We start from the raw sequence: 288,358 nt of genomic DNA, 5'->3' as shown, positions 1-288,358 counted from the left end.
AGGCAGCCTCTAAGGCCCCTGACTTATGATTAGGGATGAGAAAACATATGGGGCAAAATCACTGCAACTAGGAAACACACACCTCAGAACTACAACATGACGGACAGGGCACTTGAGCCTCTAGACCTTAACTAAATAGATAATTAGCTTTCTTATTTACATGGAAACTTCATAACATGACCATTTGAGACACAAACTGTTCTTTTTTATGGGTTTCATCTCGTAACAGTTAAAAATGCCAGTTGTTTTCAGTAGCTTTTGCATTAATAGCCTTCACAGCATGTCACCATTTGTTTTAATAATAGAAAATAATTACTAAATTACTGATACTATACACCGAGCTTTGAATTAACTAAAATTAAGGTTTAAAATGGAGCTTTTAGTGGTATTTCATTTTTATGAGTTTGTCTCTTTCCAACCGGGTTGTATTAAATTAATTCTTCTCTGTAGCTATATAATATTTCCAAATAGTGATTTTAAAAACAACATATATAGTAGGAAGAAACGTGTCTCTTAGAAACAGTCATTTAGTGAACTTTTTTTGCAAGCTTGCCCAACCTGCGGCCCGCGGGCCGCATGGATCTCAGGATGGCGTTGAATGTGGTTCAACACAAATTCATAAATTTTCTTAAAACATTACGAGAATTTTTTGTGATATTTTTAGCCCATAAGCTATTGATATTGTTAGTGTATTTTATGTGTGGCCCAAGGGAGTTCTTCTTTCAATGTGGCCTAGGGAAGCCTAAAGATTGGACACCCCGTTTTAGAGTTAATCTATAAATGAGGATGTGTTTCTTCAGCATTGGTGCAATTGTGCAATGAGTAAATAAGATGAAGCTGCCTAAAAATACGGATGGGGGAAGAAGAATTGCCACGTACCGTTGAGGGCCATAACTCCCTAGTCATGTATTTCAAAGGAGGCTATTTGACTAGCTAGGCATAATTCAAAACTAGTGGTTTCCTTGATCTAAGTTTGCTTATTCAAAATAGAACACATGTTACAATAATAATGATAACAACACAGTTAGCATTTAATTAAAAGTTTCTACCTGGTAGAATTTTTCAATTGTTTTATGAACATTAATGTTTCCAATATTTATTTTGATGTAGTCATTATTATAAACCCCATTATATAAATGAGGACCACAAAACACAGAGAAAGAAAGTCATTTCTCAAGATCACATTGTTGGTAAGTGGTAGAGTCCAGAACCATGCTCTTTCACCAATAGGATATTTTGCCTTGCTTATTACATGCTTAGACTGTTTATGCATAAAGTATAAAAATATATCCATAAACAGATATGCATCTGCAAAGGTACAGAATGACATACAAAAATCCTCAAAATCATATTAATAGGGCATCATTATCCTTTGCACAGATGAAAACAGAGTTGAGAACCAGAAAGACTGAAGAACAAGAGGTTTTTTAAATTTTGTAATAAAGCAGAAGTTTAATTACTTTCCCGTAGGTGTCCAGAAGCCAGCAGCCCACTGGGCTGCTATCATAGCTCCAAGATGGCATTTCATGGCTTATTACAACTGATGAAAGAAGGCAGACAATGCTTTTCTCCAAATAACTCAGGTTCTTCTCTCTCTCTTTTTTTTTTTTTTTTTTTGAGACTGAGTTTTACTGCTTTTGCCCAGGCTGGAGTGCAATGGTGGGATCTCAGCTCACCACAACCTCTGCCTCCCAGGTTCAAGCGATTCCCCTGCCTCAGCCTCCCGAGTAGCTGGGATTACAGGTATGCACCACCACACCTGGCTAATTTTGCATTTTCAATAGAGACAGAGTTTCTCCATGTTGGTCAGGCTGGTCTCGAACTCCCGACCTCAGATGATCCGCCTGCCTCAGCCTAACAAAGTGCTGGGATTACAGGCCTGAGTCACTGCGCCTGGCCGTATTCCCTATATTTTAAAGATTTTTCAACCCAAATCAGATGTTAAACATGGGTAGTACTGACAAAGAATGTGTGCCTTTTGGCCCACAAGGATATATCCTGGTGACACGGTGGGCTGCCACTTATATCTCCTTGACCTGAACTTGGTCATTGCTGCCTTGAAATGCAGGTGATTAAAATAAATAGAAGCTAAAAAATCAGGGCTGTTATTAAACTAGTAGGGGAAATGAATATTTGGAGGTAGTTACCAACCTCTGTCACAGCATAATGAGGACAGAAAAACCAGACACAGCAAGTTCATTCTCCAATGTGGCTGCCACCCATCACAATGTCTATTTGGCAATCAAAATGTGGCTGCTTCACTCATTTAATAATTTCATAATGTATACATGTATCAAAACTTCACATTGTACTCCACAAATACATACAACAACTACTTGTCAATTTAAAAAATTAAAAGATGTGGCTGGTTCAAATTGAGATGTACTGTAAGTATAAAATACGTACAGCATTTCAAAGACAACGTGAAAAAAGAATATAAAATATCTTAGTCTTTACACTGATTAAATATTGAAATGATACTATTTGGGCTATACTGCGATGAATAAAATATGTCACTGAAATTAATTTCACCTGTTTCCTTTTACCTTTTTAATGTGGCTACTATAAATATTAACATTATACATATGCCTTGCCTTATACTTCTTTTTTCATTGTACATTGGCAAATTATACTTGTATATATTTATACAGTATGAATTGACATGATGATTTCTAATACAATGTGCAATGACAAAATCAAGCTAATTAACCCATCCATCACTTCAAATATTTGAGTTTTTTGTGATTAAAAACTTTTGAGATTTACTCTTTTAGCAATATTTAGAAATATAGTAATCAATTCTTAGCTATATTCACCATATGGTGCAATAGATCACACACACCCACAAAATCAAACTTATTCCTCCTGTCTAACTGAGGCTTTGTACCCTTTGATTACTATCTGCCATTTTCCCCATGCCCCAGTCTCTGGTAATCACCATTCTACTCTCTGCTTCTATAAGATTAATTGGTTTCAGATTTCAAATTGGAGTGGAAATATGCAGTATTTGCCTTTCTTTGTTTAACTTACCTTACATAGTGTAATTTTCTCCAATTCTATGTTATCACAGTTGACATATTCTTTCTTTTCTTTTTTAAAGAAAAGTGCATATATATCATATTTTCTCTTCATCCATTCATCTATTGATGGTCACGTTGGTAGATTCTATGACTTGGCTACTGTGAATAGTGTTGCAGTGGATATAGGTGTACACACATCTCTTTGATATAATGATTTCAAATTTGGAGGGTAAATACCCAGAAGTGGCATTTCGGAATCATATGTTAATTTTATTTTTAGTTGTTTGAGAAACCTCCGTATAGTTTTCTATAATGGCTGTACTAATTTACATTCCCACAAAAAGAGTAAAAGTATTTCCTCTTCTCCACATCCTTGCCAACACTTATCTTTGGTCTTTTTGATTATAGCCATCTATCAGGTGTGAGGTGATATCACACTGTGGTTTTAAACTACATCATTATAATGATTAGTAATTTTTTCATGTACCATCTGTTAGCAACTTACATCTTCTTTTGAAAAATGTCTCTCCACTCCTTTGCTTATTTCTTAACTGGATTATTTGTTTCATTTTTACAGAGTTGTTTGAGTTCCTTATATATTTTGAACATGGATCCCTCATCAGATGTATAACATACAAACATTTTTTTTTAATCTGTGGGGGTTGTTTCTTCATTCTGTTAATTGTTACCCTTATTGTGGAGAAGCTTTTTGTTTTGATATAATTCAATTTGTCTATATTTGCTTTTGCTGCCTTCACTTTTGGGGTCAAACATAAAAACATCATTGCCCAAGATCAATGTCTTGTAGTTTTTCTCCTATATTTTCTTCAAGTAGTTTTACAGTTTCAGGTTTTATGTTTATGTCTTTAATCCATGTGAGTTTATTTTCTTATGTGATGTGAGATGATGATCCCATTTCATTCTTTTACATGTGGATGTCCAGTTTTCCCAGCACCATTTATTGAAGAGATTGTCCTTTGTCCATTGCATATTCTTGGCACCATTGTTGAAAATCCGTTGACCTTAGATGCATGAGTTCATTTCTGTGATCTCAATGCTGTTCCATTTGTTTAATGTGTTTATTTGAATCCAGTACCATGCTATTTTAATTATTTTAGCTTTGTAGTATAGTTTGAAATCAGGTAGTGTGATGCCTCCACCTTTGTTCTTTTTGTGGAAGTGCAGATTTTAGTCTTTCTATATGTGTCATTGAGGACGAGAATTGAAAAGCAACTCAGAATAAGTATTGAGCAAGTAAATTCATGGTATCTGCTAAAAGTTGCAATTATTAAAAAAACAAACAAACAAACAAAAACCACCTAAAAATGCCATGTCTTATATACCATAGTAATATAAAATATATTTCATAATGTAGTTGTACAACTTCAAAACAGTTTTTTATACAATACCACCAAGAGTATATATAAAATGTCCATTGTGTCTGTTTAGTACTGAGTTTGTCTGATGCATAATGCATTTCAACTTATTTAATACCCCAATCTTAACTGTCTCTAAAATTCAATACTTATTTGACTCTGTAAAAGAGTAGGTGGCATGAGCTATCTAAAAATTAAATGTGGCAAATAAACAGTTTGAATAGAGGATTGTTAAAGGAACAGTAACTCTTATAATATGTCTGATAATCAATCAAGATCAGTGTAACAATATATGAAGTATATAAACTTCTACACTGAGGACGTAAGGAGGAATAATCCAAATCAAATTCCATTTTTAGCAAAATAAAGAATTAGTGTTGTAGCACACTTTGGCTTCAAAGATCCCAATGGGATAAGAAATAATGGTCATTCTCAGCAAGGATCCAAACTTCATTTTAATAAAATGCAGTACATTTATCATTATGAAAAATCTTCTGGCTAATTTCAAATTCTAAATCATTATGAAGTTATATTAAATGCAATAAATTCCTGAATACTAAATGTTGCTTTCTAATAAATTATTTTAGCTTTATTTAATTTGCTATTATAGTATTAATTAGTATCAGAGTTATAAAACTACAGCATTAGCCATGGGCTTTTTGCCATTTCAAGTGCTGTTTTCTAAAGTAAATCTAGCTAAAAATAATTATTTTCACAGTGTGGGAGCTATGATTCTATCTTATGAATTAGGATTGGGAGATGATATTTTAGGATTGGGAGATGATATTTCAAGAACTGTTTGTGGCCGGGCGCGGTGGCTCAAGCCTGTAATCCCAGCACTTTGGGAGGCCGAGACGGGCGGATCACGAGGTCAGGAGATCGAGACCATCCTGGCTAACACGGTGAAACCCCGTCTCTACTAAAAAATACAAAAAATTAGCCGGGCGAGATGGCGGGCGCCTGTAGTCCCAGCTCCTCGGGAGGCTGAGGCAGGAGAATGGCGTAAACCCGGGAGGCGGAGCTTGCAGTGAGCCGAGATCGCGCCACTGCACTCCAGCCTGGGCGACAGAGCCAGACTCCGTATCAAAAAAAAAAAAAAAAAAAAAAGAACTGTTTGTGCCACAATATTAGTAATAACCCACTTATGGAAACTCAGAGAATTACAAGTACAAAAATGAATAAATATTCCTTGTATACACAAAGAGGTGAATTTGCTTCATCTTTCCTATTAAAATTATTTTTAATCTTAGGAACTTCACATATTGACATTCTTGCTGGGACTCCAAATGGGCTATAACTAGTTCTCCTGGTCCTGGAGAAAAATTTTAGTTTCCATAATAGAAACTAGTTCTTCAAGTCGCTGATTCCTTACCACTCCTTGTGGTTCAAGCATTTGTCTTTTCTGTTCAAAACTTGGTTAATTATACAGGTACTCAGTTTCTGTAATGCATGTGTGTTCCTTCAACATCTTACTGCTTTTACTTTTTCTACTTACCTTTTCCTACTTACCAAATGTTTTTCTTTTCTTCATTTCAAAGGCATGAAAAATTCACATCGAGGAAAGAGCAGACTCTTTCATCAGTAGTGCTGGGGACCTGGATAACTACATGTAAAAGAACAAAACTAGACTCTTATTTCTCACCTTACACAAAAATTAGTTCTAAACAAATTAAAAACTTTAATATGACACCTGAAACTATGAAATTACTAGAATAAAATATAGGGAAAATGCTTCATGAAACTGGACAAGGCAAGGATGTTTTGAATAAGAGCTCAAAAGCACAGGGATCAAAAGCAAAAACAGACAAAATGGAATTACATCAAACTAAAGATTTCTGCACAACAAAGGAAACAAGCAATAAGATAAAGAGACAACCTAAAAATGGGAAAATATATGCAAAAAAAATCCACCTGACAAAGAGTTAATATCCAGGATGTATAAGAAACTGAAATAACTCAGCAAAAAAACAAACATTCTGATTAAAGAATGGACAAAATACCTGACTAGACTTTTCTCCAGATTAGACATACAAATGGCCAAGTGGTATATGGGCAAATGCTCAGCATCACCAGTCATCAGAGAAATGCAAATCAAAACTACAATGAGATATTACTTCACCCCAGCTAGAAAAAAGGAAAAAACAAAAACAAGAAAACAACAAAAACAAAAACAGGATAACACAAAAGAAACAAACAAAAATGCTGGCAAGGATGTACAGAAAAGGAAACTTTTACATACCATTGTTGATGGAAATGTAAATTAGTAGAGTCATGATGGAGAGCAGTATGGAGGTTCTTCAAAAAAACTAAAAATAGAACTACCATATAATCTAGCAACACCACCGTTGGGTATATAGCTGAAAGAAAGAAAATCGGTATACTGAAGAGATAGTTATACTTCAGTTTGTATTGCAGAACTATTCACAATAGCCAAAATACAGAATGTTAACTCCCCCAATTTGATGATTCTACTCTGTATACATACATTAAAACCTCACATTGTACTCCACAATTATGTACAATTATGTTAATTATAAATTTTAAAAATAATTTTTAAAAATTTAATTTATAATAGATGATTCTTATAAATTAGAATTATTAATATACTACACATGTTATACACAGAAAAGAGAAAGGTTAATTTTAAATAAAATCAAAATACTGTGAATACCACTAAGCTCTAATGGTATTTTTGTTGTTGTGGATTTCTTTGAGAGTTTCAAATAAAACTTTATTTCTCACTAGTTAGAAATTATTGTGCACAATATCATAAACAACATACCACATCAACATATTCTATTTTCTGCTTTTATTGCTAGGTTACAGTAATATTTCTATAATTTTAATTGTGAAATCAGTTGCGTTTTAAGCCAACAGAAAGAAAACATGCATAAAGAAATAATAAATGTATTTCTGTAACCCATTCAGCATTTAGAATGTTGTCTATACTATTTCCTTTAGTTTCAAACCATTTGTATAAAATCTACTTTAAAAATAAAGTTCTCTGAAGTATTGCATTCATGTCTGGTTTTTGTAGACATTGTGAGCATTAACAAAAAGTTATCTGCTTGACAGAACATGTATAAAATACAGAGATCCACTTCTTAGACTGAAGTCATCATTGTTTTTGGATGTAGATTTTTGTCTATAGGGTTTCTAAAGGTAAAAATGTATTTTTACCCAGTCATAATTTTAGTGTATCTAATGCTTTAATTGAACTATATCATAATAGCTATAAGCTAATAGAACAACCAAAATTTCAAAATGCTCATGACAGCATGAAACTTAAGATACTCTCACTGATATATAATGGAAGTACTCTTTTATCATTTAAAATATGCAAATTGATTGTATAATTTTATGGTTATTAAAGGAAAACTGAATAAAACAGATCTCCTTTATTAGGAGATGTCAGGAAACAAACAGCTGTGAAATGCATCAACTTTGATATCACAGGCAAAAGCAATCTGGCTGCTTTCCCGAAGTTTACTAATGCTTGTTTTGTTAATAGTATATATATATATATTTCTGAAAATTAAGTGAAGAAACATGAGAACAATATTATGGTTTTATTTGGTTCATTTCAATAATGGGAAATACTTCAATATATGTGGCAGATATTTTAATTTAACTAAATTGTATATACTACCCATGTAAAGAGAAAGATTCCTTGCAAAAGTACTTTTTGGTTAAAGGATAAATCAACTGTCTTTGTTTTACAAGACAGTAGAAAAATGCCTTTCTTATAATAAACAGCTCTGATGTGCAACAGGTCACTTCGTTCCAGTCCCTAACACAGAATAATTCAAAACTTAACATTTCCACTAATTGAATTTTGACATATCATCAGCCATTTTAGTGAGGAAAAAGCTCTTACGGAATGTATTACTATAAAATTTTATAACTCTTAATTATAGAACACCATGCATCTCAAGCAATATTATAATAGTTCTTTTTGGCTTCCAGAACAATTCTGACTTTGCAATTGTATTGAAGAGAAAAATAAAATTGATGTGCTTTTTTGCAAATTAAATTTCATCTCCCCAACATACATATTGAAGTCCTAACCTCCAGTGTTTGTAATGGTGACCTTATTTGGAAAGTAGGGTCTTTGAAGATGTAAGCAAGTGAAGGTAAGGTCATACATGATTAGGGGGAGCCCTAATCCAATATCACTTGCTTATAAGAAGAATTATATGTGGTGAAGAAGGCAGAGATTGGAGTGATGAGTCTACAAGCAAAGGACAGACAAGTTATTGCTGGAAAACACCAGAGGACAAGAAAAGTCACTCGGTGTTCCGCAGTGAGCAGGTCTACACAAAACTCTCCTCAAAGGCTAATGGAGCTGAGAGGCTGAAGAAAGAGGCTGCCAAATCCAGTTTCTCAGAAAGAAACATTAATAGGGACATACAAATAGAAGCTGTCTCTGGTGGCCATGAGATGGTGGATCCTCACACCAGCCCTCCAGTAAGTTTTCTTTATATAGCAAGTTTTTGATAAAACCTGTGCAGCTGGTCACACATCACACTTTTTTTTTTTTTTTTTTAATTTAACAAAACTTGTAACCACTGGGCAGGGTAGATAAACCTTTTTATGAGGGGTTATCTATGTTTCTCTATGAGAAGATATTTATGCTACAGGCATTGTCTCTTGACCTTGCTGCAGGACTGCCTTGGTACACAGGAGTCAAACATCCCTCTTTATGAATGTATCCTTCGAGATGATGTTACTCTTGCCGTGCAACAGGCTGTTTTCCTATACTGGGTATCATTCTTGACATCTTACGATTTCTTATAGAGTTTGCAATTATGACAGCCCTAGTCACTGGATCATGTTTAAGGTACTTTCCCTTTCTGTGTAGCATGTTGAAAACTTCTTAATGTTTGTATTTCCTTTCATTATGTTCCTGGAATCCTACTGCTCAGTAGTGAGAGTCGAGACTCTCTTGGAAAAATATGTTTCTTGGGTTTCTACTGTCTCTCTAGAATTGCTTAGTCCTGGAACGCCTTGCCTATAGAGAAAAATTAGCCTTAGTGCCTGCAGTCCTCTCACTGGACAATCAATCTGAGCAGATTGCTGAAATGAAGCTGTTGTGGATGTTTGTGGAGCCTGGACCCCTGTAAACCTGGAGAGGAATAATACGTATGCTGTATGACCATTAGAACACTGTCTGCAACATTTGATTGTTCAGGTCTTGGGTAACATATATTTTTCTATGTTGCATTTTCTTCTGCAGTACTGAGATATGCCTCAAATATGTCATTTCCATCTGCTATTTTCCTACTTCTTTGAGGAACATGTAGCTGAGTTTTGAATAGTTTATTCTACTCCTTAAACTGGTTTACTTCCTTCTCTAAGTTTTGTGAGCAAACCATGACTGTCCTTGGCTATCCAGAAATTTAGTCACACTGCACATAAGGCCAGCATTATTTGTGGGAATGGAAATCCTTTCATCATTTTAATATCTCTCTAGCTGAGTTATACTGCTTTTCTAATTTATTTTTCCAATTTTTATAGTTGGAATCCTTTATATGTGAAAATACATACACACATACACACACAGAGAGAGAGAGAGTCAGTATTTTAATAGCTACTAAACTCAGTCATTAAAAAACTATTACCCCTCTTCACCTTCCTCATTGAGGATAATCTCAATCAGAATGCATTTTCCCAATGGCCCCATGTCTAATCTAAGGCTCGTATAACAGTCATTTGCCTGTTTGTTCGCAGATTCTGCACACATCTCAACCTGCCTCACTTCTTCTTCTTTTCACTCTTTGTTAAGCAGGATGACTTCCTCATTCTACAGGTACCAGATAATCTTGTGTGCTGGCTTCTGCTTGCATACAGTCAAGGGAAATCACCAAAGATAATTTGGCAGGAAACAGGAAAAGAGTCCGAAGGATTTTCCTTCCTCTCACTGAGGTCTGAAATAATGCTATGTAGCCCTCTTTGATGCTCCAAATTTCTGTACTTTATTCATGGCCCTTAGCTTCAGATACAGCCAGATGACCCCTTCTTCACAGCACTACCTCCTGTCTCATTACCCTGCAGAGCAGCAGTTGGTACTGGAGCTATTAATTGGGCTCTGCCCATCCAACCCTAAAATGCATAACAGCTTCCTAATGTATTTGCCTCATCTTTTAAAAATTTTCCTGCCACCAAACTTGAAATTAGTTTCTTATTTTAAATTTCCTTCATCTGTTCAATGTGCTGTTTTTCTGAATATATTCTAATAAACCAGGATTCAATCTAGTATTAAACTAACTGGCCCTTTGTAATACTTCTCATTCTGGTATGCATAAGTCTAAAGTGACTCTCAGGATTCCTGTCCCCAAGTGTACATGCCCGGTATAATCACCTCTCTTTACATATGGATGAGGTTTGTGTGTATAATGGAATATCACATCTATAATCAGCTTATGTTAAGTGGCAAAAGGCATTTTGCAGATGTAATTAAGCTCCCCAGTCAGTTGACTGAGTTTAAGAAAGATGCAAGTAGCACGTAGAGAACCGCTTGTGGAGAATGACAGAATCTAACATCAGATAGTCTTAGTATAACCACAGGCATTGCATTGTGCCAATGCCTGACTAATATTAGAAAAAGACTCATAAGAACTCCAGTCTGCATGACACATTGATTGCAGCCTCAGGAGACCTAAACAAATGACTCAACTACCATGAACTTTGATCCAGACTGACTGAAACTGTGGTGTAACATATGGGTGTTATTTTCAGCCATTAAGATTGTAGTAGTATGTGATACATCAATAGGAAATTAATTTACTCATCTTTATTTTTATCTGTTCTTACAGCCTTACATATGTTAATCTAGTATGCTACTTCACCTCAAGTATCTACCTAATTTATAACTATACCTAGCAATTCTGTATTTTACATTGATTTTTCAAAGTTTTCCCCTTACAAGTCTTTGCAAATTTGGTAAAGACATCCTGGAGGTGTATGGGGTTTTCCCTCATTGCTTTATTCTGGACTCTACCTAAAATGTATCATGTCCTAATTCATTGTGTCCTGTGGAGGAGTCATTCTAATCTGCTCTCAAAATCTGGATTCTCATCCTATCTTTGATTCTACTGAATCCAGTCACCATTTCTGGCATATTGAAAATATTTTTCTCTTTTTGAATGCTGGTTTTAAGATCAAGCACTTGGTAGCACTCCCTTTTTTCTTTTATTAATATGTATCCTGATTTAGACATCTTTTTCATTATAATCATGGTCAGGTTTATTGATTAAAATGCTTCTTTTTATTGTGTTCTATTTTCATTATTCTATTTTTTTCTTTTCTGATAGTAAGACTAAACAGATCATTTCAGTTCTCACTTGATTTAATTACCTTGACAATCTTGATTCTCAGAATTAGGCTCTTCCAGGTACAAACTAGCTTTCTTGGTTTTTCCCTTCTTAGCACTGTTTACAATAATTTCACTGAATGATTTCATAACTTAAACCAAACAACAGAATATTACCTTTATTATAAGAACATCTACCCCATGTGTTTCTTTATTATAAAATCTATCATTTTACCATTTCTATCTCTGAAATCTAAAGCCATGTTCAAAACTCCTGAATGTATCAAACCCAGAGCCACCTTGTGATGACAAAGTGGCTCTCAAGAGGCTATGTCCAAACCATAAAATTATAAAAAAGAAGTGCCTACTTTTGTCCTTCAGTGCAATTAATAGAATTTGAAGTAGTAAGTTGAAAATAATGAGTTTAGCATACACAGCATTTAGCTAACTCTGCAGTTTGAAATCTTGGCAGAGCTGAAAACACACACCTGTTTTGTTTCTTTCATCAGTCAAAAGTCCTTTCAAGACTTTTGTCAAGACCCAAGATTAATGATATTTTCCTTAACCTCAACCTGCAAACGACAGTCCAGGTGGTGAATCTGTTCTCCAGATCAAGACACAAAACCCACACATTAAGATCTCACTTGTTTCCCAAGTATCAGGTACCCTATCTTTTAAAGCCCTCAACTACTGTCATGCATGGCTTAATGACAGGGAGTAAGTTCTGAAAAATGGGTCCTTAGGTGATTTTGTCATTGTGCAAATGTGATGTGGTGTACTTACACAAATATAGATGGTACAGTCTACTACACACTTAAGCTATATGGCATAGCCTATTGCTCCTAGGTTACAAACCTGTCCAATGTGTTAGTGTACTGAATACTATAGGTAATTGTAACAAAGAGGTAAGTACCTGTATTAGTCCATTTGCATGCTGCTCTAAAGGCATGCCCAAGACTGGGTAATTCACAAAGAAGAGAAGTTTAATTCACTCACAGTTCCACATGGTTGGGGAAGCCTCAGGAAAATTACAATCATGTGAAAAAGGAAGAGGCCCATCTTACATGGCAGCAGGCAAGAGTGATCAAAGAAGCAGAGGGGGAAGAGTCACTTATAAAAGCATTAGATCTTGTGGGAACTCAACTATCATGAGAAGAGCAACGGGGAAACACACCCTTTTATCCAATCATCTCCCATCAGGTCCCACCCTGGACACCTGGGGATTATGGCAACTACAGTTTGGATGAAATTTGGGTGGGGACACAGAGCCAAACCATATCAGTACCTATGTATCTAAACATATCTAAACATTTCAAAAGTGCAGTTAACATACAGTATAAAACATGATTCACCTTTATAAGACACCTGCCATAAATGGAGCTCACAGGACTGGAAGTTGCACTGGGTGAATCAGTGAGTGGTAAGTAAATGTAAAGGCCTAGGACATTCCTGTACACTACTGCAGGCTTTATAAACATTGCACACTTAGGCCACACTAAATTTATAAAGAATGTTTTTCTTTCTTTAATGATAAATTAGCATTAGCTTACCGTAACTTTTTAACTTTACAAACCCTAATTTTTAAAAAACCTTTTTGACTCTTGTAATAACACCACTTAAAACAGAAACACACTGTACATCTATATCAAAACATTTCTTTACTTATCTCCTGATTCTCTAAGTGTTTTTTCTATTTTTATAATTTTTTACTTTTTATTAATATATATTTTTGTTAAAATCTAAGACACGAGCACACACATTAGCCTAGGTCTACCCAGGTTTAGAATCGTTAATGTAACTTTTCTCCACCTCCACATCTTGTCCGACTAGAAAGTCTTCAGGGACAATAACACACATGGAACTATAATGTCTTACGATTAAAAAAAGAAAAAGAAAAAAGCCTCCTTCCGGAATACCTCCTAAAGGACCTGCATGAGGCTGTTTTATAATTAACTTATTTTTTAAAAGTAGAAAGAGTACATTCTAAAATAACAAAAAAAGTATAGTAAATACATAAGCCAGTAACAGTGCCATTTATTATCAAGTATTATATGCTATACATAAATATATGTGCTGGACTTTTATATGACTGGCAATTTAGTAAGTTTGTTTACACTAGCATCACCACAAGCAAGTAAATAATATGTCGTGCTACAACATTACACATCACTATGAAGGCCTATGACATCACTAAGTAATAGGAATTTTTCAGCTCCATTATAATCTTATGAGACTACTGTTCTGTATGCAGTCCATCATTGGCCAAAATGTCATTACGTGGCACATGACTGTACTCAAAAACCATTCAACATCTGTAACTACTACCTATTACTAACTACTAACAGTTAACTGTTAAACAGAAGTGGTGAGAGTGGGTATCCTTGTCTTGTTCCCGATCTTAGGGAAAGAGCCTTTATGTTTTCAATGTAGAGTGCGGTGTTAACTGTGGACTTGTCATAGGTGGCCTATACTGTTTTGAGGAACACTCCTTTTACACTTAATTTGTTGAAGATTTTAATCATAAAAATATATTTAATTGAAAAATGCTTTAATGGCAAAGCAAGTTAATCGATTTGCATATGTTGCATTAACCTTGCATTCCAAGATAAATCTGACTTGTGCATGGTGAATGAGCCTATTAATGTACTGTTGAATGTAATTTGCTAGTATTTTCTAGAGGATTTTTCATCTGTGTTCATCAGTAGTATCGGCTTTTATTTTCCTATTCTTCCAGTGTCTTTGTCTGGTTTCAGTATCAGGGTGATGCTGACCTCATCAAATGCATTTAAAAATATTTCCTCTTCTTCAATTTGTTTGGAAGAGTTGGAGAAGGAGTGGCATGAGATTTTTTAAAACGTTGGATAGATTTCAGCCATGAAGCTTCTGGTCCTGGACTTTTCTTTGATGAAAGATTTTTTGTTATTGATTTAATCTCTTTACTTGTTATTTGTCTGTTCAGATTTCCAATTTCTTTGAGGTCTAGGTAGGCTATATGTTTACAGAAATTTGTCCATTACTGTTAGGTGCCCAATTTCCTGTTATGTAATTGGTCGTGGTAGTTTCTTATGATCCTTTGTATTTCTGTAGCGGCAATATCTTCTCTTTATTTTTTGATTCAATTTATTTGAGTCTTCATTTTTCTTAAGTAGCCTAGCCAAGGGTTTGTCAATTTTGTTCAGTTTTTCAAAATCCAACTCATTTTCATTTATCTTTTCTATTTTTTTCCTAGTCTCTATTTCATTTATTTCTGCTCTGATTTTTATTTCCTTCTATCTGTTAACTTTGAGCTTAATTAGTTCTTTTTCTCTAGTTTCTTGAGATATAATGTTAGATCGTTTGCACTCTTTCTTCTTTTTGATGTAGGTGTTCATTGCTCTAAACTTTCCTTTAAGAAATAATTTTGCTGAATCTTACAAGTTTTTGTATGTTGTGTTTCCATTTTTGTTTCTCTAAAATATTATTAAATTTCTTCTTTGATCCAATAGTTGTTTAGAAAGAAATTGTTTAATTTCCACATATGTGTTAATTTTCCACAGCTTCTTCTGTTATTAATTTCTAATTTCATACAATTGTGGTTTAAAAAGGTACTTGATGTGATTTTAGTCTTCTTAAATTTGTTAAGTCTTGTTTTTGGCCTAACATGATCTATCCCAGAGAAGGTTTTGTGTGTACTAGAGAAGAATACGTATCCTGTTGCTATTGGGTGGAATGTTCTATATATGACTGCTAAGTCTATTTGGTCTAAAGTGTAGATCAAGTCCAAGTTTTCTGTCCTGATTTTCTGTCTAGATGATCTGAGCAATGTTAAAAATGGGATAATAAAATTTCCTGTTATGATTTTCTCGCAGTCTGTATCTCCTTTTGAATCTCCTAATGTTACTTGCAATATTTATGTGCTGAGATGTTGAGTACATGCATATGTTAAATGGTTATATTTTCATGATGAAATGAACCCTTTTACTACATAATAACCTTCATTGTCTCTTTTTAAAGTTTTTGACCTAAAGGAGATTTTTCCAAAATGAGTATAGCCCCAAGATTGCTCAGATTACAGGCATAAACCACTGCAGTTGGTCCTGGAATTTTTAATGTAATAATTTTAGACTGTGGTTGATGACAGGTAACTCAGACCGCAGAGAGATAAACCACTGATTGGCATGGGGAGGCAGGGGACTTATGTACTATTTTTTGGTTGCCAGTTTTTCTCTTTCAGGATTTTGAATGTACCATTCGACCCTTCTCTGGCCTGCAGGAGTTTTGCTGAGAAATTTACTGATAGTCTTATGGGTTTTTAAAATATGTGACAATTTGCTTTTTCATTGTTGCTTTTAATATTTCTGTCTTTAAATTTTGACAGATTTAGTAAAGTGTGTCTTGGTGTGGGTCTCTCTGGATTTATTTTATTTGGTGTCCTTTGGGCTTTCTGATTCTGACTTGCTATTTTCTTCCCTAGTCTTGGATAATTGTCTGCTATTATTTCTTAGAATATGTGTTCATTGTTTTCCTCTCCTTCTGGCATGTGAATAATGCATAAAGTTTTCCATTTGATGTCGTCTATAAGTCTCTTCAGCTATCTTCACTTCCTTTTTCAAAATTTTTTCCGCCTCAAATTTTTTTCTAACGTCTTCGAGTTCCCTAATTTTTTTTTTTCCTGCTTGATCTAGTCTGCTCTCAAACCACTCTATTCAATTTTTAGTTCAGTTATAGTATTCTTCAGATCTATGATTTCTGTTTGATACTTTCAAATACTTTGTATCTCTTTGTTAACATTCTCAGTTTGTTTTTGCAGTGTTCTTTTGACCTTGGCCAACAACTTTATAAACATCATCTTGAATTCCCTGTTGGGTAAAATCACATCTTTATTTTACTCAATTCAATGACTAGAGAAAGATGTTTTTTTCTTTTATTTGGAATGTATTTCCCTATTTCTTCATTTTTCTTGACTTTGTTGGTATGCGTTAGTTAAGACCACTACCTCTCCCAGTCTTGTCAGACCAGCCTCATGAAGTAGAAGGATTTCATTAATCTGTCCAGCTAGAGACTTTATGGAGTCTCTCAACTCTTCATTTGTTCAGACTACTGTCTTTGCTTAAGGTGATCTCCTAGAGCTTAGGATGTACCATGTTTGTAAGGATACTGAAGCAAGTAAGGTATAAGCCAGACTCTCCAGATAAATCTAGAAATCTTGGGATGTTACAGATGTATTCTAGTTCCTTCTATCTTGATGAAAATAGCTCTTTTCATCAAGATGGAAAAAAAATTAGTGAACTCAGAGACATTAGAAAAAAGTCCAATTTGAGAAGGAAAATTAGTGAAGCTGACTGAAGATGCTTATTTCTCATTCTTCCCGCACTAAGCTGGGGAGAGGATCTTTGAAAAATGCCTGATACTCACTTTCAGGATGCTCTGATCACGTGGGGATAGCTGCTGGAAGAGGGCTCATTGTATATCCAAATCTTTGTTCTTTTGTGGTCTAGGGCCACTCAGAAATGCAAACTTATATTGACCCCAGAGCTAAGTCATTAAGGAGATAATACCTTGGGTGGGAACTATAGACATTGCAGTATTGGATGCGTGGGTTACACTCCTAGGAAGAATGGGTAGGTCTGGTTTTATCACTTAGGCAAGCCAGGGAGAATGCTTGTGCAGTGCCAAGCTGTGGCTGTGGGTGCTGAAGGACTATTGTTTGTTTACCCTGTTAGCTCCCCAAAGCAAGTTTCTTAGAAGCCAAGATAACAAGTAGCCACTGGAAGTATGTGCCGTAATCCCCTTCCCGAGAGGAAATCAGAGCTGCATATTTCCACCCCTTTTCTGCATTACCGCAAGGAAGTATGTGCCGTAATCCCCTTCCCGAGAGGAAATCAGAGCTGCATATTTCCACCCCTTTTCTGCATTACCGCAAGGAAGTATGTGCCGTAATCCCCTTCCCGAGAGGAAATCAGAGCTGCGTATTTCCACCCCTTTTCTGCATTACCGCAAGGAGTTGTAGTCATTGGAAGTGTTCACATACCCATTTAAAACCATCTGTTTTGTCATCTTGGGATACTTACATATGTCTAGGCCCTTCTGTCCAGAGGTAAGAGGCTTAGGATGGAGTTCTTTGATGGGTAGCTATAAAAGTTGGTGCATAAACTCCTTTTGGGGATAAACTGGGTGTTGCATTTTTAAACCGCATTTCTGCACTGCTAGTAGGTTATGAAGCTCCTGAAAGAACTTAGACACCTATAGAAAATGATTGCTTTTTTCCTGTGATCTATAGACACTCATGTGTGTCTAATTCCCTCTGCTGATGAATTAAGCGACAAACAGTGGGGGATCTTAGATTTAGGACACTGTATACGAACTCTGATTTCTCCTCTCAACAGGGAGAAGCTGGATGTTGGGAATTATTTTCCCTATTTTATGGTGCAGTGCCTAGGGCAAGCTCTGTGCCTGAGTGGAGTGTGCCTTAACTCTCCTTTCCTGTCAGATGTGGATATTTTCCCAGTTGTCCATTGGTTAAAATCTTTCAGCTAGACTCTGACTCTCTCTCAGAGGAGACTGATCCATGAATGCATATTTATTTGGTGCTTTAGTGGATGGAGGGAGATTCAGGGGCTTCCTATTTCCCTATGTTGCTGACATCACCTCTGAAAGTATAATGTTTTAAGGCTTTTCCATTATAGGTAAAGCAGTGAAATATTATTTGAAAGTAAATTTTGTTAAAGATATCAATTTCATATTCTAGATCTAGCTCTCACTAAATGAAGAAAGGCAAAGAGCTAATAAACCACTAGTGGAGATAAAATGAGTATCATTTAAAGACAGGAATATTAATGTATATACACAAAAAGAAAATTTTTTAAAAAATGCATGGAACAATGAAAATCAAATAGGAAGATATAATATTGAAACCAAATAAAAATTTTAATTGCATTAAATAAAATAAAAATAAATAAATATGAATATGAAATATATAAATAAAAATAAAATATGAATAAATATATCAATTAAAGTCAAAACTTATCAAGTTGGACAAAAAGGCAAGATTCAACTATGTGATCATCAAAAGAAGTCCATTTTATATTTTAGAAGATAGGTAAGTTAAAGAGTAAAATAAATACACCATTTCAACAAGTACCAAGTGAAAAGAAGAGTGGCTATATCAATATCAGACAAAGTAGATTTTACAATGGGAACTATTACTAGAGATAAAGATAGTTCATTGGTAGTGACAAAACTTGACCAAAATTTTACTAAGACAACAATAAAATAAATGATTTTTTTTTTCTGTAAAAGGCCACGGAGTAAATATTTTAGGTTTTTTGTTCCATAAAGTCTCTACTCAGCCTACCATGTTAACCTGAAAGAAGTCATAGATAATACGTAAATAAATGGCCATGGCTTTGTTCCAAAATTACTTTACTGAATACCTAAGCACAGTCAACAAGCATATGAAAAAATTCTCAACATTATTAATCACTAGAGAAATGCAAATCAAAACCAAATGAGATACCACCACACACCAGTCAGAATGGCTATTACTAAAGAGCCAAAAAAGTAACAGGTGCTGGCAAGGCTGCAGAGAAAAGGGAATTCTTATTCACTACTAGTGGGAATGTATATTAGTTTAGCCACTGTGGAAAGCAGTTTGGCAATTTCTCAAAGAACTTAAAACAGAACCATTTGACCCAGTAATCCAATTGTTGGTTATGTACCCAAAAGAATATAGCTTGTTCTACTATAAAGAACACTTACAGTTCATAACAGCACTATTCACAATAGCAATGACTTGGAATCAACCTAGATGCCCACCAATGGTAGACTGAATAAAGAAAATGTGGTACATATACACCACGGAATACTATGCAGCCGTAAAATAGTAAGATCATGTCCTTTGCAACAATATGGATGATCATTACCCTAAGCCAACTAATGCCAGAACAGAAAACAAATACACGTTCTCTCTTATAAATGGGAGCTAAACATTGAGGACACATGGACACAAAGAAGGGAACAATGGACACAGAAGCTTACTTGAGAATGGAGGGTGAGCAGAGTGTGAAGGTAAAAAACTGTCCACTGGGTACTATGCTTGTTATACCTGGATGCTAAAATAATCTGTTCACCAAACCCTGGTGGCATGTAATTTACCTGTAAAACAAACCTGCACATATATCCCTGAAACCAAAATAAAAAAAATTACCTTATCTATAAAAATAGGTGGTGGGCCATATTTGGCTTAGAGGCCATAGCTTGTTGTTCAGTGTCATACACCAATCATCTGGCCTATAGATTAGGCCAGTTAGGTGCCTAGTAATCACAATCAGTGACAGGTGAAAGGTAGAGACATCTGAGAAATAATAATGCCTTGGAACAGCCCCATCAGTTACAATTATCAGCAGGGACATTGCAGTTAGAAGAGGGTGTTAATAAGCCACTCAGTAGATAGTCATACCAAGGGAAAAAAAATGTATCTTTAAACAGAAAAACAGGAGGTATTTGTATTTGTATAATGGAATTATGTTTTCAGAGTGGCCATTATATTTTTCTACAGTTATATAATATCTTGTATTGTATACAAATACAAAACACAAATATTTACATAAACATAGTATTATTTAGAATGTCATCATTTGAAATTGGAAATATGAAAACTAAACTCCTCCGTATAAACAGTAGTAGTTAATGAAAATGCAGATGCATCTATTTCATATGGCAGTGTAATCAGTAAAACAATTTATGGTGGATGCCAGTTTGAATGCCTCCTATTTCAACCTTATTTTTCATTTCAGGAATATACCAATGTTTCAACTTTAGTGAAAGGCAAGCAATACTTCTCTCTAAATGACTAAATGTTATTTGACAGTATTATATAATTCTGCGGATTTCATAATAGGCTTATTATGTTGAAAAGGTATATTATGCTCTTTTCCTAACTCAGTTAAAGATTAAATTTCAATATGATCTTTATACATTTATTTTCATAACACTTAGCAATAGATTATATGATATATATAGTCTATAAATATTGCCTTTCATAAAATCTCTCAAAACTGAACATAAAATCTTCAAGATATTAAAAAAACTCCAAATACTGAATATTCTTACCAGGATACAGCACTGAGGAAAAAAAAACATAAAAGGAATAATATGAATATGATAAAATAAAGTGGAAATTAAGAAAAATTAAAACAAGAGATAAATGAGAAGAGATTCAAACAACGTTTTCTTTCTTTCTTTTTTTTAGATGGAATCTGACATTTATTGTGAAAGTTTCACCTATAAAATTATGTTCTATAAATACAATCTAGAGATGACTTTGGCTAAATTGGCACCATCTTTATGTTGTTCAAAATGTTATTTTGCATAGTTTATTCCTTTGAATTTTTTAAACAAAACTTGTTATATTACAAGTAGATATTATACACATTGAATTTTAAAAATCACCTGGATGTTGAAAGGAAGCGCTAAGAGAAGCAATAAATCTATCATTTCCATCATAATAAAACTTGCAAATTTAAGATGTTATATTCTAAGATTGTCTCCTAAATATAAACATCTTCTGGAAATTAACAATTTAAACTGTTATTTGCCAATAAAATCTTAGTAGTATAACTAATTTACTGGAATTTGAACATTTATTATTTAGTTTAATTTTCATTTATTTATCTATTTACTTCTGAGACAGTGTCTCACTGTCGCCCAGGGTGGAATGCCCTAGTGCAATCCCTGTTCAGGGCAGCTTCGACCTCCTGAGTTCAAAAAATCCTCCCACCTCAGCCTCTTAAGTAGCTGGGACTACAGGTACAGGCCACCACACCTGGCTAATTTTTTGTAGAGATGGGTTTTGTCACATTGCCCAGAATTGTCTCAAGCTTCTGGGCTCAAGCAATCTGCCTCCTTGAGCCTCCCAAAGTGCTGATATTGCAGGCACGAGCCACCCCACCTGGCCTGAACATATTTTATCAAGTAAGAAAGCTCATAAAGTTCATGGCCAAAGACTATAAAGAACGTCTGGAAAGATCTGATGACAGGGCATTGGGACAAAGTGGGGAAGAGTGATAGGAGCATCAGCATCACGTTTCTGGTAGTGGTAAATGAACAGAAGGGCTGTGATAAGAAGGTATCAGTGGAAGGGACATAAGAAGGTATCATTAAAGTTGATATATATTTTTAGTAGAGATGGGGTTTCACCATGTTGGTCAGGCTGATCTCAACTCCTGACCTCAGGTGAGCTGCCTGCCTCAGCTTCCCAAAGTGCTGGAATTACAGACATGAGTCACTGCGCATGGTGGCGGGCAACTGTAATCCCAGCTACTCAGGAGGTTGAGGCAGGAGAATCAGTTGAACCTGTGAGGCAGGGGTTACAATGAGCCAAGATCAGGCCACTACACTCCAGCCTAGGTGACACGTTAGACTCTGTCTCAAAAAAAAAAAAAAAAAAAAGTTGATATGTACATAAAACTGTAAAGAGTAAGGTGAAGTACGTCTTCCAATTTACCTAGTGTTAAATAACCGTTTAGAATTTTTTTAAAAAATAGATTTAATCATTGAACATTTGTATTTTGGGGTAGGTTTCAGTTCCTCCACTAAGGTAAGGTAAAAGATCACACTTTTCATATTTCTAAATATAGTCAAATATGCTTCAGATAGTTTTGGTGTAGACATCCCAAATGTGATCAATTTATGTGCACACTAACCCTTAGGGATTTCCTAAGATGAGGATCCTCTGGAAAAAAATAATGGTAGGTCTCTGGTGTATTGGTAAGTGACTGGTTCAGCTGAGGTGGACAAGTCAACTGTTAGCATTTAACTCCTACACAACATGCTTGTTCATTGACACATTTATTGCGTCTCTCAAATTTAGGCCTTAATTGTCAGTTGTCAGGTGGCTTCACAGCCACTGAACCTAAGAGTGGGCCTAGATTTCTGTTCCTTACCAAGCCATCCCTCTCTGTTCTCCAAGTATCTTGAAAATCTTATCTCCCTCCAAGCATCAGGCCATTCTCACTTCTTATTACACAGAAGCTCCCAGTATTTCTGCTTTTTTTTTTTTTTTTAATCTCAGTTGATGTGTGACCATCTTGAAATCAAAGAAGCATATTTAGATACAAATTAAGATTTCTTGACTAAAATGAATGCATTTTAGTTTTTCGTGTAACATTTTCCAGTTGCAAATTATATTTGTCCATGCCATGGTCTGCTCCCTCCTAGACGTTCTCATTCTTTGTTGAGGGTGAAATAGCTAGAAAACATTGATGTCTCTCCCATTCTCCAGCTTGTCAGTCTTGCTTAACCCACTAACCTTCCAATACCCACCAGACTCATATCCGTGTTTATTTTCTCTTTATAATGGGACCACCTCAGATCGCTTTTCTGACTTGCAATTTAAATATATACGTTTGTAAACAAAGCCATCAGCCATTTCTTCTATATGATTAGCTCATTGTACTACATATATCAAATTATAAAAATAATGTTATAATTTCTTAACAGAATGTGTATAACAATAATGTTATAATTTCTCAACATAGAGTATGTTTTTGATTATAGTGAGTATACAGTAAAGGCTGTTTAGTAGTAAATGTCAATGGTTAAAGGCATTCCTCACATAAATTTCAATAACCATTGCAATTCTTAAAATATAGTAGTACATCACCTTAATGTGAGTTTTTCAGAAAATGAATGTTTGAAGGAAATTATTTATATTTTTTAATCTAGTACAGGAAAATTAATATTTTAATACAGACCAAGAACTATAATATAAACTAGAAAGATATAAATGTGGAGAGAACCACATAATATATATAACTATATTTAATATTATAAAAAATTTATAGCAAATACTTTTGAGGTTAAGAAATGCCTACAAAACAACTATTAAAACAAAATCAAAGACTGTTGAAACCAATACTGAGTGATTCTGATGTTAAGAGATGTCAAGTCTTCCCAGTAACATAATCTTCAAAATAGAAACAAAAGTATAAAAGTAAAGCAATTCAATTTTCTCATGTTTATAATTTTGCAAACTATAAAATGTGATAATATACATTCAATTTTTTACTAATAATATAACTACCAGCAATCTTGTTAAAATGTGTTTTATTTTTGCAAATTATTTCTTACATTATTCAAAATCTTAATTCTACTGCCTGTGTTATTTCTATAATCAGAAAATGCTTTAGCTTATGTTCTTATATACTACCTACAGAATTCTGAAATTATAATATTTTCCCAAACTATAAAAAATGTGGAGAAAAACTTGACAACCCGTGAAAATATGTTGTCACTTCTCAGAGATACCTTATAAAATTACAATACCTTCTAAGATACAAATATAAAAGTTAGAAATTAGCTAAATGTATCTTTGAGAATGGTGTGACTCCTCCTCATCTTAAAATTTACTGATCTCACTGGGATAAAATTAAGTAGAATTTTAATTAATATAGCATTCCACAGCAAGCCAGAAAAACACTGTAAGTTTCAATAGAGTTATAAATACTGCTATCTCAGGAAACTTTTATTATAAATCAGTATAACGTAAACAGATTATTCATATTACATAATATTAGGTAGTTTCAACAAAATCTCAAGTACCGGGGATGTTTCTTATTTGAAATTGTTTCTATAGAATAAACTGCCTAACAGTAATTTATGAAATAGAATGCTTATGATTCTCCAAACCATTCAGATACTCTTGGGTTACATAAATAAACTGTTTAATTAGTTGGTTAGCAAATGTTTATAGTGCTATATGTTTTCATTTTGTTCACCAGAAAAATAGCGGCAGTATATTTAACAAAAATAACTACTATTTACAGTGTACTGGGAATTTTAATGTTTGTGATTTATTTACTGTCACTACAAAATAATAATAGTGTGAAAACTTTTAATGTGAGTTTAATGACTTAGCCTATAATTTGTTGTTATTATTATTATTATTATTATTATTATTATTTGAGACAAGGTCTAACTCCGTTGCCCAGGCTGAATGCAGTGGCACGATCACAACTCACTGCAGCCTCACCCTCCTGGACTCAAGCAACCCTCCCATCTCAGCCTCCCAAGTAACTGGGACTACAGGCATGTGTCACAATGCCTGGATAATTTTTTATATTTTTGTAGAGATGAGGTCTTGTTGTGTTGCCCAGGATAGTCTCAAATCCCCGGACTCAAGTGATCCTTCTGCTTTGGTCTTCCAAAATGCTCGGATTACAGGTGTGAGTTACTATGCCTGACCCAATTTTTAATTATATCGTGATATTTTATCATATGTATTCTTAGATGAGGAATACAATTAAACTTGTTTCCTTATGTATTTAACTTCTTAAAATTACCTGGCAGACTTTGTAGTTACATGGATTCATACCAACAATTTGTAAGTTAGACCCTTTACACCTCAGTTTACTGTTCCGCAAAATGGAAATAAAAAAAGCCTGCAATCTCCTTCAGCTGGAGTGAGGGATAGATTGAGTTGATGCATGTAAATAACCTGGTGACTGGTATCTGTTATTTGGTAAATGATCACTCATTTCCAGATATAATTCTTAGGCATTTGTAAGCTTATCAACTGACATTCCTCCGCAGTTTTTCTCAAAGTCAGCCTGTGTCATTTGATATTCTGTGCAATTGTTGTTTCTTTATCATTTTTAAATTTTCTCCTTTATTGAGCAACTGTTTCCTTTGAATGGAAGGCTTTTATATTCTACCTGGGTCATGCCCTACACACATTGATGTCCTTCTCATCTTTATATATACACTCTAAAATGAAGGTTCATCTTTTTCCAGAATACAATTCTTGTTGCTCAAGTTGATTTTATATATATGTGTGTGTGATGTATATATACACATTACAATGTATACATATATACAATGATGTATATATATGTATGTGTATATATATATACACACACATACACACAAACACACTCACTTCTTAGCATATTTTATAAAAATTTATTTTATTTCATGTTTGGGATCTTTACCTTGTAAAATTATTTATATCTATCCTACTGGGATCCAGGCTTTTGAAGGTAATATACACATTTAATTCATGTTTGTATTATTCTGTTGCCATTTTTAAAACTGTTAATATATGTTCTACTCAAATGTTATGGATAGAATTAACTATACATACCACAAAATCAACATAAATGATAAACAATAATTAACTTAATCTACTAAGTGTAGTTTCTGGAAAGATGGCAGGTAGTATCCACCTCTATGGCTTCCATTCTCAATTTTCATCCAAATGTTACCTATATTTCTTGCGCTTGGTCATTACAGAGGCAAATAGCCAAGTAACGTGCAAAGCATGTGAAAATCAGGAGGTCTTAAGAGATGTACTTAGTCTGTTCATATTTTTGTTTTATTTTTATTTATTGATCCATTAAATGTTGAAACAGACACTTAATGTTGGTACCAAAGCAGACATAAAGAACAATGGGACAGAACAGAGACCTCAGAAAGAACACCACACATCTGCAACCATCTGATCTTTGACAAACCTGACAAAAACGAGCAATGGGGAAAGGATCTCCTACTCAATAACCGGTGCTGGGAAAACGGACTAGCCACATACAGAAAACTGAAACTGGACCCCTTCATTGCACCTTATACAAAAATTAACTCAAGGTGGATTTAAGACCTAAATGTAAAACACAAAATCATAAAAACCTCAGAAGAAAACCAAGGCAATACCATTCAGGATATAGGCATGGGCAAAGACTTCATTGATGAAAATGCTAAAAGCAATGGCAACAGAAGCCAAAATTGACAAATGGGATCTAATTAAACTAAAAAGCTTCTGCATCAGAAAAGAAACCAGCATCAGTAAACAGGCAACCTACAGAACGGGAGAAAAATTTTGCAATCTACCCATCTGACAAAGGTCTAATATCCAGAATTTACAAGGAACTTAAACAAATTTACAAGAAAATAAACAAACAATCCCATCAAAAACTGGGCAAAGAATATGAACAGATACTTCTCAAAAGAAGACATTTATGCAACCATGAAATATATTTTTAAAAGCTCAACGTCACTGGTCATTAGAAAAATGCAATTATTTCTGTACCATGCTTTGGAATTCTGCACAATGCTTTCTTTTCCTTAATTGTAATTCAGGGTTTTAATTTTTGGTAATTTTCGATAGGCTAGTTATTAAAATAATTACATAATATATAATTAATGCACAGCCATAGCATATTGATATCAGCATAATATATTTAAGCAATATATAGCATATATGAATATTTAATGTAAACCTAAATCATATTTATGTATCCATCAATACAGACATATAGACCAGTGGGAGAGAATAGAGAGCCCAGAAATAAATCCATGTGTATACAATAAAGAAAAACTGACTAGGGTGCCAAGAACACACAAAGGGAAAAGGACAGCTTCTGCAACAAATCGTGTCAGGAAAGATGGATATTCACATACAAAATAATAAAATTGTATCTTTACCTTATACCATAAGCAAAAATCAACTCAAAATAGATTAAAGGCTTAACCATAAAACCTGAAGTGGCAAAACTTTTATAGGAAAAAAGACATAGGGAAACAATCTTATTTTGGGTCTTAGCAAAGATTTTTTGGATATAACATCAAAAGTGTAGGCAAGAAGAGCAAAAATAGATGTTGAACCACATCAGAATAAAAAGCCTGCACAGCAAGGGAAGCAATCAACAAAGTGAAAAAGCCACCTGTGGAGTGGAATAAATTATTTGTACATATGTCTTCTAAGGGATTAATGTCCAAAATATATAAGGAACTCATACAACTTAATAGTAAGGTAATAATAATATATCAATTTTAAAATGTGCAAAGGATTTGAACAGACATTCTCCAAAGAAAACACACAAATGGCCAACAGGTATATGAATAGATGAATAGGTGCTCAACATCATTCATTATCGCATAAATGCAAATAAAAACTATAATGAGTGACTCACACCTACTAAGATTGCTGTTTTCAGACACACACACACACACAGTGAGAGAGAGAGAGAGAGAGAGAGAGAGAGAGACACAGAGAGACAGAGAGACAGAGAGAGACAGAGAGAGACTTAACAAATGCTAGCAAGGATGTGGAGAAAATGGAACCTTGTATGCTGCTGTTGGGAATGCAAAATGGTGCAATAACCATAGAAAACAGCATGGAGATTCCTCAAAAAATTAGAAATAGAAATACCATATATATTTAGTCCTTTCCACTTTTGAGGTTGTGAGTGAAAATGAGGGTCTGCTGATCAGAGAAATTCTCCTCTAATCCACAGAATGAGAACTGGAAACTTATTAGATGGTTCTGCACCTCTCCAAGCATTTAATGGATAGCCACCACACAGATGAACATTTACTAAATGAATGAACAAAGGAAAAACTCGAACAAACAAAAGCAGAACAGGCAGTTCTTTATACTCCAACTGCTGGAAGAAACAAAAACTAACGTGAATAAAATATATTGAGAACACATAAACTGATCATTACACATTTCATGCCTATATTTGTGCCTCATAAATACATACAACTATTTTATATCCATAATGATTTTAAAAACATTAAAAAATAAACTGGCATGTATATAGACACACACACAAATCAAATATGTGAACATAAAAGACATTCTGCAACAAGCAAAAAATAAATTTATAAGAAAACATTGTATTTATACCACAAGTCAGTAGATTATTTGAAGTATAACAGTATAATATATACATGTAATAACTTATGATATCAAGTAGAAAAAAATGTATCACAGGAAATAGCAAAACAAACAAAAAAACGAGGCAACTTTAATAACCAATCTTGTATGTTTCTACATATTTTAAAACATTTATTTACATTTTATTTTTTAAAGCTTTGTTTTTATCTTTCTCTTTCATTCATCATTACCTTGTACTATACCACATTGTCAATAGAATGTTTTCTTCAAGTTATTAAAGTATATAGTATAAATTTCTGTGCAGGATAGTCTTAATGTAATGATTCGAGTTATGAATATCTTGTTAATAGCAGAAATACTTATTTCAAATCAATATCCTTTTATATTCTTTGATGATTGATTATTATCTGTCTTGCCTGAAATTTAAAGCAGTTTTCTCATTATTTTACTCTTTCATATAAAAAGATAAACTTTAAAGATGCTAAATAACATCTAACACATAAAAATCACAAAACCAAATATTAGAACAAGTTTTTATTTTTCACAAGACTATGTTTATATTTTAATAATTCAATCATACTTTTTGGCTGTGAATACTGATTTACTCGAATTAAAAAAATATAAACCTATAATGTTGGAAATCTGAACTATGCTTCCCGTTTCCTAATTTTAATACTAGATTTTGATTTCTGGTAACTTTCCATGAGCCAGTTTGAAGATAATTACATACATAATCTATGCACATTCATAACACATGGATAGCAACGTGGTAGATTTTTAAACAATATATGGCATATATAAATATTTAATGTTCTGCATAAATCATATTTACATATGCTTTAAAATATTTACTTTTACTAATCTAGAAAGAGGCATTATCACCAAGAATTAACTTTGATTTAGATAGCTCTAAATTATGCAAAAGCAAGCAACTCTTTTGGCACAACGAAAAGATGTAGGTTTACTTTCTAAAAAGTGCTACAACACATATTGATTGAAGACCCAATGGGTCAGCTTTTGACATAGTGATGGAATAAAATGTGAAACTACATTCCACCCATTCAGTTAGATGATAGGGAGGCTCGTTCTGTAAGTGATTTAACAAAGTGTTCTTACCTCTGTAGCCAAAAATAACGTAAAAACTGGTGGAAGTCTTAAGGGTTCAAAGACCTTTTTGTAAGATCAATGTCAATTTTCAGGACATTTGATGCCACTCTGAGGTTTTATCACACCCAGCACACAGCCAATATAGCATCCATTTAAAAAATTATTAACAGTATTTTACTTTATCATTGTCTCAGTCCATTGCTTCCAAATTCCAAATACAAATGGGTGTATCTTCACATAATTAATAGTCCATTAAAAAAAGTTTACTAAAGCATTTCTTTACGTGAAGTCTGCTTTACCTATAGAAAATAGAAATGATTTAAAGCCTCTTTTAGAAGTACATTTTTTTTCTTATAAACTGGTTAATAAGTCACCAAAATTAGATAAATTTAAGCCATGGGTATAAATCATCTCTGAAAATTTTAGAGTGTCTGAAATGTAGTAGAGTGACTATTTTAGACATTATGATTCTGAAATGCAAAGAAAATAAAATTTTATATTATGAAAACATTTCTTCCTGCTTCTCATGAACTGCTACCATTCTATGTAGTATGTAGTAAGCATGTGGGAAAGTGTTTGTAGGAAGGCAGTGTAGCAACCTAAACTTGCTAATGCATGCTATTGAACTCTTTTCAAGTTTCAAGCAACTGCTTACAGCTGAACACTCATTCCACATGAAGTTCAATTCTGTCTCATTCTATTGTCTCCTTCCCTTTTAAGACTGGGTCCAGAGATCTAGAAAAGCTAGTCATATCATTTTGGAGATGGTATTGAATTTCGGCTTATCTTTGTTATGGAGTGGCTGGTATCAGTAGGAGTATTTAAAACTAAACAATATACAATAAAAAGTATATTCATTTAATATGATACAATAAGATCTTTTACATACAGAATTGATGGAAGTTGATAACTCCTATGCTTTTGTAATGTCACAATATTATGCCAAGCTATTTATTTGAAGCACTATCTGAAGTCATGAAATCATTATATTGTGTTGATATTAAAAAAAATTGACTTTTTAAACTTTATATCCAAGTAATTCATCAAATGAAAATAATATATTTTCTTATAATATTCAATAATAAACCAATCTTATTATGGTTTGATTCATCTGGATTAATTCTTAAAAATCACTAATATTGGTCCATATTATTTTCTCTCTGAAGGTGGCAGTTTAAAAAAATGGTACAAAAATCTTTTACAGATTTCCCTTGAGAGGTAGAGTCTGTATCCTCTCCTCTTCATCTGGACAATGTTACGGATGTTTTAGGTAATAAAATATGGCAGAATTTATGACAACTGCCACCCAAGTATAGGTCAGAAAAGACTATGCATCTTCTCCTGGATTCTCGTGGAATGATCACTCTCACAGAAGGCTTCCTCCTGAAACCCGGTCATGATGATGTAAACAACCCACTTGGAAGTCAACACACTCCAATTGCTGAGTTCTGTCAGCCCCGAGAGATGTGAGAGCAAATCATCTATCTGGAAATTGAATTCCTCATCCTCACTTTTTCCAGCCCCACTCAAACCTTTGGAGTTATCATCAGATATTTGAGTCAATCTCTGCAATTGAGTCTTTCCAGGTGAGATCACAAACATTATGCAGAAAAGATAAGTCTCCTCTGCTCTATTATGTCTAAACTTTTGATCAACAAAATGTTGAGATGAGTAAAACTGCTATTTTGTGCTACTAATTTCGAGTAGTTTATTATGCAGCGATAGCAACCAGAAAAATGTAATTTTAATTTGAATTAAAATCTGTCTAATGTTATAGGATATGCAGTTATTAAAGCAGCAGGTTTTCCTTTTCATTTAAAAAATGGTTAAAAGAAATAGTTCAAATTATTTAACCCACTGTATGTAAAATATAATTTTAACATTTAATACAATAAATAATATGATATTTTATAAGAGGATTTCAAATGTCTGTGGAAAATGGAATTAAAAGATAATAAACTTTATTTCTCAACATATGCTCCATCAAGTGCAAGACACTTTTATAAGCAATAATACCAGCCATTGATACCAACCATTTAATCCATTGTCGAAAAACAGAAGGTGCTAGGAATTTAGTCATGTCCATACAGTCATTTTTACGTTATCAACTGAAGAAAAATGGGTGCCTTTTAAAGATTGTTAAAAACTGTCTAAAAATATTTTTCTTTGGAGATGAGGTCTCACTCTGTCACCCAGGCTGGAGTGCCATGACATGATCATAGCTCGCGTCAGCCTCAAACTCCCAGGCTGAAACAAGAGGGGTATAGGCGTGCACCACCAAGCCCTGCTACAAACGCCTCTTTATATAGGCATAATATGAGCATCTTTTCAAACAAGTATAGATCTGCCTCATTCTGCAATTACATACATTATATACACATGTATCATAATGTTACAATCTCTTCGTTCACAGTATATACATGTATCATAATGTTACAATTTCTTCGTTCACAGCACACTGAATATACCTTATTAATAAGCTCTTCTATTACCATATTTAATTATCAGTTCATCGTTCATTGAATTAGAGCTTCCTACTTTTGTGCCTGATTTACAGATCCCAATCCCAGTATGTTTTTATTCATGTTCCATGGTACATATATATAACCAATTCTTATGGGATAGTTCTGACTTCAGGTTTTCTGTCCCATATTTACCATAATTCCTTCTGAAGCCACATGTTCTAATTTTGTAGTTACAGTCAAAATATGTTTTAAATTTCAATTTGGCTTTTTTCCTTACCATTTTGTATTGTATATTTTTAAATAGCACTTTGGCCAAATGTTTTAACTTACTTTCTTCCAAGTTTATTTGCTTTTTGAAAAAGCACTTTATGGAATACCGCTAGAGGATTAGTCTGCTGTCCCCTATTCTTGCCCCCATAATTGCACTTTGGCTGTGGGGTAGAGCATGGGATAGGCAAGCACCTATAACTGTGACTACTTCTGGGGTAAACGAGGGGCTAAGGTGAATTTTCAGTAGCAATTGTCACCTTCCTTTCACTATCTACCGTAGCTTGCAAGAAAAAGTAGTTTCAGTTTCGCATCCTACCTCTGAAGCTCATTGGTTGACCGAACAAATGAAACTTGATGTAGAAACATATGAAACACTAAGAGAAAATATGAAAAGTTGTACTCAACTTTCAACAACCTTCTTCACGGAATGCCTGTGCCTTCAACAGAGGAATTTGATAGGATGATTATAGACTTGAGAAAAGCAAATTGAAAAATGAGACAAAGATAGTTGGAAATGTCCTTACAAAGATGATTCAGATATCAAGTATATTAATGAAAAGAATGCTAGGCCAGGCGCTATGGCTCACACCTGTAATCCCAGCACTTTGGGAGGCCAAGGCGGGTGGATCACCTGAAGTCAGGAGTTCGAGACCAGCCTGGTCAACATGATGAAACCCAGCCTCTACTTAAAATACAAAAATAATTAGCCAGGTGTTGTGGCAGTGGCCTGTAATCCCAGCTACTCAGGAGGCTGAGGCAGGAGAATTGCTTGAACCCAGGAGGCAGAGGGTGCAGTGAGCTGAGATCACGCCATAGCATTCCAACCTGGGCAACAAGAGTGAAACTCCATTTAAAGAAAAAAAAAAAAAAAGGTTAATTCAACAGAAAGGCAAAAAGATTCTATGGGAAATACACAACTCAAAGAAAACCTGAAAAGAGGACTACCTGTCTAATCTTCAGGAACTGTTTTGACTGCCAAAATGTACCAGTAAACCAGGATTCTGTCTATACTTTTCTTTTTATAATTGGTAAAGAAATGTTCTGTGAATCTCTATGTATTTTCATGTTTACATATTTCTCATTACTCACTTGTTTTAGAAAAACTTGTATTCTATTTCTGTGTTTAAAGTGTATGTTTAATGTGTGAAGCCTGCTGGGCTTAAAATTCTTAGCTACAAACATGAGAGTCATTGCTGTCTTGAAATTTGTCAAATAACCTGACCTAGAGCTGAACTTGGGTGCTTCAGACTTTTTCTTATTAACGAAGCTTCTTTATCCTTTTAAGACTTTGTAACTTTTCCAGCTCCTATACCTCAAATCCACCAACCATGGTTTACTTTTTGGTGTAGAGACTTTTTTTCCTGCGTAATATGTTGAACAATATGGTAAGGATATTCTTACATATTTGTATTCTGTTGCTTTGTAGTTTCACATTTCATTCAAGTTTTACTGGATAGTAATCTTTCTTACAACAGCACAATAATTTCTCTGCTCCAACTTGTATCAAAACTATATTTATATGATGGATTTCTTATGTGCCAAGCACTTCATTTTTCCTCGGAGAAGTTTGACTTAAAAATGTTTGTGACTAAATAGATAGTTTCTATTCATTGCTCTCAATTCACACTTTCACAGGCAAATAAATATTCAGTATTCCTGTTTTAACAGAACACTGTTTTGTTAATAGAGTAGTTTATTTAAAAAAAAAGAACAAAGAAAAATAACAAAATTACACGCCCACTGCTGGGCATATATCTTACAATTTTACTTTCAGAAATTAATATATCGAAGTTAAAATTAGCACAATTTTTTTTTGGAAAAGTTTTTACTCTCTCCGTGTGTGTCTGTGTGTGTATATATGTGTGTATATATCTATATATAAACATATATAAACATATGCACATGCTTATATATACATATACACATGCATGTACACACCAATAATTGTATGTACACATGACACACACAGATATATCACCACATATATTTATATGTATAAGTATTCTATATATTTAAATTAATATAAATGTTCATAGAATCTTTCTCTATATAGGAATTTTGTATTAGTATAATTGCTGATTCCTAAAATGGAGCTGAAATTATAAAGTCATGGATGACTCCTGAGAAGGGCGTGTAGCCTTGGTGTGTCACTAGCCCCAGATCAAGTAGATGCTACAAAGTCACTAATCAAATGAGTACCCTAAACATGAAAATAGCAATGCCTCATCTAAGTGACGTTAGAATGCTAGAACAGTTGTGGAGAAATGATAAGACTTTGGAAAATGAGTGTACTGGAATAGATACATTATGTATGGATGGAAGACCCACCAGATGATTATGTTCCAAGGAAAAGATGAGATGGCATACCCTACACCTAGCCGATGATGCATGTAATTGTGCAAGGCACACCAGTATCCCTAAATAATTTAGTGATGATTTTCTTCTGAAGGCTGATTGTAACAGTGGATTTTATAGACCTTGTCAGATAGAAATAAAGATTACAGTAACTCAAAACAATAGAGGCCAGATCACTTAACTGTCAGAAGCCGGATTATAATTATTGTTAAAAACATTGAGGTTGAAGTAGTGACCAAGAATACTTGGCTTACAAAGAGTGATGATGATTAATAGAACACAGCAGCCCTAGTAGTAAATAAATGTGTAGATACACCACAGGAAAAAAACAAAAATATGCAACCAGAAGTCTGAGGGCAATCACCCTAATATAGGTTCATAATCCCTTGCTTAGTTTTCAGATTAGAGAATGTTTTCAGATCCAGCATTCATTGACTAAAGAGGTGGCTGCAACTCTAGGATGAAAAGACTTTGCAATCCCAAGTCAATTTTATGTGAGAATGAATCTGTCAGTAATTCCCCAAAGAACTCTATAATAATTCATATGAGTAATTCTGCACCAGGGTAAGGAGAATACCTGAACATTGTTAGAACTGTTGTGTAGAAGTACCCAATTGTCACTGATATTTAGAGACCTAAAGTATCATCATGGCCCTTCTTTTATGTAGGAGCACATATAAACCAAGTAATAAATCAAAATCTTTGTTAAGGTTTGATGTTAAGCTAAAAGCTAGTCCCTGAATCAAACTTGTGGTCATTTCCCTGATCCCTGAAGATAGAACTGGAATAGACCTAGTTGGCAGTTTGCACAGCCTTCATATTCTGTCCTGGATCTTGAAAGATAAGAGGCATCAATGTAGGAAAAGCAAACAGAAAACCTCTTTAACTAGAGGTCTTTCTCCAGGTCTAGTGTGTGTGTATGTGTGCGTGTGTGTGTGTGGTGTGTGTGTGTGTGTATATATATATAGAGTAATACCTAGTTTATATAAATCTGTATATAAAAACTCATATCTCTTTCTAGGGTCATAGGAAGACTTGTGTCATCTTACAGACCTAAAGGAAGCAGAGGTAATCTTCAGTCCCCTAGTGATATGGTTTGGCTGTGTCCCCACCCAAATCTCATCTTGAATTTAACTCCCATAATTCCCACGTGTCGTAGTAGAAACTGGTGGGAAGTAACTGAAACGTGGGGGTGGTTCTTCCCCTTGCTGTTCTCATGATAGTGAGTAAGTCTCATGAGATGTGACGGTTTTAAAAACTAGAGTTTCCTTGCACAAGCTCTCTCTCTTCTCTTATCTGCTACTGTGTGAGATACTCATTTCACCGTCCACCATGACTGTGAGGCCTTCCCAGTCACGTGGAACTGTGAGTCCATTAAACTTTTTTCTTTTGTAAATTACAGTCTTGGGTATGTCTTTATCAGCAGCATAAAAATGGACTAATGCACCTATATTCCCCTATTTTATTCATTAGTTAAACTCCTTTAGAAATTGAATGAATCTTGGAAGATAACTGTGAACTACAAAAAAGTAACCAAATGAGGTATTTTTGCTAGATCATATTAAAATGGCACCAGGGCATGGTATTTAGACATTAATTTAATAAATGCACAATTTTTTAGCTCAATGAAAAATGATCAGCAACAGCGAATGAACAACTATATTCATTTAATTTTATACTAACGTCAACTCTTCTTTCTTTTTTTTTTTTTTTTGACATGGGGTCTCACTGTGTTGCCCAGACAGTGGCACGATCTCAGCTCACTACAACTTCTAACTCCCAGGCTCAAGTGCTCCTCCTACTTCAGTCTCCTGAGTAGCTGGGACCACAGGCATGCACCACCATGCTCAACTAATTTTTTGTATTTTTGGTAGAGATGTGGCTTATGACTATGACATAACTAGCATTCTAAAAGATTTGGTAAGACACACACATTTCAGAGGGTGGGACATTAACTCTGTGGAGATTCAGGGGCCTGACATATTTTAAAACTATGTAGGAATAGTTAATCCAGGGTGTTCTGGGTCACTCTCTCCAAAGTAGATGCAAAGTTATTGCACCTGTGCCTCCTACGAAAAGTAAGATAACACAACTTTCCAGGCACTAAAGGGTCCCCCAGTATCCATTCCTGAATTCACATCTATGGTTGATGGAGAATGCCGTATGATGACCTGAGTAGGTACAAAAATGTTTAAGTTTAGCTTATAGATTGGTCAGCATTGTATGAATGCATATAAGACATGGACAGCACTTATATTATGGCCTAGTCAGGAATTAGCTTGAAAGTCAGTATGTGTAAAAAAAAAAAAAAAAAAAAAATCCTTGGGCAGTATACCTGGTTTTAAAATTTTGTGGAAAACAGTGAATCAAAGTTATAATATGAACAGTTTCAGGAATAGATATAAAGCTCCTGGACTTGGAAGAAAAAAATATGGGGAAATGTGGGGCAAGGGGTTTTGGGGTAAAGACATGTGAATCAACATAGTCAAGTAAGCATGACATTTGAAGAGCTTCCTATCTCATGTTGGTGTCCCCCAGAGAGTTTTCACCACAGAAGAGATACTAAAAAATTAAACGAAACTACTGAGGTAGTTGACACCAGGTAGTCTCTATTAACGGCCACAACAAGGCTGGTATAAAAGGATATAGCAGAAGTGGTTAAACTGGAAGAGACAGAGACCCAATATGTCTCTGAACTCATAATTATTAAAGATAATCCAACTTGCCAGTAATAGACACTAACAATGACCACACCCTAAACAAATTTGCATTCTTTCCAGAGAAAATCTACTAGATAGCTGGTGGTAAATTTATTACATTGGTTTTCTTCCATCCTGGTAGGGTTAAAACTTTATATATATATATATATATATATATATATATATATATATATATAACTATATTTATATAACTTTATACATATAATTATATTTATATAACTTTATATATATAAGTATATATATAACTTTATGTATATATTATATATTCTGAGTAGATTTCCTTTCTTCTCAGTAGGGCATTGGCTAGTAGCTATATCAGAGAGCTTATGGAGCATTTGATCTATTGATATGGGATCACAGCTTTATATCAGACCAGAGGGTACACATAAATCAAAGAATGTGGAAGAGGAAACCCACACCCACAAGATCTTATATTTCTGTCTCACATTGTACCACACAGAAGCCACAGGCCTGTTGAAGACACTTTTGAAACACAGCTCTAAGGAAATATTCTGTAAGAGTAGCCTGTCTCATCCACTATGCATAATATGCATTGAACAATATTCATTTTGCACTTTTTCTTCAAAGGAAGAGTACATGGGTCTGGGAAGCAGGACATGAAAACAAGAGTACCTGAGTTACCATCACTCCTAATGATCTACTAGGAGATTTTGTTATTTCAGTTTCTACAACTGTGGGCTTGCAACATTAAGGGTTGTGATCTCAAGAGGGCACACTCTCGTCAGGGGAAATGAAAGAGTCTCACTGAATGGTTATCAATATCTGCTTGCTGGACACTTTGGACATTTTGTGTCCAGGGAATATCAAGCAAGAAGGAAAGTCATTATTTCTTGCAGGTGTAATTGTCAGTTGACACTCATCGTTAGGTGGTATATTCTGCATGATAAATGTAGTAAAGAGTGCACATAATCAGCTTGAGGGATTTTCAATACTTCCTTTCCCCACCATGAATATAATTTAAAAAGTGCAGCAACCTAGCTTAAGAAGGTCATGGTGATCTGGGGATCAAATACTTGGGGGATACGTTTCCAGGTCACACCAGTGGATAAACTACCAAGACAAAAAGTGGTAGGAGCTGAAGGAAGTGAACTCTAGAATGGACAGTGGAGGATGACAACGATGCATCTCAGTTAAGGTACCAAGACCAATTGCATTGGCAAAGCCTGAAGTTCATCCCTCTTTTAAGTTTTCTATCAGGAAGAGATGTTCAAGGAAGCTGAAGGAGCTACTCCCCCAAAATATATGGAGTAGATCCAAGTAGCACAAGTGCTGGAAAGAGGTCCATATTAAGATGTGCCAATCCAGGACCAACTTCAAGAAAGGATGTGCTGCCTAACTCAGGAATGTGATCAGCAGACAAACTTCAGCTCTTAACTTCTTCAGAGTTTGTCCTAGCTGCAAAGACTGACCCTGCCTAAAGTCACACTTTCTAAGGCAATCTTGCATCCAGTGACTAAGCAAGGCAAGAATAGAAAGATTTGGCCATTTTGGTCCCATCTGGTAAAATTAATGGACAACACTCTCTCTAGAATATCTCCCAAAGTTGGCCTAGGCTTTGTCCAATTGCATCACAACCTGTCTCCTTCCTATTCTAAATTCTGCCTCTTCCCTCTTCTAATAAATATCTGGCACATCAATCTCCATCTCAGAACCAGGTTTGAGCTAACCCAACTGGATATTCCTTTTTATTACACTAGTAATAGAATAGAAATCTGAAGATCCCACTTTCTACGGGGATAAACATCAGAAATAAGATGGTAGATCTTCCGTCTTATTTCTGATATTATAATTGGCTTCCAGATGGAACCATAGCTACCATTTGAATAAATCATCAAGTTTCCTATAAAATCTTGCCTTAATGAAGAGTTCTTTGTAAAGTGTCTCTGGCTATTACTCATTTGTTCTAACTAAATGATGTGGTGACAATCATGAATAACTAATAATAAAATGTAATTATAATTAGATTTCCAATTCTCTTTGTGCCTCTATAAAGATCTTTTATATTTCCCTCTCCCACCTTAATTCTCATACTAGAGCCGCTATTTTTCTGTCTTTGGCATATGCTTAACGATTATAGCTTCAGCATTTTTGAACTGAATAATGAAGCTTCATCAGACAACCGCTACTGGTAACATATGTTTCATCTCTATCAACAATGCTGCTCACTGACTATATGTTCCAATTTTATATAATGTTGTAAATTAAATCAACTGCAAAGAATATGCTTTAAAATGGAATATCCCATTTTAAAAGGAGAGTTGTTATTTATATCTAGGCTGTTGGTTAACTGGACAATTAATGTATCTCTATTATTTTAACATCTATGTCATGGTTTTTGTTTGTCTTTTAGTTTCTGTTTCCTTAATCAATTCAACATTTATAATAGCTTCTATAAATACATCGATTCATAGATATGAAGAGTTAATAATTAAGTTGTTTGTCTCCTTATACCATAAAGCAATTGAGTGATAAGTCCCCTCATTCCTAGTACTGTGCCTTTTCCACTACATAAACTTTCTATCTAACGTGTCATCTTTCATGAATTAATAGCTTGATTTTTAATTTTTATTGTATATATTGACTCATCATATATACAGATATACATCATATCTCTCTCTATATATATCTCAAATACTTATATACACACACACACAAATGTGTGTTCCTCTCTCTTTGAAACAGAGTAAACATGTTTACCCAAACCAAAAATAAAACAATATGTAGCAAAAGCTTGGCCAGGCGCGGTGGCTCACGCCTGTAATCCCAGCACATTGGGAGGCCAAGGCGGGCGGATCACGAGGTCAGGACATCGAGACCATCCTGGCTAACACAGTGAAACCCTGTCTCCACTAAAAATACAAAAAATTAGCCAGGCTTGGTGGCAAGTGCCTGTAGTCCCAGCTACTGGGGAGGCTGAGGCAGGAGAATGATGTGGGAGGTGGAGCTTGCAGAGAGCCGAGATGGCGCCACTGCACTCCAGCCTGAGTGACAGAGTAAGACTCTGTCTCAAACAAACAATCAAAAAAAAAAAAAAAAAAAGCTTATTTATCATTAGTAAGGCAACAATATAGCCAACTGGCTAAACATCTAGGTTTGTCTATAAAATATAATATCAATATCAAGCTTTTAGGGAAAATAAAATTGTGAGTGTGTGGCCAATCACAAGTTATAATATCTGTCAAAGTAAAATACACAGTGGAGGGCTGTGGTTACAAACATATCTAAAATGTATGTACAGCTATTCACAAATTCATATGCACACAGCCCCCTTCCTACATACACACAGCATGTACATATTCTCCAAAAAGCTTTCTCTCTGGTTTCTCTGTTATCTCCTCTACTATCTTACAAAAATGAGTCATACACAGAGCAGCTAGAGTCTTCGGAAAGGAATATAAATCAGGTAGATTATGACACTCTCTGGCTGAAAGTCCTTAGATGATTGACTCTCACACTTAGAGTAAAATCCAAACCGCGGCCGGGCGCGGTGGCTCAAGCCTGTAATCCCAGCACTTTGGGAGGCCGAGACGGGTGGATCACGAGGTCAGTAGATCAAGACCATCCTGGCTAACACGGTGAAACCCCGTCTCTACTAAAAAAATACAAAAAACTAGCCGGGTGAGGTGGCGGCGCCTGTAGTCCCAGCTACTCGGGAGGCTGAGGCAGGAGAATGGCGGGAACCCGGGAGGCGGAGCTTGCAGTGAGCTGAGATCCGGCCACTGCACTCCAGCCCAGGCGACAGAGCGAAACTCCGCCTCAAAATTAAAAAAAAAAAAAAAAAAAAAAAAATCCAAACCCCTTTGCCAGTGTATTAGTTTGCTTGGCTTGCTATAGCAAAGTACCACAGACTTGAAAGCTTAAACAACAAAAATTTATTTTCTCACAGTTCAGGAAGCTAGAAGTCTGAGACCAAGTGTCAATAGGACTGGTTTCTTCTGAGGTCTCTCTTCTTGGCCTGCAGATGGTCACCTTCATGCTCACATGGTGTTCGTGTGTGTGTGTGTGTGTGTGTGTGTGTGTGTGTGTGTGTGTGTGTCTCCTTATTCCTCTTCCCATAAGGACACTGGTCATATTGGATTAGGATCTGGTCTAATTACCTGATTTTAACTTAATTACCTCTTTATACACCCTATCTCTAAATACAGTCATATTTGGAGGTGCTGGGGGTTAGGACATCCACATGTGAATTTGGAGGAATGCAGGTCAACCTAAACATCCAAGATGCTAAGGTCTATGTGACCTAGCTTCGTTCTTACTTAACTGTTATTTTCCTGGACCATTTTCCCCACTAGCCACTCTGATCCATGCACAGGCAGCCTAAATATCTTTTCAGTTTCTCAAATAATCAAATCAATTTCTACCTTACCGTCATTTCCTCTGCCATAAAAGCTCTTCATATTGATTTTAACTTAGCAAGACTTGCTCTTTCTTGGCGTTAACATTTCAATTTAAATGTTACCTCTTAAGCTATAGCTTTTATAATAACAACTGAAGTATAAATCACTATCTGTTAAACACTAATTTTCCCTGTGACACTTATTAGTATCTGAAATTTTCCTTTTTAGTTATGTGTTCAATTTATTCTTTCCAATTGAATGTAAATAGAGGGAGAGAGAGAGAAGGAGGGAGGGAGGAAGGGAAGGAGGGAGGGAGGGAGAGAGAGAGGAAGGGAGGGAAGGAGATAAAGAGAGAGAGGCAACTTTTCTTATGTTCATGACTGAATTCTTAGTAAACAGAGAAATCTCTGGCACATAGGAGGTAGGTAGCAAGTACCTACTCATTTTGTGACTTAATAAATGAATATGTAAATAAATCTACTTAATTAAAATAGTTCAGTTAACACATATATTGACAATTATGTTTAATTTTTTTATTGAGAAATCATCATTTAAGAGAAAAAAGACATAACAACATTGAATAGTTAAAATTTTTATATTTACAATTATTCACAAATCAGAATTACAGTATCTTGATGAATTAAGTTGGTCAGACATTATTTTCTCTATTTAAAAGCAAAGCTGAGATGTATAGATTTCAAGTTAAGTGCCCATGACCATAAATTAAGTTGGTAGAATAATAAGAACTTAAAATGTCCATGCTCTGCTTCAAAATTCAATGCTTGTTGCACTGTCAGATAGCCTCCCTTATATATATGAAGAGATACTTTCTCAACAATATTGCTGCATCTTGACAATGGATTTTAAATAAAATGATTTTTGCTTTTTATTGCTTATTTCAGAGGAATAGTAGTGTGAGATATAGACTTGGAAGAAAGGGGTAGTTTTTACACGATTGAGGTTGGTATGAAATTATTGGCAGAAGGGTGGTAACATTTCTTAATATTCATTTAATAAACCTGTATAACTTATTTTCTATATTAGACTCCATGATTACCTTTATAATGTGCACAGCTCTAACCTACAAGTAGCTGAGATTGGAAGCCAAGCCAATGTCATATAAAAAGCCAAGTCATAAGTTTGTCTTTAATTGAAGGACAATTGAAGGAGGATACTAGAGGAAATTGAAAGTGCACTAATATGAGATACTAAAAAGTCATTCTTTCCCAATGAAGCCAATGTCAGACAGAGTTTCTGACAACTCTTTTGATTCTTAGATATCTTCAATGTGTGTTCTTTGATTCCAGGATAGATAGGTGTTGGTGTGGTCATGGTTAAATTTTGTAGGACCCGAGATGCTTGTTAGGATATTAATCTTGAATATTTACAAATTTGGTGTACTCTTCGGTTAATAAGAAGATGTAAATATTCCCAGAATGTTAAAAGTTATCTTTTATAGAGACATTGAGATACATTCTTGTCATTTTGTTTTTATGTGTCCCTAAAAAAAAAAAAAAAAAAAAAAAAAAAATCCCCATTCTATAGAACTAAATCAATTTGGATATCTTTAGTCTTTCTCCATGTCTAGTAGCTTCTCCTTGAGTAGGAACATGAGCAAACTAGTTTTTGGTTTTGTATCTTAAGATATATGTACTTAAACTTTAATTCCAAAATCTATGTCTAGGTTATCCAGCATTTATTAAAATTCTGAAAGACAAGCTTACTAAAGCCACCATTTTCACATCATTTTGTTAAATCAAAAAGCTGGTGTATTAGTCCAAGTTCACACTGCTATAAAGAGACACCCCAGACTGGGTAATTTATAAAGGAAAGAAGATTAATCGACTCGCAGTTCCATATGGCTGAGGAGGCCTCAGGAAATTTAAAATCATGGTGGAAGTTGAAGGGGAAGCAAGCACATCTTACATGGTGGCAGGCAAGAGAGATCGTGTAAAGGAGAAACTGTCAAGCAAATATAAAATCATCAGATCTCGTGAGAACTCACTATCATGAGAACTCACTATCATGAGAACAGCATGGGGGCAACCAATGCCACGATCCAGTCACTGCCATGATCCAATCACCACCATGATCCAATCACCTCCCACCAGATCCCCTCTCAACATGTGAGGATTATGGAGATTACAATTCATGATGAGATTTAGATAGGGACACATAGACAAACCATATTAGCTGTTTTAGAAATAAATAAATTTTGTTGAATATGCATTTTTAGTTAAAAACATATACAAACCCAAACTTTAAAATTTGTATTAATACTCATATCTAAACACAAACTTATATATCATTGCTTAGATTTTGCATTCCACATTTACTTAGTCTAATGATTCATAAAGTATTTCTTCAGATATTGATTTATTATATAGATATTTAAATTTTAAAATAAACAAACTTAGATCTTTGCTTGAATCAGCATCCTCTATAGAATTACAATCTAATTATTAAAATATATTCAACAATTTTATTTTACTCCTGCAATTCTATTCATTAAAATTTCTCCTGTGATTTTACCACATTATCAAGTATAAAGTGCATTTCTACCCTAAGATTTGTTTGTGTATATTGATCTCCAATCATTGCCACTATGTATATTGTTTCCTTAAGATTTTTCTACAATAGTTGACAATGTTTACCAACAACACAAAACTCTCAACATAACAGAAAAGCTGTCTCCATCTAGGATTAGATGCAGCTATGGCAGAAAGACTATAAACAGTGCAAGCAATTGGATGATGTACAAACTGGGAAATCCAAATAACAAATTATTAAAATCTATCAGGAGGTATCCACCTCTAAAGTGTGCATATAAATATAACTATTCTGATTAAAATAAGTGACTGAAAATATTGCCCAGTAAACCAGATATGTCTTTTTAGAATAAAGAAGAATGAGAAATGCAAATCAATTTTCAATGTTAACTCTATTTTTCACTGTAAATAGTACACAGGAAATGTGTAGGTATCCCTGACTAAAGTCTATAGTGGAAAGTATAGGTACATACAGCAAGATAGCTGGCATGTCACATGGACACATAGTCACATCACCTCAGTAGATTTCCTGTGGACCATGGTTTGTGTTTCATCTTTATAATCACATAAATTCAATAAAAGGAACGTTAAGAGTATATGAATACAATAATAATAATAATAATAATAATAATGTGATAATTATTAAGTCTACTGGGGACCATTTCATGATAAACATGCTCACTCAAAAAAATGGTGCATGTGGGCCAGGAGTGGTGGCTCACGCCTGTAATCTCAGCACTTTGGGAGGCTGAGGCAGGCAGATCACGAGGTCAGGAGATCGAGACAATCCTGGCTAACACAGTGAAACCCCGTCTCTACTAAAAATAAAAAAAAATTAGCCAGCTGTGGTGGTGGGCGCCTGTAGTCCCAGCTACTCAGGAGGCTGAGGCAGGAGAATGGCATGAACCCAGGAGCCGGAAGTTGCCGTGAGTGCCACTGCACTCCAGCCTGGGCAACAGAGCCAGACTCCATCTCAAAAAATAAAAAAAGAAAAAAAAAATGGTGCATGTGGAAACACAAGTGTTGGTGAGGATATGGGGAAATTAGAACCCTATACACTGTTGGTGGGAACATAATATTGTGTAGCCTCTAATGGGAAACAGTACGGAGGTTGTTCTAAAGCTGAAAAATGGAACCTGTCATATGATCTAGCAATCCCACTTCTGGATATATACCCCAAATAATTTACATCAGGATCTTGAAGAGATATTAGTACTCCTATGTTCATTGCAACACCGTTCACAATAGCCAATATGTGGTTACAATTTAAATGTCCATGTCTACATACAATGGAATATTATTCCACTTTAAAAAAGAAGAAATCCTGCAACATGTGAAACAGGAATGAACCCTGAGGATATTATGCAATGTTTGTTCAAGTCATCCACTCTATAGTATTTGCAATAGCAGCCTGGATTGACTGAAACATAGGCTGATAAAACTACTCAGCTGAAAACATGTATTACCTTTCTATGGAAAAAGCTTCAAGAATAGAGGGCAGATTCACAGGCCACAGATTATCCTTGGACTTTACAACCTAATGTTACCTGTCCAGCTGAATTTCAGAATTGTTGAAGACTTATGACTTTTTTTAATCCTCCTCTTCTTTCTCCTTGTGAATGGAAATGTCTATAACGTGTCCTATGCCTGTACTATCAGTGTACTTTGGGAGCAGATAATTTATTATCTAACTCCACAGGTCTGCAGATAAAGAAGAATTTAGCCTGGGAATTCATCATGCAGAGAGTTACATCCATATTTGACTTAGATCATTTTTAATGATGAGATTTAGAACTTTTGAAATGCGGAGATGAGATTTGGAATCTTGAGTTGATGCTTAAATGGGTTGATATTTTTGGAAATGTTGGGATGAAGTGAATGTATTTTCCATGTGGGATTGATGTGAATCTTTGAGCATGAGTGCATTGTGGTAGGCAGAAAAATACACTCCCTCCCTCAAGATGCCTATTTCCCAACCCCAAGAATCAGTGAATTTGTTATCTTATAAGGCAAAATAGATTGCATATACAGTTACGACTCTTTAATATGAGGAGATCATTTTGGATTATTTGGGTGCATCCAACGTAATTAAAAGCATCCTGATAACGGGGAGTTGGAGTATCCGCATCAGAAGAGGTGACGATGGAAGTCAGGGTCAGACAGAAGAAGGCTTTGAAGCTGTTGTGCTGCTAGATTTAAAGATGGAGGATGGATTCCCAACCAGGGAATCCCGGCAGTCTCTAGGGGCTGGAAAAGTCAAGTTAACTTCTTCCCCTAGAGTCTCTATAGGGAATGTAGTCCTTCCAAAAAATCTTGATATTAGTCAGTAAGACCATTTCAGACTTCTGATCTCTGGACCGTTAAAATAACATTTTCTTTTGTTCATTTCAAGAAAAATGTTTCCCAGAGTGCACTGAGAGAAAACTTGTTCTGTAAAAATTAGAAATCCTCAAAGAAAGGTGGGTTTTTAAAATTATTTTCTCATTTATTGATTTTTGGATTAAATAAATTGGAAAAATGCCTAAGTAGGCTAATTAACTACAAGTCTTGTCCTTAAATTTAACCACCACTCTTTTATGAGTCTCAGTGAGGGTTCTGATATGTTGCTTAAACTTATTTTATTAGACTACACTTTTTTTCTTTCTAATATTCTTAAAACTAATAATATAACAAGTATACATTTTACAGTTCTTAAAATTTAGCTGTAGTGGAGTATCTTTCTAAAACATTTCACTACTGAGAACTAATATCAGTTAAAACAGATACTGACAATTTTTCTTACCAATTTTTCACCAATCATTCTTTTAATAATGGATAATGCAATACATAGCTAATAGTACCTAGTGTCAAAAACTTTACAAATTATTTGCATTTTTTTATTCCACAGACCACCTGAAGTTATTATTCAATCAGAAATAAAAAGAGGTTTTTATTGCTTATTATAGCTTTCGAATATATAATCTGTTTCTGTAGTACTATTTATCCTCTATTGTTTAAAGTAAATTAATCACCGTCTTATTATTCTAAATTAGATGAATTCTTATTTTCATAACCTATCACAAAAAATTATATTCTTTTTCAAGCTTCAGATTGAAATAAAATTTGATTTATACCTCCACATGCTCAATTAATAAAACTCCATTAGAGTTAAATAAATTAATTGTATGTTTTTAATCTTATACATATTTATACAGAGTAGAGAAGCAATTTAGAACAAAAACTATTTTGCAAAAAAAAGTTTATTTTAATTTAACTGATATGATCATGTTCGTTTAATTCATCTAATTGTGCTATTTTGGTTTTCAAAATCAACTACATACCAAGTAAAGTGAAGTATTCATACAGTTTTAAACATTACTCTAGGAGGCAAATCATTTTTCATTCGTTTTGTTTTCTTCTGTTTGAAAAGAAAAAGAAAAGAAAACCTTCTGAAAGAAAAGGGTGCCATTAGTTTTTGAGTCTTCCTTACTATAAATAAGTATTATCACCGAAACACATTAAAATGCAAAAATGGTATTTATTTTTTGACGTGCTGGTTAATTTTGTTTCATCTTTAAAGGTATCAGAAAGGTAAATTGCCTCAATAGTCGGCATACATATACAAGTTATTGTTCTATTAAAATAAAATTAGTCTTTCATTTTTAAATGCCTCTTCCATGTATTATAGTTAATTTATTTATTCATTCAAATATGTTTCCAGTGCTACCTACATGTAAGGTATTTTACTTGGTTTTAAAGAAAGGAATTCAGTTAAAAACTGTAATTTGTAAAGCAGATTTTTTTTTCTATCCAAATTGATGTTTCAATAATCTGGCTTTCCATGAACAGTCAAAAGTTATCTCCAAATTTGTTGTCCTTGGTTCTCCGTGTCACCATTCATAGTCCCCTATTTTCTCCCCATCTATCATTGAGTGTAACATTTCAAGCTTGTATTGACATTTTAATTTTTACATACGTACTTTGTCTAAGTAGCTATTTAATTATTTTATCATACATCTTAGCTGTTGTGAGTTTGTCTCTTGAATGATCTTATCTAAATAATACATAGTTGGTACAAATAGAGTATTCATTAAATTGCCAAGTACAATGATCATTATTCATTTCTACTTTAGATTTACTTCCCTCTGGCATTTTGTCAAGTAGTCATGTTTCCAAAACTGGGGCATGAGAACCTCCAGAGGTCATGTGTTGAGCCATAGGATCAACATGGTCCAATCTTACTTGTCCATCAAAGTTTGAGGAAAATCTCAACATATTAGTAAAATCTTTGCAATATTTAAACAAATCTATGCATAATTTTGGATAGAAAGAGTCTCATTACTTTTAAAGATAAATGATGAACTCAATATTTTACTTGTGATTGTCTTCAGATTTCATCAACAATCATTCTGTCTTCCTCCCAAAATAATCCTATATAATTAAGGACACTATACACTGTAAAACTTTCTCCTCTCTTACTATTAGTGTATAACTTAGTACTGGTTCTGTTGCCTTTCACATTTTTTTTGGTCAATTTTTGTTCTCAGCTGTGTTTTCCTTCCTTATCTTTTATGTCCTGTTTCTCTACTTCTCATCCTCAATACTTTAGGGATAACCTGGTTGAGTATTGTTAGAATTGAGTGGACTCTATTCCAATGAGGTGTAAGTTCCACATTGAAAAAAATCTGCAAGGATTATAAATTGATTGGGTCATTTTCTCGTTGATGTTGACAAGATATAACTGAATATGAAGATTGTTGACAATAACAGAAAAATGTATCATTAAGCATTTGATATTTGTGATGTTTGTAGAATTAGTCAGTGTAGCTAGTGATAGCTCCCACAACAGACAGCTCCAAAATTCTAAGGACTTAACAAAACAAGCATTTATTCTTCACCCGCACACAATCTAAAGCAGATCAATCAGCTGTCTATAATCTTGTAGCTCCTATCTCTGGGAAATGAGAGTTCTAAAGTCACTCATATCTGAGAAAGAGAGAAAGGAGAAATTTTGGCCTAGAATAAACATGTATCATTATGACTAGATAGATGAGTAATACAGACTCAAGCTTAGCGAAAGGAAGCTAGGAAACATAAAGGCACACAAGTGGATGTTGGGTAAACACTCGCTGTTTGCCTCAGGCTTCATTTGTAGAGCAAGATCCAAATCGATGTGATACCAATGATCATATTTATTATGAGACAGTCTGAGAATGCTTTCAAATCTATTGGGATATAATAGCTCAATTTATACAATTTATCAAATACGTTTAATATATGTTATAGTTTTAAGTACACTAAAATGACAGAAGTTAATTCAACCTCAAATTCTCTTATTTTTAGTATTTTGTTATCATGGAACTCAGGCTGTTGGCTGCAGGCTTTGCTTTCATTTGTTCCCTGTTATACCTCTCCTAAGCACTGGACAAATGTGATTCTCCTGTGCAATGCAGAGTGAGGTTAGGGCTGAAGTGGGTGTTGCCAGTTAGTGCCTTGAATTGTTTGTGCTGCAAATACAAAATGAATAACAGCACATTTCAGATATGTAAGAAGCATATTTATGAACAGTATCTTACAGTAATAATTTCTATAGCATATTGACAAAATCCTAAAGACTACATAGTATCTGCCCCTCTCTTTTGTTTTCTTCCCTCAAATTTACCATAACTTAGGGCTGCTGTCTGCTTAGGGAAGGAAGGTTTGTTTGTTTGTTTTTTTTCCCCACAATATTTTGAAAAGAAAAACTAAGCAACTTTCTTTATTACCTATCTAATTCCTTTCTGTCTCTCTCTAAGGTATGTATCAACAGTGCTTATGAAGCTTCTTTTTTAAGATAAAAAATGAGTCTCCATGTTATTCTTCAAATTACAGGGACATTGCTCTTATAACACAGCATACCACGCAGTGGGTCATCTTGGATCAGAATCTTTGTGGGGAAAGGTAATTTGCTGCAAGGAAATAATACAAATTTTTTTCTAGTTGATATCAATTCAACTTTTCACAATATAAGATAAAATGTGATGTGAAGTTTCAAGAGTGCTATTTCTCACTTTAGAATCAGACATAAAAATAAGATCAGGAAAATATGATTTCAACTTCCATGCTTCTAGCAAAATGACTGAGAATGAAAAAAAAAAGTGTAATGAGCATAGGTATCAATCTTTTTTCAAAAATGTGAAGGGCAATATGTTTGAATCTTTCCAAAGGCAGCGTTTATGGTATTGAAAATACTTAGAGTTCCACAAAATACTTCTCATTCACTAATTATGCTCCTTTTATATACATAAGTCCCAATTATGCAGACAAAAATAATGTTTCATAGTTAATTTGTACAAAACCTACTGATTAATATCAAAAGTGTTCCTTTTTGCTTTATGAAAAAATACTGGATTTGGTTACATATAACTTAAGGAATATGTACGTAATAAAGGCAACTGTAGAGACATGACATTTTGAAAAAAAAAAAAACACTTGCAACATTTAAGACAGATAAGGGAATAATTGTTAGAAAATTAACCAAAAAAAAAAAAGAAAAAACTTTAAAGTAGGAAAAAGATAGAAAACCCAGGATAAATATAGTTATTGCATAGGAACAAACAATTCACTGAGAGGAAATCTGAAGTATAAGTAACCACAGTCATGCACTGCTTAACAAAAGGAATAAGTTCTGAAAATATGTCTTCAGGTGATTTTATTGTATGAACATCATGAAATGTACTTACACAAACCTAAATGGTACATACAGCCTACTATACCCCTAGGCTAAGTGATATAGCCTATTACTCCTGGGCTGCAAACCTGTACAGCTTGTTACTATACTGAATACTGTAGGTAATTGTAACACAAAGGTAAGCACCTGTGTATCTAAATACATGTAAAGACTTAACAAAGGTACAGCAAAAATATAACATAAAAGATAAAAAAGGGTACTTCTGTGTAGAGCACTGTCCATGAATGCAGCTTGCAGGACAGGAAACTGCTCTGGGTGAGTCACTGAGTGTGTGGTGAGTGAATGTGAAGGCCTAGGACATTTCTGTACCTCATTGTAGACTTTATAAACACTGCACACTTAGGCTACACTAAATTTACAAAAATTACTTTTCTTTCTGCGATAATAAATTCACTTTTGTCATGCACGTCCGTGTGAAGAGACCACCAAACAGGCTTTGTGTGAGCAACGTGGCTGTTTATTTCACCTGGGTGCGGGCAGGCTGAGTCCGAAAAGAGGGTCAGCCAAGGGAGATAAGGGTGGGGCCGTTTTATAGGATTTGGGTAGGTAAAGGAAAATTACAGTCAAAGGGGGGTTGTTCTCTGGCGGGCAGGAGTGAGGGTCACAAGGTGCTCAGTGGGGGAGCTTTTTGAGCCAGGATGAGCCAGGAAAAGGTATTTCACAAGATAATATCATCCCTTAAGGCAAGGACCAGCCATTTTCACTTCTTTTGTGGTGGAATGTCATCGGTTAAGGCGGGGCAGGGCATTTGCACTTCTTTTGTGATTCTTCCATTATTTCAGGCCATCTGGGAATATACGTGCAAGTCACAGGGGATGCGATGGCTTGGCTTGGACTCAGAGACCTGACAACCTTATCTTATTGTAACTTTTGACTTTATTAACTTTTTAATTTTAAACTTTTGAATCTTTTTAATGACACTTAGCTTAAAACATAAACAGGTTTACAGCTGTACAAAAATAAGTTATTTTATTTCCCTATTCTATAAGCTTTTTTGATTTTTAATATTTTGTTTTTACTTAAAAAAATCTTTTAATGTGAATATTAAAGCACAAACACACATATTAGTGTAGGCCTGCACAGGGTCAGGTTCATCAACATCACTGTCTTCTACCTCCACATATTTTCTCACTGGAAGGTCTTCAGGAGCAATGACACTCATGAAGCTGTCTTCTCCTATGATAACAAAGCCTTCTTGTGGAATACTTCCTGAAGGACCTGCCTGAGGATTTTCTGGGGATGTCACCTTTTTTCAGAAATATGTCCATAATGGCTTTCTTGTTTTGTTTTGCTTTTTTCAATCACAGGTTTGCTTGTAAATTGATAATGCACCACGAACATTTCTCTCTATTAATGAAAACCTCCTGGTGTTGGGGCCCAGGTTTTCACACTTTTTAATGAGCTTGCTGAGGTCCATAATATCCTCTGCTAAATCTTTCACTGTGAATTTTCCTGGGGGTTCTTCTCCTGCAGTGTCCTTTTCTCTTGTCTCTTCTTCAGCTCTGCATTCCTAATCTAGGTTCATTAACTCCTCATTAGTCAATTCCTCAGGAATCACCACTAGCAGCTCCTCAATGTCATCCTTTTCCACACCTAGGTTAAAGTTGTTTGTCACTTCCACGATAGCCTTGCTGAATAATGTGTTGCACTACGATGTTACTGTGGCTACCATGTCACCAGGGTATAGGAATTTTTCAGCTCCATGATAAACTTGTGAGACCACCATTGTTTATGTAGCCAATCATCCAGAACATTGTCATGTGGTACATAACTGTATATATAGAGAGGCTCCAATTCACTAGAAGTAAAATATGTTTAGTTACGAAAAAATATAATTTATGACAGTTGGCATGCTAAAAATTGGATAATAAAACGTTTTTGTTAGTGATTAGAAAATAGAAACGAATTCCTGGTGAAATGAACCAGTCCTGCTAGTCTGGAAAGAAACCAGATACTATTTATTAACATTATGCACAGCCTGGAATCCCATAACTATGTTATATGCCAGTAAAATCACACAGGTGCTTTACAGGTAATGTATAATTTGCAGTAATGAGAAGATAGAGATAAGTTAAAAGACTGTAACTTAAGAATAGATAAGCAAGATATGGTAGATGGTAGAATACTGTGCCATGATATGGTAGAATACTATGTTATGTGGTTAGAAACATTAGACATAGGTAATAAAAAAAAAAATTATGTAACTCTAAAGCATAGTATTGTGTACAAAATATGATGAGGATGTAGAATGACTTGATCTCCTATATGCTGATAAGTAAAATAATTCAGTCACTCTGGAAAAGAGTTTGTCAGTTTCTTACAAAATAAAAGGAGATTTTACTACAAGATAGTTGTGCTCCTACATATTTATTCTACAGAAATTAACACATATATTTACATCAACATCAGTATACAAATGTTTACAACAGTTTCAGTTCTAATAGCAAAGGAAGAAGCAATCTAAGTTACCTTCAAAAGATGAATAGACAAACTGTGATGTATGCATATAAGGGAATATGACTCAGCAATATAAAGGAATAAAAGATTGATTTGCATATTTTTGTGGATCTCCAGAGTATTATATTGGAGTATAAAAAGAGAAGCCACACTGAAAGGTTAGATATTGTATGGTTTCTTTTATATAACTTCCTCCATGTGACAAAATTTTAGTAATAGAGAACAGATTAGTGTTTGACAGAGACTAAAGTTTGGAAAGGATGTGACGATACAGAAGAAGCAAAAAGGAGTTTATTCGTGATGATGAAAAAGCTTTGTGATCTGACTCTGTTAGTGGTTACAACAATCTGCACGTGTGATACGCCTTTCTCTAACGGGACAGTACAGAAATAAACAGTGCAAGGAAACCTGGTAAAATCTGAATAAGGTGTGCAGTATAGTTAATACTACGAAAAATGTCAAATACCTTATTTTGATGACATAATTTCTTTTATAAGACAATACCATTGGTGTAAACTAGAAATTGGGTACAAATAAATTGTCTGGACTATTTTGACCAATTCTTTTGAGTCTAAACTGATTTTAAAATAAAATTTTTGAATGTAAAAACAAAAAATAAAATTGGAAGTTGGTAGTACTAAATGAAATTTGCAAATTGATTCAGGAAAACTGACATATATACATATATATCAATTCTTTCTAAACAGGAACATAGTGTCCTAGTATTTCTCATCATTTATGCAAGTAATTTTGTCTTTTCAGTCAAGTTTAAAAAAATTATAGATATATGTATATATATATAAAATGTTTGTGTAGAGAGAGAAAAATAGAAAATATTTCTAATTTTGTATATATATGTATGCATATATGTATATATTCTATTCAATCTTTTTCATTCGAACTCTACTACTTTATAATTTTATATTTGTGTTATTAATTGAATAATTTATTTTACCTTAAAATATAAAATTTATTATGATGATTATCAGAGTTTTTGTTTCTTCTAATATTTGAAGTTAGCCACATAACTTAATGCATCGGCTTTATTAGTTTTGTGTTAATTCTATTAGTTTCTACTTACATAAATCATAATTATTTCACAAATATATCAACAGTTTTAATCCATACTATTTTCTCTCTTAACTCATTAGCTGGTACTTTCAAAAAATGTAAAATGCAAGATAATAATGAAATAATACTAAAATACTTCAAAAATGTCAAATGCAAGATAATAATGAAATGATACTAAAATACCTTATGTCAAATTCCTCATTTCAACATTAATTTTTAGGAAATTTATTTGAGTATATGTAGAAGTCCCTTACTAAAATTTTCCTTCAAGTTTAAATTCAAGATTACTCTTACTGAATGTCACTGATCTGATAAACAATGGTTATTGGAAATGAACCATGAATCAAAGATGTTACTTTAATATAAGTATTATTTTAATTGTAATAGAACCACAAAACATGGCACTAAGTTTGTAAAATAATTGCCTCATACACAGATCATCCTTAGAATGAGGAAAATCAACCTGGCCATTGTATAGAAAATTCTAAAAAATATTGTAGTGAGTAAAGATCAGTACATCAGAACAGTAACATACAACATATACATGTAAAGGATGGGTGTGGTGGCTCATGCCTGTAATCCCAACACTTTGGGAGACCGAGGTGGGTGGATCACTTGAAGTCAGCAGTTCGAGACCAGTCTCGCCAACATGGTGAAACCCCATCTCTACTAAAAATATAAAAATTAACCAGGTGTGATGGTGCGCACCTGTAGTCCCAGCTACTCAGGAAGCTGAGGCAGGAGAATCGCTTGAACCCAGGAAGCGGAGGCTGCAGTGAGCTGAGATTGTACCACAGCACTCCAGCCTGGGTAACAAAGTGAGACTCTGTCTCAAAATAAAAACAAAAATAAAACATACACATACATGTAAAAATATACAACTCTCCTTTTAAATTATTTTACAGTCAAACAGGATTCTTGGAGACTCAGTCACCTCCACTGGATTATCGGCAAAATATTTTGTTGGTATCTATACACAGAACCATTTTACTTCTGTTGCAACATGGACTCCATTAACACTTATTCATTCTTAGTCATAATCTCCATTATGAAAATTTCTACACTAAGTGTTTTTGTTCTATGCATTGATAACTATCCTCATACTAATTATTCACTAAATAATTAATTAAATAATCCAGAAAATATTCATGAAATACTTACTCTAGATAAGTCATGGTACAGATTGGAAACTAAAGCAAAAGCAAAACAAAACAAACATAAAGTGATAATATTAAGTTGAAGAACTCTGTTAAGTAGAGATATTAAAAATTAATAATTGCTGCAATAGACATTAACAGTATTGAAGAGGGATTTGTTACTTAGCCTAGGCAGTCAGAAACAAATGATGGTTAGAAATTGTGACCTGGAATGGGAACATATGTTTCGTCAAGTGGAAAGTAGACTTCAGGGTGTTTGAAATATAGTGAAAAAAATGTACAATGGTTTATATGCATGAGCACATATCATAAATTAAGTTATACAGTTAGTCATTAGGGTATACAGAATTAAGAGGGTTGGGTTACTGTTACAGAATGAAATATAAAGATCAGGTTTTACTTATCCAGGGATTGGTATACACAGAGTCTGTAAGTCAAGAATTTGAACATAAAATATTGAGGAGAAAATTATATCAGCTGTTAGCATCAATGTAAGAGTCTGGCAACAAATGGAGAAAGTGTAAAATACAGGGTTCAAATTTTGAGTGGTTTAGATTATGAAAAGAATCCTTAATCTCTGAAAAAACTGATGGAAATGCTATCACAACACTGAGAAGAATAACTGAAAGAGACAGTGATTTACACCCTTTAGTGTATGTTTTTGGTCAATATTCAGAAATTAAAAAGTTGAAAAATCTGAAGAAGTAGAATTCGAACTAGAAGGCAAAACCTATAGTCAGAATCTGGAAACACTGGAAAAAGTATCAATCCAAAAGGCAAAATAATTGCTACAAAGAGTCATATAATGAAAGGAGAGACGTTTTTGTGGCAAGTATGTACATTAAAACTGAGTGTATTGGACTTGCTTGGATAAGATGATATGGGACTGGGGGAAAAATCATAAATAACTACTTCAAAATTGTTCATTTGTCAAAGATTTTAGAATCGTCCAGATTCTTGACAGATGTCCAATCTGTCAAGAATTTAGAATCTGGGAGCATTAATCTCTCTGTTGTGAAATCAGCCAAGGGACAAGAATGCAGAATGCATCATCAATATTCCATGGAACCAGAAAACAATGACTGTAATTTGTGCTTTTCCTCCTATTTTGTCTTATCCAGTAATCATGGGTTTTCTTGTAATTCCAGGTATTTTAAAGAATCACTGTAGTATTTCTATAATGCCATTATAGATATATGAAAAGTACTTAAGAATATGGACCAAAGTTGGAAGGCAAGGTGGAGAAAATAAAGATGACTGCTTTTCAATGTGGTATAATCAGTGTTAATTACCTTTCATAATAAAACTCCTGCTATTGTGACTATCATTTTGTTTGCCCCGTTAAAATTTGCAGAAGAATAAAGTTATTCCACGAGCTTGAGAGCAGGGGCCTATTTATTATGGGAAACATCTAATTATACTCCAAACATGATCGGCCACAGGAAAAAAATGTATTTTGTAAAATCATATAATTTTGTAATAATAAATATACCTTATTCAACAACAGTAATAAACTTTTTCTGTCGAAATTTTGCTCAATATTATGGTAGTAAAAGAAACGAGAAATCCACACAGAAACATGGAGTAGACTTAAAAGAAACACTCAGGGGGGTGGATATATGTGATGTCTTAAGTTAGGGATAAGCTTGAAAAAAAAACATGATGAATCAGGGGCATATTGCTATAAGAACAATTTCTTAATGTAGTAGCCGCTGCTATCAGGACAAGGAGATGCATTCCAAAACTGTTCAACATACACAGAATTCAAAATTACATTAAATTTAGCAACATATAAATTAAAAAAGTTATATAATATTGTCAGCTAGCTGTGACTACAGATGGTCGACCAGTGAGACTGACCATAACTTTTAAAGCGAATAGGCAGATGTAACCAGGTTTACTTGTAGTTCTTTACAATAAGCAAAACAAATACAACTCACTGAACAGTGGAATTAAAGAAAGGAGAAATATCACAAATGTATAATTGCCTCATTCTTCAAAACGGAATAGGCTATGATAATTGGATACCAGCTTCCTTTGAGTTAATGCAAAGGTCTTCTATTAAATATGAATTAGTAGAGTGATTTTGTTTTAGTGAAAAGTATAGATAAGTTGAAAAAAGGAAGATTAACAGAATGAGAGAAAACATATCATCCAATTTTTTATTAATTACAGGTGTGTAATGGTAAAAACCAAGGTACTCAATCGTTTTTCTTTAGTCATTAGGCTCAATGTTTACTATACATATATTTTCTCTGTTGGACATAAACAGAGTAATTTAGCATTAAAGGATAAATTTAATGAGTGAATGAAATTTATATGATAGACTTTCTAATTGAATGTACTACAAGCTGCCCATTTACTGTTCACGTGGCATATAAACATGGTTAAATAATAGTGTTATTTTTATTATGTTTATGTTTGTGAATGTACTATGAGATTTACCTGTTTATAAAACTTTATATGATGCAGTAATATGGGCTATCTAAAAAATATTATACCTTTGTTTTCCTTATTAAATATTTTTAACTAAATTTCAATATAGTCTTTGAGTAAACTGGCATCTGTAAGTTCAACTATCATCTAGAAATTGTTTAATCAATGAAAAATATTGAAGATCATATCATATTTCTTTTGTTAATGTTATCATTTAGGAACCTAAAAATACTATAAAGTACTGAAGTAGTTATTTATTTTCTGTTGAGAAACTGAAGTCACAAAGTTATTATTACATAGCTACATAACCATATATTACTACATAATTAAGTGGATAGAGTTTTTTATTTACAATTATTTTCTTTCTACCATTAAGTTGTCACTTCAAGAAATTTAATAAAGAAACTCTTGCTGATGATATGCTCAAAAATTCATGTTCAGTATTGTTATTTATCACATTTATTATTAAAGCAAAATATTTTTAAAAGCCAATTTTTCAATAAATAGTTAAATAATAATTCATATTAAAAGTTAAGTACTATTGCATCTTTATTATAACATGCCATTTTCCAATACAGAAGTCAATCTAATCCACTAATTTTCTTTTGTCTGCAATTTCTACTACAATACCTGATTTTGTTTGCTGAAATTTTCTCTCACACATATGCACACCCTGTACATTGCCCATGATATAAAGCTACCAAGAATAAAATGTGAAATTATGCAGAAATTTTCCTCATTTTTCTCTCAATGAGTGAGCCATTGATTGGATTTTTAGGTTAATTCCATTCGGCTTCATTTTAGTGGGTCATTATTGCCAGTTCTGTCAATAGTTACAACATCATTACCCCACTGTTCTAGTCAATGCTTCTACAATCCTGGAAATGCTTGTTACCATCCTGCTAGTACACGTATACAGATTTTTCAAACACAAGATTGTCTCTGCTTCCCCCAATACTCTGCTTCTCTAGTATTTTCTTTCATTAATTCCCTGGAGATATTAAATGTTGGGATCTCTGCTCATTTCTGGGATTTAAACATTTTAAATCTGATTCGACAGCAGAGTTTTATAAAATTGGAAAACTCAGGTTACTCTTTTATTAATCACTCAAGTTTTCTATTTAACAGTGTTCCAAGGTTTCATATATTACATGTCAGTAACCAGCACCATACTGCAGCACATTCACATTGAATCTCAAAAGAGTACATTGTTGTTTCAAGAATACAATTTTAAACTCCCTGATAACCTCAAATCTCATGTAATAATAAGATCTTCTTTGAATATACTATTAAATTACTGACTCAGGCCCAGTGGAAATAGTGGGTTTAAGTTTTTGAAATTAGTGTGTGTACATCTCTGTGAACACAAACACACATATCCAGCTAGCAATCAAGTAGTGGATATATATACATCATATACACAACTGCCAATTGTGATAATATAACAATATGAAAAAATAGTTTATTTGATAGGATCTGTGAAACGAGGAATTTAAAATATATTCTACTTAATAATTAATAAATATGTGTTGAATTAATGGTAAACTGCAGTCATCTATAAAATTGCGACTGAATTGTATTACTTTAGATATGTGTCTCTTTATGTTCGGATTACCAAAAAGTCTACAGAGTGATAAGAGGACTCTCTTTCACAGCTAAAATGACCAGGCAGTTTTTCTGGCCCTAGGCATTACCTGTTATCTTCACTCCTCACGGAGACCTCAATTCTCCGATAAGATTTAAAAAAACAAAGCTAATTATGTCTTTGAAAGGATATTGGCAAAATTCTGTCAAGAGACCTGAGAGCTTAGAGGTCTGGGTTTCTCTCCTACTCATAGCCCTTTTACATGTGAGGATAACTCCAAAGGTATTTCTAAAACTTAGTCCATTTGAAATGACTTACAGGAGGCCCTTTTTAACTTTAGACCTCCTGTTTGATAAAAAGGCACATAGACTGCTCACCCATATTATCAACTTAGCTAGGTTCAAAAGGTCTTTCAAGCATATAAAAACAAAATATCACCCCCTCCCACGAGGAAAATAATTAATGTTCTCCACCCTCATCCATTCAACCAGGAGATTGATTTTACTAAAAACTTGGAACAAAAGGATCTCCCAAGAATCAATTACAACCAAAATAGAAATGCCTCTATCAGGTGTTGTTCAGTACTCCTACTGCTGTTAAACTTCAGGGAATTAACAGTTGGGTATACCTATCCAAGATTAAACCTATTTCTTAAGAGTCACAGGCACAAAAGGAAGACACTATGACCTACCTCCATGAACCTTTGGAAGACCTCCCTTACCTATTGAAAAGAATCAACACAGCCAGAAACAGTAATGTGAGGCTTTGAATATGAATAGTAGCATTAATTGTTCTCTTCTTCCTAATTGTAATATTTCTTTTCTGTTGCTTTGGCCAACTGCCTCCTCTTGGGAAACATCTTTTGTTCTTATTGGGGATAGATGCCACTCCAAAGCCTAACAGGACACCGTGCTGCCACTGTTAATCCTGCTTGCTCTCCCAATTACCCTGATTTATTGTGAGTGGGAAAAACTCTATAGGAAACATTTCAAAAATTACAGTGGTAGGGAATCATCTTCGTAGTTGCTGGATTTGTCATCAACATCCCAGGATAAAAAGTTCTACCTTCTGGCCCATCCGAAAAATCTTATGGTCATCTCCCCCAACCACCTAACTGACCATAGCAATTCCAAAGCACCCAGACTCCTACTTGTTACGTGAAATTCTCCGTGACTTAACCAATTCCACCTGAACCCAGCCCCACCACTACTACCTGGACTTGGGAACTGGGGTATCTATATCTCCACTGCACTAATGATTCTATCTTTTACACCCACCATTTTGTTAATGACACAAAAGTGAAAGTTTCCCTGTGATGCCTTAATCCAACTCTAGTTGCCAACTTCCCAAGGGCACAGCATGGTAAATGGGATTCTATTTGTGAGAAGGAAAAGCATGTATTGTGCCTTATCCTGCACCAAAACATATAGTTGAAAAAAACAACTGCCTAATCTGGAAAGGTGGGAGTACCACTCACTTATGGAAAACAAAGATTATTCAACCAGTTGTACTAAAACATGTGAAGAACATTCCTGTGGACCTAACTTGGCAGTGAAGAATAGACATCACACCCGAAGGATCTCTACTTGTATCCCACTCAGATCATTATTGTCTGTGGCCATGGAAGGAAAATGTCACACCCTGTAAACACTCTTGACTTGCAAGGGAGCCACCTGCTCTTTAAGGAAGAGCCTTCTCTTATATACAAAACCTTGGAACAGATGTACATGTACATTGGCCATCCTTCCCCCTCTAGGGGTCATGGTCTATAACTTCATGAAACCTAGGAATACCAAAAATAAATGAGCGGTAGGATTAATTCTGGTGGGAATCAGGGTGTCAACAGGACTAATAACACCCTGAGGTGACTTTGCCTACCATGATTCAACTCCAGAAATCTTGACTCAAACCCTAGAATCCTTAGTCACCAAACACAGGTCAGACACTAAAGGGAATTTAAGACTCCCTAGATTCTTTGGCAAATGTAATTCTCAATAACAGACTAACCTTGGGTTATTTACAAGCTACACAAGGTACAGTCTGTGCAATTATTAGTAAAACCTACTGCACACAAATTAACAACGTGACAGGTTGAGGTTAACATTCAAATGATCTATGAGCAAGTTACCTGGTTACTTAGATAGAACCAGGGCCCAGACCCCAACTATATCTGGTCAACTATCAAAAGTACCCTCCCTTGGCTGGGTGCAGTGGCTCACACTTGTAATCCCAGTACTCTGGAAGGTCAAGGTGGGAGGATCACTTTAGCCCAGGAGTTTGAAACCAGTTTGGGCATAGCAAGACCCCATCTCTAAATAAAAAATGTTATCTTTAAAAAGTGCCCTCTGAAGTCACAGCTGGTTTTTACCTCTTCTAGAACCTTTGATAGCTATCTTGTTATTATTAGTTTTTGGTTTTCTCTTGTTTAACCTTTTAGTAATGTTTGTGTCTTCTAAATTACAACAATTCCAGGTAAAGACAATGCTGCCACAGGCTTTTAACTCATTCCATCAGCTGACCCTGAGAATAAAAGTATCCTGTCTTTGGGCCCCTTAGATTAGGTATACAGAGATTTTTACTACTCCAGTGCTAGGAAGGATCTATGCCCATAAAATCAGCAGGAAGCAGTTACAGAAGATGCACCTCCACCCTTCTGCAGCTCCCTTAAGTTTATGGAGAAGTATCTAATCTCTGAGTGAGGAATGAGGTAGGAGGCAGGACTTAATTACAGACCAAATTAAAGACTAGCTATAAAAGAGAAGAGACACCAAAAACAGCTTTCCATAAGGCACACCCACCAGTGCCATGGCAGTTTACTATTGCTGTGGCAGCTTCCAGAATTACTGCTCCTTTCCATGATAATGAACAGAAAGTTACCACTCCTTTTCTAGAAATTTCTGAATAACACATATCTTGATTTGCATGTAATTATAGGTGGGTATAAATATGACTGCAACACACTGAGCTGCTACTCCCAACACACTGTCTATGGAGTATTTCTGCTCCGTAGGAGCAGTCACAAAACTGTAACACTGTCACCATAATAAAGCTGTCTTCTTCTACTGCCAGCTCACTCTTGAATTCTTTCTTGGCAAAGGCAATAACCTTCCCAGGTTAAGAACTAATTTGGGGGCTTGCCCTCCGTGCATCAATACCCTTAGATATTTATCAAGGGGAAACAAAAAGATGTGCCTGTAAAGCAACTTGTACATGAATACCCATAATAGTTGAACCTGTAACAGCCCAAACTGAAAACAGTCAAATGTCCAAGAGCAGATAATAAATAAACAAATCATGGTATGATGAATGGCATACATGTAAAATAAAAGCAAACAAAAGACTATACATACGATATGATTATATTTTTATGAGATTACAAAAAATGAAAAGAAATACATAATTACAGAAAACCATGCAGTGGTTGTGGTGGCATGGGTTCAGTAGGTGTGAATGTGATTGACAGCCATGGGAGAAGCACATATGCAGATGAACGTGAATGAGGTGACGGTCATATGAGTGTACACATGTGTCATATCTTGTCAAACTGTATATTTCAAATAGGTACTATATTAATCTATTCTCACACTGCTATAAAGATACTGAGACTGGGTAATTTACAAAGGAAAGGGGTTTAATTGACTCACAGTTCCACATGGCTGGAGGGACCTCAGGAAACTTACCATCGTGGTGGAAAGTGAAGGGAGAAGCAAGGCTTGTCTTACATGGTGGCAGGTGAGAGAGAGAGAGAGAGAGAGAGAGAGAGAGAGAGAGAGAGAGAGAGAGAGAGAGAGAGAGAGCAAAGTGGGAACTGTCAAACACTTTTAAAACCATCAGCTCCTGTGAGAACTGTCTCACTATCATGAGGACAGTATCGGGGAAACTGCCCCTATGATCCAATCACCTTCCACCAGGTCCCTCCCTGGATACTTGAAGATTACAATTTGAGATGAAATTTGGGTAGGGACACAGCCAAAACATATCAGGTGCATTTTCTTATGACTAAGTTAGATGGCAATATATACGATGTATATAAAAGTACTGGAAGAAGAAATAGGTAGAAATAGAGGAATAGATGAACAATTATATTTGGATATTTTAGTATTCCTTCCTCAATAATTGACAGAAAACTTGCCATAATATTAGTAAGAATTCACACACCAGTTAATCTCTACCAACACCATTGGCTGAATTGACATCTATACTGCAACAAGCAACTCTAATAATCTTTTTAACTACATACAGAATATCATGATGATAAACATTATGCTGGATCACGAAACACAGATTAGTAATTTTGAAAAGATTGAAATATTAGAGAGGATAGTCTGTGCCCAGAAAATAATTAAGCTAGCAAGTACTAATTATGATAATTTTCTAAATAATAATTATTTAGAAAAAGTCATAGTATGTAAAGAAAGTATGGGAAAATTATATAACACACTTAGTGAAAATGGAACAAAGGAAAACACACAAGTGAAATTTGGAAATATTTTGAACTGAGTGATAATGAATACAAAAAATACAATGAATCAAAATGTGTCCAAAGAAGCTAAAATAATATTTGAAGAAAAAATGACCTGCTTAAATTTTTAAGAGAAATTAATAATATATATTTCTATATTAGGAACCCAAAGAAAATATTGAATTACAAAAAGTTAGTTGTAGAAAATTAATACCAAAGAGAAGATAAATCAATGAAATAGAAAATAAACAAGTCTGTGTATTTTTTTGAAAAAGTAATAACAAAATCAAGTAAGACTAATTAGTAATGAAAGTTTACAAACACACAGTAGCAATATCAGAAAAGAAAGAGAAACAGTACAGACCCTATGGACATTAAAAAGATAATAAGGACATTTAATGGATAACTATTTGCCAACAGACTTGACAACTTAGAAGAAAATGATAAATTCTTTGAAAAGCACAACTTAACAAAAAGGACACTATAAAACTGATGCAGGGAAGCAAGCATCGAAACTGGGGCTTAGCCCAGGAGGGTTATTGGCTCTGCCCAGGAAGAAATTCAAGAGTGAAAAGGTGGTACAATAAACCAGTTTTATTGAGGAAGCAGTATTACAGCTGACTGTTCCTACACACGCAGTGGGTTGAGAGATGCAGCTCGGGGGCAGCGTTGCAGTCATATTTATACTCACCTTTAATTACATGCAAATCAAGATGTGGGTTATTCGGGAATTTCTACAAAAGTGGTGATAACTTTTCGGTTATTGTCATGGAAGAGTGCAGTAACTTCTGGATGTTGCCGCAGCAATGACAAACTGTCATGGCGCGGGTGGGTGTGTCTTTTGGAGAGTTGTTTTTCGTGTCTCTTCCCTGTTTTAGCCAGTTTTTAATCTTGTTCACAGTTAACTCCCGGTTCCTACTTCCATATTATTATATAAGTGTAGTGCATATTGATATTATAACATCAGTGGATAATTAAATTTTTAAAATATGTCAAGTCTTTTTTTCAAAATGGTTGTGTCATTTTCATTTCCATCAACAATGTGTGAGAGTTCCAGTTGCTTCACATATTGACAAACATTTGGCATTATCAGCCTTTTAAATTTTGGTCAGCCTAATAGGTATATGATGGCAACTCATGTGGATTTACTTTTTGTTTCTGTGATACCTACAGCTGAGAATTTTTATGCTTATTTTGTACATTTGAATATCTTTTGTTAATTGTTCAAGAGTATTGCTTATTTAATTGGTTTGTTAAATTATCATCTGTGGGTAAGAGATATTTATACATTATTCACATTTATAGTACACCTTATAAATATGACATATTTCATTATAAGTATATAAATTCACAGTAATACAAATAAAATAATGTTGGCCAGGCGTGGTGACTCACACTTGTAATGCCAGCACTTTGGGAGGCCAAGGTAGGTGGGTCACCTGAGGACAGGAGTTTGAGACAAGCCTGACCAATATGATGAAGTCCCATCTCTATTAAAAATACAAAAAAATTAGCCAGGCATGGTGGCTTGTACCTGTAGTCCCAACAACTTGGGAGGCTGAGACAGGAGAATTGCATGAACCCAGGAGGCGGAGGTTGCAGTGACCCAAGTTCGCACCACTGCACTACAGCCTGGGAGACAGAGTGAGATTCTGTCTCAAATAATAATAATAATAATAATAATAATAATAATAATAATAATAATGTTATGAATTACTATTATACACTATATCATTGTATTAGTCTGTTCTTATGCTACTGATAAAGACATACCCAAGACTGGGTAATTTATAAAGGAAAGAGGTTTAATGGACTCACAGTTCCACAAGGCTGGGGAGGCCTCACAATCATGGTGGAAGGTGCATGAGTAACAGTCACATCTTACATGGCGGCAGGCAAGGGAGCATGTGCAGAGAAATTTCCCTTTATAAAACCATCAGATCTTGTGAGACTTATTCACTATCATGATAACAGCACAGGAAAGACCCATCCCCATGATTCAATTACATCCCAACAATCCCTCCCATGGCATGTGAGAATTATGAGAGCTACACTTCAAGATGAGATTTGGGTGGGAACACAGTTAAACTGTATTCATCATTAATATTTATAGTCCTTTATTATATCAGCTTGATTTTCTTCCATGTTCTTGTCTCAAAAGTTGTATAGTTTCTCCCTAGTTTTGTGTATTCATTTGTGTAAATCACAACTTTTTTTTTTTATTATTATACTTTAAGTTCTGGGATACATGTGCAGAATGTGTGGGTTTGTTACATAGGTATACACATGCCATGGTGGTTTGCTGCACCCATCAACCTGTCATCTACATTAGGTATTTCTCCTAATGCTATCTCTCCCCTATCCTCCCACCCTGACAAGCCCTGTTGTGTGATGTTCCCCTCCCTGTGTCCATGCATTCTAATTGTTCAACTCCCACTTATGAGTGAGAACATGTGGTGTTTACTTTTCTGTTCCTGTGTTAGTTTCCTGAGAACTATAATTTCCAGCTTCATCCATGTCCCTGCAAAGGACATCCTTTTATATGGCTGCATAGTATTCCACAGTGTATATGTGCCACATTTTCTTTATCCAGTCTGTCATTGATGGACATTTGGGTTGGTTCCAAGTCTTCGCTACTGTGAACAGTGCTGCAGTAAACATACATGTGCATGTATCTTTATAGTAGATTGATTTGTAATCCTTTGAGTATACAATCATAGTAATGGGATTGCTGGGTTAAACGGTGTTTCTGTACTTCTCTTTCTAGATCCTTGAAGAATCATCACACTGTCTTCTACAATGGTTGAACTAATTTACACTCCCACCAACAGTGTAAAAGCATTCCTGTTGCTATTTTTATAATCCTTTATTTATGATTTAGTTGTTTATCATTTCAATATCATAGTGGTTGCACTAGACATTAGACTATGTTTCCTTAAATTATTACACTGTAGTTTGTGTTAATATTATTCTACATAATATATTTTTAACTTCAGATGAAATATGAAAAATTTCCAATAGTATAGTTCCATTCTTCTATTTTTGTATTTTGTGTTATCTTTATTATGAATTACATCTATACACATATAAATCATAGAATAATGTTACAACTTTTGTTTTAAAGTCATATGTTCTTTAAAAATATGAGAGGAAAAATAAGCAGTCATATTTATCCTCATATTTTTCATTTTTTGTTGTTCATTACTTCCTGAAGTCTTGAATTTCCAACTTTTGTCATTGCATTTCAGGTTAAGGATGATATGTTTTCCTAGTGCAGATCTAGTGATGATAAGTTCTTTCTGTCTTTCTTTAACTAAAATTTTCTTTAGTTTGTTTTCATTTTTGATGAATACATCAAGTATGTATAAAATTATGAGATAACAAATTTCTTCTGCTCCAACTTTGAAATAAATTTATGAGACGAAAAGAATCATTCCAATAATTCCTTCTAGTAAAACTCAATAGGATTGATGCATTTAATTTCTATTAAAGCACTTATTAAGTTTTTGTTAGTTTACATTCCCTATCTACTCCCTTTGTATCCTCTTTAAAAGCCAGTTTGATCAAGATTTAACCCGGAATTCATTTAAAAACTCTCCTTTCAGTCACTAATGATTTCCACATTGTAAAACCATCAGGTAAATTTACTACTCATCTTTCTCGACCTCTTAGCAGAATTTGAAACCATTGTCTTTTTTGTTCCCCCAATATATACCTTCATACACTTCTGGAACACTCTGCTATGCTTGTTTGTTTCCTACTTCACTAGCTGTTTTTTTATTTTTTATTTATTTTGAGATGAAGTCTTGCTCTGTCGCCCAGGCTGGAGTGCAGTGGCACGATCTGGGCTCACTGCAAGCTCCGCCTCCCGGGTTCACGCGGTTCTCCTGCCTCAGCCTCCCGAGTAGCTGGGACTACAGGCGCCCGCTGCCAAGCCCGGCTAATTTTTTGCATTTTTAGTAGAGACGGGGTTTCACCGTGTTAGCCAGGATGGTCTCGATCTCCTGACCTCAAGTGATCCGCCCGTCTCGGCCTCCCAAAGTGCTGGGATTACAGGCGTGAGCCACCGCGCCCGGCCGATTTACGACTTTTTAAAAAACCCTCCTTGTCTTTCTCCTTGTGAATGGAAATGTCTATAACTTGTGTCCTATGCCTGTCTTATCGGTGCACTTTGGGAGCAGATAATTTGGGAGCCACCGCGCCAGGCCCATTAGCTCCTACTTTTAACTCACTGTTGGTAATCTTCCACTTCCTCCTACTGTTACTTTTGCAAGGAGTGTTTTGTTGTTATTGTTGTTTTTGGCTTGGCGGGTGACAGTTCAATGGCTGCAACCAAAGAGCATTTAACAAAGAAAATTTATTACTTGGAACAAGTAAACACGACAGTTGGAATAAATCCCCACATCAATGCCTGCCTGAACACAGGTGAAAACCGGCCTTTATTAGGTTTGCTAGCTGAGTCATTGTATCTACAGGTGGGCTCAACACAGCACAGGTGCCAATTGTTCTTCTATATAAGCCACAGGTGTGGATAATAGAGACCAAGCTCTTCCGTGGGCGGGGCTTTTAGTATGGTAATGAGAGCTTGCCAAAGTTCATCTTCAATTCAGGCATCTTTGGATCCAACTAGTTTTTATTTTATTTATTCAAGGCTGAGCTTCTTCCTGTAACTTTTCTGAAACATCAAGAACTGGAGGTGCAACAGTTACAAGTGAGTACGTTTTCATTCTGTGTCCTAGAAAAACTCTGGACCGGGGGTTGCACTACTTTTAACTCTGTTGCAAAATGTCCCACCTCATCCTCTTTCTAACCTTGGAGTGACTAGGATCTAATGTTTGGTTCTCTTTTCTCTCTGTACTGACTGTAGTCACTCCTTAGATTATCTCAACATACGTATATATTTTTCTCATTACTCTTGTTTCCACAGTTTCTAGAATACAGTGTAAGGAGCAGAATTCTTGCTTGTGTTAGTTTTCTATTTCTGCATAAAAAAATTAACAAAATATTTACTGACTTAAAATGACACCCATTTATTATCTCACAGTTTTCAGAGGTTAGAAGCCCAGGCATGACTTTATTGGGTTCTCTCCTTAGGGTCTCACAAAGCAGAAGTGAAGGGAAGAACAGAGATATATTCTTATCGAGAGGGTTACCTGGGAAATTATTCACTTCTGTTGGCAGAATTTATTTTCTCATGGTTATAGAAGTCAGGATGTCTTGTTCCTTCAAGCTCAGTATAATTATGACTCCTTTTATGTGTTTTACTTACTGAGTTAAGCCCACTAATAATTATCTTACTTTTACTTAATGAAGATTCAATGGATTTGGAACTTAATTGCGTTTGTGTAATCACTTCTCTTTTCCCGTATTCCATTGGCTAGAATAGTCACATATTCTACCTACACTCAAGGAGGAGCATAACACCAAGGAACAGAAATTGTAGGGTCATCTTAAATTCTGACTACAATATTGCTCAATGCATATTTGTTGAAGAGTGAATGAATTAAGACAAAAGAAAGGCAGATTCTACGCTATAACGGGCCTGTATATTACACTATTGATTCTCCGATTTATCTTGTAGCCTTAGCAAGTATTTAAAAAGTATTAAGTAGCAAAGAAAATATCAAAATCAGATTCATATTTTGGAACATTAGTTTAACAGCAATTCTGTAACTGTTGGTAGAAAGTTTGCATATTTTGAGCTAACATTGTCCGGTGATTTAAAAGAAACTGTTAAAACATTAAGTAGGAAGAAAATAATGAAACACATATAAAAAATTAGTGAAAAAAAATCTTGATGATCAGCTAAATGTGGAGATGAAGAAGACAAAAGTCTTCACAGATACTCTCTGGTAGCATTAACAATTAAAAGAATGTAGATGTTTTCTCAGAAATGAAAATGTTAAGCAAAGTTGAGTCTAAGGGTAAGGAACCTAAAAAGTTCTCCAAAAAATTTTAAATACTGTCATAGCACTAAATATTGTATTTTTTCTAAATACTTCATAGAACTAAAACCCAAACTTGTTTATCACATAGTACTGACAAAAAAGAATACTATAGTATATATTCTTACTTTTCTGGCTACTGCACTTGGCATAAATATTTTTATATTCATTCCTGTTGTTGCATGTAGTTCATGCCCTTTAAAATTGAATAGTATTAAATTTTACAAATTCTCCACAATTTATCATTCACCTTTGATTGAACATTTTTAAATTTTTGATTGACAAATCAGGCTGTAATATTAATATTCACATTCTTTTCTATTTCCATTTTTCCAGCATTGCATATCTTTTGTAAAACTTATTCTCAGCCAATACATATTATTTAATGCTATTATTAATAGCATTATATTTTTATTCAATATTTTAATGTTAAGTTCTGATATCTAGAAATGTACTTGATTTTTGTGTATTGATATTGTATCCTCTAATGTTGCTAAATTTACTAGTGAATTCTAATCTTTCTCCTTAGGTTTTTTATAATTGTCAATCCAGTCATTTATAAAAAAGTTTTTATTTTCCTGTCAAATTTGTATTACTTGTTTCTTTTTGTTTTCGTTTTCTCTGTTGTGTTGGTTCAGTTCTTAAGTGGAATATTGAAGAGGAGTGATCAGAATGAACATGTTTGCCTTCTTTTGGATCTTAGTAGAAAACCTTTCATCCTATTACCATTAATTATGATGTTAGCTGGAAGTTTCCCATATTATCCTTTATTAGGCTAAGAAAATTAGTTTCTATTCCTAGTTTGCTCAAAGTTATATTATGACATGATGTCAGAGTTATCCAATGTAATTTTCTGTACCAGTTGAGATTATTTTTTCTTTTATGAATTAATGTAATTAATGACATTGTTTGCTATTAGAATGTTAAATCCATCCTGAATTCCTGGTGTGAATTCATTTATTCATGATGCAGTATACTTTTCACTTATTATCTTATTAAATTTGTCAATTTGTGTGGAGGGCTTTGTGTTCATATTCATGAGGAATGGTGATCTTCAATTTTCTTTTTCTATAGTGATTTAATTTTTTGTGTTTGTTTTTGTTTTCTTGCTTATGGTAGGAGGTTAAAGCAGATCTCTTGATAATGGGTTTGGTGTTATTTCTGCTTCCTTGATATTTTACAATTATTTTTATAAAATATATTTTATATTTTTATTAAATGTTTCATAAAATTGACTAGTGAAAGGAAAGGTGTTAAAACTCAATATCTTTAAGAGACACAGAAATAATCAGGCTATCATTTTTCTTGAGTGACATTGGTAGTTTTGTGTTTTAATGAATTTGTCCATTTCATGTAAGTTGTTAAATTTATTGATATTTAGTTCCTTATAATGTTATTTTATAGCCTTGTATTTGGTTTTATTGATTGACTCTTTTTTTCCCTCTAATCATGAGTTTTGTTTTTCCCTTTCATTTATTTCACTTTAATTTTTCCTTCTTTTCAGTTTCTTAAAGTGCAGGTTGAAGTTACTGATTTTAGACTTTTCAATAAATGACATTTAAGTCAAGATAGTTGATAATGTCATTCATGTTTTATATATCCTTACTAGTTGTTTGTCTACTTGTATCAATTATTGAGAGAGGGGTGTTGACATTTCTGACTATAGTTTTGGATTTATCTATTTCCCCCTTATTTGTCAAATGTTTTATATAATAGATACAGATTATCGAAATTATTATGTTTCAAATATTTAGAATTCTTAAGCCCTCTTGATATACTGAAGATTTTATTTTATTTCACTTTTAATTTTAGGTTCAGGGATTTACCTGTACAGGGTTATTACATGAGAAAATTTCGTGTCACTGAAGCTTAGTATAAGAATGATCCTGTCACCAAATAGAGAGCATATCGAGCCTTCCAACCCACATACCACTCCCCACCCTTCCACTTCAAGCACTCTCCAGTGTCTATTGTTCCCTTCTTTGTGTCCATGTGTATTCAGTATTTAGCTACAAGTGAGAACATGTGGTATTTGGTTTTCTGTGTATGTGTTAGTTTGCTTAAGATAATGGCCTCCAACTACATTCATATTGCTGCAAAGGACATGATCTTGTTGTTTTTATGACTGCATAGTATTCCATCGTGTGTATGTACCACATTTTCTTTTTAGAGTTCTCTGTTGATGGGCATCTAGGTTGTTTTTATTTCTGTGCTATTGTAAATAGTGCTATCATGAACATGTGTATGCATATATCTTTATGGTAGAATCATTTATATTCCTTAGGGTATAAACCCAATAATGAAATTGCTGGATTAAATGGTAGTTCTATTTTAAGTCCTTTGAGAAATCTTCAACCTGATTTGCAACATGTCTGAACTAATTCATGTTCTCATCAACAGTGTATAAGCATTCACTTTTCTGTAAAAACTCACCAGCATCTGCTATTATTTGACTTTATAGCAATAGCCATTGTAACCGGTGGTACAGTATAGTATCTCAGTGTGGTTTTTATTTGCATTTCCCTAATGATTGGTGATATTGAGCATTTTTTCATATGTTTATTGGCTACATGGAGTCTTTTGGGAAGTGTTGCTTCATGTTCTTTGCCTGTTTTAAAATGGGATTATTTGCTTTTTCCTGGTTGGTTTCAGTTCCATATAGATTCTAGAATTAGACCTTTGTCAGATGTAAGTTTGTAAATATTTTCTGTCATGACTTTAAATATGTCATACCACTTTCTCCTGGCCTGTAAGGTTTCCACTAAGAAGTCTGCTACCAGATATATTGTAGCTCAATTGTATGTTAGTTGTATTCTTTTCTCTTGTAGCTTTTAGGATCATTTATTTATTCTTGATCCTTGAGAGTTTTGTTAGCCAGTGCTATGAGGTAGTCTTCTTTGAGTTAAATTTGTCTGGTATTCTAAAACTTTCCCATAGTTGGATATTGATATATTTTTCTAGGATTGGGAAGTTCTCTGTTATTATCCCTTTGACTAAACTTTCTGCTACTACCTCTTTCTCTACCTCCACTTTAAGGCCAATAACTCTTAGATTTGCCTCCTCTGTGTATTTTCAGATAATCTGCTCATTAATTCTTTCTTTTCCTTGAATGATTCTGTTATTAAAAGACTGGTACATTCTTCAGAATGTCAGTTGCAATCTTTAACACCAGAATGTACGCTTGATTCTTTTTAATTATATCAATCTCTTGTTAAGTTTATCTGATAGAATTATAAATTCCTTCTCTGTGTTATTCCCAATTTCTATGAGTTCCCTCAAAATAGCTATTTTGAATTCTCTTTCTGAACGGTCACATATCTCTGTCTCTTGAGGATGGGTCCTTGGTGCCTTATTTTGTTTGGTGAAGTCATGATATTTTTGTGCCTTTTAAGTGAGGCATTTAGCCTGTTTACATTCAAGGTTAATGTTAGTATGTGCAGGTTTGATTCTGTCGTCATGTTGTTAGCTGGTTGCTATGTAGATTTGACTGTGTATTGCTTTATAGTGTCAATGCCTATGTATCTGAGTGTGTTTTTGAGGTGACTAGTAATGGTCTTTTGATTTCATGTTTAGCACTCCCTTAGGGACCTCTTGCAAGGCAGATCTGATGGTAAATAATTTTCTCAGCAGTTACTTCTCTGAAAAGGATTTTCTTTCTCTTCCACTAATGAAACTTTGTTTGGCTGGATATGAAATTCATAGTTGACTTTGTTTTTCTTTAGTGGTACCAAATATAGTCTCCCAATCTCTCCTGGCTTCTAGGGTTTCTGCTGAAAGGTCTACTCTTAGCTTGATGGGGTTCCCTTGATAGATGTCCTGCTCTTTCTCTTCAGCTACCTTTAATATTTTTTTCTTTCATTTTGACCTTGGATAATCTAATGACTATGTGTTTTGGGGATGACCATCTTGTGTTGTTTCTCACAGAGATTCTATAAATTTCCTGAATTTGCATGTCAATTTCTCTAGCAAGGTTCAGGAAATTTTGTAGACAGTATCCTCAAATTTGTTTTCCAAGTTGCTTTCTCCTTTTCCCTCTCTTTCAGTGACACTGATTACTCACAACATTTGGTCTCTTCACATAATCTCATATTTCTCAGAAATGTTGTTCTTTTTTAATATTTTTTATTTATTTTTATCTCATTGAGTTAATTCAAAGAACTGGTCCTCGAGCTCTGAGACTCTTTCCTTGGCTTGTTCTATTCTGCTGTTAGTACTTCCAATTGTGTTATGACATTCTGTTAGTTTTTCAGCTCTATCAGCTCAGTTTGGTTCTTTCTTAAAATGGCTATTTCATGTTTCATCTCTTGAATCATTTTAATGGATTTTTCAGATTTCTTGCAATTGTCTTCAAATTTCTCCTGAATCTCAATGATCTTCCTTGCCATCCAGATTCTGAATTCTGTGTCTGTCATTTCAGCCATTTTATTTCAGTTCAGAACCATTACTGGGGAGCTGGAGTGATCATTTGCAGGTAAGGACACACTCTGGTTTTTAGGGTTGCCAGAATTATTCTACTAGTTCTCTCTCATCTGTGTGGGCTTATATTTCTTTAACTGTAGTGTAATTTGAGCATAACCAGCTGGCTTCACTTCTGTATCTTTTCAGAGGACTAAGACTTTATGCGGGGGTCTTTATTTGTGGATGAATTCTTGTCCTTGATTTCACAAGGGAGTATATTGTAAAATATTTTGGTTTTGAAGTTCAGGCTGTGATCCATGGGCTGCATGATACTTAAGCACAATGACTGGTAGGTAGGCTTTTACTCAGCACATGGCTCCTCTGTATTTCCTCATGTTTGCAGCCATGCTTCCTCTCAGTGCTATGAGAACTTGGCCCACTCAAGTGCTGGCCACAGATCTCAACTTGGCACTTTCAGACTTTGTATCACAGCCCTGCAGCGAGCTTATGCTTTTTGTTCTTTTCCCACCTTGGGGTCAGTATGTGCAGAGCCTTTGGCAATGACAATGGTAGAAGGTCTTTCACTTGTCTCTTGGGGATTCACCCCAGAGGAACACAGAGACACTGCCAATTGCAACATTCAGCCTGGAATGCAGCAACTACTTAGTGGGTCCAAGGCCAGGGGCCTTGCCTGGTGAAGAACAAAGCATGCAGGGAGCTAATGGGGAAGACAGTCTGGCCTCTTCTCTGTAGGGCTGCTGCAGTGTACTAGAGGTACAAGTAAAGTACTCAGGCTCCTTATTCCTTCCCTAGCCTGGCAGCAGTAAGGCAGGTACTGCTGCAGTGGCAGTGGCAGAGGGGCTGTCAGTTGCCTCTCCAATGCCACCTCAGAGAAACACAAAGCTGCTGTCCGTTGAAATGTTCAGCCATGGGCTCAGTGGTATCACTGCAAACCTGAGCTGGGGACCTACCTAGTGAAGAACAGGACATTGGGGTCTCACAGGGAAGAGAGACTGGTCTCCTCTCCATAAAGTGGCTGTGACATGCTGGAGGCATGAGTAAAGTAGACAAGTTTTTTGTTCCTTCCCCAGTCTAAGGGCACCAAGGGTTGTACTGCTGCAGCAGCAGCAATGGCAGAGGAGTTGTCAGTTGCCTCTCGAAGCACCACCTCAGAGAAACACAAAGCCACCGCCAGTGAGAATGTTCAACCTGGCATGGAGGAGCAGCACTGTGGCCCAAACTGGGGTCCCTGCCTGGAGAAGAGTAGGAATGAGGGCTCACAGGGAAGGGATCCTGGGTTTCTCTCTGTGTAGTGGTTGTGGTGCACTGGAGGTGACAGCAAAGTGATCAGGGCTTTTATTCCTCCCCCAGCAGGAAGGCAGCAAAGGCGGTACTGTTGCAGTAGCAACAGCAAAGATACTGTAGGGTGTCTCTGGGATTTTCTCCCCAAAGTAATGCAAAGCTGCTATAGACTGATGTGCTCAGGCAAGGGCAGGTCCACTGTGCTGGGGGCCCAGGTCAGAAGACCCTGCCCAGTGAGGAGTAGCAGGGGCATAAACCCATGTGGAAAACAGTCTGGCTACTTTTCTTTAAGGCAGCTGCTGTGTGCTGGAAGCAGGTGACAGTTCTTAGGCTCTTTGCTTCCTCCTGAGCCTGAGGGGAGAAGAGGAAAGGGCTGCAGCAATGGTAAAAATAGTGGGACTGTCAGTAACCTCTGGAAGCTTTGTGCCAGAGAAATGTAAGGCAGGCACTGTCCTGAGTGCTTAGATGGTGGTTGGGTGGCTGTGCTGGAGTCCTAGGCCCATGGACTGTACTTGGTGAGGTGTGATGGAGGTGAGACCTGCAGTCCATCTACTCCTCAGCAGTGTGAATGTGGCTTCTATCTTGGGGAACTATAAGAAAGCCTTGCCTCCCTCATTGGCAGAGCTATGACACCTGGCATCACGGATCTCAGGAGTCCAAGGTCCTTGGGGCTTCACATGGGCCTAAGCAATGCTCTGCCTAGACTCCACGAGATCTCTGTGTCAGTGTACAGACCCAGGGCAAGGAGGCTGGGGGGATCTTCAGTGCCCATGATTTCCAAGATCTATGGCAGAAATTTGAGCACCTGGAGATCTCACTCAACCAACTGTTTCTCTGCCATTGGGAACTTCCCTTGGCTCTGCACCAATCCTGGATTGGCAACTGTCCAGTCTTGCTTTCTGTGAGTTACATTGCTTCCTTGGTGAATCCCAATGTGTCTTCTGGATGATCCAGTTGAAGAGCTCCTGTTTACTGGCCACTCTAACTCTTCTCTGTGAGAGCAGCACACACCAGCTACTTCTAGTCAACCATCTTGGCCAGTCCCTCAATTATTATTATTATTTTTTTCCTGAAACTTTTGCTTTCTCTCCTTTGGGGCTACTAATTATAGGCATTTGGAGCTGTTTGATAATTTTTCAAAACTCGCTAGTGATTTCTCATTATTTAACATTTTTTCTCTGTGTTTTTATGGATTATTTTCTTGCTATGTCTTCAAGTTTCTTTATTTTTTTTTCTGCAATGTCTAATCTGCTCTTAAACCATCAATATATTTTTTATTTCACATGTATTTTTCATCACTTGATTTTTAATTTTGGTCTTTTTTTCATCTTTTATAATTCTGTTCATGTTTTTGAACATATGGATTGCAGTTATACTTACTGTATTATTTTTCTTGTCAGCTCATTCCAATATTTGTGCCAGCTATGATCAGTTTCAATTGATTGACTTTCTCTCTCATTATGGGGTATATTTTCCTTCATCTTTGAATATATGATACTCTTGGACTGTATTCCAGACATTGTGAATTTTACATAATTGTGTCCTAGACATACTTGTTTTCTTATAAATAATTTGAACCTTGTTCTGCGTTGCAGTTAACTGGAAACAGTTTAATCACTGAAGGTATTACTTTTAAGATTTGTTAGGTGAGACAATAGTAGTGTTTAGTCTAAAGCAAACTTGTCTAACCCACAGTCTGTGGGCCACATGTGGCTCAGGATAGCTTTGTATGCAGCCCAACACAATTTTTAAACTTTCTTAAAACATTATGAGTTTTTCTGAAAAATTTTTTTAGATCATCATTTATCGTTAGTGTGAGTATCTTTTAGGTGTGGTTCAAGACAATTGTTATTCTTCCAATATGGCCCAGGGAAGCCAAAAGGCAGGACACCCCTGGTCTAAATCTAACTGCTTCCCACTACTGAGGCAATACCATTGTCATTATATAACCAATGCCCCGTGAGTTATGAGGTCTAATATAGCAGGTGGGTACAGGCACTATTTTTTGTTCTGGGTGAGTGCCAAATACAATTTTCTGTAATAATTTTTGCATATTATCTTTCACTGCCTCAGATAGTTTCTTCATAGGCACTGATTAATGTTATGCCTCATACTTGTCAGAGATGCTCTGTAGATCAAAATTCTATCATCTATCAATTAATCATCAATCTATTATCTACCTACTTATCTATATCTATAATCTATCTTCATCTATCTCCTATCTATCACCTCCTCTTTGGTATCCTGTGAACTCTAGATGCCTTGTCCTCCTTAGACTTCTGGTGCCTTCTCTTCATTTCCAGAAGGCCTCTAAGGGCTGCCTGCTTTCCCCTCCCAGCAACAGTCAATGTACATTTCTTCAGGCAGTAATCTGGGGCAATGGTAGTACCCGGCTTGTTTGTTTTTTGTTCCTCAGGAATCACTGGCTTTTGTTGACTGATTTCCAATACCATACATCATGTTTCATGTATATATTCCAGGATTATTTAATTTGTTTGTTTAATGCAGGAGGATAAATCTCATCACAATCATTTCTTCTTGTTCACAAACAGAAATCCTAATATGGTAACATTAACCAACTACATATTCTTGATTTTGAGATGCTGTAATGTCCTCATTGTATAATGTAGCATACCTGAGGATTCCAAAACCAGTTGTCTTTTTTGATTTTTAATTTTTACTAACACCATCTGTCACCTTCACATGTAGTCTAAAAGTAGACACTGAGCTAGGTGCTAGATTCCTCACTTTAGCTACACTATCAGTGTAATAATATTTGATATAGTCTCCCAGCAACCCTAATCACCACACTACAATGAGACCAGATTCCGATGGGTATTATTGGTCACACTATTTAGCAAATTCTGCAAAGTATTCTTGGCCTCCATATAACAATCTTAAATTTACAGTTAATAGTAGTGATTTCATGAGATATTAATAGATGCTAGCTAGAACTGGAATACATTTGAATAGTAGCAATTTAGTGTATTATCTCACCAAACAGTGAACATGCTGTCAGTAACCTCTGGAAGCTTTGTGCCAGAGAAATGCAGGGTGGGCACTGCATTTGAAGTATTGAAGTATCATTTGTGTATTTGTGAATAAAGAAGAAATTCATATTTTGTGGTTTTCAAACTATCTTTCTACTCTGAGACACTGAATCATGATGATCATGTGGTTGCAATTTTCAGTCAGATAATAATAGAGAACTTCAAACTTAGAGCAGGTGAGTAATCAGCAGGAAGTGTAAGGGGAGCCATTATTTTTCAGAATCAGAGATTTACTTGGACAATAGCATGCATTCTCCATCTAGTCTACTTCATTGCCGTTAAATGCAGAAAAGAATTTGGAGTCAAATTAGAACCTTTGAAAACATATTTATGGCAAATGTATCTCCAAGAGCAACATTTAAGAGTGTCTGGGTAAACCGAGTTACAGGTTAGGGACAATAGTCTATCAGGAACTGTTAGGAGCCTGGTGATAAATGATCTCAGTACCAATCCTGGCCAAATCCAACTAATACTCATATCATCACAAGGTGGCAAGTTGTATTTATCTGCATTTTAATATTTCTGCTTTACCTACATGAAAATCTGTTTCATTAATTTAGGACCCCAGAAACAAGTTAAATAGAAAATCTAACATAAATTTATGATTAAGTAATATGAATCATTTTAAACATTCTTGAAAATATATGTGTGACTTAAAGATAATGTTTCATTTTGAATCATAAACAACTCCCCATGAAGGAATGTAGCAAAGAATTGATCCATTGTTGTTTATTGTAATAAACAATATGCTACTTCTGCTTCTGGACACTAAAATCAGTGTGGCCACTTTGCTTAGACTAATGCATAGTGTGACTGAGAGTACTATAACCTGAGTAGTACTGTTACTCACACGATGCTATTACTGTGCTGCTATACTATTACTGCTTTCAATATGATGATGTTAAATAGTACATGATAAGCATTTAGCACAGTCTGCCTCATGGAACTGTGCTTATAAATATTAGATGTTGTCATTATTATTTCTAATATTTTCCCTTAAAACATCAAATCTTTTTTTTTCCCTATGACTCTTTTCTACTTCAGCAATAAAAGTTCACATTTCTTTTATAGATGTGCTGCAAAGGTCAAAGTCACCATATTCTGTATGCAAATGTTTGGGTCACATTTAAACTGTTTATGTCCATTAGACGATATCAAAGTATTTAAATATTTTCTGCCAAAATACGAATTAGTTGCAACTGTCTTTCTAAGTAACATATATAAGAATGACTAGTTTTTCTTTAAAAAGCAATTTTATATTTTAGATTTTATTTAAGTGCATGCTGTAGGAAAGGCTGGAATAAATTGAAAAACAGACATTTTTCTGATAAAATTCCTTGGCACTGCTATGGGATTTGCTGGTCTGTTTGTTTCCCTAATAGCTGTTGTACTCCACTGCTTCAGTCTTTGCCCAGGCATTCTCTCAGATAATCGTGTGCTTAGCAGCTAATACTGGAGCCACAGCAGATGGAGAAAAAAGCAGAGCACCAGAAGATAGTCAGTGAAGAGATGTAGAGGACCAAAGATGTGCAATTAGCAAACTGTGTATCTGACAATGAAAACTTAAAAGAAATGTGTCAATAAATGCAAAATTTCAAGTCATTATGAGAAAGAAGAATAGGTTTTTTCACTCATAAAGATGTATCTGCAATAGCAGTCACAGAAATAGCTAAGATAAAAGAAATAATTTGAAAACGTCACTTAATTCATGTTAGGATATAATGGAACAATTCTCCTAGGGCTAGAATTACACCCTGGGAGTGAGTTAACCACACAGGGATGCTGCATTAGCTCCAGCACGCTAATGTGCTATCCCAAATCATCAGAGTCTGTCTCGCTGGTAGGAAATCATACCCTAGGAGAATCTGACTGATTACACTTAGACATGGTAATTACAATATTTAAAGAAAAAAGATCTCAGAAGCCTAATTTGTCATATGTGCATGACAAATTTGCCACATGTGCTGATATTGATTTTTGTCTTTCACAATATCTCTATTGTATGTGACTTCGAATGACAAAATAACCATTTATTAGAAACCAAATCAATTGAGCAAAGAAACATCTTCTTTGGAACTTTTATTTAGATCACTCATACCAAAATAATTTGAGGATACAAGTTTATGATTGCAATCAAGTGTGATCTGATATATCTATTCCACCTTGTTGTTAATAGTTGTACATGCTCATTGGAGAAGAAATTAAGAAAACAAGAACACTGGAAATACAAGTAAAAATGGTTGCTGTAAGACAAAGTTGAAAATGCCTTTAGTGTACTGAGCACAAGTAACTGTGCTAGCTATCCCACTTGCACAGAGTAAGTCCATATTGAATTTTAAAATTAAAAAAATAAAAACAGCTGTGTAAAGAAGCCAAGAATTTGTCTCTCCATCAATAAAATATACACGTTTAAATCACTGAACCACTCCTTTCAATACATTGCACAGTTTGTTAGAAATTTAAAATTTTGTATACGTATATTTTGTAATTTATTAATTTTACTAGTAACTAGAAGAATGACCAGTAAAATGCTATAATCACTATAAATAGTTTAACTACACATTTAATAAGAAATTAATATTTTATGTTTTATCTTCAAATGTTTTTGGCTAGGATATATATTTGTACTAGGATTAAAAAGGTGTTGAAATAGTCACTCTCTTTTGACTGTATTGCATTTTGAAGTATTTATGTAAAGAACATGTCATCTTCATCATTATTTTACTACCATTAGCCAAATATCTATTTGCTATTAGACTTCAAAATTTTGCTTTATGAATTTTATAAATACAGAGAGGTGTACTAGAGACACATCACACCATCTCATGGGAGGGCTTTTGTGCGCCTTTAGAATCCACATTGATAGCTTGACATCTGCCATTTTGGGATTACTTACATCACAGAAATATGCAAACACTACAAATCAGAGGTGATTTATTTTCCTGCTATTAGGAGACTTTGTTGTTCACTGTTTCCGAGACAACACTACAGACATACAGATATAAATCTGGACTCACTCTTACTACGGTAGAAATAATTCCCCTCTCTCCCATTGCTGGGAACTATGCTTATTTTACATTACATGACAAAATGGACTTTACAAATGCTATTAAAGTTATAGATCTTAAAACAGGTAACTTATTTTAAATTATCTAGGTGACACAATCTAATTCCATGAGACTTTAAAAGCAGAGAACTTTCTCAGACTAGGAGCAGGTCTCACAAGACAGAGGGAGGTTGCAGAGAGATTTAAAGTGTGAAGAGTATTTGACTCATTCTGCTAGCCGTGAAGATGAATGGTGTCACAAATTTGGTCTTGCGGTAGGCCTGGAGAAGCTGTGAATGATCCCCTGCCAGAAAGGAGACATTAGATCTGTGCCTGTATGGAACTGAATCCTTCCCACAACCCGCATGGGCCTGGAAGCGGAGTCTCCCCCAAATCCTCTTGATAAGAGCCGCAGTTGCTGATAGCTCGATTTTAGCCAGTGAAAACTGGAGCAGAGAAACCAGCTAAGACCCATGAACATCCACCTTAAAAATTGTAAGATAAGAAATTCATCTTATTTTAAAATGCTAAGTTGGTGATTTACTGTGACAGCAAGAAAAAATAAATATGCTTTACATAGATCATGATCTTATCAAATTCAAATACTTAAAAAACATGAAAAATTGAATAATCTGTAAATCATCTTTGCTCATGACCTACGCTTTTATTCTCTATCGTTTTTCCAACTTAGGATTCACAGTCCTAAGCAAGCATGAAACATAGTCTTGACAACTTTCTGAAATATACTTTAATTATATGGAAAAACATTAAATGGATAAAAATCATTTTCTTAAAAGAGAAAAAAAAAGTTCAATTAATGAAAGTACCACAAATATAATTCCCTGCTTTTTAAAGTTACTAAACTTTGTGTCTTAATCATTATTTTAAATAACTAAATTCTATTTCAAAAACTTGATAACAGTGCTTCCAAAATCAGACCTAAGCCGGTATTACTCTAATTATTACCCACTTAATATTAGTTAAGGCAGAGTTTTAGAAATGCCCACTATGGAGAATCTCTGAATCTATATAGAAATAGAATAATGTTAAGAGATTAAGAATTGTTACTACTGTAAAGATATGTTAATAAAATGCATGCTAAGTTAGCGTTATTAAGTACAGAGCAAGGCTTTTATAGCTAATATTTGGAAACAATTGATAATAAATGATAAAACATTTAAAAGAATGATGTATTTTAATTAAATGATATAGAAACCTAAATTTGATTTAGACATCTAAATTCCTAGAAGATAGATCAAAAGAAATAATTTTTAGAATCATTTGTAATTAGAAAATAATGGCAATGATTATATATTCACAAATATAAAAACTATTGTAAAAATGCTTTTAATTCTTCAGAGTACTCTCTTATATAGATGGCAAATGCAATTAGCCTATGTACTCTGTTAGGAAGCAATAGTCATTCAATGGGAAGGAATTTGTTAAATAAATAATTTTACAATAATATAAATGCTCAAAACATAAGAGGATTTATGGCGTTTTAAATTAAATGTGAGTCTTCTATTAACTTAAGAAATAACATTTTCTTTATTTGCATGTTGGAGGAACAGAGATGAAGAAGCAAACATATATCTGACCATAAAACGAGTTAGCATGTTAATAATATATATACTTGCATTTTCTTCACTTCACTTCACTACATTTATCATATATAAGATTTAATGATTTCTTATGAATGATAAAATATATTTTATATTTTTTCTAGGTATTTTATTTGGAATATGTGTGATTTCAAATTATATGGGTTTATTCTTTTTTAAAAGAGCTATTTGGGATAATTATCCTTAAATTATAAATTACAAGAACAAATAACTACAAACCACAGACTTTAATGCATTAAAATTGGATCATTTTTAGAATTGCATAGCATGTATATGATTACCCGTCCATTAAACAGAATGATACCAACACCATAATTTTTATAATTTCTAGTCTTCAGTTTCTATATGCTTCTAATTTACCTGTAGGTTTCTGATTCATAATAACACATTTTCCATTAGGATGAACTGCATTTAAAAGTATGTGAATGATATTTAAAATCCTATTCTGAAACGTTTCATAGATTGCTAAAGCCATGCTTTTAACATGTTTATGAACCACAGTCCCCACAGTTCTCTTCTTCCGTGACAAGACCAAAGAACCTAGATGATGCTAATCTAGAAGGACATTCACAGCTCATGAAAGAATCATCACTGCTAATCAAATCAGAGAGAAACCCACCACTCTGCACCACTGGAGACATTTCATGTCCTGAATATTTCATATGATGGGGGCTGTAGCTGAAGCAGAAATTCTCAACAGCTTCAGGTTGCGTGCAAATATTTACTTAAACATTCCAACACAGTCCAACTGGTGTGCAGCAACAGCACCGGTGAGCCTGGAGTGATCTTTATAAATTATGGTAATTACATGTGACATGATTCTTGCTAGGTCACAGGAGCTTACCTTGGTCTTTCCTGCTTTGCCAGCAATTCCCCTACTTGCATGATTAAGTGTGCAGGGTGCCACAGGAAATCAGATGCAAACACAATGACAAATGTCTGTTTTGACTGCTTAAAATTGAACCCAATTGTTGATTTGCAGAAACAACAAAACACAATCAAGGACTGACACCAAGCCCCTGAGTTAGGAGAATTGAAGAATTGGTGTAGGGGTAGGACTTGAAAGTCTTGGAAAAGGCTGTGTCAGTTTGTTAAAATTTGCATCAGCAATTTTCATTACATTGACACACAGTGCCCTATAAAGAACACATAGTTCTTACATTTAAAGAACATTTTGGCATCTACCATCATATAGAATAAAAATGTCAACAATTCAAAGAAAACAAAATAGTCATTTTTATTGTTTTCAAAGATGATTTTTGCAGTCTCCTGATGAGCGCTAGGAATTTTTGGTGTAAATAAAGATTAAAATATCAAGAATTAAGTAAGAATGAGCTTAAGTAATGAAATTGCTTAGTTAACTCATGTAGGACAGCTGTGAAAGTTTGATCATAAGAAATTCATTTGCAGGAATACTGACCAACAAGTCTATACTTTATGGTTAAACTTTGACAGTGAACTGTACTTCTTGTTATCGTCTTATATTTCATTAATTTCTTTTTCAGACGATCATGGTTATTTCCTCTACTCTCAGATTATCCAGCTAAAGTTATCTACAAGTTTTTTTTTAACTGTTTACACACATTAAGTGGAGTTTCTCTTTCTTTTTTTGGGGGGAGGGGGTGGCGGGTACAGAATTTCACTCTGTCACCAAGCTGGAATGCAATGGCGCGATCTTGGCTCACTGCAACCTCTGCCTTCCAGGTTCAAGTGAATCTCCTGCCTAAGCCTCCCAAGTAGCTGGGACTACAGGTGCACGACACTATGCCCAACTAGTTTTCATATTTTTAGTAGAGACTAGATTTCACCATGTTGGCCGGGATAGTCTCAATCTCTTGACCTTGTAATCTGCCCACCTTGACCTCCTAAAGTTCTAGGATTACAGATGTGAGCCACCCCACCCTACCAAGTGGAGTTTCTTTTAACATTTGTATGCATCTTAATGTCTTGTAACTTAAGTGCTCTTTTTTGGAGTCCAGCCTTGAAATAGGCTTCCAAGTATTAGTTAGAAGAAGGGATGATGAGTTAATAGTACAAAAGAAGAAAAATAATATAACAAATAGTTTACTGCCTTAAAAACCAGGGATGTAACAATTAGGGCAAGATAACAAAGTGTTTGATACATAAGCAAAATTAAAATTATCTTTAATGTTGATACATATAAAATAAATGCCCACAAATATATAAATGAAAACGTTAGTAATTCTCAATGCTGGCATTTATCCAGTTGATTAGAATGATAGTAGAAACTAGAGTGATAGCAATAACATTGAACTTAATTGGTGGAAAATTAAAGTCAAGCTATCAAATTTATGATGTATGTAATAAGGTAAGAATGGATTTCTAGATTACAATAAACTTTTTAGATACAGGTGAGAAATCTAATACTGAACTGACTTATTCTTTCAATATCAAGTATGAGTGAAAATACTGTGGTTTTATAAATTAAAATTAGGCAAAATATTTCTTTATGACTTTATCAAGTATTTTGTAGCACAAAAGGCTTCTAATGAGAGGAACTATGTATAATATATAACATTTAAAAAAATTTCATCTGTTGAAATGCCTCAGAGAGCTTCTAAGACAGTCAGAACTTGAAGAGTACAGATCCGGTAGAGGAAGAAAACTCAGGATTGCATCATTCCCTTTGAATTCAGAGAGCAGAGTTTGACGTTAGAAAGCATGGGTGCTGGCAGTCCTCTTCAGCTTAGTTTTCTTACTGTTGGGAAATGGAGGGTCTGATGGCCACTTCTTTGGGAAACAGTTGGTAAGCAGGTCTTAAATGATAAATTGACTCTAGAATTTTAATATCTCTAAGATGTTGTGTCCCTCTCTCTATAAACAGCTAGGAAACCTATGTCATTACACTGCCTTTGGCATAGACCAACTGTTGGTTCAGCTGGAACTCAGCCAACTATTGGAATAATCTTCGGCCCCTCAAGCTAAAATTTTCATCCAGGTTTTCTGCTACATGGGTCTATGTCAATATAATTAGCCTAATACACTTTAGTATTCCTTCTACTCTGTTCACACTCCCTTACATTGCATTCTCACATGTATTGGCCATGTTCCTATAAACATACTTTGGCTGAAGTTCCTCAGTTCTTTTGAGATACACTGCACCTTCTCATAGATCATATTTTGTAACTCACCCTATGAGACTTAATGGGACTTGAGTCTAGTTATAGTTCTAGAAGCAATGAGAATTGAAGTGTTAGGTTTTTATTAGGTTAAACAGTTCCTTGTGACACAGGATCCTTTCAGTGCCACTTCTCCAGCTGAAAATTATCACGTCCAGCAATACTCCTGTCTGGGCTTCTGCACTCGGCTTACACTACTTGCCTGGATCTCACACCTGCCATGGGTGAGCTGGTCATGAAGTGGCAAGGGGTGTGTTAGTGAGTGAGTACGGGGTCTGGCCATGGCACATAGCCAGTGGCTTCCACCTTGGGCACTGGTATCTGAATAAAAGGAACACAGTGGCACTCAAAAAACTTGGAGACACAAGAAGCTGCGGAGCCCCAGAAGGGTGTTACAGCATGTCACAGCTCTGGCACAGGAAGTCCCGAGATCTGGGCCCCCAGGAAGTGTTACAGCTTGTGTTACAACTCATTCATTCCCAATGTCCACACACTTCAGCGAGTGGCAGCATGTCCCAGTTTGTTCAGTCCTGTTGCCCCACTATGGCCCATGACTCCTGGGCTGGCCCAGCCCCACCACCACTTCCCGCTATGTGTAACAGCTGCCTGGAGCTTGCAGAGGGCAGGAGGGCTACAGCATTACATCTCCTTTCACATCCATCATGTGGCAGGTCTCTGATTCTTGTCCCGCATCCAGGAAGAATGAAGTTACATGGACCACCAAAGAGTGAGCAAGGTGAAGAAGAGTTTATTAAGCGACAGAACAACTCTCAGTGGAGAGAAACCCAACGTGGGTAGCCCTTACCCAAAGGTAGGTAGTCACAAAGTGTGACTGAATCTGGTGCTTTTACAGGCTCATAATGGGGTAGTGCATGCTGATTGGTCCAGGGCAGGTCTGGAAAAAGCATCATTTGATTGGCTAAAAAGGCATTGAGAAAGTTTTCACTCAGGTCCTGAACTGACAGCTCAGTTTTCAGACTTTAAACTGTACTTGGATTGAAGGTTGGGTTTCATCAGGGACCCACCCCTTTCTACCTAAGAATTTGTCTGCTTCATATCACTTGCAAGGCAGCTACTTCAATGGAGGCTCCTATAGGTTCTACAGAGAAGGGGAAACTCAATTCCACAGATAGAAGAGAAGGGATACTTTTAATAGCAGAGGAGAATCAGCAAAAAAGTTTAGGGTTTCAAGGCCTCCAGTTTCATATGGTTTTACCTATATATCCTCTCCCCAAGTTTTAGTGTCTTATTTCTTTCCAAAGTTTTAGCTCCCAAAAGAGGAGACCCATGAAACTGAAAACTTGGTTTGCTTTGCAAGTCATCCAAGAACATGAATAAACTGAAAACTTGGTTCTCAAAATTCTTAAGCTATAGGAGATAAATATTATATTGTTTTATTTTCTGGTTTTGGTTAGTTGTTTTTTTTTTTTTTTTTTTTTTTTTTTTTTTTTTTTTTTTTTTTTTTTTTTTTTTTATACTCATAGAAGCTTTCCAGTTTCTTACACAAATGTTGAGCTTGCAATTAAAACAATGAACTGATTGTTTTTGCCTATGTTCTCTAGCACACCTAGAGGTCAAAAAACTCTATTATACATTAATTTTACTAAACAATATTGCAGCACAAAATACTTGGTTATCCAGTGCCTTATATTTTGTATACATTTGATTACAGGGAACCAGAGGCAGTGATTTGAGTAACTTCTTTGCCACCACATTCTGAGGATTACCAATGGCCCTTTTCCCATTGAAAACCTCATTACAATGCCTTTAAAAAAATCACATCAGAGAACTAATTTCATACATCTCAGGGCCCATTCCTTAAGCTTCTTTTTATCTGAAACCATTTCTAGTAAGATATTTCTATTTTTCAAACCGAAAAAATATCAATAGAAACAGAAAACAGATCAATGGGAGAGAATATATAAACAATGTAATATACATATTATGTAATACACATAATATGCATATTATATTATTTATATGACAAGATTTTATATATATCTTTTAAATACATACATATATATATATTATGTATATAAGACATCTCTCTATGTGGAAGAAAGAATAGTATTCTGCTAATGCAAATCTCTGTTTTACCTAAAATACATAGTTCCTAATCATGGTGATGATAAAGTTAGAATGCCTTATGTTGAAACAAATGACTTCATGGCATAGTCCAGGATCAGTTAATCAGTGCTCTTTTATAATCAAACTATTATATTTCCTGTTCTCTGGCTACGCAGATATAGTAAATAATATTTTGAGATAATAATAGAAGTTTCTTTGTTCAATATTGTTTTTAGTGATTGCTCTTCCTCCACCCTTCATCAGTAGTGAATTTTCTCGTTACCCACCAGCCTCAGGGTCAGAGATTTTATTTATAACAAAGACAAATTATTTATGTTGAGTTTTAAATAGTCTCTTGAATTCTGCAACTGAGATAGTCTTGAAAATATGAGCCTTTGATGACAACAGCTAGTTTTATCTATTTTTTGGAAGTGGTGATGGTGGTTGTGTGTATATGAAAGAGATACAGAGCTTTGGATTAAGTGCTAATATTATTGCATGGCTTCTTATGTTGTTAAGCTACTGTAACTGAAGTTTAGAGGTTTAGATTTGCTTTCTACTATGATGGAAGCCTCTAACCATATGTCCTGGGGATAATCTTGTTCAATATTTATATTAATGACTTGCACAGTGACATAGGCTATATGACAGTAAGGTATACAGATGGCACAGAACAGATGCAGCTGGGATAGGTGCAAACATTTTGTGTGACAGCATAAATACTAGAGAAAAAAAAACCAAGCAAACGAAAAACAAATTACAGCAACCCAAACTATTGTCAAACATAAGGAAGGATAAAATCAAATAATAAAATTATATTCCACAAGGATAAATGTAAACTCCAGCACTTTGTTGGTAATATACATGGAATAATCATAAATGACATTTAATGAGACTAAAACAGTTATGTGACAGATAGTTGGATAATGACTTAGCAATAATATACAACTGTTTTGAATAATTTGGCTTAAATTTACAGGACAAATTACCAGCGTTGACTTAAGTCTTGTAGTATAGTATCATCTAACAAAAGGAATGCAGCATCTTTGTGACTTCTGTTATTAAACAATTTATAAGGGCCGTACTATTCATGCAGACCTATTTCTAATTAGATGGAGGACAGCTCTTAATTTATCTTTCTACCTCAAGGCTGTCACATCAGAATAGAGGCCTGTTATTCTGTTGTAATAATATTTGTTGTATTATTTTCTTCATTGTCTATTTAGATTAATGGAAAATACAGGGTCAAATACTTTTCATCTCTTATGGGAAAAAGTACTAACGGGAATTTCTTTGGGGTCCTCATAACCAATATAACTTATCTCTAATGCGCACCAATTGTCTTAGTCTTTCAGGGTTGCCACAGCAAAATATCATACAGCGAGTAGCCTATACACAACAGAAACTTGTGTCTCGTAATTTTAAGGGTGGGAAGTCCAAGATCAAAGTGGCAGCAGAATCAGTGTCTTATGAAGGCTCACTTCCTGGTTCCTGGAGGGCTCTCTTTTTCCTGTGTCCTCATATGGTGGAAGGTGGTAGAGAGTTCCCCGAGGTCTGTTTCATAGAAAAGGACACAATATGTCCTCTGCGTAATCTAATCACCTTACTTCTAATACCATCACCTTGGAAATGAAGATTTTAACATACGAATTTTGGTTTTGGGGGGACACTAACATTTAGACCATTGCACTGATAAAAAGAGTATATAAACCTAACCATAGTTTTGTGGCTCTTGCTTTACTCTTTCCGAGGGAAAAATATATGAATATTATGTTAGGAATTTTCTTTAAAAATTCCAGAGCTCTGTGTGGAAGTCTGTGTGTGTATGCTTGTGTCTCATGTTAGGCAAAATGATTACGAAAGGAACACAAAGAACTTTCCCATATACAGTATGTTTTCCTATACAACTTAATAAAGTAGCAGTTAGAATTGGAACTAACAGCACTCTGAGCTCTGCCTTATTGTACTCAATTTTCTGACCAGTATGATCACTTCATATTCTAGGACTATATAGAAAGACGTAGAATAAAGAGAACTTTCTCATCCCAAGCTGTACTCCTTTGTCAATGTCAAATGAATTCAAAAGACAAGCCTCTCCCATTGGAAAACTATTTGCAAATAAAAGTGACATTGTACTATAGGAAAACAAAGACTGTCTGTAACATATCCTAAGGCTGGTAGTTTGTTATTATAAACTACTTACTCAGGACAATTTTATGACTGAAGAGTGTAGATTACAAATACACACACCTGTACATGAATATCACAGATATTATACTCACCTATGGAGAAATTTACAATAAGATCATAAAGTCCTATTGTGTTCAATTTGTAAGAAAAATAACATATATTCCTTGGGCCTAGACTATCATGCTATTTAAATCTTAAACTTTTCACTAAAACAAGAACATGGAAGATATGAGGTGTGTAATTCAATGTGAAAAATAACTTTTTAAAAAGATTTTTCAACCCCCCTCATGTTGCTGGGTGCTAAATGGAAAGTACATGAAATATAATATATTAAATCAACTTGCTTCCAAATATTTTATGGAATTTTTCTCCCTAGTGAATAAGTACCTATCAAATTCACAGTCTTCTAAGACAATGGTCCCATTCAGAATAACTGAAACCCTTACACTTCTTCCAAGAGTTAGTAACAATAACTAACTGTTACTTATAAAATGTGTAATGTTTTGCTAGTCAAAAAGATCTAACATTTATGAGTCCTTATAAAGCAAAGGAGAAAATATCCTCTGCTTTTACTGATAAAGGGAGACACCAGCTTAATGTTTTCTGGAAAATGAATTAATTGGTAGAATTATATTCAATAAATTAAACCATAATCCACCTCCCTTTTATTTGTACCCATTTATCACAATCACAGGTGCTTTTATAAACCCATGGTTGACTTTCATGTATTTGAAAAACTTTCATGATCCTTTTTTTTTTTTTGTTTCATTTTCTCCAAGCTAAAACAAGTTCCTTCAAGTAGTCCTCATTTTATGAGATTTCCTTACCTTTAAACATGGTAGCCACACTTTCCTGTATGAACTGTTGTTTCTCAATACCCTGCTCAAAATTTACTTCTTGAAACTTAAGACATATCTTTGAGTGTTACTGGCAATTGGAGAACAGTGTCTACCCAATTGCTGAGTTTCTGCTTCCATCAATTTTGGTCCACATTAGGCAATCACTGTTATAGCAGTTGTGATATTCTCATCAATGAACATAAGGTGATCTTGTTATGAACTGCTCTTAAGTTAGACTTTTCTCTCATCTCATGTTATACAGCTCGTTTTTTAACTGAAAAGCACATTTTATATTTAACACATGTAAAGTTTCATCTTGTTGGTTGTTGATCCTTGCTGTTTATTCATTTTGCTTTCTTGTTCTTTTTTTGGCAGTATGTTCTGAGTTCTATTATAGAATTTATTTTTATTGTGTACATTAAAGTATCCAACACCTGCCCCCCCGCCACACCCGACATAGACACATTGAAAGAGTCACTACAATCCATCTAATTAACAAAATCTATCACCTTACAAGGTTACCACTTGTGTGTTTTTGTGTGCTGACAAAACTTAGAGTCTACCCTCTTAGAAAATATCAAGTACGCATTACAGCATTGTTATTTACAGTCACCATGCTATAGATTTCCAGACCTTATTCATTTTGTATAACTGAAACTTTGTATCCTTTGACCAACATCTCTCCATATCTGGCCTCTGCCATCTCTCAGTAACCATTATTCTACTCTCTATGTCTATGAATTTGACAGTTTTAGATTCCACATGTAAGAGATATCATACAGTATTTGTCATTCCGCATCTGGCTTATTTCACTTAGCATAGTATCTTCTCCCTCCATCATGTTGCCACAAATGGCAGGGTTTTCTTCTTTTTAGAAGACTGTATAGTATTCCATTGTGTATATATATTACATTTTTTTATTCACCTGATGTTGATGTACGCTTGTGTTGTTTCTGTATCTTAATTATTGTGAATAATGTTAGAATGAACATGAGTGCAGATATGTCTTTGAGATCTTTGAGATCATGATTTCAGTTTTTTTTTTTTTTTTTTTTTTTGGATAAATACCCAGAACGGAGATTGCTGGATCATAAAGTAATTCTCTTTTTAATTTTCTGAGGAATCTCCATAGTGTTTTTTGTATTGGTTGTAACAATTTACATTTCTACCGATAGCGTACAAAAGTTCCTCTTTCTCTACAGCCTTGCTCACACTTGTCCTTTGTTGTTATTGTTGTTTGAACAGCTGTTCTAAAAGGTGGGAGGAAGTTTCTCACTGTGGTTTCAATCTGCATATTTCTGATGATTAGCGATGTAGAGCACCTTTCATATACTTGCTGGCCATTTGTGTGTCTGTGTGTACATGAATGTTTATATATATACAATCTATATATGTATATTTGAATAACAACATACAGATCCATTTTATTTTATACAGCTGAACAATTCATGTCATCTCCAAGTTGGACATGCTTTCTATAATTTTGAACTAATCACGGAGATTTTTTATAAGATCCGTTCTGAGTTCTTTAGCGCACTACAAGCCTTCTAGCTAAAATAATATCATATCATGTTTTCTGAGCATAGTTAATCATTAACCCTGAAAATACCACACTGTTTTTAACTTTCTTATATCAGTCACCACTTTCCCTGGTGCTGACATGCCTAGAAGAAATTTAGGTTTGAATGTCATCTCTCCTATATCTGGGTTAACAAGAGGAAGAAAAACAAGCTTTTTTTTTTTTTCTTGTTTAACCTATAGAGTGATGATAACACCCATCTTAAAGGCAGTAATAAGCATTTAATAAATAATTGTTAGAAAAACATAGAATCCACAGAAAAGTAGATATTTGATAAATATAGTAAGTTTTATCTGTACCTAAATCACTTAGTAAGATACCATAACATACATTATTAAAATGTCAGCTTAAATTCATATAATATCTTAGTGCTAGTCCTATTATATTAACAATGAGATTAATAGAATCACATACATATCAAGATATTTAAAAATTAACAGAAAAAATGTGGAAAGCATATGAAATCTCTTTTTAAAAATTTAGTTGTTAGCAGTTGTATTAAATTAATATGGATGGCTAATTTTATAATACTAGCACCACTTTTAGAAAGGTCTTTGGCATGACTCAACCTATATTTTTCTGATATGTTTTCTTTAATATATAGGAGATCCAATAAGATCTTACAGGATTATTGATAATGATATCTTGTTTAATCTTTCTTGGGAATAATAAATTGATGTTACCAAATTAGTATGAGTATCATTTTTATATAAACTTTTCAAATCTTAACTATGATAGAAATAAGTTTACTTACTAGGTGATTTAATTAGAGTATATAGTTTAACTCTGTATGTATGTGTATATATATATGTATATACGTATTCAAGCAATATTTCTTCAGAGGGAGCTCATTTTTGAAAAGTATGATGTATTAGGTATAGATTTTCATTAATTAATTAACTAAATAATTATCTTTTTGAGATGCGGTCTCGTTGTGCCACCCAGACTGAGGTGCAGTGGCATGCTTTTCATTCACTGCATCCTGGAACTGCTGGGCTCAAGTGATCCTCCCACCCGAGCCTTCTGAGTAGCTGGACTACAGGTACATGCCACTGCATCTGGCTAATTTTCTTTGCTTTTCTCTCATAACCACAAGTTCTTTCTATGTTATCTATGATACTCTTGAATTCCTGACCTCAAGTGATCTTCCTGGCTTGGTTTCCCAAAGTGCTGCAATTACAGGCATGAGTCACTATGCTCGATTTAGGTATAGATTTTAATGACAACTCAGAAGTAAACATTTGAGTTTATCTGAGATTTAAACTGACTTAAAACAGGATAGCAAGAAAATAATACTATTTCCAGAGACAATAAACATAGTTGTGTGATTGCTGCCCAATGTTACATAATTTAAAGATTGTAAAAAAAAAAAGCAATGTTAATAACCTTAAAATATATTTATTTTATTTTCTAAAATAAGCACAGATTTTCTAAAAAGAAAAAAACCCAAGAAAGAAATTCCTTATAGAGAGATTATAGCTTTTGTGTGATGTTCTCTTTGAAGACCGAAAAATGTAGGTTTATACATGTTTTAAGATATCAAGCAATATAAGAAGAACTTATAGACAAATAACTATATAACGGGAGTTCCGAAGCGATATCTAGCTATGATTTACTACTCAATTTGCTGCTTCTTTATTTCTACATTAATTTTTACTTCTTTTTTATAATTAATATCTGCTACAATACATAGCTCTTGAAAACAGAAGTAGTGCCTCACTGTGTCTTTTATAAGATATATCCTACAGAATAATTTATCCATCAGTACTTGCTGACTAAATGTTTTATTACCCAGAGGGAATCTAGCAGTAGACAGAAGGAGAGAAAGGTATCAAAGTGATAAGTAGGTACATGTAGCCCACACAGAGGAGAAAAAAAATAGAAAATACAGAAAAAATAAAATTGAGTTATATTGAGTACATAGGTAACCAAGCACTCAGAAAAACAAAAAAACAACAAAAAAAACCACAGTGGCGCACGCCTGTAATCCCAGCACTCTGGGAGACTGAGGCATGATCACCTGAGGTCAGGATTTCAAGACCAGCCTGGCCACCATGGTGAAACCCCGTCTCTACTAAAAAATACAAAAATTAACTGGGCATGGTGGTGCATGCCTGTAATCCCAGCTACTCGGGAGGCTGAGTCAGGAAAATTGCTTGAACCTGAGAGGTGGTGGTTGCGGTGAGCCGAGATCATGCCATTGCACTTCAGCCTGGGCGACAGAGCAAGACTCTGTCTCAAAAATGCAAAAACAAACAAACAAAAAACCGCACACACACAAAACATGCCTCACCAATAATCTTGGTCAAAGCTGCAAGCTCCTTTTTCCATTCGTGGTTGATGGAGATTCATGGTTGCTCTGGCAACAGGACTCTTTCCACTCCAGATCACGATAATTGCAAATAGAACATATATATGTATAGAACATATATATACACACACAAATATATAATATATATTATATATAATATATATAAATTTATATATAAATATATATTTTATATATAATATATAAGAAATTTATATAAAGTTTATGTGTGTGTTTGTGTGTATCAAGTACTACCTACTAATCTACCTACCTGCATATCTGCCTATATGCATAGAAATGGGATAAACAGTCATTAGTTGTTGGTCCATAAGTATGACTTGGAAACATGTCTAGAGAGGGGTTTTCCCATAGAAATTATATCATTATGGGGCATGATATGCCTTAGTATAGAAAAGTGTAATTGTGCCTATAGAATGATGCTTTATTCCTGTGTCATCCAGCATATCAAAAACAATTAAATTTGATCATTTTATTATCTTAAAATATCATATCAATTTGATTCTTTCCCTTTGTGTAACTTTTACAAGGAACATCAAAATGTTGTTCAATTTATGTAATTAACACATAAAATAATGAGTTTTGCACATGTTGACACTCAGTATTCAAATATATGTTAACTTGTTTAATTATGCTTTTACTTTCTTCCAAAGTGTTTCTGTGATAATGTGGGTTTAATGTCATTTCTTTATTTGGATGAAAGAACTATATACAAGTTGATTCTGTTTCATTCATTTTTTTAATCATACATTAACAGAAACAGTAAAATGCACAAAAGCAATGGGGTTTGTTTTTGTTTTGCTTTGTTTGTATGGTTTGGTTTTGCTTTTTTTTTTTTTTTTTTTCGTCCTTACATCTTGATAAGAGTATCTTTTGATTAGCAAATATATCATTTGTTTATGTTTTAAACATTTGCCGAATTAAGATACTTAGAAAATATCTTTTCATCTGTAATTTCTATAACCTAATTTCCTTACAAAAGACTAAGCTGCTTAGAGGAAAGTACTTTATAAGTTCAGCAAAACTATAGATAAAGACAACAGAGTCGACAATGAACAAATTATTAAGTGTTTACAGTCGACTTCGAGTTAGTCAATATTGTATTTGCAATGAGTTCATGTAGATTGTCTTTTAAGGGTAAATACCTATCTGAAAAGAAAAAAAAAAATCTCTTTTGAAAATAAGGGAAGAGATTTCTCCTACTCTTTTTTCGTGGAGCATTTACTTTAAGAAACTTCTAACTGTAAATTCTTTTTCTGTCTTTTTAGAATGTATGTAAATCCTTTTAAAAGCTAAATTACACCTCTTACGAGGTTTATGATCTAGGAATGACGTTCTGTTCTTAAGGACCTCTTTTTGAAAGGTAATCATCAGGAAAGATAATGTCCTTATTTCGGTTTCTGTGGGAAGGTAAGTACCTGGCTTTTCAGGGCACATTGTAAGTTGTAAGACCGTTGTAAGAGTTGTAAGACCGTTCCCTGACATGAAGACAGGAATAGTTTATTTTTCCTATCGTAAAACTAATTGGCCAATCCAGAGAATCACTCCAATTGCCAAGTAAATTTAGGGTGAATTTATGTGACAAATGGCTCTGTCAAATTATCTTACTTGAGGACTAGCTATTGTTTATCATGAGAACATGTATGTAATTGGTTAGATCTACTCAGCTGTATAAACGTGTAAGGTTTTTCTAGTTTTGTAATGTCTTGAGTGGATTGCCTTGATGTGCATGACATTCTGGTTTAATATTTGCTCCATAAGAAACTTTCTTTTGCTTATATCTTTGTGGAGAAGTTTTCTAGGTTAGGAAGAGATTTTGATTTTAATTATGTATCTACAGCAGTCCTCACCTACATGTTGAAATGAGCTTTAGATTCTAACTTGTAAGCTGTAACACTTTATTTTCACTGATTTAAAAATGTTATTATTATTTTATTTTCCTCTAGACATTGGAAAATGTACAATACCCATGAATACTTTAATAAAATTGTAATATCTTCTTACTTTTCTGAAGTTAACTAGAAAATAATTGCAGTATTATTTTCTAGTTAACTTCATAGTATTTATAGTATAGTTAACTTCATAACTTTATAGTATTAATTGCAGAAGATTTAAATTTCTGTCATTCTGTAAAAAATGTATATATATGTATATACCTTACAATTAGATTGTCAATCATCCTGTTGCTACAAAATTTAAGACTGATGTATCTAAAATGAATTCAGAATATGAAATATTTAAAAATAATTTAGATCATATTACAATCATGCAACAAAATCTCAGTGACAATAACTTGATTTATCGGTTTTATTATTCTAAGGTTCATTTTCACTTTACAAATAGAATCTTAATTATATAAATATATATAATTTTATATTCATCTTTGACTGAAAACCTCTGCAAGTCCAGCTAACACTGGCCAGAAGCAAATGATAGATATTTGTCAGGCAATATTGAATGGAGAAAAAAATAAAGAACAAAGTTTCTGAAAGTGAGGATTACCCAGACAATATTGAATCTGCCAACTTGCACTTTAAAAAACATCTATACATAAATATTGCTTGACTTTTGAGTACAGTGTGATTCATTCTTTTGAAAATTATATAACTTTAATATGTTGCCATAGTTTAATTATTTTAACTTCCTTTAATTTAGATTCTCCATTTATCCTTAATGGGAATATCTTACTTAATATCTCTGACCATATGGGTGCAGATTTTACATCAGTAGTCTTCATATTACAACTGTGTATCTACTAATATTATAAAAAATCATTTGAATTATGCCAGAAGAGTATAACTTTAGTGGAAAAAAGAAAGTGGCAAAAAAATTAAATTTATGCTTACTGTTTTAATGAGAATTCATGTTATCTCCCATTTCTCTTCCTCTCTCTCAACTGTCTCTCTTGCTTTCAGATATTCAGCAAGTAAGGCTTTATATTTTTATGAAATACAGTGGCTTAGTATAGGTATTTAATTCCAGTTGATTCTCTAGATTATCGTCATATATTGACTTAAAAAGAATCTTAAATAAATACCCTGAGAAATGGCTTTGTCCCGAAGAAACATTTAATAAAGGATAAAAACAAAAAGCTGGTTTCAAACCAGTCCAACTTGGATATTCAAATTGATACTCAATTTATATCAACTTGTCAATTATTCATCTCTTTTATCATTAAGAAAGAAAATATAATTTGAATTGATTTTCTCTCATTCTGACTCTGGTATTTAATTGTGGCCTTAGATTTTTCCTCTAAGATATTTTGTCTCTTTCCAGCAGTATATTTTGCTATACATATAAGGTCAAGAGATTTTAAGGGGGCATTTTTAAAAAGCTTTTATTTTAGGTTCAGGGGTACACGTGCAGTTTTGCTATATAGGTAAATTGCATGTTGTGGGTGTTCAATGTGCAAATTGTTTCATCCACCAGGTAATAAATGTAGTACCTGATGCGCTATTCACAAGAAGACCTTTTTAAAAGCAACTTAAATATATTATTTGTCTCTAAAGCTTTTTTCCCATTTGTGATATATGCAACTTAACCTTGTTTTCCTCTTCATAATGAATAACTACTCATAAACAACAAAAAACAAAACATATCAATTAAAGAGGAAAATGCACCCTTTGAAACATTCTGAATTTGTAAATGACTTCATGTTTTAAAATGTTCCTGATAAAGTTCCTTGAAGAAAATCATTTATATGATTTCCTGATTATTTTCTAAAGAGAATGAAGTGCCCATGTCTGAGTTACAGACTCTATTTGAATCTTCCCCCAATTTTACATTCTATGTTATATGTTAAATAAAATGGTTTTCTTAATTGAACTCTTACTCAGAATTCTTGGTTTTATCTTAATGGTATCATCAACGATGTTAGTTCCTTTTGTTCTAGTGTCATTTTTCAAGGAGAAACGTATTGTATAGCTTTCTGAAGATTATTCTCTGCATGGCAAACCATAGAAACAAACAATTCAATGCTCTGTGACCTTTGCCCCTACTGCTCAGGGTTTGAAGTCACTGCTTGGGGCCACTGGCACTGTCAACATTTTGATACAACCACACCTGTTTGCCATTGTATTTGTTTTCTGTCACTACTTTTCAAAAACCTTTAAATTCCACACTTAAAATTTTATCCCTACTGCTTTGGAAAGTTTATTCCTAAATAAAACTTAGAGGGACAAAGTTTCCTCTTCAGGTTTTGACTGAAACCTTAACAGTAATATTTATATACCTCTCCTGGAACCTTTGAATTCTATCTTTAAGAATACATTGAATGTTTGCAATATTTTATGTAACACTGTTAATATGTATGTAGGCCTGTGTACAGACAGATAGACTGAGTTTTACCATATGACATGTTAAACTATGTTACTTAAAGAGAAAATGAGTCAATGTGACTGGTGTTGGCATTATTTTCATAAAAACATATTCTTTTCACTGTTAGTAATGTTGAAACGAATATTATTGGAACACAATTTAATTAACATAATGATGACATCCAATACACTGTAGTGATTATGGTCAGCTGGTTGTCTTATGATGTGTTTGTGTTTTGGGGGATAGACATCAAGCTGAAATCACTGAAAAAAAATCATTATAAATTTTAAACTCTACATTATCAATGCCTATTGATTTTCGCAAGACATAATATGCTTTCAAGTATGATGTTTCCTTTACTCTAAGTATATCTTAACAAAAGTCACGTGTATATTTTAAAAGCAATAGGGTTGAAAAATATCACAACATTCTGAGTTTACTTCCTTAGCCCTTGGCCAATATCAGTTTGAGTATTCAGTATCCCAATTTTATCTTCCGTTCTTCTGCAGTTATCTTGGTCAGGATTATATCTTGGTCCACATGATTTCTCATCTATGTGTTTGTTAGTCCTGAGAAATTTGCAACACATTTGCTTCTTTTGCAATTAAAGGCGTATGATTATTCTGTGGGTCTTCAGATAATAGCACTTGCATCTCTTTCTTAATAGGTATGAATATGTTTTGTTACCAACTGAGTTCTTTTACATTCATTCAAATTTGATAAAGGAATTAATAAATTACTAATAGAACAATATCTAAGCCAGGTGCACTATTAATGAAAAACTTTTTTTTTTCACTCTTTGATTACTTCTCTTGCTATTGTCAAATTTAACTTTTCCCCAAAAGTTTATAGTTGAAACAGTGGTAGTAAAAATTCATTTCTATCCATCTAAGTGATATTTTCTGCTTTTAAAATACCATGAGCAACCTTGACTTGTGTTTTAGATACTTTTGATACATTTTATGTAATTTATTTTAGTCAGAAACACCAATTTTGTTCTCTTAAATGAAACATTATTATAAAAATGGCTGTAAAGTTAAATAGTACATTAGTAGAGGATAAATAATCAATGGTTTGAGACTTTAATTTATAGTCATCTATAAGATTTTAATGCAGGATTTTTCTTGGTCACTTTGCCAGCATGGACTTCTGTTGCCAGTGACAAACCCCTGGGGCCTCTCTCAGCTCCAGGCCTGCCACAGCGGGCACCCTGCCCATTCAACCTGCCAGGCCGTGCCTGGTTTGTACACTGGTTCAGCCTACAGCTGGGCCGGGCATGCCCCAGTCCGCCTGTATTACAGCTTCTACCTGAATCCAACATTTCCTGAGTTTTTGTCCTGCATCCAAGAAGAATGAGGTTATGCTGACAATCAAAGGGCAAAGAGGACAGGTAATAGTTTCATTGAGTGACAAAACAGATCTCAGTGGAGAGAGGACCACTGAACCTGGGTGGTTTCTCCCTCAGTGTGGCTGGATCCAGGACTTTTATGGGCTCAAAATGGGGAGTGTGTGCTGATTGCTTTATGAGTATGTGAAAAAGTTTAAAAGAAAGACACAACTCAAAGGTGGCCATGAAAGTGTAAAAAAAAAAAAAACAATTAGGAAAGAGGAAGTACATGAAAAATAGGTAAAGGGTGAGGATCAATCAGAAGAAACCATGCTAAATGGGAAGAGAGGCTTTCAATCTAGTCTATGGATTTATGCAGGATTTGTAGCTAGACTTTAAACTGTCTTTGGCTTGAAGGTCAGTTTCACTGGGGACCCTCCCCTATCTGCCTAGGACTTAGACTACCTCCTGCTGCTATCATCCCTTCCTCTGAAAAGGTATATTTAACTTCCATTAGGATAAGTATGCTTACCACTTTTAACTGTCATGATGACAGGGAGTGCTTTTTTTGGAAAACAGCAGTCAGAACTCTCTTAGAGACCTATCTGTGGATCTCTGGTAAAAGGGAGCCATTGTCTGAGGCTCTGGTTGCGTGACTGTTTGGAGTTTGATGGCCTGAAGGTGCGAAGAGACAATCCAGGTTATTAGAAGACATGGTATCAAAACAAGAGGGTAAGCACAGCTCAAAAATGACAAGGCTGCTGACATGACAAGAAAACTGGTAGCTATAGTTATGCCTGCTAAGATTTTGGTTCATTGAGATTGGCTTTGGTTAGCTCCCTTGGTCTTAATTTCCCAAGAAAAGAAACCTCCATGTTATGGACACCGTATCTACCCCTATCACCTGTCAGGGTTTGCAGGATAATTGCCCAGAACTAGAAGATTAATCCATATTTTTACATTACCCATTCATTTTGTTTCTTCTGAGCTGCAGCCAGAGATCATTGGTTGGTTCACAGGAATAAGCAAGATTAGCATAAAATGCAGACAAAAGCTGAAAACAACTAATGAGACTAGAATTGAATGGCAAGTGTATGATAAGTTTTCAAACATAAGTTCTCTTTTTTCAGTCCTCTTTTGTATTAAAAACAAATCATGGCCGGGCGCGGTGGCTCAAGCCTGTAATCCCAGCACTTTGGGAGGCCGAGGCAGGCGGATCACAAGGTCAGGAGATCGAGACCATCCTGGCTAATACGGTGAAACCCCATCTCTACTAAAAAAAAAAAAAAAAAAATACAAAAATCTAGCCGGGTGAGGTGGCGGGCGCCTGTAGTCCCAGCTACTTGGGATGCTGAGGCAGGAGAATGGCGTAAACCCGGGGGACGGAGCTTGCAGTGAGCTGAGATCTGGCCACTGCACTCCAGCCTGGGTGACAGAGCGAGACTCCATCTCAAAAAAAAAAAAAAAAAGTCATGATAGGACTGATTTGTTTGCAAAATATACTTTAGTCTTATACTTGGCCAGATTATTTGCCTTTTAAAATTGGCTCTGATGTAACTCTGTTCCGTAAGGAATCTCAGATAACACTGTTTAAAGCCAAGTCCAGCCATGGGTTTTTACCCCCAAATACCTACAAGTTGGGTAGATTCATCTCTTCTTGAGGTCCCAGATAACTTAGGGCTCCTGAGCCTGTCAGAAAATGAAATTCTTTATTTACACAGATGAGGAACCCTGTACATGGGCTGTGTAGACAAGGTATGAGGCCAGTTTTCCCAAGAGACTTTTATTGCCTCTACAAGTCAAACTTGATTCATTAAAGGAAAGCACACCTTTCCAGTGAAAGACTTGGTATAATAACCAGTTTCTTCAATTACGTTCTGTTGCAAAAGAAAATGGATTCTTATTGGATGTATGTGAATAACATGCAATAAGTTGTCTTAAGTTAAGAATACAAATAATTTTCCAATTTCCTAATTCTGGAGAAACCAGGAAGAGAGAAATAAATATGCTCCAAATTTTGTTCACAGTAGTATACCTTATTCAATTGTTAAAAGCTGTAAAGACCTCAAAATAAACATTTTTCTGACTTTGAAAAATAAAGGATCAGCAACATTTTAAGCAAAAATGTTAAAAAAGGTTACTTCAATTTTCTATTAGTTCCATCTATTCAGTTAATTCTTGTTCTGCTTCATATTTATGAACATTTCAGCTCCTCATGAGTTCTGAAAGTTCCTCTATTCCCATGTCACAGTCTCAAAGGTTATCAGAAACCTGATTTGAGAGCATCTGTCAAGATCCTACAACTGATTATAAACTACCTTTTGAAGAGGATTAAAACAGGATAACAATTGTCTGTGATTGACACAATGTCCAGGGTAGTTAGAATAAAAAACGTGATTCACAAAGAAATTTGGTTATTTCTGTGGTTTACAAAAATTTAACATAATAACCCTAATTATGCTTGATAGTATATACTCAGATATTAGAATTTTAGAAATCCCATACAATTTTAGAACACATATTATTCACGAAAATATAACCTGAAGGAGATTAAACCTTATTTTTGTTTTGACAATCCCATGTAACTAAACATGTCAAATAATCATGTTTATCTCTCTTTTGGATACTCCAGGGGCCCTCTGTAACATCCAAAAGTTAGGGGTTAGAAAAGACTAGTTTGAAGCAGAAATTTGATTTTGGGAAGCCTATCAAACTTGTTAAAGGTTTAAAACAATTGATATTGTGAAATAAAATTCCAGATTACTATAAGTCATTTATTTAGCCAAAATGGTAACTCAAAATTTTTTAAACAAGCAAAAACCTTTACTCATTAAGAGGGAAGACAGCTTCTAAACAATCTGTCTCTTGTCTTTCCTTCTTTTTCAGTATTCTCAAAGCTAACAAAAATCTTTCATGATCCTTTAGTATTACATGAAAATGTTTTTTGAGAGAGTGCCAAATTTCACCCTTGCATTTGTCTACTATTTAGGTTAACCACAATTTTTTAATGAAACATTATAGATAAATTTATCCAATCTTAACTAGTTTGATCATGAGGTGAGATTCTTACAACCTTTCTATAATCCTTCACCAATTTTTGTTAAAGAGCATATCAGTGCCTTCAGAAAGCCTTGCATGCTTTTATTCCAATATTCTATTTACAGAATAACCAAATAATATCCTTGAGAGTTTAGTCACTAGGTTCACACATAGAATTTCTCTTAAAAGATTAATTTATACAAGCCCTCCACAACTACTTTAAATGTTTACCTTTATTGTATCTAATTTAAAATAATTTTTAGGCAAAAATTTATATTTATATTATGAATGATAGTATATACTCAGACATTAGAATTTTAGAAATCCCATACAATTTTAGAACATATATTACTCACTAAAATATAACCTGAAGAAGATTAAACCTTATTTTCCTTATTTTTATTTTGACAATCCCATGTAACTAAACATGTCAAAAATGTACATTTCCATGCCTTCTTATAATATTTTACTAAAAATACATTTTACTTTCCTTACACACCTTGCATGTAAATCTATTTTCAGTAGTTTCAATTACATGATATAATGGTAATTCTTAGCAATTCTTAATTTTGATGTAAAACCTGGTAAGTTATTTTAATTATATACTAGGTGCAGATAAGGTCTGATTCTTTCAAGCATAGTTAGGTGCATGGTTAACTCCACATGTCCCCAGGCCTTACCAAACTCTAAAGCAGGCAAGCCAAAAAATTTTCAAAGACCAAATAATCTGTTTATGACCTTAAAGAATTTAGCAAACATAATATCTGACCTTCATGACTTAAACCATATGTTTACATTCTGAAGACATTTTAACTTCAGCAACAAAATTTAAAACTGCCTTTTATTTCTTAAAGTCATGTGAACTAAAAGGCATTACAGCTTTTATTCTTCCTTCAAAAATATTTGATCTAAGCACTTATTTTTCTTTCAGCCAATTAGCTAGAGCTCTTTTTATATAAACATCACAAGCATGATATATATATATATATATGTATATATGCATACACACACACACACACACACACACAGAAGAAGATCCAATCATAGGATTTTTCTTTTCTCTCTCCTGTTCTCTTCTCTTCTCTTCTCTTCTCTTCTCTTCTCTTCTCTTCTCTTCTCTTCTCTTCTCTTCTCTTTTTACTTTTCGAAGTGGAGTCTCACTCTGTCACCCAATCTGGAGTGCAGTGGTACAATCTCAGATCACTGAAACCTCTGCCTCCCACGTTCAAGCAATTATCTTGCCTCAGCCTCCCAAGTAGGTGGGATTACAGTGCAAGATTTTCATTGCCAATCTCTTAATGAATTATTGGTCCCAGAGTGGAGCCCTTCAAGAAACAGAGCTAGGAAAACCTGTAGTTTCTACAGCTTAGTAAGCAGGCAGAGCTGGAAGATTTTGAGTGGGATATATCTGTTTTTAATTCTTGGGATTCCAGGAGGAAACCCCCCCCCTTTTTTTTTTTCCAAAACAGGATCAGTGGCACCTTCTCTATTTTTCTCAAGGAGTCCCAGGCTATCAGAAGTTACCTTAGGGCCTCTCCTATGTGCATTAAGCATGTCAAGGCAAATGGAGAAAAATAATTCAATTGACTGAGAATAAAAAAACCTTTTTTCCAGAAAAACAAGATCCATGAAGACAAGACATATAAATACTTTTAAATATACCTATATCTTGGATATCTAATTATAATTAAGTTGAGTGCTCTTTTTTTTTTTTTTTAAGTCCTATTAAATCTCTTATTACCCGACTTTAGCCAGCCAAATGGCCAATACTTCTGGCTTTTGAACCTAAGAAAGGGAGAGAATATAATGATTTTTATCATTCCTACAACCCGTTTGTACAGAGACAGAGAAGCCAGAACTCTGACAAGTAGAAGCTATTGCCCTTTTGCCAGCATGTCAGGCTCCTGGGTTCCCTTCCCCCAAGCTATGGAGCCCTATCAACCCCAGAGTACTGTGAAGAGGGAGCAGACAAAGAGCTTATATGCATACTGTAAAAGTTGTCCCTCCTCAAGAGATTTGCTCAGTTAAATTTGTAATTTCTTCCCAGTTCAATTTTAAGCCAAGCACTTTAAGGTTTGGGGAAATTAAACTTTCCCCAATTTAGGGGATGCATCCCTAGGAAGTGTCCTGTGGTATGGGGACACAATTACCCATCTGCAAAGAGAGAATAGAGGAGGAAAAAGGAAAAAGAAGGCTGTTTTTCAAAGGAGTCTCAGTTATTCAGGAGGTACTCGAGAAAAGTAAAAACTGAACCTGGTTGGTTATCCATCTGCAAAGAGGTAGGAAAGGCACCTTTGTCCCTTTATCTTTCCAGCAAAAGCCCAGGATAGCTGAGGGAGAGAACAAAAAGGGCATTGTCTATTTTTCTTCCATCTTTATATACTTAAGTCCCAGAGACTTTGGCAGGTGCCAGCATGGAGTCCAGTGCAAACTTCACCCATGTAACAGGGAGATCTAATGGGTAGGAATTATTCATACTCACCGATGTGTTGCCTATCTTTCCACTGTCTTTGGGTTCCGTAGACCTCATCTATGCCATGGATGTGAGCATGACCTCTATCCATAAAACGGTGGAGGATGGGGAGGCCAATTGGCAGGAATTAGTCATGCTTACCTGCACTGTGTCCTTGAGTTTTGTTGCCATATGCCTCTGGATCCCTCAGATCCAGTTTTACTTTCTAGGGCTTCAACCCAAAACTTGGAATTAAGTTTTGGACAAAAGTTTCCTCAGGAAGGTACAGGGATTCATTAAATTAAGTCACAGGTGGCCCTTGCCAAATTCTAGTCAGCGACTGGTGGGGCGTCTCTTCCCTTGCTTTGTTATCATAAACAGATGCTAAGGTAAAGTTGTGGAACTGGGTCCTCCTCAAACAAGGGATAGAAAAGGGAGTCACGTGAACTGCGGACCTAACCTAGTAAGATGCCTCCTAAAAGGAAAAAGTAACCTCTTGCATAGAAAATTCCACGTATTTGCTGGGCTATGTTAACTCCTGACATGGAGGAGAAAAGGAAAAACAAAAAGCATAAGTTCAGGGGAGGGGAAGGCACCTGAGGAAAAAAGCTTCTTGCTCTACTCAAATGTGTTTCTTCCAGAACGGAAAAAATGTAATTGCTACACCCTTCTTCCTTCCAAGAAGAAATGGAAACCACATTGTTCTGAATTGCAATTTTGATGACTGGGTCAAGTGCCATTCTACCCAGTAACATTGTCTCTGAAGTTTGCAACAACACCCTTAACATTATAAAAGAAGATAAATGAGCCATGACATCCTTAAAAGGAAGAAGGAAGATGCCATAGAAAAACTGGAATGGAACACAGCCAACATTCCCAAGCCCCAAGGGTAACAGGAGGTGGGTGACAACATCCTCTGCAGCCACGTTATTCATTTCTTAATTGGCTGACAGAGACTTGGTGCTTTATCTGCCTTCAGAAAAAGTCTGAGGACAAGAAGACTCAGAAAACGTCAAAAGTCATAGGTCTGCATTCACTCACCCTTCCAACAATTCCAGACAAGCACCCCCAAAATAATGCAGTATTTTTCTTGGTCACTTTGCCAGCCTGGGACCTGGGGGCTGGCAACACTCTTGCCCTGGCCTTGCTTGATCCCAGCTCTGCTGCAGGAGGCACCATGCCCACTTGGCCCACCAGGACAGACCTGGCTTGTGCACTAGCTCAGACCACAGCTGGGCTGGGCATGTCACAGTCCACCTGTGTCACAGCTCTTAACTGCATTCAGCAATTCCAGAATTCTTGTCCTACACCCAAGAAGAATGAGGTTATCCTGAAAACTGAAGGGTGAAGAGGGTGGAAAATTATTTTATTGAGTGACAAAGCATCTCTCAGTGGAGGGGGTATGTGAAGGTGGTACTTCACTCAAAGTTGGGTGGTCTCTCCCTCAGTGTGGCTAGGTCTGGGGCTTTTATGGGCTCAGAATGAGGAGTCATGCTAATTGGTTTGTAAGTATGCAAAAAAGATTAAAACAAAGGCATCACTCAAAGGTGCACATGACAGTGTAAAAAAATCAATTAGGGAAGGGTAGGCATATGTAAAATAGGTGAAGGGTGAAGATCAATTAGAAGAAACATGTCCAATAGGAAGAGAGGTTCTCAATATGGTCTGTGGATTTACTTGAGACTTGTAGCTGGGCTTTAAACTGTCTTTGGCTTGAAAGTGAACCCACGTCTATCTGCCTAGGAATTTGACAACCTCATGCCACTGTCAATTTCATGGGTTTTCTGTGGCCTGTCTGATATTGAATGGTTGTTTCAAGCACTGAAACTATCATTTAAGACCTTACATATTTATTAATATTCCATCAGGAAAGTTTGTTATGGTAGCTAATGAAGATTCAGTTCACTAGAAGGCAATATGAGTTATGTACTTATTATTGTAAAGGGCCATAGAAGAAAATTCTGAACAAACAAAATCATGGCCAAAGTATTTTATGTCACATTACTGTGAGAATTTACCCCTTATCTAATATTTTGACTAAGGCAACTAGTTCAGATTTAGTAAAGAAGACCAGAAATGGAAAAACAGAAATATTTTTTAATTTGTATTTTTAACAATAATTCCATGAATAAAGGTTACTATGAAACTTGAATAATCTAAAATAACACATTTTTACAAAACACTTTTGCATGGTTGTCCCTTTGGTGGTGATCTGTGGGTCATTTCTAGGGATAGTGTGGTTACACAATAAATCAACATATATAAATTATTTAATAATGAAATAAATTATTAAATATTAGAAATAACTATGAAATCATTAAAAATGTCAAAATTCAACTAGTCAGAAATAAATGTAAAGACCTTATAAAAACATACTATTCTCATTTGAAAATACTGTGATATTATTTTTATTCTCTATGTCTAACTTCAATTAATTTCAAACCAAAATTTGTTTTCTTAGATGCAATCACTAAAGGAAATTTTAACTGGCAAATACTTTATTTAAAGAAGGTCAGTTTAAAAGATAAGGATAGTTCTTGAGTGTACTATTATTCCATAGAATTTGAAATTAGATTTTTCTTTAGGGAGTATAATAATACAAGTATATCCACTGTTGTTTTGAGGTTACTTTAAGATTATAATACAATATTATAGTCAACATAGCAAATGGATTCTGGTTGCTTTCCTTGATCTAGATATTATATGTTGAACATTCATAGTAAGCATTTATCTTCATTTTGAGAATATAAATGCTGGGTGTTAGAAGCATTCTATTTATAGTTTTAGTACAAGGTTGAATGCACTTATCACACTTCGTTGGTTGCACATTTTAGACTTAGAAAAAGTGTTAAGAGTCTTTTTTATTGATTCACAGGATAAGCAATTTCATTTTTTGTTTTCACACTTTGACCTACAACCCTAGGATCCATTAGGGCACTACAATAGCAAGGTGTAGACACATCAACAACAAAGAAATAGAACTAAAATGACAGTGTCTCCAGCTAGAGATGCACTGACAGACCTGAAAATTCAAACACAGAAAAGGCAGGTTTTTTTCATGCTGGGAAGTGGAGTTCTCAAGAGAGCCATCTCAGACTGAAGAACATGATATGAAAATCAATAAAGGCCTTATTGTGCTACTGAAGTGTCCAGGAAGTGTCATTTTATATCTTGCTAGTAGATATCTAAAGGAAGTTAAAGCTACTTTGCTCATAGTAATTGGATGAATCCTCTTTCATCAGTGGTCTATTTTGCTGTTCAATGTAAATGCAAAATATACTGTGGGGTCCTGTTTGAAATGGGATATGAAAGTGAATTATGAAAACTGTTAGTTTTTTTTCACATATGTAAGAATGGAATCACTGATGTTTTCTACTCTCAAAATTCCTTTAATTACATGTGAATTTAAAGAACTAACTGTAAATACTAGGCAAATTGACAGAAATTGTGGTTGGGGAAACATCATGTTGGTTAACCAAGGAAATAAACTTAAAAGGCATCGTTGCAAATATCAAGATGATTTGCAGAAGTTTAATTATTGATTTGAAAGTTTTAATTTTGTAAATACATATTGCATTAAGCTGGAAAAGTTATATGTTCGGAGTTATTTAGGTTGGTGCAAAAGTAAATGTGGCTTTTGCCTTCAAAGGTAATTGTAAAACCACAATTACTTTTCACCAACTTGATAACATAGATATTATTTCCAGAATTTCTAGAATCTTTATTGCTTTATACTACTGAATATCTTGTTTTCTAAGATCGCTATAATAGAAACTTTGAGAATTCTATAGCAGTTATGTGTGGTTTATCCAAAATCACTTGCCAATTTTTTCTTAGCATTTTACACCAAGTATATTTCTCCTATAAAAATTCTAATAGTATCTTATTGCTACTACATGATGTTTGAAAGAGAATAAGGGGAAATAGTTGTTGAAACTTGAGGTTTCTATTTTAGATTCTACACTTTATTTTCCTTTTACTTCTTTTTTATTGCACAAATAGTTTGAAATGCTCTAAATCTTTAAATTGACATAGTTATCCTGAAAATTTAAAAACTTCAGAATATGAATGTTTACTTAATTAAAATGACTTTTATTGTTTATCAGTTAGTGCAAAACCCTAGAGGTCAGAATTTGTTTATTCAATAAGCAATTTTTGAGAAATGACCATACAAAAAATAACTGTGTACTACACTGGCCCCATAAAACCCAGTGTATAACCTCAAAGGTGAAAATAGTTAGACAAAATCAGAAAAAGATAAGGGGACAAAGATGCTTTAATTGGGAAGTGAAGAAATTAGGACTATGTTAATTACACACACTGCTATAAGCTGTCTCAGTGTGTATGGCAAAGCAAATACATTTTTGTCATTTTGAAACCCTAAAATCTATCTCAAGGGTATAAAATCTATCACAAGAGTATAAAATGTTTTACTTTTAAATAATGCCATATATATAAATATAAATATATATGGCATATATAAATGTAAATGTATATAAATGTATATATAAATGTGTATAAATGTATATAAATGTAATTTATATATATAAATATATATAAGTGTTTTACTTTTAAATAATGCCATATATATAATGTCAGATTTGAATAATCATTTTTCATACCATTTTTTTTATAAATTAATCTTTAAAAGATGGTATAATGTACTTAGTTAAGATGTGTCAATAACACGAGACTGTATTTTGAAACAGTACCCAGGACTAAGGGAGTAGTGGAGAAACAGCCAGGAAATTTAGGTAAGAGTCAGAAGGCTAAATCAACCAAATGACAAATGCAGTGAAAGTTGCTTTTATATTAACGTATAAATGGTGACATAGTGATTGTCTCACTGCAGAAATTGTTTTATAATTAATGGCTTTTGAACGTCTTTTAGGGTTTTAATGAAAGGGCTTCTATGAAATTTTAAAATTAGTAAAATAATGAAATTACATTACCTGGAAGACTTCTATGTAGGTAAAAATTAACCATGTTATTTTACCAGTGATACTATTTAGCAATGGCTAGAGAGCAAGGAGGTAAGGGGATTGTTTTACCAGTAGAGTCTAAGGGCGTGCACCAAAGATGACCAAATAGGAACAGCTCCAGCCTCTAGCTCCCAGCGTGAGCAACACAGAAGACGGGTGATTTCTGCATTTTCAGCTGAGGTACTGGGTTCATCTCACTAGGAAGTGCCGGACAATCAGTGCTGGTCAGCTGGTGCAGCCCGACTAGCGAGAGCTGAAGCTGGGTGAGGCATTGCCTCACCTGGAAAGTGCAAGGGGGAAAGGAATCCCTTTTCCTAGCCAAGGGAAACTGAGACACACAACACCTGGAAAATCGGGTAACTCCCACCCTAATACTGCTCTTTACCAAGGGTCTTAGCAAACGGCACATCAGGAGATTATATGCCACACCTGGCCCAGAGGGTCCCATGCCCACGGAGCCTCTGTCATTGCTAGCACAGCAGTTGGAGATCTAACTGTAAGGCAGCAGGGAGGCTGGGGGCAGGGCACCTGCCATTGCTGAGGCTTAAGTGGGTAAACAAAGCCACCAGGAAGCTCGAACTGGTGGAGCCCACTGCAGCTCAGGGAGGCTGGTCTGCCTCTGTAGACTCCTCCTCTGGGGACAGGGCATAGCTAAAAAAAAAAGCAACAGAAACCTCGGCAGAGGTCAATATCCCTGTCTGATAGCTTTGAAGAGTTCAGTGGATCTCCCAGCATGGAAGAGGTTGGGCAGAGGTCAATTCCCCTGTCTGATAGCTTTGAAGAGAGCAGTGGATCTCCCAGCATGGAGGAGGTTGAGATCTGAGAATGGACAGACTGCCTGCTCAAGTGGATCCCTGACCCCTCAGTAGCCTAGCTGGGAGACATCCCTCACTAGGTGCAGACTGACACCTCACACTTACACGGTGGGGTACACCCCAAGACGAAGCTTCCAGAGCAAGAATCAGATAGCAACATTTGCTGTTCAGCAATATTCTATCTTCTGCAGCCCCCACTGCTAATACCCAGGCAAATAGGGTCTGGAGTGGACCTCCAGCAAACTCCAACAGACCTGCAGCTGAGGGTCCTGACTGTTAGAAGGAAAATTAACAAACAGAAAGGACACCCACACAAAACCCCATCAGTACGTCAGCATCATCAAAGACCAAAAGCAGATGAAACCACAAAGATGGGGAAAAAGCAGTGCAGAAAAGCTGGAAATTCAAAAAATCAGAGTGCATCTCCCCTCCAAAGGAACGCAGCTCATCACCAGCAACGGAACAAAGCTGGATGGAGAATGACTTTGACGAGTTGAGAGAAGAAGGCTTCAGTTGATCAAAATTCTCTGAACTAAAGGAGGAACTACGTAACCAGAGCAAATAAACTAAAAACCTTGAAAAAAGAATGGAGGAATGGATAACTAGAATAATCAATGCAGAGAAGACCTTAAAAGAACTGATGGAGATGAAAACCATAACATGAGAACTATGTGACAAATGCACAAACTTCAGTAACTGACTCGATCAACTGGAAGAAAGAGTATCAGCGATTGAAGATCAAATGAATGAAATGAAGTGAGAAGAGAAGTGTGGAGAAAAAAGAGTAAAAAGAAATGAACAAAGCCTCCAAGAAGTATGGGATTATGTGAAAAGACCAAATCTACGTCTGATTGGTGTGTCTGAAAGTGACGGGGAAAATGGAACCAAGTTGGAAAACACTCTTCAGGATATCATCCAGGAGAACTTCCCCAACCTAGTAAGGCAGGCCAACATTCAATTTCAGGAAATACAGAGAACACCACAAAGATACTCCTTGAGAAGAGCAACTCCAAGACACATAATTGTCAGATTCACCAAAGTTGAAATGAAGGAAAAAATGTTAAGGGCAGCCAGAGAGAAAAGTCGGGTTACCCACACAGAGAAGCCCATCAGACTAACAGCAGATCTCTCGGCAGAAATTCTCCAAATCAGAAGAGAGTGGGGGCCAATATTCAACATTCTTAACGAAAAGAATTTTCAACCCAGAATTTCATATCCAGCCAAACTAAGTTTCATAAGTGAAGGAGAAATAAAATCCTTTACAGATAAGCAAATGCTTAGAGATTTTGTCACCACCAGGCCTGCCCTACAAGAGATCCTGAAGGAAGCATTAAACATGGAAAGGAACAACCGGTACCAGCCATTGGAAAAACATGTCAAAATGTAAAGTCCATTGATGCTAGGAAGAAGCTGCATCAACTAGTGAACAAAATAACCAGTTAATATCATAATGGCAGGATCAAGGTCACACATAACAATATTAACCTTAAATGTAAATGGACTAAATGGTCCAATTAAAAGACACAGACTGGCAAATTGGATAAAGAGTCAAGACCCATCAGTTTGCTGTATTCAGAAGACCCATCTCACATGCAGAGACACACATAAGCTCAAAATAAAGGGATGGAGGAAGATCTACCAAGCAAATGGAAAACCAAAAAAAAAAAGCAAGGGTTGCAATCCTAGTCTCTGATAAAACAGACTTTAAACCATCAAAGATCAAAAGAGACAAAAAAAGGCCATTACATAATGGTAAAGGAATCAATTCATCAAGAAGAGCTAACTATTCTAAATATATATGCACTCAATACAGGAGCACCCAGATTCATAAAGTAAGTCCTTAGAGACTTACAAAGAGACTTAGACTCCCATACAATTATAATGGGAGACTTTAACACCCTACTATCAGCACTAGACAGATCAATGAGACAGAAAGTTAACAAGGATATCCAGGAATTGAACTCAACTCTGCACCAAGTGGACCTAATAGACATCTACAGAACTCTCCACCCCAAATCAACAGAATATACATTCTTCTCAGCACCACATCGCACTTATTCCAAAATTGACCACATAGTTGGAAGTAAAGCACTCCTCAGCAAATGTAAGAGAGCAGAAATTATAACTGTCTCTCAGACCACAGTGCAATTAAACTAGAATTCAGGACTAAGAAACTCATTCAAAACCGCTCAACTACATGGAAACTGAACAACCTGCTCCTGAATGACTACTGGGTACATAACAAAGTGAAGGCAAAAATAAAGATGTTCTTTGAAACCATTGAGAACAAAGATACAACATACCAGAATCTCTGGGACACATTTAAAGCAGTGTGTAGAGGGAAATTTATAGCACTAAATGCCCACAAGAGAAAGCAGGAAAGATCTAAAATTGACACCCTACCATTACAATTAAAATAACTAGAGAAGCAAGAGCAAACACATTCAAAAGCTAGCCGAAGGCAAGAAATAACTAAGATCAGAGCAGAACTGAAGGAGATAGAAACACAAAAAACCCTCCAAAAAATCAATGAATCCAGGAGTTGGTTTTTTTGAAAAGATCAACAAAATTGATAGACTGCTAGCAAGACTAATAAAGAAGAAAAGAGAGAAGAATCAAATAGTCGCAACAAAAAATGATAAAGGGATTATCACCACTAATCCCACAGAAATACAAACTACCATCAGAGAATACTATAAACACCTCTACGCAAATCAACTAGAAAATCTAGAAGAAATGGACAATTTCCCGGACACTTACACTCTCCCAAGACTAAATCAGGAAGAAGTTGAATCCCTGAATAGACCAATAGCAGGCTCTGAAATTGAGGCAATAATTAATAGTCTACCAACCAAAAAAAGTCTAGGACCAGACGGATTCACAGCCGAATTCTACTAGAGGTACAAGGAGGAGTTGGTACCATTCCTTCTGAAACTATTCCAATCAATAGAAAAAGAGGGAATCCTCCCTAACTCATTTTACAAGGCCAACATCATCCTGATACCAAAGCCTGACAGAGATACAACAAAAAGAGAGTTTTAGACCAATATCCCTGTTGAACATCAATGCAGAGCTGGCAAAATATGATGAGACCATCCCTCCTTCTCCATCAATCAGTGGTGCTGGCAGAGAAAATCCATCAATCAGTGGCTCTCTCTCTCTCTCTCTCTCTCTCTCTCTCTCTCTCTCTCTCGTCACCCAGGCTGGAGTGCAGTGACAACATCTCACCTCATTGCAACCTTCGCCTCCTGGGTTCCTCCTGCCTCAGCCTTGATTAGCTGGGAATACACGCATGGGCCACCACGTCTAGCTGATTTTTGTATTTTTAGTAGAAATGGGGTTTCACCATGTTGACCAGGCAGATCTCAAACTCCTGACCTCAACTGATCACCTGCCTTGGCCTCCCCAAATGCTGGGATTCCTGGCCCCTATAATATATTTTCTTGATTAGTCATTTCAACTGAGATTTATAAAAGTAAAATGTTTTTTGAGAAGATCTAAATTCAAGTTACAAAATTAAAAATGTATTTTATCAACTCTAAGATGCACATTTTTCTCATTTTATTATCTGTGAAGTTGGAATCCATTTTACAATTAATGGCAACTTAGCACTGTGTAAAAGTTAAGCTAGCAATTTATTTTTTTTTATGCAGTGACACAAATCATGACACATAATTTATATCCTCTTAGAGTTGATATATGGAATCTAATGATATACATGGCAATTTAAAACAATGAATAGCCATATTTACACTGTGATTGAATAGCCGCTCTAATATCTGAAAAAATAGGGAACAGAGTTTAATTCACCTGTATAGGTTCCATCAAAATTTTTCTCATTTTTTTCTCTTGCTAGTCCTAAACATTCAGTTTCATTTCCTAAAGTTATCTACATGAAAAAAAAAGCTTTTTTTCCCTATATTGAAACTCCTCTCTCCTCTTTATCCTCCATAGTACTTATAGCTATATGTCTAAAATAATTCAATTATGCTATACTCTTTATTTAAATTTCTCAGTCCCTCTATAGCATTTTCAGGATACATTTCCAACCCCAGCATGACATACAGAATCCATTATGATCTGGTTCCCATTCGCCTTTGTTTTTCATTGCTCTCCACTTTTGATCTCCACCCCGTCTATCTTTACCAAGCTATCTGGATTCCCCCAACTATGAAACTTCCTTATAATTGTACATGTTGTATTCTCTGTTAAGTACTTTGTCTTCTACAATTATTGAACATAATGTAACATCAATAGATTTTCCTAAAGAAATGAATAAACTGAATGGACAATTATGGATTGGTCATTTATGTGTATCAAAAACAGCAATCTAATGACTTAGAAAATTTCTAAAAAGGTCAATTTCACTCACATAGAATTTTTTTTTTTTTTTTGAGACGGGGCCTTCCTCTGTTGCCCAGGCTGGAGTGCAGTGTGTAATCATGGCTCACTGCAGCCTTGACCTACTGCCCTCAATCTGTCCTCCCACCTCAGCCTCCCAAGTAGATGGGACAACAACACATGCCACCATGTGTTTTTAATTTTTGTAGGGACATCTCACAATGTTGCACAGGCTTGTCTCAAACTCTTGGGCTCAAGTGATCCTCCGCCTCCCAAAGTGCTAGGTTGACAGACATGAACCACTGTGCCCAGCCATGTATATTTTTTACAATCATATTTCTGCTATTTATTCCTTTTACTAATTAGCCCATATGCACATGAATGTTAATACAAAAAGCTTGAGATGTTTTGTGGTCAGCCCCCCAAGTGTGTTTTAATTCAGACCTTTTTAAAAATTACCCCAAGCTCTAGTACCTGTTCATATCTGTTTCATGCACTAATAAGATGATAGCGCTGTTTTAGGGGAAAACAGGATGATCTCATGAAATGGGTTCTACCCATTAAAAGACAATTTTCTCAATTATTTTCAAGTGTCTTCTTGGGTCTCACTGTCAAGAATTGTTCACTCACTTTAGTACCTGGTATAAACATTTTTAGTGGGTCTAGGATTCTATGTTGATCTCACCCTACTTAATTATTTTTAAAATGAACTTTCTAAAATTTAACATGTATAATAATTGTCTGAATAAATTATATAAATGAAAACTTCTAGGACTCACCCTAGGGTTCTGTTTCTTTAGATTAAGGAATGTGTTCTCATAACATGCATTTTCAATAGACCTTACTTTTTAGACCAGTTGTATCATACAGGATGTAGGAATCATGCAGGATGTAGTCACAGCAAAAATGAGCAGGAGGTACAGAGATTTCTGTACACTCACTGCCCCCATATACACACAGCCTCTCCCATTATCAATATCTCCCACCAGATTGGTACATTTGTTACAATTAGGAACCTACATTCACACCTCATTATCACTCAAAGTGCATGGTTTACATTAGGATTCACTCTTGGTGTTGTACATTTTACGGATTTGGATCAATGTACAATGACGTGTATCTGTAATTATACATTCATACAGAATATTTTCACTATTCCAAACATTCTCTGTGCTCTGCCTATTAGTCATTCACCCCACCCCCCAATACTAAAGTACACAGCTAACAAAATATGATCATTTCATGTCAACCACTGACTTTTTACTGGTCCCATAGCTTTGCCTTTTCCAAAATGCCATACAGTTGGGATCACACGGGATGTCGTCTATTCAAATTGGCTTCGCTTACTCACTAATATGCATTTAGGATTCCTCCAGGTCTTTTCCTGGCTCTGTAGCTCATTCTTTTTGCACTGAATAATATTCCATTTTCTAGATGTACTGCTGTTGATTTTTTCATTCACCTACTGAAGGGCATCTTGGTTGCTTCCAAGTTTGCAACTTACGAATAAAGCTGCTCTGAATATCTGTTTGCAGGTTTTGTGTGGATACAAGTTTTGAACATCTTTGGTTAAATACCCAGTAGTGTGATTTCTGAACCTTATAGTAAGAGGGTGTTTGTTTTTTAAGTAACTGCCAATCTTTCTTCCAAAACAGTTGTACTATTTCTCATTGCCACTGCCAAGGAATGAGAGTTTCTATGGCTCCACATCCTGGGTAGCATTTGGTGGTGTGATTGTTTGAAATGTGGTCATTCTAATATGTGTGCATTGGTGTCTCATTGCTGTTTTCATTTACATTTCACTTATGTCATATAATGTGGAGCATCTTTTCATACATTTTACTTGCCAGCTGAATGTCTTCTTTGGTGAGATATCGGTTAAAGTCTTTAGCTAACTTCTTTCCTAGAGTTGTTTACGTTCCTGTTTTTGAGTTTTAAAAGATTTGTGTAGGTTTTGAATAGCAGTCCGTTATTCGTTATGTCTTTTGCAAATATTAATATTTTCTCTCAGTCTGTGGCTTGTCCTTTCATTTGCTTAACAGTGTCTTTCACAGAACAGAAATTTGTAATTTTAATGAAGTCCAGCTTATCAATTTTTTTCATTGTTCGTGACTTTGATGTTGTATCTGAAAAGCCATCACCAAACCCCACATCATGTAGACTTTCTCCTATGTTATCTTTTAGGAGTATTATAATTCCATGTTTTATGTTTAGATCTGCAATCCATTTTGAGTTCATTTACAAATCCATTTGTGTGGGGTGTAAGGTCTGTGTCTAGAGTCATTTTTTAAATATAGATTTCCACTTTTTTCTCAACATTATTTATTAGAAAAAACTATCTTTTCTTCATTGCATTTTCTTTTCTCTTTCATCAAACATCAGTTGACTATATTTTTGTGGCTTGATTTCTGGGCCATCTATTCTGTTTCATCAATCTTTTTGCTATTCTTTTGCCAACACCACACTCTCATAATAACTGTAGGTTTAGAATGTTTTGAAATCTGATAATGTTAGTCCTCGAACTTTGTTCTTGTCCTTTAATATTTTGTTAACTACATTCTGAGTCTTTTTCCTCACCATATAAACTTTTTAAAAACCTTTTGTTTTAAGTTCAGGGGTACATGTGCAGGATGTGCAGATTTGTTACATAGGTAAATGTGTGTCATGAAGGTCGGTTGTACAGATTATTTTATCACCCATGTATTAAGCCTAGTATCCATTAGTTACTTTTTCTGCTTTTCTTCCTTCTCTTACCCTCCACCCTCTGATAGGCCCCAGTGTGTGCTCTTCCTCTCTATGCATCCATGTGTTTTCACTATTTAGCTCCCACTTATGAATGAGAACATATGATAATTGGTTTTCTGTTCCTACATTAGTTTGCTAAAGATAATGGTCTCCAGCTCCATCCATGTCTCCCCAAAGGGCAGGTCTCATTCTGTTTCATGGATGCATAGTCCTCCACGGTATCTATGTATCACGTTACTGATGGGCATTTGGGCTGATTCCGTATCTTTGATATTGTGAATAGTCCTACAGTGAAGATATGGGCACATGTGTCTCTATAATAGAACAGTTCATATTTCTTTGAGTATATACCCAGTAATGGGATTGCTGGGTTGAATGGTGTTTTGCTTTTAGGTCTTTGAGGAATTGCCACACTGTCTTCCACTATGGTTCAACAAATTTATACTTCCACCAACAAGGTAAGTGAAATTTTGCTCCACAACCTTACCAGCATCTGTTAGTTTTTTACTTTTAGCTATTCTGACTGGTGTGAGATGATAGCTCATTATTATTTTGATTTACATGACTCTGATGATTAGTGATGTTGAGATTTTTTTTCATACGCTTGTGGGGCAGATGTATGTCTTTTTTGAGAAGTGTCTGTTCCTGTCCTTTGCTCAGTTTTAATGGGGTTGTTCATTTCTTTCTTGTAAATTTAGTGTCAGTTTTTTATAGATGCTGGATATTAGACCTTTATCAGATGCATAGTTTGCAGAAATGTTCTCCCATTCTGTAGGTTATCTGTTTATTCTGTTAATAGTTTCTTTTGCTGTGCAGAAGCTCTTTGGTGTAATTAGATCCCATTTGTCAATTTTTGGTTTTGTTGCAATTACTTTTGGCATCTTCATCATGAAATCTTTTCCTATGTCCTGAATAATATTGCTAGGTTTTCTTCTGGGGATTTTATAGTTTTGGCTTTTATACTTGACTCTTTAATCCACCTTGAGTTAATTTTTGTATATGGTGTAAGGAAGGGGTCCTGTTTCAATGTTCTGTGTATGGCTAGCCAGTTTTCCCAGCACCATTTATTGAATAGTAGTCTTTTCTCCATTTCTTGTTTTTGTCAGGTTTGTTGAAGATCAGAAAGTTTTCTCTCTTTTTTTTAATTATTTATTTATTTTTATTATACTTCAAGTTCTAGGGTACATGTGCATAACGTGCAGGTTTGTTACATATGTATACTTGTGCCATGTTGGAATGGCTAAATTGCCAAACCAACAAACACGGTGGTCCATCCCTCCGTCTAGGAACTCTGTCCCAGGTAGTTTTCAAACCTCTCTCAGCCAAAGAACATTGGTGGAATTGGCTGAAGGCCCCAGTTGGGAAGTTCTAACCAGTGCGGAGGACCAGAGCAGGGACACACTTAAGGAAGTAGTCTGGTCATGCTTTTCGTAGAGCAGCTGTGCCGTGTTGGGGTACCACTTCTGCCCTAGTCAGCTTGGACTCTCAAAAACACACAGTCTGGGTCACCCAAAAAGCAAGCGTGGCAGCCCTCAACTTTCCCTGGGAATTCTGTCCCAGGGAAATATCAAAACTCTGTAAGTAGAGAATATGAGTGGGGGTGGCTAGAGGCCCCGGATGGGCGGTCCCACCCAGAGATAAGGAGTGGATTAGGGTCCCACTTAAAGAAGCATTCTGGGCATGTTTTAGTACAGCAGCTCTGCTGTGCTGGGGGGATCCATTCTGCTCCAAGAAAGTTTGGACTTTCCTAAGCCTGCAAGCTGAAAACAGCAAAGATGGTGGCCTGCCCCTCCCCCTGGGAACTCAGTTCCACCCTAGGTAGGTTGAATACTGTTGTCAGGAGCTGGCTGGAATTCCAAGCCAGTGGATCTTATCCTGTGAGTTCCTGTGAAAGTGGGGCCCATAGACAAATGCTGCTCAGCCCCCTGGATTCAGTTCCTTCCTATTTCCAGTGAGGAATGAAGATTGTTTGCCACAGTAACTGCTGTGATTTTCTTGACCTTTAATCAATGCTGGATTCTCTACAATTTATGAGACAGCCTCATTTGTCTACCCATGCTCCATCATTTCATATGAATTTGGAAATAGAACTAATTCCATTCTGTAAATTTTATAGGATTTACTAAAAATACAAAGCAACAATAATATTAGGTAAAACACAAAGAACGGGTGCAATTTTTGTGTTTAGGTGTTCTCAAGAGTTTTTTACAATTTTCAAAAATGCACATCAACAGTGGTAGATGTACTTGTGATTTACCAATATCTTATACCTGTACAAATCTGCATTTTGATTTTGTACTTTTAAGGTGATTCCACATGTAGATTATGAGCCTGTCATTATGCTTTCACTTTTAATGTGCTTCAGCAGTTACATGGCAAGTTATATATAATCTTACAGAAATTAATTTTCTTCTTTTTTTAATATATAAAGCATTATATGCATATGAATATACCTATATATAAGATATACATTTAAACATCTGTACAGTGGTCCCACCTTATCCAACATTTTGCTTTCCACATTCAACCACAGGCTGAGAATATTACAGTATTTTTAGGGAGAGACAGAGAGAGAGACCACATTCACCTAATTTTATTATGGTATATTTTTATAATTTATTTTATTTTATTATTAGTTATTGTTGTTCATTTCTTACTGTGCCTAATTTATAAATTAAACTTTATCATAGGTATCTATGTATAGGAAAAAACAGTACATATATTGTTTGGTACTGTCTGTGGTTTTAAATATTCACGGGGGGGTATTGGAATGTATCCCCTGTGAATACACGGGTGGGTACTTTATTAGTAGATTATGTTATGCTTGAATTAGTAAAGAACGTGTTACATAATATGTTTTGTTTAAAAAATGTTAGTTCCAAAAGGATTGAGACCTAGATTCAGATCTTGAAGTTGCAGGTGTGCCTCATAGCAAGAAAATAGTAAAAACTTCACACTGTAGTATGAAATTTTGTGAGATAGTTCTACTGAAAATTTATTTATGAAATGGAGCTTCTCATAAAAGTTACATACAAGTGAATTGTATTTTGTAAAATTTAAAACTGTCTTTAATTGAAGGAGGTTTTCTCACATCCCTTTCTTTTTCTCCTCCTTCTCTTCTCACCTCCACTATTTGAACACTCATCCATATACTACTTGGCCTTTTTATTTAATATCAACTTGTTTTTATGGATATTGATTTGCATGAATTCTGGTAGTTTACATTAGAGCTTATTCCTCCAAATGTGCCTGTTATTACTTGCTATGTTGAATTCTTTTGGTTTTATTATTTGGCTGTAGATTTCAAGTTTTAAATTTCAGATTTCAAATATAAAATCCTTGAAATGAAAAAACCTTTTAAAAAAATCAAATATTCAGGAAAAGCTGATATTTTCAAGAGGCGGGGAAGGGGGGCACATTTAGGGAACAAAGTCTCAGATGCTCTACCCTCTAAACTTTTCCTGATATTACTGATGTTTTTAGGGGTCGAGGCCTAATTTTCCTGAGGCTGGCTACCCATTTGGCCAACTCTCAGTCCTAAAAAGAGGAGAAACTGATATTATTTTCAAGACTAGGAGGAAATATCTAGGGACTGCTTTCAGCTTTGCAGCTTTCAGAAAGTTTAAATTATTTCTGAGTTTTTCAACTTGTATTCCCTGTTTAAAAAAAAATGAAGATAGTGATGTTGTTTGTTCTATAGACAGCAGAGTCACTCAGAAGTGTTTGAAGCTGTAAAAGGATGTCTGACATAACTGAAAAGATTAAAGTAATAAAAAAAGGTAATTATCACAGTAAGCACTTGTATATCTGGAATTTTTTCAAGCACTTTGCATATACTAATGGTTTAGTTCTCATAACAACTCTGTGAGGTAAATGTAGTATCATCTCAATTTTTAGATAAATAAATTATCCAATTGTATGATTACAATGACTTGCCGATTGTCACACAGCTATTAAGTTATGTAGCTCAATTTTGAACCCTGAGCGTAGGTGTCAGAATCACAGTTAAGCCTACACATAACAGTGCACGAAAATTATTATATAGACAAAAGAGAGGTGCAAGGAGGATCCTTCTATAAAGTTAACCAAGAATCTGGACTTTAAGGAATGCAGAGTCACCATGTTATAATGGAGAGAAAGTAACGCTAAGTCTTCACAATTAGCTGGATAAAAATCCCAGCTTTGACATTTGCCAGGAATGTTATATTGTACAATTATTTTAGTCTCATTGACCATAAATTATATGTTCTAAAAATGAATACGACTCTAAAACCCCTCTGGTCTTTTGTGAGAATTAAAGATTGGTTAAAAAAAAAAAAAGACTATACTACAAATATCACTTGAGTTTTTGTTTTGTTTTGTTTTTGGTGTCAATAATAAACCCCTATGTTTGAACTGGGGGACATTTTGGGGACAGGTAATAATTGTATAAAGGTTGGAATAGTCAATATATGATCTGAGGTATTAAGAGTAACCTGATTAATATAACATTTTTATAAGGAAGACATCTATGTTATTACTGAATACCAAATTGGCTTCATGGCTAGTGCATCTTTACTCTTTGAGACTCTAACAATATATGCTTTTAAAAATGTATTTTTCTTATTAGTAGAATGATTTATTTAACTTCTAGAATCTAACAGGAGGCAATGATACTAAAAATGTTAAAGATATTCTGGAGTTCATCATCATTTTCATGGTAATAATAACTTAAATATTGACTACAAGTAAAATAATTAAGTAGATTATGATAGTTGATGGAACATTAGACATGAAAATATTCTTAAAAGATTAGGTGTCACTACTATGTACCAACCTTGTAGCTGTGTGATTATTAAATAAAGAAACAAAACAAGATGAAAATTATAGAAAAGTATGAAAAGCAAAGGGAAAGATTGTTGTAGTCAAAAAATTTAAAAAGTTGTTTAATGAGTGATCACACCCTTTCTGCTGCTGTCATTAATCTTAGTATCCTGTCATCGTAAGTGAATTGTTACTGCTAGAAGTCAGAGAAGATCATTCCACGGAGTTAACCTATGGAGCTTAATCTCACTGCACCCAATTTAGATGAAAATACTTATTTTACAGAGAAGTACACATATGACATATTTCTCTTTGTTAATGTGACTTTGTTTAATTAAAAGACTACAATTTTAAATATAAAATCTAAATTTGGTTTAGATTTTATGATGTTAAAATTCAGTTTAAATCCCTTTTTGATCTAGTTATAACTTTTTTAATTTCACTGAAAATGCTCGTGTTTGTTTGTGTTCACCTTGGTCTTGTTGATATTATTCCTGAGTTTTTCTCAAGTCTTCCACGGTCTCCCTGTCATCTCCCAATATTGCAAGGGAAGTAAAGTTCCATGGGTTGCACATGTGAAATAAATGGCTTTATCCTATTTCGCAAAGCAGTTACTATGTTTCACAGTTGTTCAGAACTAGCTTTGATACTTCTGGAATCTTCAGAGCGAGAGACAGAACACAACTAGTGTTGACAGAATCTCTCAGCTTTTTGTCCCATAAACTGTTTTATATCAAAGATTTATAATGTCTGGAAATACCTGGTACCTTAAATGAGTTATTCAACTGAGATTACAGTAGTGTCAACAATTGAAGGCTCTGAAGAAGGGTCTAGAACAAATTTGTTTTAATTCACAGAAGAAAAATTGAGATGATTGCAGTATACCCAGAATAACACCCAGTGTACAAGTGGGATACAAAGAAAATACACACACACACTCACACACACACACACACACACACCCCCTATATATATGTCATATTTACTGGGAAAGAAGAAAAACAAACAGAAGAATGTGACTCTAAAAATGATTGTGAGAACTTCCCTTTCAGTTTTGTCTCTGACTAGCCATTTATAAATGCTACTCCTGAAAATATTTTTCAAATCATTATGTTCATATTTATCTCCCCTGTTCATTTTTCTTTAGGAATAAAGCTACTATATATTCATTTTTATGCCACCCTGAAGTACTACCAGAAGAAATTAAGCAAAGAGAATTATATATCCCTGCCAGTATTTATGAAGTAATCATAAATATAATTAGGTGCTAGTCAAACATAATCGAGAGAATAAAATATCTCCAAATAGAGAAGCATTTAAGAGGAGAGGAACATTAGATTTTAGATTTCTGCTGAAGAAATAATGGGTATCTCAGAGAATTATAAAGACAAAAGAACCAAGTTCCAGGTTAAAGTTCTAGAGACAATGTCTAAAATCCTCAGCAGAAATAGCCTTAGGAGGCTGGGCGTGGTGGCTAATGCCTCTAATCCCAGCATTTTGGGAGGCCGAGGCAGGGAGATCACTTCAGACCAGGAGTTGGAGACCATACAGGCCAACATTTTGAAGCCCCATTTCTACTAAAAATACAAAAATTAGCCGAGCATGGTGGTAGGCACCTGTAACTTCAGCTACTTGAGAGGCTAAGGCAGGAGTATCACTTGAACCTAGTGGATGGAGGTTGTACTGAGTCAAGAGCATGCTGCAGAGTGAGACTCTGTCTCAAAAAAAAAAAAAAAAAAAAAAAAAAAAAAAAAAAAAAAAAGAAAAAGAAAAGAAAAGAAACAGCCTTAGGAAATTTTTGTTATCACTTTTTCCCCATCAACAGAAAAATAATTTAGTATTCAGTAATTACACCAATGCATTAAGAAACTGACTTCATAAACACAGGATCTCCTGAAAGTCAGATGCCTTCACCTTCACTGATAAAATGAGTTTAATGCCAACCCTTTTCCTCGTGTGTGTTGGCATGGATACCTCACACTGGTGCAGCCTACATAATATGCTAGCATCCTAACTGAAAAAAAAAAAAACGGAGAAAATTATTTATAAAATTCTGGATTCTGACCTGGGGTAGGGATTTATGAAATTCAAAACTTTCAGACATAGTACAAGCATTCCAAAGTTACAGAAGAGCCAGAAAAAACGTCCATTGTGATAGATTGTTTTCATTAATTTAAAATGATCAAGTTAACCTTCTAAAACTATTTAGAAAAGATTATTTAGTGATTTTTTAAAGTAAAATCATCAAAATTCAGTATAAAACTTTTTTGTCAATAATCAATCAAACCTCTCAAATTGTATAGCTTTATTAATTTTTTCTTAATAAGTGACATTTTGTTTAAATAATATAAAATTACAGTGGCTTTCAGTGTTTTCTGAGTATAAATTAGTATATTAGTATCAGTAAATATGGCTTGTTCTTACAGTTAAGAGTAGTGTGTTTCTTTCCATATTGAACAACAATTTCAGGCATAACTATGCAACATTAGAAATAAATATAATCAAATAATAAATGTTTGGTACCTGCATTTATAATTTATTTTTAATATATAACATTACTGTATATTACATTAAGAAAGGAAAAAGAGATCCACAAAGCATCAGCCTACAAAACCTCATGTTTCTATGAAAATCCAAGTTAAAATATTGCATTGTTCAACATATTTGTGAAAAAAATTATTTACAACATTTATTCCAGGAAATAGAAGAAAAGTATATTAGGCCAAAATATCTCAAGTACTCAATAAAATGAAAAAGGGGAGAATTGATTTTGTGATACTGGATATGGTCAAACAAAAAAATAGGTTTACAGTAGTCAACTGACAGAACTTACAATAAAAGTCAGGGAAAATAGATGTTGATATTGCAAACTCAAGGAAAAAGGCTTCAACAAAATTAACACTGCAGAATTGATTCTTTATTATAAATTACAAATGTGAACAAAAGAAAATACTTAAGAAACCAGAGATGAATGACAAAATATCAGCTTGAGGAAAAAGATTTTTGATGTATCCATGCATTCATTCTTTGATTCAATCAGCTTGTACTGAACATTTGTTATTTGCCCTACAGCATTGTAAGCACTGAGAATCTCCTGGCACTAATATTCCCAAAGGAGACAAACAGCAGGAAACTACTGAATATGCGTTATAATTTCAGGTGTTGGTAAGTTCTATGAAAATAAAGTATTTGAGAATGATTGATTATTTAAAGTTAGATTGTCAGGGAATACCTCAAGGTATGTTAGACTAAGTCATATGAAGATCTGGGGAAAGGGCATTTCAAGCAGAAGCCAGCACTAGGTACATTCTTACCATTTTCAATGCTTATAATAAATTTAAACATGTTCACTTAAAAATCCCCAAATTTAATCCATATCACTAGACTACTCCAAGAAAGTATACACTGAGTAATTCAACTCTAGTATTGTTTTATATTTTAATTTTAAGTTGTTCCAACCTCCAAAAACTTAGTTGTTAATGTTTCATTATTCGTGTACGTTTACTAACATTTTAATTTTTTTTACATTTTTATTTTTCTTCTTGCATTCTGTAATTTTTTTTCTTTGAAGTGTCATAATGTAAATGAGTACAGTATATTTTTGAACAGTGGATTTCTGTGGAACTCACATGTGGATTTATGTTGCTGGCGTAGAGTGACTCCTTTGATCAGCCTTTTAATATTCTCCAGAGTCTGCCTAAAAAAATAATTTCAATTATCCCCTTTCTTTCTGAGCCAACTCTAAGAGACGCATTGGGGAATATAATGTAGCTAAGAGCTTATTGATCCAATCTAGTTTAGTTCACTTTTTAAAAAATATATTGTGGGAAGAACACAACCTGAAATCTACCTTTTCAACAATTTTTAAATGTATAATACGATATTGTTGACTATAGGTACAAAGTTGTATAGCAGATTTCTAGAACTTACACTTCATGATTAACTGAGACTTTATGTCCATTGATTAGTAACTCCTCATTCCCCCGGCCCCTGGTAACCACCACTCCATTCTGATTCTACAAATCTTACTATTTTAGAGACCTCATATACCTGGAATCATGCAGTGTTTGTCTTTGTGTGACTGGCTTATTTCATTAAGCATAATGTTCCTAAGGTTCATTTGTGTTGTCATATATTTCAGAATTTTCTACCTTTTTATGGTTTGGTAATATTCCACTGTACATATATACCACATTTTATTTATATATTTTTCTTTTGATGGACATTAAGATTGTTTCTACATGTTGGATATAGTGAATAGTTCCGTAATGAACATGAGATTGCTAACATCTCCTTGAGATCTTGATTTCAACATAAAAAAAAAGTTGCATTTCTATATGCTAACAATAATTAAAAAATAGGAAAACAATGAACAAAATTAGAAAACAACCCCTTTTATCATGGCAACAAAAAGAATAAAATACTTAGGAATAAACTTAAGTAGGGAGAAGAAAGACTTGTATATTGAAAACTACAAAATAATGTTACAAGAAATTAAAGAAGACACAAGGAAATGAAGAGACATACTGTCTTTATGAATCAAAAGACTTACTATAAAGTGATCTATGGATTGGAGCAATCTGTCAAAATCCTAAAGGTACCTTTACAGAAATATATAGAAAAAACAATTATATGCTTCATATGGTGTAAAAGACCACAGATGGCCAAGCCAAACTTGAGAAAGAAGACCAAGCTGGAAGCAACACATTTCCTGATTCCAAAATATATTACAAAGCTACAGTAATAAAAACAGGTTAATTCTTGAGAAGATGACTGGCCCTTGGATAGTCATTTTATTGAGAGGCAAGGAAGACTGAAGTTCTTAGAAGAAGGTGTGGTGCTGCATAACTTACTACATAGATGTCTCCTACAAATTAAAAGTATAAAATAGGATGTCAAAGGTGAGATGAAATATGTTCTAAAAATAAATGGAAATATCTATCAAAATCATCAAATAATGTTTGTGTTATTTGACCCTGTCATATTACATATAAATATCAACCTAAAGGTTTTATCATAAATATTAAAGTTGAATGCAGAAAGATGTAGCTTATGTCAATTTTTAAAGTAGAGAATAAAAAAATTCTAAATATATAAAAATATGCTAGAAATCTTAAGTAAAATTTTAAATATCCCTTTTAGGGAATATCTTCCAGCCATCAAAATCATCTTAAGAAAATGTCCTAAGGGGTGGACATATATTGATGTTAAATAATAACAGACTACAAAATATCACCAACAGAATAATACTATCTGCTCACATGTTCATATTAAATGAACAAATACATGTTATATATTATATGTTCATAATAATGTTCAATATTAAATGTTTATAGCAAATGAACAAATAAATTTCCAGGGCAAATCATGGAAATTAGTGATAAGGCATTCAACATGATAATAATAGCTATTTCTGACTGCTGGGCATATAGTTAATTTTTATTTTTCCTTTTCTCTCCTTTTTTCATTTGGATATTTTTTAAGTTTATTGGATATGAATTGCTAACTTAAAAATCACTAACTTTCAAATAGAGCACAACAAAGATTTAAAACTTTGAAGACCTAAAATCCCCCTTCTCTTCTTTTTGATAAATGAGCAAAGAAGAGAATGAGGACTGAGTCTTGAAATTTAACATTTTCCATGTAATCCTTAAGTTAATGAGCTAATAAATCCCATCACCTTCAGATTTATATATTTACTTCATAGCCAATGCAAAGGAACAAGGAGAACTCCCTATCCTCTCCTCTTCTCGTACACATTTACAAGGTAAACACAGCTGGATCATCTAGTCAAAAACAATGGGTTAAATTATATTAATAATTCAGAATTTATTTTTAAAATCCTATTATATCAGTACCATGTACTTTAATAAAAATATAATCTTCCTAAATAAAATAGTTTTAATACTAAAATTTAAAGTTGGGTAATTTTCTGAAGAAAGAAGCACTAAAGTGTCTTTCTCAGTGTCCATGCAAAGCAGAACCCAGTCTTAATTATGAACTTGTGTTTAAAGGGATCCATGTTGTTTCAAGAGAGTGACTCCTACTGCATAATTCTCTAGTGAGATAATAGCATGGTTTATTTTCCAGTCAGGTGTAATCTTTTGCTTTCAAGTACATATGGCATAAATGAGTTTAAACCTGAAAACCGGCTAAAACGTATTTCATGAATAATTAGTCCCTTTTAGAAACTCGATTAAATGCTGGATGCCACACATTAAAATAGAGAGGCAATAACTGACAAATAGATAAACATGGGTGTGCGTAAATTGTCTCTGACCTGATTTAAAAACTTAAACTGAAAATGTAACATCAAAATAAATATTACGATAATGTGCCATGTCCATCATTTTCTCAGTCATTGTAGCATCATTGAGTTTTACCATAGCGTGAATACTGACATTGTTTCATTAAGTTTAGTATTTACTTTAGTCAAAGTGCATACTTCCTACAGCTTGAAATATTGTGGTTGTCTTTAGAACCCTTCAGGTTTTATAGAATTGTAAATTTTATTTTCATTCTCTGCTAAATTTTGCTTTGAGTTAGTTTTGAGATGAATTTAGGCTATCACAACCAGGCTGCAAGTATAGAGTATTGACAATAACTGCTTGATGAGACTTTTGATATTAAGAACTGCAAAGTCATCAGGTTTTTAAAAATTTTTTTAATTAGAAAACTGAGATTCAGAAGAGTTATTTGTAGTCATGGTCACACAATACTTTTTAATGAATCTAAAACCTGGATGTTGTTCCCCACATTTATCTGATTTCTTTTTAAGAAAATATCTAAATGCCTTGGTTATTCCCTTCAGAGAAAGAGAAACTTAACCATGTAGAAATCATGAATACAATCTAGTTTTATTGTAGTGACTCTATAATTTTATTCTTCACAATATTCTTACTTCCAGGCCAAGAAAACTGAATTTGACTGATTGATGTAAAGGTATATTTTGTTGTAACTACCTTTCTGCTGATCTGAGAATGCAGGGAATAGGGTACCCTAGCAATCCATCCAGGGAAAAACCTTTTATGTGTTTAATATAGTTTGGCTCTGTGTCTCCACCTAAATCTCATCTTGAATTGTAATTTCCATAATCTTCACATGTCAAGGGCGGAACCTGGTAGGAGGTGATTGGATGACAGGGGTGGTTTCCCCCATGCTATTAATGTGATAGTGAGAGAGTTCTCATGAAATCCAATGGTTTTATAGGTGTCTGATATTTCCTTTAACACATGCATTCCCTCTCTTGCTTGCAGCCATGTAAGACGTGCCTACTTTTCCTTCTGCCATGATTGTAAGTTTCCTGAGGCTTCCCTAGTCATGTGGAACTGTGAGTCAACCTCTTTCCTTTGTAAATTACCCAGTCTTGGTAGTATTCTTTGTAGTATTCTATGTGTCTACAAGAGAAATTTTTTCCATTTTGACTGTCTTAGCTTGGGTTCCACTAGAAGCTAACCCTGTGGTAGGGATTTAGGTATGTTTAGTTAATTTGAGAGGTGACTCCAGGAAGCATGGGTGAGGGAACGTGAAAGCAGGAAGAAGGAAAGCCTAGATGTATCATGTAAATGAGCAGGTTAATGTTGTAGATCACTAGGCTGAATCCTGCTATGGTCCCTCATGTGGAGCATGCCTCATAATTATCCCATTTTGGAACCTGAAGTTCATGGTATTTGTAGCAGTGTGAAGACTGACTATTACAGTGTTGATGGAATAGAATATAAAATAGTTTTAATACATTTTCAAATTATAGCAACTTAGAGTAAGTTGGGAAAATGAGAGAACACAGAAAATAAATGTTTACTATAATAAAATTTAAATTCCACAAAAATGTTATAATATGAATAAAGTTAGAAAAAAATAATGTGATACCCAAAACTCAAAAATAACGATATAATTTAGAAGATGACAATATTAGAAAGAATTGACTGTAAACAAACATGACATATTTAAAAAGCAGAAAATAAATACTTTGAAATTTAAGAATGCTTTAAAGAAGTTTTATGGATTAAATATTTTGCATTGTTACCTTAATTTTTCTTCTCCACAGTCCTGATAAATTACATCAGTTCTTCAAAATTCAACATGAAATCATCCTTTAATATCTTTGGAATTTATAAATAATTCTAATTTTAAAGTACCATGTGATGTTTGTACTCTTGTGCCTGTTCATAAACTGATAACTCCTTTGGAGTAAGTATTAGAATGATTTTTCTGTGATTCACAAGACTTAGTGGTGGACACCACATAGCCATTGTGTAAATATGTTTAAATGGATCCAAATTATCTGGTTCTCAAAAACATATATAAAACAAAATGATAATGAAAGATAGCCAAGGAAACATAATGATTGAAAGCTTATATGAAATCTTATTATCTCCTTCAAATGATTTACTGAAATATTTATGGTAAAAAAAACTAATTTTTAAAATTATGCCAATTATGTCTCAAAAGGAAAAACTGAAGTTAGCACAGTTCTTCAGCTAATACACTGATTTACCAAATTACTATCTTTGAACAAGCAAAGAATCTAACAAATCATTGTGTTATAGCCACATTAACAGTAGGATATGTGTCTACAAGAGAAATTTTTTCCATTTTGACTGTCTTAGCTTGGGTTCCACTAGAAGCTAACCCTGTGGTAGGGATTTAGGTATGTTTAGTTAATTTGAGAGGTGACTCCAGGAAGCATGGGTGAGGGAACGTGAAAGCAGGAAGAAGGAAAGCCTAGATGTATCATGTAAATGAGCAGGTTAATGTTGTAGATCACTAGGCTGAATCCTGCTATGGTCCCTCATGTGGAGCATGCCTCATAATTATCCCATTTTGGAACCTGAAGTTCATGGTATTTATCCTTAGATTCCTACCCTTCATTTTTTGAGAGCAGACCTGAGGGCATTAACTGCTGGAGAAAGCTTTCAGCAGAGAAACAGAGGTGCAGTCACTGGAGGTGGGAAGCAATCCATGCCTAGAAACTGTCAGTAGACAGTGCAGGTGAACTGAGATGTGGGCTGAGAGTATAAGAGGTGGAGCATCAACAATGTTGGATACACTCCCCGTGGGTATGTTAGGGTATGTGAGGATAGATCACGAGACAAGTGTTTGAATATATTTAAGGGATAACCATTTTTAAATGTATTTCTATGCAAACCAATAATAAACAGTATGGTTGGGATATTTTCCAAAGCTAGCATATTTCTAAAATACAGCAAAGCACATTTTTAAAGGTAGTAATATCAAATGTCAAATACAGGTGTGTAAGCTTAGTGAGGAGGAGCCAGTGAATATAACAAAGTTAAATTCTCATGCTACTTACTCTTACCATTTTTCCTACTTTCTTATAAATCAGGAGAAAAAACAAACAGAAATATTTCTGAGGTTTTCTAAAATAAAATAGCTTTTCCTGAAGACAAGTTTATACTGTTTTATTTCTATATTAATAGAGAATCTACCTCATATTTTGTAGCAAAATATCAAAAAGTATTTTCACTTATTAACAGTATTTGTTATATGTCAGATAAATTAATAGCTTTAGTTTATTTTGGTCTACACTCTAACATGAAAGTGTTTCTGGGTTTACTTATTTTATCCTTCTAGTGTTGGACATTAGCAGTTTTTCTTGAATTATTAAGTTATAGTTTTCTTAGGTTACAGTTTTAATCAGACTTAACTACATTAACCATATGCATATGTCCTGTCTTTTTTATTTTAAATTATTATTTAAAGGTGATGTCTTTCTGTAGCATTTATTATAAATTACAGTTTATAACAATGCTGATGGTATCTGATTGGCAAAGCAGATATAAAAGCAAATCACCGTAGCATGTCATTATCCAGTAACTGAATACGGTTTAAACTAATTTTATGGTGAATTTTATTTCCTTTCTTTCTTCCTTTCTATCTCTTTTTCTTTACCTTTTACTACCTATCTATCTATCAACTAGTTAGCTAGCTAGCTATTCATTCTGTCTTTTTGACACCTTTACTTTGAATTTACTACCATCAAAAGCATTATTTTAGAAATTGAATACAAATTCCTTTTATATTAAATCATGGTCATAATAGAAGAAAATATACATCTTATTGAAATAAAACCATCAAGAATAAGAATGGCATGAAGGACTTCAAAAAGCAACATTTCATGGATAAATACAGACTAATGTAGGAAACTTTTAACAAAATATACATTTGTAATTTATTTTTGTTTAACTTTTAAGTTGATGGGTACATGGCAGGTTTGTTATATAGGTAAACTTGTGTCCTGGGGGATTTTTATACAGATTATTTTGTCACTCAGGTATAAGGCTAGTACTCATTACTTCTTATTCCTGATACTCTCCCTTCTCGCAACCTCCATCCTCAAGTAGGCCCAGTGTGTATCTCCCCTCTATGTGTCCATGTGTTCTCATCATTTAACTCCCACTGATAAGTGAAAACATTCAGTATTTGATTTTCTATTCCTGCATTAGTTTGCTAAGGACAATGATCTCCAGCTCCAGCCACATTCCTGAAAAAAAATGATCTTTTTCTTTTCTATGGCCACATAGTATTCCATTGTGTACCACATTTTGTTTATCTAGACTTCCACTGACAGGCATTTAGGTTGAATCCATGTTTTTGCTGTTCAGTGCTGCAATGAACATATGAGTGCATGTGTCTTTATAACAGAACAATTTATATTCCTTTGGGTGGATACCCAGTAATGGGATTGCTGGGTCAGATGGTATTTCTGTTTTTAGCTCTTTGAGGAGTCAACCACACTGTCTTCCACAATGGTAGAGCTAATTTATACTCCCACCAACAGTGTATAAGCATTCCTTTTTCTCCACAACCTTGCCAGCATAGGTCATATTTTGATTTTTTGATAATAGTCATTCTGACTGGTGTGAGATTTTATTTTTTATGGTTTTGATTTGCATTTCTCCAATGATCAGTGATGCTGAACTTTTTTTCATATGAATGTTGGTTGCACGTACGTCTTCTTTTGAAAAGTGTCAGTTCATGTCCTTTGCCCACTTTTTATTGGGGCTGTTTTTTTGTAGTAAATTTAAGTTCCTTACAGATGCTGAATATTAGACCTTTCTCACACACATAGTTTGCAAAAATTTTCTCCCATTCAGTAGTTTGTCACTATGTGTATAGTTTCCACTGCTGTGCAGAAGCTCTTTAGTTTAATGAGATCTCATTTGTCAATTTTTGCTGTTGATACGATTGCTTTTGTTGACTTTATCATGAAATCTTTGTCCATTTCTATGTCCAGATAGGTATTGCCTGGGTTTTCTCCTGGGGATTTTATAGTTTTTAGTTTTATATTTAAGTCTTTAGTCTATCTTGAGTAAATTTTTGTATGTGGTATAAGGAAGGGGTCCAGTTTCATTCTTTTGTATATGACTAGCCAATTATCCCACCACTATTTATTCAATAGGAAGTCCTTTCTCCATTGCTTGCTTTTGTCAGATTTGTTGAAGATTACATCGCTGTAGGTATGCAGCCTTATTTCTGGGTTCTCTATTCTGTTCCATTGGTCCATATGTCTGTTTTTGTACCAGTACCATGCTATTTTTGTTACTGTGGCCCTGTAGTATATTGAAGTCAGGTAGCGTGATGTCTGCAACTTTGTTATTTTTACTTAGCCAAAATATAATTATTGTGATTAAATTGCAATTAATCCAATTAAGGGATATGTATTTGATATGAATCAAGAGAAATTAAACAGTAGTAATTTGAGAAAGTATTTAAAGAAACCATTGTCAGGAACATACCGTTGATGGCTAGAAATGGGTCTTTGTTGTAAAAACTCAATCTTGTTAGGCAGAGAAAGACTCTGAACTAGAAGTATCTCATTGAATAAAGGAATTTGTCATCCATTGGGCTGTTGTTAATGCATATTAGTACCACCTTTGTGAGGTAGAGAGATGACTACAGGTGATATTAATGGAGGGTTTTTTAGCTTAGAGCTCATAAAACCATTTAAAAAACTTCAGTGATTATGAGATGTGGAATACAAGATTATATGGGCCATTAGAATTGATTGATATATGTGTTATATTTTTAGCACACTTGGAAAATGCCACTTTATCTCCTGTATAATACCTCTGGTATCGTTACGCAATATTAACTAGTAAACACTGAGTTGTAACTACCCATAACAAATACATAGTTTCAAGAATTCACGACAATGTTTTAATGAGTGAAACTGTGCTCAAAAATATATTATTAGTACCTTTTTGGTGTTAAGATTTTTGTGTGTATGAATCATAATTATATAGCTTTGTTTTAGTCTTCATATTTCTTAGCTGTTCGATTGAATACAAAATTACAGCTTCTATTATACAAATACAACAAAAACAAATAATTAGTATCCTTGAGGACTCACAAGTTCTCAATTTGGAAGGAATTTTGGCAGATACTACAATCAGGTATCCACTAGAATATTAATATAGACTATAGACTATTCCTTTTGTTAATGTTTATGTTGAGTAGAAATAAGGACAAAGACTTTGGCCATTTTCCAAAAAATGTTCTTCATATTTGTTAGATTGTACAAAGGGGATTCTTTAAAATGTACAGAATGTTTTCAAAGAGAGATTTCTGTTAAATTTAGCTTAAAGGAGTTAAAAGATTGATAGCAAATAAAAATTATGCTCTTGACTCTAACTTACCTTTCTTTGAACTTTTGCATAAAATGTGAATGATCATTACATAGTCCACATTTAACAAAATTATGTCATAATCCATAGTGGCAAAGTATCATTTGTGTTTTTTCTAGTTAGAATTCACATCCTAGAATAATGCTATGGATGAACTAAATAAAAATGAATGCACTGTATAACTTAAGGTGTTTAGAATGGTTCACTGTATGTATGCTGGTTATTTAAGAAGTGATCAGTAGTCCAAAAATTTCAACTTGGGGTTTACTTAATTTGATGCATACATAAAAACTGTAGGTTTCTTAAGTGAATGGGACAACAGGAAGTGCTTATGAACCGTAATGTTCCAATATAGTGATAGCTGATTATTTTCCAGGGTGTAGAGTAAGTTGTTATAAATAATACATGGAACAAATTTGATTATTTAGTAACATGGAATGTTAATTCATTTTGAAGTAATTAAGTAAATAAGTAAATACCATTTGCTTCAAAAGATAAAATCAAATATAGGCATTTTTGTTGGTGGAATCAAATTTTCACTAATAGTGTAATAGGATTTACTTTAAAAATATCAGTTTACTGAAATTGTTAATTTTGTTTATTTGTTTGTTTTTTGAGACAGGGTCTCACTCTGTCACTCTGGCTGGAATGCAGTGGCATGTTCTTGGCTTACTGAAATCTCTACCTTCCTAGACTCACATCTCAGCTTTCACAGTAGCTGGGACTTTAGGCACATGCCACCATGCCCAGCTAAATGTTTTTGTGTTTTTGAGATATAGGTTTTTGCCATGTTGCTCAGGCTGGTCTCCAACTCTAGGTCTCAAGAAATCCTGCCTTGGCCTCCCAAAGTGCTGGGATTACAGATATGGGCCACCACATCCAGCCTGAAATTGTTAATTATTAAAATAATTTTGTGATTCCAATTAAAGCACTTATTTCAATTATTAAACTATTTATTTTCTTGACTTGTCCAGAACATATATTCCTTATATTCTGTGAACATTTAGAGTGGTGTAAGAAATAAATAATGCTATAATCTTTTAATTAATGTGTTTGCAAATTATGAATATATATGTATTGATTTCAAGTAATTTTTTTTATTTCTTGCTAATTTGCTCTTCTATATTTTAGCACTTACAAATGAAGACACAGATACTCAGAAAAGTTAAGAAATATGCCCAAGATCCCATACCTTAAAGGATTAAACAAACACTTAAATATATTTTTAAATATAATTTTGAAAGGCTTTTACTACTATTCTTCCTAGGAGTATTACAAAAATAACCTACAGAACATTACATGTTTTGCTATTCATTATTTAGTAAGTGGAAATAGAGCATCGATCTTCAACATTCAAGCCTATTTAAATAGGGATTAAAACAAAATCTCAAAGACGTATATACTAAGAAGGTATCATGAAAAATTGCAGGAAAGAGTATTCCAGAGTTAACAGTATGGGCAAATTCATGGATATAGGAATATAGTATAAAAAGAGTTCAATGAGATTTGACCAAAGAGTTCACATACGGTCAGACCAGAGAATGTGCATGTGTGTCTTTGTGTGTCTGGGTCAGGGGTGGAAGGTTAGAGATGGTGTTTGTCTCAAATGCAGGGACTCATTAAGAAAAGACATTGGAAGTAGCATAATGCCTGACCTCAAAATATACAAAAAGGCTATAGTAAATAAAACAGCATGGCATTGACATAAAAACAGACACATAGAACAATAGAACAGAATAGAGGACATAGAAGTAAATTTGCATGTTTACAGCCAATTGATTTTTGACAAAGGGGCCAAGAGTATACATTAGAGAAAGGATACCCTATTCAATAAATAGTGGTTGGAAATTAGAATATTTTTACGCAACAGAATGAAACTGGACCCCTCCATCATATCATATACAAAAATCAAATCTAGGTAGATTAAAGACTTAAACATAAGACATAAAACTATAAAAATACTAGAATAAAACATAGGGTACACCAGTCTGGGAAAATTTTATGGCTAAGACCTCAAAAGCACAAACAGAAAAAACAAAAATACTGAAAGAGGACTATAGTAAACTAAGAATATTCTGCACAGCAGAGGAAACAACAGAGTGAAGAGAAACTCTGTTGAATATGAGAAAATATTTGCAAACTATTCATCTAACAAGGGACTGATATCCAGAATATACAAGAAATTCAAACAACTCAACAGTAAACATACACACACACACACACACACACACACACACAGACAGACAGTTCCATTAAAAAGTAGACAAAGGACACAGACACTTTTCAAAAGAAGACACACATGCATCCAACAATCATATGAGAAAATACTCAGCATCAGCAATCAGTAGAGAAATACAAATTGAAATCACAATGAGATATCATCTCACAATAGTCAGAATGGCTATTTATTAAAAAGACAAAAAACAACAGATACTGGTGAGATTGCAGAGAAAAGGGAACACTTATACACTACTGGTGGGATTGTAAATAGTTCAGCCACTGTGGAAAGCAGTTTGGAGATTTGTCAATGAACTTAAAACAGAAGTACCATTCGACCTAGCAATCCCAACACTGGGTTATCTACCCAAGGAATAATATTGTTGTACCAAAAAGGCCCATGCACACATATGTTCATTGTAGCACTATTCACAATAGAAAAGACATAGAACCAACCTACATGCCCATTAATGGCAGACTGAATAAAGAAATGTGGTACATATACACCATGGAATACTGAACAGCCTTAAAAAAGAATAAAATCATGTCTTTTGCAGCAATGTGGACAGAGCTGGAGGCATCATCCTAATTAAATTAACACAGGAACAGAAAATCAAATACTGCATTTTCTCACTTATAAATGGGAGCTAAACACTAAGTACACATGGACACAAAGAAGGCAACAATAGACATTGGGATGTACTTAAGAGTGAACGGTGAAAGGAGGGAGAGGGTACAAAAACTACCTATCAAGCAACATGCTCATAACCTGGGTGATGAAATAATCTGTATGCCAAACCCCAAGACATGCAACTTAGCCATGTAACAATCTTATACAAATACCCCTGAACCAAGAAGGAAAGTTGGAAAGAAAAAAAGTAATAAAATACAGGTAAGTCAAAGAAATTTTTTAAAAGTCCAAAAAAAGTATATCATTGTTATCTGAACTTGAAAGCATTTCTGATGCTTAAGAACGAATAATAGCCACGATTTTAGTATTAGTGTCTGCTCAGAATTGTGAAAACAATTTTCCACTAATGTTGATCATACTGCTATTTTACAAGCTGGGATTCTGAATACCATTCATGGCAGAATATCAGTCACCAGCTTGTGCAGCTATCTCCTGAACAAACGTACAAACAAAACTGATTCCAGCAGAAGAGAATATTAACATGGTGCAACATGGTGCTGCGTGTTTTGAGATCATTTGATCTTTTAAAGCTTCTGCTTTTGTTAGGTAGGTAGTTAGACATTAACAACTGGGAGAAGGTCACTAAGACAGACCCTGGCCCACCTAAATTCTGCCCCAAACCACCCTAACTCCACCTTAACAGATGGAGTTTGTGGTAAAGCTTGTGGCCAGCACATTCTGGAGAAAGAAAAACTGGAGCAAAGGTAAAAATCCCCTGAAGTGGTACATGGCCAGTCCAACCAGGCCATCACCCCCGGTAACCCTAACCTTATTATACAGCATTATAATAAAAGTTACATGTGACTTTGCCTCCTTGAGTGGGTTTTTCTTAATGAATTATGGGTAAAACAGAACATGTTCAGTTTAACTTCAATTATATAACCATAAACTGCCAATCAAATAACATCAACCCATCACTCAAACAGCCCAAACCTCAATTCCTCCCCACAAACCATGTAAAAGCACCCTGAGCTCTGTAGAGAGGGACTGATTTCACTTCACAGAAACCAGCTCGCCATCCCTCTGAGAGTGTATTACCATGCTTCAGTAAACTTTGCTTTAAGCTTGCATATTTGGTGTTAGTCTGCAATTTTTTGCTCACTATCACAGGAACTGGGATTGCTGGTCCAGAGCTCTGGCTCTATTGATCTTGGTTAAAGGATCCATCCCAATGCAGAATCCATGGTGACATGTTGATTATATGTATATCAAATAAATAATTTTATTAATGAAAAAATGTGGACAAAGGACATGAATACACACTCTCAAAAGAAGATATACAAATGGCCAGCAAATGAAAAAATGCTCAACACACTAATCATCAGGGAAAATGAAAATCAAAACCACAATGAGTTATCATCTTACCCAGATTAGAATGACTATTACTAAAAAGACTAAAAAGTAACAGGTGCTGGCAAGGATGTGGGGAAATAAGAACCCTCATACACCATTGGTAGGAATGTAAGTTAGGGCAGTCACTATGCAAAATTATATGGAGATTTCTTAAAACACTAAAACTAGAACTACCATATGATCCAGTAATTCTACTACTGGTTATTTATTCAAAGGAAAGAAAATCAGTGTATCCAAAGGGATACCTGCTCCCCCATGTTTATTGCAGACCTATTCACAATAGCAAACAACAACAATAAAAAATGGAATCTACCTACCTAAGTGTCCATCAAGGGACAAATGGATAAAAGAAAATACATAATGGAATACTATTTTGCCATAAAAGAGAATAAAATCATCTTATTTGCAACATTGTGGATGGAACTGGAAGTAATTCTGTTAAGTGAAAGAAGCCAGGCACAAAAAGACAAATATCACATGTTCTCACATGTGCAAGCTAAAAGAAATGAATTCATGTTGGTGGAGAGTAAAATGATACATATCAGAGGGTGGGAAAGGTATATGGGTGGCAGAGAGATGAAGAGAGGTTGGTTAGTGAATACAAACATAGAGTTAGAGAGGCCAGGTGTGGTGGCTCACGCCTGTTATCCTAGCACTTTGGGAGGCTGAGACAGGTGGATCACTTGAGGTCAGGAGTTCGAGACCAGCCTGGCCAACATGGTGAAACCCCACCTCTTCTAAAAAAAATACAAGAATTAGCCGGGCATGGTGACAGACGCCTGTAGTCCCAGCTACTTGGGAGGCTGAGATGAGAGAATCGCTTGAACCTATGAGGCAGAGATTGCAGTGAGCTGAGATTGTGCCACTGCACTTCAGCCTGGGCAACAGAGTGAGACCCTGTCTCAAAACAACAACATAGAGTTAGATAAAAGGAATAAGTTCTAATATTTGATAGCAGAGTAGGGACACTATACTTAATAAAAAGGTTCTGTGTATTTAAAAATAGCTAGAAGAGAGGACATGAAATGTTTCCAACACATAGAAATAATAAATACTCCAGGTAATAGATATCCTAAATATCCTGACTTGATCATTATACAATTCTATGCATATAACAAAGTATCACATTTGTCCCATAAACATGTACAAATGTTATGTATCCATTTTAAAAGAGCTTGTATTTTATGAGAATAATCAAAAATATAAATTGATATTCTGAAATCTCAATCTTTTTGAAGAATAGAAAATATCTATAGAAGAAAGATTGTGCTAGTACACTTCTCACTATACTTTCAATTAACCTTCAAATATGAATAATTGCAGTTACCCTTTGCATGTGATAGTATGTATGTTTCTAGAATGTTGTGATCAAAATGATGCTTTCCTAAATAATGAAATCAGAGTGAGATATGATGTAAAGAATAATGTACTTAAAATAAGCTTAGGTACTTCTCCTTCATATTTAAAATTTGACACACAAAAAAACTATAGTATTTTTTAACATTATGTTAATAGTTGAAGATTAAATGATTTGATATGAACTATATTTATTGACAGTAGTTAGAAATGTCACTAATGGAGTAGCTTTTAAGGTAGGGCACAATCATAATAGTATCTGTTTAAGATGTCAATATCCATACTTTTGCCTCAAACAAAATAAACCCCTAGCAAACTTATACATTCTTCAGGTCTCCACCTCAAGACTAGTTTCCAACCACATAGTGCAGATGTGTACACACACGTATATACTGTAATTATATAATAACTACTATTTCATTTTAAAATTGTTGATTACATTGTGTTCTGACACAGAGTCAAAACCCAGAGTTTGAAAAATGACCTAAAATGTGCTAAGCAAATTCTGTTTTAGCCTATCAATCACAATTTTGGTACATAACTATCTCACTGAAGTCTGTCTTCCTACTTCATTTTTTATGCTGCTGATAGTGTTGAAAATGCTAATTTCTGGTGTTAGAAATCATTTCAACAGAATAGAAATATTTGAACAAAGGAAAAGATGTAATTTAATAGATATGTAGAGGCATTATAGTCTTATACATTCTTATAAACATTTAATGTATTTATCAAATATCAAAGGAAAACATAGCATCCACACAGTAGGATGTAATATATCCCAAAAATTTATTATAAACATTGTGGAGTAATTTTTAGATACCTCATAAGACCTTATTAATACATACTCATGTTTATAACTATGTTGTCCCTTAGTTTTCCTTGGTGGAAATATAATACATTGAATCAACACAATAGCAAAATGCATTTCATCATCAAGAGTCATGGAAATACAGACAGAAAACTGCCCTCATGGGATATAGGGAGAAACTGAGGTGAAATAACCATGATTTTTGCTGAGGGTAACATTCAGGATCACATACAAAATGGTCTGCATTTTGGAATTTTGCAACTGGACAAGAGAGTGATATTTTAATATGTAAAGTGAATGAACACCAATGATCCTCACTGGTATTTAATAAATTTAATTTGTATGCAGATATTTTAAGTACAATATTAATATTTAACACCTCTGTAGTAATTATGTACCAGCAACTTTTGTAAGTATTTCATACACACACACACACACAATTTAATTCTCTTTAAATATACTTATCTTTCTATGTAACTATTATTATCTTTGTTTCATAATGATATAACTGAGGCATAGAGAAGGTAAATTTCTCAAGGTTACTAAGGAAAATTGTGCCTAGACAGTCTAGATTCAGATTTCATGCTTATAAACACGGCACCATTCTGTCTGCCCTTCTCCGTGTTTCCGTTTGGGTACTACCTTTCAGGTATTTTTCCTGTGTTGTTTCTGTGAGTTGTTGATTAATATTTTAAGAATATGCTCACATTTCTGTCAGGCATTTGAATAACATTTTAAAAATATGCATAATTCATATTAAATTCATTTATACAATATGTGTTCTTATAAATTAAGTTTCAATATAATTATACCACTAGAGTTAATGTAATTTTGCAGAAGAATCTCCTACACATTTCATCAAATGGAATTAATATTCTCAGGTATCCATTTACTCGTTTAACCAAAGTGAAGTGGTATTGTCTATAATATGTGAATGGGAAATTTATTTGATAATTTCTAAGTTCGATTTTTAACAGCTTTATCAAAATATAATTCACACATCATAGAATTCACCTATTTAAAATATACAATCCAATAGTTTTAGTATGTTCAGAGCAGAGCTGAGCAAACTTCACCACAATCAATTCTGGAACATTTTCATTATCCAATAAAGAAACTTCATAACCAGTAGCAGTCATTCTTCATTTCTCTTCCTCCCCTTTCTATCTTCTTCCCTTCTACCCCTTGATACCAGGCCACTTGCTTAGTATCTGTATCTACACATTTTTCTATTGTGCTCATTTTTGTCTTCCTCATATCTAACTGTGATTGTGTATCTTTTGACTCACATCTTCCCATGTTCTCTCCTTCCTAACCACTCAATCTTCTGGTAACCACCATTCTATTCTCTCCTTCTATGAGGAAACCTATGATATATTCCACCAGGTAATCTATAGAATTGCAATGTTTTTCTGAATAATTTTTTATTATATATTCTCCTTCTTTATCAAAGATCATGTTTCTTGATCAGAAGTCTGCTTTATTTGAAATAAAGATAGTTACACCAGCTTTCTGCTGATTTATGTTAGCATGACACATATTTCTCCATCCCTTTTGACAAATCTTAATCTTTATATTTAAAATTTGTTTCTAGTAAACAGTAGTTGTGCCTTTTTATAATTACTGTGACATTGTACCTCCTTTAGTGTATTTAGGCCATTAACATGAAAAGTGGAATAAAAAAGACTTGATTATCTATTATGTTTCACAACAGCAAATGAACTGCTTTCATTTGTTACATTTTTCTTCCCTCTCCTTTTCTGTATCTTCTCTCTGTGTGGGTTGTTTTGTTGCTGTTTATTTATTCATTTATTTATTTTACTGTAATGAGTGCCAGGTTTATTTTTTAACCACTTTGATGAGGTATGATTGCCATGTAAAAAGCTGCACATATTTAGTGTATACAACTTAATGAGTATGAGAATAAATGTACACCTGTAAAATCATCACTGCCATCACAGCCATAAACATACCATCATCTACCAAAGTTTCCTCCGTACCCTTTATTATTATTACTATATATATATTTTTGTGGTGAGAACACTAAACATAATATCTACCATTGTATCAAATTTTAAGTATAGAATACAGTGTTGCTATATATCAGCACTGTGCTGTACAATAAATCTACTGAAATTGTTTTTTTGTGTCACTGAAATTTTGTACCTTTTGTCCATTACCTTCCCATTTTCCCGTGTTGTTAGCTCCGGGCAACCACCATTCTACACTCCACTTCTATGAGCCCAGCTATTTTAGATTTCACATAGAAGTGAAGTCATACAGTATCTACCTTTCTGGGTCTGACTTATTTTACTTATATGTCCCTGGGACTATCCATAATGTCCTCTAGGACTATGCAGGTTGATTCAAATGGAAGAGTTTCCATCTTTTAACAGGCTGAATATATTTTAATTCATGTGTATCACATCATTTTCTTTTTCCATTTATCCATTGATAGACATTTTGGTCGTTTTCATATCTTATCTACTGTAAATAATGCTGCAATAAACATAGGAAGGCAGGTATCTTTTTCAAAATTCAGATTTAAATTCCTTTGGATAAATACCAGAAGTGAGATTGCTAGATCATATAATAGCTATATTTTTAATTTTTTGAGAAAAACTTATAATGTTTTCCACAATGGCTCTACTAATTTACATTTACACAAACAGTATGCCAGGGTTCCCATTTTTCCACCTCTCTGTCAACATATGCTATCCTTTTGTATTGTTTTAATAATAGCCATCTTATCGGGTGTGAAGTAATATCTCATTGAGGTTTTAATATTAATTTTCCCGGAAAATTACTAATGTTGAGCACTTTTGCCTGTATGTGTCGGCTTTGCGTGTCTTTTTTGGATAAATGTGTATTTAGGTCCTTTGCCCATACTTAAATCTGGTTATTTGCTTTTTGGCTAATTAATTGTAGAAGTTTCCTAAATATTCTGAACATTAATCCATTATCAGATACGTGGTTTGTAAATATTTTCTCCCATTCCATAGGTTGTCTTTTCATGTTGTTTGTTTTTTCCCTTGGGACTACAGAAGATTTTTAGTTTAATGTAATCCCATTTTGTCTTCCTGTAATCATTGTCAAAAATTAGTTGACCATAGATGGATGGATTTATGTCTGCGCCCCGTACGCTATTGTATTGGTCTATGTGTCTATTTTTATGCCAGTATAATTCCATGTTTATTGCTGCAGCTTTGTAATACAATTTAGAATCAGAAATTGTGGTGCCTTTAGCTTTGTTCTTCTTGCTCAGGATTGCTTTGCCTATTTTGAGTCTTTTGCTTTCCCTTATGAATTTTAGAATTTTTTAATACTTCTATATAAAAGCTATTAAATTTTTAATAGAGATTGCACTGAGTCAGTATATGAATTTGTGTAGTAAAGCCATTTTAACAATATTGTCTTTCACTCCATGAAAATGGGATATCTTTCTAGTTATTTGTGTCTTCTTCAGTTTCTTTAATTACAGTTTTATAATTTTCATTATACACATCTTTCACCTCTTTGGTTAAATTTATTTCAAAGTATTTTACTTTTTAAATGCTATTGTAAATGAAATTTTAGAAGTTGTTTTTTGAATAGTTCATTAATGTATAAAAATAAAACTAATTTTTGAAGGTTGGTTTTGTGTCCTGCAACTTGACTGAATTTATTTGTTAGTTCTGATAGATTTTGGTATAGACAATTTTCTGTAGATAAGATTAATAATAATAATATTACTATTATTATTTTTAGACAGAGTCTCGTTCTGTCACCTAGGCTGGAGTGCAGTGACACAATCTCGGCTCACTGAAACCTCCACCTCCTGGGTTCAAATGATTCTTGTGCCTCAGCCTCCTGAGTAGCTGGGAATACAGACGCCCACCACCATGCCTGGCTAATTTTTGTATTTTTAGTAGAGATGGAGTTTCACCATGTTGGCCAGGCTGGTCTCAAACTCCGACCTCAAATGATCCACCTGCCTCAGCCCCCTAAACTGCTGGGATCACAGGTGTGAGCCACTGTGCCCAGCCTTCTATTATAAGATTATATCATATGCTTTGCAAACAAAAATAATTTTTCTTATTTTCTGGCTTAGATGTTTTTAATTTTTTTGTGTGTAATTTTTCCAGCTAGGCGATCCAATACTATGTCAAATAGAAGTAGTGAGAATGGGTATCTTTGCCTTGTTTCTAATCTTAGTGGAAAAATTTTCACCTTTTTACCACTGAGTATGATGTTATCTGTGGGCTTGATGCATACATATTGCATCATGTCAAGGTTTATTTCATCTGTACCTAATTTCTTCAGAGCTTTTATCTTGAAAGGATGCTGAATTATGTCCATTACTTTTCTGCATCTATTGAGATGATTATGTAATTTTTATCCTTCATTCTATTTTTGTGGTATATTGCATTTATTGGTTTGTATATATTAAAATATCCTTGCATCCAAATTATACAGTGCCCTTGATCATACTGTGCGATCATTTTCATGTGTTGTTGAATTTTGTTTGCTAGCATATTGTTGAGAACTTTTGCATCTGTATCCATCAAGGATATTAATCTTTAATTTTCTTTTCTTATAGTGTCCTTGATTTGCTTTGGTTTCAGAGTAATGCTAGATTTGCAAAATGACTTTGGAAGTGTTGCCTCAGCTTCAACTTTTTGGAAGACTTGAAAAGGACTGGAATTAAATCTTATTTAATTGTTTGGGAGATTTCACCAGAAATGTCATCGGGTACTGAACTTTTATTTGTTAGAGGGTTTTCTGTTACTGATTCAGTCTCCTAACTTGTTTTTGGCCTGGTAAGATTTTCTGGGTTTTTTTTTAGATTCAGTTTGGTAGGTTGTATGTTTCTAGGGAAGTATCCTTTTTTATAAGGTTATCAATTTGTTAGCATATGATTGTTCATAATGGTCTCTTATGACAGTTGTAATATCTCCTCTCACATTTAAAATTTTATTTGAATCTTCTCTTTTTTATTCTTAGTCTAGCTAAAGATTTGTCAGTTTTGTTTTTCTCTCAAAAATGGTTATCTTATATACTTCCTGTTATGGAGTTGACATCAGTCATTTCTCCTAGGAATTTTTGTCCCTTTAATGGTAAATGATATTTACAAACTTTACCATGGCTACTCAGAATGCTCAGTATTATGGTATTAATACAGTTGAGATTTAATTGTTTCTGTAACTTTTCAGTGGATGGACCTAAGAATAGCATGTTATATTTCTAGAAATATGCTACTTTCTGCTCGAATTTTTTTATTTGACTTTATTTAATTTTGTATTCTATGGCAGTGAGGGTAATAAAGGTGACAAACAAAAATCTGTGTATGCTATCTTTCATATTTAATCATATAATTACATTTGCTTATGATCTTTATTTTCTTATTTGAATTCAAGTTATCATCTAGTATCCTACAATTCATTAGCCTTCAGTAGAAGTCTGTTGGTGATACGTTCTCTAGGCCCTTTATTAATCTGAGAGAGTGTTTATTTCTCCATTTGTGAAGGATGGTTTTGCTGGGTATAGAATTCTTAGTTGATAACTGTGTTCTTTTAGGTCCATTGAGTATATCATTTTACAGTCTTATGGTCTCCACGGTTTCTGATGAGAAGTCAGCTATTTACTGTTTTTGAAGGTGACTTCTACTTAAGCAACCATCTTTTTCTGCTGCTTAGAAGTTTTCTTTTCGTTTTTGACTTTGACAGTTTTACTACGATGTGTCAATGTGTAGATCTCTGAGTTTATCCTATTAGGGATTTACTGAACTTCTTAGATGTGATATTAATGTGTTTTTAAAAATTAGATTTCATAAGGTTTTGACTATAATTTATTCACATTTTTGTTGTTGTTGTTGTTGTTATTTGTTTGTTCAAGATGGAGTGTTGCTTTCACCCAGGCTACGGTGCATTTGTACAATCATGGCTCTCTGCAGCTTAGAACTACTAGGCTAAAGCAATCTTCTTGCTTCAGCCTCCTGAGTAGCTAGGGCTACCGATGCGCATCACCATGCCCAGCTATGTTTAAAAACAATTTATTTTGTCAATAAGGTCTTGCTATGTAGCCCAAACTAATCTTGAACTCCTGGCCTCAAGCAATCTTCTTGCCTCAGCCTCGCAAAATGCTGTGATTACAGGTCTAAGCCACTATCTCCCAGCCCATATATATATTTTTTCTGATTATTTTCTTTGCCTTCTGCTTTTGTAATTTATATTGTACCTATTTTGAATTGCTTGATAGTATGCAAGAGGAAACTAAAAGTGTTTCTTCTTAAAAATGTTTTCTTTGGGAGTCTGAGGCAGGCAGATTACGAGGTCAGGAGATCAAGACCATCCTGGCCAACACAGGGAAACTCCGTCTCTACTAAAAATACGAAAATTAGCTGGGTGTGGTGGTGTGCGACTGTAGTCCTAGCTACTCAGGAGGCTGACGCAGGAGAATTCCTTCAACCTGGGAGGTGGAGGTTGCAGTGAGCAGAGACTGTGCCATTGCACTCCAGCCTGAGTGACAAAGCAAACCTCAATCTCAAAAAAAAAAAAAAAAAAAATACATATATGTGTGTGTGTGTGTGTGTGTATATATATATCTACTTTCTATTCTTCAGATATTGACAAATCTGGTTTGATAATTCTTTCTTCTACAAGCTTATAGTTTCAACATCTACAGAGAATTTTCATTTTAGTTATTGTACTTTTCAACCCCAAATTTCTATTCATTTCTATGGAAAATTATTTTTGTTTATTGTTACTCCCTATTTGGTGAGATATTATTGCCATACCTTCGCTTAATTTTTAAATATACTTTTTTAGTTGTTTAAAATGTTTATAATTGCTGATTTAGAGTCATTGTATAATAAGTCCAATATCTGGATCCCTCAGTGACTTTTTCATTTAACAGGTATCCCCACCACCACCACACGCACTGTGTACAGGCCATACCTTCCTATTTCTTTGCATGTCTCAAAAGATTTTCTTAAGATGTCCCCATCTCAGAGTCATATTCTAACCTTTATTTGTTCTTACTGATCACTATTATTTACCATAAGCCACTGGAAATAAGGTGTTTTCCATGCAGTTAAACTTGGCATAAGATCAAATGCCAAGACTGAGAATGAATTTTTTCAAAGGAGGTGAAAATTTAATCAAACTTTTGCCTATTTTCTAAGGATGGGGCTCTTCACCAAACCTGAAAAGAAGTAAGTCCCTTTTGTTGGCTGTGGGCTGGCCAGCTTTTTATGACTACCTCAACATGGATTTGGAGCATGGAGGTAGGAATTACCCTACGTAAAATGACAAAGACCTTACTGTTCATATTAAGGTTCAGTACTTTTTCCTGAAATATACTTTCCAGGTATGTATGTGTGTATGTGCGAGTGTGTGTGTGTGTGTGTGTGTGTGTGTGTGTGCGCGTGCGCCTTTGGTTAATTTTAAGGTGCTGAATTATTTGATTTTCATAGTTTGGCAGTGTTTTTATTTATTTTATGAGGGAACATATTTACAGATATCCTCACTCTAACTTCTGGAAGTCCCTTACTACTTTCGTACTCTTTTTCTAATATCTTGCCAAATTGAACCAACATAAACTAGAAACGTGCTAAAACATTCTATCTTCTAACCTCTTCTCCTATACATGTTACTTCATTAACCACAATTTCTACCTCAAGAGTTACTATGTGTAATAATTTAAACATTTTTTCCACTGGATATTATAAACTGGCATCTTTCCAGTCTCTGATAATAGCTCACAAACTACTAACCACCCAGTCCATGAGCCACGGAAATATATTTCAGTTATTATCGTTGTTATTTTTAATGGCAGCCACTCACTTATAGGTACCAGTTTTTGAATCAGTTATGATAGACTTGGTGCTATGTTATTTCCCTCAACAAATGGTCTCGAATCTCAATGGTGTAAAATTTTAAGTGTGTATTTATCTTCTACTCGGTCCAAGGTATGTCAGTAGGAGTTCTTATGATCATTCTAGACTCAAGCTAGTGAATGCTGTATCTCAACAAATAATTCTGAATTTACAAGGTGCAAGGGATAACTTACATGCTTGGAGATATACATCATGTTTGCTTACATTTCATTGATAAAAACAAGTCATATGTATATGACCAACTTCAAATGAGGCAGGAAATTACAGTCTTACCATGTGCCCCTCAGGAAAGGAGAACTTATGACAAAAATAATGGGAATATGCTCCGCGAACTCTAACAATGTATGCATTGCATCATTCATGTTAGGAAATGGACAGACTAGAAGATTTGCATTCTGATGTCATTTTTTAGCATGTCTTGTATCTGTACTGCTATATCAGGAGAATAGATACTACTATGATTTTAGCTCTAGCTTAGGGGTAGAAAAATATATTTTATGTCCAATTCTAGCTTAGATAGATTGATAGCAATTGCCCAGGGGTTTGTGTTGAGAAGTATTGTGAAGTCTCTTCAAGGCTCAATGAGAAAGATTGCCATGATTGATTAGTATGTTTCAGATAAGCACAACTATTATAGACATCTGAAATAGGTAGTTCAGTCATTCCACTCTCTAGAGATCCAAGCATACAATGTAACATCCATACATTGGTTCTAGAAAGATAGAAGTATTTTAAGCAAAATAATTATATCAAGTATGTCAAACATTTTTATTCAATTTATAGTAATTATAGACACTTCAGGGATAGAAATGCCTGGTATCTCATAGAAAATAAAAATAAATACTTTCATACTGACAGTAAAGCACCAGTTTCAAATATTTTATGTGTCTACACATATACATACATATATATATATATCTGTTAAATCATAAAATTTGACTCAAGGGCAAGAGAGTGTTTGTTAATATGAATTTAATTATCATCAGTTAAGCTACATGATAAATTATTTGGCAATGGTTGAGAAATGTTTCTAATAACTATGTTTAATCAAGACTAATATACAAAACATATCCCTGGCAAACATTGGATAGGAAACAAAATATTATGATTTAGAAAGGTATTTCTCATGGCTACATTCTCTCGAGCTTTTTGTCCTTACCTTTGTGTTGATACTTGTATTTTTTCAAAAGAGCCTACAAAGGAATCACTGCCAATGTCTGATCAATTGCATTCCTTCTAAAAGTTTGTTTCCCCAACAATGAGGACTATTACTGTTATATGGCAGCTAAATTCTCACATTTTTAAGTAAAATATTTCAAATTGGATTGAAAATCCTTTTTCTCTTCCAACAATAAGACATTCTGATTGAACCACCTTGACTCTTTCTGAGGAATGAATTATGCTCTAAAATGTTTTTCTATCCATGTGGCAAAAAGTTCTGTTCAGGCCAACCCCAGTGTTACTTCCTGGTCTTAATTTTGTGATGGATGTAATTGAGCATTAATTTGAATATTTTGACTAATCAAGAGTCTGTCTTCCCATTCTCACTAGTGATACGGACATAGGCATAGTATTTGGGTTCTCTATAACTGAAAACAGATTCTTTGGTTATATAACTATAATCTCATTTACAATAAACCTACCTAAGGGGTTCTATGTAGGTTTGCACTTGCCAGAATTAAAAATCAATTACTTCTCCTTTTGGCAATCACATATTTTTACAAAATCTTATTCAAGTTCTGTAGTGTCCTGTTCCATTATAAGGTATGTGCAACATTAAATCTAGAAAAAGTTGTAAAGGTTTCATATGACAAGCATTTGTTATAGAAAGTATTCTAGAAATTGTATATAATTTCATCCATTTTATTCCTGTATTAATCTGTTTTCACACTGCTGATAAAGATATACCTGAAAGTGGGAACAAAAAGAGGTTTAATTGGACTTACAGTTCCACATGGCTGGGGAAACCTCAGAATCATGGTGGGAGGCAAAAGGCACTTCTTACATGGTGACAGCAAGAGAAAAATGAGGAAGAAGGAAAAGCAGGAACCCCAGATAAACCATCAGATCTTGTGAGAATTATGGACTATCATGAGAATAGTACAAGAAAGACCGGTTCCCACGATTCAATTACCTCTTCTTGGGTCCCTTCCACAACATGTGGGAACACTGGCAGGTACAATTCAAGTTGGGATTTGGGTGGGGACAAAGACAACCACATCAAATCTCATGTCCTCACCTTTCAAAACCAATCATGTGTCCCCAACAGTTCCCCCAAAGTCTTAATTCATTTCAGCATTAATCCCAAAAGTCCACAGTCCAAAGTGTCATCTGAGACAAGGCAAGTCCCTTCCACCTATGAGCCTGTAAAACCAAAATCAAGTTAGTTACTTCCTAGATACAATGGGGATAGAGGCATTGGGTAAATGCAGCCATTCCAAATGGAGAAAATTGGCCAAAACATAGGGGTTACGAGACCCGTGCAACTCCAAAATCCAGCGGGCCATCAAATTTTAAAGCTCCAAAACGATTTCCTTTGACTCCAGGTCTCACATCCAGATCACGCTGATACAAAAGGTGTGTTCCCATGGTCTTGGACAGCTCTGCCCCTGTGGCTTTGCAGGGTACAGCCTCCCTCCTGGCTGATTTCACGGGCTGACATTGAGTGTTTGCAGCTTTTTCTGGTGCACAGTGCAGGCTGACAGTGGATCAACCATTCTGGGGTCTGGAGCACAGTGGCTGTCTTCTGCTAGCTCCACTAGGCAGTGTCCCAGTAGGGACTCTGCGTGGGGGCTCCAACCCCACATTTCCCTCCCACACGGCCCTAGCAGAGTTTCTCCATGAGTGCCCTGCCCCTGCAGGAAACTTCGCCTGGGCATCCAGGCATTTCCACACATCTTCTGAAATCTAGGCAGAGGTTCTCGAAACTCAATTCTTGACTTCTATGCACCCACAGGCTCAACATCATGTGGAAGCTGCCAAGGCTTGGGGCTTCTACCCTCTGAAGCAACTGCCTGACCTCTACATTGGCCCCTCTCAGCCATGGCTGGAGTGGCTGGGACACTGGGCACCAACTCCCTAGGCTGCACACTGCACTGGGACCCTGGACCCAGCCCACAAAACCACTTTTTCTCCAAAGCCTCTGGATCTGTTATGGGACGGATTTTGCTGAAGGTCTCTGACATGGCCTGGAGACATTTTTCCCAGGATCTTGAGGATGATAATTAGGTTCCTTGTTACTTACGCAAATTTCTGTAGCCGGCTTGAATTTCTCCTTAAAAAAAACGGGTTTTTCTTTTCTATTGCATCACCAGGCTGCAAATTTTCTGAACATTTATGCTCTATTTCTCTTTTAAAATGTAATGCTTTTGACAGCACCCAAGTCACTTTTTGAATGCTTTGCTACTTAGAAATTTCTTCCACCAGATACCCTAAATCATCTCTCTCAAGTTCAAAGTTCCTTAAATCTCTAGGGCAGGGGCAAAATGCTATCAGTCTATTTGCTAAAACATAACAAGAGCCACCTTTGCTCCAGTTTGCAACAAGTTGTTCATCTCCATCTGAGACCACCTTAGCCTGGGGCTTATTGTTCCCCTATCGCTATCAGCATTTTTGTCAAAGCCATTCAACTAGTCTCTAGGAGGTTCCAAACTTTCCCACATTTTCCTGTCTTCTTCTTAGCACTCCAAACTGTTCCAATCTCTGCCTGTTACACATTTCCAAAGTTCCTTCCACATTTTTGGGTATCTTTTTAGCAATGCCACTCTCTACTGGTACCAATGTACTTTATCAGGTATGCTGATAAAGACATACCTGAAACTGGGAATAAAAAGAGATTTAATTGGACTTAGAGTTCCACATAGCTGAGGACACCTCAGAATTATGGTGGGAGGTGAAAGGCACTTCTTACATGGTGGCAGCAAGAGAAAAATGAGGAACAAGCAAAAGCAGAAACCCCTGATAAACCCAGCAGATCTCGTGAGCCTTATTCACTGTCATGAGAATAGTACAATAAAGATCAGCCCCCATGATTTAATTACTTCCTCCTGGTTCCCTCCCACAAAATGTGGGAATTCTGGGAGATACAATTCAAGTTGAGATTTGGGCGTGGACACAGCCAAACCATATCGCTTCTTTTATAGAAAAGAAAGCAGTATCTTTCAAATAAAATGAGTTTCCAAAGACACAAGTTCTGAGGGATAGAATCCATGCTGTGGTTCTTCTAGAGAAGAAAGAAAAAAGAAAGAAAACTATACTGTAACTGTGTCCCTTGATAATTTAATATTAAATTTCCCTAATATTTGATTTTAATTTAGCAAATAGTTTATTATATTTTATGCTAGAGTTTTTATTGAAATAATTGGGGTTTTGAGTAACACATTGCCACCATTATGTACTTACATAATACAACACATTTTATCACTTGCTTGTGAATTAGAAATTTCGAGATGACTCAGGATGGCTTACCCCTTTTTCACAATGTCTAGTATGCCATTTGGAGGTCTCAAAGGTTGAGACTGAGATACATGAAGCCTACTTCACTCATCTGTCTCAAGTTCATTACTGATGCTGGGAAGATTCAAAAATCTGTACCTAATTGTGACTTCTTGGGCAACTGTATTTCTATATGATGTCTCCAAGTGCTGCCTCCAGCATGGTATCTTCTAAGTACTCATATTTCTTATATGTCATCTCAGGGCACTCAAGACATATGTCTCAAGACAGAGAATCAGGTCTAAGTTACCTGATTATCATAATGTATTTATCATAACATATGACAATAAGAGATGAAGCCACCTGGACTTCCTGGGTCGAGTAGTGACTTGGAGAACTTTTCTGTCTTACAAGAGGATTGTGAAATGTACCAATTAGCACTCTGTAGCTAGGATTGTAAAACGCACCCATCAGCACTTTGTGTCTAGCTAAAGGTTGGAAATGCACCAATCAGCACTCTGTAAAATGAACCAATCAGCAGGATGTGGGCAGGGTCAAATAAGGGAATAAAAGCTGGCCACCCCAGCCAGCAGCAGCAACCTGCTCTGGTCCCCTTCCATGTTGTGGAAGCTTTGTTCTTTCACTGTTCACAATAAGTCTTGCTGCTGCTCAGTCTTTGGGTTTGCACTACCTTAATGAGCTGTAACACTCACCGCGAAGGTCTGCGACTTCATTCCTGATGTCAGCAAGACCACGAACCCACCAAGGGGAACAAACAACTCTGGATGAACCACCTTTGAGAGCTATAACACTCACTGCGAAGGCCTGCAGCTTCATGCCTGAAGTCAGCAAGACCACGAAGCCACCAGAAGGAAGAAACTCCAGACACATCTGAACATCTGAAGGAACAAGCTCCAGACACACCATCTTTAAGAGCTGTAACACTCACCATGTAACATTCACAGCTTCATTCTTGAAGTCAGCGAGACCAAGAACCCACAAGATAGAATAAATTCCGGACACAATAGCATATTATGTTATAATAAATATGATAAAAAGGATAATCTCTCTATATATAATGTTATATTAGTTATAATAAATTATATATTATGAAATATTTATACTTAGAAATCACTCAGTGATATTTTTGCCACATTTTTGTCAGGATTATTACAAAAGGCCACAGAATTTCAAACAGAGGGCTCCTGCATCACATCTCTTGATTGAAGGTTATGCATAATGAAATATATAGGTGGTTTTGCTATTTTTGGAAAATATGATCTGAAAGGACTCTTCCTCTGGCCATAATAATTCCAAACCATCTCACATTGAAAATATCCTCATTCCCGCAATCAAAATTTCTAAGTTTCATGTGGTTATTTTATCATTTGGGATCTCCAGGTGCAGATGAGCCTCCTCAAGTACAATTCCCTATGCAGAGTTCTTTTCTATGTGAAAAACTGTAAACTAAGAAAAATGTTATATATCCTCACATAACCTACATATAATGATGGATCAGTCAAAGGATAATCAATATAGACCTTATTGCTCAAAACCTGGAAGAATAAGGCACTTAAGAGTCATGGGTCCAGCCTAGAACATTTTTCCAATTTCTTGAGAAGAACTCTATCCTACTGCTTGGGATGATTCTCCTTTTGTTTTGGCTCTGTTTGCTGGGCACTTGACCCTGTTCTACACATTATCCTCTTGTTCCACACAATGAAGTCTATATTTTCACATGAGCAGGTTCCTTAGCCCGGTTTCTGCTTAAAGAAATTTGTATAGTCTTTTTCTTTATATCCTCTCTATCCCTTTCAGCTCAAGTTTTTATAATTCTTTACAAAATACGTAAGCTTCTAAATGAATCAGTTGATAATATATTCCATTAGCAAGAATCATACCCACAAATACCTTACAGATTAGCCTTATTCTACCTTAGAATGTTCGCAAGACTGTTGAGAAAAAAGATCCCTGAGATTCTAGATGCCCTATTGTTTAATGATTGAGTCTGTGATTTATGTTCTTAAAAATTCCAGAGAACCTCTTTTTAAGTAGGCGATTCTCTGAAGGACTGTTGTATCTTTCTGCAGTCCAATGAAAAGGAGTTTACAGGCTCACCTTGGATTGTCTTCTTCACAGTGCTGGAGCCAACAGTGTTGCTAAACTTTCTGCCAGTATATAACAAACATTTCATTTTCTTCTTTTTTCAATAACATTCTCTTTATGCTCCTTTAAGCTATCACTGATGCCTTTGCTGAAGTCCTATTCACAATATTTTTTGAGGCTGTATCATAGTCTGTCTACTTTCTAATCCCAAAGAGTATATTACATTTTTAGATTACTGTTATGAAAACACCATACTTCTCTTACTATAATGTATATTTGTTATCTATTGCTGCAACAAACAAAACAAAACCAAAACCAACTGAACAAATAAGAACACCCAAGAATGCAGTGTCTTAAATCAACATCTGAAAGCATTTCCAAAATGGTAGAATAAGAACCTCAGAAAATCTACTCTTCCATAAAAGCAAGAAAAACATTGGCAAAATTGCCTAAATCAACATTTTATGAAATCCTGAGAGCTCAGTGTAAACGAAGAGCTGAATCTCTGTAAGAACAGTGACCTTTGTGTCATTTCGTCTTGCCTTATTCCTAGGACCCTCTCCAGAACTTCACAGTAATCTTGAAAAATAGTAACTCTACAAAGATGGTAGCTGTGAAAGCCAGCAGCCTAGCAGACATTGGGCGGGGGTGGGGAGAGGAGGGCAGAATGGTTTTTTAGCTGCCGGCAAACTCCCAGAAATGGAATTGTGACTACTGTGCCTTTCTGGCAGCCCACAAGAAAAGCCCCATTCAGAGAGCTAGTCATTATTTGAACTGATTCAGAGCTTTCTCAATTAGAAAAATCTCCATACCCAAATCACTTATCAAAAATAATAATAATAATAATAATTGTTTAACATTGCAGCTGCCAGAGACAGTGCTGCTAGTTATATTAAATAAGAGATGGCCCCTCCCCACGCATTTTTTTTTTTTTTAATCTGGGAAAGAGATGGCTATAGTGGGGTTTGGAAAGCTTGGACATGTTCTCATGATTCAGGAGCATACAAACATGTACAAGGTTGTCATTTATTATTCAGTGTCCTACAGAGAAAGAAAACCAATAGAATGTGTTTATAATTATGTGCATGCACACTTGCACACACTCACAAACATGTAAAGTCATGTGTCAGATAAGATTTAGTAGGTGATGGACTGGTGTATATGACAGTGGTCTAATAATATTATAATACTGTATTTTACTGTACCTTTTCTATGTTTAAATATGTTTAGATACACAAATACTTGCCATTGTGCTACAATAACCTACAGTATTCAATATAGTAACATGCTTTACAGGTTTGTCATCTAGGAGCCAAGGGGTATAGTAGGTTACACCATTGAGGTTTGTGTAAATGCACTATATACTGTTTGCACAACAAAATCACTTAAAGACGCATTTCTCAGAACACATCCCTGTTGTTAAATAATACATGACTCTGTGATGGCTGTGTATATATAAGGAGAGAGAGATTTATTTTAAGGAATTAGCTCATTGGTTCACATGATTATGAAGGCTGACAAGTCTGAACTCTGTAAGATGGGCTAGGCATGGTAAACTGGGGATCCAGGGAACATCTGATTTGCAAGTATGAGAATGATGTCTTATCAAGTGGAAAATATCAACAAAGACAGAATTATTTTTTTAAATGAAACAAGCAGAATTTCTGCAGTTAAAAGTAAAATAACTGAAATTTTAAAAATTCAATAGATGAGCTGAACAGAGTATTTGAGCTAAAAATTTATCAGCTAAGGAACATAAAGAAAAATAAAAGAATATATAAAACCAGAGACTTGGGAGACACAGGTGAATTACCAACATGCATAATATGAGTCTCTGAAAAAATGAGAGAGAAAGAGAAGTGAAAATAATATTTGAGAAACTAATGGCTGAAAACTTCTCAAATCTGATGAAAGGCATTACACTTCCCAGAGATGTTTACAATTAGGATAAATGCAAAGACATCACACCAGAGACATCATAGTCAAGCTGATAAAAAAAGAGACAGAGAAAGAGAAAATCTTGAAAGCAGCAGGAAAAAACTAATTGAATAAAAGGGATTTAATAAAATTAACAGATGACTTTTTATTAGGAACCAGAGAAACAGGAAGGCAATATTATGATATATTCAAAGTGCTGAAAGCCAAGAACTGTCAAACCACTCATTCTACAACAAGCAAAACTAACCTTCAAAAATGAAGGAGGAAATAAGTTTAAGAAAATACGTTCAGAGAATCTATTGCTTGCAGACATACCCTAGAAAATATATTAAAGGAATTCTTTCAGGCTATAAACAAGACACTACATGGTAACTCAAATCCATATAAAGAAATGAGAAACAATTATTAAAAAATAAACTAGATAGGTAAATATGAAATGCAATATGAATATATATTTTATTTATTTTCTTATTTTATTTAAAGTCAATTGCATAAATCAGTAATTATAAAGCCATGTTGATGGGCTTACAATGTACAAATATGTCATTTGCAGGACAATAAGAACAGAAATAATACCAAAAGGAATGGAGCAATGTAGCAGCTAAATTGTTATACTACTGAAATTAAATTACTATTAATCTAAATTATAATTCTAGATTATTTTATGCTATAATGTTAATTGTAATCCCCGGGGCAATTACTAATACTATAACTGTATATTATGGATGTGTGTTTGTGTGTATGTGTGTGCGCGCGTGTGTGTGTGTGTGTGTATGTATGAGATGACAAGTAAATTAAAATAGGACATTCAATATAAATCCATAATCCCCCTCTCATTTTATATGTATGAATATATTTATATAATATATATTTTTTACACATATGTTTTATTTATATATTAAACGACAAGGGGATTTAAATGTCACATTGAAAATTTAACAAGGAAGGAAAGAGTAGTCATAAAAAAAGAAAAAATAGACATAAGATATAGAAAACAAACAGAAAAACAGCAGATCTAAATCTTACTTTGTAAATAATTATAAGAAATGCAAACGAACTAGACATTCCACTCAAAGACAGAGATTGGCAGAATTTAAAAAGAACACGATAAAACACATAGTGCCTACAATTGTTAGAGATTCAATATTCCACTTTCAGTAATTGAACAAGCAGGCAGTAGATCAACAGGGATTAGACAAATTCAACAACACAGTAAAACAACTAGACTTTATAGATGTCTATGGAACACAAATATGTGGAAATTAAACAACATATTTGAGTGAGGGGTGCAATGGAGCGTGACTGCTAGTGGGTATAGGGCTCCTTTTAGGGATGATGTGTTCTCAAGTTAATTAGTTGTGATGGTTGCACAACTCCGTAAACACACAAAAAACACGTTAAAAGGTGAATCCCATGTGATATAAATCATATGTCAATGAATCTGTTACAGAAAAGCACTTACAACTCATTTATTATATGACAAATAACACAATTAACAAAGAGGCAAAAGGTCAGACTAGACATTTCTCTAAAGAGGATATAAGCTAGATGATAAGCACTGAAAAGATACTCAACATCATTAGCTATTAAGGAAACATAATCACAATGAGATCTTACTTTACATTCATAAGGCTGGCTACATTTAAAAAGATAAATAAAAAAAAAGTGTTGGCAAGGCTGTGGAGAAAGCTGACTGCCAGTAGGAATGTAAAATTGTGCAGCTGCTGTGGAAAACAGTTTGGCAATTCCTCAGAAAGTTAAACATGAAATTACCATATGACCCAGCAATTCCACTCCTAGGCAAGAACCCAAAAGAAATTAAAATACATGTTCACACAAAACTTGTACATTAATATCCACAGCAGCGTTATTCATAATAGCCAAAAAGTGAAAACAACTGCAGTTTCCATTAGATGATGAATGGCCACATGGACTGTGGCATTCTTATTTAATCATTCATTATTTGGCAATACAAAGACATGAAATATAATATATGCTACAACGTGGATGAATCTTGGAAACATTATGCTAAATGAAAGAAAGCAGTCACAAAAGACCACCCACTATATGATTTCATTTATAAGAAATGTCTACAATAAGTAAATCTATAAAAACAGGAAGTAGGTTAATGGTTGCCTGGGGTGGGGGAAGAGACATGGGTAATGGGGAATAATGACTAATGAGTACGTAGTTTCTAAATATTCTAAAACGGATTTTGGAGTAATTGCACAGGTCTGTGAATAGAGTAAATACATTAAAATTGGTTTAAATAAGTAAATTTTATGGCACATCAGTTACATCTTAATAAAGCTTTTTTTTTTTTTTTTTTTTTTTTTTTTTTTTTTTTTTTTAAGCAACAATTTTGCTCGTACTTGCAGTCTGGACTGTGCTTAGTAGGGAATTTGACTTTGCTTCATATGGCATTATCTTTGGCAACTAAAAGGCTGGGGGCTCCATTCATCTCAAGACTCAGTCATTCATATGTTGAGCATTTGATTAAGGCTCCTTGAGCTCTTCATCCATTCCTATATATTCTATACACACATTATTTTTAACATGGCATAATCAGTATGGTCAGAGTTTCTATTTACCCATGATTTCCAAGATCCATGTTCAAAGTAAAAGAGTGACTTAACAAATAGTGCCACCCTTTTAATAAACTATCCTGAAAGTCACATGCTAGTGATTACTTCCACTATACTGTATTGCATGGTGAGAATCTACCATGAGGCTCTGACAAGATCTCAGAGAAGAGTCAAAAGTAAATTTTAATAAAAGCATGTAGGATGCTAAATTCATTTTGCTTTGCTATAAAGGAACACAGGAACCTGGGTAATTTATAAAGAAAAGAGATTTATTTGGCACACGGTTTTGCAGGCAGTACAAGAAGGATAGCCCTGGCACCTGCTCAGCTTCTGCTGAGGCCTCAGGATGCTTTTACTCATGGTAGGAGGCAAGGGGATCCTGCATGTCACATGGAGAAAGACCAAGAGTAAGAGAGAGGAGACTCTTTAACAAGGGAGACTCTTTTTAACAACCAGATCTCAAACTAATTAATAGAGCAAGAACTCACGCATTACTGAAAGGACAGCATTAAGCTATTTATGAATGATCCACCCCCATGACTTAACACCTCCTACCAGGGTCCCTGTCCAACATTGGAGAGCACATTTCAACATGAGATTTGGAGGGGACAAACTTCCAAACTGTATCACATGAGTGTTTCCAAATATGCATATTTGACAGCAACATATTTGTAAAAGACCATCTGCCACAGTTAGTTAAGAAATACGATTGATATTGAAAATCTACCAGTTTGCCCCCATATTACCAGATCTCTAATTCTACATATACCCTTGCTTTGAATCAACTTCTCCAACAGGATTTATCTGTTTTAGGAAACCTGTGTCTTATCTTTGGTCTGTGGAGTTTCCTAGGAGGATCTTCTTCAGATTAGGAAGATGGTATTATAGTAAGATCCCAGGACTTGCCATCAAAAATTCTGAGTTTGAAAGACTGTGAACTTAGAAAAAGCATTTACTAACATGGACATATATCTAATGTCCTTTCCTCAATGTTTTTTTTTTTCATTTTAAAAATTTATTTGTTTAACAAACTTATTCAATGCTTACCAAGTGCCAGGCACTGTTATTATCACATTTTATACATTGACCCACTGAAGCAGGTATTATTATTTTCTGATTCAGAAACTGAGGCACATGTTAGTTAAGTAACTAGTCCAAGTTCTAGAGCTAGTGCTGGGATTCCAACCTAGGCTGTCTGGCCCCAAATTCCCCACTCACAAGCATTCTGCCATGCTGCTTTTTGGGGGAAAAGCAGGAGTATGAATGATGAGCCAAGAGGTACCTGAAGGAGTGGAGCCAGGAGGAGCTGAGGAAGTGAGGTTATTTATAGCTACCAGGAGCTACCATGCATTTCTGAGAGTCCTCAGAAACATCCTTCAAGCATGAGACTCTTAACTAGATATTAAGGAAGAGAACTTGAGGCTAGTTGATTATACACACCTGGCATGGGGTAAGCACTAATTAAATAACAGCACGGCCATCATTATAATTCCTTCCAGCTATTTCTTCCAATCACTCCCAAAGGAGGGACTGCACCCCTTTCTTGAATTGCACACCTTTTGTTTGTCAAGTTGAACTTCCTACTTCTGCCAGGATACCTGTGAGGACCAGCTCCTTTTCCTGTATTTCTTTCCAGACCCCATAACTCACATCACCAGATTTGAGGTCATTCCTGTGCAGCCAGGCAAACATTCTGGAGGTCAGACGAGGCTTGGGGTGACCCTGTCCCAGGGCAAGGAAGGGCAGAAGTCTCTTTAGAGCAGCTCCTACTAAGTGTTGTTGCGGAAGTGGCAGACTAATTGTCTGAATTGAGAACGTTCATAGAATTACATCAGAAGCTGTTAAAGATATGTAAAATAGAATTTCTATACATTGAGAATGACCATAGCAAAGAAAACAGCAAAATAGTGTGTCTCATCTGTATGAAAAGTAATAGAAATAAAAATACTTAGGTTTTGATATGAATGTTTGAATCTCTCAAGATCTCAATTTCCTTGTTATCCACACACACACATGCTACACACACGTTTGAGGCAAGAAGTAACAAATCACCAAAATCACGTTTTTGTTTTCTTTTACTTTAAGTTCTGGGATGAATGTGCACAATGTGCAGGTTTGTTACATAGGTATACACGTGCCGTGGTGGTTTGCTGCACCTATTAGCCCGTCATCTAGTTTTTAAGCCCCATATGCATTAGGTATTTGTCCTAATGCTCTCCCTCCCCTTGCCCCCACCCCCTGACAGGCCCCGGTGTGTGATGTTCCCCTACCTGTGTCCATGTGTTCTCATTGTTCAACTCCCATTTATGAGTGAGAACATGCAGTATTTGGTTTTCTGTTCCTGTGTTAGTTTGCTGAAAATGATGGCTTCCAGCTACATCCATGTCCCTGCAAAGGACATGAACTCGTTTTTTTTTTAATGGCTGCAAAATCATCAAATGTTAAAAGATATGTATACAATATATGTATGTATGTTTGGAGGGGTGGAAGACAATTCCATCTCAGAAAAAAAAGTAATAAAATAATTGATAATAAAAGGAGCATTCATAATTTAATAGGATCAAATAATTGTTCTAAATATCAGAAAGCCTAAAAGGATAAAAATTTTTCCTCACATAAAAGTAATTTAAAGTAAATTTTAAAAATTATCTGCCATACATTAGTTAAAATAAAAATAAAAATAAATCATGATTATAATAAACCATCTTGGAAACCAAGAAACATAACCAAGCAAACAACTAATTTTAATCAATAAGTGTATATGAGCAAAAAAAACCTTTTGAATAACTGAGACTCATTGTCAGTTAAAACGGACATCGGATACTAATATACAACACTGATATTTCACTACGGATACTTCACTTAGAGAAAATAATTCCTCTCACAATGTAGTAAAAACTACTTCAGTTGTTTTTTGGAGTCATTCAAACAATTTCATTACTTTAAAAAAGCAACAGTTAGATATTTTATATGTGTTGCTTAAAGTAAGCACTCCTTCCCCCATACACATATTGAAAATTAACATTTTATGATACAAGTAATACCATCCCCATGTATCTTACATATTGTTTGTGGAAACAGGTAGAGTGGCTCTTAAACTGTGAATTTTTTTTCATATTTACTTACTTATAGCTTATTTTCTGTTTCTTTGATGATAGCTTCCCTGCTAATTATAGTATACTTTTATCTATAATTAGGTTTATTTTTAATTTGTGAAATCTCATAAAATTGTTTTTATACCTGTTTTCAGGTATATACTTTTGACATACATTTTGTCATCATTGTGCCAAGCTTTTCCTGTTAAATTATACAATCTATTAGGATGATAACCGTGTCCTGCTTATATCTTCTAGGTCACTCTAGGCACTCAAATATATTTGTTGAATTAATGAATTTGTTCTTATTTTTCACATGCTATATTTTCTAGGTCCAAATATTACAAATATACCCTTTAAATATAATCTTTGTTTGGTCAAAACAAGTTTGGCAGGCGTTTCAGATGTCAACTATTTCAGGTGAGGCTGGAGAATAGGGTCTGGAGCCAAGGAACCTAAGGCCAATTAGTGCTGACTTCCTAAAACTGAATCAGAAGGGGATCCTCACCCCTCTATGCCCAAGTAACAAAGGATCAAAAGATTACTGTCCTTACAATGCCTCTTTACACTGGGTGGCAAATGGGAAATGGAAAGTGTTCCTGACTGGCCTCAGCCAAGCATGAGTTATCCCTTCATTTGCAGAAGGTGCCAATCCACTCTGGCCTCTGGTTGTCTGTGGGCCTGTTCACCTCAGTCCTGGGCCAAATCCTCCATCTACGTGGGGGTAACCAATAGGAGACTTCTAAAAGGTACTTAAACCCCAAGAAAGTTTGTAACCTTACCCTTAAGCCAACTGTCAGCCTGTTCCCACCCTGTGGAGAGTTTTCTCACGTCAATAAATTTCCACTTTTACCATTTCATTCCTTTGTTACTTTGTTCAGTTCTTTGTTCAGCACACCAAGAACCTGGACAACTCACACTCAAATTTTTCCTTCTAAAAACAAATAGTTTTTAACACAAGATATATATATCTTGTGTTATATATATATATATATATATAAAATATATGAATACATATATATTCAAGAGTCTTATTTCTTTCATTGTCACTTTTTATAATGAATTGCTATGAAAGATGACATAAAGAGAATGAACAGATCTAAAAATGTTGTTACTTCCCTGCCCTCTTGGGTGATAGTTGAACCTTTGATTTTGTTCCATGAGAAACACTGGGTGCATGCGTGTGTGTGCGTGTGTATGTGTTTTAGGCTTGCCTCTGAAGGAGATAATTTGTTTAGTTTACTCATCCTCCAAAGCAGAAAATTGGATTACTTTGGAAGGCTGATCACTGGAGAAGAAAGTTAGCTACACCTACAGGTGAGAGGAGGTGGTATTGAAATAGGAAGTCATGTTGTATCACCATGTTAGTGAAATAAATTTGAGAAGTGAAAAGCATAAAAAATCACTCATCAATGGCTTTATGGAGTAAATGTAATAGAAATAAAAGATTTCACTGAAATAACTGAAAAAAATTCAAGACAATTGAAATATGCTTATAGAAGTAGACAGGGGAAAAAGATAGTGAAATGCATGAAAAGTGAAGAGACTAAAAGAGATATTGACTTATTTAAATGTGTGAGGCACAGAATTTGTATTAGTTTACTATTGCTGTTTTACAAATTACCAGAAATGTAGTAGTGCCTTAAGACAGCAAATTTATTATCTCACGATGTCTGTAGGTCAGGAGCTTGGACCTGATTTGGCTCAGCCCTTTTTAGAGTCTCAAAGACTACAACCAAAGTGTCAGATTTACCCCTGGATCCTTGACTAGGAAAGGGTCTATTTCCAAGTTCACTTGTATTTTTGGGAGCATTAACTTTCTTGTTAATTGTAGGGCAGAAGACAGTGACTTCCTGCTAGCTAGTGACTGCAAATTCCCTTTAGTAACTAAAAGCTACTCTCTGCTCTTAAAGACTACCTGCAGTTCCTTGCCATTTGGCCCTCTCCATAGGCATTCTCATGACAGTTTGCTTCTCCAAAGCTGGCAAGGGAAAGAGTCTGTACAGTAAATCTACTACCAATATAGAATGTTATATAATATTAAAAAAAATCATGGATATGCAATTTCATTACATTAACCATATTCTCTTGATTAGAGGCAAGCCACAGATTCCACTTACACTGGCCGGGGGAGGAGGTTATACAAGGGCATGAACTCCAGAAGTTCGTATAATCTTAGAGTCTTTCTAACACAACATTTGAAGACCAAGAGTAATGAAAAGATAATCCGGTCTCATCTTTCAAATGAATGCCTAGATTAAGACCATTTCACAGAGAAGATTATGACCTAAGAGATCATTTGAGAGTCCTTGCTTTACTTCCTGAAAATGTGTATCAGTTTCACAGTGAATTTGACTATTAAAATAATGCAACCAATAACCAAACAAATAACCAAAGTAGTATAATTCCAGGGGCAAATCTGTAGATGTTAAAACAAACAAAAAAACACAACACAAAACCCAAAATCCTTTTCCATTTAGTATCAATACAGACCATCAAATAAAATTGAGGGTTTGCAATTTGGAAAAAAATTACAAAATTTTCCAAGATAAGTTTTCCCTTAACTTATAAGTGCATAAGAATTATACTCTATCCTCGGAAAACTTTGGTAATTTGTAGCAGGCTTTAGTTGGGTCAAATAATTTACTAAGGGTGTAGTGCTAATATCTGAGTGTCATATTTCCCAAATGCACAATCAATTTATGGTCTAAAAAATTCAAGAATTGTATAGGGCACTGCTGGTAGGATGCTGCATAGATGACATAGTTTTCTACAAAGAATACTAAGAGAAATGATGTGTGTTTCACATGCATGCCCAAACGAAGATGAGATCAGCTCCTACGATGAATAGAGACTCTCAGTTCCTGGAATATTCTTAACCTGTTAACTAAAGGTTTCAATGGGTATATTGAGCCAGGCAGTGCTTTCTATCTAAAATCAAAGACAAAAGTGAGAGAGGGGATGCATATGAGTTTAGCTGGTAATCACAAGAATAAATAAGTTGTCTGTGTCCATCTGGTGAGAACTTTGCTAGAGTTGAAAATTAAAATTATAAAAAGGAAATGCATATCATTCATATACATGGAGATAGAGACAAAGGGAAAGAGAGATGATAATCATGAACAATAGTTTGCACCTCCTAATCTTCTTATCTATTATCCACCACAACAAAATCCTTCATTGCAAAGGGTAATTAAATAAACTCAAATGGTAAAAGCCATTACTGAGGTGCTGAATCCCATGATAGCAAGTACTTGCATATCAAGAGGATTGAATGCAATACAACACAACTTCCTTTCTGTGATGGATGAGCTGTTTCACAGCCTGTGGTGACCCTGTCTCTGACAAGCAAACACATAGAAGCTTTGTTTCAGATATTGTATTTTTTTAGTTCCCGGATATCTATTTACTTATTTTCTACAGTTTCTATTTCCCTGTTGATTCTTACTATCTTTATCTTATTATAAACACATTTTTTCATTATCTAATGATCCTAATTATAAAATGTTTAAAATTCTTCTCAGCTAATTCCAATATCTGTATCATCTGGGAATTGGTCTCTGTTGATGATATCTTCTTCTGAAATTTTGTCATATTTTTATAAATCTTTATATAAAGAGTAATTTTGGATTATATTCTGAATATTATAAATGTTATGTTGTAGAGGTTTTAGATTATCAACAGTTTTTATTCATTATTTCAGAAAACTATTACTATTGAGGATTCATAACACAACCTTTGTTTTTTTGATAGCATCTTAGATCTAAGTTTAGTTTCTTCTATGTAGCTGAGATGTTTGGATTCTGTCCTGTGCTTGCATGAGTGGGGAGTCATTAAGATGTTTGGGTACAGTTTATACACACACATAAATAGAATGGCATTTTTCTAGCTTTTACTTCTCTTGTATTCCTTTTTTATTTCCCAGTTTCCCAAAACATTGTTCTCTGGTTCTTCAGAACACAAAGACTATGGTTTTTATACCACAGTCTAGACCTGTGTAGTTAGTTAGTGCCTGTCCTCAAGCTAAAAGCATTAAAACCTAATCTGAGGACCTTTCTTTTCTTTGAAATGCTAACTACCCTCCATTAACTATGTAATTTTGCTTTCTTTCCTGTGTTTTCCAGTAATTGTTTTCTTTTTTTTATTTCTGGCTTTTATTATTTATTTTATTTTTTGTATATGTACTTTGATGAGAGTTATATTTGTCTGCAGGAGAATTCATCGAAAAGGAGTTGCATACCCATATCAACAGTGGAGGTCCCATGAACAGAACCTGAATTTAAGGAATGCAATTCAGGATTCCAGGATCTTCTCATGCTTTATCTCTGCTTTTTCTGAATTCCTTCAGTAGCTTAGTCATGACAATACTGCCTTCTTTATTTCTTTCTGTGTGAGATTATAATCTCTGAGTAAATAAATAATACTGATAATTCTACAACTGCCAAATAAAAAGGTACCTTAATATGTTAGTGGAATCCATTTTGAAATTGTTTAATCTGCATTTTAGAATGAATCACATTCCTTTTAGTCTGCATTCCATACAGATTTTCTTCTGTAAGTTTACTTCATATAACAACAACAACAAAAAAAATAATTTTTCTCTTTTCTTAATAATCACAAATTGTTTTTCATCAGGGAAAGTACAAATTATTGAACATTAATGCAGTAATTTATCAAGAAATATAGACAAATATTAATGTAATGCTAAATAAAATTTAACTATTTGCATATGCATATATATTTTTTAAACAGAAGTTTCTAAGACATCTTTAAACAATGACTATTTGAATTTTGATTAAGTCATCCTGAATTTTTTTCTATTAATAGTCTTCCTGGGATAGCTTGAAAATGCAGCTTTTATAGCAGAGACATGACCATGATGTCCATCTACATAATTTTAAAACATTAATAACTTCAAAATATTAAGGAATAATTTTAGCATATTTAGAGCTATTTAAATTATCTACCAAAAGACAATTAATTTGACAACATAAATTAAGAAATTCCAGTGTTATTATAGGAGTATTTCTAAAACTATAATGCAGCGGGTTAATGAATCATTAATAAGCGTTTTTCTCTTTATTAGCAAATATGTACGAGGACCTTTTTGATGGGATTTCTTTACTCAAAGCTTTTATACTTACCAAATTGACACACTGGGAGGAGCTGACTCAAGATTCAAACATGCCATTCTGCACTTAGAAAGAGGAAAAGACCACAGGATGTAGACATTATGTCTGCAGTGGGAGTTTCAGACCTGTTGTGCTCTCTGCATTTGTGCATAAGAGCACTTGTTTCCTGTCAAAGATATTCTAAGACAGGCTTTCTTCTGGTGCTCAGTTGTACTTTATACCACAGACAATAGAATAAAATGTAGTGATTTTGTACTCATGAGAAGTCTTGGTCTATTAAGGCTGTCTTTTTTTTTTTTTTTTTTTAAGACAGAGTCTTGCCCTGTCACTCAAGTTGGAGTGCAATGGTGCAATCTCAGCTCACTGAAACCTCCACCTCCTGGGTTCAAATGATTCTCCTACCTCAGCCTCCCGAGTAGCTGGGATTAGAGGCACCCGCCACCATGCCCAGCCAATTTTTGTATTTTTAGTAGAGACAGGAGTTCACCATGTTGGCCAGGCTAGTCTCGAACTCCTGACATCATGATTTGCCCACCTCAGTCTCCCAAAGTGCTGGGATTACAGGCATGAGGCCCCCCACCCGGACAAGGCTGTTTTTCTTAGAACCCACGTCGTCTCCACCATTCACATATGGTCATGTATTGCAAAATAACATTTTAGTCAATGATGAACCACGTATATGAAAGTAGTCCAAGAGATTCTAATGGAGCTGAAAAATTCCTATTATCTATGAATATCCTAGCTGTCCTAATGTTGCAGTTCAACACATTACTTACATGTTTGTGGTGATGCTAGTATAAACAAACCTACTGCACTGCCAGAAGTATAAAAGTGTAACACACGATTATGTACATTACTTAATACTTTATGATAATAAATGATTCTATTACTGTTGCATATATTTACTATACTATGCTTTTTATTGTTATTTTATAGTTACTTCCACTTATAGAAAATAGTCACTTGTCAAACAGCCTCAGGCACATCCCTGAAAAAGTATTGCAGCAGAAAGCATTATTATCATAGGAGATGACAGCGCTCAATGCCCTTGAAGACCTTCCAGTGGGACAAGATGTGGATGTGTAAGACAGTGATATTGATGATCTTGACCCTTTGCAGCCCTAGGCTAATGTGTGTGTTTGTGTCTTAGTTTGTACCAGAAAAGTTTAAAAAATATTTTTTTAAAGTTAATTAGAAAAAAGCTTATGGAATAAGAATATATAGAAAGAAAATATTTTTGTGCAGTTGCATAATGTGTTTATTTTAAATTAAATGTTATTATGAAAGTGTCAAAAAGTTAAAAAAAACAAAGTTTATAAGTGAAAAAGTTACAGCAAGCTAATATTCATTTATTATTGAAAAAAAGAAAAATATTTTTTATAAATCTAGTTTAGCCTAAGTGTACAGCGTTTATAAAATCTACTGTAGTGTACACACATGTCCCAGGCTTCACATTCATTCACAGCTCACTCATTGACTCACCCAACGCAACTTTCAGTCCTGCAAGCTTCATTCATGGTTAGTAAACTACACGTGTTAAGTGTGCCATTTTAAATCTCCTATGGTGAATTTCTACTGTACCATTTGTATCTTTAGGTGTGCTTAGAAACAAAACTACTTCCCATTGAAATTTCCTATTCAGTACAAAAACATACTATGCAGGCTTGTAGCCTAGGAGCAGTAAGTTACACTTTACAGGCATTGGTGTGTAGGAGGCTATGTCATCTACATTTGTATAAGTATACTCTATGATGTTTTCACAATCAGGAAATTTCCTAGTGATTAATTTCTCAGAACGTGTCCCCATCATAAAGTGACAAATGACTGCAGTTCTACAAGGGACCAAGCTAATAAACAAAGATTTCACTTAATCATATTTTAAAATAATTGAAGGAATTCAGGAATTTATAGTTATGATGATGCCATAATATTATGTTAGTAATTATTCTATGATCTGTACTTCAGTGTCAAGACATAGCATTGATGAAGTTATAGCATTGTAGCTCTGTTAATGTCTTGATTTGAGGAAAAGATGAAACACATGAAAATGTGTTTATATTCATCATTTCACAAACCAGTATTTAAAGATTAAGCAACAGAGAACAATCAGATAATTAAATGTCTTTTCTATTATTCTTTAAATGGTCAAAACATCTATCTTTGAAATAACTAGTGTAGATAATTATTATCTAAATAGTTATACCTTATTGGTCATTGGAATTGAAATCATTATTTGAAAAGTAAATATTTTAAGGTGAAAAAAATTTCTAAAAGTTTTGAAAATAGATTTGGAATAATGACTTTATAAATTTATAAATGGTATTAGTAGCTATAAACTGTATGTAAAAATCTAACCAATACACTATGGAATAAATAAATTTCTCAAGAGAACTAATTATGTGGCCTTTTCAGTACAAAAGAACATGGTATTGAATAATCCTATATATTGTATGATATAGGATACAACATTTACATATCTTTCAGAAGCTGTGGAATTATATATCAAAATTAAATCTTTTAAAAGATGCTCCTCCTCTGGTCCAAGCAAGATAAATTTCATCAAAGGGAGCCTAGGGCCAATGATTAAATTTATTTTAAAATGGGAATCAGTCAGTCACGGTGGCTCACGCCTATATTGCCAGCAGTTTGGGGGGCTGAGACGGGTGGATCACTTGAGGTAAGGAGCTCAAGACCAGCCTGACTGGCATGGTGAAACCTTGTCTTTACTAAAAATACAAAAATTAGCCTAGCATGGTGGCAGGCACCTGTAGTCACAGTCACTTGGGAGGCTGAGACAGGAGAATTGCTTGAACCTGGGAAGCCGAGATTGCATTGAGCTGAGATCACACCACTGCACTGCAGGCTGGGTGACAGAGCAAGACTCCTGTCTCAAAATAAATAAATAAATAAATAAAAATAAAATAGGAGTCATACCAATTTTAATAAGTGTTTGATACTCTATCATGATTGTTAAGAATGATATTATTCATAAATATTTCAGATTACTTAGAAAAGGATGTTTTCTTCCATTTTAAAACTAACTGCTATCTCTGTAGTAAATTGTTTCTTGTTTATTAAGTAAATTCTGTAAGGATTTTGAAACATGATATAAAATGACACATTTACAACAAAGGAATATTCTTATGTATTTTCCTACTCTTCAGACAAAGACAGAAAACAAACAAATGTGCCTCCAAACAAAAAGAAACATGTAATAAGAAAAATATGTCAACATTTTAACTTATAAGATTAGATTATTTAAAGTGTGTATTTATTTACTTACTTATTTATTGAGAATTTATTTATTTATTTATTTATTTATTTATTTATTTACTTACTTATTGATTGTGTTGCCCAGGCTGGAGTGCAATGGCCTGATCACAGCTCACTGCAACTGTGACCTCCCAGGCTCAGGCAATCCTTCCATCTTTGCCTCCCATCTTAGTCTCCTGAGTAGCTCAGACTACAGGCATAGGCACTATGCGAGGCTAACTATTTTATATATTTCTGGAGACGAGGTCTTATTATGTTGCCCAGGCTGGTCTCCAACTCCTGGGCTCAAGCAATCTGCCCACTTTGGCTTCCCAAAGTGCTGTGATTATAGTTATGAGCCACCACACCCAGCTAAACTGTGAATTTAATTCGCTCTATTCTGAATTTCTCTTTGAGAAGCCCACATATAAGTTAAAATGAACTCAAGACATGAGAATTTAAATGATTTCAGAAGGAACGATGACATGATGTTATCTTTTATTCAATTTATAGCCAAAGAGTTTGCAACAGTTTATTAAATTGTTAGAAAGTGTGTATTAAAAGGGAAACAAATTATAATTTTAGATGAAAATTTTCAGAGATTTGTATATCTTACCATCCAAAAGACGGATACTATTGTTAAAAATTATTCTGAAGAACAGTAGTAACCTTTATGAAATCAGTACCATTTTGCTTAGCCAAAGGAATGGCTCAAGCTTTTACATCTGCCTCAAATTTGGGAATTTAACAAAAGATAAATAATACTATGAATTAGAAGAAATGTTTCCTACTTCTTCACAACTCAGCATTCTGAACTTTTTTCAGTTATTCACTTTATTAATTTGAAGGAAGATTGCATTTAAGAGCCTTATTGCTGCTGTGCTAGATAGAGTTGTAGAAATAGTCAAGCATTTGGGATTTAAGGAAAGAAAAACTAGCTATTGAAAATGAAAGATAATGACTAGTTGCAAATATTTTGTCTTATAATTAAAATTATAAAAAAGTTTTTGCATATATTGTGGATATATATGTGCACGTATGTGCACATACATATTTTTGTTTGTGTACATATAATAAAAATTAGACTTGTGAATGTATATTATTTCCACTGAAGAGCTAAGAAGAGTCAAAATAGTTGGGTATGCTATCAGTTTTCACACTGCAAAATTTTTATGAATGTTGAAAATTCTTTTGATTTATGGAACCATTCAATAAAAAGTGTTTTGATATTTTTACATTAAAGTTATTATAAAATGCTTAGCATTTGGCTTGTATTAGATAATATTTAGCCAGCAGAAGGGCATTTAGGAAAACAAAATATTAGGTTAAACCATTTACATAGGAGAAACAAGGTTTCATTTTTATTTATTTTCCTCTGTAATATGACAATAGATGCATTCTAGAATTTGGAATTCTACAAATTGCTGTGATGCATACAGCATCCCTAAAAATTAATTTAGAAAATAAATTTGGTTTAGGGAAGATATGTTCTGTGAAAATAATCAAAGGTGGGATTTAGATTTTTTAAGATAAGTTAAAACATAAGAAATATTCTTACCAAAATATAACAACATAGAATTACGATTGTGATATTTAAGTATCTATGAAAGAAAGAAAAATATAGTCAATTTAAATTTTGTTGCTATCTCTGCAAGTCTGGTAACGTGAATTTCTGCAACATTTTGTTTGTGTCTCAGATCTTAATTTACTACTTGAACACTTCTGATTTGTTTCAAAAATATATTTTGTGTGTACTGTATTTATAGAGATAGGATAAATGCACACACAGAATTCATTCAAACTTTATGTATAGTAATACTTATACAGAATTATCAATTGCATTACTTAAGGAGTAGTGTGTCTTAAATTCATTTAAAGACAGTATAGCCAATGTGACAGGTAATTACTTGGGTAATTTTTTTTTTTTTTTTTTTGCAGTGTTCAGAACAGCACTCAGATGCAGAAATGATATAAATGTTAATGCATATTGATGTTGTTTCAAGAATAATTAAACACATAGAACTTCTTACTTTATATGATATAAATCATAAACATCCATTAAAAATTAAATGGTGATTTCTGCCATCTCACAATGGCATGTTAGACAATGAATGTTTAATCTAATTTATGACAGTACTTAATATGAATAAATCAACAGAAATAATCTCTTTGATTGCAGCCTATAGCTATGGGTTCATATTTAAACTGAGAATTCATCACAATCAAGTGGATTTTATTCCAGGGTTCCAAGGATGGCTTACATGCACAAATCAATAAATGTGATTCACCACATAAAGAGAACTAAAATCAAATACAATACGATCGTCTCAATAGATGTATAATAGGTATTTTATAAAGTCCAATAGTCCTTCATGATAAAAACCTTCGATAAACTAGGCATTGATAGAACATACCTCAAAATAATGAGAGCCATATATGACAAACCCATAGCCAACATCATACTGAAAGGGAAAAAGTTGAAAGCACACCCTCTAAGAATTGGAACAAGACAAAGATGTCCATTCTCACTTCTGTTCAACACTCTACGTACTAGGCAGAGCACGAGAGAAGGAAAGAAATAAAAGGTATTGAGACTGGAAAAGAGGAAGTCGAATCATCTCTGTTCAATGATGAAAGTATTATATGACTAGAAAACCTTAAACATTCCCCTAAAAGACTCCTAGACTTGATAAACAACTTCAGTACAGTCTTATGATACAAAATCAGTGTATAAAAATTTCTATATAGCAATGACATTGAGGTTGAGAGCTAAATCAATAATGGAATTCCATTTACCATAGGTGCAAACACACACACACACACATACACACAATCTAGGAATACATTTATACAAAGAGGTAAAAAATTTATGCACAACAATGATCAAAGAAATCGTAGATGACACAATCAAATGGAAAAACAATCCATGCTGATGAATTGGAAGTATCAGTACCACTAAGTGACCAAACTGCCCAAAGCAATCTACAGATTCAACACAATACCTATCTAATTATCAATGTCATTTTTTCACAAAATTAGAGAAAACAATCCTAAAATTCACATGAAATCATAAAAGAGTTGTACAATCCTGTAGCCAAAGCAATACTAAGTAAAAATAGCAAATCCGAAGTCATCACATCTCTTGACTTCAAATTATTCTACAAATTAACTACTGTAGTAACTAAAATAGCATGATATTGGTAGAAAAATAGACACATAGATCAATGGAACATAGCAAAGAACCCAGAAATAAAGCTACATGTCTACAACCAACTGATCTTTGATACCGTTAGCAAAAATAAATAATGGAGAACATACATCCTATTGCATAAGTAGTGCTAAGAAAATTGTCTTGCCAAGTGCAGAAGAATAAAAACTGGAGCTCTATCTCTCACCGTATACAAAAATGAACTCAAGATGAACTGAGGCTTAAATATATCACTTGAAATTATAAAAATCTTGGAATATAACCCAGGAAAACCTCTTCTGGTTATTGGCCTAGGCAAAGAATTTATGATGAAGATTCCAAAAGCAAATGCAACAGAAACAACAAAAAAGACAAATGGGAGTCAAACTAAAACGCTTCTGCATACAAAGAAATAATAGAGTAAACAGACAACCTATGGAATGGGAGAAAATATTTGCAAATTATGGCTCTGACAAAGAACTAATATCTAGAATCTATGTGGAACACAACTTAACAAGAAATGAACAAATACCCTCATTAAAAACTGAACAAAGGACATGAACGAACACTTCTCAGAAGAAGAGATACAAGTGGCCAAGAAATACATGAAAAAACGCTCAACACCATTAGTCATCAGATAAATGTAAATTTAAACCACAGGAGATATCATCTTCCACCAGTTGGAATGGCTATTATTAAGAATTCAACAAACAACAGATGTTAGCATTGATGTGCAGAAAAGGGAACACTTCTACACTGTTGGTGGAAATGTAAATTAGTTCAACCACTATGGAGAACAGTATGGGAATTTCTCAAAGAACTAAAACTAGAACTACCATTTGACCTAGGAATCCCACCACTGGGTATCTACCCACAGGAAAAGAAATTATAATACAAAAAAGACACCTGGGCTTCTATGTTCATCACAGCGCTCTTCTTAACAGAATAAGTGCTCTTCTTAATATTCTTCTTAATATAATAATAAAAATCATGAAACCAACCTCAGTGTTGGTTCATCAATGGTTGACTAGGAAAGAAAATGTCATATGTATGTGTGTGTGTGTATATATGTGTGTGTGTGTGTGTATATATATGTGTATATATATGTATATATATGTGGAGATATATATGTATACACACACACACCATGGAATATTATCCAACCATAAAAAGGAATAAAATCTTGTTGTTTGCAGCGACATGGATGAAGCTAAAAGCCATTATCCTATATGAACTAACTCAGAAACAGAAAATGAAATACCATTCATTCTTATTTACAAGTGGAAGCTAAACAATGGGTACACATGGACATAAAGATGGAAATAATGAACACTGGGAACTCCAAAAGCAGGGAGTTCCCTGGAAGAGAACCAGTTTTGAAAAATTACCTACTAGGTAAAATGTTCACTATGATGTTGGTAAAATAGAAGCTCAATCCCCACTAGAGCTCAATATACCCATATAACAAACATGTTCATGTACTCCATGAATCTAAAATAAACTAAAATTTAAATTATAAGTAAATAAATCATCTTTAAATGTATAGGAAGCCAATTTTTGAAAGCCATGATTGTTACTATGAACAGTCTTATTGACTTAACCACCAGTCAAGGAAATATGCTTTGAAGTGGGTAGATAAGTTAGCGTATGCCTGAGAGTTAACATAATATTTATAACAGATTGTGTATAGTGTGTATGTTGTATTCACTTGAGCTAGAAACGCAAAGCAAGTTCAATTTTCTACTGCTCCATACTCCTAAGAAATGAAATATCAAGTTTCCATTATAGTACTTGAAATTATTATACAGATTTTCATTGACAGTCACCCAAATTGACAATGAAACATTGAATGCAATATTTGGTTATGTCTAATAAGTTACACAAATGTTCAACCTACAGAGAGAGTATAGAAGGATTCCATTTTATATATATGGAAATTTATTGTGGTTAAATTCTATGTGGTAGTAAAGTAATCCTAACTATTAAATAAAAATTGTATGTGAGGATAACACTTACTTAACCACCCGATCCATTACAAGTTCTTCAGCAGACATAATTGAGTTGTAAAATATCACTTTTCCTTTTAATGTGCAGTAGTGTAGAGCAGCATCCCCCAAACTTGCTCAAACACAAACACCTGAAATATATTTTAAACAATCTATATCCTGTCTTCCTTCTCATACAATGTTTTCACTTAAAAAATATTTTCTCAAACTTAATAGTCATCCACTCTAGCCCAATTTTAATGCAATAAAAATTTAAAGGACCAAAATATTTTCAGATTAATAATTTTGTACACAAATAATCTCTCATTCTCTCTGACACATACACACGACCCATAAAAATTGTGTAACTTTATCCAAATATACTACAACTTTGCTTGAGATTAACATCCTAAGAAAATACAAAAGAATTAACAGAAACAGGCCGGGCGCGGTGGCTCAAGCCTGTAATCCCAGCAGTTTGGGAGGCCGAGAGATCGAGACCATCCTGGCTAACACAGTGAAACCCTGTCACTACTAAAAAATACAAAAAAACTAGCTGGGCGAGGTAGCGGGTGCCTGTAGTCCCAGCTACTCAGGAGGTTGAGGCAGGAGAATGGCCTGAACCCGGGAGGCGGAGCTCGGAGTGAGCCGAGATCTCACCACTGCACTCCAGCCAGAGAATGTGACCTCTCCCTCACTATGTCATAACCTCTTGGTTCTGCTTCACATTTTAGCCATAGGGAGTCCATTTCGCCTATGAACTGGGGGCATAATTCAACAATTACTGAGAAAAAAAAATTATGAAACATATGAGTATGGAGGTAAAACTAAGTTAAAGTAGCAATATTAATCTTGTACTTCAATAAGTGCTATTTTTTAGAATGTATCATTTGTTTAAAATAACATTTTTCAAATGACTTGCTCAATACTCCACTGAAACCTTGGTGATGCCAAAACCTACACATGCACGGGACATGCAGAAATAGTGTTGTGTAATTTGCCAGACAACCAGACTGTTTAAAAGTTGGGTTATGAAGAGAAAATATTTACATAAATTTTCTTTTCTTTCTTTTCAAAGTATACTTTAAGACCTGAGATACATGTGCAGAACATACAGGTTTGTTACATATGTATACATGTGCCATAGTGGTTTCCTGCACTCATCAACCTGTCATCTCTACATTAGGTATTTCTCCTAATGCTATCCCTCCCCTTGTTCCCCACCCCCCAACAGGCCCTGGTGTGTGATATTCCCCTCTCAGTGCCCATATGTTCCCATTGTTCAACTCCTACTTATAAGTAAGAACATGAAGTGTTTGGATTCCTGTCCTTGTGATAGTTTGCTGACAATGATGGTTTCCAGCTTCATCCATGTCCCTGCAAAGGACATGAACTCATTCTTTTTCATAGCTGCATAGTATTCCATGGTGCATATGTGCCACATTTTCTTTATCGAGTCTAACGTTGATGGCATTTGGATTGGTTCCAAGTCTTTGCTATTGTGAACACTGCTGCAATAAACATATGTGTGCATGTGCCTTTAGAGTAGAATGATTTTTAATCCTTTGGGTATATATCCAGTAATGGGATTGCTGGGTCAAATGGTATTTCTAGTTCTGGATCCTTGAAGAATTACCACACTGTCTTCTACAATGGTTGAACTAACCTACACTCCCAACAGTATAAAGGCGTTCCTATTTCTCCACATCCTCTCCAGCATCTGTTGTTTTCTTATTTCTTAATGATGACCATTCTAACTTGCATGAGATGGTATCTCATTGTGGTTTTGATTTACATTTCTCTAATGACCAGTGATGACCAGCTATTTTTCATGTGTTTATTGGCCACCTAAATGTCTTCTTCTGAAAAATATCTGTTCATATCCTTTGCCCACTTTTGATGGGGCTCTTTTTCTTGTAAATTTGTTTAATTTTCTTGTAGATTCTGGACATCAGCCTTTGGCAGATGGATAGATTGCAGAAATTTTCTCCCATTCTGTAAGTTGCCTGTTCATTCTGATGATAGTTTCAGTTGCTGTGCAGAAGCTCTTTAGTTAAATTAGATCCCATTAGTCAATGTTGACTTTTGTTGCCATTGCTTTTGGTGTTTTAGTCATGAAGCTTTTGCCCATGCCTATGTCCTGAATGGTATTGCCTAGGTTTTCTTCTAGGGTTTTTATGGTTTTATGTTTTATGTTTAAATCTTTAATCCATCTTGAGTTAATTTTTGTATAAGGTGTAAGGAAGAGATCCAGTTTCAGTTTTCTGCATATGGCTAACCAGTTTTCATACCACTTGTTAAACAGAGATATTGGCCTGAAATTTTCTTTTTTCTTGTGTCGCTGCCAGGCTTTGGTATCAGGATGATGCTGGCCTCATAAAATGAGTTAGGGAGTGTCTTTTTTTCTACTTTTTGGAATACTTTTAGAAGGAATGGTACCAGCTTCTCTTTGTACCTTTGGTAGAATTTGGCTGTGAATATGTCTGGTCCTGGACTTTTCTTGGTTTGTAGGCTATTAATTACTGCCTCAATTTCAGAACTTGTTATTGGTCTATTCAGGGATTTAACTTCTTCCTGGTTTAGTCTTGAGAGGGTGTATGTGTCCAGGAATTTATCCATTTCTTCTAGATTTTCTAGTTTATTTGCATAGAGATGTTTATAGTATTCTCTGACGGTAGTTTGTATTTCTGTGGGGTCGGTGGTGATATCCCCTTTATCATTTTTCGTTGTGCCTATTTGATTCTTCTCTCTTTTCTTCTTTATTAGTCTGGCTAGTGATCTATCTATTTTGTTAATCGTTTCAAAAAACCAGCTCCTGGATTCATTTGATTTTTTGAAGAGTTTTTTGTGTGTCTATCTCCTTCAGTTCTGTTCTGATCTTAGTTATTTCTTGTCTTTTGCTAGCTTTTGAATTTGTTTGCTCTTGCTTCTCTGGTACTTATACTTTTGATGTTACAGTGTTGATTTTAGATCTTTCCTGCTTTCTCTTGTGGGCATTTAGCACTGTAAATTTCCATCTAAACACTGCTTTAGCTGTGTCCCAGAGATTCTGGTATGTTGTGTCCTTGTTCTCATTAGTTTCAAAGAACGTATTTATTTCTGCCTTAATTTTGTTATTTATCCAGTAGTCATTCAGGAGCAGGTTGTTCAGTTTCCATGTAGTTGTGCAGTTTTGAGTGAGGTTCTTAATCCTGAGTTTTAATTTGATTGCATTGTGATCTGAGAGACTGTTCTAATTTGATTGCATTGTGGTCTGAGAACCAGAGCTCTCTTGCATGAGGTGTCTGTCAACCCCTGTTGGGAGGTATTTCCTCATCAGGAGGCACTGGGGTCAGGGACCCACTTAAGGAGGCAGTCTGCCCCTTAGCAGAGCTCTAGCACTATGCTGGGAGATCTGCAGCTCTCTTCAGAGCCAGCAGGCAAGAATATTTAAGTCTGCTGAGGCTGTGCCCACAGCTGCCCCTTCTTTCAGGTGCTCTCTCCCAAGGAGATAGGAGTTATATCTATAAGCCCCTGACTGGGGCTGCTGCCTTTCTTTCAGACATGGCCTTCCCAAAGAGGAGGAATCTCGAGAGGCAGTCTGGCTACAGCAGCTTTGAGGTGCTGCAGTGGACTCTGCCCAGTCTGAACTTCCCAGAGGCTTTGTTCACACTGTGAGGGAAAAACCTCCTACTCTAGCATCAGTAATGGCGAGCACCCCACCCCCCACCAAGCTCAAGCATCCCAGGTCAACTTCAGACTGCTGTGCTGGCAGTGAGAATTTCAAGCCATTGGATCTTAGCTTGCTGGGCTCCATGGGGGTGGGATCTGCTGAACAAGATCACTTGGCTTCCTGGCTTCAGCCCCCTTTCCAGGGAAATGAATGGATCTGTCTTGCTGACATTCCAGGCACCACTGGTGTATGAATAAACCTCCTGCAGCTAGCTTGGTGTCAGCCCAAATGGATACTCAGTTTTGTGCTTCAAACCCAGGGCCCTTGTGGTATAGGCACCAAGGGAATCCCCTGGTCTGCAGTTGCAAAGACAGTGGGAAAAGCATAGTATCTGCGCTGGAATGCACCATCCCTCAAAGCAAGGTCCCTCATGGCTTCCCTTGGCTAGGGGAGGGAGCTCCCCAACCCCTTGCACTTCTGGGTGAGGCGATGCCCCACCCTGCTTCTGCTTGACCTCCGTGGGCTGCATCCACTGTCTAACCAGTTCCAATGAGATGAACCAGGTACCTCAATTGGAAATGCAAAATCACATGCCTTCTGCCTTGGTCTCACTAGGAGCTGCAGACTAGAGCTGTTCCTATTAGGCCATCTTGCCTGGGAAGAAAAAAGCATTTACATCAATTTCAAATGTAATTTCTAAATCATTATTTTTAGTTGTATAATTTGTGAAATATTGAGCAACTCAAAGAAAAAGATACCTTCTAGACATCTGTCTCTTTCTGTCTCTTTGGCAAGTAATTGTTAGCAAGTAACACTATGTTTGGTATTTTGTAGACATAAATTTTATTGAATTATTAAAGCTTTATTTTATATTATATAAATTTAGTCATTATTTTAGATGTGCTTGTACTAATTTTTACTAAAGATATTAAATAACATTAATTATCTATTTTCCCAGTTTCCCACCATATCCTCACTCCTTAGCAGGAAATGCTAAAATTATATTTGGACAAGTATCTGTTCTTAAAATTGTATTCATATTGGTGTGTCAAAGATCTTGTCTTGCTAAAAGATACTATTATAGATTACTGCTAACTAATTTATTCATTTATAATATTTCATTGTATACAACGTGCTGATTAATTTCTTGTGGAACTATATTTTTAAGCAATATATGGAAAATATCATTTGCATTGTTTTAACCCAAGGCAATATAATTTAAAAAGCAAATTAATATGATGTTATCTGCTAGGTTCCTTTTAGCTGTAGGCTTTATAATTCTATAACATAAACACTAAGGTGTTGGTAAAGGTTGATAAAAGTATGTAGGAAGTTTAGAAAAATGTTCTATTCATTTTTCAGTAAATCGGTTGGTGTATTCTTCAATAATGCTAGAATATTTTAAGTTAAAATAAGACTTAACAATCATGGGAGCCACCCCCAGTCTACTGCTGACCTCTGTAATCATGTCACATATTTTCCCCTTGGGATTTCCATAATTGTTTCCTAGAGAATTGAGGGTCCGATACCTTAAGCAAAAGTCACCCACAGTGATCTCACCCAAAGAAACTGCATTTTCCTGGGAAAAGCTGTCCTTATTGCATCACTTTTCTAGTATTCTCTCCAGGCATAATTAATTGGATGAACTATCAAAAATAGCATACTAATAAGTGAATTATTTTTAGGGTTGATAAAAAGTAGGAGTGAATTTTTTTCACAATGCAGAATATATAATAAATCAAATGATAATTTTGCCTTCAGGTATTTACTATTTTTTTCTTATTTTTCTAACCCATTTACATTAATGTAAGCAATCCACATATTTAATGATAAATATATATTGAAGTATATGTCTTCAGCATTGTTCAAGATACAAACTGCAATTCTATTTCAAGTAGGCAATGATGGAGCTCTTAATTCACAGGTCATTTCTAAAACAATTGTATCTTTCTTAGCCCATGGAATAATCTTTCTTAGCTCATGGGATAATTCTGAGATCATTCATTCTGCTTTTAAATGCTATCAAAGGACACTGGTCTCTATAATTTCTTGATGGCTTTTTCAATAACAAATTCAATGATTTTAACATAATACCCCTTGAAAATGTACTTTTTGCCTATTTTGGCATAAGATGCTTCTTATAATAGCATAAAAATGGACATACGTTTTATAAGATAATCTTTAAGAACAGATTTAGGTTTCAAATATATTGTAGAATAAATATAAATATTAATGTCTAAATGGATGCTAGATTCATTAGTTAATAACATTTATGTTGACTTTTTGTATTGTAATGGTAAAGATTGCTAAGATGCCAAATATATCAGTTACAAATAATGAGAAAATATTTCACCTCTCATTTATAATAAAATGTTTATCTGTTTTGAAATATATAGAACCATTATAAAGGCCAAGGTAAAATATCTTTCAAAAGTCACTTTTGGTTTTAAGAAAAGAAAGAAAGCAACACACAGAAAAATGGAAATGATACATTATGAATGTGTTTTCAATTGGTTAAGAAAACAGATTACAATTTTCCTTCTACCCTTCTACTTCCTATTGCTGAGGCTAAGTATTTAGTCTTAATATGATGAATTATTAAAGTTAAAAATAAATTGTATAGCTAGACATGATATAACTGCTTGTGGAATTTGGTTTCTTCATTGGTTTTCTACATTGTTCTTCAATTTTCTCCCTAATCCTCATATTGTCATCAACTTTTTAGTGACTGTTTTCTTTTGAATGTCTTACTGGTACATAAAAATCAGTCTTTATGTCTGAGATGTAGGTTCCTTTTTTTACTCTCTTCTCCAACATGTATCAGTCTTCTCCACTCTCTGTGTTACCTGTTTCTGTTAACAGGAATATTTTTTCCCCTTTCAGCTACATTTGTGTATTTCAGACTATAGCATAAACTGCTATATAAGAAGTCCCTGACTTAGACGAGAAATGATTTTGTTTCACTCTCATTTAGAAATCAGGAGGTGGGTGCTCCAGGATAGCAGGGAAGCTGTATTCCATATGATCATTCTTGCTAGATAGAGTTCTTCCTTTTCATGGTTGAGCATAGGTAACCATCACACTGGCTTTCTAAAAAGAGAGAGGGTGCAACTCCAGGTCAGACAACTTTCTTTTAAGCAAGAGGACAGAAAAAGCTGTACAATCACTTCCCCTTATAGTCTACTCTTTAGATCTTAGCCAAATGACCATACAATGCTGTGTACAAGAAAGGCCAGGAATTGGTCTTTGGCAGAGTGGCCACATGCTCAGGCAATTCACTATTATCATAAGTAAATGGAAAAAACATTTTAAGGGCACATTGCCAATCTGCTATATCAAATTAACAAATTTTGAGTGCCAAATTTTAATACTTCCTTTATATCGCTATTAAATAATTTAACTTCTGTATAGGTTCTATTTGATATTTCTTATTCTTTCTAATTTTCTAGATTTTCATAATGATCTTCAAGAATGTTGTAGACATTTCCTAACCTACTTGAATACTTAGAGCTGGTTAATTTTTCTACAGAATAACTTTGATATATATTAACTATTTCAAGAATCATTACAAAATGCTAAGCAAGCCTTTATCTATTTAAAATGATCACATTTTTTGGTGCCAATCCAATCCTTCTCCAATCCTGGTATCAGTCAAACTCCATAGTTTTATCTTTTATTACTGCCAATCCATAACTTTAAATCCATACCTTATAGATTATCTTTATGACTTCAGTTCCATTGTTCTCTTTGCTTAGAATGTTTACTTTTATTTGTACTAATATGTTTTCAAAACCATAAAGCCCAGAACACATACCACTTTTTGTGTTTCACATTTCCATTCCCCCAAATAATAATTTATCTCTGTTTTCTAAAACTCCATAATATTTGTATGTTATAGTTATTGCACTGATTTGCCCCAAATTATGATAAAATCATTTAAACAAAAATGTATCACCATACGGTAACTTCCAATTAAGAGATTTAAAAAAATGCTTACTTTTTTTTGTCGTTTGTTTGTTTTGTTTTGTTTTGTTTTGTTTTGTTTGTTTGAGCGAAGTCTCACTCTGTCGCCCAGGCTGGAGTTCAGTGGCGCAATCTTGGCTCACTGCAGTCTTTGACCCCCAGATTCAAATGATTCTGATTCTCTTGCCTCAGGCACCTGAGTAGCTGGGATTACAGGCACCTGCCACTATACCTGGCTAATCTTTGTATTTTCAGTAGAGACGGGGTTTCACCATGTTGGCCAGGCTGGTCTCCAACTCCTGACTTCAGGTGATTCACCTGCCCTGGCCTCCCACAGTGCTGGGATTACAGGCCTGAGCCACCGTGCCCGGCCATGTTTACATATTTCTTTTGGACAGGATAGAATAATTTGTTGTGGACTAATGTTCTTTTCATGAGCAAATGGAAAAATTAGAAAAATAAATATAGACATCAGAGGGGAAAACAAAAGAGAGAGAGAGGAATTACGTTTTTAGAGAGGTAGAAGCATGGAATACTTACCTGACAATTTGTAGCCACATTTTTTTTTCCTAAGAGTATTTGCTGATTTTGTTCACTTTCAGGAAGCTTAAAATATGGTTTTATGTGAGCAAATAGGAACTATTGTAGGAAAGCAAAATATTCAAGGCTTTTTGTGGATCTCATGGGCTAAAGAGAGAAGTAGCAAGTTTGAGACTTCAAATTCATAGTTATTTCCTCAACATATTTGCTCAATTCTGAAGCCATGTAGCTGGAAGATGTCAGATTTCACTTAAAACTTTTAAAAGGAGAACAGAGTTTTCTAAAATTAGATTAAACTGAAGAGATAAAGATTTGCATCCAGAACCAGACAAAGAGCTGTGGCCTTGAAGGGCACATACACATTGCACCCAACAAACATCTTTGAAGGTCTAGGTACTTGGAAGAAGTCAAATTGTGGGATGCTGATTTTTGTCAAAACCACAATTCAGCATCCGCTCAGCTAAATCCTGAATTGAACCTATGTTAGGTATCATACAGAAGAAAAAGTGAGCTGTTTTTGAAGAATAATGATGTAGACTTCAGCCTCTGTAAGAGATGTTATTTTGGTATCAAAACCTCCTGAACAAGCTAATGTCCACATCTCTAACTGCTGATAAGGTTATTTGGTAATAGTTATTAAAAGAAAACCTTTAGACAAATTCAATTTGGATGAGTTTATTTGAACCAAGAACAATTTGTAAGTTGGGTAACACCCTGAACCAGTAGCGATTCATAGAGGTCTACCCAGCAATGTAGACAGAGAGTATTTATAAACACAAAGAAGTGACACACAGAAGCCACTTGATTGGTTAGAGTGTGGCAATTGCCTTATTTGGGTATGGTATGATAAGGAATTTGCCTTTTATGGACATAGTGTTATAAGTTGGTAACCTATGATTGGCTGAAACTTGGTTGTTCTGATTGGCTGAGACTCAGCTATCTATTATAAGAATATAGCTTTAAGATAGGTTGCATTTTGTTTGTCTACTAAATTATATTGCAGTTTGCTATGTATGGAGTCGGTTTTAGGCACAATTTAATTAAATTTAACAATTGTTGCCCTTGAGTCAGTCTCTAATTGAGAGACTGACCTAAATCGTGGGCATGGATGCTGTTAAGAATAGACCAGTAGTCCAAGAAAATTGTGTTGTTTTAACACTGTGGACCAAATTTTAGTTTTGTATCAGTGTTCCTTTTATATTAATGCTCAATTTTTGGAAAAACTTTAAATAATTCCCTTCTAATCTTAGCCAGCTTCTTCATACATAAAATTTATTTTACAAGACTTATGCTCCACAAATCTTCTCCAATTTTCTTATCCATTCCATTTTTCATCCTACAATTTTCTTTTTTATTTGAAATAACCAATTGTTCTACTTTAGTACAAGTATTACTTTTTTCTTAACAAAACATCTTTATACATTATATATTTTTCTTACTAAAAATATATCTTACCTTCCTTTTATAGTTTCATATGGAGCTTTTGTCTTACTATTTCTAGTAATTTTAATTACATATATTAATCAGAAGTCTTACATAGCTCATAGTGATGTTAATTTCCAGTGAACACTAGGAAGCAAGCAATTGTGAGCTGTCACACCAGTAGTCTGTACTTTGGCAAATCTGTGAATCATAACATCTAAAAGCATATCATTTCTTGTAGTATAATTTGTCAGTATGGTGAGGAATATGTCTACCAACAATTTCATATATACTTAATCTGTCAGTATTAAGAAACTGCAGAAAAAGAAAAAGTTTATTGCTATCAGCTTAGGTTTTTGGTTTTGGTTTTGTTTGTTTGTTTGGGTGAGCTTGAGAATTAAATTGTTATTTGTATAGATTTCTCTCAGACTCGAGAATGTTAAAACCTTCTGGCTTGAGAAGGAAATCTTTTACATAGAAATTATATCTTACATATATTTAAATCACTTGTTTTTAACAATCATGTTTGGAATGCTTATGAAAATGGGACAGTAAACAACTAGCAATCATGTTTAACTTTTTTTGTTTAGCTGATGAATTTTGTGATATAGAAATAACATATTTTACCAGTAAACAAAGGTAGGAAAAGCCATGATTATGTATTATATTTAATGCTGACAACTCTGGAGATATGTCTGCTTTAACCAAACCATCAATATTCTTATTTATCAAACATTACCCAAGTGGCATTAACTTGAAAAGCATTTAGGTTAGTTTTTCTTTTTCTGAAGGGACATTTAATTTATATAAGTGATTATTTTTCTCCAAGCCAATTAAATATAGCTGTTTACAATTTAATTTTGGCAATGTGGTAAGATAAGAGAGAGACCAAACATATATATATTACATGCACAGAGATACATAAACACATCCTATACACAAATTTGTTTTATTTCTTAAGGCCAAAATAGATCTTATAGCTTTCATTCTAAAATTTTAGCCATGGACCAGACACAACACTATCAAGTTCACTAATTTACTAAAGAATATCTGGTCAAATTTTGTTTCTCGAAGGAAAAAAGATTACCTACTCAAATGGCCAAAACCTTTGGCTAATTTTTGAGAGAGAGGGAGAGAGAAACGAGAAGAAAAAAAAAATTATTTGCCAGTTTCTAAACAGTTGTTTTTCTTTTGCTCTCTCTTCCTCTGATGTCATCTCCCATAAATTTGCATATCCAAAGGGATGGTTCTTAGGCAAGACCAGGTAGGAAATATATGTCTCATAGGCACAGAGCTGAGACTTCAGACCTAAATACCATTATTCAGTTAAACCAAAAAAAAAAAAAAAAGGATATTGATAAAGGCTCATTTTTTTTTTTTTTTTTTTTTTTTTTTTTTTTTTTTGAGACGGAGTCTCGCTCTGTCGCCCAGGCTGGAGTGCAGTGGCCGGATCTCAGCTCACTGCAAGCTCCACCTCCCGGGTTCACGCCATTCTCCTGCCACAGCCTCCTGAGTAGCTGGGACTACAGGCACCCGCTACCTCGCCCGGCTAGTTTTTTTTTGTATTTTTTTAGTAGAGACGGGGTTTCACTGTGTTAGCCAGGATGGTCTCGATCTCCTGACCCTCGTGATCTGCCCGTCTCAGCCTCCCAAAGTGCTGGGATTACAGGCTTGAGCCACAAGTCTCATTTTTAAGGCAAGATCCTGAGGAAGACTGCCTTTAACAAACACAAGAGTTGTTATACATTTTTAAACAAATGCCTTCTCCATTGTAAATGTTTCTAGTAATTTAGGTTTAAAGAAGGAGACACCCTTCACAAATGAAGATTTCCTTTATAGATGTAAATTTCTTTTACAAAAGGGTCTCAAAATAACCAGCTGAAAATAAACAGCTCTTATGACAGAAAGTCATATTTTGGAGACTAATTCAGTTAGATTGACAATTTCCTAACTCAGCTGTGTCTTTTAACTAGAATACTGAGTGAATGGAACTACTGAACCCTAGGAAGAGCATTTTCTATGCTTGGATCCAGCATGGACACTGCTAAAATTGCCTTATTGTCAGAGATTGGTTTATCCTTTTTGTTTTCTTTTTTCAAGACTGAAAGACAGACTAATTTGTCTCCCTTCCCCCACCTCAAGAAAGAGTTTGAGGGTATAGCAAATAGAATTACAAGAAAGGTGAACAGAATTGGCAGAACATATAGTCAAAAAGGGGTTTGAGAAGATGGGTTTCTGCTGACTGAGTTGTGCTTATGAGAGAAGTAGGATGAAACAGAGAAAGTAGAGAGGATTCTTATAAATGTTTTCTGAAAAATAGTCTCAATTGGAAAGATTCTGAAATGGAGACATTTTAGACTTTATTGAAAACCCTAACCAAAGAAATATTATTTTATCTCTCTGAGAGACTGGTTGATTATTTTCCTGGGAGTTAAGTGGGGCCTCTCTAGTGGGGGAAACATTCCAGGCCAAAGGAAATGAGTCCATCAGAACTGCTGGTGCAAAAGTGGATAGTTTCTTTTCCAATGATTGGGCTGTTAACAATAAAGGGAGATATATAGGAAAGCAGAATTTTTAAATTTGAGATTCATTGTTTGGGCTTAAAATACATAGGAAGCAGTCTCCTTGATGCCTGTAGCTGTTGTAGCTATAAAGACCTGCACCTATTTGCCTTTTGTAAAGATTTTCCTCACTGTGGCCACTATAACTCTATTATCCTTGGTAACTCTAACTTACCTTTGGTAAGATTTACCCATTTCCCCAGAAAACACAGGTTCTGGGTCCACAGTTCTCATATGTAAAATTGACTGGAGATCCAGATGAAAGAGTTCTAGTCTCCTTGGATTGAGGGACTAAGAATATACTCTTAGGATGCAGTTTGCTTACATACTAAGTCATGTCACAGTTTGCCATGTATAGAGGCTGCTTTAGACTCAATGTAATTAAACTTAATATGGTTAACAGAAATCCTACTTTTCCAAATAATTTTCCTTGACTCAGCGATTCCTTTTCTGGAAAGTTATGCCCCCTTCTCAGCCAAGGCTGATGATTGTCTTAGAATACAAAAGGCAATCCTGTTGCTTTGGAGTTAGGGTTCAACACTTTTGTACAAGGTATACTTCTTAGACCTTCTGCTATGGATCAATAAAAGATTAGACATTAGTGAAGCCACATTTTTGCTCTGTGATTTCATTTCCTATCCCACTTCATAGCTATCTATATAAGATGTATTTTTCGATAAGAACTCGGTCTTGGAATTTATTTCTACAGCACCCATTCTAAGAGACTCCAAAACTATTTGTAAAGTGTGCTGGATTCATTTAAAAATTTCCAAGCATTCAAGACTTAGAACAATATAAGCCAAATCCAAGAGAAAAAAATGAAATAGATATAATCCAGATATTAAAGTTAATACACAGAAACTTAAAGGCAATTATTTATAAAAATAGAATAAATCTGAAATATAAATGAATGAAATAATTTTCAAAATTATAATTGCTTAAAAAGCTTTAAGGTTAACTTCCAGAATGGTGACTAATTAAAGAATTAAAGAGGCCGGGCGCGGTGGATCAAGTCTGTAATCCCAGCACTTTGGGAGGCCGAGACAGGCGGATCACGAGGTCAGGAGATCGAGACCATCCTGGCTAACACGGTGAAACCCCGTCTCTACTAAAAAATACAAAAAAATAGCCGGGCGAGTTGGCGGGCGCCTGTGGTCCCAGGTACTCGGGAGGCTGAGGCAGGAGAATGGCGTGAAACCGGGAGGAGGAGCTTGCAGTGAGCTGAGATCCGGCCACTGCACTCCAGCCTGGGTGACAGAGCGAGACTCCGTCTCAAAAAAAAAAAAAAAAAAAGAATTAAAGAGCAGATGATGAAGTTACTAAACTTAAAGATAGGTCAAAAGAAAATATGCAAAATGAATTGCTATGCTGCAGGTTAAATTGTGATTCCCCAAGGTATGTGTTGAAGTCCTAACCACCAGTACCACAGAATGGGACCTTGGCTGGACACAAAATTATTGGCAGATATAATTGGTTAAGATGGGGTCATTCTGGACTAGGATGGACTCTTAAGTGAATACAAGTGAATTTTTATATGAAGAGAAGAGAACCCCAGAGGAAAGGCAGTCACATGAAGACAGAAACATGAGGAGAATACCATGTGAAGATAAGAACTAAGATTGGAAGGATGCATCAACAAGCCAGTTGCTAGCTGGCCCCAGAAGCTAAAAGAGATAAGTGTAACAAAGCCCTCAGAGAGAACCCATTCTTCAGACATCCTGATTTTGGACTTCTGGAGTTTAGAGTGTGAGAGAATATCTTCTGTTTTATTAAGCCACCCAGTTTGTGGAAATATGTTACAGCAACCCTCAGAAACTAAAAACATGGGGATTTATTTAAAGAAAATTAAATAAAAGAGAATAAAATACCTGGGATACTATAAAATAATCTATCACGTATGTAACTAGAATCTCAAGAGCAGAGGTTAAAGGATTTCACACAAATAATATCTGAGGAGATAGTAGTTGAGAATTTTCAAAGATTGATGTTAGAAATTAACTAGCATCTCAAATATTCAAATGTTCTGTAATTTCTATGTGATATAAATTCAGAGAAAATAGTATAACAAACTCCTGGAAATCAGAAACAAACAATAAATCTTAAATTCAGAGAGAAGGAACAAAATGTAAGTTAAAAGAGATGCTGAAACCAAAAGACAATCAGAAGACAACTTTAAAATTAGGCAAGTATGGCCAGGTGCAGTGGCTCACACCTATAATTCCAGCACTTTGGGAGGTTGAGGTGGGCAGATCATGAGATCAAGAGATCGAGACCATCCTGACCCACATGGTGAAACCCCGTCTCTACTAAAAATACAATAATTAGCTGAGCGTGGTGGTGCATGCCTGTAGTCCCAGCTCCCTGGAAGGCTGAGGCAAGAGAATCACTTGAACCCAAGAGGCAAAGGTTGCAGTGAGCCAAGTTTACACCACTGCACTCCAGCCTGGTGACACAGCAAGACTCTGTCTCAAAAAAAAAAAAAAAAAAGGGAAAGTACTAAATGCCTGCTGTCCAGTATTGCAGAGAGTTAAAATTTTCACGCATGTGAAATAGTGGTAAAGTGTTGGGGCAGTGAAAATTTTGGGGGTGGTATGGAGAGATAATGGGTAATGTTTCTCAGGGCTGCTTTGAGCAGTATTAGGGGCAGTATGGGAACCTAGAGTGGGAGAGATTAAGCTGAAGGACGATTTTGTGGTAAGAGGCGATATTGTGGGGTTGTAAAAAGGAACATTTGTCATATAGAATGATTGGTGATGGCCTGGACGGGGTTTTGTATGAATTGAGAAACTAAACAAAAGACATAAAGTCTGAATAAGAGAAGGAGAAAAACAGGTATTAAAGGACTAAGAATTTTGAGGACCCAGGACATCCAATTAGAGAGTGTCCAAGGGGGTTCAGCATAATTACTTGCTTGGTTGGTGAGTTTTTAGGCTCTATCCAAGTTTTTGGGGTGCAGTTCAAGTTGGGCTGGTGTCTGGAATGAGATTGGATCCTAATAAAAAGAAGTGTCCATACAGGAACTCAAATGGGCTGTAACCTGTAGCATCCCAAGGACAGGGCTGAGTTCTGAGAAGGACAAGTGATAAAAGTATTATCCAGTCCTTTTTAAGTTGGAGGCTGAGCTTGGTGAGATGTGTTTTTAAAAGATCATTAGTCTGTTTTACCTTTCCTGAAGATTGAGGATGGTAAGGGGTATGAAGGTTCCACTGAATACTAAGAGCCTGATAAACTGCTTGAGTGATTTGACTAGTAAAGGCTGCTCCGTTATTGGACTGTAGAAAGGTGGGAAGGCCAAACTGAGGAATTATGTCTGACAGAAAGGAAGAAATGACCACGGTGGACTTCTCAGACCCTGTGGGAAAGGCCTCTACCCATCCAGTGAAAGTGGCTACCCAGATCAAGAGGTATTTCAGTTTCCTGCATGTGAGTAAAGTCAATTTGCCAGTCCTGGGCAGGGGCAAATCCCCAAGCTTGATGTGTAGGGAAGAGAGGGGGCCTGAAGAATCCCTGAGGAGTAGTAGAATCACAGATGGAACACTAAGAAGTGATTTCCTTGAGGATAGATTTCCACAATGGAAAGAAAATGAGAGGTTCTAAGAGGCGGGCTAGCAGCTTGTAACCTACATGGAATAGGTTATGAAATGACAACAGAGTAGAACGGGCCTGTGAAGCTGAAAGGAGATATTTTCTTTGGTCTAAGAACCATTTGCCTTGTGTGGGAAGAGATTGATAGGTGGAAGTTTCAGCGGGGGAGTAGGTGGGAGTGACTGATGAGAAGGAGAAAAACTGGCCATGAGGTACAGAGGTGGGAATGCTAGCTTCTTCTTTAGCTACATTATCAGCATATGCATTGCCCTGAGCTATGGGATCTGAAACCTTTTGACTGTCCTGCAGTGAATGACTCCAGTTTCCTTTGGAAGTAAAGCAGCCTTGAGAAGACTTTTTATTAAAGAGGAATTAATGATGGAGGACCCTTGCATAGTGAGGAAACCTCTTTTTGCCCATATAACAGCATGGTGGTACAGGATATGAAAGTCATATTTAGAGTCGGTATAAATATTGACACATAGTCCTTTTGCAAGAGTGAGGGCTCAAATTAAGGAAATGAGTTTGGCTTGCTGAGAGGTAATGGAGGGAGGCAGAAAGTATATGTGTCAGGTGTGAGGAAGAAAATAGATTTTGGGAGTTATGAGAACTGTAGATAGTGACTTGAGCATGATTTGTGATTTTTGAGGGCCTCTAAAAGTATTAAGGCAGCGGCAGCTGCTGCACACAGATATGAGGGCTAGGCTAAAACAGTAAGGTCAAGTTGTTTGGATAAAAAGATTACAGGGCACAGTCCTGGCTCTTGGGTAAGAATTCTGACTGCACAGCCCTGCACTTTAGCTGTGAGTGATGGAAAAGGGTTGAGATGAGTTAGGGAGAGCTAGTGTGGGAGCAGCTTCTAGGGCTGTTTTTAAGGAACGGAAAAGAGTGGCAAAAGGATTTAGGATCTGTGGGGTCAGCTAGGTTTGCTTTTGTGAGTTTATATAATGGTTTAGTCAGGATGGCAAAACTAGGTATCCAAAGGTGTAAGTACCTAACTATGCCTAGGAAGGAAAGGAGTTGTTGTTTTGTAGAAGGGATTGGGGTTTGGGAGATTAGCCAGACACAATCAGCAGGGAAAGCACATGTGTTTTCATGAGAATTATGCCAAGATATGTAGCAGATGAGAAAGAAATTTGAGCTTGACTGAAATAATGGTGGCTGTCTGTGAAGTCTTGTGGCAGTACAACCCAGGTAATCTGCTGAGCCTGATGGGTGTCAGGGCCAGTCCAAGTGAAAGCAAAGAGAGACTGAGATGAAGGGTGCAAAGGAATAGTAAAGAAAGTATGTTTGAGATCCAGAACAGAATAATGGGTTGTGGAGGGAAGTATTGAGGATAGGAGAGTATATGGGTTTGGCACCACAGGGTGGATAGGCAAAACAATTTGGTCGATAAGGCACAGATCCTGAACTAACCTGTAAGGCTTGTCTGGTTTTAGGACAGGTAAAATGGGGGAATTGTAAGGAGAGTTTATAGACTTTAAAAGGCCATGCTGTAACAGGAAAGTGATAACAGATTTTAATCCTTTTAAAGTGTGCTGTGTGATGGGATATTGGCACTGAGCAGTGTAAGAGTGATTAGGTTTTAATGGGATGGTAAGGGGTGCATGATCAATCACCAAGGAGGGAGTTGAGATGTCCTATACCTGTGGATTAAGGTGGGGAGATACAAAGGGAGGATGTGAAGGAGGCTTTAAACTGGGGGAAAGCACAGCAATGAGGTATGGCTGTAGCCTAGGAATAGTCAGGGAAGCAGATAATTTAGTTAAAATGTCTCAGTCTAATAAGGGAACTGGGCAGGTGGGGATAACTAAAAAGGAGTCCATAAAAGAATATTCTCCAAGTTGGCACCAGAGTTGGGGAGTGTTAAGAGGTTTAGAAGCCTGGCTGTCAGTACCCACAACAGTTATGGAGGCAAGGGAAACAGGCCCTTGAAAAGAAGGTAATGTGGAGTGTGTAGCCTCTGTATTGATTAAGAAGGGGACGGACTTACCCTCCACTCTAAGAGTTACCCAAAGCGTCTGTGATGGTCCAGGAGGCTTCCGAGGTGATTGGGCAGCGACAGTCTTCAGCCACTAAGCCAAGAAGATCTGGGAAGGAGTCAGTCAGAGAGCCTTGGGCCAGAGTTCCAGAGGCGCTGGGAATGGCCGCCAGGTGAGTTGGACAGTCCGATTTCCACTGGGGTCCCGCAGAGATGGGACACGGCTTAGGAGGAATCCAAGGTTGCGGGCATTCCTTGGCCCAGTGGCCAGATTTCTGGCACTTGAAGCAAGATCCTGATGGAAAAGGTCCTGTAGGAATGCTTGACTGCTGCAGCTTAGGCGTTTTGAAGTTCCTGTGTGCTGGAGATGTGGCTGCACTTTCTCTCACAGTGGAGGCAAAGAATTGCAACTCAGAAATACATTGCTACTTGGCTGCCTCTAATCTATCACTGTACACCTTAAAGGTGATGTTAATTAAGTCCTGTTGTGGGGTTTAAGCTCTAGCATCTAATTTGTGGAGCTTTTTTTTTTTTTTTAATGTCAGAGCTGACTGGGTGATAAAAAGCATATTGAAAATAAGACACCCTTCTGGCCCTTCTGGGGCTAGGGCTCTAAAGTGTCTTAGGGTTGCTGCAAAATGGGCCATGAACTGGGCTGGGGTTTTCATATTTGATGAAAAAGAGCCTTCATGCTAACTGATTTGGGAGAGGTCAGATAAAGAAAAAGGAGCATGAACCTTGACTATGCCTTTCGTTTCAGCCACCTCTTTAAGAGGAAATCGTTGGGTAGGTCGGGGAGGGCTAGTTGTGAAATAAAACTGTAAGCTGGACTGGGTGTGAGGTGGGGAGGTGATAGAAGGATTATAGGGTGGGGAAGCGGAGGCTGAGGAGGAACTGGGACCTGGCTGGGCCTGGCGAGGAGCAGCCTGGGGAGGAAGGGAGAGGTCAGATGGGTCCATAAAAAAGGAAGATTGGAAAGACTCAGCAACAATTGGGATTGGGACTGAGGGGACAGGCAGGAGGGAAAGAAGGAAGATTTGGGACGAGTTGCATTGAGAATAGAGCTAGGGAGCAACCGACATGTAAAAGAATGCCTGGACGTCAGGAACCTCAGACCGTTTGCCCATATTACCACAAGAATTATCTAGATCTTGTAGGATGGAAAAATTGAAAGTGCCATTTTCTGGGTCTTTGGAACCATTGTTAAGTTTGTATTGGGGTTAAGCGGCACTGCAGAAGAAAATAAGGCATTTAGGTTTTAGGTCAGGTGTGAGTTGAAGAGGTTTTAAGTTCTTGAGAACACAGGCTAGGGGAAAGAAAGAGGAATGGAGGGTGAAAGTTTGCCTATAGTGAAGGAGGCAAGACCCGAGAAAAGAGAGGGTAGAGACACAGAGAGAAGGGGTTGGGGGGTGCTTGCCCGCAGGAAAGTGGTGCTTGCCACTAAGGGTGAAGGACAAAGGCAGGCATCTCCGCATGGTTAGACACCTCTGAAACATGGGTGAATAATCAAGCAGGCGTCCCCGCAGTGATTAAACACCAAGTGAAGACTGTCTTCCCGAGTCTGTGACCAGCGCCAGAGTTTTGGGTTCATGGATAAAAAGCGTCTCTTCTGTCTCTACCAGAAAAGGAAAGGAACTGAAATTAAGAGAAGGGAGAGATTGAAGGATAGTGCAGAAATTGAAAGGAGAAAGAGGTTGAGGGATAGCGAGAGAGGTTGGAGAAGAGAGTGAAGAGAGGCCACCTACCTGATTTAAAATTGGTGAGCTGTTCCTTGGGCTGGTTGTTCTGAGGACCTGAGATCGTAGTTGGATCTTTCTCACAGAGCAAAGAGCAGGAGGTCAGGGGATTGCTTTCCCAAAGGGAGGTCCCCCGATCTGAGTCACGGCACCAAATTTCACACGCATCTGTGTGAAGAGACCACCAAACAGGCTTTGTGTGAGCAATAAAGTTTTTTATCACCTGGGTGCAGGCAGACTGAGTACAAAAAGAGAGGCAGTGAAGGGAGATAGGGGTGGGGCTGTTCTATAGCATTTGGGTAAGTAATGGAAAATTACAGTCAAAGGGGTTGTTGTCTGGCAGGCAGGGGCAGGGGTCACAAGGTGCTCAGTGGGGGAGCTTCTGAGCCAGGAGAAAGAATTTCACAAGGTGATGTCATCAGTTAAGGCAGGAACCGGCCATTTTCACTTCTATTGTCATTCTTCACTTACTTCAGGCCATCTGGATGTATACAGCAGGCTTGGGCTTAGAGGCCTGACACAAATAGCCTTTTAAAATGACAGAAAGGAAACATTTATTTACATGTAAAAGGTAAAGGCCATGGCTAGTCAATGATTCTGTGGAAACAACCACAACAAAAACTAGGAAAATCACACACAAAAATACTTGTGAAGGTGTTAGAAAGTAATGAGGACTAAATAAATAAAAATTCCAGAGAGGACTAAACTCTTCAGAGGCATATTGGTGATTGACAGACATTTTTTCCTGCAGGTATTTGCTCATTTATTGTGGAGGTTAAGTTTTGAACAGTCAGAGGAAATTTGTCCTCTGAAAAATAAGGAGAAAAGCTGCCAACAGTCTTCTGAGGTTAGAATTACAAACCAGATAGTTAAAGGGCCTCAAACACACAGTTGGATTTCCCCAGTGGGACTTTGCTGAATTCTGGGGTTGCATAGGAGACCATTAGGCCAAATACATCTCAGTTACAGTAACATTTTAAACATCTTCAGTGACTAGGAAATAAAAAGAATAGTAGCCGGACTCAAAGTCACCTCCAATGTTTGCCTTAAATCCTTAGCTACAGCTTGAATTTACATCAGGCAGAAGTTGAAAAGCTCTGAAGTTCTGACATGTTTAGAGCTTGGGAGTCATCCTTATAACAAGACAAAAAGCTGTACCAACTAAAACCCAACAACCTCTCAACCCAAAGAGGGGGAAAAAAAAAGGAAGAGACACATGAAGAGAGAATCTCAGTTTACTAGGAACAGAAGTTGCTAGGAGCAACAGAACTTGCTGTTAGCAACACTTAAATGGTAACTGACTAATTACAAGAGTTTGAAAGTAGACTAATTTGAAAGATAAAATCTCCTAGAGTCTAGGTTTGGTGAGGAATGAGGTGATAATACACTTTTGTAAATTTTATCTTCAAGAGTCCTACTAGGTAATCAGGATGAAGATCAGATAATTCTCTTGTGCTTCCATGGGGGAAGGGAAGAAGTAGCCACTTTGAAATATTCCCAGATCATTCCGAATTGTATTCAGCAAACTTTCTAAATTGGCATTTTTTCTAACCATATTTTTCTACCTTCAACATTTTGGTGTCCTTAGTTTAGAATGTGACTCCTGTAAAGACCGTACAGACTGGTATGTGTTTTTCAGTCTACTCTGAAAGATGATATAAGGCAGTACAAAGGAAGTATTGAGGGATGTTTTTCTCTAAAATTAATGTAAGAAAATTTAGACTTCAATTCAAAATGATTGGTTTATGTTTATTTGAATGGTTCTGGACTCAGCCAAAAGCTTCTTGGATTTATGTGAAATTAAAAACATGATGATAATAATTTCTGGGTGATTTAGTAGTACATGATTTTTTCATATATAAAATTATCATCAACTGTTTTTTACATTTCCATACGCATTATTTAGCTTCTGTGAAGCCTTCTCCATCTTCTGAAGAAAACCCAGGCTATGATTCTGTCTGTGTCTCCATTTTACTCCCTATTGGGAGAAATACTCTGTGACTAAGCTCAATTATATGAAGGTATACAATAGGTTATTGTTCTCTGCTGTTCTCCATTATGAATGCTTGTTGCATAAAGAAAACATTTTTTACAAATTATACAAAAATATCCATCTTACTATTAAATAAATCACTGTCATATATTCTGTTACAAAAGCAATGCTACACATGCTGGCTAAAGCTTTTTATATTATCTTAAAATAATTTACATAAACCATCAATAGTGGATTAATTTGGTCAGAGAAAATGTATTGCTTACATTTACTTATTAATTTATTTTCATCTTAGACTAGTGCATATTCCCTTAATTTATTCTTAGATTAGTACATAATTTTTAAATATTGAATTCAATATGGTAGTATATTCTTACATTCTTTACATCTACATATCTTTCTTTGATTTAATTTTGTAAACTAGTTCATCAAATATTTATACCAATTTATAAGTACATTTATACTTACATGAAGTAATATATATTTCAGTAAGTTAAAATATATTTAAATTTAAATGTTATCTGTGAGAGACAGGTTTAACTTGCCATGTAAATATCTTCTGAAAAATATTATTTATCTTTAATAAAATGCTAGGGTCTAACTGAATGAAACAGCAGCCATTTATTAAGGGATACAACTTAAACTCTTTTTACTTATTGATTCAGTAAGAAATGCTTGTCTGTTAGTTTTTCTATTAAAATATATTTTTATTTAACTAGTTAGACTATATTATTGTTGAATTGAATCCAGAACACCGAGGATAAAATGTAATTTTCAACACATTTGCTATTTCTGGAAATTGGAGATAGCAGAAATATATCTTACAATATCAAGACAAGGAGACTGATCAGCTTGAGGTCTTTCTCTTCCCAAACTGGATATACTATTTTTAGTTCAGTTACTGAATTCCAAAGTAAAAATCTTCCTCACTTCTCAAGCAGTATATAGATCTGCAAGTAGGTATGTCTTATTTAATGAAATTTAAACTGTGTTCTTTCGGTTGAGAAGTCTCACAACAAACAGAGAATAGTTTTTCTGTATCAACATCACTAAACCTTCTACGAAATGTGAAACAACGTGATATACAAGTGATATATATATATTTGTATTTCATCCAAAGACACTGAAAAGAGCTATACAGAAACATGCTTGTATTGGATACTAAGAAAAATACTTATATTAGAGAAAGAATTTTAAAGAACAACATTACCATGGAAACATGTATCAGTGATATTATCTTTTTGAGAAACTGCTTTTCCCCTTAACACTTCCGTTTTTCATCTGTTGGAAACTTATCTCATCTCTGGAACCACCTGCCCCTTTTAGGATCAAGATTGAAATATCTCACTGTAGTGTTTGTGTTGGAGAGACTGCAGAATTTAAAGAGGAAGAATTCCAAACCTAGAGAATGAGTGTATTCAAGATGCTCAGGCACAGCATGCCATCTGAGGATATATGGGAAGAGGAATGTAGTTTCTCAAGAAAAGGCAGTCTCTGAAGTAGCAATGGATTGATCCAAAACTGAGTTCAGAGTAGAATGGCAGAGGGAGAGGGGCAAACAAGATTCTGAATGTGGAAGGACTTCAACATTCTGTTTGCTAATGAGGAGATCAGAGCCTGAAGTCAAGAGGATGGTCTTTGTAGACATCCTCTACTCTATCAGTGATTTAATCTTGCAAAAACAATGAATTTATTAGCTGAAATTTCCTCATCAATAACAAGGAGCTATACATGCTTGCTTTTTCTTGTATATTGACTTGTTAGTCACCATACAAATTGCAGGATTTCCGTTATTGTCCCTTTTATATTTGCATAGTTTGATGTTTATTCCCATGATAATTAGTGAGATTTTGAAAAAATAGTTGTTGAGAAATGTAAGGTAAACCTAAAGCAATGGGATTACTTTTGTTTCTTAAAGTAATATCCCAGATGATGTGTGTGTGTACATGTATGTGAATATGTATAGAGTAATACAGAGAATGAGAGAGAGAGGCAGGAGGAGAATAAAATGGTTTCTCAGCAGATTGTCTGCATCAATCAATACAATAATTTATATTTAAAATATTTCAGGAACCCTTCATAGAAAAGTTCACAAATGTTTTGGTATGGGCAGTGGGTTGAAAATTAACCCCCAAAGAGATGTGCTCAAGCTTCAATTCCTGGAACCCATGTAAATGACCTCATTTGGAAAAAGAATTAAAAAAAAAATCTTTCCAGATGTAATTAAGTATCTTCAGATGAGATCATCCTGGATTTAGAATTTATTATCCTAAATCCTATGATAAATGCCCTTATGAGAAAAGACGGAGAGAGATTTGAGACATAAACATAGAGAAGAGAAGGTCAGAGACTGAAATTAAGTTGCCACAAGCCAGGGAATTCCTAAAGCCACCAGAAGCTGGAAGAGGCGAGGGATGATTCTTTCCTAGAACCTTTGGAAGGAGTATGGCCTTGTTGCGCATTGATTTCAAATTCTAGTCTTCAGAAATTTGAAAGAACTAATTTGCATTGTTTGAAGCCATCCCATTTGTAGTAATTTGTTGTAATAGTCCCAGGAAATGAATACAATGTGCAAGATAACAGCATGCATAAACCACTGAAACTGAATTAATGGTTAACTGAGTCTCCCAGAGTTACATTATCTTACATTATCCTTGGATCAAAGATGTTTGTTTATTTATTTATTCATTTTTTGTGTGTGTGTTTTTCTTTAGATTGAGCCAACTCCTGTTGCCCAGGTTGGAGTGCAATGGCACAATCTTGGCTCACTGCAACATCTTCCTCCCAGGTTCAAGCAATTCTCCTGCCTCAGCCTCCCCGGTAGCTGGGCTTACAGACACCCACCACTATGCCTAGCTAATTTTTGTATTTTTAGTAGAGACAGGGTTTCATCATGTTGGCCAGGCTGATCTCAAACTCCTGAACTGGTGATCTGCTTGCCTTGGCCTCCCAAAGTCTGGGATTACAGGCGTGAGCCACCACACCAGGTCACAGATGTTTATTTTTAAAGAATTCCCTTATCCTCAAGGTTTGAATACCTACTAAGGGTATTCAAAACAAATGTGTAACAGATTTTTAAACCAAGAATAAAATAATCATGCCAAAGAAAACTTTGAACAACAAAAGCATTGTTAAAGCACATGCAAATAAAGATAAATAATTAAGAGTACATTTAGCTAATAAATTATCATAATTTTATATATTAGATATTATTTCACAGTCATTTTATTTTGTTTGTAAATTTATTCATTCGTATGGACTTTATTGAAAGCTACATTGCCAACAAAACTGGGAATGAAACAGAGAACAGTAAATTTCTTTCCAGTTGTGACACGGAGAATGGTAAAAAAACAAACAAACAAACATATGGTAGGATTGCATCATCAAAAGCAGAGACAACCCAGATAGACAACCCAGATGGTGCCAGGAGAGACAAGATTCTCTGGCCAAATTGATAGTTGATTAGCAATGGGAAGTTAAAAATGTGTACCAGAGAATACTACACACAATTTATCATTTATCCAATGTTATTTTCATCAGTAAATTCAGAATAAATTATAAATATCTATTAAAAGCAAAGACTAACCAAGTCCCTTTATAATTCCTAATGAAAATTTTTTTCAAATATTAGCTTACTATAATCAATGAATACCTGTTGAAAATTCCCTGTAATGTTTCAGCTCCCAAATATTCAGTCTTAAGCAATTGTATTTAGACTAGTGTTGCTTAAAGTTTGCAGTGGAAAAACACAAACGAAACAAAACCAACAGATAAGCAGGAATAAATAATTAAGATGCAGATTGCTCATCTCAATACAGGTCAGGTAAATCAAGAACTATTTAGGACCACTGCTACCTAAATAAGGTTTGTGATCTCACTGTGTGGCAGGCTATAAAGACTACATTTCCTGTACTTCTAGAAATGTAGGGACACAGGAAGAATTCAGAGGGAGTTGATGTCAAACATGTTCATTTAATAATGAGTAGGGAGTCCATGAGGTGAAAAATGCTCTGTGTGGCTATCTTTCTATAAAGAACAAGAATTCTTCACTGAATTATAAATTTTACAATACAATAATGATAATTTTGTATTGTGATACAAATGATGCATAGGAACAAAAATATAAACATAGGTGCTTCTATGAAATCACAGTAATGATAATTTTGTATTGTCAAATCTTTAATTGCTTGGATCTAAGTTTATAGTACTAAAAAAATAGACTAAATTCAGACTGCATAAGTACTTATTAGCCATTTTAACAATTCTGGAATTTACTCCTGAAAGCACACCAACATGGCATATGTATATGTATGTAACAAACCTGCACATTGTGCATGTACACCCTAGAACTTAAAATATAATAATAATAATAAAAAGAAAATACATTCTCATCCATAACTGTTGTAGAAATACAAAATAAATCTGAGTTCCTATTAAAAACAACAACAAAAAAATTATTTTTGAGTTGATTTTGGGCTATTAAGAGGGATTTGTTGGAGTTTTCTGCCTTCAATTTTAGGTTGTATTAACTTTATCTTTTGGAATTTTGATTGAGTTGAAATAAACAGGAGGGTAGTGATGGCAGGGGCAGCCCATCTAGAATGGCCACTGCCATGATGTCAGCTGCAGTGGGGGAGGCATGCCCAGGGCTGTGAGCTCCACAGAGCTGGCAGGGTCGGTAACAGGCAGTGGCACTATCCCATTTTGAGTTGGAGGAGTGAGAGCCCTGCCCCACCGGGAGCAGCTGCAGCCACCCAGCTGCAGCTGCAGACCTGGGTATCCCTGTGCTCATGGGGACCTTGGAAGTCCCCCTTCCCTCACAGGCTCGGAAGTGCCTGCTCCTGTTGCCTGGACTCTCCCAGTTCCTGGTGCCTGTTCTGATTTTGTAACAAAGTTGAAGCCTAGCCCAGGCACTGTGGCAACCCAGCCAGGTGTGCACATAGTTGGGGCAGTGTTGACATGCCAAGTCCCTGCTGCCTTAGCCTCCTCCAGACTTTGGGCACCAAGGAGAACAGAAGTAAGGCTGAGGAGGGGCTGAGGGCAGCCCAGTGTGAGTCTGCAGGTGTCCCTCAGCATGAACGGCCTGGGCACCATGGGCGCCATGGATGGCGGCTTGACGATGGCAGGAGGAAGACAGGTTCCTGGACAGAAAGGGATGGGTCCCCAGTGAAGCCCCACCTTCAAGCCAGGGATGGCTTGAAGCCTGGGCTGGGGCTCCCAGTTCTACGACCAGAGTGAGAACTTATGGTGTTTTTTCTCAACCCAACCCTGGCCACCCATGGACCAATCAGCATGCATTTTCTCCACTCCAAAGCCCATAAAAACCCCAGACTCAGCCAGATTTTGGCAGGTAAGGGGAAGATCTCCCTCAGGATAGGAGCTACCCACTCCAGGTCTACTCTCAACTGAGGGCTGCGCAGACATCGGGGTGACCTGCCTGCAGAAGGGAGGTACCCAGTTTGGTTCTCCTGAGAGCTGCTCTGCCACTTAATGAAGTTCCTCTCTGCCTTGCTCAGCCTCCAGTTGTCTGCATATCTCACTCTTCCTCTACATGAGACAAGAACACAGGACCTGCCAAACGGTGGGAATAAAAGTGCTGTAACATAGAAACAGGGCTGAAACACCCCTGCTTGCCACATTGCAAGTGATGAGAAGTAGAGATCTGTTCCCTTTGGGGAGCCCAGACCTAGGGGATCCCTGAGCTAGGGCTATGACACCCTTTTTGGGATTCAGCAGTTTCTGGTATCTCCAAGCTTCTGGGTGCCACTGTGTTCCCCTCTTCCAGACATGGGTGCCTGCAGTGGAAGCCATGAGCAGTACATTTGGTCCAGCAATAGTCTCACACAGAACTGGCCCCTGTGCTGGTGCCTGGAGCCTCTCATCCCACCACAGCAGCCAGCGTGCACGGCTGTGTGCTCTGACTGGACCCTGTGCTCACTCACCCACACACTCCTTGCCACTCTGCAACTGGCTTGCAGGGAGTGGATGTGTGATCTGGGCTGGTAGTGCAAGCAGAGCACAGTCTGATGGGCTGAGTAGGCAGAACAAGCCCAGTAGGTGCAAGCAGTATTCAGGCAGAAGGCACCACTGGCCACAGAGGTTTCTTGCTGGCAAAGCAACACCCTAAGGATCCTGTGACAGTAGGTCCAAGAACAACGCAAAGAGGGCTCCTTAAGATAATTCATATATTAAGAACATAGTTGTTCCTATGAAATTTACCCTTCAGTGGAAAAGTTAGAATTAAAATATGTGGTAACAGCAAACATTAAACATGAAATAAACTTCAAACACTCAATTTTGGAATTCAAAATTCTGAGATGTTCTTTGCTCATGTTAGTGGTTTCTGATCTAAAAAAGAAATTTTGTCCAAGCATGGCTCTTACAGAGGAATGGTGATAGGAGCTTAAGTGTCGCTACTCTGGACCCTTTACTGTGAGGCAGCTACTGACTATGATGTGTATCTTCACTTTAATACTATTGCTATATTGCATCTTTTTCATATAATAAACTTCAGATTTTTAAACATCGTCATATATCTAGTGAATCATCTTTCATAATTGAAACTGACATTATTAAAGGCAAATATGAATTTTTTTAAATGTTGCCTTTCAAAATCACATTATTTCTATCTGTGTCAATTTTATTTTGGGCTTCAGACTATAAACTTATAATGTTACATTTACCGAAGGGACAAAAAAGTGTTCTCTTTGAAAATTAATACAAATTTTATACTATACTTCAAGTTGTATATTTTTGTATATTTTAGTGAGAATTTGTATAATTTGGTAAGACTTTTATGTATTTTTGACACATTTCTGTATTTTTGAGATATTTACAAAGTTTTTTATGAACATTAAGTCTAATAACAACAGCAACAAATCCTGAATCAATATCTTTCATAGTTTTGCTAATAGTAGTGTGAGTGATTCCATAGTACAAATTAAAAATCTACAGAGAAACTTTTAGGATCGTATTAAAACCTGGATTAACATCATGTTGCTAATTGTAATACCATTGTAAATGACATCTCACATAATATATATTTGGTTTGAAAACACATCTTAATCTAAACACCTTCAACATTTAATGAAAAATGTAAAACCATTGATAGAAATAATAAAAGATAACAAGCTGGACTGAGTTCAATTCATCTCTTTCTTTGATGGCTATAAATAAGGAAATTATTTGTTTTACATTTATACCTAACAAATCCCTTTAAGGAATGCATATTCCATTTTTATCTTTTAAATTCAGATGTTGCATATTAACAAGTTTATATTAAGCATTTTGGACCTGTGTCTCTCCAGTTTTTTCTCAAGTGAAAATAGTTTTAGCTCACTCTCAATATTTTTGATAACACAATGCCAAATATTTCATTAAAATATATGCTGGATGATATATATCATTCTACAAAGTCATATTGAGTTATTTCTAATACTGCGAAAGTTTGTGTGTGTGGGTATACAAAGGAGGAGTATAATGGTCAAGAAATTAAGAAAGTCAAATTCTATTTGTCCTTCTCTCAATCACTGTGTTTTAGAACAACTGAATTTTCCTAAGTATTCATTCAAATAAAATAAACGTAATCTTACTTACAAATAGTAAGTATCATTTATTTTTAACATTTTCTGAGTTATGTGTGATGCTTTTCAATGTGTGTACCAATACATATGTTTTGGCCTTCAGATAATTTAGTGATGAAATCAACAATAAAGTAAGATTTTTGTAATTAAGGACACATATGTACTACAAAAATATCATAAGACTTCTCTAGTAATAAAAAAGAAATGTCATACCAAATCAAAGAGCAGCATTATACAGAAACTGAAAATTAATTAAATATATGGATTCTTCTTTGCTGGAAGTAAATCATCAGGTGTTTTATCTTTATATTTAGAAATAATCCTAAAAATAAAAATGTGTCAGCAGCCAAAGATGAATATGTGAATCTTATGAAAAGTAGCTGAATTTAACTTTAGGTAATTTATTTAGATTCATAAAATACAAAACCATATTACACATAGTTTTCATATGTTTACTTCACTTGACATTCTTACCCACATATGAGATGTGACCATTTTAGCAACATGGAGTTAGAAATGTGTGCCTCTTGACCTTGTAAATTACTAATTATCATTAAATTGGCCTCAGTCAACTCGAGCGTAATTGAAATAGTGTGGTTCTCTGTGTAGGTGAACAGTTTATTGAATGCTTATTTTGCTATATCAAGCTGAAAATGTTAAATGATAAGGCAAGTACTTCCTAAATCAATACGGAGCATGTCTCAATTATCAACAGCGAGACTTTTCAAATTGCATTGCTGATTTTTTTTTTTGGTGTGTGAGAGTACCGCTAACCATTCATGGGCTCATGACCCACTAAAAAATCAAAAACTTATGGAGTTTAAGCACTTTGATAGACAGATGCTGGTAAAGGTGAGTTTAATCTCTTCAAAGACTGGTTGTGTTTTAAAAACTGATTTAAATATAAATTTTAGTGTGATTTAATATCTAATTTCAAATATACAATAGATAGAATTTAATAATGAAGTTCTTTTGTTAGTATTTCTACAATTTTAGTAAAAATTCAATATTGGGGTCTCACCTATTAAATATTGCAGTATGCAGAATTTGGCAACATTTTTACTTTACATCAGTTTAATTGGGAATTGAAATAAATGTCTTTCATTCTATTATCTTCCATATGTTCAGAAATGCTTTTACCCCCTGAAGTTTAATATACTATATAATCATCAATGAAGGTGTAAAATATTATAATTATTTGAAATTAAATTGTTCTAAGTGAAAATATTCTTAGATTTTTAGACGAATTATTGACATTTACTTCATAATCTACAATTCACACATTCAAAGTGCACAGTTGATTTTTTTCTTTTATTGAAGTGTGAATTTATAGTTGTTTGATCACCACTAAAATCTGATTTTAGAACACACATTTCCTTCCCTGAAAAAGAGAAGCTGCATTCCCAGTAGCAATCACATCATTCTTCCCACCTAACCTACCAATATCCACCACCCCCCTTTTCAACTCTGGGAAAACAGTAATCTACTTGTGGGTTTGCCTCTGCTGGATATATTCCATCTAAGGAAATCACAGGGTATACGGTCTTTAGTGACTGTCTTACTACACTCAGCATAATTGTTTCAAGGTGCATTCATGTTGTAGCACGTATTACTACTTTATTCCTTTTTATTCATGAATCATTTTTATTGTATGGACATACCACTTTTTAAACAAATTCATCAGTAGTAAACAATTGGGTCATGTGAGGTTTTTGAACTAAAGAAAGAAATAGACAGATCCACAGTAATGGTAGGAGTCTTCAATGGCCCACTTGCACTTGTGGCTAGAACAACCAGTCAGAGTAACAATAAGTGAACAGAGGACTTCATCACCACTATAGATCAATATAATTATGAATTAATATGAATAATGAAGTTATGAATTTTTGTGTACATGTTTCTGCATGGTTGTATACTTTTATTATCTTGTCTACCTGGAGTAGAATTGCTGGTAACTCGAGGTCTAACATTTGGAGGAACTGCCAGACTATTTGCAAAGGCAGTTGCACTATTTTACATTACCACCAGTTATGCATGAGGCTTCCAATTTCTCACCATACTGGCCAAATTTTAACTTTTTTTCATGATAAAATTAGCTAAACAATGCAAATGCTTGATCATTAAACTACCGCAAGTTTCCTGATAAAACCATATAGTTTTCATAATGATTAAATATAATATTATAGGTTTGCACAGTTTATCTTATTGATAGATACAAAATGTTTGAAGATTAAGAATACACGCAAATAGCTGCATTCATTTTATCCACAAGTAGTATGCAAGAAAGTAAATGTATATATATTTTGATTTTCAAAAGTGACAGTTTGCCCTAAATATGTACATATATTACAAAATAATGAGGCTTTTATTTCCTGCGGTGCCAGTGAAATTGTGATATCTCTTTATTCACATATAAATATTTTATAGCAGGTGCTATGATTTTTTATTTTAGGTCTCAATTTCTTTGCCAATTATAATGAGTGAAAATAAATTTATGTAAGTTTTGTTAAATTCTAAGCATTATTGAATAACTGATAAAATTACATAAGACTTAGGGGCAATTTTGAAGGCAACAAAGTACCATGAAATAAAAAATACAGGAATAACCAAACATAACTTTCAATTGTTTATTTTTTACTTTGATGTTTTCTTCAAAAATAATTTGATAACATTTTTTATTTCAATAAGCTATCTTTTTTTCTATTTAAGATGTTAGTCTTCAAATTTTTAAGAGTAGAATCTCATGCTCTGTGATATTATACTAGAGTATTTCATGTATCATAGATCCTTATTAAATATTGTTTACCTGTCAATATCTTTGAATGCGTAGAAAAGAATGGATGTTTTAGTTAAAATACAGAGTGAGGATTCAAACAATATGTCACAGAAAATGTTTCAGTTCACCTGTGTGTTCAACCATGAATCCATTATTTGTATTATAGGTGGGACCACAATTACTAAACAAATAAATTACCTTATAATACTGTTTAAATATAAATAGATACAACAACAAATCGTTAAAGAATTTTATTTCTAAGGCTATTATCAATGATGTAATAATTTACTGCATTTTATATTAATATATGTTGTGTGCTGCATTTGATGCACATTTTTCTTTTAGCACTTGAATTTTGTATCTAAAGAGTAATTTAACCCTAATTTCACATAAATATTGATCATACTTTAATGTTACATTTTACATAGCTTCTAAAATGTGTGCACCGAATAATTTGGTAAGTAAATATATATATACACATATAAACATGTAGACATTATATTCAGCGTCAAAATTTCTAGTGTTTTCATGATTGGCGTAATACTATTTGAAATGTTATAAACTATCATTCACAATACCACAATGAGAGTAATGTTTATTTCAAATATATATGTAAACATTCATGACATTCATGATATTTAGAAGTGTTAAGTTTAATTATTATATAATAAGTTGAACTACTTTTATATTTTCTTAGGTCAAAATTTTACAAACAAGACAGACTCAGCCTAAATTTCTAATTGAATGTCTTTCAAGGATTATCTAGAGCCTTATGGAAGATGCTTTTGACTATTGAGTGCCACTATGAATATGAAAGACGAATAAGGTGTTAGATTTATTACAGCAGTGAATGCTACAGGAGATACCTAAAGTCAACCCCAAAAGTGTTCAACTTTAATCTCTTTTACGAAGAAGAAGAAGAAGCGGAAGAAGAAGGAGAAGGGGAAGGGAAAGGAGAAGGAGAAGGAGAAGAAGAGGAGGAAGAAAAGTAGGAGGAAGAGGAAGGGGAAGGAGAAGAGAAGGAGGAGGAGGAGAAGGAGAAGGATAGGATGAGGAAGAGGAGAAGAAGGAGGAGGAGGAGGAGGAAGAGGAAAATGACGACTGTGTTAGTCTATTCTCACACTGTCACACCGCTCTAAAGATACTACCAGAGATGGGGCAATTTATAAAAGAAGGAAGTTTAGTTGACTGACAGTCCCACGTGGCTGGGGGAGGCCCCAGAAAATTTACAAACATGGCAAGGCACATCTTACATGGCAGCAAGAGAAAGTGAGAGTGTAGTGGGAAAAGCCCCTTATAAACCCATCAGATTTCATGAGTACTCACTCACTATCATAAGAACAGCATAGGAGAAACCACTCCCATGGTCCAGGTACTTTCTACCAGGTCCCTCCCTCAGCAACTGAGGATTACAATTCAAATTACAATTCAAGATGAGATTTGGGTGGGGACACAGAGACGAACCATGTCATTCTGCCCCTGGCCTCTCCCAAATCTCATGTCCTCACATTGCAACACACAATTAAGCCTCCCCAGCAGTGCCCCAAAGTCTTAATTCATTTCAGCATTAACTCAAAAGTCCAAGTCCAGGGTCTCATCTGACACAAATCTCTTCCACCTATGAGCCTATAAAATAATAATAATAATAAAATAAAACACAAGTCAGTTATAGCCAAGATATGAGGGAGGTACAGCCTTTGGATAAATGCTTCCATTCCAAATGGGAGAAAGTGGCTAAAACAAAGGGCTACAATCTCCATGCAACCTGAAAGCCAGAAGGGCAGTCATTACACTGTAAAGCTTAAACATAATCTTTCGACTTCATGTCTCACCTCCAGGACATGCTGATGCAAATGATGGGCTTCCACAGTCTTCTGCAGCTCTGCCCCTGTAGCTTGCAGGGTTCAGCTCCTGCAGCTGCTTTCATGGGCTGACATTGACTGCCTGTGGCTTTTCCAGGCACATGGTGAAAGCTGTCCGTGAATCTACCATTCTGGGAGCTGGAGGACAATGGCCTTCTTCTCACAGCTGCACTAGGAAGTGCCCCAGTGGGGACTCTGTGTGGGGGCTCCAACCCCACATTTCCCTTCCACACTGCCCTAGCAGAGGTTCTCCATGATGGCTCAACCCCTGAAGCAAACTCTTACCTGAATATCCAGGTATTTCCATACATCCTCTGAAATCTGGGCAGAGGATCCCTGACCTCAATTCTTGACTTCTGTGTAACCGCAGGCTCAATACCACGTGAAAGCCACCAAGGCTTGGGTCTTGCACCCTCTGAACAATGGCCTGAAATGTACCTTGCCCTCTTTTAGCCATGACTGGAGCTGGAGTGGCTGGAATGCAGGGCACCAAGTCCTGCTGTTGCACACAACAACGGCGCTCTGGGCTTGGTCTATGACACCATTTTTTCCCTCCTAGGCCTCCGGGTCTGTGATAGGAGGGACTGCCATGAAGATCTCTGGCATGCCCTGGAGACATTTTCTCCATTATCTTGATGATTAACATTCCACTCCTAGTTACTTATGCAAATTTATTCAGCTGACTTGAATTTCTCCCCAGAAAATAGGTTTTTTTTTTCGACCACAGCATCAGACTCTGCAAATTTTTCAAACTTTTATGCTGTGTCACCTCTTGCTGCTTGGAAATTTCTTCCACCAGATGTCTTAAATTATCTCTTCAAGTTCAGAGTTCCACAGATCTCCAGGGTAGGAGCAAAATGCCGCCAGTCTTTTTGCTAAAGCATAGCAATGAAGACCTCCAGTTCTCAGTAAGTTTCTTGTCACCATCTGAGACTGCCTCAGCCTGGACTTCATTGTCCACCTCGTTATCAGCATTTTGGTCAAAGCCACTCAATAGTCTCTAGGAAGTTCAAAAGTTTCCCACATCTTTCTGTCTTCTTCTGAGCCCTCTGAACTATTCCAGCCGCGGCCTGTTAACCATTTCGAAAGTTGCTTCCACGTTTTCAAGTATCTTTATAGCAGTACTCCACTCTACCAGTACCAGTTTACTGTGTTAGTTCTTACTCATACTCCTATAAAGATACTACCCGAGACTCGGTAATTTATAAAAAGAAAGAGGTTTAATTGGCTCACAGTTCTGCAAGGCTGGGAAGGGTTTAGGAAACTCAGAATCATGGCAGAAGTTGAAGGGCACACAAGACACGTTTTACATGGCGACAGGAGAGAGTGAGAGTAGAGAAGGAAGAGCCCTTAATAAAACCATCAGATTTCATGAGAACTTACTATCATGAGAACAGAATGGGGGACCCCCCGCCATGATCCAGTCACCTCCCAGCAGGTCCCTTCCTCAACAGCTGGGGATTACAACGCAGATTGCAGTTCAAAATGAGATTTGGGTGGGGACACAGAGCCAAACCATATCAAAGACTACTACAGAATTTCTTATTTTGAAAATTATAAAATATATGGAATTTGAAAAGTACTCTCTGATTTTAACCTATCTAAAATTATAATAATAAAAGTTAATAGCCCATAAATATGTGAGTTAAAATAGCATTCCAGAATGCTTATGCATATGTGAAATCTAACTTATGTTGACATAATATTCCAAATAATAGTTGTGCTTTGCTATAAAATATGTACCGATACTGTATATTTAAATTATTAGTAATATTTAACATTATCTGAAAGTTCTCCTAGTCACTCTTTAATAAATGCATTCACTCTGTGTGTAGATGGCATACACATCTACTTGTAGCACTTAGCAGACTATTCATTTTTAATAAATTATTACTTAGTATGCTATTATTTTTATATATTTACTTATAGCTTATTATTATATTTCCATTAAGAGATTTTTTTAAAATAAATCAGAGTTAATTTATTAGCTAGACTTCCATTTTTACCTCCAGGTTTTGTCATTGTCTTTCTAATAGCATGTGAAATCCAGGAAAGTGAACATAAACTTCTCACTTCAACAGGTGATTAAAGCAGAAGGGCCAACAGAAATAGCCCGTTTCTCCAACTCTTTTCAGATACACTAATACCTTCTATCTCCCTCAGCACAACATGCACACATTTTATGAATAAAACAAAGTGTTCTCAACAGGGCACATAGAAACAGCAACTTCCTACTGGTCTCTGGTAAATTTGATTAAAACATTCCACTCTTCTTTGTTTTCTGGCCAGTGGTGTAGCAGCCAGTTTGGCAGTTATCCATAATAAAAAATATAAGATTTATGATGCCATTTGGCAGCCCATTTCCTGGGGTCAGTGGAAAATGTAGAAAATTAATGTTAGGTGTAAATGAAAAGCATGTGTTCCAGTATTTATATAGACAGTAGTCTGAATGCCTCTGCTATATTGATTTATGACATGGTTTGACTGTATCACCACTGAAATCTCACCTTGAATTGTAATAATCCCCATGTGTCAGGGTGCAACCAGGTGGAGATAATCAAATCTTGGGGACAGTTTCCCCCATACAATTCTCATGGCAGTGAATAAATCTCATGAAATCTGATGGTTTTATAAGTGGAAGTTCCCCTGTACAAGTTCTCTTACCTGTTGCCATGTTAGATGTGCCTTTGCTTCTCTTTCACCTTCTGCCATGATTGTGATGCCTCCCCGGCCATGTGCACCTGTGAGCCCATTAAACCTCTTTTCTTTATAAATTACCCAGCCTTGGGTATGCCTTTATTAGCAGTGAGAGTACAGACTAATAGAGTTTGCTAATCTTTTTTCATTTTCTGATGTGATATTTTAACTGTTTATTTTACTGTTTGATCACTGTTTTATTTTGTAATTAACCATTGTTATCAGTGACCTGATAAAGAGAAACATGCATATTTATTCCAAAATTAAGAACTACATTTTCACTGTTCAAGAAAGTTGGCAAACGTGTAACTTGTACAACGTGTTTGCCAATATTTGCCTGTACCTTTGATATCATTTGTGTCAGAAAATCATAAGATGAAAATCAGAAGATGTGGATGTACTGAAGAAGTCTCAATCTCTACTTTGAAAGGTGGTAATTATTTTGAGAGGACTGTGTCCCAAGATGGTGATGTCATGGGACAGCTTGCTATTGTAATTCATGCCTCAGAAGCGGATTAAGTATACTAGTTGTGATTATGATACATTCAAAAATAAAAATAGTGCTTGGGACCCAGATTATACTGTTTCTTAGAAAATACAAGCATATTTTAAATCTAGGAGCACATGTGGTGAAATAAAAAAAATCACTGCTTCTTTTGGAATCCATCATTCTCTTACTGACTTCAAGGATGTGTAAACATTCTGAAGCATGCCTTTACTTTCTTCTTTAATTTCCAACTTGCATACTTTTCATGTCAGATGTCCTATGCTTACTGTCATTATCTTTTATTAATCTATCCCAGAAAGTTAAAAAAAAAAAAAAAAAAGACAGCAAAGTGGATGATAATCAGGGTTAGAATAGTTGAATGAGGACATTATATAAATTCCTTTCCTTTATACCTCACAACATCCCTGGCCCAAGAGTTAATGAATTTCTGATTTTTTTTTTTTAACCATTAGGGCAATCTGATTAATGATATTGTTGAAGAAGGTACAAACTACTGTTGGAATTAGGTTTAGTTTAATGTCTTTCATATTGAAGATTAAGATTTTTACATTTTTTATAAAGATTGCAATTGATTTTGTCATTATTGAATCCTTCATCTTGAGTTTTAATAGAATGATAATTACTTTAAGACATTTGGTTTATATTATGTAATGGGGTATTGCTATAGTAAGTAATTGGCAATTTGATAATAATGATGATGGTTGTAAAAACATTTTCATTATCTTTGATCATATTGCGTAGTGTTTTTCTTTTAATTTATAAATATAAGAAAACAAGGCTAATATAGTAGGTGAGTGAAAAAGAGAAAGAAGAAGGTAAAATAAATTTGGGGCAAGTGGTCAATTGTGGAAGATAGAAAAGATAATTCCAGAAAATGTATAGAAGCATGTAATTAGGATTCTTAAAAATATTGTCTTTAAAGAAATTGGCTATAATATAAGTAGTCATGTTAGTGTTCTTGGGCGGCTATAATATAAGACTACAGACTACGAGTGTTAAACAACAAAAATGTATTCTCTCACAGTTCTAAAAGTGAAAAGTCCAAGATTAAGGTGCCAGCCAGACTGGTTTCTGGTGAGGCTTCTTCTACTATCTTGTAGACAGCAGTTTATTCTTGTGTCCTGTGATGTCTCTTCCCCTTAAACACTAACCCTATCGGTTTGAGACCTCACCCTTATAAATTGACTTAACCTCAAATACCTTTAGAGACCCTGTCTCCAAATACAGTCACATGGGGGTTAGGGCTTCAACATACAACTTTGGGAGAACACAGTTTAGTACCAAAAATGATGGAAAAATAATTTTTAAAAAAAGATTACTCATATAATATTATTTAAGGACAAATAGGGTACGATGGGGAAAGTGATGGCTGAGATTCTTCCTGGTAATGACCTCGAGATGAAGGCAATAGAAAAGCACAGTTTGCTCACTGAACAGTCAGGAAAGCTGTTTACAATATCTATAGGTTGTGCTGTGTGGAAGGGAAAAAAAATAAACCAGTTATTATAAGAATATCAATTATTTAAATATCAGAATATAGTCATTAATTTGTATCAGTACTTATATTATTTACAGATTCAATTTTAAATTACCAATGAAGAATTTTTAACCTTATAAGTTGTTCTACTTTGAAAATTATTTTTTATTTGCAGAGGCAGAAGTGACTCGTGATATACCTACCAGTGCTATAAAAAACTAATATATTTGACACAGAAACTATCAGAGAAAAATTTCAACTTGGATACTTATTAATATCTATGATTTGTACTTAAATAATACATATGTATATAATTCCATAAGAGTTTATGTTCAGATTTTACAAATTAATAGAATGGTTTTTCATAGACTTCATACTCACACACACCTGACAGTTATAGTCATATCCCTTTTTAAAGTGTGACTGAAACAGTATGCAGTAGTTTTATAGCTACTTTGGTTATTCCAACAATAGCCTATACTTTTTCAAACAATATCATTAATCAGATTCATCACATGTTAAAAAAAAAAATCAGAAATTCATTAACTCTTAGGCCAGGGATGTTGTGAGGTATAAAGAGAAGGAATTTAAAAATGTAAAATGTCCTCATTTAACAAGAGGAAAAGAATTATCTAAATTTCTTTCAAATAAGATGAAGGGAAGAGTTCACAAAGGTGAATCTAATATAACTCCCATGCTAGTTGAAACTAATTAAACAGGAAGAATCAAACATATTCCTTATTCTTGATTTATGTTGGTAGAATTATTTTAATTGTTTTGCTTTCACTAATTGCTAAAATACAAATAACAAGGTAGAAGGTACCTTTTACTAAAGTAGAAGGTATCTTTTATAAGGTTGAAATGAGTATCTCTTTTCCTTTTCTAGTTAATGCCCTCACTTTCTTGTGCTTGCGTGATGTCCCTAAGAACTACAGATTCTTTCCAATATTAGGCAATATATTACCATTGCTGTTTTCAGGGAAAGCATAGGTAGGATTTATCCTTCTGTTGTAAGTCAGAATACAAGTAATTCATCTTGAACATGTACAGCTCCTCACTCACAGATTATGTTAATACTTTAGCTGCTCTGTGTTCTTTTTCTGCTTCTGCAATCCAATCACCATTACTTGTTACGTAATCTTTCAATACCAGAAAGTAGTCATTACCCCGAACTATGTGATTATTGCAAAAGTAATTTCAGTTAGAAATACTGTGTACCTAGCATGAAAAACATATAAAAGTATAATGTTTTAAAGAAACTATTTTGTTATAAGTGGACATACACAAAGGACTGGCTTCTCCAGGGATGACTGGCATAATTAAATTAATTCCCACAGGCAGAGTAAACTTCCTGAGTATTTGATTAAATAAAATGTCTATTATTGTTCTTCATTAGTAGAAATAAACTTTATAATGCTTAAAGTAGTTCTACATTAAGAGAAGCCAACCGGACTTGTAAGCTTTACATATTACATTAGTACCAACACTCCTTTTTATGATTTCTTTTGTACAGTGAAAACTCAATGTTATCTAAGAAATCCTCATCTGCAATTTTGTGACCAAATGATAAGTAATGAAAATGTGTATACTATATACGTGCGTGTGTGTGTGTGTAAAAATTTCAGACTGACTAATGATGAATGAAAGAGAATCTAACATGAGTGTGGATTGTTGAAAAGAATACAATATTAGGAAATCTCTAATTCTATAAAGTTTAAATCAATACTGAAAACTAGAGAAACTTTGTTTCTAGCTCCATTTCACCTTTCAGGGACACTAGCTTCAAGGTAACCAATGAGCCTGTCCTCCCCTGCACACATAATGACTTTTGGTGAGTTGATAATTTCATCTTGAAAGAGTAAGCTGATCATTTCTTACATTGGTTCATCCATGGCATGTTATTAGAGGATATATGAAACCAAAATATCTTCAAATCCAGAGGGACCAATTTCTAGAAAATTTCAGGAAACATCATGGTATAGAAACGACTGCATATCCTTCACCAGGCACTCATCTACTCAAATTATTTGTAAAGTCAGAACTAGTGTAGTTGTGCTCCCAAAAATTCTGCAATAATATTAACACAACATTTATTGAGCAGTTACAATTGCCGTTATTTGTTCTAGTCATTTTACTTCCATTAATTCATTACTCCTCAAAATAACCCTGTGATATGGGCATTGTTGCTATTCTTTTATATTTGGAAAAAAACAAAAAAAAACAAAAACAACACCTCAGTAACAAAGAGGGTAAGCTATACGCTAACATTACAAAACTAGGAGTGGTACATTCAGGAGTAAAATACAGTCATGGTGCTGGTTATTCAGTCTGAATACTTACAGGTCTTCTAAATACAGCTTGTATTAATATTTGAGATACTATGATTCCAAAGCCTCTGGTCTTAACTGCTATTTATTATGATGACCAAATATATAAATAAAATGCATTTTTGTAATATGTAATCACCCATGATTTAACATATGAAGGGCATGTATCAAAATTTTTAAGATATATTTTCTAAATTGCATTATAATTCTTCTAGTTTTTACTAAAAGTATATTAAGATACCACTTGGAATAAACAACTATACTCATCTCATTGCTGTTAAATGTAAATTTGATTAACAGTGAGTGAGCTTTCTGTTCTGGCTAATAACAAGTTAACTAGAGAGTCATTATTGATATAGGAGTAACAAAATAACTCAATAAATCTATGCATTTTCATTGTGTCTACATTTTTGAAGCGCATCAGATAAGTAAACAGCAGAAAATTTCGGTTTCTTCCTCCTTTATCAAAACCAAAGTAAACTGGAATTTAAAGTAACTGTGACATTTGAAACAGAATTGAATGGTAGGTAATCAATTTTAGGCTATTGGGAGGACAAAAAGTTATTTCAAATAAATGGAGAAATAACGATTGTTTACTTGATATGGTTTGGATATTTGTCCTTCCTAAATCACCTGTTGAAATATAATCCTTGGTTTTGGAGGTGAGACTGGGTACGAAGTAGGCTGACGAACCACTCATGGTTTAGTGCTGTCCTCATGATAGTGAGTAAGTTCCCATGATATCTAGTTGTTTAAAAGTGTGATACCTCCTTCCACTCTTGCTCTTACTATTGCCTTGTGACATGCCTGCTTCTGCTTCACTTTGTGCCATAGGAAAAAGCTCCTTGAGACCTTCCCAGAAGCTGATTAGATGTCAGCACTATGCTTCCTACACAGCTAGAAGAACTGTGAGCCAATAAAACCTCTTTGCTTTATAAATTACCCAGTCTGAGGTCTTTCTTTATAGCAATGCAAAAATAGTCTGACAGAAAATTCATCCTGAGGAGAGTGGCATTGCTATAAATATGCTTGAAAATGTGGAAAAGTATTTGGAAATGGGTAACAGGCAGAGTTTGGAAGAGTTTGGAAGGCTCAGAAGAACACAAGAGAATAAGGAAAAGTTTGGAATTTCTTTGAGACTGGATAAATGATTGTTACAAAAATGTGGATAGTGATGTGGGCAGTAAAGTCCAGGCTGCTGAGGTAACAGACAGAAATAAAAAAATATATATTGGGAACAAAAGCAAAGGTCACTAACAATTTGGCTGTATCCACACCCAAATCTCACCTTGAATTCCCAAGTGTTGTGAGAAGGACCTGGTGGGAGGTGATCAAATAATGGGGGCAGGTCTTTCCCATGCTGTTCTCATATTAGTAAAAAAGTCTCCCAAGACCTGATGGTTTTAAAAATGGGAGTTTCCCTGTACAACCTCTTTTCTCTTGTTTGCTGCCCTGTGAGACGTGCCTTTCACTTTCCATCATGATTGCGAGGCCTCCCCAGCCAGGTGGAACTGTAAGTCTGATAAACCTCTTTCTTTTGTAAATTGCCCATTATCGGGTACATCTTTATCAGAAGTGTGAAAATGATCTAATACAATAAAATGTTACCAGGAGTGGGGTGGTTCTGTAAAGATACCTGAAAATGTGGAAGCAGCTTTGGAACTGGGTAACGGGCAGAGACTGGAACAGTTTGGAGGGCTCAGAAGACAGGAAAATGTGGGAAAGTTAGGAACTCCCTAGAGACTTGTTGAATGGCTTTGACCAAAGTAGTGATAATAATATGGACAATGAAATCCAGGCTGAGATGGTCTCAGATGGAGATGGGGAATGTGTTGGGGACTGGAGCAAAGGTGACTCTTCTTATGTTTTAGCAAAGAGAATGGTGGCATTTTGCCCCTGCCCTAGAGACGTGTGGAATTTTGAATTTGAGAGAAATGATTTAGTTTATCTGGCAGAAGAAATTTCTAAGCAGGAAAGCATTAAAGAGGTGACTTGGGTGCTGTTGAAGGCATTCAGTTTTTTAAGGAAAATGGAGCATGAAAGTTATAATAATTTGCAGTCTGACAATGTGATAGAAAAGAAAATCCTATTTTCTGTGGAGAAATTCAAGCTGACTGCAGAAATTTGCATAAGTAATGAGGAGTCAAATGCTAATCTCCAAAATACTGGGGAAAACGTCTCCAGGACATGTCAGAGATCTTCATGGCAGCTGCTCCCACCACAGAACTGGAAGCCTAGGAGGAAAAGATGGTTCCATAGGCCGGACTCAGGGCTCCCTTGCTCTGTGCAGCCTAGGGACTTGATACCCTGCTTTCCAGTTGCTCTAGCCATGGCTGAATGGGTCCAACATAGAGTTGGTGTTGTGGCTTCTGAGGATGCAAGCCCCAAGCCTTGGCAACTTTCATGTGGTGTTGAGTGTGTAGGTGCACAGAAACCAAAAATTGAGAACTTTCACCTAGATGTCATAGGCTATATGGAAACACCTGGATACCACAGCAGAAGTTTACTACAGTGGTGGGTACCTCATGGAGAACCTCTGCTAGGGCAGTGCAGAAGGGAAATGTGGGATCAGAGCCCCCACACAGAGTCTCTATTGGGGCACCACCTAGTGCAGTTGTGAGAAAAGTGCCACCATCCTCCAGACCCCAAAATGGTAGATCCACCAACAGCTTGCATTGTATGCCTGAAAAAGCCTCAGACACTCAACATCAGAACGTGAAAGCTGCCAGGAGGTGGGCTATATCCTGCAAAGCAATAGGGGCAGAACTGCCCAAGGCTGTGGGAGCCCACCTCTTACATCAACATGAACTGGATATGAGACACAGAGTTAAAGAGATTATTTTGGAGCTTTAAGACATGACTGCCCTGTATGTCTTTAGGCCCTGCATGGCACCTGTAGCCCCTTTGTTTTGGCCAATTTCTCCCACTTGGAATGGCTCCATTTATTCAATGCCTGTATCCTCATTGTATCCAGGAAGTAACTAATTTGTTTTGATTTTATAGGTGCATCGGTGGAAGGGACTTACCCTGTCTTGGACGAGACTTGGGACTCTGGACTTCTGAGTTCATGCTGAAATGTGTTAAGACTTTGAGAGACTCTTGGGAATGATTTGTTTTGATTAGATTTGGGAGGGGCCATAGGTGGTATAATATGATTTGGCTGTGCCCCCCAAATCTCACCTTGAATTCTAACATGTTGTGGGAGGGACCTGGTGGGAGGTGATTTAATCATGGAGCAGGTCTCTCCCATGCTGTTCTCATGATAGTGAATAAAACTCACAAGATCCGATGATGGTTTTAAAATGGGGAGTTTCCCTGCACAACCTCTCTTCTCTTGTCTGCAGCCATGTGAGACATGCCTTTTACCTTCTGCCATGATTGAGAGGCCTCTCCAGCCACGTTAAATTGTAAGTCTGATAAACCCCCTTCTTTTGTAAATTGCCCAGTCTCAGGTATATTTTTATCAGCAGTATGAAAATGAACTAATGCAATCATCCTTGTTAGTTAGCAACTTACTTAGCTGTCTCATCTTCATGCCCTAGGGATCTGTGGAAGCTTTAACTTAAAAGTGATTACTTAGGGTATCTGGTGTAAGAAATTTCTAAGCAGCACAAAATTCAAGATGTGGCCTGGCTTCTTCTAACTTCCCACTCTCAGATGCAGGAGTGAAGAAATTACTTAAAATTGGAAGTTATATTAATATTAATATTTAACAGGGAGGCAGAGGGTGAAAGTTTGGAAAATTTACAGCCTAGTCCTGTGGCAAAGAAAGGAGATGCTTTTTTAGGAGAGGGTTCCAAGCAGGCTACAGAACAACCACTTGTTAGAAAGATTTGCATGTGTAAAAGGGAGCAACTGCTTATAGCCAAGACAATGGAAAAAAGTCTGGAAGGCATTTCAGAGATCTAATAGGCAGTACCTCCCAGTACAGGCCCAGAGGCCTAGGAAGACTGAATGGTTTGTGGGGACAGGCCCAGGGCCCCACTGCCCTGATCAGCCTTAGGACACTACTCCCCCCATCCTGGTTGCTCCAGCCACAACTCAAAGGGGCCCCAGGACAGCTCAAGTCTGTATTCCAGAGGATGCAAGCTATAAGCATTGATGGCTTCCACGTGGATTTAAGCCTGGGAACATCGAAAGTGCAAGAGAGAAGGAGGCTTGGAAGTCTCTGCCTAGATTTCAGAGAATATAAGAGAACACCTGGGTGCTCATGAAGAAGCATTCTACTGGGGTGAAACTCTCACAGAGTACCTCTACTGGGGCAGAGCCAAGGAGAAATGTAGGGTTTGAGTTTCTACACAAAAGCTCTACTGAGACATTGGATCCCTCATGGCTTGGTCCTGTCCTCGAGACAGAGAGTGAGTTCTCATGAGATCTGGTTGATTAAAATTCTGTGACACTTCCCCCGACCCCGACTACTGGTCTTGCCATGTGATATGACTGTTCCTGCTTCACCTTCAACAATGAGTAAAAGCTCCCTGAGGCCTCCCAGAAGCCAAGCAGGTGCCAGTGCCACCTTTCCTGGATAGCCTGCAGAACCATGAGTCAATTAAACCTATTTTCTTCATCAGTATCCCAGTCTCAGGTACTTCCTTATAGCAATGTAGGAACAACCAAACACAACATATGGTAATTTTCAGTTTATTCAACAATGTTTTTCTTTAATACTAATATCTGTATCAGAAATATGTCATAATCATCTAAGTTGTATGCTAATAAAATGAACACTTATTTTTACTTTGCATTTGTTTTTGTGCACTCATTATCAATAATTAGAAAAAGACATTGAAAATAAACAGTTTGGGCGTAGTATTTGAAGTGTAATCATTCAATAATTCTTAAAGATATTTAGAAGTCTGCTTCATTGTTACTGGAGATATCACCAAAATTGTATTATTGTTGGCCAAAGATGGCTGAAAGTCCAAAAAGAATAGATCATTTGTTGTGCTTTTTAAAGAAATTGAATGTGACATTTTGTTGGACTATAATAATACTCATAATAAAATATACATTAGCTATATTCTATGCATACATTATTAATTATCTGATGAGAGTCAATAATATTCTATGTGTTAACTATAGTTTTATTTACCAGTTCAATAAAGAGCAACCTCTTTTACTATACCATTAACTATAGTCTCTATAATGTTAGCTATATTTTGTTTACCATTTTCTACACTTAAGTTACACTGAAGCAAAAGTCTCATTGCATTTTTATTTTTTAAAATTTATTTAATTAATTTTTTTTTGGCGACAGAATCTCACTTCATCATCCATGCTGGAGTGCAGTGGTGCAATCTTGGCTCACTGCAACCTCCATCTCCCTGGTTCAAGTGATTCTCGAACCTCAGCCTCCCAAGTAACTGGGATTACAGGCATGTGCCACCAAGCCCTGCTAATTTTTGTATTTTTAGTAGAGATGGGGTTTCCCCACATTGGCCAGGCTGGTCTTGAACTCCTGGCCTCAAGTGATCCATTCTCCTCGGCCTCCCAAAGCACTGGCATTACAGGCATGAGCCACTGCGCCAGGCCTTATTTCTTTTTTGTTTTCAGCTTTCATTCATCAGGATATAGGGAGTGATATCTCTTTTATAGGGATAATGCCACTTTAGCTGAAGAGCTAGTTATTACAGAACAAATGATTGTACCTTTTCAAAACTTAAAGAAATTTGTAGTCAACATTTTGAGGGAAGGTCAGCATGACATTAAATAACAAAGTTTGTAGTTTCATTCATTTATTTTTATTTAATTGAATGATTTGCATGTTGTTTTGATGCTAAACAGGTAAAGAAAGCTTAAGATCTTATATTTAATTTCAAATAGAATGCATTATGTGATTTCATTGTAAACCTGGAATTTATAAATCATAACTCCTATGTTTTTAACAATTTATTTGCTGATGTTCAAAAAAGAGAACTGTACACAACGTGTTGTGAAATTTGCTGCAATATTTTATTTCTCAATTTGAATAAAGCAATCTTCTGGAGGTCCTATGCAAACATAATGACTAGCGTTACATTTTTTAATATAGTTTGTAATTTTGCATTAGCTTATATACTGAAGTTTAAATGACAGCTATCAGAGAATGTATTAAGTATATAATCATTATTGGGATCTAAGTTCTTTTTGCTTGGATGTTAGCAGTCTCCAAAATTAATAAATATGTCATTTATTAGTAAAAGGTGTATTTTTCTTAAATTGCTACAGACTTTTGTATATTCTGTGGGTTGGTTTTACACATAAGACTAACTATTCAAATGGATTTTTCTCCAGAACACTTGTATCACATATCCATTTATTTCTCTTTATCAGGTTTTCTGTGTTCAAAGTTTACTTTGTGAGAAGTTTTTGCCCTATAGACATAAGATTAAGGGGAAGTTTACAACTTGATGGCAATTGCATGCTTGCTAAATTAGTTGCATAATTGTTTTGCATGGGAAATTTTATGTGTAAATACCTTGATTAGATTCACATTCTTCTGGCTAAGTTCTCAAAATGTATCATTGAGAAAAGACATTTACATTTAAATGTACCCCTGCTACAGCTACAAGTTAAATCCCAATTTAGCCTTGTCAACAATAATTAAGTTTATACACCCACACCCACACACACACACACACACAAAAGACTGATCTGATGGAATGACAATCAGGTATGATGTATATAACTTTGAATTTGATGTTAGTTATTGCTTTTTGAATATGCAGATAATTGTAAGTTACAGATTGAAGGCTTAGGAACTTGAATGCTGTTATATAAAAAGTTATAAATTGAGTTTCTCAAGTTTGTAATGAAAAGCTGCATTTGATTAGTATGTGAATAAAGTGAAAAAGTTGAAGAGAGAAGGAAAATGACAAATGATGAGAAATGAAGAGGGTATTGTGAACAATATGTGAAAAATATATGATAAATTAATACTCTTGGTGGTTTAATGTTTGTAAATTATTATAAATAATTTAAAAATTTATACATTTTTAGATTCATATATCAGCAAACCTAAAGATCTAAAACTGTTATTCATAAAATTAATGAATACTCATAAAAAACATACATAATAGTGTACTTTTGTCTATATGTTGCACACAAAAGAAAATGAAAATAAACCACTATAAGTAAATAAAAGACTTTCTAAAAGTTCAGTCAAAAATAGAGTACTAAAGTGACTAACCATTTGACCCAAGTGGCTTTCTCAAATTTTTGGCCAAAACGTGGAGTCAAATTTTTAGCCTATTTTATGTAGATAAGAGAAATAAATATTGAAGAAACAAATACAGATGATGCCAAAACAGATACTATTGAAATAATTTTTTGAAATTTGGGTCATGTTTAAGTCTATTTGGACTGCATTAACCAAGTACATACACACATTAACTTATAAACAGTATAATTTATTTCTTATGATTTTAGAGACAGGGAAGTTCAAGATTAAGTTGCAGGAAGATTCAGAATGTGATAAGAACCCACATTCTACGGAGGACTTTCTTTTTACTGTACCCTTACATTGTAGAAGGGGCAAATTCTCTCTGAGTGTCTTTCATAAAGGCACTAATCCCATGTGTAAAGGCTCCACACTAATGACATTATTTACCTCCCAAAGGCCCCCCCTCCCTATGTCATCATCTTGAGGGTCAGGATTTCAACAAATGGATTTAGGCAGTGGGTAGTACAAGCATCCAAACCATAGCTGGATAAGTTCTTAGGATATATTTTAGAAATTTGGATGTACTTTATTCCCCATGCTCCTGCTTAGATTTTCTATAAGTTTGTTGGTTACTATGAAGTTTGTTTTTGAATCAAGTACTTATGTTTCAGTGATCTGATACATGCCAGAGGAAATGAGACTGAGTTGGGAAGGACCGATAACTGTGGCAAAGCCAAGAAAGCATTCAGGCTTAAAATAACTTTTTTTCTATATGATGACTACAGTTATCCAAGTCAAGGTTCAGGGAACTCAGCTAAAGCAAGCACTTGAGATGTTTAACTAGTTTAGTGGTTTAGAGTAAAACATATAATGCCAAAGATTAGAAGAGAATTTGTGAACTATTTTTAGCTCTTAACTCTATATAGTGTTCCATATAGAGTTAGTTGTGTAATTATGTGGACTATATTTGGAAACTGACTTCAATCTTGTGCTAAAATTATAAACAAACATGGAGTATATATATCACCTTTTATGATTGGGATGCAAATTATTCCTTTAGTTTCAGCATTTCATGAATAATTCATTTTGATATTTGGTTATAAGAATGTTCCTGTGATCACAGTTATTTTAGGTGACTGTTCTTATTGCCTTCATAGTTCTCACTATCATTTATGCGACTTTTGAATTTTTACTTTAAAAGTCTTTGTGTTACTTTTTGGCACATGCAATACTTTAAAATATATATAATTATAATTCTGGGTAGAATTACTTTTCCTTCCATCTTACTTTTTAATTTTAAAGAAAAATCCTTTCAACCTGTATGTTTGCTGAATAAAATTAGTAATTAAGATTAAAAGTAAAGATTTGTTCAGACATAGAAAGATACAGAAAGTCTGCATAATGCAAAAATTCTTAGTGTATTTGTGCAATATACCCTAAATTAGTTCAGAAAATCAAGGTGGCAAGCCTGATGATATGGTTTGGCTCTGTCCCTGATTTGGCTGTGTCCCCACCCAAATCTCATCCTGAGTTGTAGTTCCCATAATCCCAATGTGTCATGGGAGGTACCTGGTGGGAGGTACCTGAATCATGGGGGTGATTCCCCCATGCTACTTTTGAGACAATGAGTAAGTTCTCACAAGATCTGATGGTTTTATAAGGTGCTTCCTCCTTCACTCAGTTCTCATTCTCTCTCTTGCCACCCTGTGAAGAGGTGCCTTCCACCATGATTGTAAGTTTCCTGAGGCCTCCACAGCCATGCAGAACTGTGAGTCAATTAAACCTCTCTTCTTTATAAATTACCCACTCTTGGGTATTTCTTCACAGCAGTGTGAGAGTGGACTAATACAGTAAATTGGTACTATAGAGAGTGAGGTGCTGCTGTAAAGGTGCCTGAAAATGTGAAAGAGACTTTGGAACTGGGTAACAGGCAGAGATTGGAGTAGTTTGGAGGGCTCAGAAGAAGATAGGAAAATGTGGGAAAGTTTGGAACTATCTAGAGACTTGGAGGGCTTAGAAGACAAGAAGATGTGGGAAAGCTTGGAACTTCTTAGAGATTTGTTGAATGGCTTTAAACAAAATGCTTATAGTGATATGGATAATAGTCTAAGCTAAAGTGGTCTCAGATGGGGATGTAGAACTTGTTGGGAACTGAAATAAAGGTCACTCTTGCAATGCAAAGGGACTGGCAGCATTTTGACCCTACCCTAGTGATCTGTGGAACTTTGAACTTGAGAGAGATGATTTAGGGTATCTGGGGGAAAACATTTGTCAGTGGCAAAGCATTCAAGAGGGAGCAGAGCATGAGAATTTGAAAAATTTGCAGCCTGAAGATGCAATAGGAAAGAAAAACCCATTTTCTGTGTAGAAATTGAAGCCAGCTGCAGAAATTTGCATACGTAACGAGCATCCAAATGCTAATCTCCAAGACAATGGTAAAAATGTCTCCAGGGCATGTCAGAGAGGCAGCTCCTCTCATGTCAGGCCTGGAGGTCTAGGAGGAAAAAGTGGTTTATTGGGCCGGGTCCAGGGCCCCATTGCTGTGTGCAGCCTCTGAGCTTGCTGCCCTGCATCCCAGTCACTGTAGCTCCAACTGTGGCTAAAAGGGGCTAAGGTACAGCTTGGGCCTTGGCTTTAGAGGGTGCAAGCCCCAGGCCTTAGCAGCTTCCATGTGATGTTGAGCCTACAGATGCACAGAAGTTAAGAATTGAGGTTTGGGACCTCTACCTAGATTTCAGAGGATGTGCGGAAATGTCTGGATGCCTAAGTAGAAGTTGGCTGAGGTTTGGAGCCCTCATGGAAAATCTCTGTTAGGGTGGTCCAGAAGGGAAATGAGGGATCAAAGTCCCCACACACAGCCCTCACTGAAGCACTGCCTAGTGGAGCTTTGAGAAGAGGGCCACCATCCTCTAGACCCCAATGGTAGATCCATAGACAGCTTGCACTATGAATCTGAAAAAGCCTCAGACACTCAATGCCAGCCTATGAAGGCAGCCAGGAGGGAGGATGTACTGGGCAAAGCCACAGGAGTGAAGCTGTCCAAGGTCATGGGATCCCACCTCTTGTATAGGTGTGACCTCAATGTGAGACATGGAGTCAAAGAGATCATTTTGAAATTTTAAGATTTGACTGTCCTACTGGATTTTGGATTTGCATGGGGCCTGTTGGCCCTTTGTTTTGGCCAATGTCTCCTATTTGAAGCAAGTTTATTTGCCCAATGCCTACCCTCATTGTATCTAGGAAGTAATTAACTTGCCTTTGATTTTTCCGGGCTCATAGGCAGAAGGCACTTGCCTTGTCTTAGATGAGACCTTGGACTTGGACTTTTGGGTTAATGTAGGAATGAGGTGAGATATTGGGGGACTGTTGGGAAAGCATGTTTGTGTTTTGAAATGTGAGTACATGGGACTTGGGAGGGGCCAGGGGCAGAATGATATGGTTTGGCTGTGCCCTCACCCAAATCTTATCTTGAATTGTGTTTCCCATAATCTCCACATGTCATGGAAGGGGCTCAGTCTTGGATAATTGAATCATGATGGTGGTTTGCCTCAGGCTATTATTGTGATAGCAAAAGTTGTCATGAGATTTGATGGTTTTATTAGGGGCTTCCCCCTTCACTTGGTTCTCATTCTCTCTTCTGCCAGCCTATGAAGAGGTGCTTTCTGCCATAATTGTAAGTTTCCTGAGGCGTCCCAGATGTGGGGAACTATATGCCAATTAAAACTCTTTTCTTTACAAGTTACCCAGTCTTGGGTATTTCTTCATAGCACCGTGAGAACAGACTAATAAATGAGATCTGTCAATGTAGGTTTCATTGAAAGAAGCCCAGCAGAATTGGAAGTATGGTGTCCATGGTTAACAGCCGAATGGAGACTTTGGAAGTGGACCTCTGGCAAGAAGGGGCATTCCTAGATAACAAAGTATGATTGAGAAATTATAACATTTGAAAAAATATTAATAGCAAATAGGAAAAGTTCAGATTTTTGAAATAATATTAGAAACTGAAATTTGAATGGCATGAGAGTAAGTGTTCATTTCTAAGCAAAACCAAGAGAGGATGAGAGCAAAAGAAGAATAAATAGAAAGTAAAAATGTAATAAGGAAAATAATGTATATTGTGTGAATAAAGTACACAATGGTGCCTTAAGAAAATGAAGTCAGAAAATAAAGCCCTGATAGAATAAAGAGATAAAACCTGCAGAGGAAAATAAGCAGAATATAATGTAAATGAAGAATAAAGAATAGTTACCTGAGTGCATGAATATATATTTTTCAAGTAAAAAGTATGATAATAATAATATATAATTAAAGTGAAATTTCCTGAGAAAAATGAAAATGAATGTAAATTTAAAATCTTAAGTATTGTCATGGAAAAATGTCTTCTTTTTTTTCCCTGTTGTTCCAAAATCAAGTAAATCCTAAAATAAAACTTTAAAAAATGATAAAATATTAACTATTTCTGTAAAATTTACAATGTAAAACTGAGCAAATGCATATAAGAAGGCTACTTTGTTTTGATTATCACCTGTAACACTAATTTTCTGAACATGATAGGAGTCTAAAATAACAATTCAAAAAGAACTGCATACAGGCAGTTGGTATTAAATGTGAAACTCAATCGTCAAACTTAGGATATGTTAATATAACCAGCATAGGTACTACATTTATTCTTAAGTTATCAAATATTAACATTATGCATACAAATCAGCATATTCATGTCATACTGGTGAGCTTATAAATTGAGATATTTATTGTGAGTAATTATCAGTATAGTATAAAGTCAAAACATTGTAGTCATTATTTTATTAGAAAAAGGAGAAAGTTGAAAAAAATTAGTTTTTAGGATGTGTGTTAACCAATTCTTCAAAAAATAATGGAAATAACAATAAATATGAATATTTTATAAACTCTTGTAAGCTCTTAAAATTCTAAAATGTTTTTGCTTTGAATTGAAATGTGTTCCCAATAAATTCACATGTTGAAGTCCTCACCACAAAGTGATGGTATTTAAACATGTGAACTTTTGGATGTAATTATGTTTAGATGACGTCATGAGGTATTAGTGCCTTTATAAGAAGATACACCGGAGAGCTTGCTCTCTTTCCTCCTACCATGTAAGAACTCACCAAGAAGGTGGACCTCTGTAATCAGGAAGAGAACCTTTACAAAAAGATATACTAGGGCCCAGTACAGTGGCTTGTGTCTATAATCCCAGTGCTTTGGCAGGCCTAGGCAGGAGAATTGCTTGAGGTTAGGAATTTGACACCAGCCTGGGCAACAAAGTGAGATCCTGTCTCTACAAAAAATTTTAAAAATAAAAAATGAAAAAAAAAATTAGCTGGGTATGGTGGGACAAACCTGTAGTCGTAGCTACTTGTGAGGCTGAGACCGGAGGTTGGTCTGAGTTAAAGCTTACAGTGAGCTGTGATTCTGCCATTCTCTAGCCTGGGTAAGAGAGTGACACCATGTCTCTAAAATAATAAAATCAATAAATTGGCTGCCACCTTGACCTTTGATTTCTCAACCATCAGGACTGTGGGGAAATAAATTCCTGTTGCTTAATTCACTCAGCCTGTGGTATTTTGTTATGGCAGCCTGAGTTTACCTAGACAGTTTTTTGGTGAACTAGCCTACTAATGTATATATGCATTAATATAATATGCCTTATGCCCTGAATTTTCTTCTATAGAGTAACTTCTCCTTCCTTTCATTATACCAAGAAGAGACAGTATATTCTGTGGTCAGTGGCCACCCCAGTTTAAGCTGAAATGTACTGTGACTTTGAGAAAAACACAGGCCACTAATCATACTCTCCATTTGCTGCAAATGACTTCATTTGTAGTGTATCATCTTTAAAGAAATATTAAAATTTGTCGTTGTCTTTTTAAAACTATATTTGACACCGCAATAAAAATGAAGATATTTTGTTATTTTTATTAAGCTACAATTGATAACCTGCTAGTCATATTATTTTATGTCTTAATGTCAACGAATGAATATTAATACATAAAGTGAGGATTTAGACTTTCTTGGTATTGTATCATAATTTCCTGATTGTTACCTAGTCTGACTAGATAATTTATTTAGTAATCTATCTAGATTATATACTGATACTCTTGTGGACAGCTTTGATAAGTTTCTTTGGATTTAGTTCTAAATGTACAAATCAAATGTTCTAATGTTCCAAATCATAAAAGAATCATTTAAGAACATATATAGTATTAAGAGAGCATCAGTTCTTTATTTGGTTTTTACACGAATGACAAAATCTAGTCTTTTTCAATAAATATGATGTTGGGTATTGACTTCAGCTAGTTATGAAACAGTATGTTACTGACTAGAAATAATTAATACTAATCAAATGATGTCAAAAGTTATACATCTCTATAGTGATCTTAAATGTGTTGGTAAAAATACATTTTATGAAAAAACTACAATGAAATATTGAAATGATAATAGTTTGTGGGTTTTGACCTATTTTTTTTTTACTTATCTTTAAACTGCCTTACAGTTTCTACAGTTTTGACAACAAAATCACACCAATATTATCTTTTGAAATGAATGTCTAAACTAATTATTAAACCAATATGATTAATATGATTGATCCTTAAACTTCTAAATTAAATACTGCCTCAACCACTTTTGGATCTCCCTTTGGGGCCTGACACATTCGGCTTGAATTCAGGGAAAGTGGGTATTTAATAGGCAAGATATTTAATGTCTAATAACAGAAAATTTATTATTAGAAGTTAAAATTAGAATGTTTCTCAGTAATTTAATTTATTGAAAATTGAAATGAGGAAAACCCTTTCCAGAGATGTAAAAGGAAAAAAAAGCTTATTTCATGAGGCACCTTCATAATGGAAGTTAAGTTTTAAGGACAGAATGAACGTTCAGTCAGCTTCAGTATTTAACTACTCTTCAAAATATTAGAATCTATACAGTTGGGATGTTTTTTAATTTGCACTAAAATGTTAATGAGAATTTCCAGTTTCCAATTCTGCATGCAAGGAGCTTGAAAGTCATCACACCATCTTAAGGACCAATAAAAATGTGAATAAAATGAAAAATTAGCAACTCTTCTTAGATCAATAAGAGAAGACAGTAAAGTAATCACAGAGAAATACACAATAATGGAGCAGACCCCCTCACGGGAACAAATACAGGGCAGAAAAATCTGAACTCCAATTGATGAATTGCTGGAGGCTAGGTGTAGACTAGTCTGAGAGTTGAAAGCACCAGCAGGACTAGGAGGGATCCCCATGATTTTGTCAGTCTTACCTCTAGGAAACACACTGGATTCTCACAGAAAATATTGGAGAAATAGACCCTCACGCTTCTGTCAGAGGGAAGGAAAAAGGAACCATTTTGAAATATGTCACAGTACGTTATTCTGTGATGTACTCTGTACAAGGTCTGCCCTCAGGAAAAACTAGCTTAATATGCTGAGGTTTTATCAGAGCCTAATTGATCTAAGGGCAGGGGAACAACCAACTCCAGATAGCTCTATCCCTCCACTTGGAAGAACACCCAACTCCAGCTCACTCTAGCCATCCCATGCCACATAAGGGAAGGGGGAAAAAACTGACAAACACTTATGAAATACAGAATCCAAAGACCTAGGCTTACTGAAATCTGAAAGTGAATGATAGGAATGTAGGTCATTCCCCCTTTTATAATCAAAGGCCTATTTCTAGTAGTTCCTTTTGTCTACTACTTTATATCTGGTAATCAAGAAAAAAATTACAAGGCATACTGAAAGGTCAAAACATAGCTTCAAAGAAAAGAGCAAGCCTGTGGTCTGAACTTTTGTATTTCTTCCCAAATTTGTATGTTGAAACCTAATCTCCAATGTGAGGGTATTAGAAGATGGAGCAGTTATGAGGTGATGAAGGCTCTGCCCTCATGAATCAGATTAGTGCTTTACTGAAAGAAGCCTGAGATAGATTCCTCAACTCTTCCACTATGTGAAGACAAATCAAGAAGATACCATCTAAGAATCAGAAAGTTGTGCCTGACCAGACACTGAATCTTTCAGTTTCTTTATCTTGGACTTACCAGCCTTCAAACTATGATAAATAAACTTTTGTTGTTTATAAGTTATATACATTATGATATATTATTATGGCATCCCAAACAGACTAAAACAGCAAGTCTCAGAATCAGATTTAGCAGGGATATTGGAATTATAAAGCAGGGAATTTAACATAACTATTATTAATACTTAAGGACTCTAATGGATAAATAGGCAACATGCAAGAGCAAATAAGCACTGTAAGCAGGGAGATGAAAATCTTAAGAAGCAAGAAGAAATGCTAGGGATCAATAACACTATAGTAGCATAAACGCCTTTTGCTATGGTTTGATTTCCTACTCCAAAGCACATGTTGAAATGTAATTGACATTGTAACAATATTAAGAGAAGGGACTTGAAGAAGATGATTAGTCAAAGAAGCCTCTCTCCTTATGGATGGGATCAGTGCCAGTACAAAAGGGCAAGTTAGGCCCCCTTTTCCCTCTTTCTCTTCTGACTTATGCCATGTATGACACAGTAAGAAGGCCCTTGCCAGAGGCAGGCACTTTGATCTTGGACTTCTCAGCCTCCAGAACTCTGAGGAAAGCTTCTGCTTATTATAAAGTAACTAGTCAGGCTGGGTGCAGTGACTCATGCCTGTAATCCCAGCACTTTGGGAGACTGAGGAGGTTGGATCTTTTGAGGTCAGGAGTTCAAGGCCAGCCTGACCAACATGGTGAAACCCTGTATCCACTAAATACAAAAATTAGCTGGGCATGGTGGCAGGTACCTGTATTCTGAGTTACTTGGGAAGCTGAGGCAGGAGAATTGCTTGAACCCAGGAGGTGGAGGTTGCAGTGAGCCAAGATAGTGCCACTGCACTCCAGCCTGGGTGACAGAGTGAGACTCCCTTTCAAATAAATAAAGTAACCAGTCAGAGATATTTGGTTATAGTAGTAAAAAAAAGAGCTAAGACAACTTTGATGGGTTCATCAGGAGACTGATGTGGCTGAGGAAAGAATTTCTGAGCTTGAGGATATATTACTAGGAACTTTCAAAGCAGAACTGCAAAGAGAACACAGATTTAAAAACAGAATAGAATATCCAAGAACCTGGGACAACTACAGAAGTTGAAAATTGTTTGAAATGGGAATACCAGAAGGAGAGGAAAGAAAGAAGCAGAAGAAATACCTGAGATGATAATGAATGAAAGTTTCTCCAAATTAATGTCAGACACCAAAAGACAGATACAAGAAGCTCAGAGGATACCCAGCAGAATAAATAAAAAAATAAGTTTAAAGAATCTTACACCTGGCATGTTCTGAAACTGTAGATCGAAGATATTCTGAAAGCAGCAAGGAGTGGGAGATGGCGGTAGATAACTTAAGTACAGAGGAGCAAAGATGAGAATTCCATTCAATTTATTCTCAGAAACCATGCAATCAAGAAGAGAGTACAGTGAAATATTTAAACTGCTGAGAAAAACAAAGAAAATTAGTGACCTAGAATTCTGTACCTGTGAAATTATTTTTCAAATGTGAAGGATAAATCAAACTTTTTCAGACAAACATTTAGAAAAGCTGTTGTCAGGAGATCTACCCTTCAAGGAACGTTAAGATAATTTTTTTATGAAGAAGGAAAATAATATAGTTTAGAAACTCAGACCTGCAAAAATAAAGAAAGATATTAAAAGGAATAAATGAACTTAAAATAAAAGCTTTTTTATTCTTAATGGGTCTAATAAGCAACAGTTTGTTCAAAATAATTGTATCTACAATGTATTTAAATACATATGCATATATATGCATATATATATACACATTATATGTGTGCTTGAATAGAAGTGGAATAAATGACAGAAATGATACAAGACACGAGAGGAAAAACTTGGGATTATTTTGTTATTATGGGATACACACAGCACCTATGAGGCAATATAGTGTTATGTAAAAGTAGAATTGAATTAGTTGTAAAAATGGCAACTCTAGGGTCATGACACACACACACACACACACACACACACACACCATATCAAACATTGTGGGTTTTAGTAAAACTAGTGTTTAGAGGAAAATTTCTAGCATTGAATGCATATGTTAAAAAAGATGAACTGTCTAAAATCAGTCATTAAGCTTCCACCTCAGGTAAATGAAAAAAATTTAAAAAAATTAAATTCAAAGTAAGCTGAAGTCAAGAAATAACAATTATTTTAAAAATAGAGAAGAAGCCAGTAATATTGGAAACAGGAAATCAATAGAGAAATATCAGAGAAACTAAAAGGTCATTCTCAAAAAAGATTAACGAAATTAATAAGTCTCTAAGCAGACTAAGATAAACATGAAAGAGGACACAATTTTTAATATCAAAAATAAAAGAGGGACATCACTATAGATCTTATGAATATAAAAGGATAACCAAGAAATACTATAAACAGCTTTTCTGCACACAAATTTGATAATGTTGATGAAATAGGCCAATTCTTTGAGAGAGAGAATCTGCAAAAACTCATGCAGACAATTGACATTCATAATAGGCCTATATATATTAAAGATATTGAATCAATAATTAATACTCTTCCAAAAGAGAAAGCACAAATCCCAGATGGGTCCAATAGTGAATTCTAACAAACATTTAAGGAAGAAATTATTCCATTTCTCTATAATCTATTTGAGAAGATAGAAGCAGAGGGAATACTTCTTAGCTCATTCTATGAGGTCCGCATCACCCAAATACCAAAACCAGACAAAGAAATTACAAGAACAAAAGTTACAGATTACTCTCTCTCATGAACATAAATGCAAAAATCAAAATGTTGGCACATCAAACCCAAAAATGTATATAGAGAATTATGCACTATTACCAAGCAAATTTTTTTCCAGGTTTGTAAGACTGGTTCAAATTCAAAAGTTGATTAATATAATTCATCATATAAAAAAGTAAAGTAAGAAAATAATACAATTATATCACTAGATTTGGAGAAAGCATTTGACACAATCCACCATCTGTTCATCATAAAAACTCTTAGAAAATTAGGAATAGAGAAGAATTTCCTAAACTTGATAAAAATATCTACAAAAAGTCTATAGTTAACAGCATACTCAACTGTGAGAACTTAAGGCTCTTTCATTAAGCTCAGGAATAAGGTGAGTTTGTTCCCTGTCACAACTGTTTTTCAATATTGTACTTGAAATTCTAGCTAATACAATAACAAGAAAAATAAAATAAAAGATGTACAGTTTTGGAAGAAATAAATAAAACAATCTTTGTTTGCAGATGACAGGATCATCTATATAGAAATCCCAAAGAATTGACAAAAATTACTGAAACTAATAAGAGACTATAGCAATGTTAAAGGATACAAGGTTAATATATAGAAAACAACTGCCTTTCTGTAAACCAACAATGTATACAGAGAATGTGAAATTGAAAGCACAATGTCATTTACATTCGCACACTAAGAAATGAAATAGTTAGGTATAACTCTAACAAAATATGTAGAAGATTCATATGAAGAAAACTACAAAACTCGGATGAAACAAATTAAAGAAGGATAAATAGACATACAGCTCATGATTATATTTAGTAAAACTCAATATTATCAAGATGTCATTTCTCCCCAACTTGATCTATAAGTGCAATACAATGCCAAATAAAATCCCAGCAAATTATTTTATAAATATTGAGAAATTTATTTCAAAGTTTATACGGGGAGGCAAAAGATCCAGAATAGCTAACACAATGTTGATGGAGAAGAACAAAATTGGAAGACTGACACTACCTGACTTCAAGACTCACTATAAAACTACAATAATCAAGACAGTGTGGTAATGGAAAAAAGAGCCAAATTGATCAATTTAACATAATAAAGATCCCAGAAATATACCAGCACAAATATAGTCAATTAATATTTGAGAAAGGAGCAATGACATTTTCATGCAGAAAAGAGTCTTTTTACCAAATGGTACTGGAACATCTGGGTATCCACATGCAAAAAATGTATCTAGAAACAGACCTCATACCCTTTACAAAAATTAACTCAAAACATATCCCAGATCTAAATGAGAAATGCAAAACTATAAGACTCCTAGAAGATGAAGTAGGATAAAATTTAGATAAGTTTGGGTTTACTGATGACTTTTTAGATACAAGACCAAAGGCATGATCCATGAGAAAAAATAATTGATATGCTGGACTTCATTAAAAGTAAACATTTCTGCTATGTGAAAGGCATTGCCTAGAGGAAAAAAATAACAAGCCACAGACAGTAAGAAAATAATTGCAAAAGACATATCGGATAAAGGACTATTATCCAAAATAAACGAAGAATTCTTAAAACGTATTTTTAAAAACTATAAAAAAATGGACCAAATAATTTAAGAAATACCTTACCAAAGAAAATATACAAATGGCAAGTAGGCATATGTAAAGATGTTACATATCCCAAATTATAACAATGATATACCACTACCCACATATGAGAACGGCCAAAATTCAGGACACCGACAGCACCAAAGCTGGTGATGGCATAGATCAACAAAAATTCTCATTCATTGCTACTCAGAATGCAAAATTACACAACCACTTTGGAAGACAGGCTGGTGGTTTCTTACATAACTCAATATTCTCTTACTATACAACCCTGTAATTGCATTTCTTGGCATTTGCCCTAAGGAGCTGAGAATGTATGTCCATGAAAAAAAAAGGGGCACATGGGATTTTAAAGCAGCTTTATTCATAACTACCAAAACTTGGAAGCAACCAAGATGTCTTTCTGTAGGTGAATAGATGAATAAACTGGTACATCTAGACAATAGAATATTATTCATCACTAAAATAAATGCGATATGAAGCCATAAGAAAACACGGTGAAAACTTAGATGCATATCACTAAGGTAATGATACCAATAGAAAAAAAGTCTACATACTGTGTGATTCCAACTATATGATATTCTGGAAAAGGTAAAACTATGAAGACAATAAAAAGTTCAGTATTGCCATAGGTTGGGGGATGGGAGAGTGGGAGGTTTGAATAGGCAGAATACAAAGGATTTTTAGGGAAGTGAAAATACTCTGTATGATACTATAAATGTTTATGCATGCTATTATGCTTTTGTTCAAACTCATAGAATGTACATCAAGAGTGAACCCTAATGTAAACTGCAGAATTTGAATGATTATGTGTCAATATAGATTCTTCTATTATAAAGAGTATATCACTCTGTTGGGAGATATTGATAACGCTGGTATTTATGCATGTATTGTGGGCAAAGGGTATATGGAAAAATCTCTATTTTGTTGTGAGTCCCAATTTGCTCTAGAATGGAAAGTCATTAAAAATATTTCTGTGTATTAAAATGATTGTAAATTCACCCAATGCTATTTAATATTCCTGTAATTTGAGAGAAATAAAATGTCATTAAAAAGTTTTTAAATTAGACTTTTAATGTGATAAGATAAAGCATAATTCATGTTATCTTAGTATACATAAACTTACTACTGGATAGTTATAAATATATCATAATTATAAGCATATTATAAAATTTTAGGATATTTAAATGTATTATGTACAATGTTGTGTTCCCCAAAACACATATTTCAATGCTTTTTGGTATTATCTCTTTTCCTCTTCTGTTTCTTTTGGAAGTAATCTTTGCTTATACTTTTCTAAAATATAGACTTTTAAGACTATTGAATAAACTCTGTTGTGTAAATCAACCATGATTTGACCATTTATTTTACACAGTTACATTCTTCACTGTAACTATCTCATATGGTCCACATAGTAGGTGCTCAATAGCTATTGATTTAATGTAGATAACTTGGGATCTATAAATTATGTACAACTCTATTTCATGCTTCCTACTTGACTAAAACAGAATAGGATATATTTCAAACAAGGCAGGTCAATTCCTTTTGTTCATTTGTAATCTAGTTGAAGTTAATAGACCCAGTAAGTCACTCTCTGGGAGTAAGTTACTCACTAGAGAAGACATCTTAACTCTTTCAGTACAGAGTGGAACCATTTTGTGTTTTGGAGACTGAGTTGCTACCACAAGTCACTTAGGCACTGGTGATCACAAGTTTTATTAAGAAAGCTTAAGACACTGAATTGACACTTGAATAAACCATATTTCACGTTAATATACCTTTTAACCCATTTACCATTCAGGGACAAAAAAAAAGTTCAGTTCACTGCCAGAGCTCACTTAATTTTACATAAACAAACTCTTTGAGGCTGAAGTAAATCTGACTAATTTTAACGTGAAAATAAAATATAAAAACTGTTCTGGAGTTATTTCTAAACAGCACTTGTCTCTAATCACAATAAACAAGAAATGTAGGCCAGTGTGCAGTGGCTCAAGCCTGTAATCGAACACTTTGGGAGGCCGAGTTGGGTGGATCACTTGAGGTCAGGAGTTTGAGACCCGCCTGGCCAACGTAGTGAAACCTTGTCTCTACTGGAAACACAAAAAATTAACCAGGCCTGGTCGTGGGCACCTGAAATCCTAGCTACTCAGAAGGCTGAGGCAGGAGAATTGATTGAACCTGGGAGGTGGAGGTTGCAGTGAGCTGAGATTGTGCCATTGCACTCCAGACTGGGCAACAAGAGCAAAACACCATCTCAAAAAAAAAAAAAAAAAAAAAAAAAATACAGGAAAAAGAAATGTATATAATTTTATATTAGGATTGGAGGCAAGACTATTTTCAGGGCAAACAGGAAATGGGTTAAGAGAAAATAAAAATGCCAATGTTTTACCAGTAGCACAATATTGAGAAAAATCTATCAATTGTAGAAAAACATGTATTTGTTCAATAATTATTCTCACTATTTTTTAGAATATATGCATTGGTTCAAAGATAAGCAAGAGACATGCAAAATTGCTTTGTTTATTGTTTAAAGAAAATATGACGAGAATATGATAGTTGAGATAAAAATTATCTCTAGTCTCCCCTACACACAAAGGGGAGAGCACTCAATTGCATAGCAGTTAGATACTATTGGGATGTATTTTTTTAAATAAGGGGAAAAATAATAATTTATTCTTTTGTCTCCAAAATTCTGTCAATTTTAACCACCCCTATATATCAGGCACTTTTCAAGGTTGAGTGTACAGCAAATAACAAAAAAGACAAATATTCCTGCCCTTCAGAAGTTTATAGTCTAATGAAGGAGACACATAATAAACTAATGAAGGAGATGAATTAGAACATTTATACCAATTAAATAGTCATAAATGTTAAGAATAAAAAATAAAGCAAGGAAAGAAAATCTGGATTGGGAATATGTTCAAACAAGGCTTTATGAGATGGCAACATTTGAGTAAGACATGAAGAAAGTGAAAATGTGAGCCATATAGATGGATGTAGGACAAGTATTATTAGCAGAGGTGACAAGTACAAAATCCTCAAGTCAAAAGCAGGCCTGCCAGGCTTCAAGTTGCAAAATGGAGTCTAGTGTGTTTAGACATAATGAGCATGGGAAATTATTATACATGTGATTATGGTCAGGGAAGTTGATGGGACTTTAGACATCATTTAAGAATATATAGTCTCAGTGTATTTTTTGCTGTTATAATGGAATACCTGAGACTGGCTAATTTATAAACAATGAAAGTTCATTCCACACAGTTCTGGAGACCATAGAAGTCCAAGATCAAGGCACCAGCAAGCTTATTTCTGGTGAGAATCTGGTCTCTGCTTAAAAGATGAATGTTGCCACCTCCAGAGGGCAGGAATACTTGTGACTTCACATGGCAGAAGGCAGAAGGACAAAAGAAGGATTAATTCTTTCTGTCAATCCCTTTTATAAAGGCACCCATTCTTGTTGGTGAGGGGAGGAGTCCTCATGACCTCTTAGAGGCTCCACCTCTTAATACTATCACATTGATCATTTAAGTTTCAATATCTAAATTTTGAAAGGGACACATTCAAACCTAAGAATATATATATATATATGTATGTGTGTGTGTGTGTGTGTGTATATATATTCATATACATATATATGAATTGGGTTATGTGATGTAATTGTGTGGTCTGGCAGGTCTGAAGTTTGTCAGCAGCTCAGAAGACTGGAAACTGAAGAGGAAATTGTTAGATAAATAGGCCAAAAGTGGCCGCTGTATACTGGCCCTTAACTTACTTAGCTCTCCACAGAAGGCAGAACTGTTACCCTAAAGCCCTAAGACTTCAAAAGGCTATCTACCACCATTCTATCAAACCACCTGCTTCAGGGCCAGTGGGTAACATGGCAACACCAGTGAATTCCATGATCACAGGTCCATTGGACATTTAATCTTCTGTGAAATGAATTTCTTTTTCAGTAGCAATGCTCTATGAATACCATGTCAGTAGATATGGCATTTTGTATGTAAACAAACGGTAGGTTTGCCAGAGGCACTGCATATAAGGAAGGTAAATCCATACCCATAGTAAGTGTCCATTACCTTAAGAACAAAACAACCCTGTTTCCATGATGGAAGAAATCCAATATAATCAACTTGCAAACCAGGTAGTTGTCTGATTAACCCAGGAAATAGTGCCATATCAGGAACTTAGCGTTCATTACGGTTGCTGACAGTGGCTATAGCCAGGCCAGCCTTGGTGAGTAGAAGTCCATGTCGCTGAGCTCATCTACAACCTCCAACCCTGCAGTCATTTGAATTGCAATCATAAAATACTCATGTTTTAATTTTACAGTACAACTTGAAATCATTATACATGGTTAGAATATTATGCTAAATGCCTAAGAAAATTTGGAATTTTCCATTTAGGAGAAATTTAGTTCTGGTTACACTTGGTAGTATTATGTCCCCTAAATTAAATTATCGTAATAACTAAATAAAGTAAATAACTATAAAGGATAATTACTATAGTACATATAACAACTAATTATTTTTAACAATTTAATACTAAATAGATACAAGTTTTCAGTAAGTTGTTTATTCAGAGTGCTAGATATATTTTATGAAACATGTATACCTTTAATAAATAAATGCATAACTTTAGAACATATATGATCAAGGTTGCTTTTTTGTTATTAACAAATCTTCTACTTCATTCTCTGAAAATATTTTCAGTATTGAACAAACTGTTCATGTTCACCTCTAACAAGGATTTTGATTAATTAAATGAATTATTTAGTTGAAGGAATAATGTCTGCTTTCTATTGTATATTAGAAAATTATATAGTTGTATATATTAAATTGAGTTCTGGCTGCTACTGTTTGTTAGCATTATTATGAATAATCTTTACAATATTATTTATAATAATAATTCCCTTAATTGGAAATTAACCAAAATCTATGTTAAATAACAAAAAAAGTAATCTTGATGACAGCCTAGTATATGTACCAAACTTTTGGTAAATTCATCAGAAATAACTGATTTTGTGTGTGACAAAGCAGGGGAATTAAAAGGATCTCATGTTTTTGCTTGAGAAGCTGAGGAGTTGAGGAGTGAAGATTATTGTGATGAGGAAGACTGAAGGGAAAAGCAGGGAAGAGAGTGTGTGTGTGTGTGTGTAAAGGTGGGTAGGAATTAACGTTTCTGCTTTTAGCGTGTAAATTTTATGTGCCTATTAAGAATGTGAGTTGTAGATGTAAGAAGAAAAGTTAAGCCTGAGGAAACTGTTTGGGCAAAGTTTTCTACTTATAGCATTGTATATAGCATTTTAAATCCATGAGACTAGACAGAATTTCTTAACGATAACTTTTAGGTAGAAATGATAGAAAGTCTCACACAGCCACATTCACAGGTTACAGAGAAGATAGCGGATTCACAAAGAAAAAAAAATGACAGTCAAGTAGGAAACCAGAATGCCCCAAATTCCGAAGAAAGTATATATTTTTAAAAAGCTGTCAAACTGTTTGACAAAGTAATTATACCATTTTATATTTTCACCAGCAGTGTATAAAATTTCAGTTCCTCCACATCTTAGCTAATACTTGGTATGGCCAGTCTTCTAAATTTTAGCCATATTTGTAATGTAGGGATATATCAGGGTTTTATTTTTCATTTGCCTACCATCTAATGATATTGGATATCTTTTCATGTAATTAAGTTGCAATGCATATGTATTCTTTGGCAGAATATCTGTTAAAACCTTTAGTTTACTTTTTTATTAAGATATTGTTTGTTGAGTTTTTAAAAAATCAACTTTTAAAAAAATCCAACAATTTAGTTATTTCAACAATAAGGGCTATTCAAGTCATCTAATCTTGCCAGTGGACTTTTCCCACGTGTAAAATTTTATTGTCACACAGACAAATCGATTCCTGCTTTCATCCTACGACAACAGAGTTGAAAAGTTGCAAGAGAGATTTAAATCTGGAAAACCTAAAATATTTATAATATGATCCTTTATAGTTTTTGAATTCCTGATTTACCCATTCAATTGTTATAAATCAAATCTTTCTATTATATCGTTCCTTTTTGTCAATATTTTGTTGCTGCATCTTTTAAAAACAGAAGATTACTGGATTAGGGTCATATTTAAATCTACTTTTATAAATCTACTTTGCAGGGGATAATCCATATCATTTACATATTTTAGGATTGATTATGCATATATTTGAATACACTTTTACCAACTTTTTTTTTAAGTCATGGTCTTGCTCTTATTTTCCCATTATCTACTGCCTTCTTTTAAGTGAATTAAGTTTTATTGTCTCATTGGTTTTTTTCCCCACTAATCTAAAATATAGCTTATTTTTGTTCTTTTGGAACACATCACTGATATGTTAGCATGTAATATTAAATTAACAAAGTTAAAATTTTTTATTATGATCTTTATTAGCCAGCCCTAAAATCTAAGGTCTTTTAAGTATTAAATTTCTGTTTTGTCTTCCTCACTTCACATGCAACTGTTTTCCATTATAGTCATGTACTGCATAATGACATTTTGGTCAGCAATGGACAGCACACACAACAATGTTTCCTTAAGATGATAACTACAGTATTTCACTGTAATAATATAAATTCATATTATAAATATGAATATTAATTTGTAAATAATTTATAAGTATAAATTCATATTATATAACATTTATGTAACATACATATTATATATGTTTATATTACAGTAATATAGAACATATAATAAAATCTATGAATTTACATTTTAGTAAAATATAATATAGATAATTTAATTGTTTTTATTAGTAAATAATTTAATATTTATAATTAATTTAACAATTTAATTTATAATGTAATTTATATCATATTATTTATATTATCTTAACATAAAGTTGTCCAATAGAAATAATTACAGTTTTTTTTACTATAACTTTTCCATGCTTAGATATGTGTAGATACACAAATATCGTTGTGTTACAATTGCTTACAGTATTCAGTATAGTGACAAGTACAAGTTTGTAGCCTAGGAGCCTTAAGCTATAATACAGATCCTAGGTGTGTAGTAGACTATATCATCTAGGTTTGTCTAAGTACATTCCACAATATTCATACAATGACAAAATCACCTAACAGCATACTTCTCAGAACGTATCCTCATTGTGAAGCAAAACAGGAGTGTACTTTTAGTATGTACTTTTAGTATGTACTTTTTGTATGGCATTGTGATAAAAAAATGAGATTATTGCCAATAAGGTATATTTAAAACAATGAATTGTATTTCTTCACTGTAGAGCCTAGCTGGAAAATTTTCTCTGTGGATTTCATTTGAATTTGAAGAAATATTTCAGACTGATGTCCCAGGTGAACACATACATAATTTATTTGGCCTTTAAAACAGTATAAGTGCATTCAATCGAATTATCTTTCCAGTATTTAAAATGGCACCCCAGAAGATCCATTATGGAGAGTTCTATTAGTTTCTATTATACAGAAACCACTTTTAAAACAAATCTGATGGTAATTTACATTTCAATTATACTATTGTATTGATTCTTGTTGATTACATAGACCTATATGTAAGGTAGTCGTTATGTAGACAAAAGAAAAAATGTATGTATACTTAAAATTATTTGACGGTTTTAATGAGACTCTATTATCCAAGACAGATTCAGATCTATATATCAAATTACTAAAAATAACTTCTTTCCTTCATCTGAATTTCTGAATATAATAGTTCATAACAGATTCTGAATTTTTATAGGATAAAGTATGTGAGCCCCAGAATAAGCATTTTATATTCTGCTGTTTAAATCATCACTTAACTGGAGGTTATTGATTTTCAATGTCAAACTGCACTATGAATCACAAGAAATACTGTCTAAGAAACACACATATACAAACACACATGTGCACATACAAATACAAACTCTATTATGTGCCTTTGAGGAACAGAAACAAGGAACAAGCTTAAAACAAGAAAATACAGAACCCTGTTGTCAGCCTTTTTTGTTGTTGTTTAAGAGTTTTTATCATCTCAGAGTGTTTCCCTTGAGAAACAGATAGTTAAAATCAAAAGTTCCACAAACAGAAGATGAAAGTAAAATGGTTAAACGCTGAACAAAGTAATATACATAAATTTAAGCATCCTGTCACTAGAATGTCTAATAATAGAACCATTTTATGTAACATTCTAGAAATTTCTGTTTTTCTGAAGTGTTTTTTCCTATACATCAGTTTTGAAATAATGCAAAAGTAAAAACAATCAAAAATGCTTCTCTGAAAAGATTAATGAAAGAGTACAAGATAAAAAGATTACTAATAAAAAATAAAATATAATTTTTATACTCCTAAAATCAGAAAGATTATAAGAAAATACTGCAGACAATTATTGAGCATGCCTTTAAAACATAGGGAAAATAAGTAATTTCTAAGCAAATATATATCATTAAAATTAACCTTGAAAAAAAGCAGATGCTTCAACAGCAAAATAGCACAGAAAAGACTTGAAAGGCAATTAAAGGTACTTTATTGAAATAAAGACACCAAGACTACATTGTTTGAAACTGAGAAAATGTTAATTTATGAATATTTTTCTCCAAAATATTTAAACTATTTTAGAATATATTAAAAAAACTCCAATTTATTTTATACATTAGCATTACACTAATTTCAAAACCGCAAAAACACAGCGATATATATGTGTGTTCAATTTCCTCATTTCCAAAAACATATTTTAGCCTCTTTTCATAATATATATTCTGTAATGCTGTTTCAACTATACTGCTAAATGCTGTTTGAACAACACTCATTAATTGATAAACTATACATATCAAAATCTAATATAAGATTATAACTGTAAGAGAATAAAGGTAATTAATTGACAATAATATATTTCAACAGATAAAGAACGAGTGAAAGCTTCACTAGGAAAAAAGTCAGTTTTAAGTGTTCAGATTCAGATATCTATGTCTAAATGAAGAATCACCATAAATATACAGTTAGAGACCAGACTCAGTGGCTCATGCCTGTAATCTCAGCACTTTGGGAGACCAAGGCAGGCGGATCACTTGACACCAGGAGGTCGTTGCCTGCCCAACATGGCAAAACCCCATCTCTACTAAAAGTACAAAAATTAGCCAAGTGTGATGGCATGCACCTGTAATCCCAGTACTTGGGAGGCAAAGGCACAAGAATCACTTGAATCCCAGAGGCGAAGGTTACAGTGAGCTGAGACTGCACCACTGAACTCCAGCTTGGACAATAGAGCAAGACTCTGTCTCAGAATAAAGAAGTTACAAATGTAACGTAATAGAGTTGGGTTAGACTATTTACGCAAAACCCATTTTTGATGCTCCTGTTATGAAGGGATTTTAGGAAATAATCAGGAACTTTTAGTTTGAACTAAGTAAGTTACAGTATCTCTTTAATTCTTTTAAAAATCAATTTATTTAGTAATTCACCACTAAGAAAACGACTATAGGAGGCTCTCAGCCACAATTAGATATGCATAAACTCTGAGAAAATTTTCCATCATGTATTAGAAGAGCATTATGCTATAACCAAGTAAATGTATGATTTTATTAATAAACCTTAAAATATAATTTGAATAATTTCAAAAGTCATTCCTAGTAAACATTGTACATTAAATTAAACAAAAACATTTATCAGATGATAAAATGTCTTTGCAATATCAGCAAAAAGCGTGATTATAAACAGTGACATTCCTAAATTATTTTCAAGATTATAGAAAGTAGTCATTAATACATATTATTTTCATTGTTTATAGTACTGAAATGGACATTCAATATTGAAAGAATTCCAGATGATAAGTTCCAGAGCATTTAGAAAGATAATAAAGCTACACGTTAACCCATAAGACTATTCTCTACATACTAATGATTTAACAAATTAAATATAAATTTTTTTAAAAAATTAAATCTATTGGAATTAATAAAGCATTTAGATTAAGTAGTTAGAGGGTTCTATATTTGATTTTCTACAAAATAAAAATAGCTTCTTGGCCAGATAATATGCTAGCTATATCTACAGCATTTATTGTGAAATATTTTATAAAATGATCCCATAATCTTATAGGTTATGAAATCTCTGACAATCAGGACTTTCTTAGAAATGAAAACACTACTACTTCAGAAGTCTGAATGTTTAAAAAATGTCTACTTTGAATTTTTTATTTTTTTGAGACAGAGTCTTGCTCTGTCGCCCAGGCTGGACTGCAGTGGCACAATCTCGGCTCACTGCAAGCTCCGCCTCCCGGGTTCACGCCATTCTCCTGCCTCAGCCTCTCAAGTAGCTGGGACTACAGGTGCCCGCCACCACGCCTGGCTAATTTTTTGTATTTTTAATATAGACGGGGTTTCACCGTGTTAGCCGGGATGGTCTGGATCTCCTGACCTCGTGATTCGCCTGCCTCAGTCTCCCAAAGTGCTGGGATTACAGGCGTGAGCCACCGCACCTGGCCTACTTTGGACTTTTTAAAAGAACTAATGAATTGGAAAGACAAAACACTGGAATTTCCTCTTAGCACCTGCAAATTTTGAAAAGATTCAAGAAAATATTCTTCAAATGTTGTCTATAAGAATTTAAAGCATGTCTCTAAGAGATTTAAATTACTTCAGTACCAGGTGGTAGAGAATAATTTTATTTTGTCTTTATCAGAGATATAAACTTGTAGATTAGAAAAAGAATTTACATATAATCTGATTCAAGCGCTTCTCACTACAGGAAAAAATTCAAAACTAATAAAATATTATGTATGTGTATATATTATATGTTAGGTAATTTGGTTCATTCTATATAGATTTATTGTATTGTATTGTATTATTTTATTTTATTTTATTTTTTTGAGACAGTGTCTCACTCTGGTCACCAGGCTGGAGTGCAGTGGTATAATCCTGGCTCACTGCAACCTCTGTCTCCTAGGTTCAAGCAATTATCATGCCTCAGCCTCCCGAATAGCTTGAATTACAGGTGTGTGTCACCAGTCCTGGCTGATTTTTGTATTTTTAGTAGTGATAGGATTTCACCATGCTTGCCAGGCAGATCTCGAACTCCTGGACTCAAGTGATCTGCCTGCTTCAGCTTCCCAAACTGCTGGGATTATAGGCATGAGTCACTGCACCTGGCATGTATAGATATAGTTTAAATAAAATGTTCAAGGGTCATGGAGCTCTCTGTAAATTTAGAATTTATTTTCAAGTAAATTTTCTACCTTTACCAGAATTTAATAGAGCATCCTATTTCTTATGATTACTTTGGATGCTATCCATTAACTAAAATATTGCAACTCCAATTTTTACCTTGAGCTGTAACTCCTCATTTCCAACATTAGTGTTTAAGTGTTTAACAGGCATCTCAAAGGTATTTTTCAACTGTAGCATTGAATGGTAACTGTTATGTAATATCCACTCACCTTTTCCTTTAATTATTTACATTCTATTCATTTATCCATTTACTCATTAACTAATTAGCACTTATTATGTGATAAGTAATCTTGTAGGTACTAGAGTCCTAGCACACAAAACAACTCCTGTTGTAAAAGAGTTCTAGTATGATAGATATGCACAAAACTGGACAAATAAAGGAATTCTAATATAATGAATGTGGATATATGTAATGAATAAAAATAAATAAAGGTAAAAGAATTGAGAATACCATTTAGGAGAACGGCATGTATCATAGTTAGTCCAGGCTGCTATAACAAAGTACCATAAAATGGGGTGCCTAACAACAACAGAAATTCATTTCCCACAGTTATGGAGGCCGGGAGTCTGAGATCAGGATGCCAGCATGATTGGTTCTGGTGAGGGCTTTCTTCCAGACTGTTACTAAGTATCCTCCTCATGTGACAGAGAGAGGGCTAAAGAGCTCTCTGGGTCTTTTTTTATAAGGGCACTATTCCTATTCGTGAGGGTCTTCACAGTCGAAACTCCCAAAGGTTCTAACTCCCAAATACTCTACTTCCTAATGCCAACACTTTGAAAGTTAAGATTTCAACATATGAAAGGCCAGGCGCGGTGGCTAATGCCTGTAACACCAGCACTTTGGGAGGCCAAGGCAGGCGGATCACAAGGTCAGGAGTTCAAGAACAGCCTGGCCAAGATGAGGAAACCCCATCTGTACTAAAAATACAAAAAAATTAGCCAAGTGTGGTGGCGGGCGCCTGTAATTCCAGCTACTCGGGAGACTGAGGCAGAGAATCGCTTGAACCAGGGAGGCAGAGCTTGCAGTGAGCCGAGATCATGCCACTGCACCCCAGTCTGGCAGACAGAGTGAGACTCCGTCTCAAAAAAAAAAAAAAAAAAAAAGATTTCAACATATGAATGCTGCGGGGCACAAACGCTCACACCATGACGGAATGTTATAATTTCTAATAGGGTGACCAGCCCGAGAAAAGACTCACAAGGTAATTAAAATTTGAGCCAAGGTTTGAAGCATGTGGAGAACAAACCATAGGCTATCTGAAATATGACAATTTCAAATAGAAAGGCTAGCTAGTGCAAAGATCTTTGGCTAAGAGTATCCTTGAAGGTCTGTTGAAGAAACTGCAAGGACAGAGGCGGACAGAAGCATGATTGAGGGAAAGGTAGTAAATGACAACATCAGAGTGGTAATGGAATGACATAATCTAAGTTTCAATTTTAAAGGATAGCGCAGACTACTATGTTGACAATTACAGGAATAAATGAAAATCCAGTTAGAATCCTATTATGAAATCCAAATGTGGTTTTGGCACATAATCTAAGTTTCAATTTTAAAGGATAGCACGGACTACTATGTTGAGAATTCCAGGAATAAATGAAAATCCAGTTAGAATCCTATTATAAAATCCAAGTGTGGTTTTGGCAAGGGAATTAGCCTTGGAGGTCATGAGAAGTGGTTGGAATCTGGAAATATTTTGAAGTTAAGACAACAGAACATAAACACTAGAGCTAGTATGTGAGGAAAAATATCAGTAATAACTCCTGATTTTTTAGCCTGTATAACTGGAAGAATGGAATTCTCAATAAATGGTAGGTATAGCACTGCAATTAGAGAAGTTTGGGATGAAAGATTACAAATTTTGTGTGAGATGTATTAAGTAATATATTAATCAAATAATACATATTAAATATTTGTTTAAAAAGTATATTAGATGTATTATAAATAATAAGTATTTATTGAAGATTCAGTAGAAATGTCAAAATTTTAGTAGTAGAATCATGATTTCATTAATGGCACCAGTCTACTTTGCCAAAAAATCTTGACTCCTTAGTTTCTGAGACTATGTGGTCGCCATCTTTTTGCCCCTCTCCACATTTTTCTTCTTCCTGCCAGGAGCGCAAACATGATTTGTAAAACAATAATGGTTATATATTTCAATTTTATGCCTACTGGAGGCAGCTTTGAGTATGGACAGCCACACACAAGAGGTGACGCAGTAGAAGGTCTGAAGGAAGTTGGATCCTTGCTAACATCATAAAACTGCCATGCTAGACCTGTGTTGCCCTCCTACTGACTTCATTTCATGTGGGAGAAAAATATGCTTCCATCTCAATTAAATAATTTTCTTTACCTTATTTTAATAGAAGCTAAAAAGAGAAAGCTTAACTAGTACAGTTCACCAAATTTAATCTACTTCTTCATAATCATTATTTTGTTCTACTTGCTAATTAATAATTAGTTAGAAAGCTTGCTTCTTTTCAGTTTTTCTCTCTGTTATCATGCCTAAATCAAATCAATGAAAAGGCACTGTGGCTCTATTAGTTGCACAATCAAATATCTGAAAAGTAAATCAAATAATTCAATGACCCTTAAGACTTGGAAACAGAATTCCTGATTCTCCTCTACACCATGGCTTCTACTGCTCTTTCACTTTTTCTAGTCTCAATAACTAATCATTAAAGCTGTTATGAAAATATAAGAATTATACTTATTCCCTTTCATTATATCTTGTCAGCAATCTTGTCCGGTTATACTTATTTCCAAAATAGACCCCACTCTATTTTGCATGATCTTCATTTTCAATTATAGCATTTAGAGTATTGTCTGAATATGTCTCATTCGTTCATCTATTTACTTATTTGTTGTCTGTCTTCTTTCCCAAATAACATATCTTATAAAATTAAGGTCTGTGACTGTCTTGTTAGCATCTATATCTCCAGGGTCTTAAGTGCTCAAAATGATTTGCATTTTATATATATAATTATGCATATAATCCTTTCTGCAAATAATTTATATATAATTAATATGTAATATTACTTTTATATATGTATATGTATATATAAATTAAGGAGGAAAGAAAGGAGAAAGGAAAAAAAACACTGTTTTATACCTGATTATGACTCAGTTACAAACCTGAGATGACTGAGTAGTCACTGAATCAGATTAAATTTTTGTGAATGTGATTGATAAAAATACTAAACTAAGAAGAATGAGAGTTCAGAATAGAAAACTAAATTAAGGTAGAGAAAAATTGCATTTTTCATATGAGTCTGTGACTAGAAAATAGATAGATGTAATATGATTTCAAATAATTTGGTAAAGAGTGTTATCTCAGGAATATACTCAATGTCTTTAAAACTCAAACCTTTTAAATGTGAGCAAAACCATAAAAATGTTAAAATAAGATTTTAGAATTTTTCCAAAAACACTATATAGTTACACAAAAGGCAGCACAAGGTTTTCCCAGTACTTGATATCAGAGGGAAAAAGATAACATAAATATCCAGAAATTATATAGTCCTTCATAGTAGAGCATAAATAAGTATATATTTCTGTAATATTCTCAATTACAATATTTCTGTAATATTCTGTAGCATTTCCATAATATAACTCATTGCAACTTGAAGATCCAGAGTTCTCTGATATTATCAACATAGTCTTCCGCCTTTTCAAGTGACCCAAAGTTGTGAGTAAAGACTTTATATTTCTTCAATATAAAATATAAGTGAAAATAAAAACCTGAATGTGGAACTCACTCTTCAGCTTATGCTGACAGTAAACAGTTGATGACACATTACAAATATTTTTCTCTTATTAATATTATATAACAAAATTATTAGTGTTCTTTAGATATGATTACATCTCAGTTAAAATATTTGCTGAAAATACAAAACAGAAGAGGTTGAATACAAAAATCTAACCATTATAATTACCTTGTGTTACATGAACAAATATATAAGTTAATGCTTTAGAACTGTTGCAAAGAAAATAGTAATATATTAAGATATACTCTTGCTTTGAACTTGTGTGCCACTAAAATTTTAAATCCTATTCAAGTTTTTTAAAAAGTAGTATAAGTCATTATTAAACTATTCAAGAATGAGTTTAATACTGAATCCATGTACTTAATTGTATGATATTAATTATATCTTATGTGAATTTATAGCATAATGAAAAGTCACAGTTAAAAATGTCTCCATGATGCAATTGTATACATGATTCTGCCTTTTGGTGTGGTTTCTTATTTACTCACCAATGTCTTGCATAAAAAGAAAAATTTTAGCTCAAATTATTATATTATTTAATTTGACACATAGATACTTCAATATTGAGTTCTATTTGGGCCCATAAGAACTTACCTGGTTCTATCCTACCACTGAATAGAGGAACACTTTCTAATACTCAATTTAGATGTCCATCAAGTAGTCTAGACTTTCCTATTTGTTCGAGAAATTCTTTTCCATATTTGGATTTGGCTAATTACTGCGCCAAAATTAGACTTCCTCTAATTTTTAAACATGTGTCCTACTGTAGAACTTCTCAATATTTTTTTGATAATTCTTCATGGGTTTTCCTCTCTTAGAAACATAATATGTATACGATGTACTGTATGAGATTTCAGGGATCCAAGAGGAGGACAGCACAATCTCACCGTCCTCTTAAAATCTAGCGTGGGAACCAGTGCAGTGTCATTTCTTCTACATTGCGTAGTCCAGGCAAGTAAAAGGACAGGCTACCTTTACTTCTACGTGTGTCAAGTTCCATGTGTGTAAAAGAAGAAAATGAATTGATAATTACCATATTTTTATTCTATCAACCACAATCTATTCTGCATTAAGTTTTAATAAATCAAGCGTGAGTTGATAATTCGGGGAATAACAAAATATTTGTTTAATCAAAATGGCCTCAAGAGGGAAAAGAAAATAGAATATCTAGATGGTACAAATAAAAATCAATAAAAGGTGGTAGATATAAATCCCAAATATGTGTCATTACTTTAAATGTAAATGGACTAAAATATTCCATTATAAAACTAAGATTTCCAACTGCTAAAATAAGCATATCTGGCTTACAAGATGCACAAATTAAAACAAGAAATATTTTAAAATAAATAATAGAAAAGTATATTTCAGGAAATCACTCTTTGAAGCAAAGCTCTTGAAGTAAACCTAATGCGCAAACCATTTCTAGAGAACAAGAGAGTGATCACTTGAAGGGAAATAATAAATCAATTAAGAAAATATTACGTATTAAAATTTTCACACACCTTATAACCTCAGAACAAACAACCAAAAAAAAAAAAAAAAAAGAAACTCAGTTTATTTGGGTTTCTATATCAAACTACCATGAACTGGGGAGCTGATAAACAGTAGAAACTTATGTTTCACAGTTCTTGAGACTGAGAAGTCCAAGATTAAGACCAATTTAGTGTCTGGGGAGAGCCTGCTTTTTGGCTTATAGATGATGCCTTCTTACTATGTCCCCAGATAGTGGAAAGGGTCTCTCTCTGGCCTCTTTAATAGCAATGTCAATTTCTGTAGTTTCTTTCTTGCTTTTTGTAGCACAATTCTTGCAACACAAAACTTAAACACAGTATTATTTAGCATTCAGATGTACATGAACTAGAATATTTATGAGAAATCCAGTCGTGTCAAATGTTTGACATTGTGGTAAACTCAAATATATCAAAATGCACAAAGCACTAGTCTTCCTCCATTACTGCTTAGAAAGATATGACTGTTTTCCATTTACAAAATAGAATCAGGACAAGTTAAATTTTTAAAAAAATTTGCATGTGAAACACTGTAATTACTTATTTATGTTGAAGGGAAATCTCACCAGCTTCTTTTATACACAATTGAGTATAAAATATTGCATGGAAGAAACAAGCAGCTCAATTGAAATTTTAGAAGAAAAATCAAATAGATACCTTCAGGAATGAAAGTTGTTGAGGGTTTTTATGAGGCCAGGAAACTTTATCTCCCAAACCTAACCCACCAGGAAGACTCTGCTCCCATGATCTAAGAACCTCTTGATGGCCCCACCTCCTAATATTTTTACATTTCAGGTGAGGATGTCAACATATAAATTTTGGAAGAACACAAATATTCAGACCACAGCAAAAGTAAAATATGAAATATTAACAATCATACCTAAAGATAATAGAACAAAAATCAGCAAATTTACAGAAGCTCTGAACAATATAATTAAATAAACACACAATTAACAAAACCTATCTACTTGATATATACAACATAACAACTGACAATGGCAAAATACACATTCTATTCATGTTCACATAATCACATAGTGGAAGATAGAGCTCAGTAAATTTGAGGCCTCCAAAACAGTCATAGAATGGTCTATGGCAATAGATAAATTAAGCTGGAATGTAATAACATGGTAAATGAACAACAACCAACTTATTGAAAATTAAATAATGTACTCACTAATATCTCGAAATCGAAGAAGAAAACCCAGTGGGAATAATAAAATACTCTGAGTTAAGTAATTAAAAATATATCAAAACTTGTGATAAACCAAAAGGAAAATTTATAATTGTAATGCATAAGATTAAAAAAGGCATATAAAAGAATCTGCAGTTTCATCTCAAGAAGTTATGTTAACACCCACTGAACCTAAAGATACAAAAGAATAAAATAGAAACATATGATAAATACAAATAAATATAGCCAATTTTGATTTTTTGAAAAGACTAAAAACATTGGCCAACATTTAGCAGAATTATTGGTTAAAAAGTGAGAGAAATAAAAAATACAAAAGTAAAAAGGAAATGTCACTACATATCAAAAATATATTCTAAATATAATAACATTTGAAAGAAATTTTTCCAATAATTTGAAACTTTAGAAGAAACGAAACAAATTTTAGAAATGCATATCCCTTAAAAACTGAAAGAAGCAATAAAAAGTTGAAATTTTTAATACTGATTTTAAGAAATGAATTTGTAATTAAAAGAATACCCTCCCCCCAAAAATCTCCAGGCCCAGGTGTCTTCCCCTCAATCATTCCTTCCAAACATTTGATATGTATCTTATTTATTCTCTTTTAGAAAATAAGAGTGAAAGTTGTTGAGGGTTTTTGTAAGTCCAGGAAACTTTATCTCCCAAACCCGACATGCACATTAAAGGAATAGAAAAGTACCTCTGAGACCCAGGATCTGGCCTGGGACTGGTGTTGCACTTTCAACAAGGCCTTGGTGTTCCTCCGAGTTTGTATGGCACTTGCCGTGATGCTCTTTTTCATAAATAATTCAGCATCAACATCAGACAAAGACTCTCTGTGAGTTCAGTGAATCAGACAAAAATAAGACCACTCCATATTCATGTGCAAATTTAGAGAAAACAGCAACTATGTACAAATACAATAGTTATCAAATATTTTTATCATCGGTCTAATATAAATTACCGGTGCTGCTTTATCCATGACAGCTTTAGCCTTACATTATTCTTCCCAGCTTCTACATAAGCAATACTGGGATACCCAATCATAGAGTTATCTTCAGTTCCTGATAAAATCGAGTCTAGAACAAAGCACTACTTCCTTGAATCTATGAAAAATTCCCTAACACAAGACAAATTGCTATAATAAATATTCAAAGACTCTCAAATCAAAGCCATTTGATTCCCGTGGTATGCATTCACCCTCATTGCTACAAGACAATAAACCCAACTTTATTCAAACACAGGTGTGTCCTCCATTTTATTTTTTTAGGACATTGATGCGTCATAAATATTTGATCTTAGTATTTTGAATGTACTTGTAAAATGGTGTAAGTGTGTGTGAGATGATATTGGTGAACTAGGGGAAGGAAAATGCCAGCAATAGGAAACTGCTAAATGATTTTATGGAGAGAAGTGTGATGATTGCCCTTGACTTTTCATAATTTCATAAAACCTCAACACTTAGATAGAATGCAATTTTTGTGTAGTACTATCTCAAAAATGAAGCAAAGTTCATTTCTTACCGACTGGAACTGACTATATTTTATTTTCGTCTATTAAATTAATTCTAAGGCTTACTGGAATAACTGAATAGGTTAATTATTTAGCGTAAGCAATTTTATAGCAGTCTACTTCTTGAATATCTTATGTATAATCCTATTTATCCCAAAGTAGCTCTGTCATTGAAAATTATTTGATACACAAAAGAGGTAATTTGAACTGATTTTTTTTAAAAAGGTATTTATGGTAACAAACTCAAGCCACTTCTCTAATTTCTTCCCACTCTCATATGGGCTTTTAACATTTCAATTATAATTTTGTCCCGTGGCTTTCTCTGGTTTTTTCCTGTGCTCCAAATACTCTTGTGGGAGATATTCTCATCTTTTTCCCTATTCCACTTAGGTTTCTGCTCAAATGTGAGCTTCTCTGAGATGTCTTTTCTGAGCACCTGACCTACAGTGCCACCACCTCCAGTCACTCTCTATCTCCCTAACCATGTCTGACCTTCTTTATAGCATTATTATTAGTATATTGTCATATTATATCCTAGCACATCCTAAAAGCTTAATAAATATGAAATAATAAATTAATAAACTAAAAAAAAGTTGAAAATATTCACCATAGATGAAAGCAAGTATCATTATTGTTTCTATTTTCCTGTTAATTCTGAATCTACTGAAAGATTTTCTAAGTTGGAGTTAGTGGAACAAAAACAAAATAAATTACTTAAACATGGAATCAGATTCCTTTAAATTCTATTTATTGTTTATCACAGAGGATATGACATATGGTTTTTAGCTGATAGATATGTGCTAACCTGAGGACAAAATGCTTTAAAAACAAACTTTAATAATACATTTTTGTTTATCAAACTTCAAAGTTTTACTGATAGCGAGAGGTGGAGCAGCTATTGGAACACAGGTTAATTTCGGCACAGTAGATGATCTTGAATATTCATTATTGTTTCTATTTACAGTAATCTTTAAGTCTTATAAGTTAATTAACAAAATAGCAACTTGCCATCTTATACTATATCACAAGATAAATTGAAGAAGATGTGCTGTTTACACCTTCCAGATGAAACTAAAATATGATAGATGAAATGTCAGAGCATTATAATAAATGCAAAGGCTAATAGCCTATTAATCCTACTTGGTATGTGATGTACCAAATTAAGAAATATTATTTCTGCACTGCATCTACTTTTAAACTTTCTTCAGCACCCTTGGCAGTCAAAGACAGTAGACTTTAAGTTTTTCTTCCATACTTTATTTAACATAGGAAATTGATGCACAGAAGTTCATCATATATATATATATGCATCATATATATATGAGAAGATCTTCTTTACTGCTTTGAGATATTTAAAGAATAATTTTTAAAACTTCAACTACTATCATATTTGTCATTATCTATAAATGATCAAATATATTCTACCAATAGGTATTGCCCTCACTTTTCTCTGTAGCAGAATGCTCACTCTAATTTGTCATATTAAGTATGCTTATATTATAAATACTTTTCTATTTTACATCACTTTCCTATGGGCTCCATCAGCACACATCTGCAAATTCCATTGTAGAATGGCACATATTAACTATTGTAGAGTATGTATTTAGACATGCACATTGTCATAAGCATGTAACATATAATATAGTACTTATTATTTAATATATAAAATTCAAGATTTCAGAATATTTTGATGTTCAATTTTAATTTTGTAAAAGAAATCCAAGAAACAATTTTTTTCAGGTATTAAGAAAATGGTCAAAGAATGATGAAAATAATTTATATTTAAAATATGTTAGCTGTTACTTCCATTGGATGCATTGAGAATTTATGTTCATTAATCCATCCTAAAACTACAGCATATCTAGTAATATATTAATTCAATATATAATATTTCAAATAATAATTTACTGATACATGTATTTTCTGAGTGTGATGCTCCTGTTACTAACCTAAACATGATTGAATCGGAATTTTTATTATGAAGTAATTTCAGAAATTAGTTATGTTTATCTAATTTGACACTCATTACAAAATGCTGGATACCTTAGATCATACCATCATAGCAGTTGTGATATCCTGCGCTCCAAAAATCTTTTCTTTTCTGTTTCTCTTTGCCTTTTGATGGTCTCTTGGCTTTGTATGATCTCCTAGGATACACTGAAATTTCTATTATGTTTAAGGTTGTGTAATTCCAATGCATTTTTGTACTCAATCTGGAGTCCTGTAGACAAATATTTTCATTGTTATATGGGCAATGAATGATTTCTGAGGTTTAAACTTCAAAAATCCACACACAAATGTGGTTAGTCATTCAACTGGCTAAATAAAGAAAATTTTTAAGTCTTGAATTCTCAAAACTCTAATCAACGGGACCTAATTTTAATCTCAAAGAAGTGCAATTACAATGTGATTATGATGCCACATGGGGGAGCTTAATTTATCCTATGAAACTCTGATTCAAACATTAATGTGTGATTAAAAGACATCATCAGGGTAAATCATAGAAAATGGAAGCCTCAAAAGTCAGAAGTGAACAACTTTCTCAACAAAGTCCAAGACAGAGAGACACATTGTGTTCTCAGGAAGGGTAGAATTACTTCAGTAAGACTCATAATTGGCTGAGGAGAATATTCCTCCACAGCGGTCACGTCACTTCTTTTTGCTCTAGACAGATGCTTTCTAAGCATTCTTCTAATTATTAATTTGGTTTTCCATAAAGAGTGATGTTAATAAGAGTTGCCAATGGGGATAATATAATCACTGCAATTTGTGAAAAAGTATATTTTTAGTTTTATGTGAATGAAATACCAATTATAGTTATATACTTTAGTCTCTTAACATATTTTATTGCTATGTTTTCTCCCAAAGCATAATCAATTCTAAAATATAGACATGTTAATTATACATACAATATAGACATCTAGATTAGAGGATATGATACATACACAAAAACAATGTTGTAGTTGGGGTGAACCCTTATGTCCTAGTAGCGTGCCCTTTTAAATTTTAAGGATGTGCCCTAGATCCAGGGCTGGTTCACTGAATTTTATCCCAGTATTGTGAAAAACTTCAACATGAGTTATGTGTGCAAAGGAAATATAGTATAAAATGAATTTTAAGTACAGTGTCTATACTATGTACTAACAGTTCTTTTGAAAATGTTCACTACATTTGGAATGACCTTGGTGTTTAGAAAAATCAAACAAAATTTCAGAGCAGTACATACTGTCACCTCTCAATGCAAATCAAACATCTGCTCTAATGAATGACTCTTATGCCCATCATACAGTTTCTGTGAACTGCGTATGCTGATGGTCTGCAGGATGTCATTTACATTTCACGATAAATAATAAAACATCTCTAGTGGCACAGCGCTTCCATTATGCTCTCTATTATAGTCTGCGACCATGTTGAAGTTGAATTTCAAGTTTAAAATCTACCCTGCCCTATTGCAATTTTACAACTGAACTTAAATTATTTAAACATTTTTCATGGCACCTCTAAAGACCATAGACCAGAGTTTAATTGATAATAATTAGATAAAATATCTGAGAAAAGAAGCAAATTACGATAGATGAAAAATTGTTCTGATAAAGAAATGAGTGGATTAGTTTATTTTTTACCTCTAATATATTCACTAATCTTTCAAAGTATTGGTAAAATTAATTTAAACATTATATTGAATACCACATTTAATTTTGTTCTTTGATGCATAAAAAGTCATTTTTTTCTTCTAATTTTGAGTAATATTTCACCCTTTATTCAATTACACCTAAGAATTTATATGATCCAAATAAACTATATGTGTATTTGAGCAGCAGTATTTCAAGGGGAGTATGCCCTCAGTGATTTATTAGGAAGCCTTGTTAACTTATAAGCATGATTCATAGGTTACTATGCTTAAAAGCAAAGAAAAGTGTGTGAGAAGAAGGAAGTAGAGTCGCTGGATTCTGGATATGTGTTGGTTTTATTAACTGTCAGCACAATTAATTTCTTGACTCTTTTAACTGTCAAGTCTTTGTGAAATGTACCACTGCAGCCTGATCACTTTCATTTAATGACTTCAGCATATCAAATTTGGTACTCATAGATTTGTTCTTAATGCTAATTATTATTTTTGTTTTCATGGCTATTATTAATAAACCCTTTATTATATCCCAGGGATGTTGCTAAAAACGTTACAGGCTTAATGAATTTGATTTTTCACATCAATATAATGAGGCCGATGCTGTCACTATCTGCATTTCATCCCCAAGTAAACATAAATTCATGGAGTTTAAGATAAGACAGATAGAAGCAAAGCAGCAACTACCCATGTTCTTTTCTCTGACTTGAAGTCGCTATGCACATCTGATTGCTTATTTCACATGCAGACAATTTTTTTAACTTTCAAACTTAATAAATGGTAAAAACACATTTTATGTTTTTGACATTTCCCTGCAATTCCTATGGATGATGCTTACAATTCATTGGCCATTTTGAATAGTTACGGATTGGCCATTTTGAATAGTTATGGCTTAAATCGTATACCTCTAAAAGATGTCAAAGTCCTAACGCCAGTAACTATGAATTCGACCTTATTTGGAAATAGAATTTTGCAGATGATCAATTAAGATGGGCCCTAATTCAATATGATTGTGTCTTTTTAAAAAGGGGGGACATTTGGACAAAGGGAGATATGCACACACAGAGAATGCCATATGAACGTGAAGACAGATATCAGAGTGATGCATCTGCAAGCCAAAGAATGTCAAAGATGCCAGCACACCACCAGAAACTAGCAGAGATGCAAGGAACAGATTCTCACAGACCTCAGAAGGGTCCAACCTTTTTTACACCTTGACATTTCTAGCCTCCAGAAATGTGAGACAATACATTTCTTTTCTTTAAGCCACCCAGTTTGTTTTGCAGATTTATGGCAACCCAAGAAAACTAATACAAATAAGTTGTGTTCATTGAAACAAGTGGTATACTACATGTAAATATGTCTGATGAAAAATATGAATGTAATTCACTGATACATTTTGTTCACAATGGTAAAAGCTGTTTTGACCTAAGAGTCTAAAAATCAAAAACACAACATTTAAAAGTAATAATACTTTTTTTCATGTTTTCAAATCAGATGGCTTCTAAATGTAAGATATAGAAGTCGCATATTAAAAGCTAACTTTCTATTTATTGTTTTGATTTTGGAAATTAAACCTAATTATGCATTTAATGTAAATGTTTCAATTTGCTGAACTGTATCAAATAATTAGTTGTATAGAATTCCCTAACTATAATTTTTAGTAATTAGATTCCAAGAATATAATTTTCCAAGTATCTAATTTTCAAGGAGATTATAAAATAATGACCAGATATAGATACACATTATAGAAGTCCTTAAATACAGCATCCAAGCATGCATCTGGGAAAATCATAAAACAAGTAGAAGAGTAGTTTTACACAAAAGTGGATTTTCATTTTGACTTAGGCTAATTTTCATTTTAGACTAAAAAAAAGTTTGTTATCATACCTTATTAAATTTGGAAAAATTCCAACTGCTTTTCAATAACGTACTTTAAAAAAGCAATTTCATTTCTAGTCTTGGATTTCCTAGAGATTCTATTGCTTGTTATTTTCTATGGGGTATTACAGTCAATTTTGATAAATGCTATATAAATCAGTACATTACAAATTATTTCAAAATTTTTGAGATAGTAGTAGAGTTTAAATACATTATGGAAAGTACTTGCAAAGTCAATAATTAAGTATGTAATTCAGTCCTGGTTATGTTGTGGAAATAATTGTCTACATTCATAAGAATAATAATGTCTACGTCAGTTAATTTTAAGAAAACAATTTGAATCTTTCATATTCCTCTTTAACAAAACAATTGTTTTATAGAGAACCTTACTTATTTAATTACCGATGCCTCTTTTATATGTGAAATGCTGAATTGGCATTCGGTTTGTTTTATTTCCATAGAAAATGTTTATTATAGCACTGATGATAATTAATGACTCAGAAAGAGGCTCAGAGCTTTTATTCCTGGCTCCATTGAATATTTTTAAACTTAATCAAGGGCAACAATAATAGCTCCTTCACCTCTGATTCAAAGTTTCTTAATTTTTAACTTTTAAGACCTAATTATAAAAAAATTGATGGTAAGGAGTTTTAAATGTCTTCTAATTTATTTTGACTTTCCATTTTAATAACTATTCTAGGAAGTCACTTTTATGGTCTGAAAACTTTTTTTACATATGTAATTCAATTTACTTTTTGACAACAAAATTGATTCAACATAAATTATATTACAGTATTCATAGTTTGAACCGAATATTGTTTACTGGGTTTTCAACAGCATACAAAGGTGTCAGATATTCCTTTAACCTATTCGATGATTTCAATTTTTCACTATTCAAAGTAAATAGTAATTTGCACCTAAATATATCATGAAAAGTTTTCTTTATGATCATGACCATGCATTTTCTGGATGTACATATAGATTTCCTTTACTTTTGATAAAAAGTGCACCTTATTTTCATCCATGTTAAGTAAAATCAATTGTTTTCTCATTTGTTCATGACTATACAAGTCAATGATAAATTTATAAATATGAGGAGTATATGGATAAATCATCCTATGGCCCATTTTATTAAAACAACTCTGAATGCCATTAGTTTCTCTTTCTGTCTTCTACCTCCCGGTCATTCTTTCTCTCTCCTCCAATCTTCCACTCATAACATTAATTTAATTTGAAGTAGTATCTATGAGAATCCTATCTGCATTAAAAGTCAGGAGATAGATACAGTATTTGCCTTTGACTGTGGTTTTCCTATTTTGCCAATTTGGAAAATTTCCTTTCATCAGTGTTTTTGTCATTGAAGTAGACAGGTTTGAATATGTATTAATACTAATTATTAATAAAATACATTCTTCTTATAATGTTATCTTCTTATATTTTTGTGCAGTAGAAAATAAACTTTGTTATATTAAGGAAACCAAATCCAACAATGTAAACTGGACCAAAACAATATGGAATAAAATGTGTAAAATATGGCAAGTTTTTCATCAGTATAAGCTAAGTTATATGAGGGTAAGAATAACTCCATAATCTTGGTAGCTCTATAAACACATTTCCTATTCAGATAAATTTTGACATAGGTTCTTGTGATTCTCTAAAGTCACTATATTCAATTATTGAACTGAATTCAATTATCAAAGCAAAATTAGTTGCTTTAATTTTCAACTTGTTAAATTACCTAAACAAGAAGACATTGGCTTGAGGCTGTCTCCTGACTAAGTTTCTATCTGTCAAACTGCATCTTAAGTGAGTATATAAATAAACTGAAACCTGATTTAGGAGTTCAGTTTTTGTAACACGTACCTGGGTCTCAGCCAATCATTAGCAGACAAATTTCAGCTAATCACAAGCTTCCAATGGTTCAGACCATTTCCAAATAAGTCAAAGGCCTAGCTTTAACCATTCAGCTATTTCTACACTTTACTCTACTTTCTGCCTATAAATATTCACTGCATTTAGGAGATGGGAGTGCTCTGAACCTATATCTGGTTGTGAGTGCTGTCTGATTAATGGATTATTTTTCCTCTCAAATAACCTATTAAATTTAATGTCATCATAAGTTTGTCTTTTTTCATATAAATATATGGGGTACAGGTGCAATTTCATGGCATGCATTGATTACATACTGGTCAAGTCAGGGCTTTCAGTGTATCTGTCACTCAAATAATGTGCATTGTACTCATTAAGAAGTTTCTCATCATCTACCCACTCTTATCCCCTCATACTTCTACGTTTCTATTGTCTATCAGTCCACTCTACATCCATTTATGCACATTTTTTGTGCCCACTTAATAGTGAAAACGTGTAATATTTGTCTTTTTGTGTCTGACTTGTTTCTCCTAAGAGAGTAGCCTCCAGTTCCACCCACGTTGCTGCAAAATATGTGATTTAGTTTTTTCCTAAGGGTAAATCGTATTCCACTGTGTGTATACATCACATTTTCTTTATTCAGTCATCCATTGATGAACACTTGGGTTGATTTCATATTTCTGCTACTGTGACTAGTGCTGTAATAAACATACAAGTGCATGTATTGTGTGTATCTTTTTATGTATTGATTTTTTATTTTTCTTTGAGAGATATACCCGGTAGTAGGATTGCTGGATTGAATGGTAGTTCTATTTTTAACTCTTTGAGAAATTTCCAAATTTTCTCTACTCTTTGCCATGAAGGTTATATTAATTTACATTCCCACCAACAGTGTATGAGTTCCCTCTTCTCTGCATCCTCACCATCTGTTGTTTTTCGACATTTTAATGGCAGCCATTCTGACTGAATTCAGATTATATCATCCCGGTGTGGTTTTGTTATTCCTCTGATGATTAGTAATGTTGAGCATTTTTTCATACACCTGTTGGCCATTTGCGGGTCCTCTTCAGAGAAAAAAAAAATAAAAGTCTATTCATGTCCTTTAACCACATTTTAATAGGGTTATTTTTGGTTTTGTTTTGGTCATTGAGTTGTTTGAGTTTCTTGCATATTCTAAATGTTAGTCCCCTGATGAATGCACAGTTTACAGTATTTTCTCTTACATCTCATTGAGCTTCTTTACCATTAATATTATAAATTATTTATTTGAGATTTATTTCTAGTTAGGGTCTATGGTTAGAGAATTAGTGTGCTTTCTAGAGGGCGTCATATTACCTTGCTTTTGCACATTTCCTATGTCTTTCCATTGATTACTGTGCATCTGAAGCAACAGTCTCTCTTATTTTTTAATTTACTTTTGTTGGGGGTAGGTGCTTTTTTCTTGAAGTGTGTCTATGATGTTGGTTGGGTTGTTTGGATGTCTGGCTTTCCTTTTGGTGGATGCAGTGGTGAAGACAGTGTATGACTGACTTGGCTATAAATAGCCTTATTGCCATCGGTATCAGTGTTTGCCTCAATGTGTTAGGTGTGGTTATTTGTGGAGGCTGCAGTGAAGTTGTGCTGAGAACTAGAATGCCAGATGGGTCCTTCTTCGTGTTTCGATGGTAGTGTTGATGGGCTGAGTATATCTATTTTTGTGACCAGGGACAGCATATGGTGGCACCTGTTTTGGTGGTTCCAGACAGGCCGACTCTTGGGTTTCTGGGTGACTTTCTCAGACTCTAATGATAGTAGTGGTGTACTGAGTGGGTGAGTGGGCTCTCAAGCTCCTGAGCAGCTAGGTTGACATGGGCAATGGTGGTAGCGGTGGTAGTGAGAGACTTTTTAAGTTCCTAATCTCTGTGCTTTTGTGTTGGAAGTGGTTGCAATGGGTCATGTGGGCCAGCCTCCAGGTCAGTAGGTGGTGTTTTCAGGTAAAAACCAGCTAAGGTGGTAGCAGAAGAGTGTTTATGCCTGAACTCTGACCTCTGGGAGAACTGTTCAGGTGCCCCAGGAGGAGGGCTGGGGTGTGGATTCCCCAGAGGCCTATGTCCCACACTCAGTCTCAGAGGGTGAAGCAAACGTAGGATGATTTGGACCAGGCCAGCTTGAATTCAGACCCCCAGTGGCAAGTGTATGCACAAGCTGTGATGCGAGTGAGGTGGGGCAGTCCTCAGGTCCTGACAAAAATGCCTAAGTGAGGGGCAACTGCTCCCACACCAAGATCCTCCCATGGGTGGGTGTTGCGGTTGCTGGTTCCAGCAATTGCAACATTGGCTGATGAGTGTGGAATTGTGTCCATTTCCCACCCCAGTCCTGGTGGAGCTCCTTCTCTCATTCTGGCTCTTACAGTTGACCCTGAAGTTCCATTCAACCAGGCAGTTTTTGCTTAGCTCATAACTATGCCCTGGTTCATAGGAGTACCCACCCAGCTCAGGACCAAGCCTCTTTGGCGACTCTCATTCTGATTATGTCCTGGGGGAATTTGGCTCCAGTGCTGATGCCTGGAGCCCATGCTAGGCTTGCTTTTTAATCCTGGTTGCAGGAACCCATCAGTTCAATTCAGGCCACAGTTCATTATTTCAGGCCCCAGTTCAACAAGCTACAGCTCAAGTTTCCGTGATACCCCAAACTGGCACCACTGGTTTCCAGGACTGTGCTATTTAAAATCTAAGACTAAGAATGTCTTCTTGCTGTAGCAACTTAGGTTTAAGGGCAGATGTAGGACCCAAGGCATGTTACCCCCTGGAGCAGTTCCTTCTCACAGTCTTCCGGCCTTTCCCCAAGTCAAGTCAGTGCTTGGGGAGGTCAAGGTGCACTTTCATGGCCTGGATTGTCTAATTTCCCAGTGGGAAAATGGATCACAGAGAGACAGTCACTCACCCTCTTCTATACTGGGATTTACTCCCAGATCCTAGTTGGTCCAGGCCATGTAAGCTGCCCTTCCTCTTCCTTCACTCACAATTTTGGAGTTTTCCCTCACTTCTCTGTTGATGTGACTTGTTCTCTCTTGGATAACACATAACAATGAGTATGTTTTTGTTACAAGTAGCTGAGTCTTAGACAATCACAGCAGCCAAACTTCAGCCAATTGAAGGCTGCCAACTGATCAGATTGTGGTTATATGAGGCAAATGCTGCTTCAAACAATGCCCAAATAAGTCAAATGCTGAGCTGTAACCAATGACGCTGTTTCTATATGTCACTTCCTATTTCTGTTTTTAAATAATGTCTGCCCACATTGCTGAATGGAGCTCCCTTAACCTCTACTGTTTCTGAGTGCACCCTGATTCATGAGCTTTACTTTGCTCAAATAAACTCTACTAAATTGAATTTATCTAAAGATTTTCTTTCAACATTTTCAACTTCACAGGTGAAGGAAAATAGAATTATAAAAACCAGTAATCTTTCCAAGTTTAAACTGTGTTTTAATGAAAGAGAATCCTGAAAGAGGTGTATTTTTTAAACTCAATTTTCCCATGGTGTGTTTAGCTTAAGGACCAAACCTGAAATGTATATTACACAGTAGTATAAATTGACCCAAACATGATTGAGGGCAGGGTGTTTTATATTTATAATGCTATTCAGAAAAGGTATCTAATAATGTAACAAATAATTATGTAAATTGGTAGCTATGATTTACAGCAAAATGTGCTTCATGTTTGATTTATCTCTAAATCATTTTCCTAGTTTACCTACAATCTTGAATATGAGTTAGCAGTTTGGGTTTCGATATCCCCAAATTCTTGTATATAAATATATGTGAAAGAAATGCCAATTCTTAACTAGTGTCATGAATATGTTTCAAAATATAAACTGACATCTCTCTTTTTTAAACTATCCACTAAATAGTATTAATAGATCAGTAACTTACCCTGAAAATGTAGGAAAACAGACACTTTCTAGTCAGGGCCTTACGTAATTGCTGTAGGTTCCATGGCATAGATATCAGTTACAGTGATGACTGCTGTGTTTCTCAATACTATGATAAATAGAGCAATAATAGAAGTTTAAAAATTTATGGGTATGTGCTTTTAAGCATGTGTACTGTGTCATTTGCAAGAAGAATTTCAGACAATTGAATGAAACCTCAAGACTGCTAAATAAATTTCAACTTGATTCAACCCCAAGATGAGGCAAAATTATATGTGTATATATAAAAAAGTATATATTATATGTATACATACATATATAAAAATTAAATATGTATACATACATTTATAAAATTATATATGTATACATATATTTATAAAATTATATATGTATGCATACATATATAAAATTATATATGTGTGTATATATACATACATATATATATATTCTTACCTAAAAAGAATCACATTCTCAAAATATGCATTTTCCTTTTTTTTTTTTTTTTTTTTGAGACGGAGTCCCGCTCTGTCGCCTGGGCTGGAGTGCAGTGGCTTGATCTCAGCTCACTGCAAGCTCCACCTCCCGGGTTTACGCCATTCTCCTGCCTCAGCCTCCCATAAAATCCTAGTTTCTTCATTTATTAGCTGTGTGCCTGTAACTGCTAAATTCCCTGATTATCAGGGTTGTTTTTTTTTAAACAAAATTGAAGCTAATATGAAATTAACTGAAATATTGCATGCTATATTCAATATAGTGACTAGAACACTAATTTAGCCATTACTATATTGACAACCAGATTTATTTATTTATTTTTGTTTTATATTAGATTATTTGCAGAGAAAAGATTGCTGGCCACCAGTAATTAATTCAAAGAAGCTTGTTTTGGAGGCAGAATTCTAAAGATATTTGTCTTCGTTTCTTGTTGTAACCAATTACCATAAATTTAGTAGCTTAAAACACCGTAAGTTTACTGCCTTACAGTTCTGGCTATCAGATGCCTAAACTGAGTTTTATTAGACTAAATCAAGGTGCTAGTAGGTGTTGGCATTCCTTCTGGAGATTCTCCGGGAGATAATTGGTCCCTATCCTTTTCTAGCTTCTAAAAGCCACCTGTATTCATTGGCTCATGGCCCCTTCTTCAAAGCCAGCAGTGTAACAACTTCAGTTCTTTCTCTGACTCTGACCCTTGTTTTCCTTCTTTCTGTTAGAAGATTCTTGTTTTCAATCTGGGCCCAAACAAAATCTGTCATAATCTCCCTTTCTCAATAACATTAATGTAATCACATCTGCAAAGTTTCCTTTGACAAGTAAGCTAATAAATGTTCAGGTTCTGTGGCTAAAATTCCACTTACCACAATGTTATTCAGACAAACACGAATTACATTGCTGTAAAGGAACTTTGAAGATGAAATTACAGCTAATAATTGCTGACCATAAAACAGGGAGAAAATAGGGAGATAATCTGAGCAGTACCACTGTAATCACCTGAGTTCCTAACAGTAAAACAAGAAGGCAGAATGATAAGAGAGAAATGCAATAGATGAGAAAGGCAGAAGAAATCTCGAGCATGAGAAGGACTCAACACATCTTTTTTTTTTTTTTTTTTTCTGGTTTTGAGACATAGGGCGACATTTTTAAGGGGCCTTCACTCTTAAAACAATATGTAATGCTGATTCTCCAAACAATTAATAGCGATATAGAAACAGGCCAGGGTCACTGGTCTTGTTGTCTAAGGTGTTATCCAAGCTTCATTGTCTCATGACCAAGAGAAATAAGGAGCATGTACACAAAGGGTGATGTTGGAGTGAAAGTTTAACAAGCTAAAGAAGAAAGTCTCTGCAGTGGAGAGGGGAGCCTGAGTAGGTTGCCATTTTTACAGTTGAATTCAGAAGCTTTTATAAGAAACTCCTCTCATCTCTGTAGCTTTTTGAATAACTTCTCTTATCTGAAAGCTGTCTGCAAAACTTCCCCTTATCTATGTAGTTGTATGTCTCTAGGTAAGCAAAAAGCACCACTTCTCTTGTTTGTATGATGGTGGGTTTGTTTTAGGTGAGCCCACCTCCTCCTTGTGCAAGTTCTCACAGAGCCCAGAGCGTACATATCGTAAAGGGGAGCACACTTTTTCCTGGGAGCCCACCAATTACACAAAGAACAAAAGGCTTTTGTGCTGGGTCCTGCCTGCTTATCTGTGTAGGTGCAACCTGAGTTTTCTGCAGGTTGCTCTATTTTTGCCTGTAGCTGTGATTTTTCAGACAGGCTGCATCTCCAAGGACTGGTCTTCACTGTGAACCTAACTGATTTTTCCTTTTCTTCTCCCTCTATATCATCAGCATGGAGGAGTTTGTAAAAATGTTGGGGAAAAACATCTAGAAGATTCCCCAGGGTTAATCTTGATTTAAAGTACTGGTGGTTAAAAGTAAAAAATGGGATACAGGAGCAGTTGTTAATATGCATTTTTAAAAGCCAACAATAAGTACATGGCATGAGTTTTAAAAGGGAGTGATAGACCAATGATGAGGAAGCAGCAGCTAAGTATTCTAGTCCCGTGAGGAGAAAACGTGTGTGTCTGGGAACCTCCCCTTTATTGACATCCTATGTTTAGTTTGTCTCGTTTTTCATATACAGTATTAGAACTTAAAATACATTATATTTAGAGTGTGCTTGGATATTACTTATTTTAACTTTTTATAACTGCTTATGTTTTCAATTGTCCTTTACAGCATGTTAACATGTATGTAGGATTTGTAGAATAGGCATGAAACAATTTCTTGTTGTTTCCTCATGCCATCCTAAAATGAATGAGAAATAGACAAATAAACATTCACATACAGAGATAGATATCAAAGATCATGTACATAAAATGTATTTTTGACAGAGTATACCAAACACATTTAAAATTGATTTTCACTCTAATCTGGTTTATGGAACGGCCTTTCTTGAAAATAGTTCAAAGGAGGTAATTGTGTCAATGAAAGATAATCTTCCTCATAACTGTACAGGATATCTGAGTGTAGAGTTTCTCAAAACCCAAAAGAACTACAAAACTGTGTGGAGATAATTGTATTAATCATTTCAACAGTCCCCCTTCCCTACTCATCACATCTCCTAACTGCAACAAATACTTCTCATTGAGAGATGACACTCTTTCAGTATTCTTTAAACTGAGAATGAATACTTTTCTGGACTAAAGCTATGTAGACTTAAAATTACATGATTACTTCTAATCATAAAGAGTTTGTTTTGTAACTTGTATGCAGTAACTTTAACTGAAGATAAATGCATAAAGTTAATGCTTTCTTTATACCATTTGCACCGTACTGGTCAGTTTTATTTTACGTTAGTTGACATTTTGTCCCAACAAAATAAGGATTTGAAACAAATCTATTGTCCACTTCACTAAGTCTATATATTAAAACAGAAAGTTGACAAAAACAATAAATAATTTCACATGCAATTTTTATTATATCACTGATGCGAGTGCCATTTTTCTGTTACATGTCTTTTTAAAACCAATTTTAATTATTATAATTGTGCTTATTTGTCTTAATGTAGACTATTTTTTAAAGAAGTTTTAGATTCATAGCAGAATTTAACAGAAAAGACAGACTTCCCATGTACTCTTTTTCTCAACACATGCACAGCCTTCATCACTGCCATCTCACGCCAATGTACATATGTTACAATCAGTGAAACAGCCTTGACATGCCATTATCACTTAACACTCAAAGTTTACATTAAGGTTCATTCTTGCTGGTGTGTATTCTGTGGGTTTGGAAAATGCATTAATGACATTTCTTCACCACTATAGTATCATACAAAATAGTCTTACTGTCCTAACAGTTCTCTGTGCTCTACCTCTTCGTTCCTCTTTCCCTTTAAACTCCTGGCAACCAATAATCTTTTTATTATATCCATGGTTTTACCTTTTCCAGGATGTTTTGTAGTTGAATCATAAAGCATGTAGCCTTTTTTAGATTGATCTTTTCCACTTAATACTATAAATTTAGGGTTCCTACATGTCTTTTCATAACTTGATAGCTCACTTCATTTTATGGGAAGGATGTATCACATTGAATATTAGGACTTGTTTTAATGACCCATGAGACATAAAGAAATATAATAATTACCACTATCAGTTTCTATACTTTCCTTTCATTAATGATATCCCCTTAAGAATATTCATATTAAAATTAAGTATATTATTAAAAGTTTGGAATGGTAAAATTTTACTCAGGTTATGAGTGTTTGATTTTACATTTGACTAGGAAATGAAACCATAATCTAGTATATGTTTCATATTTTCAAATATTTGCTTATTCCCATTAGTATTATAAACACATTCATTAAGAATGTGTTTATTATGTGTTTATATATACTATTCATTACATATTAGGATTAGGAATATAGCACATTAAGAGTTTGTTTTGTTTTTTGTTGTTTGTTTGTTTTTTTCAATTGAGGAGTGTTTTTATTTTATAAGCAAGAACTGAGAGTGGTTTCCAAGTGACTTGTACAATGAAGTAAGTTAAGGGGAACCTGACTTCATTTGACAGGTGAGGCATGGTGCCTTGCATATAACAAATGTGCAAAAATACTGATGGCCAAGTGAATGACACAAGTCAGTAAGAACAAGTGAATACAGCAAGTCTAAAAGTATTAGTTGCACACAGTTGAGAATTTTGGGGGCAATCTTGGAGGGATGGATAACAAAAAGGGATTGTTATACCAGGAGGCAGGGAGGGAAAGGGCATATGACAGGTCAAGAAAGTCACAAAGGGGTAGGAGTTGCAGAGAAAAGACAACAGCATACTTGCTTGGCCATACAGAGGGTCCATATGAGGATGCCATGAGCAGTCAGAGAGGTGTGGTGAGCAATGTAGGGAGGGTCTTGAAGGTCCCCCATGGAGTCATTTAATGACTTTCCACATTATGAGGATGTGGATGACTATTTTGAAATGTCTTTACTTTTGTCCTTTAAAGTTGTATGGGTTGCATAACTTTATAGACTTAATCGGTCTTGTGTTTTCTACAAAGCCTTAACTTCACCTTTACATTTTAACACCTATTTTGTGTATCAAAGCTTTATTAACATCACTGTGGTTATATTTTCTAGAGACTTCATATATATATAATATCTCATTTTGGATATGTTACAGGCTATGTCTTGATACATTTGAAGAGTTAATTTGAAGTTTTATAATAATAATCCCAATTTCTTAGATAATAGTTCATATTATCTAAATGTTATATAGCTACTGTATTTGAAAACATTATCTCTGAATCTCAAAGAATTTCATGAATACTAATTAATCTTCCAAAAAACCATGAGTAAGATTGTGTATGAATTGGGATGTTTTGCAGCTAATACCCAAGGGGCAAAAAAATGATTTAATCACTGCTGTATAACCACATTTTCTAATTCATTATCAATGACTGTAACTGGGTAGCTTTCATATAGGGTGTAAAAACCTCTGATACATCTAACCTGAGAGAGGAAAGAAACTTCCTCTATGAGAATACCATGAAGCACTAGATTATAATGTTTATAAAGCTAGGCCCTGATATTTGTGATTTATTTACAATTCTGTCTTTGTAAACCTTCAGAAATTGATATATAGAATCTGTTGAACAAGAATTTATTAACATAAAAGGTAACAACTTGACTCTTGAATTATAAGTGTTATCTTAATTAAATTGGTGTCCTTGTACTACACGTGCCTGGGGACCAGGGAGGTGGATGAGTTCTGTAAATGAAAATATTAATAATACACATGAATTTTAGTTCATTAAATGTCGCTGGATTCCCAGATATACAAAGAGGTATTTTAATATAGTTTGTGTTGTTCATTAGAGTACTTTCTTCTACTGATTGCCAACTTTCTGTACCTCGCTGACAATTGCACTGAATTTTCAATTTTTTAGTTCACAGTAACTATAATCCAGCGTTTTTTTATGCTGTAGAGGTTATAGAAAATATATTTTACTATAAACAGGGTAAGTATATATATGTGTACATATAAAACATATTTATGTGTAGCTACTAATGTGTGTGTGTGTGTGTATATACAGTATTAAAGATTAGTGGTATTGCCTTTAATATTTGAATGGATTTTGAGTTAAAACAATTCTCAAAATTTTTGGTTTCTAAATTAATATAAATATGTATTCATTCTATTTTTCTTTTTCCTTTACATAAATGCTTCTTTTGTCAAAGCACATATTTCTTGATCAGTGTATTTTGTTGCATGCATCCAGGAGCCTAGGAAATTTTGAGCTTTATATTTCACATTAAAAATGTAGTGATTTTAAAATATTAGTGTTTTTTATTAACTATGTATCTATGTAAGTCATTCAAGTCTTGTGGACAATAAATATATTTCTCCAATAATTATGCATTATAATGCTTACATTTTGCAGTTACTGTGTAGGGGGTACAGTTAGGAAATATACTGTTCTGTACTCCAAACCCAAGAGTCACACAATATAACTTTGTAATAAATCTGTACATGTACCCACAATTCTAAACTAAAAATTGAAAAAAAAAGGCAAAAAATACACTCTCCCTGACAATATGGAGCTTACATTTTGGTAAGAAAAAAGACTTTCATGAAACTTGGTTAGTATAAAGCAAATAGTAAAAGAGAAAAAGTATGGTGACTGTTCAAAGTTGAAAGAGAATACTATAAGTTGAGGGATCAGAAAACCATCATCAAAAAAGTATCATTTCTACTGACCCACGATGACCAATTAAAACTGGAAATGTAGAGAAAAGGTAGGCAGTGGAATAGCATAATAAACACAAAATAGATAGCATGAAAAAGTCAGAAAGGTAAGAAAATATAAAGTATATTCTGGAAAAATGAACTGTTCATTTTGAGGATCTGACTGATATCAAATAACATTGAAAATTCACATAAAATTAAAGAGCTTAGATTTCCTTTTCTATTTCATAGTGATATACTGAAAGCATTTACTTCAGTCATATGTTTTGCTCTATACATAGCAAAGTTTATAATAAACAATGTATAAACTACATAAGAGATTGATAAAAAAATAGAATAAAATCTGTGTATATTTCACATTGCCATCTCTTACATAATGGATTATAAATTTCCCAAAGACAGAAGTTTTATGTTCTCTCATTCACATGCTCTTATTTTAAAAATGAATTATACCTATTACAACAGACTACAAACTATGGTGTAATAGCTGCAAACTATGGCTTAATAAATATGGCATATTAATGACCACACCGGTTGGTACTAGAAAATCCTATTTAAATTTTATAATTTCTCTGTCTAATCAATGTATGCTATGACAATTCAGAATTCTTTATTTCAAGCTGTCAGTATGGCAGACTATCAACACATTTTTACTACATTCTGTCAATCAGATGTCATTCCTTATAGATAAAAACAAGCAGTATGAGCATTGACCAGTCAAGTGCATGCCAATCAGTGTGTTACAAGTTTCTAGTGGTTGAATATACAGCTGTTATATTTAGCTGCTATTTGGCTCATTATGATTAATTATACCTCTTTCTATTTGCATAAATAACTACAAAGTAAAAAGTTTCCATTTAATTTTTTCCCAAATATAAATAGGCATTTTAATTTATAATCATGTTATTTAAATATTTTTCAATGATTAAGGTAAAAAATTTAGTTATGTATTAGAGTTTGCCTCCCACCTGAAATGTTCTATTTTCCTATTGAAACTCCTTCTTTCATTTTTATCAAATCACAAAAGTTTCTAATTTTCTTCTTTTAAAGTAATCATTAATTAAATTCATACAGTTATATCATCTTGTGAAATAGAATTTTGAATTGACAAAATGATGCATTAATTTGTTAAATGTATCTGATTCTCATTATAGCAGTATACTTTAACAGTTGTATGCAAACATATGCATTAAATGTATCTAATATTATAAAGCTAAAGATTATCAATATTCTCTAAAGATTTGTAAAGAAATAGGTATTACAGGATAATTAGCTTCTATCGCAATAACATTTTTAGATCTGTATTTAGTATTTATATCTTCACAAAAATTTAAAATAAACACTAATAACTAGGCCTCACCTATATTTTTATTATTGGAAGAAAATAAATATTGAAGTTTTAGGAGTTATTTAACCCTAATAATACATAATTGGAAGCAGATTACTGTAAATTTCATATCTGCCAGGATTGCACTCAGAACGAATGAGCAATTCTAGTTATTTTTTTGTGTTTCAAAATACAGATAAGGTTGTCCTGGAATGGGACAGCTTTTTATATCAGATTGATACAGCTTTTCCTTCTGCAGTGTTCTTATAGACCAAGAATTGTGTCACCAGACTTTTCTTCAAGGGAAAATCCAGCAGCTGCTCTAAGCAGTCACATTCTTCAGGGCTTGTCTCAGCTTCTCAAGGCCGCCTTATTTGAGGGCAGGTTCTTCTCAGAATGGCCCATAGCCAATAGACTCTGATCAAGGCAGAGTCTAACATCCTTGGCCATTTGCTGCAAGTTTTCTATTTTAAATACCAATATTTACTGCATAAATCCCCACGGTTTTGGTCAAGACTTCATAGACACACATCACAGTTCTACGTCAGCTCCCTCATACTACCTGTTTTTTACCCATTCCTTACTTGTTGACCAGTAAAAAGTACCCCAAACAGGAAATGCCAGCTCAGTGTCTCTTCTGTAAAACCAAACCTGCATCAGGAGTATTTTCAGAATACAAAGAACAAGATTAAATATTGCTAATGCTGTTGTTCTGCCTTATATACTATAAAAGTGGGATTAAGCTATAAACATGTTCCATAATGTATGGTAAAAACTTGTTAATAAAAGAAATAAATGTGGTTATTACTTAATGCATAAGGATAGGCACACAAGCTATTACAGTGACAGAAGCTGGTAGTTTCTCTTCGGTCTGTTTCTTGGAGAAAGTTTCCACAGTCCTTTGAGTCCACTGAAACATACCATCAACAGATCAATTTTTTAGCAGCTCATAAGAGATGGTTCTCTTGAGAAGTGTCTGTTCATATCCTTCGCCCACTTTTTTGATGGGATGGTTTGATTTTTCTTGTAAATTTGTTTGAGTTCTTTGTAGGTTCTGGATATTAGCCTTTGGTCAGATGAGTAGATTGCAAAAAATTTCTCCCAAGGATCTAGAACTAGAAATACCATTTGACCCAGCCATCCCATTACTCGGTATATACCCAAAGGATTATAAATCATGCTGCTATAAAGACACATGCACACATATGTTTATTGTGACACTATTCACAATAGCAAAGACTTGGAACCAACCCAAATGTCCATCAATGACAAACTGGATTAAGAAAATGTGGCACATATACACCATGGAATACTATGCAGCCATAAGAAAGGATAAGTTCATGTCCTTTGTAGGGACATGGTTGCATCTGGAAACCATCATTCTCAACAAACTATGGCAAGATCAGAAACCAAACACCACATGTTCTCACTCATAGGTGGGAACTGAACAATGAGAACACCTGGACACAAGAAGGGGAACATCACACACTGGGGCCTGTCTTGGGGAGGGTGTTGAGGGGAGGGATAGCATTAGGAGATATACCTAATGTAAATGACGAGTTAATGGGTGTAGCACACCAACATGGCACATGTATACGTATGTAACAAACCTGCACGTTGTGCACATGTACCCTAGAACTTAAAGTATAAAAAAAAAAAAGGCCGGGTGTGGTGGCTCAAGCCTGTAATCCCAGCACTTTGGGAGGTCGAGACGGGCAGATCACGAGGTCAGGAGATCAAGACCATCCTGGCTAACAAGATGAAACCCCGTCTCTACTAAAAAATACAAAAAACTAGTCGGGCGTGGTGGCGGGCGCCTGTAGTCCCAGCTACTCGGGAGGCTGAGGCAGGACAATGGTGTGAACCCGGGAGGCGGAGCTTGCAGTGAGCTGAGATCTGGCCACTGCACTCCAGCCTGGGTGACAGAGGTAGACTCCGTCTCAAAAAAAAAAAAAAAAAGAAAAGAAAAGAAAAGAGATGGTTCTCGTTGAGTCAGGTGTATTAGGCTATGTCTGTGCATATCATTTATATCGCTTGCCCACAGCAGTTATCTTTATACACATACAGTAATAGCATAAGATATAACACAGCAACATTAACTATAGACACACACCAGACATTCACATGTTTTTATGTTCAGCTATTATAACCCCTGTAGCATAAAACTTTTTCAAGGACACTACAGTATTTTTCTATTACCAATTTACATTTTAACTGTAGTCATTACCTTAAAACTTACTCCAATAAAATACTGAGAATACTGCATTATTCCCCGTATTATTGGGAATACTGCATTGAGCAGTATTTGGCTCAGTATTGGTCCATATTGAGCACAGGCATTCGACTAAGCATTATACAAGGGGTAAAATGCATAACACCTGGCCCTTATAGTCAAGGAACTCATTATCTAATGCATTGAACAAGTAGGTAAGAAAATAAGGTAACTGTTGTAAGAGAAATTAGATGGTATAGTAGAAACATGAAGGACAGCGTGAATAACCTTTGATGTGTTTATTGATCTGTACTAGCTAATCTTACTTCTTCAACTGAGCTACTTTTAATTTGCAGTGGATTTGACAAAATGCATAGACTTTCATTACAATCATGTATAAGGTTAACATTCTGAATGACATTTTCTATGGGCTAACTTCTGAAAAAATATGATTTTCTTTTTTTTTTTTTTTTTTTTTTTTTGAGGCGGAGTCTCGCTCTGTCGCCCGGACTGGAGTGCAGTGGCCGGATCTCAGCTCACTGCAAGCTCCGCCTCCCGGGTTTACGCCATTCTCCTGCCTCAGCCTCCCGAGTAGCTGGGACTACAGGCGCCTGCCACCTCGCCCGGCTAGTTTTTTTTGTATTTGTAGTAGAGACGGGGTTTCACCGTGTTAGCCAGGATGGTCTCGATCTCCTGACCTCGTGATCCGCCCGTCTCGGCCTCCCAAAGTGCTGGGATTACAGGCTTGAGCCACCGCGCCCGGCCAAAAATATGATTTTCATAGGATATAATTAGTACCACACACATTTTGAATATTTGAGAAAATTTTGAAAATTACATTCTGGACCTCCTCTCTATTTCAGTTAGATGATTTGCTGGAATGCTGAGTTTCATATATGAGTTATGATTGTTTCACTATACCTTTGACCTGGTTATGAGGAAGAAAACATCCAGGTTGTCTATGAGATCAATCATTAAACCCGACGGCTTAAAAGAACAAAACGCTGAAGAATGTGAAGAGAACAGTTCTTTGAATCCTGCTGATTTCCTTGAAGAGGTTCTTGGGATTTTTGCCTGACCTCTTTCTCCTTCTCACAGGCGTGGAGTCAATTACGCTTATGTTCAATGTGGGGCAAGAACCATCTCACTTTACTTCATGTTCCTTCTTTTTTTTCCGAGATGTGGATGCCCTCAAAAAGCTTCTACTCATTCAACAAATATTCACATAGTACTTATTATGTGCCAAATGCTCTGCTAATTATTGGGATTACTGCAGTGAGCAAATTGGATGAAAAGTCACTTCTCTCATAGAATTTATACTATAGCAGAGTTAGAAAAATAGTAACAAAATAAACAAGTAAAATGTAAAGTGTGTCAGAGGGTAATGAGTTCAATGGATAAATAGAGAGCAGGAAATGGGATAGTATGCACAGGTGTGTGAAAGATTGATATCAATTTTTTATGTGGTGGTTAGGAAAGTTCTTACTGAGAAAGTGGTATTCCAGCCAAAAGTTTCAGGAGAAGGAATATGTCATATGTTTCATGGTGGGAAGAATATTCCAGATGAGGAAAGAACAACTGCAGAGGTCTTGGAATTTAATCCTACCTGGGGAAATCAAGGAAAGACAGAAAGATCTGTGGAGCATTCTATCATGCTCCTCCAGGCTATTATATTATTATTATTATTATTATTTTTTTTTTTTTGAGGCAGAGTCTTACTCTCTTGCCCAGGCTGGAGTGCAGTGGCACAATCTGGGCTCACTGCAAGCTCCACCTCCCAGGTTCAAGTCATTCTCCTGCCTCAGCCTCCCAAGTAGCTGGGACTACAGGCGCCCGCCGCCATGCCCGGCTAATTTTTTGCATTTTTAGTAGAGATGGGGTTTTACCTTGTTAGCCAGGATGGTCTCAATCTCCTGACCTCGTGATCTGCCCACCTTGACCTTCCAAAGTGCTAGGATTACAGGCGTGAGCCACCACACCTGTCCCCCAGGCTATTACATTTTAAGAAGCTGGCTTACACACATGAAGCAAGGAGGGCAGAGGCAGCAGCAGGGGCCCGTACTTTCATTAGACAATAAGAGACAATAAGAGATTCATTAAGGTCTGTAAGTAAGTGTTGGAAATATGCATGCGGCTTTCCATATAGGGCATGTTTCTAATAATTAGTGTAATATTTTGATTTTCCATCTGCTATTACATATTCCTCAATCAGATTTGAAAAGAGGCAGCAAAGGGATTTTACTGTATTATTTAAATACTAACAGATCTAGATATTAAGTAATCTCAGCAAATAAATGTAATATAAGATCTCTTAGACACCTTTATAGGCAATATATGTCGTTATAATATTTATTTTTATTAACGTAAAATTGTTGAAGATTTAAGTACTTTTTATGCCATCATTTTCATTCTCCTCCCTTTATTCCTCCCTCCCACATCTTTTTCTTTTCTCTCTTTTACTTTTCCACTTTTCTTTCCTCTTTTTTTCCCTCCTTTGGTAAGTAACCCTATCCTTACTTTTATCTTAAGGTGGTAGTGTTGGGTGTGAGAGTTAGGGAAAACACGTATGAAAGTAAATAATGATAATGTTCTGATAGCAACTTTATAATTTCAATTTTTAAAAATGTTCTGAGAGGATTTTACATGTAAGCATTTAAAGATCCTGGGTGATTGCTTAGTATTTTGTGCATAATTAAGGGAAAAAGTGACTGCTTTATTTTAATACAATTGTTAGATTAAAGGCCGAATGAGTTATAATGATCCATTCTGTTAGGCAATAGGAGGAAGATATATAATTAAATGTTACTTCCCACCTTTCCATGGAAGCCAGCAACCTTGGCCTACTCAATTATTTCTCTGAATAAATGTTTTGATAGGTAACATTGGCACGAGCATTATATTCTTGCCCTTGTTTCTGGCAGTTTCTAACAGTCATACAAAAACTACTAAAAGTTTGAAAGGCAAGGGGTTAAGTGGCTCATGAAAATGATTATACATTTGATTTTGGCTTTCCATGTATATGTGTTTAACTAAATGCATTGGTCTTTAAAAGCAAGAACTCTTAATATTGCTCTAAGTATAAACTGACTTAAAATATTTTTGTGTCTACTCAATTTTTAGTGAACTGTCCTATGATTTTTCCCATATCTAGAATAAAGTAAGCATACAAGAAAAATAAATTATAATAAGATTTGTATAATCCAGTTATGAGAGCTAAAAATAAATACATATACAAATAAAAAACCAAGCCTTTTGTCTTGTTTTCAGGCCCCTACAATACCAAGTTCACCAATTGATTCCTATCATGATTATCCCATATTCTTTTATCCTTAACTGTTATATTTTGGAGTAATTCATTCAGATATTTAAAAACTTAGTCTATAATCTGACCTTAGCCCTTAATTATCTGGGTCACATTGACCAGTGGAGAAAGCATAAACCCTGTTCTGACTAAATGGCAAGAAGGATAAGCCTACATTTGTTTCTGGCCTGACAAAGCACTCACAAGGGATCATTGCTCTCAGGCTCTTGATAAGAGAGTTTTCAGAATGTCTGTAATGTCTCTAATACTCTAATTTGTTTTGTGCTTGGTTAAAATAAGGTCACTTAAAATAGCCTCCATGGATATTATTTATTTGTTAAAAATTGACCTTCATTTCACACAGGTCTGTTTTGTTTAAATTTGTTATACGTTGTCCTAGCCATGTGTCAAACCACTATACCCTTCAGTAATAGACAGGATGCCTTTGTCAAGGTAAACGAACATGAAAAGTGTTGCTACTCTTAACACTCCCATTAATTGACTGCCTTTAGTGTTGTGCTCTCTTTGAATTAAAATTGGCATATTTAGGTCTGAATTAAACTCACTGTGCCTTCTTTGCATATTTTTATCACAGATTTTTTCACAGTTGCTCATCATCTCCTTTTTTCCCATTAGGGATGGTTAGCATGCCTCCATACCACACTCTTGTATTGCAACAGATAGAGAGAAAAACTTATCGGAATGACATGCCTTTACATTTTCATATAATTAACCCATTTAAAAGGTTGTACAAAATAATGTAAAATTGTATCAATTTTTATCAACCTAACTCAATATAATGCTTGACATTCATAGAATGGTATCACAAACTTTACCATTAATTATTTAATTTTCACAATTATTCTATGAAACAGTTATACTATTTGTCAGTAAGAATATTCTGACTTAAAGTAAATGACTCATTTATGGTTATCCCAAGTGATCAAAACTTAGATTGATTCCATGTTATCTGATTCTAAGAAATAGCTTTTATCAAATTGGTTTAAAAAGTAAAAAGTGAATGAGAGGAACCCAGATAATAATAATAAACATCTTACATAACTTTATAGCTAAAAAGTTTCTTAAACAATTCAAAAAAGTTAGGTAATAGTTTATGAAGACAAGTTCTACATAGTTTAAGCCTACACCTGCCTCAACAACTAAAAGTAGTCTTCTAAATCCTGGTGGAAATGAGACTCTAGCATCACTCATTCTTCTAAGTAAAAATGATATTTCATGAAAAAAAAATAGTTCATCTGGAAACATGAATCGTCAAATATTCAAAACAACAACAAAAATTGTTTCAGATAATCAGCATATTTTTATAATACAACAGAAGTGTTTTATTTGCATGCCTCATTTTGACACACAGAATATTAAAAATATGTGTATTCAGGTGAAGATTTAATAAAATCAATAATTGTACAACTATATAAAAGACAATCTTAAATGAAACTAGCTTTAAAACAGAGCTGTAAATATATAGCATTTAAAAATATGACTATTAGTTTACTTTTATATCCCTACCTGGATTTATCTTACGGCACCAGCAATTTTGACCACGATTATTTATGCTCCGTCAGTGTAGATGTCATCATAGTTTAAAGGGACAAATGACATCTCGGTATTATTGTGAAAACATTTTTTTCAGGGGAGGAGGGCGGAGTTTCTCTCTTGTTGCCCAGGCTGGAGTACAAAGGCACAGTCTAAGCTCACTGCAATCTCTGCCTCCTGGGATCAAGCGATTCTCCTGCCTCAGCCTCCCAAATAGCTGAGATTAGTGGCACACACACCAAGTTGTGCTAATTTTTGTATTTTTGTAGAGAGGAGTTTCACCATGTTGGTCAGATTCGAACTCCTGACCTCAGGTGATCCACCTGCTCCAGCCTCCAAAAGCGCTGGGATTACAGGCGTGAGCCACCACGCCCAGTGGTGAAAACAGTTTTTAACCTAATGCTCTCGAGGAATATTTCAAAGGTAGCCTAAGACACGGGGAGCAGAGTTACTTTTAGTTTTTCGCTTGTTTGTTCATTTGTTTTTTTTTTTTTTTCCTAAGACAGCAGGAGCAGGGTCACTTCCAGTTTTTTGTTTTTGTCTGCACAAAAAGATTTCTAGGCTTCATGTTCTACTTACTGAATCAGAAACTCTGGAGGAATATGAATTTTTAGGAGGCTCAGAGTCAATGTTTATAGGCATTATTGTTTGAGAACCACTGTTCTAGAGTTCCCAAAGGGCAGGTCATGCAGAAATTGCAAAGTCCGAGTTTGCCATTTAGTCTCCTTTCTGCTTTTCCTGTTTGAATTTTTAAAAAATCCAATGCGGTAGTATAAACCTACCTTAGTCATCTGAATTTGTAATATAACTAATGTATTCAGCAAGCTCCTCACTAAATGTGCCCGTAAGTGTAGTGTCTTCTGGTTATTTCTATTACTGTCTCTTAGAAAAATGCTTTCTTGTTCCATTGTCCTGCTCTTTTGGAAGGGACAGTGAGGAGTGACAGGAAGGAAGAAACAAGACAGCAGAAAAAATGGGATTTTTTTTTTATTGAACACATTTCCTCCTGCATTCTAGGACTGCTAGTCTTCAGGGGCATTCTGGTGGACAGGTGGATCGAGAAAGATTCAGACAGCACTTCTCACTGTCCTTAGTGCTGCATGTCCTATTTGTCAGATGTCATTCCACAAGGTTATTGGCTTTTTAAAACATTATTATTTCTCTCTTCAAGGGTTCATTTTCTCAATTTCATTGAGCTTACCAGTATATAGCTTTATCTCCCATTGCTTTCAGAGTTGATGTTTTCTCCCATGAGGTTTTCAGGCACAATATAAGAAAGGATGCTTCTAGACACTGTTCAGCTGTTTCTAAACATTCAGTAATATTAATAACTAAGGGCTTTTCTACCCAAAACATTCAAATGTGATTAATTCTCTAGCCTAGTAAAAACAAATCTTACCAGACTTCTTATGTCTTGACATTCTTGGTTAGTATCTTAAAAGCAAGACTTTATGTTTCTATCCTAGGTTATTTACATTCTGTCTTTGCTGCATAAAGAGCTACAGTCATCTTTTGTTATTCATAGGGGATTGGTTTCAGTACCTCCCACGTATACTAGCATCCATGGAGGCTGAAGTTTCTGATATATAATGGTTCACTATTTACATGTAACCTGTGCACATCCTCCTACGTGCTTTAAATCATATCAAGATTACTTACAATACCAAATACCATGTAAATGCTAAATAAGTGACTGCTATACTGTATTGTTTAGAAAATAATAAGTCTGCAAACTTTCAATACAGATGCAACTTTTTTCCCCAGGTATTTTCAATCCATGGTTGGTTGAATCCAGGAATGTAGAACCCATTGAATAGAGCGTCAACTGTACCTGCCAACACCTCTATCTTCCTTGCTATAAAGAGATCTTCCAATTTTATACCATTTGCCACCATTTTTCAACTCCTTCTCTCTACATTCTCTATACCACCATACCAGTCAATGGTTAGCAAATTGCTACCTCCTCAACCTCTTTATTAAGTAGACCTTGCATCTTTTAGCCTTAATTAGTGCTTACATTCTTACCAAGGTCTCTTTGTTTTTCAGGAACATTGCATTTCCACCATGTTTCAAACAAAGCCCATGTGCTGCTGTGAAGCCCAAATATTTTTCTTGATTTTCAGGATTGCAGGTCCAACCACAACATTCAATACTGTGAACTGTTCCCTTCAAACTGTAGTTGTAGCTTACCATGATCAGACTGAGTTAGATGCCATTTATTCATTCATTTCTTCATTCACAGAAGCATATATTAAGAACTTACTTTTGGATATGTCTTAATTTTGTATATGTGCCATAAGAATGGTAGGCAATTGAGAGAAAAAGACTTTTTACACTTGCAGGTTTAATGTAAAGAGTGATTTCTAAATAATTAATTGCAATATAGTGTTACCCTATGAAAGATGGTTATAGACATAGCAGTAAGTTCATGAAGACTGGAGCATTTACTATATCTTGAACATATCAGAAGAGTTTTATAGAAAATAATGAATCTTAATCTGTATCCTAAACCATAATTTACAGGTGTAGTTACATGAATGGAGAAGAAATGTGGAACCACAGAAGTGTTTAAGCTGCCACTGTGATATCATGCATGCTTTCATCCTCATATTGCAGATATATTGTGTTTTTTACCTGTCTATACTCATGAAAGACAGTCCATCTTTTTTTAAAATCCCTGTGTCTGGTACAAAACATGACATATAATAGGCATCCAGTAAATCTTTTTTTTTTTTGAGTCGGCGTCTGGCTCTGTCGCCCAGGCTGGAGTGCAGTGGCCAGATCTCAGCTCACTGCAAGCTCTGCCTCCCGGATTTATGCCATTCTCCTGCCTCAGCCTCCCGAGTAGCTGGGACTACAGGCGCCCGCCACCTCATTCGGCTAGTTTTTTGTATTTTTCAGTAGAGACAGGGTTTCACCGGGTTAGCCAGGATGGTCTCGATTTCCTGACCTCGTGATCCGCCCGTCTCGGCCTCCCAAAGTGCTGGGATTACAGGCTTGAGCCACCGCGCCCGGCCCCAGTAAATCTTTTTAATTAACAAGTGACTGGGTAGTTTATGCAAGCTTTTAATAGAAGAGCCAGCACAAGAACCCAGATCCTATTATCTCAGTTGATTTAAAAAAAAAGTGTCATACTTTCTACATATACTGGGATGCTGATTTAAAAGTATGTGACATAGTGTAAACTGTCTTTTAATTTGACCTTTAAATTGAGGTTTAAAATCTTCCACCATTAAATGAGTGTCAAAGTTTGCACATTTGTGGATTTTAACATATTATTTGCAACACCTCAAAAGTAATCATTTATGAAATGACTGAGACACAAGAAAGATGGAAGTTAGACTCCAAAAAGAACTTTTATAGTTGACTGGAGACCCTTATACCTTGATGAACATTTTTAATGTAGAGCCTTACATTACCCAGAATATTTTCTGATCACATTTTTAGATGCATCTGTAAACATTTAGGAATAGATGCTCTTTAGCTTTTTGAATCAGTTTCTTTATTCCAATTCTGCTTTCATAAATGGTTTTCATTTA

This window comes from Rhinopithecus roxellana, chromosome 1, assembly GCF_007565055.1.
Source record: "Rhinopithecus roxellana isolate Shanxi Qingling chromosome 1, ASM756505v1, whole genome shotgun sequence".
Taxonomy (NCBI): domain Eukaryota; kingdom Metazoa; phylum Chordata; class Mammalia; order Primates; family Cercopithecidae; genus Rhinopithecus; species Rhinopithecus roxellana.
This window is presented reverse-complemented; position numbering follows the sequence as displayed.